The sequence below is a fragment of the Pongo abelii genome, chromosome 19 (genome assembly GCF_028885655.2).
Source record: "Pongo abelii isolate AG06213 chromosome 19, NHGRI_mPonAbe1-v2.0_pri, whole genome shotgun sequence".
Taxonomy (NCBI): domain Eukaryota; kingdom Metazoa; phylum Chordata; class Mammalia; order Primates; family Hominidae; genus Pongo; species Pongo abelii.
Window position 1 is genome coordinate 32,518,930 of NC_072004.2, and position 286,462 is coordinate 32,805,391.

Here is a 286,462-nt window from a genome sequence, read left to right on the forward strand (position 1 = left end):
CCAGGAAGAAACCTCAGGAGCAAGAAACCTCAGGCAGATCACAGGGGAGGCAGCGCAAGATCCCAGCCTCAGGCCAGGATTTGCCGAGGGTCGATGAGGCCCCTCTCCCAATCTTCACCTCACCAGCCACCGCCCCAGTCCCCGCAGCCGCCTCTCCACCATCATTTATTTTATTATTATTTTTTTAACAGTCCGAGTCTCGCTCTGTCACCCAGTCTGGAGTGCAGTGGCGGGATCTCAGCTCACTGCAAACTCTGCCACTTGGGTACAAATGATTCTCTTGCCTCCACCTCCCGAGTACCTGGGATTAGAGGATTAATCAGAATCGGGGCTAAGACCAGTCCTGGCCAGGGCATCAGCAGGATGGTCTCTGGAGGCCGGGATTCACGGAGGGTCGTCCAAGAGGAAGAAACCGCGGGCAGAGGGCCGAAGAAGCAGCGCGGGATCCCAGCCTCACGCCTGCACAGACGGTGTGCCAGTGAGTCTCTTCAAAAAAGGAGAGGCTTGCTTGTGTGCCCGTGGGCTGTTCTCTCACCGGTGGGTCATAATTGCGGAGAGCAGAACCCGGAAAATTCAGGGACTGCCTGGGGGTGGGTGTTACAGTGCCACTGCCCTACGTCTTTGTGCGTTTGTGTGTGTGCGTAAGTCTCTCTCTTATTTCTCTCTCTCTCCTTTCTCGCTCTTTCGCTCTGTGTCTGTCTGTGTGCGCGTGTGTGTGTGTTGGGACACATGTGCCCTGTGTGCCAGAGGGCAGTATCTTGTACGTCGGCCTTTCTTCTGGTCAGCCTGTCTCCGCCTCTCTGCCTGGGTCCTGTGGCCGGTTGTCAGTCATTTTTCTGGTGGTTCCAGTTTGGGTTTGTGAAGGTCTGGTGAGGTGGGGAGCTGCGTCTATCTCATAAGGATTTAAATCACCTCCCCACCCTGAGAGCCCTCTTTTCTAGGATTAAGGCCTCCACCCACCAGCCAAGGATAAAAGCCTCACCGGAGAGGTCATTGTCTACCTGCAGGAGCTGTGTAGAGCGACCTGAAAAAAGATGGTTCTCATTCCTCTCTCTCTTTCTTCTCGTTGAGAAATCTAGCCACAGGGTAACACAGGTTTTGAGAGGATGGGAACGGGACATGGCAAGGATCTATGAGTGTGCAGGCTGTGTTTCACATATCATTAAACGTAGTCTAGTGAGTGTTCTGCAGATAGCTGGCATTTAAGTTTGTTTTATTGAATCAAGGAAAAGAAAAAATGCTGAGAAAAAATGACACATCATGACTGCCAGCCCATCTGATTGTTACAAATTTAATAGTAATTTTAATTTATCTTCTCATGTAAAGGTCCTTGGCAGTGATACCTAATTTCCTAAGATAGCCTTGCTTTATTTCCTATGATTAAGATGTCATGCTTATCAGAGTATCTGGAAATTCTTCCCAATGCCCTTGACATATGTGATTAATCACATTCCCAAAATAACATACCAAAACAAACAACAGAAAATTATTTGTTACTTGGTTCCTTCAAATTTGTTTATCTAATTTGTGGTTCCTTCATACACAAAACATTTCTTGTGTGTCTGGCACTCTTCTGGTCACAAATTTCATCTTAAATAACCTAAGTATTGAAATGCTTGTGCCCTTTGATTAATTTTTACTAAATAAATACTTTGATAAAAAGCTACACTGAGGCTGGGTGCAGTGGCTCACACCTCTAATCCCAGCTCTTTGGGAGGCTGAGGCCAGCAGATCACGAGATCAGGTGATCAAGACCATTCTGGCCAAGATGGTGAAACCCCGTCTCTTCAGAAATACAAAGAATTAGCCAGGAGAGGCCAGGCACTGGCTCATGCCTGTAACCCCACACTTTGGGAGGCTGAGGTGGGTGGATCACCTAAGGTCAGGGGTTCAAGACCAGTCTGCCCAGCATGGTGAATCCCTGTTTCTACTAAAAATACAAAAAATTAGCCAGGTGTGGTGGCAGGTGCCTGTAATTCCCAGCTATCCAGCAAGCTGAGGCAGGAGAATCACTTGAACCCAGGATGCGAAGGTTGCACTGACCTGAGACCACGCCACTGCACTCCAGCCTGGGTGACAAGAGTGAAACTCTGTCTCAACAAAACAGAAAGAAAGAAAAGAAAAGAAAGAAAGAAAGAAAGAAGGAAAGAAGGAAAGAAAGAAAGAAAGAAAGAAATGAAACCTTGTCTAAAAATACAAAAATTAGACCCTGAAGGTCACATCTGAATGAGAAAGACATTGTTTGGCTCAAATTGTCTGACACTAAGGAATAGTGCAGACTGGACAAGTGAGGTGACTCACACCTATAATCCCAGCACTTTGGGAGGCCAAGGCAGGTGGATTACCTGAGGTCAGGAGGTCGAGACCAGCCTAGCCAAGATGGCAAAACTCTGTCTCTACTAAGAAGACAAAAATTAGCCAGGCGTGGTGGTGCACATCTGTAATCCCAGCTACTTGGGAGGCTGAGGTGGCAGAATCACTTGAACCTGGAAGGCAGAGGTTGTAGTGAGCTGAGATCATGCCACTGTACTCCAGCCTGGGCGACAGAGCGAGACTCCATCTCAGAAAAAAAAAAAAGAAAAGGTCACTAATGTATCAAATAAAACAGTCATTCATGTATTGCAAATAAATACTCAACCAAGACAAAAAGGGATGTCACATCTTATGGGAAAAGATTGAAATGATGGTGAGAAGAAAACTGTGACCCTTGAATGTAAGACAGAAAAAAATCAGGGCACGATGTTAAGGAATTGGAAATAATTCTCCATATTAAAGGGATACAAGAGACAGAGAGGAGAGAGGGACACGGTAGTCACAGACTGCAGGGGTGTGGGTTAGACGGGAATCAAGGAGGCAGAGAGAGCAGTGGGAATGTACATAAAATCACCCTCCAGAGCTGTGTTGTCCGATAAGGTTGCTGAACAGTTGAAAGATGTCTATTTCAATCTGAGAAATGCTGTAAGTGGAAAACACATTTTAAAAAAATTCTGAATACTCAGTATAAAAGAAAGAATGGGGTGGTGTGGGGGCTCACATTTGTAATCCCAGCATTTTGGAAGGCCCAGGTGGGAGGATTGCTTGAGCCTGGAGTTTGAGACCAGTCTGGGCAACACAGCAAGACCTCATCTCTTCAGAAAAAAAAAAAAAATTAGGCCAAGTGCAATGGCTCACACCTGTAATCCCAGCACTTTGGGAGGCCAAGGTAGGTGGATCACTTGAGCTCTGGAGTTCGAGACCAGCCTGGACAACATGCCAAAACCCTGTCTTAATAGGGTTTTTTGTATTTTAAAAATACAAAAGTTAGTCAGGCGTGGTGGCACATGTTTGTGGTCACAGCTACTTGGGCGGCTGAGGTGGGAGGATCATTTGAGCCCTGGAGGTTGAAGCTGCAGTGAGCTGACATTGTGCCACTGCACTCCAGCCTGAGTGACAGAGTGAGACCGTGTCTTTAAAAAAACATTAGCTGGGCATGGTGGTGGTCAGGACCAGCCTGACCAACATGGAAGAGCCCCGTTTCTACTAAAAATAGAAGTAGCCAGGTGTGGTGGGCCATGCCTATAATCCCAGCTACTCAGGAGGCTGAGGCAGGATAATCCTTTGAACCCGGGAGGTGGAGGTTGGAGAGAGCCGAGATTGCACCACTGCACTCCAGCCTGGCAACACAGTGAGACTCTGTCTCAAAAAAAAAAAAAAAAAAAAAATATATATATATATATATATATATATATACACACACACACACACACACACACAATTTTGAAGCAAAGTTTCAAAATCAATCAGTAAGCACCCCCCGAGGTTTATCCTTACGTAAAGTGCCCCCTCTGCACATGCAGGATTAAATGAACCTTGAAAATATGCTAAGTGGAAGAAGCTAGTCACGAAATATCACATGTAATTCCATTTAAATAAAATGTCCAAAAAACACGAATGCATAGGACAGAAAGTAGATTAGTGGTGGCCCAGAGTAAGGAGAGTTTGGGGAAATGGAGGGATATGGGGTTTACTTTGGGGTAATGAAAATGATCTAAAATTTATTGTGGTGATGTTTGCACAACTGTGCAAATATACTGAAATCATTGAATTTTACACTTTAAATGGGTGGCTTCTGTGATATGTTAATATTTCTCAATAAAACTTCAAGGAAAAGAGTACCTGTGTGCCTCCAGAGTCCACATTTTTACACTTGATGAAGAAATCAAGATATTGTTTCTTCTTCTTCTTTATTTTTATTTTATTTATTTTATTTTTTGAGGCAGAGTCTCCCTCTCTTTCCCAGGCTGGAGTGCAGTTGCACGATTTCAGCTCACTGCAACCTCCCAGCTAATTTTTGTATTTCTAGTAGAGACAGTGTTTCACTGCGTTGGCTAGGCTGGTCTTGAACTTCTGACCTCAAATGAGTCCACCACTTTGGCCTCCCAAAGTGCTGGGATTGCAGGCATGAGCCACTGCACCTGGCTCAAGATTTAGTTTCCATTGTTTTAGATGCCTTAGGACCATTTTATTCAACTTTAATTTCTGATGCATCACCTCAGTGGAAAGTTTACATTAGTTCCCAAAGTATTTTACTCTGTTTAAGATTTTATCAGCTGGGTACACTGGCTCACACCTCTAACTGCAACACTTTGGGAGGCCAAGGTGGGAGGATCAGTTGAGCCCAGGAATTCAAGACCAGTCTCTGCAACATAGTGAGACACCTATCGCTACAAAAAAAAAAAAAAAGTTGTTTAATTAGGTGGGTGTATTGTTGCATGCCTGTGGTCTCAGCCAGTAGGTAGGCTGAGGTGGGAGGATCACTTGAGCCCAAGAGGTCGAGGCTGCAGTGGCCGTGATTATACCACTGCATTCCAGAAAAAATATTTTTAATTACATTTTTTTAAGAAAACAAAATATACGCTTAGTGACTTGATACAAATGAATGACTTTTGTAATCTACAGAAACCAAAAAATAACAATAATATAAACCCACAGCCATTCTTCTTATGTGAGTCTCTGGTGTCTCTGAGTTGTAAGAATTGTGAATTATGATTAATAACAAATATGCATGATGAGGACTCAATAAGGGATAGGCATTGATAAATTGCAAACCACACTTACTGAACTAAGCTCTTTAACGTTGTACAAGAAAAAGAAAAGGCATTGAAAAACTGCATTGGCTACCAAAATGCTAAAGTTCACCTAAGTCCATTAATCAGCACACACACACACACACACACACACAATGGATGTGTAAAATGGTCAACACAGTCTCCCGTGAATGTATCCTCTTATTAATAGGTCTGTGAGGATAAGAGATGAGGTTCTATAGATCCTGGAATCAGGGATGGGGAAATTGTGGGGTCCCTGGGGTGAGAGATGAGGGTCTGTAGATTAGTGATGGGTGGTCTTTTGGATAGTGATGAGGTCCATGGAATCAATTCTTGTGGATATATAGGGTCAGTGATGAGGGAATCTGGTGTCAGTGATGGGATGTGTGTGGAATCAATCTGTGAAGGCCAGATTTGTAGTGTCATCTCTCAGGCTGTTGCATCCTGATCTGTGTGTCAGTGGTGGAAATTCTATGGGGTCAGAGTGTGACAGTCAGGTCCCTGCCACTGGGTGTTCTGGGTCCAGTCAAGTGCACAGATTCCCTTACCTGATCCTGGCTGGAGAGGTCCTTCTCACGCACTCCTCATGTGAAAGGTGGGTTGTCGGCAGTTTTTGCTTTTGTTTTGTTTTGTTTTGTGATAGGGCTGGGTGGGTTGGCTTTTTCTTTAGGGTTTGGTTTTGCCTCTTAGAGACCACAGACACATGCAGCTTTTAGGAAGACATTTTTGTCTGGGCGATCTCTAGGTCCTTTGGGCCAAGCCATCTAATGGGAACGAAGCTGACCATTTCCTCAGAGCAGTTCAGATCTAGACGGTCGCTTAAAGGTGTCCACAAGGGGGCCTGCAAGTGGATTGTGGCTTTGAGTGGCAAGTGAGCGGAAAGAAACAACTAAGAAAGACACACGAGCTGTCCTCAGGCTGCATCTGGCGTAGCTGGAAAAACAGCCTCCCTAACCCATCAGGCGCCAATAGGATGTGCCTCTGGGCTGTGTGAGGCTGCGGAGGCGGGACTTCCAGACCCAGAAAGTCTGGGCACAGAAGCCTATTACTGCCAGACACTGAGGCGTTGCCGTGGGAACCAAGGGCCTTTTGAGTCAGATCAGAGCCTTTCTCAGACAATTCTTTGGGTAACTGGAGAGCTACTGTCCAGCGCACGCCCCTGTGAATGCTTATGTGCCCTCTCGGGCAGAGTCTTCTTTGGTCTGAGAGCCACTTGTTTCTTAAATCCCTGCGCTGATCTTGCCGTCTGCTTCTACGTAGCCCAGGCATTTGCTGCATGCTGATCCTTTCTTTCCTGACAGGCGGGCTGCCTCTCCAGCTTCTGGGAGGACAGTTCAAATTATGGAGGAGGGAGAGGTGCAGGGCAGCAGTGCGGAGGGGAGTACGGAGGAGTTGGGGGAGCAGGGGCTCATTATTCTTTGTAGCTCAGATTCCCAAGCCTGTGACTTTGAGAATCTCTGTCTTCCTTGCAACGTTTCAATCTGAGGCTCTTGGGGAGAGGGCAGAGTTGGAGCCGGGTGGAAGAATGGTGGGGAGAGGAGTGGGTGGAGGGAACGTAGAGAATGTGTCAGGCGGTGTCTTTATTCCTGGCACCTTACTTTGCCTACTAGAGTTTCCCAGTCTGTTCCAGACGCACTCTCTGGACCCTGAGGGGGCCTGAGGAGGCCTGAGGAGGCTTGTTAGTTGCCAGTGTGTGCTCCCCTGGACTCGATTGGAATTGGTCCCACAAACTTTTTTTTGAGGGAGTCTCACACTGTCACCCAGGCTGGAGTGCAATGGGGTGATCTCGGCTCACTGCAACATCTGCCTCCTGGGTTCAAGCGATTCTCCTGCCTCAGCCTCCCTAGTAGCTGGGACTTCAGGTGTCCGCCACAACACCTGATTAACTTTTTTCTACTTTTAGCAGGGACAGGGTTTCACAATGTTGGTCAGGCTGGTCTCAAACTCCTGACTTCAGGTGATCCACTGGCCTTGGCCTCGCAAAGTGCTGGGATTACAGGTGGGAACCATCACGCCCCACCAATCCCACAAATTTAGACATTATGAGACATTGGAGCCACCACGCCCCACCAATTACACATATTTAGGCATTATGATATATTGCTACTTTTAGATCACTTGGTTTTTATATTGTGTTTTTTCCCCTCCATTTGTTTGTTTGTTTGTTTACTTATTTATTGAGACAGAGTCTCACTGTGCCAGCCAGCCTGGAGTGCAGTGCACGATCTAGGCTCACTGCAACCTCCACCTCACAGGTTCAAGCAATTCTCCTGCCTCAGACTTCCGAGTAGCTGGGATTACAGGTGCATGCCATCACCCCCGGCTAATTTTTGTATTTACAGTAGAGACAGGGATTCACCATGTTGGCCAAGGTGGTCTCAAACTTCTGACCGCAAGTGATCCACCTGCCTCGGCCTCCCAAAGTGCTGGGATTATAGGCATAAGCCACCGTGCACCGGCATCCCCTCTTTTTCATTCAGGGATTTTAAATGTTTTATTTGCTCCGTCGGTTATGTATGATTGCCTTGACGATTTCAGCTTGAATTAAAATTACATATTTTTGCCTGTGTTTATTAATATTTAAACATATTAAAATAATACATGTTCATAATGAAAATGAAACATTACAAATAAATGCACAGGAAAGGCAGTATTCCCCCTCCAGTTCCACTCTTGAAATAACCAGATAACAAGATGATGAACATCTTTCCATGATGTTCTCCAAGATTCATATAATTATTTGCAATCATCCAATGGCATATATGGGCCAGGTGCGGTGGCTCACACATGTAATCCCAGCACTTTGGGAGACTGAGCCGGGTGGATCATTTGAGGTCAGGAGTTCAAGACTAGGCTGTCCAACATGGTGAAAACCCATCGCTAAAAAAAACACAAAAATTATTTGGACGTGGTGGCGGGCGCCTGTATTCCCAGCTACTTGGGAGGCAGAGGCATGAGAATCACTTGAACCTGGGAGATGAAGGTTACAGGGAGCCAATATCGCATTACTTAACTGCCACCTGGGTGAGAGAGTGAGATTCCATCTCAATAAATAAATAAATAAAGATAAAGAAAGAAAGATGAAAGAAACAAAGAAAAAAGAAAGAGAGAGAGAAAGAGTCAGAGAAAGGAAGCAAGGAAGCAAGAAAGCAAGCAAGCAAGCAAGCAAGCAAGCAAGAAAGAAAGAAAGAAAGAAAGAAAGAAAGAAAGAAAAAGAAAAATAGAAAGAAAGAGAGAAGTCGTGTGCTCAGGTTGCTAAGATCGATGGTAAGAACAAATCCTTTAATGGTGAAAGTGTAAGAAGGAAAAATAAATTTCTGTTAGTCTTGTTTGTTGCACCCCAAGCTCTAAAAAGTACAGCCATGTGTGTGATAAGTGCTTAGTTAAGATGAAAAAGGCATTAAATTTGTGCGTGGAAATCGTAAACAGAAATGCGCTCTGATTGACGGCAATTGGGTCCATGTGATCCAAGGTTCAGGCATCCACTGCGGGTCTTAGAACGTGTCTCCTGCAGATAAGGGAGGGCTACTATGTAACATTTCTTTCTTTTTTTCTTTAATTATAAAGCATTCTCTTTTTTTATACAACAATTTGCCATTGATATCACTTTAGGTATAAAGGTATTAGGATGTCTTTATAGTAGATAAAAAGCTAACTCATTATTTGTAAGAGTTAAAGTATCTTCAGCTTGACTCAGTTTTAAGAATCCTTCTAATCAATCACTGAAGTTTTGGGATCCCAAAACACAACGTTGTTTCTTCTTTAATTGAATTTTCCATGTTATGTAAGAAACCTATGTGCATAACTGAAAATCCCACACTAAGAAAGAGCTTTCCATGCAGTCTACTCCCCCACCGTTTCTCCAATGCTCCCAAGTCTACTTTCTGAATAATCAAATGTTTAAATTTTCTCAACTATTTATAATCTATATATCTGAGTGCTTATCTCTGTTATATAATAGGTAGATCCTCTTCCTTCTGTTTTTTATTTTTATTTTTTCTGAGACAGAGTCTTGCTATGTCACCCAGGCTGGAGTACAGTGGCGTGATCTCAGCTCACTGCAAGATCCGCCTCCCAGGTTCACTCCCTTCTGCTGCCTCAGTCTCCCCAGCAGCTGGGACTACAGGTGCCCGCCGCCACACCTGGCTAATTTTTTTGTATTTTTAGTAGAGACGGGGTTTCACTGTTTTAGCCAGGATGGTCTCGATCTCCTGACCTCGTGATCTGCCTGCCTCAGCCTCCCAAAGTGCTGGGATTACAGGTGTGAGCCACCATGCCTGGCCCCTCCTTCTTAATATATCAACTTGATATATTACCTGATGGCTTCCTGTTCTGATAGCTGATGACTTGGCTGACACTCACCCCTTAATCCAGTGCCTGAACCACTTTTCTTATGTGGTGCTCTCACTATTTTCTTTTTTCTTTTGTTTTGTTTTTTTTTTTTTTTTTTGAGACAGAGTCTTGCTCTGTCACCCAGGCTAGAGTGCAGTGGTGCAATCTTGGCTCACTGCAACCTCTGCCTCCCAGGTTCAAGTGATTCTCCTGCCTCAGCCTCATGAGTAGCTGGGATTACAGGCATGAGCCACCAAGCCTGGCTAATTTTTGTATTTTTAGTAGAAGCGGAGTTTCACCATCTTGGCCAGTCTGGTCTCGAACTCCTGATCTCGTGATCCACCCACTTCAGCCTCCCAAAGTGTTGGGATTACAGGCGTGAGCCACCGACCCGGCCACTGTCACTATTTTCAATGGCTCTGTTGGTTACCATTCACAACATTCAACAATTAGACATACCTCATTTATTTATTTATTTTTAATTTTTCTATTTTTATGTTTAAGGGGTACATGTGCAGGCTTGTTACATGGGTAAATTGCATGTCACTGGTGTTTGGTGTACAAATGAGATCATCACCCAGGTAGTGACCACAATACCCAATAGTTTTTTGGCCCATAGCCTCATGCCACCCTCCCCACTCAAGCAGGCCCCAGTGTCTGTTGATCCCATCTATGTGTCCATGTGTACTCATTGTTTAGCTCCCACTTATAAGTGAGACCATGGGGTATTTGGTTACCTGATGCTGCATTAATTCGTTTAGGATAATGGTCTCCAGCTGCATCCATGTTGCTTCAAAGGACATGGTTTCTTTTTCTATGGCTATGTTGTGTTCCATGGTATATAATTACCACATTTTCGTTATCCAGTCCACTGCTAATGGGAATAATATATGCACCTTCAAACTATACTACTAGGCTACAGTAACCAAAATAGCATACTAGTGGTACAAAAACAGACACATAGACCAATGGAATAGGTTAGAGAACCCAGAAATAAAGTCACACACCTACAACCATCTGATCTTTGACAAAGTCAACAAAAGTGAGCAATGGGGAAATGACTCCCTGTTCAATAAATGATTCTGGGATAACTGGCTACCCACATGCAGAAGACTGAGTCTGGGCCCCCTAACCAGACACCATATACAAAAATTAACTCCAAATGGATTAAAGATTTAAATATAAGACCTCAAACTATAAAAATCCTGGAAGACAATAGTCTAGGAAATAGTCTTCTCAACATCGGCCTTGGCAAGGAATTTTTGGCTAAGATTCCAAAAAAGCAATCACAGCAAAAACAAAAATAGACAAGTGGTACTTAATTAAACCAAAAGCTGGAGGCCAGGTGGGGCGATCACAAAGTCAGGAGTCTGAGACCAGCCTGACCAACATGGTGAAATGCTGTCTCTAATAAAAATACAAAAATTAGGTGGTGGTGGTGCACACCTGTAATCCCAGCTATTCAGGAGGCTGAGGCAAGAGAATCCATTGAACCCATAAGGCAGAGGTTGCAGTGAGCTGAGATCACACCGCTGCACTCCAGCCTGGGTGACAGAGCGAGACTCTGCCTCAAAAAAAAAAAAAAAAATTAAAGTAAAATAAAAGCGTAAACACAACAAGACAAACTATCAACAGAGCAAAACTACAGAATGGGAGAAGATACTCTCAAACGATGTATCCAACAAAGGCCTAATAATATTCAGAATCTATAAACAACTTAAACAAATGGAACTTAAACAGAACCCTTACTCTGTAGCAAGTTCTGTATGCATAAGCCTCTCTTTGTTCTTATTTTGGTGGCCTCTGTTTATTTACACAAAGAGAAAGGATTGCTATTCCCATAAATCATGGCTTTGAAAATGGTCACAGTTCACTGGGCATCCTTGCTCATGCCTGTAATCCCAGCATTTTGGGAGGCTGAGGCGGGTGGATCATGAGGTCAGGAGATCGAGGCCATCCTGGCCAACACGGTGAAACCCCATCTCTACCAAAAATACAAAAAAATTAGCCGGGATTGGTGGCATGCACCTATAATCGCAGCTACTCGGGAGGCTGAGGCAGAAGAATCACCTGAATCTGGGAGGCAGAGGATGCAGTGAGCCGAGATCATGAGACTGCACTCCAGCCTGGAAGACAGAGTAAGACTCTGTCTCCAAAAACCCAAACTGGTCAGGCTCGGTGGCTCACACCTGTAATCTCAGCACTTTGGCAGGCTGAGGTAGGTGGATCATGAGGTCAAGAATTCAACACCAGCCTGGCCAAGATGGCGAATCCCCAACTCTACTAAAAAATACAAAAATTAGCCAGGCACGGTGGCAGGCACCTGTGATCCTAGCTACTTGGGAGGCTGAGGCAGGAGAATCGCTTGAACCCAGGAGGCAGAGTTTGCAGTGAGCTGAAATCTCACCACCGCACTCCAGCCTGGGCAATAGAGTGAGAATCTGTCCCCAAAAAAAAAAAATAATAAACATGGAGAAACTCCATCTCTACTAAAAATACAAAATTAGCCAGACATGGTGGCACATGCCTGTAATCCCAGCTACTTGGGAGGTTGAGGCAAGAGAATCACTTGAACCTGGGAGGCAGAGGTTTCAGGGAGGTGGAGGTTGAGGTGAGCCAAGATCGTGGCATTGCACTACAGCCTGGGCAACAAGAGTAAAACTCTCTCTAAAAAAACAAACAAACAAACAAAACAAAACAAAGAAAAATACACACAACTTATTTCCTGGTTTGTGATAATCTGTGAAATATATTTTGAAATGAATTGGAATTCAATACAGTACTATTCACACTCCAAATACTCCTAGTATTTCCTTTCCCAGATGATGACCTTGCACTCTTCCTAGGGCTTGGCTTCTCCCTACAGGTCCCCAGTACAAGTATTTGTGATTCTGAGTCAATTCATTGTCTACATGTGTGACAATGCAATGCTCTTGTTGTAGAGTACCAAGACGAGTCAGGTCCAAACTGCACATTTGTAGAGAACATAGTATATGTGCAATTGAACTTGTATGTGGTTGTGATACTGAAAACAATACGAACATAGGCCAGGAGCAATGGCTGATGCCTGTAATCTTAGCACTTTGGGAAGCTGAGGCATGGAGATCACCTGAGGTCAGGAGTTTGAGACCAGCCTGGCCAACCTGCTGAAACCCCATCTCTACTAAAAGTACAAAAAATTAGCTAGGCATGGTGGCAGGCACCTGTAATTCTACCTACTTGGGAGGCTGAGGCAGGAGAATCGCTTGAACCCGGGAGGTGGAGGTTGCAGTGAGCCAAGATCACACCACTGCATTCCAGCCTGGGTGACAAGAGTGAAACTGCGTCAAGAAAAAAAAAAAAAAAACCACTGGCTTTGGGTATTTCTTTAGGTTTGCTCCTGTGTTCTATTTATAGCATGCCTTTATCAGGGGGTTGGGGTGTGGGACTAAATCCCAACTTTCTGGCACCATAAAGTGTTTTGATTCATCTGGTATTTTCCCTGACCCAGATGTGGAATAAACCATTTATTAAAAATCCTTGGTTTCTTTTATTGAAAAGTATTATTTACAAAGCACCAAAATCTTGGGCTGGGTGAGGTGGCTCAGGTCTGTAATCTCATCACTTTTGGAGGCTGGGGCAGGAGGATCCCTTGAGGCCAAGGGTTTGAGACAAGATTGGGCAACACAGTGAGACCCCCGTCTCTATTTTTAAAAACAAAACAAAAACAAAATCACCAAGATCGGGGTGACACGTGTGCTCATTGCTATGGGTGTGTCATTGCTTCTAGGCCCTCTTAGTGAGCAGAACTAGGAAATATATTGTACGTATACTAACACACATGCCACATGCCTAATTTGTATATTTATTTAGCCTTACTGGAAGCATTCTTTTTTTTTTTTTTTTGTTTTTGAGACAGGGTCTCACTCTGTCACCTAGGCTGGAGAGCAGTGGCATAATCTCGGCTCAATGCAACCTCCACCTCCCAGGTTCAAGTGATTCTCCTGCCTCAACCTCCTGAGTAGTTGGGACTACAGGTGCATGCCACCATGCCTGGCTAATTTTTGAATTTTTAGTTGAGACAGGGTTTCACCATGTTGGCCAGGCTGGTCTGGAACTCCTGACTTCAGCGGATCTGCCCCCCTTGGACTCTCAAAGTGCTGGAATTACAGGCATGGGCCTCTGTGCCTGACCAAGCATTCTTAATGGGAGTGATATTGCCCCTAAGAGGGTGAACATTGGTTATTGAAGGTAAAATGAATTATAGTTGTTGCAATGGTTTGTGGCCTTCCACAGTTTTTTTTTTCAGAGATGGAGGCTCACTCTGTCACCCAGGCTGGAGTGCGGTGTTGCAATCTCTGCTCACTGCAACCTCTGCCTCCTGGGTTCAAGCGATTCTCCTGCCTCAGTCTCCCAAGTAGCTGGAATTACTGGCATACACCACCACGCTCAGCTAATTTTTGTGTTTTTTGTAGAGATGGAGTTTCACCATGTTGGCCAGGCTGGTCTAGAACTACTGATCTCAAGTGATCTGCATGCCTCAGCCTCCCAAAGTGCTGGGATTACAGGTATGAGCCACCGTGCCTGGCCTATTGCACAAAATTTTACTCCTTGGTATTTAATTTCTCTCAAATATTAATAATTAATATTTTATGGAAGCATTAATCATTTTATGGAAGATAAAAAATCCATGCAAGATCAGGCCATGCACAGTGGTTCACACCTGTAATCCCAGCACTTTGGGAGGCCAAGGAAGGTGGATCACTGAAACTCAGGAGTTCAAGACCAGCCTGGCCAACATAGTAAAACCCTGTGTCAACTAAAAATACAAAACAAATTACCCGGAAGTGGGGGCACCTGCCTGTAATCCCAGATACATGGGAGGCTGAAGCAGGAAAATCGCTGGAACCCAGGAGGCAGAGGTTGCAGTGAGTGGATCGTGCCACTGCCCTTCATCCTGGGTGACAGAGTGAGCCTCCACCTCAAAAAATAATCATTGCAAGATCAGTGCTACAAAATGATGGCAAATTGATGGCTATACCTGGAAGACTTTTTCTTAATTGAATGCTCTATCCCAAAGTTATATGAGAGGTGGTCTGTGTGTGTCTGTTGGCTGCCTTGTGGATAGTATTTATGATTGATCCTCAGTGCTTTGGGAATTATGTAAAATAGTTTATATTTTATATTGAAAGCATATATTATGAAATATATACTTTATTTCATATTATGAAATAATTTGAAATATTATTTTATTATGAAAGTAATTCAACCTAGCATTAATTGTTTTAAGTGTTGAAAATGAAAAGAGTTGACTACATCTGAATGAGTGAATATCTGGCCAGCTGGTTTTGTTTTTTGTTTGTTTGTTTGTTTTTGTTTTTAGAGATGGAGTCTCACTCTGTTGCCCAGGCTGGAATGCAGTGGCATGATCTTGGCTCACTGTAACCTCCACCTCCTGGGTTCTAGCAAGTCTCCTGTCTCAGCTTCCTGTGTAGCAGGGACTATAGGTACATGCCACCACAACCAGCTAATTTTTTGTATTTTAATAAAGACGGGGTTTCACCCTGTTGCCCAGGCTGGTCTTGAAATCCTGAGTTCAGGCAATCCACCCACCTCAGCCTCCCAAAGGGCTAGGATTACAGGCATGAGCCATGGTGCCTAGCCTAGCTTATGGTTGTATTGAAAACCCCATTTAACTCAAAACAGCTTGTTTCTTATGAATAATAGCTTTTATTTGTTTGTTTTTTGTTTGTTTTTACAAACAGGGCTATGAAATCATCAAGATTTGTGGATCATCAAAAAAAGAAACATCCTGATAAAGTCGAGAAACAGAATATTTAAAAAGTTTAAAATAGAATTTTGAACTGTAACACTGTTACTTCTTATTTAAGAAGGACAAGCCGCGGGGTGTGGTGGCTCCCACCTGTAATCCCAACACTTTCGGAGGCCAAAGTGGGTGTATCACATGAGTCCAGGTGTTGGAGACCAGCCTGGGTAATATGGTGAAATCCTGTCTCTACTAAAAACACAAAAACTAGCCGGGCATGGTGTGTGCACCTGTAATTCCAGGTAATCGGGAGGCTGAGGCAGGAGACTCGCTTCAACCTGAGAGGCGGAGGATGCAGTGAGCCGAGATGGCAGCACCATGCTCCAGCCTGGACTATACAGCAACACTCGATCTCAAAAAAAAAAAAAAAAAAAGGATAAGCAAACAAATTATGATGAAATAATTGCCTTATAAAATTGCAGAAATAGGCCAGGCGCGGTGACTCACACCTGTAATCCCAGCAATTTGGGAGGCCGAGGCAGGCGCATCACCTGAGTTTGGGAGTTTGAGACCAGTCTGGCCAACATGGTGAAACCCTGTCTCTACTAAAAATACAAAGTTAGCCGGGCGTGGTGGCACACGCCTGTAATCCCAGCTACTCGGGAGGCTGAGGCAGGAGAATCACTTGAGCCCCGGAGAAGGAGCTTGCAGTGAGCTGAGATCACGCCACTGCACTCCAGCCTGGCTAACAGAGCGAGACTCTGTCTCAAAAAAAAAAAAGAAAAGATTACAGAAATCATTGTAAAACTCCATAGTGCTTTATACTTGCTGAAACTGTCATAAGACTCACATTAGAGACGGTAACTTCAATAGTGATGTAACACATTGCCACTATTTCACAATCACTCCTATTGAGCAATAATTCAATTCAAAGATGCATTAATGAGATGTCAGGTAATACCAAAGAGTAGCTGATTAATCAAGTAAGTTTCCTATTCAGATCAATGAAATCAGTTACTGAGAGTAAGGCCTGACAATAGGATTATGTTTGTTATTTCAATAATGACTGCAAACTAGAAGAAGAGATATTGTTTGTAAAATCTTTAGACGCTGACCCTACCAGAACATCTATTCTTGCTGCTATAAAAAGTTGGTTTGGGGCTGAGTGCAGTGGCTCACGCCTGTAATCTCAGCACTATCATTTTCTCATATGAATTGGAAAATGCCGACCTCTGCATCCTAAATCTAAACTAATTTCCCACTCATTTGCTAAGCTTCAGTCACACCAGGCTGCTTTCTGTTTCCGGAACGCTCCAAGTGCTCTCTGATTTTTCAGGGTCTTCAGTGTAACTGTGCCTCTGCTTGGAATACCCTTCCACACTGCTGGCTCCTCACCACCAAAGCTCGAGGGTTCTCTCTCAGACACCCGTCCTATCAATGCTACAGGAAGTATCCCTCAAGTTACTGCTTATACCACCTATTGATTTATTTCATAGTATTTATCACAATATAAAATTACTTCATTTTCCCCTTTTAATTTAAAATCTTTTTTTTTTCTCCAGACTAGAATGTAAACTTCACGTGGGCAGCAGACACGTCTGCTTACTTTTTTTTTTGAGTCTCGCTCTGTCACCCAGGCTGGAGTGCAACGGCGCGATCTTGGCTCACTGCAACCTCCACCTCCCAGGTTCAAGCGATTCTCCTGCCCCAGCCTTCCAAGAAGCTGAGATTACAGGCGCCCAGCACCAGGCCCGGCTAATTTTTGTATTTTTTGTAAGGGAGCAGTCGGGCTCTGGACATTTCCCGGAGGATCCCGCAGGCCAACACCAAGTCTCGCGAGATTTCGGCTTCCTCTTAGCCAGGTGGCAGAATCTTTCGCTGGGCGCAATTAGCTGCTGCCGCGCCTTGGAGTCCGGAGTCACTTGGCCAGGCTGGCCCCGAGCGGAACTAGAGAAAGCTGAGGATGAGGAATCCCGCTCCGGTCCTTTTGTGTGTGGAGGGCTGAGGAGAGGAGTTTGCGTGTGTGATTGCGATGGTTGTCGTGGGTCTTCGTGGTCTGTGACTGTGGCTGTGTGGTGCTGACTCTGGGTGATCAGGTGGGCGCTTGTGACTGTGCGCGCTCGGAGTGGATGTGTGTGTCCTGGACGAGCCGCGTTGTGTATGCGGATTGGGACAACCGGTGACTGTATGGTTGGGGCTGCGTGTCCCAGGGTGGGTGTGTAACTTTGCGTGTGTGCAGTACTGTGTGTGCGTGAGTTGCAGGTCTGTGCAGGTGCAACTTGTGTGGCCCCGTGGTCTGTGTGAGAGAGGAGAGTGTGATTGGCTGTGAGGCAGAGGGTAAGTGGATGTGGGGAGGCATGTGTGCGATTGGAACTTTGTGTGTCCCCTTGAGAGAAAAAACCCTTTAGGGAGTTAGGGTGGGTCCTTGGTAAAACTCCTTTAAACAGAGAAACAGCCTGAAAAATCAGGCTGCAGGCACAGAGAAGGAAAACTAGCAAAGGGGGTTGTCCTAAAGACATTCTTCAGCTGCATTGATAAGGGACCGAGGCCCACCATAGAAATGCCTTTGTCCTTTGTGTGACCAGCGGGCTTCCAGGAAATAGTAGCTTTTTTGTGGGCATGTATACGGTGAGCTCTGTTAGATTTTGAAGGGAAGGTGAAGGTTAAAGAAAGAGAGAGTTGGCGGCTCTATGGAGGGAACCAACTAAATGCCAGAGCCCACTGCCGCTTACAGCCTGGAGTAATTATAGGCCTGGGCAGGAGGGGTCTGGGCAGTATGGCTTGTTGCCTGGGAGAATGTTGATAAGGATGTTTCTTGGGCCTTTTCCCAGCAGGATGTGATAAGGAAGTCAGGCGGTTGGGGAGGATGTTTCTCGCAACCCAAACCCCAGTGGAATGTTTCCCTCTGACCAGGGTCTGTGAAATGGTGGGGGCTTACAAAACGGTGCAGCTTGGATTAACAGGTTCCGGCGGCCACTTTCCTTTTCTGGACATGCTTTGGACTGTGAGCTGAACCTCAATGAATCATCACTTCAGCCCCTGATTGGTCCTGGGCCCAACTTTCACTTAAGCCACTGATTGGTCCTGGGCCAAGCTTTCACTTCAGCCGCTGATTGGTCCCAGGCTAAGGTCCCGGGCCCAACGAAGTAGTGCTTTCTCCAAGACAGCCCACAGACCAATGAACACATTCTTCCCCTTCCCAGTTCACAAAACCCCCAGATTCAGCCTCTTAGTTGGCAACCCTCTTTCGGGTCCCCTCTCCGCTGGGGAGAGCTTTCTTCTTTTGCTTCTCAAACTTCTGTTCCAACCTCATCCTTTGTGTCCTCCTTCCTTAATATTCTTGGCTGTGAGAGAAAGAAGGCAAAGACAAGAGTCTTTATCCTAACAACTCAATTGCTGGAGAGAAGATTCGTGCATATTCTATGTGGCATCACACGCCATAGCCCTGGGATTGAAATCCATGCAGTTTATGGGATGGTGCTAATCTCAGTCCAAATAGGTAATAAGATCTTTCACTTTGCTGTATTTTAGGCGTAGGAATGAGATTGGGGGTTTGATCAATAGTTTGTACCCACAGGACCAGGGATTTGCCCAGTCATCTGTGAGTAAATGCTTGGGCCAGTTTCCATGTCTGTATTGAATTAAATACTCATACGGTTCTGTGATTTTGTCAAATACAGATTTGGTCTTTGTCCCAATTTCCTGGCATACAACTCCTAAAATCCTTGGAATGTCCTAAGGTCTTGCTTTTTTTGTTGTTTTTTGTTTTTTGTTTTTTTTGAAAACGGAGTCTTGCTCTGTCACCCAGGCTGGAGTGCAGTGGTGCAATCTCCACTCACTGCAACCTCTGCCTCCTGGGTTCAAGCAATTCTTCTGCCTCAGCCTCCCGAGTAGACTACAGGCATGTGCCACCACACCCGGCGAATTTTTGTCTTTGTTTTATTTTTTAGTAGAGATGGGGTTTCAACATATTGGCCAGTCTGATGTCAAACTCCTGACCTCAAGTGATCTGCCTGCCTCAGGCTCCCAGTGTTGGGATTACAGGCATGAGCCACTGCACCCAGGCTTTGGCTTTTTATATGTTAGTGATTGAGCAATAGCTTCAGGATGTGGGCTGGTCATCAGAAAGACCAAGGCAGGATTAGAGGGTTAGGACTTTCAGCCCCTACCCTCCCACCCCTGGGGAGTGGAGGGGACTGAGGATTGAGTTGATGGCAAGTGGTCAATGGTTTAATCAATCATGCCTACGTAATGAAGCCTCCTTACAAACCCAAAAGGAGTGGATTCGGAGAGCTTCCAGAGAGCTGAACACGAGGTTCCTGGAGGGTCGTGCCCAGGGAGGGGATGGAAGCTCTGTGCCCCTTCTCCTATACCTCGTGCTAGGCATCTCTTCATCTATATCCTTTGGAATGTCCTTATAATCAAACAGTAAATGTGTTTCCTTGAGGTTTGTGAGGCATTTTATTCTAGCAAATTAATCAAACCCAAAGAGGGGGTCATAGGAACTCCAAATTAAACCCATCAGTCATAATTTCCAGAGGCTGGGACTTGTGACTGGTGTCTGAAAGGGGGGCAGTTTTGGGGGCTGAGCCCGCAATCTGTGGGGTGACACTATCTCATGGTAGATAGTGTCAGAATCGAATTGGTAGACACCCAGCTGGTGTCTGCTGCAGAACTGATTCCTTGCTTGCTGATAGGGAGAAATCTCATATTTTGAGGCCACAGAAGTCTTCTGGGTTGATTGTTGTGGTTTTGGTGTGAAGCAGAGGAAGAACACAGGTTGAGTTTTTTCCAAACGGGTACACGTTGGGGGTCTTCAAACTCAAGTCCATCAACTCCATCGCTGAATTTTTATTCATGTATTTATTTTTATTTTTGAGGTAGGGTCTCACTCTGTCTCCCAGGCTGGAGTGCAGTGGCACGATCTCAGCTCATTGCAGCCTTGATCTCCTATGCTCAAATGATCCTTCTACCTCAGCCTGCCAAATAAGCTGAAACCAGAGGCACACACTAGCACTGTGGCGTAATTAAAAATAATTTTCAGTAGGGAAGAAGACTTACTATGTTGTCTGGGCTGGTCTTGAACTCCTGAGTTCAAGTGATCCTCCCCCTCTGCCTCCAAAGTGCTATGATTACATGCATGAGGTGACTCACCTATCACTGATTTTCTTTTTCTTTCTTTCTTTTTCTTCTTTCTTTCTTTCTTTCTTTATTTATTTTTTATTTATTTTATTTTATTTTTTTGACAAAGTCTCACTCTGCCTTGCCCAGGCTGAACTGCAGTGGTGCAATCTCAGCTCACTGCAGCCTCCGCCTCCCAGGTTCAAGTAATTCTCCTGTCTCAGCCTCCTGAATAGTTGGGATTACAGGTACCTGCCACCACACCCAACCAATTTTTGTATTTTTAGTAGAGACAGGGTTTCACCATATTGGCCAGGCTGGTCACGAACTCCTGATCTCAGGTGATCCACTTGCCTCAGCCTCCAAAAGTGCAGTGGCAGGATCATGGAATACTGCAGCTTTGACTTCCAGGGCTGAAGGGATCCTCCCTCCTCAGCCTCCCAAGTAGCTGGATTGTAGGCGTATGGCACCATGCCGGGCTAATATTTGTAATGTTTGCACAGACGGGGTTTTGCCATGTTGCGCAGTCTGGTCTTGAACCCCTGAGCTCCAGCAATCTTCCCACCTGAGCCTCCCAAAGTGCTGGGATTACAGGGAAGAGCCACTGCACCCAGCCTATCACTGCATTTTTAAAGGGAAGGAGGACTATAGTGAGATTCACTAAGGCTTACAGAAAATGTAGAACCCTAGATAGATTTAAAGACAGAGATTTTAATATCCTTGAGATGATAATATCCAAATTTAGCTTTCATAGATAGGGAAATTTGAAGTACATCAGACTATAAGGTGGCATTTTGTGCAACTAATTAAAACTATGTTTGAAAGGGAGCAATTGCATTTTCATTACTAATATTAAGCAACAATGAAAAAAGTAGAAATAACCAAGAAATTGTTATCTTTAAATCCTCCCTCCTTTTTTGGAAAGACAAGTATTGATATTTTTAGATTCTAATCAAAACTTCTCTTTTAAAAAAAAATTGATGATTCTATGGAGATGGGGAAGGAATAACCTATGTTTATTGAACACCTAATATTCCACTTACCCGAATGTCATTTATTCTATATTCTAGTTTTTTTGTTGAGACAGGGTCTTTCTCTGTTACACAGCCTAGAGTGCAGTGGGGTGGTCACAGCTCCCCGATGTATACCACCATGCCTGGCTTATTATTTTATTTTATTTTTGCAGAGACAGTGTTTCCCTATATTTCCCAGGCTTGACATGAACTTTTGGGCTCAAGCGATCCTCCTGCCTTGGCATCCCAAAGTGCTGGGATTATAGGCATAAGCCACTGTGCACAGCCAATATTATAGTCTTGATAGTAGAAGTGTCTCAGTGTACTGGAAAACTTTGTCTAAATTTTGAAAAAATATTTAAAAACACGTTGGTTTTATTTAGCCAATAGTGATTTCTTTGTTCCATCATTATTTATTGGCTTTATGAGCCTGTTGACTTTCAATTTCCTTACATCTCTTTCACTCCATTTCTTTTACTTTGTCCCCCAAATAGAAATTCTTTTTTTTTTTTTAGATGGGTTCTCGCTCTTGGCTCTTGTGACCCAGGCTGGAGTGCAGTGGTGCAGTCTCAGCTCACTGTAATCTTCACCTTCCAGGTTCAGGTGATTCTCCTGCCTCAGCCTCCTAAGTAGCCTAGATTACAGGCATGTGCCACTACACCCCACTAATTTTTTGTATCCTTTTTTTTTTTGAGATGGAGTTTCACTCTTGTTGCCCAGGCTGCAGTGCAATGGCACAAACTCTGCTCACTACAACTTCCGCCTCCCAGGTTCAAGCGATTCTCCTGCCTCAGCCTCCCAAGTAGCTGGAGTTAGAGGGTGAGCCACCACATCTGACTAATTTTTGTATTTTTAGTAGAGACAGGGTTTTGCCATGTTGGCCAGGCTGGTCTGCAACTCCTGATCTCAAGTCATCCGCCTGCCTCGGCCTCCCAAAGTGCTGGGATTACAGGCATGAGCCACTGTGCCTGGCTTTTTTGTATTTTTATATTTATTTATATTTTGGTAGAGAGTCTCGCTCTGTTGCCCAGGCTGGAGTGCAGTGGCACAGTCTTGGCTCACTGCCACCTCCGCCTCCCAGGGTGAAACAATTCTCCTGCCTCTGACTCTCGAGTAGCTGGTATTACAGGCACCTGCCACAATGCCTGGCTACCTTTTGTATTTTAATTAGAGACAGGGTTTCACCATGTTGGCCAGGCTGGTCTTGAACTCCTGACCTCAGATGATCTGCCCACCTTAGCCTCCCAAAGTGGCCTTGCTTGAGGCCATGAGTTTGAGACCAGCCTGGCTAACATGGTGAAACCTGCTCTCTACCAAAAATACCAAAAAAAATTAGCGGGGTATGGTGGTGTGTGCCTGTATTCCAAGCTACTTTGATGGCTGAGTCACAAAAATCACTTGAACCCAGGAGGCAGAGGTTGCAGTGAGCTGTGATCACCTCACTGCACTGTAGCCTGGGTAACAGATTGAGACTTGTCTCAAAAAAAAAAAAATCTTGGCAGGATGTGATGGCTCACACCTGTAATCCCAGCAATTTGGGAGGCCAAGGTGGGTGGATCACCTGAGGTCAGGAGTTTGAGACCAGCCTGACTAATATGGAGAAACCCCGTCTCTCCTACAAATACAAAATTAGCTGAGCGTGGTGGTGCGTGCCTGTAATCCCAGCTACTCGGGAGGGTGAGGCAGGAGAATCGCTTGAACCCAGGAGGCAGAGGTTGCAGTGAGCAAAGATCACACCACTGCACTTCAGCCTGGGCAACAAGGGAGAAACTCCGTCTCAAAAAAAGAAAAAACTTCTTTACTTTGGATAAATACTTAGAAATGGAATTTCCAGGTCAGCCTTTAGATATTATTAATGGATTTAATATGAAAAACCTTTACTTGAGGATGTATAAAGCTTTAAAAGACAGGGTCCCTATTCTTAAGTTATAAATAAAGGAGCATTTGTAAGGTAATATTCAGAAAACATCAGATAATATCCTATAAAGTCCTCCTGTTCATGCTGATGACATTGGATGGCCAGTTAAGGATGACACTCCATTCTGTCCCCTGCAACCATGGTCCTGACATGTCTAAATGATACTGGCCCTATGAGAACACTGCGGATGTGAAAGCATTTCCTCAAGTTATCTTTTTGGCCTGTTGGTTTTAATCTAATGATGGGATATTGAAAGTGAATCTAATGGAGTAACATGATTGTCCATCTGTTAGGGGGAATGAGAGACAGCTAGAGCAAGGGCAGAGCTCTTGTCTTAAGAGCTGAAGCAAGCAGCAGTGTTACTAGCAGAGCTACTGCACATCTGTACACATGGCTCCAATGGCTCTGACCTGTTTTTTTCCCAGTATGAACCTGATACATGAGGCAAGTTAGAAAATCAGAGTTGGCCAGGCATGGTGGCTTATGCCTGCAATCCTAGTACTTTGGGAGCCAACGTGGGTGGATCACTTGAGGCCACGAGTTCGAGACCAGACTTGGCAACACAGTGAAACCCCATCTCTACTAAAAATACAAAAATTAGCTGGGTGTGGCAGCAGGCACCTGTAATCCCAGCTATGGGAGACTGAGGTTGCAGTGAGCCAAGATCAGGCCACTGCACTTCAGCCTGGTTGACACAGCAAGACTGTCTCAAGAAAAAAAAAAGGGAAAGGAAAGAAAATCACAGCTTGTTAGCCACTGGCAGCTAAACACATATGCACAAAAATTATTCAGTAAAAGCAAAACAGTTTTGGTGTATTTTGAGATTTTGTTTTATATCCAAAGGAAGACAATATCTTTTATCTATGAACTACTGTTTGGAAAATGCCTTCTATATAACAAATGTTATGGTTTTCTTCTAATTGGATCTTGAGGTCTCTCAGGAGAATGGCTATAAACTCTACCTCACTCTAATGGGGCTCTAGGGGAGGGGCCTGTGGGTCTTTAGAGTAGCCTTTCACCAGAAATTTCTTTTTCCTGGCCCACAGCCTAATGCTCAAGTGTCTGACCCATGACCAGGTGTCTCACAGGAAGCTTGTTTATACTGTCAGAGGCCCTTGTAACTTTTGTCTGACCTGTGTGCAGTTTATTCCTACCATGATACCCACACTTTTTTTTTTTTTTTTTTTTGAGATGCAGTCTCGATCTGTTACCAAGCTGGAGTGCAGTGGCACAACCTTGGCTCACTGCAACCTCCACCATCTGGGTTCAAGCAATTCTTCCTGCCTCAGCCTCCTGAGTAGCTGGGACTACAGGCACGCACCACCATGCCAAACTAATTTTTGTATTTTTAGTACAGTCAGAGTTTCACCATGTTGGCCAGGATGGTTTTGAACCCTTGACCTCATGATCTGCCCTACTCAGCCTCTCATAGTTCTGGGATTACAGGCGTGAGCCACCGCGCCTGACTTTTTTTTTTTTTTTTTTTTGAGACAGGATCTTGCTCTGGTGCCTAGGCTGGAGTGCAGTGGCAGGATCACAGCTCACTGCAGCCTTGACCTCCTAGGCTCAAGCAATCCTCCCATCTCAGCCTCCCAAGTAGCTGGGACTAGAGGCATGTCCCACTACATCTGGCTAATTTGTATATGATATATATTTTTGTAGAGATAGGGATTTGCCATGTTGCCCAGGTTGATCTTGAACTCCTGAGCTCAAGCAGTTCACCTGCCTTGGCCTCCCAAAGTGCTGTGATTACACGTGTGGGTTACCACACCCAGCCAATGTACATTTAATTATCAAAGTACTATCTATACTATTTTATGGAAGTACTAATTATCAAAGTGCAATAGAGGTTTTGTTGTTGTTGTAATTGTTGTTTTTCTTTTGAGACAGAGTTTCACTCTTATTCCCAGGCTGGAGTGCAGTGGTGCGATCTCGGCTCACTGCAACCTCTACCTTCCAGGTTCAAGCGATTCTCTTGCCTCAGCCTCCCAAGTAGCTGGGATTACAGGCATGTGCCACCACACCCAGCTAATTTTGTATTTTTAGTAGAGACTAAAATGGTCTCTCCATGTTGGTCAGGCTGGTCTCGAACTCCTGACCTCAGGTGATCCATCCACCTTGCCCTCCCAAAGTGCTGGGTTTACAGGTGCAAGCCACTATGCCTGGCCAATAGAGGTTTTTAAACTTTTTGTAGATATTTTTGAAAGATCCTGTCTTCCTTTAAGAAAAGAGACAAGGCTGGGTGTGGTGGCTCATGCCTGTAATCCTAGCACTTTGGGAGGCCAAAGATGGATTGCTTGAGCTCAGGAGTTTGAGAGCAGCCTGGCCAAATGGCAAAACCTCGTTTCTACTAAAAATACAAAAAAAAATTAGCTGGGCATGGTGGCGCATGCCTATAGTCAAAGCTAATACAGAGGTTGAGGTGGGAGGATCACCTGAGCCTGGGAGGTTGAGGCTGCAGTGAGCTGTGATTGTGCCACTGTACTCCAGCCTGGGCAACAGAACGAGACCCTGTCTTAAAGTGAAAACAAAAACAAAAAAATGAAACGAGAAAAAAAAACAAGAAAGAAAATGGTAAGGGGGAAGTGCCTATTTATTAAGCTTTTGTTGTAAATAGTAACTTGCATATCAGATGTTTACTGTAATATTCTTGAAGCTTTGCCAGGCCTACAGCTTGCTGTGTGCTTTTCAACTCTATTTCATTTATTTGGGAAATAATATTATATATCAATGTACTTTATTCATTCTAAGCTCTAACCATGGAATACTGGGAATGTCCCATTCTATGAAGGAGGTTTGCTGGCCACAACAGGAATATTCATGAACACGGAGGTACTTTGTTGAAGTTACACTAATTTTTTTACTCTTCCCCACTCTCAGCCTAGCTGGTCCACTCACTATATTCTCTCCATCCTTCAGCACCTTTCCATCTCTTCCTTCATCTTAAAAACCTTTCCTTTAATTTCAACAGTGCTGCCTAGGTTTGTCATTTCAGGGGTTGGGCATGTTCCAGGATCTGTCTATAGACTTCTCTCAGGAGGAATGGGAGTGCCTGGACGCTGCTCAGAAGGACTTATACAGAGATGTAATGATGGAGAAGTATAGCAGCCTGGTCTCACTAGGTAAGGATGTCTATCCCCAAAGAACTCATGAATTTTGGGTGTAGCTTTCACTTCTCTGGGTGACTTTTCACCTGCTGCCTAGGGAATTGTTTTATGTTTTGTAGATTAATAGATGGGGAGCTCTTTGGGGTCACTCCATCTTCTCCATGCTTCAGAACTTTACACCTTTCTCTAGTCCTTCATGAGTACTAAGGGACTAACTGAATTCAGGTACAGCACGAGTATGTCTTACTTCTTTTCTTTCTTTCTTTTTTTTTTTTTTTTTTTTTTTTGAGATGAAGTCTCACTCTGTCAGCCAGGCTGGAGTGCAATGGCGCGATCTCAGTTCACTCCAACATTCATCTCGGGTTCAAGAGATTCTCATGTCTCAGCCTCCTGAGTAGCTGGGATTACAGGCAACCGCCACTAGGCCTGGCTAATTTTTGTGTTTTTAGTAGAGACGGGGTTTCACCATGTTGGTCAGGCTGGTCTTGAACTCCTGACCTCAAGCAATCCACCTGTTTTGGCCTCCCAAAGTGCTGGGATTACAGGAGTGAGCCACTGTGCCTGGCCATCTTACTTCTTTTCTTATAAACAGGTCTCTCTGTCCAAAGCCTGAAGTGATTTCCTTACTGGAGCAAGGGAAAGAGCCCTGGAGGGTTTCAAGGGATGTACTGGGAGGATGGTGCCCAGGTGAGTAAGGACTGAGAAGATGGGGAAGGCACTGCTGTTTAGAACCCAGCCCATCAGGGAGGCAGCACCGTAAAGGTATTGGTTGAGGAATCTCTTCCGCAAGGTACCATGTAAGAGTTGTGGCCTAAGACACATGGAGAAAATCAAGATACCCCCACCACACACACTTTTTAAAAAATTTTTTTAATTTGAGAGAGAGTCTTCCTCAGTCACTCAGCCTGGAGAACAGTGATGCTATCTCGGCTCACTGCAACCTCCGCCCCTGGGTTGAAGCAATTCTCCTGCCTCAGCCTCTAAAGGAACTGGCATTATAGGCACCCACCATGCCCAACTAATTTTTGTATTTTTAGTAGAGACGGGGTTTCACCATGTTGGCTAGGCTGGCCTCCAACTCCTGACCTCAGGTGATCCACCTGCCTTGGCCTCCGAAAGTGCTGGTATTACAGGTGTGAGCCACTGTGTCTGGCCAAGAACCCCCTTTTACCTCCACCTCTTCAGTCTGTGCTACCCTCTTGTCATAATTTCTTTCCATTTCAAAGAATAATGTTCCCTTTTCAGAAGCCATCCTGTTTCCTCTATCTCGGAGCTACTTCTTTCCCTTTAAAATTTAAACCCGTGTTGTTGCTTTAAAAACAAATCTTTTAAAATATATTTATTTTTCATACTGATCCTTGACTTTTTTTTGCCTTGTCTTTTCTTGGCTAGTTTTCCTTTAATGCAGCCATTTCATGCGTCAATGGATATTCATTCACTATTTTTTTTTTTTTTTTTATACAGAGTCTCACTCTGTAGCCCGGGCTGGAGTGCAGTGGCGCGATCTTGTCTCACTGCAAGCCAATAAGAAGCTCTTGGGGATGACCTGCCTACAAGCGCAGCAAAACCTTTCCTGCGCATTTCTGCTCTGGAACGCCTACCCGCCCCACCAAACCAAAACTTTACTATCACCCTTAGTGCCGTTTCCTGCACTTTCTTGCAGATTTGTACCAGGCACTGGAGACCCTCCCACCTGGTTCACGCCCACCGCCCGGTGAGCACCCAGACCAACCTTGAGCACCGCCAGTCTTGTTATCAACAAACAGGCTAGTAAATTATAAAAAATAAAATGAAGGAAATGTAGCTGGGCATGGTGACATGCGCCTGTAATCCCAGCTACTCCGGAGGCTGATGCAGGAGAAGAGCTTGAACCCAGGAGGTGAAGGTTGCAGTGAGCCGAGATCGCGCCACTGCACTCCAGCCTGGATGGCAAGAGCGAAACTCCTTCTCGAAATAATAAATAAAATAAAGGAAATGGGGCTGGGTGTTGTGGCTCACGTCTGTAATTCCAGCAATTTTGGTGGCCGAGGTGGGCGGATCACTTGAGGTCAGAAGTTCGAGGCCAGTCTGGCCAACATGGTGAAACTCCGTCTGTACTAAAAATAAAGAATTAGCCAGGCATGGTGGCGGGCGCCTGTTATCCCAGCTATTTGTGAGGTGGAGGCACAAGAATCGCTTGAATCCCGGAGGCAGAGGTTGCAGTGAGCCGAGCTCGTGCCACTGCACTCCAGCCTGGGCTACAGAGCAAGACTTCATCTTAAAATAAAATAGGCCGGCCGAGGGTGCTCATGCCTGTAATCACAGCTCTTTGGACGCCGAGGCGGGTGGATTGCCTGAGCTCAGGAGTTCAAGACCATCCTGGCCTACATGGTGAAACCCCATCTCTACTAAAAATGCAAAAATTAGCCGGGCATGGTGGCGCATGCCTGTAATCCCAGCTACTTGAGAGGCTGAGGCAGGAGAACGGTTTCAACCCAGGAGGCAGAAGTTTCAGTGAGCCGAGACCACCACATTGCACTCCAGCTTGGACAAGAGGATTGAAACTCCGTCTCAAAAAGACACAAGTAAACAAATATAAAAGAAATAGACAAAGCAGACCTTAATGCATGAACTCAAACAAATGCTTTCACTGCCAGACTCCATCTTTGCAAAACTGAACCTAGGACAATGTGCACGTTTCTAACTAGCAATTCTGGAGGACAGATCAGGGAGGCAGCGTGAGCTTGCTTTTCTGCAATTTAATTGAATGGTCAGTAAAGTCAGTGTTCGCAGGCATTTTCGATGTTCTGTAGTGGGCTTCAGTTCCTATGGCAGTGTGGCAGGCCAGGTTTCCAATAGCAACCGGAACAGTTTCTACTAACCCTTTACTATAATTTTGATGAATGCATAAGTTAACGTTAAAGAAATGAAGAAACTGGTGCCTGAGTATCAGGGATGGAATGTGAAAACCAACCCATTGAGACCCCACCTGGGTTTTCTCCGACCCTAAATTCTGAATAGAATAATGATAGCATTCTTACACATTCACCTGGGCCTGTCTTAAGATTCAGAAACTTACCAAGACTCTAGAGAAATCTTTCCAGACGCTAGACCCGAGTTAAAAATTAGCTGCTGATTGAATGAAACACTCCTGCTTGTAGGTGCAATCCCACGTGGAGCTTAAGAAGTATATAAGCACTAGAAAAAAAAAAAACTTGTAACTTCGAGTTGATCTGGTGAGTTACTCGGTGCTTCTCCCTGTAAGTGGCTGCAGAAATAAACTTCCTTCTTTCCCAGTCTGTCTGTGTCTTGTTATTGAACCATTGCGATGGACCTGCCCAGCAAAGTCCTCTTTTGTGTGGTTATCTGGGACTCCTTTTGGAGGGAACATTTAAAATTTTCCATTTCAAAGCATTCTGTTGGCACTCTTCCACTGTTTTTCTCTGCCTACCCTGGGACCTGTGTTCTCCTGGACTTGAATCTCCAGCCACAGAGCCTAGAAGCCCATTCCTACACATTCTGTGACTGTTCCCCAAACACAGGGAGAATTTGTGGAAAATAAGCCTAAAAGTCTTGCCATTCTTTGCGATAAAACCCCACATTACAAACTGCTGAAAACAGGATTTTAGCCTGAATAGGTTTTTCCTCTATTTGAAACCAATCATTTCCCTTTAGAATTTTGGAGGGAAGTTTCCAAATCAATCAGTAAGCACCCCCCATCCCGGGTTTATCCTTATGTAATGTTCCCCCTCTGCACATGCAAGATTGAATAAACCTTGAAAATATTATGCTAAGTGAAGGAAGCCAGCCACAAAGGACCACATGTTATGTAATTCCATTTAAATAAAATGTCCAAAATAGACCAATACATAGAAACAGAAAGTAGATTAGTGGTGGCCCAGGGTTAGGGGAGTTGGGGGGAAATGGAGGGATATGGTGTTTACTTCAGGATAATGAAAATGATCTAAAATTTGTTGTGGTGATGTTTGCATAACAGTGCAAATATGCTGAAATCCATTGAATTTTACACTTTAAATCAGTGGCTTCTGTGGTATGTTATCAATATTTCTCAATAAAACTTCAAAGAAAATAGTGCCTATGTGTGTTTTTGTGTATTATTCCTCCAGAGTCCAGTCCATATTTTTTACATTTGATGAAGAAATTAAGATTTTGTTTCTTCTTCTTTTTTTTTTTTTTTTTTTTTGAGACAGAATCTCCCTCTATTGCCCAGACTGGAGTGCATTGGCACAATCTTGGCTCAGTGCAACCTCCAGGCTAATTTTTGTATTTTCAGTAGAGACAGTGTTTCACCATGGTGGCTAGATGGTCTCAAACTTCTGAGCTAAAGTGAGTCCCCCACCTTGGTCTCCAAAATTGCTGGAATTAGAGGCATGAGCCACCGCACCCAGCCCAAGATTTAGTTTTTGTTGTTTTGATGCCCTAGGGCCATCTTATTCTACCTTAATTTCTGACGCATCATCTCAGTGGAAATTTTACATTAGGCCCCAAAGTATTTTCCTCTTTTTAAGATTTTGTCAGCTGAGTATAGTGGCTCACACCTGTAATCTCAACACTTTGGGAGGCCAAGGTGGGAGGATCAGTTGAGCCCAGGAGTTCAAGACCAGTCTCTGCAACATAGTGTGACACATATACCTACAAAAAAAATTTTAGTTAGGTGGGCATATTGGTTCATGCCTGTAGTCTCAGCTACTGTGTAAGCTGAGGAGGGAGGATCACTTGAGCCCAGGAGGTTGAGGCTACAGTGGCCATGATTATACCACTGCACTCCAGCCTGGGTGACAGAGTGATACCCTGTCTTAAAAAACATTAATTGGAATTTTTTTTTAGAAAACAAAGTATACGCTTAGTGACTTGATACAAATGAATGAATTTGATAATCTACAGAAACCAAAACAAATAAATAAATAAAAACCCAAAGCCATTCTTCTTATGTGAATCTCTGGTGTCTCTGAATTACAAGAATTGTGAATTACGATTAATAACAAATATGCATGACAAGGACTCAATAAGGGATAGGCATTAATAAACTGCAATGCACACTTACTGGAGTAAGGCCTTTAAAGATGTACAAGAAAAAGAAAGAAAAGGCATTGAAAAATTGCATTGCCTACCAAAACGCTAAAGTTTACCTAAGTCCATTAATCAGCACACACACACACACACACACGTGCAATGGGTGTGCAAAATGGTCAACACAGTCCCCTATAAATGTATCCTTTTATTAATAGGCCTGTGGGGGCAAGAGATGAGGTTCTATAGATCCTGGAATCAGGGATGGGGAATCTATGGGGTCCCTGGGGTGAGAGATGATGATCTCTAGTGATGGGTGGTCTTTGGGATAGTGATGAGGTCCATGGAATCAATTCTTGTGGGTATGTAGGGTCAGTGATGAGGGAATCTGGTGTCAGTGATGGGATGTGTGTGGAATCAATCTGTGAAAGCCACATTTGTGGTGTCATCTCTCAGGCTGACACATCCTGATCTGTGTGTCAGTGGTGGAAATTCTATGGGGTCAGAGTGTGACGGTCAGGTCCCTGACACTGTGTGTTCTGGGTCTGGCCAAGTGCACAGATTCCCTTGCCTGGTCCTGGCTGGAGAGGCCCTTCTCAAGGACTCCTCACATGAAAGGTGGGTTGGTGGTGGGTTTTCTTTTTGTTTTGTTTTGTGTTGTAGGTCTGGGTGGGTTGGCTTTTTCTTTAGGATGTAGTTTTGCCTCTTAGAGACCACAGACGCATGCAGCTTTTAGGAAGAATTTTTGTCTGGGTGGTCACTAGGTCCTTTGGGCCAAGCCATCTAATGGGAGTAAAGCTGACCATTCCCTCAGTGCAGTTCAGATCTAGACGGCCGTTTTAAGGTGTCCTCAAGGTGGCGTGCAAGTGGGTTGTGGCTTTGAGTGGCAGGTGTGTGGGAAGAAACAACTAAGAAGACCCGGGAGCGCTCCTTGGCTGGATCTGTCACAGCTGGAAGAACAGCCTCCCTAACCCATCGGGCGCCAATGGGAGGTACCTCTGGACTGTGAGAGGCTGGTGGAGGCAGGACCTCCAGACATAGAGATTCTGGGCACAGAAGCCTGTTACTGCCAGACGCTGAGGCATTGCCACGGGATTCAAGGGCATTTCGGGTCAGATCAGAGCCTTTCTCAGATAATTATTTCGGTAACTGGGGAGCTCCTGTCCAGCGCACGCCCCCGTGAAGGCCTAATGTGCGCTCTCCCGCAAAGTCTTCTTTGGTCTGAGAACCACTTGTTTCTTACATTCCTGTGCTAATCTCACCATCTGCTCCTACATACCCCAGGAATTTGCCACATGCTGGTCCTCTCTTTCCTGACAGGCGGGCCATGTGTCCAGCTTCTGTGAGGACAGTTCAAATTATGGAGGAGGGGGCAGGTGCACGGCAGCAGTGCTGAGGGGAGTACCGGGCAGTTGGGGGAGCAGGGGCTCATTTTTCTTTGTAGCTCAGATTCCTAAGCCTGTGACTTTGAGTATCGGTGTCTTCCTTGCAATGTTTCAATCTGAGGCTCTTGGGGAGAGTGCAGAATTGGAGCCCGATGGAAGCCTGGTGGGGAGAGGGCTGGGTGGAGGGAACATGGAGAATGTGTCAGGTGGTGTCTATTCCTGGCACCTTACTTTGCCTGCTGGAGTTTCCCAGTCTGTTCCAGATGCATTCTCTCGACCCTGAAGGGATCTGAGGGGGGATGTTTGTCGCCAGTTTGTGCTCCCCTGGACTCAATTGGAATTGGTCCCACAAAGTGTTATTTATTTATTTATTTATTTATTTGGAGGGAGTTTTGCTGTCACCCAGGCTGGAGTGCAGTGGGGCAATCTTAGCTCACTGCCACCTCTGATTCCCAGGTTCAAGTGATTCTCCTGCTTCAGCCTCCCTAGTAGCTAGGACTACAGGTGTCGACCACCACATCTTGCTAAATTTTTTATTTTTAGTAGAGACAGGGTTTCACAATGTTGGTCAGGCTGGTCTTGAACTCCTGACCAGGTGATCGACCCACCTTGGCCTCTCAAAGTGCTGGGATTACAGGCGGGAGCCATCACACCCTGCCAATCCCACAAATTTAGGCATTATGGTACATTGCTACTTTTGAATCACTTATTTTTTACTTGTGTTTTTCCCCCTCCTTTTATTGATTGATTGACACAGAGTCTCACTGTGTCACCCAGGCTGAACTGCAGTGGCACAATCTCAGTTCATTGCAACCTCTGCCTCCCGGGTTCAAGCGATTCTCCCGCCTCAACCTTCCAAGTAGCTGGGATTACAGGTGCATGCCATCATGCCTGGCTAATTTTTGTATTTTCAGTAGAGACAGGGTTTCACCATGTTGGCTAAACTGGTCTCGAACTTCTGACCCCAAGTGATCCACCTGCCTTGGCTTCTCAAAGTGCTGACATAGGCATAAGCCTCCTTGCCCGGACTTCCCTCCTTTTACTTCAGGTATTTTAAACGTTTTCTTTCCTCCATCTATTTAATTATATGTGATTGCCTTGAGGATTTCAGCTTGAATTAAAATTACATATATTTACCTCTCTTTATTAATATTTAAACATATTAAAATAATGCATGTTCATAATGAAAATGAAACATTACAAATAAATACACAGGAAAGGCAGTATTCCCCCTCCAGTTCCACTCTTGAAATAACCAGTTAACAAGATGATGAGTGTCTTTCCATGATGTTCTCCAAGATTCATATAAGTATTGGCCAGCAAACAACAGAATATATAGGCCAGGTGTGGTGGCTCATGCCTGTAATCCCAACACTTTGGGAGACTGGAACGGGTGGATCTTTTGAGGTTAGGAGTTCGAGACTAACCTGGCCAATATGGTGAAACCCCATCACTATAAAAAGTACAAAAATTATTTGGGCACGGTGGCGAGCACCTTAATCCCAGCTACTTGGGAGGCAGAGGCACGAGAATCTCTTGAACCCAGGAGGAGAAGGTTGCAGTGAGCCAATATCACATTACTGCACTCCAACCTGGGTGACAGACTGAGATTCCATCTCAATAAATAAGTAAATACATAAAATAAAGAGAAAAAAAGAAAGATGAAAGAAAGAAAAAGAAAGAAAGAAGAAAGAAAGAAAGAAAGAGGAAGGGAGGAAGAAAGAAAGAAAAAGAGAGAAGTCATGTGCTCAGGTTGCTAAGATCAATGGTAAGAACAAATCCTCTGATGGTGAAAATGTAAGAAAGAAAAATAAATTTCTGTTAGTATTGTTTGTTGCAACCCAAGCTCTAAAAAGTACAGCCATGTGTGTGATAAGTGCTTAGTTAAGATGAAAAAGGCATTAAATTTGTGCTTGGAAATCATAAACAGAAATGTGTTCTGATTGACAGCAATTGGGTCAATGCTACCCAAGTTTCAGGCATCCACTGCGGGTCTTAGAACACATCTCCTGCAGATAAGGGAGGGCTACTATATAACGTTTCTTTCTTTTTTCTTTAATTATAAAGGGTTCTCCTTTTTTAATATAACAATTGCCCACATATATCACTTTAGGTATAAAGATATTAGGATACCTTTATAGTAGATAAAAAGCTAACTCATTCTTTGTAAGAGTTAAAGTATCTTTCATTATATGAGCATTTTAAGATATTAAAGTACTTTTGCCACCAACAATAGCGCTTCTGTAAATATTCTTCTACTTATATCTTTATTAATTTTTACTTCTGCTGAAACAAATTGCATGAGGAAACAAGTGTATGTGTATAAAGTGTAATATAAGTATATATATTTAATATGTGTATATACAACTTAATATATACACATACATACAATAACATACAATTTTTTTGTTTTGTTTTTTTGAGATGGAGTTTTGCTCTCTCATCCAGGCTGGAGTGCAGTGGTGTGATCGGCTCACTGCAACTTCCACTGTTTGGTTCAAGTGATTCTCCTGCCTCAGCCTCCTGAGTAGCTGGGAATACAGGCATCTTCCACCATGTCCAGCTAACTTCGTTTTTTTAGTGGAGATAGGTTTTCACCATGTTGGCCAGGCTGCTCTCAAACTCCTGACCTCAAGTGATCAGCCCACCTTGGCCTCCCAAAATGCTGGAATTACAGGCATGAGCCACCGTGCCCGGCCTAACATATACAATTTAATGTATATACAAATATAGGTTGGGTGCAGTGGCTCACTCCTGTAATCCTAGCTCTTTGGGGAGCTGAGGTAGGGGATTGTTTGAACCCAGGAGTTTGAAATCAGCCTGGGCATCATGGTGAAACCCTATCTGTACAAAAAACACAAAAATTAGCTGGGTGTACTTGCAGGTGCCTGTGGTCCCAGCTACTCAGGAGACTGAGGTGGGAGGATAGCTGGAGCCTGGGAGGTCGAGGCTGCAGTGAGTTGTGATCATGCCACAGCACCCCAGTGTGGGTGACAGAGTGAGACCCTGTCTCAGACAAAAACAAAAACAAACCAAATATAATGTTTATGTGCTACACACTTGATTTCTTTCCAAAGGGTTATATAACACTGTACTTTCACCAGCAATATATGCGAGTAATCATTTCCTACATACTATCACTTGTGTGCAGTCAAGGAAACTTAGTAGGCCTGAATTGCCCAAACCTGGCACACTCCAAAGAAAGGTTTGGCTCTAATCTAGCTCCCGGGAAATAACGTCTAAGTCCTTGGAATCTTCTGCCTATCTGGGAGTTAACAACGTGATTTATGATGGAGACCTTGGACCATGCAGTGTCAGCTTGACCTTGGGAAGGGTGGAGACAGAGAAACTAAGGTCATCCAAGTGGGTGCTCTTGTCCATGTGACCAACCTCCAGTAAAATGCTCAACACCAAGGCTCAGGTAAGCTTCTTGTTGGGGAGTATATTCTGTACTTTTTGCCACATATCGCTGGGTGAATTAAGCACTGTCCACACGATGTCACTGGGAGAGGACAACTGGAAGCTTGTGTTTTGTCTCTCCTGGACTCTGCCCTGTGCACCTTTTTTTGCTGCTGATTCTAATTTGTATCTTTTTGTTGTAATAAACTATGAATATAACAGCTTCACTCGGTTTTGTGAGTCTTTCTAATTAATCACTAAACATTTGGGACCTCAGAACACAATGTTGTTTCTTCTTTAATTGAATTTTCCATGTTATGTAAGAAACCTATGTGCATAATTGAAAAATCACAAACTAAGAAAGAGGTTTCCATGCAGTCTACTCCCCCACCCTGTTTCTCCAATGCTCCCGGGTCTACTTCCTGAATAATCAAATGTTTAAATTTTCTAAACTATTTCTAATCTATATATCTGAGTGCTTATCTCTGTATTATATAATAGGCAGATCCTCCTTCTCAATATATCAACTTGATATATTACTTGATGTCTTCCTGACAGCTGATGACTTGGCTGACACTCACCCCTTACCCCAGTGCCTGGACCACTTTTTAAACATGGTGCTGTCACCATTTTATTTTTCTTTTCTTTTCTTTTTTTTTTTTTTTTTTTTGAGGCAGAATATTGCTCTGTCACCCAGGCTAGAGTGCAGTGGCATGATCTGGGCTGACTGCAACCTCAACCTCCCATATTCAAGTGATTCTCCTGCCTCAGCCTCTGGAGTAGCTGGGATTACAGGGGCACACCACCACGCCTGGCTAATTTTTGCATTTTTTGTAGAGACGGGGTTTCACACTCTCAGCCAGGCTGGTCTTGAACGCCTGACCTCATGATCCACCCATCTCAGCCTCCCAAAGTGCTGGGACCGCACCCGGCCACTCTCACTATTTTCAATGGCTCTCTTGGTCACCTTTCACTCGGGAGAGTAGCTGAGGCAGGAGAATCACTTGAACCCGGGAGGTGGAGGTTGCAGTGAGCTGAGATGGTGCCATTGCACTGCAGCCTGGGCAACAAGAATGAAACTCTGTCTAAAAAATGAATAAATAAATAAATAAATAAAACAGAAAAGGAAAGAAAAGTAGCTCTTCCTCCATATACCTGTAAGGATCTTTGTCTTAATTTTCTTCATGTCTTAATATCATTCTTGTCTTGTCAGAGATCATCCTATCTGAAATTGAAACTATTTACTGCTTCCCTTTTTTTCCATAGCACTTAAATTTTTTTTTTTTTTTTTTTTTTTTGAGATGGAGTCTCGCTCTGTCACCCAGGCTGGAGTGCATTGGTGTGATCTTGGCTCACTGCAACCTCCGCCTCCCAGGTTCAAGTGATATCCTGCCTCAGCCTCCCAAGTAGGTGGGATTACAGGCATCAGCCACCATGCCTGGTTAACATTTTTTTTTTTTTTGTATTTTAGTAGAGACACAGTTTCATCATGTTGGCCAGGCTGGTCTTGAACCCCTTACCTCAGGTGATCCAAACCACCTCGGACTCCCAAAGTGTTGGGATTACAGGGGTGAGCCACCACACCCAGCCCTGGCTAATTTTTGTATTTTTAGTGGAGACAGGGTTTCACCATATTGGCCAGGCTGATCTCGAACTCCTGACCTCAAGTGATCTCCCTGCCTTGGCCTCCCAAAGTGTTGGGATTACATGCATGAGCCACTGTGCCTGGACTGATTTTTGACAAATCATCTCTGTTCTTCTATTATGTCCACTAGAATGTAAACTTGATGAGAGCAGGAGATATTGTCAGTTTTGTTCAATGCTATTTGTCCCTAGAGCATAGAACTGTACCATGCACATGGTAAGGAGACAAATATTTGTTGAATGAATATATTGAGCAGCTGTTCTCAGACTTTTTGGTCTCAGAAATTCTTTACTCTCTGTTTCTTTACTCCCGACGTCAGGTGATCTGCCCACCTTGGCCTCCCAAAGTGCTAGGATTATAGGAGTGAGCCACCACGCCAAGCCGCCCAACTAATTTTTGTATGGTAGTAGGCACCGGGTTTTGCCATGTTGGGCAGGCTGATCTTGAACTCCTGACCTCAAGTGATCCCCCACCTCAGCCTCCAAAAGTGCTGAGATTACAGGCATGAGCCACCGCACACGACTAAATACACCAAAAACTTTAGATAAGGGAATTTGGAGGAAATATTTATAACAGATAAAATGGACAAACAGATAATTCTAATTTACTGTCTCTCTGACTTAATAAAATATTAGTCAATACCCTAAGAAGAAAGGAACAAAATCTAAAAATTCACCCTTCACAAACACAAATAGTCGGAAAACAAAGTCAAAACCTAAGAACTTGTTGACCACTTATCTCTCCGTTGAAAACAGCTCTTGAATGTTTTGAACTAGGATGGAATTCAGATTAGGAAATTTTTAAAATATTTTTTAAAGTTTCACTTTTTGGAATTTAAAATTAATCCAAATTATGTAATATACAACATTTGGAATTTACCAATCAGTACTCTATCATTTTATTTTTCACTCTTCAAATAATTTCTTGTTCAAGAGTTTAAAATGCTTTTAAAATTAATAGCTTCTGCAGGCTATAGTCTGTAGAGACTGTCTCTACAAAAAATAAAAATATATATACTTTTAAATATATATAAATTATATATTTATTTAAATGTATATGTTTTAAGTATATAAAATATATTTTTAAAATTTCATTTTTTTGCCAGATCGTATGGTAAGCATATGTTTAGACTGGCAGGAACTTGCAAAACTGCCTTCCACAATGGCTGTCCCACTTTGCATTCTCAGCAGAAATAGAGATGAGTTCCTGTCACTCCATATCTTCACCAGCATTTGGTGTTGGTATTTGCATTCAAGCCAGTCTAAGAGATGTGTAATGGTATCACATCGTTGTTTTAATTTGAATCCCCTTGTGATATATGGTGTTGAGCATCTTTTCAGAGGTCTAAGAAATGTGCTGGGCATGGTGGCACATACCTGTGGTCCCAGCTACTCAAGAGGCTGAGGCAGGAGGGTTACTTGAGCCCTGGAGGTTGGGGCTGCATTGAGCCATGATTGCACCACTGCACTCCAGCCTGAGTGACAGAGATAAAACCTGTCTCAAAAAGATAAATAAGGCCAGGTGTGGTGACTTATGTCTGTAATCCAAGCACTTTGGAAGGCCAAGGTGGATGGATCACGAGGTCTGCAGATCAAGACCATCCTGGCTGACACAGTGAATCCCCATCTCAACTAAAAATACAAAAAATTAGCCAGGTATGGTGGCTGGTGCCCGTAATCCCAACTACTCAGGAGGCTGAGGCAGAAGAATCGCTTGAACCCGGGAAGCAGAGGTTGCCATGAGCCGAGATCAGGCCATTGCACTCCAGCCTGGGTGACAGAGTGAGACTCCATCTCAATAAATAAAAATAAATAAATAAATAAATGACTTAATTTTTAGAACAGTTGTAGGTGTACAGAAAAATAGAGCAGAAGGCATATTGAGCTCTAATATCTACCTCACACCATAGTACACACACTTCCTCTATTATCGTCTTGTTAGTGTGGTAATTTGTTATGCTTGATGAGCCAATATCGATATTATTAAGTTCATGGCCAATATTAAGATTCACTCTCTGTGTTCTACCATTTATGGGCTTTGACAAATGCTTAAGAACATATATCCACCATTATAGCATCACACAGAAAAGTTTCACTGCCCTAAAAATCTTCTGTGCTCCACCTATTCATCCTTCCCTCTGCTCAAGCCTCTGGCGACCACTGAACTTTTTATAATACCATCTGCCTGGTTTTGCCTTTTCTAGTATTCCATATAATTGGAACTCTATACTATGTGGCCTTTCCGTATTGGCTTATTTCACTTAGAAATATGTGTTTAAGATTCCTCCATGTCTTTTCATGCCTTGGTAGTTCATTTCTTTTTATTCATGAAGAATATTCCATTGTATGAACGTTTCAGAGTTAGTTTATCCATTTCTCTATTGTAGGATATGTTGGTTACTTCCAGTCTTTTTCAGTTGTGTATAAGCTGCTGTAAACATTCACGTGCAGGATTTGAGTGGATATAAGTTTTCAAATATTTGGGTATATACCAAAGAATGCAATTGCCAGATTGTATTTAAACATACAAGGATGCAGATGCCATACACACAAATATGTATGTGTATGTCATACTCATATACAATTTTAAATACATATATATGTTCTATGGATATGTAAGTATTTCTCTATTTTCACAGAAATGTCACTCTAAATCAGTACCTAGGGAGGGTCATCATTTTCTTAATCTACAAATCAAGACACAGTATGAGTGGCTGCACCCTAGTTTAATAAGTCCTCTATTATTGAGGACGTTTTCCTGTTTCCTTTGTCATTGTTGTTGTTGTTTTGTTTTGAGACAGAATTTCACTCTTTTGAGTCAACTGGTGTGATCTCAGCTCACTGTAGCCCCCTGAGTAGCTGGGATTATAGGTGCCCACCACCACGACCAGCTAATTTTTGTATTTTTAGTAGAGACAGGGTTTTACCATGTTGGCCAGGCTGGTCTTAGCTCCTGACCACAGGTGATCCATCCACCTCAGACTCCCAGAATGCTGAGATTACAGGCATGAGCCACCACGCTTGGCTGCTTTCACCATTTCAGACTGAGCTTGGAGAAGAACCTGAGGAAAAACATGACTTTAAAATTTTGATGAATGGAGAAATCTCTTTCCATTCACCTTCCTTTCCTCTATTTCACTCTTATTTTAAAATATACAAACAAAGATATGGATACATAGTTATTAAATAAACATCTGTGTGATACCTATCCTGGTGAAGAAATAGAGCACTATCACCACCGAGAAGTCCTCTGTATGCCCCTAACTGATCCTAAAGTCTTCCTTCCCCTTATTAGTAACAGATATAACAGATATCCACATTACCTGTGGATATCTGCCATCCTCTCCTTGGTTCTCTTTATAATTTTATTATGTATTTTATATTTTTTTTTTTTTTTTGGAAATGGAGCCTCACTTTGTCACCCAGGCTGGAGTGTAGTGGCATGATCTTGACTCACTGCAACCTCCACCTCCCAGATTCAAGCGATTCTCATGCCTCAACCTCCCAAGTAGCTGGGATTACAGGCATGGGCCATGTGCCACCATGCCTGGATAATTTTTGTATTTGTAGTAGAGATGGGGTTTTGCATGTTGGTCAGGCTGGTTTAGAACTCCTGACCTCAGTGCCTGGCCTTATTATGCCTTTTTTATATGCCTAAAGTAAAGTCTGATTTTGCCTGGTTTTTCTCTTACATAATTGGAGTAAAAGTCTGTATCCTGGTGCATCTGGCCCCTTTTACTCAATATTAAGTATTTAAGATTCACACTTAGCATTGTTTCTGCATTCTATTAAAACAGTACACCAGCCAGGCATATGGCTCATGCCTATAATCCCAGAACTTTGGGAGGCCGAGGCAGGCAGATCACTTGAGGTCAGGAGTTCCAGACCACCCTAGCCATCATGGTGAAACTCCATCTCTACTAAAACTACAAAAATTAGGCCATGTGGTGGCTAATGACTGTAATCTCAGCACTTTGGGAGGCCAAGGCACGTGGATCACAAGGTCAGGAGAAGGAGGCAATCCTGGCGAACACGGTGAAACCACATCTCTACTAAAAATACCAAAAATTAGCCAGGCGTGATGGCACATGCCTGTAGTCTCAGCTACTCAGGAGGCTGAGGCTGGAGAATCACTTGAATCTGGGATGCAGAGGTTGCAGTGAGCCAAGTTTGCACCACTACACTCCAGCCTGGGTGACAGAACAAGACTCTGTTAAAAAAAAAAAAAAAGATTAGACAGGTGTGGCGGTGTGTGCCTGTAATCCCAGTTATTTGAGAGGCTAAGGCAGGAGAATCAGTTGAACCTGGGAGGTGGTGGAGGTTGCAGTGAGCCAAGATGGCACCCTGTACTCCATCCTGGGCAATAGAGTGACAGTGTCAAAAAAAAAAAAAATACCCAGGCGCAGTGACTGCCACCTGTAATCCCAGCACTTTGGGAGTCTGAGATAGGTGGATCACCTCAGGACAGGAGTTTGAGATCGGCCTTACCAACAAGGTGAAACCCCATCTCTAGTAAAAATATAAAAATTTACCAGGAGTGGCTGCATGCACCTGTAATCCCAGCTACTGGGGAGGCTGAGACAGGAGAATTGCTTGAACCCGGGAGGCAGAGGTTGCTATGAGCCGAGATCGCACCACTGCACTCCAACCTGGGCGACTAAGTAAGACTCTGTCTCAAAAAATATATACAAATTTATATTTGTATACATAAAATAAATATAAAAAAATAAATAAAAATAGAGTACACCAGAGTGTATCCCTTCATTGTTGGTGGACGTGTGGGTTGTGTTCATTTTTGTCAGTTACAAATGATGTTGTTGTGAACATGTTTGTATTTCTATTTGGTTACCATTAGTGAGTATTTATGTACAGTATAAAGCAAGAGGTGAAACCATAGGTTACAGGGTAAACATATCTTCAGTTTTACTAGATATTATTGGTTTCATCCCAATGTTAACACACCAACGGACAGTCTTACAATGTCTGATAATTCCCAAATCTTTGCATTCTTCTTGACACTTAATTTTGTCAAAATTTTAATTTGAGTCTTTTGGTGGGTATGTGGCAATGATTGTGATATTAATTTACTTGGCCTTTTCTTCTCTGTAACAGGCCCTGTCAAGATACATGTGTGGCGTGGCAGGGGTAGGAGCCCCTAGAGGTAGCATGGGCTCTGGAATCCTTAATCATCCTATGTGAAAAAGTTGGTGGGGCTGTGATTTTTTTTTTTTTTCGAGACAGAGTTTAGCTCTTGTTGCCCAGGCTGGAGTGCAATGGCACTATCTCAGCTCACTGCAACCTCTGCCTCCCAAGTTCAAGTGATTCTCCTGCCTCAGCCTCCCAAGTAGCTGGGATTAGAAGCATGTGCCACCACACCCAGCTAATTTTTTGTATTTAGTAGAGATGGGGTTTCACCATGTTTGTCAGGCTGGTCTTGAACTCCTGACCTCAGGTGATCCACCCACCTCAGCCTTCTAAAGTGCTGGGATTACAGGCATGCATCACTGCACCCTAATATTTCCTGTGTGCAATGGTGTAGCCAGGGTACAAAGCCAGTTCTTAATGATTCTGTCATCCAAATATTATATCTTCTCGATTCCCCTTGAGATATGCTCATTCCTCCATACAATTAAACAATCTCAATTACTCTTGAAGGAGCATAAAATCCTCCCTGTCTAATCATGGGTCCTTCCAAATTATTTGTTGGCTTGTGTTTAAAATATAAAAAACAGAATGTAGATTTTGTTTTCTTCTTTCTGCTTAACCTGAACAAAATGTCATAGATACCTCTTAGCCTGTTGCTAAACCAAGAAGAGTCACTTGAATAATGAACAAGAGTGGAGGGAAACCACATGGATAATTTATCATTACACTATCATCACATATATGGAATGCATCAATGAAACTTATGAAAAAAATTGAGTCATTTGTGGAAAGGTGTAAAGAGAATATAGGAGATGTCTCAAGTGAAGAGAAAAAAGCTGCAGAAAATAATTACAAAAAAAGAGTGTTAAGATGTAAATACAAATTCAGAGATTCAGGAGCATGAAGGGCTAAGTTAAGGGAAAAAATAGTTATCAATATTTTCTTATTCATTATGGAGAGCAGGATGAATTCTTAAAAGGTCAAATAATTGTGAGTCTGATATATCTGATGATAATTTGTATTTTGTATTTCTAATGTTGTAAATGGTTATAAATTCACAGTCATTATTCCTATTTCCTTTAGACTAGTGACTATGGGTTTGATTGACAAAAACCCATTGGGTTAGTATCATTATCTATGTGTGTTCATCATGCTGTATGTTAAAATAAGTCCATCAATTTTTGTCTTGTGTTTGCTTTCATTTCATTTTAGTTTAGTTTCTTTGGACAGGGTCTCACTCTGTCACCCAGGCTGGAAGTGCAGTGGCATGACCAAAGCTCACTGCAGCCTGTATATCTCCAGGCTCAGGTGATCCTCCTACCTCAGCCTCCCAAGTAGCAGGGACTACAGGCATAAGCCACCACACTTGACTAATTTTTGTATTTTTTGTAGAGATGGGGTTTTGATATGTTGCTCACGCTGGTCTCAAACCCTTGGACTCAAGTGATCCCCAGCCTGTTTTTATTTTATTAATTGGCTGATTCATTCAGACACATAATTATCAAGTCAAATCTCACTCTCTCCTTAGCATTTCCCTTCAGTTTAGCTGAGAAAATCTATTCCTATTTTAAAACCTATAGGATTATTCGAGTGTGGTGGCACATGCCTGTAATCCCAGGTACTCAGGAGGCTGAGGCAGGAGTATCACTTGAACCCGGGAGTGATATAGTGATTATATATAGTATATAACTATATAGTGATTATAGTTTATAATTTTAACTATATCATGTCTTCTGCCTCATAAGTACCACTGGACAAGGTCCCTTTTATGTACTCAGCTTCTGTCAGAGGTAAGTGTATTTTGAAGTGGAGAGCAAAGATAAGTGCAAAATTGGCATGGGGAACTAAGGTAATTATGAAAGTTCCAGATACAAAGAGAGAGGGCTCAATATGCCAGCAGTTCTCTACCAATCCATCCTAGCATTCTTCTTTTAGGATTGCCTAAATAATGCAGGAGATGGGTGCAAGACACACAAGTGTTCCAGAAACATCTAAACAAGGTACAGAGAAGAGGATAAGATAAAATAAGATGAGATAAGAATATTAGGAATGTCTTGTTCAGAAGATTGCCTACAGAGGCAAAAGGGACAGTTTCATTTTGCTGAGGGAAACAAGGTGGTAAGAACCCTCCTGGGGAAGACCCCCGCTTACCCTGATACAGAAAGAAGGTGTAAAATATCATAATGGGAGAGCATCAGGCTGAGATAGCTCCCATGGCCTGGGTTTCTACATAGACAAAATGAAACAAGCTTAGCCCATCAACAAGTGGCCCACTGAGTATTAGCTGTGTAATGAGAGACCTACCACCAGGATAGTTCAAATAATGCAACTGCCCAAATTTTTGCCAATCAAATAATTTCTCTACTCTACTTCTATATTCACCCTATAAAAGCCTTCCTTACAAACACCTTCAGTAGATCCTCCAACCACTTTCAGTTTGGTGCTGCCTGATCCATGAATCTCTGTTTGCTCAAATAAACTCTTTAAAATTTTATAGGCTTAAGTTTATCTATTTTTTTTCTCATTTTTAAAAATTGAGATGGAATCTTCCTATGTTGTCCAGGCTGGTCTTAAACTCCTGATCTCAAGGGATCCTTCTGCCTCAGCCTCCTGAGTAGCTGGAATTATAGATGTGTGCCTCCACACCCAGCTTACATTTATCTTTAAACAAGGGTTTGACCCCTTTCTGAAATATATTTCTGTGAAGACCTGTACCCTCAGTGACACAGCAGGCTCATTTTAGACCATCGAGCACTTTTGTCTCTGGACCACAATTTGCCCTTTGTGACCTGCTCTACTAAGAAATTCAAGTGTAATTCAAGTTAATTTACCCTCTGCTGATCAGGGGAGATTGCTCTGGGTGCAAGTTCAAGACAGGCACTCACATCTTCTTTGGTACCCAAATCTCAGCATCACACAATACACCCATGTAATAAACCTGCACAGATTCCCTCCGGAATCTAAAATGAAAGTGGAAATTCATTAAAATTTTAATTTCACTTTATTATAAAACAAAGATAAATTTACTTCTTTCCAATTTTGATATATATATTATACTGATGTACACTCTGTATTCTATGATGAATTATACTGATTGAATTTCACATTTTAAACTAACACTGAATTACTTTGAAAAACTCTATTGGGTCATAATGTATTATGTTTTTAATATATTTTAATACAATTTGCAAAAATTCTGTTTTAAAATTACATCTATGTTCCATAAATAAATAAATATGTAAAAAATAATAAATGTATTATTCAAGTAAAGATTATAGCAATATTTTTGAATATCTACTTAAACTCAACTAATTTTAATTCAGAAGTGGCAACTCCATAGAAATTCAACTTATTACTACCTTATTACTCATACTTGTCTCCTTGAAGAAGCTTCATTGCTATCATCCAGTTTAGACTGGGATGCCATAAATCTCTAGACTGAGTAGTATAATATTCACTGTTCAAATAAAGTCAAATTATTATTATAATGTATGACACCTCCAAATACAAAAAGCAAGCCCATGGATGTCAGGTTAAGGTATAGAGACAAGTATTCCTACTTAATATCTTTTAGGGCAGACATATCCCAGCCAAGCTGATTGCAAAATGAAATGGACACCATATGGTGGAAGGGGACTTGGGACTCACACAGATTGGATTTTCATTCCAGCACTTACATACACAAGCTGCATGACTCTGGGTAGATTGCATATTCTCTCAGAGTTTTAATTTCCTCATTTGTGCAATGGCAGTTAATGCCTATGGGCTATGGCTGATGTGGGGATAAAAGAACCAACATGGATGCATGAGCAGGGCCTGGTCCATAGAGCAACTGGCATCAACAAATGGAAGACCCTTTCCCATCTTGTCTTTGCGTGCCCTACAAAATCCAGAATATGTGGGTATAAAAAGTACCCTTAAAAGAGACAGAATTGGAAACTCTTGCAAAAAGAGATTGGAAAGGTGTCACATCTTGTGGCATGAGGAGTTGTGGGCATACACTTGAACTTTGTGCTGTAAGGTATCCACAGAACTTCAGTAGCCTCAGAGAACAGTTTAGATGTCATTTTATTCATCTACCATAGAACTTCCTCTTCTTTTTTTTATTATTATTATACTTTAAGTTTTAGGGTACATGTGCACAATGTGCAGGTTAGTTACATATGTATACATGTGCCATGCTGGTGTGCTGCACCCATTAACTTGGCATTTAGCATTAGGTATATATCCTAATGCTATCCCTCCCCCCTCCCCCCACCCCACAACAGTCCCCAGAGTGTGATGTTTCCCTTTCTGTGTCCATGTGTTCTCATTGTTCAATTCCCATCTATGAGTGAGAACATGCGCTGTTTGGTTTTTTGTCCTTGTGATAGTTTACTGAGAATGATGATTGCCAATTCCACCCATGTCCCTACAAAGGACATGAACTCATCAATTTTTATGGCTGCATAGTATTCCGTGGTGTATATGTGCCACATTTTCTTAATCCAGTCTATCATTGTTGGACATTTGGGTTTGTTCCAAGTCTTTGCTCTTGTGAATAGTGCCACAATAAACATGCGTGTGCATGTGTCTTTATAGCAGCATGATTTATAGTGTCCTTTGGGTATATACCCAGTAATGGGATGGCTGGGTCAAATGGTATTTCGAGTTCTAGATCTCTGAGGAATCGCCATACTGACTTCCACAATGGTTGAACTAGTTTAGAGTCCCACCAACAGTGTAAAAGTGTTCCTATTTCTCCACATCCTCTCCAGCACCTGTTGTTTCCTGACTTTTTAATGATCGCCATTCTAACTGGTGTGAGATGGTATCTCATTGTGGTTTTGATTTGCATTTCTCTGATGGCCAGTGATGATGAGCATTTTTTCATGTGTCTTTTGGCTGCATAAATGTCTTCTTTTGAGAAGTGTCTCTTCATATCCTTTGTCCACATTTTGATGGGGTTGTTTGTTTTCTTCTTGTAAATTTGTTTGAGTTCATTGTAGATTCTGGATATTAGCCCTTTGTCGGATGAGTAGGTTGAGAAAATTTTCTCCCAATTTGTGTTTAATTAGATCTCATTTGTCAATTTTGGCTTTTCTTGCCATTGCTTTTGGTGTTTTAGACATGAAGTCCTTGCCCATGCCTATGTCCTGAATGGTAATGCCTAGGTTTTCTTCTAGGGTTTTTATGGTTTTAGGTCTAACATTTAAGTCTTTAATCCATCCTGAATTAATTTTTGTATAAGGTGTAAGGAAGGGATCCAGTTTCAGCTTTCTACATCTGGCTAGCCAGTTTTCCAGAACCATTTATTAAATAGGGATTCCTTTCCCTATTGCTTGTTTTTCTCAGGTTTGTCAAAGATCAGATAGTTGTAGATATGTGGCATTATTTCTGAGGGCTCTGTTCTGTTCCATTGATCTATATCTCTGTTTTGGTAACAGTACCATACTGTTTTGGTTACTGTAGCCTTGTAGTATAGTTTGAAGTCAGGTAGTGTGATGCCTCCAGCTTTGTTCTTTTGGCTTAGGATTGACTTGGTGATGCAGGCTGTTTTTTGCTTCCATATGAACTTTAAGGTAGTTTTTTCCAATTCTGTGAAGAAAGTCATTGGTAGCTTGATGGGGATGGCATTGAATCTATAAATTACCTTGGGCAGTATGGCCATTTTCACGATATTGATTCTTCCTACCCATGAGCATGGTATGTTCCTCCATTTGTTTGTATCCTCTTTTATTTCATTGAGCAGTGGTTTGTAGTTCTCTTTGAAGAGGTCCTCCACGTCCCTTGTAAGTTGTATTCCTAGGTATTTTATTCTCTTCCAAGCAATTGTGAATAGGAGTTCACTCATGATTTGGCTCTCTGTTTGTCTGTTATTGGTGTATAAGAATGCTTGTGATTTTTGTACATTGATTTTGTATCCTGAGACTTTGCTGAAGTTGCTTATCAGCTGAAGGAGATTTTGGGCTCAGACAGTGGGGTTTTCTAGATATACAATCATGTCATCTGCAAACAGGGACAATTTGACTCCCTGTTTTTCTAATTGAATACCCTTTATTTAGACTCCCACACAATAATAATGGGAGATTTTAACACCCCACTGTCAACATTAGGCAGATCAACGAGACAGAAAGTTAACAAGGATACTCAGGAATGGAACTCAGCTCTGCACCAAGCGGACCTAATAGACATCTACAGAACTCTCCACCCCAAATCAACAGAATATATATTTTTTCAGCACCACACCACACCTATTCCAAAATTGACCACATAGTTGGAAGTAAAGCTCTCCTCAGCAAATGTAAAAGAACAGAAATTATAACAAACTGTCTCTCAGACCACAGTGCAATCAAACTAGAACTCTGGATTAAGAAACTCACTCAAAACCACTCAACTACATGGAAACTGAACAACCTGCTCCTGAATGACTACTGGGTACATAATGAAATGAAGGCAGAAATAAAGATGTTCTTTGAAACCAATGAGAACAAAGACACAACGTACCAGAATCTCTGGGACACATCAAAGCAGTGTGTAGAGGGAAATTTATATCACTAAATGCCCACAAGAGAAAGCAGGAAAGATCCAAAATTGACACCCTAACATCACAATTAAAAGAACTAGAAAAGCAAGAGCAAACACATTCAAAAGCTAGCAGAAGGCAAGAAATAACTAAAATCAGAGCAGAACTGAAGTAAAGAGAGACACAAAAAACCCTTCAAATAATTAATCCAGGAGCTGGTTTTTTGAAAGGATCAACAAAATTGATAGACCGCTAGCAAGACTAATAAAGAAAAAAAAGAAGAATCAAATAGATGCAATAAAAAATGATAAATGGGATATCACCACTGATCCCACAGATATACAAACTACCATCAGAGAATACTACAAACACCTCTATGCAAATAAACTAGAAAATCTAGAGGAAATGGATAAATTCCTGGACACATACACTCTCCCAAGACTAAACCAGAAAGAAGTTGAATCTCTGAATAGACCAATAACAGGATCTGAAATTGAGGCAATAATCAATAGCTTACCAACCAAAAAGAGTCCAGGACCAGATGGATTCACAGCCGAATTCTACCAGAGGTACAAGGAGGAACTGCTACCATTCCTTCTGAAACTATTCCAATCAATAGAAAAAGAGGGAATCCTCCCTAACTCATTTTATGAGGCCAGCATCATCCTGATACCAAAGCCGGGCAGAGACACAACCAAAAAAGAGAATTTTAGACCAATATCCTTGATGAACATTGATGCAAAAATCCTCAATAAAATACTGGCAAACCGAATCCAGTAGCACATCAAAAAGCTTATCCACCATGATCAAGTGGGCTTCATCCCTGGGATGCAAGGCTGGTTCAATATATGCAAATCAATAAATGTAATCCAGCATATAAAGAGAACCAAAGACAAAAACCACATGATTATCTCAATAGATGCAGAAAAGGCCTTTGACAAAATTCAACAACCCTTCACCAAAGACAAAAACCACATGATTATCTCAATAGATGCAGAAAAGGCCTTTGACAAAATTCAACAACCCTTCATGCTAAAAACTCTCAATAAATTAGGTACTGATGGGACGTATCTCAAAATAATAAGAGCTATCTATGAGAAACCTGCAGCCAATATCATACTGAATGGGCAAAAACTGGAAGCCTTCCCTTTGAAAACTGGCACAAGACAGGGATGCCCTCTCTCACCACTCCTATTCAACATAGTGTTGGAAGTTCTGGCCAGGGCAATTAGGCAGGAGAAGGAAATAAATAACCTCCTCTTCTTTTCTGAGATTTCCAGACAGTAACTTTTACAGCTCTAATAATGCAGTTCTTTCCCAATTGTTTGGACTATTCTAGTAGATACAAAGCAGTATTTCACCAGCAGATGCTACTGCAGTTCATATGATGATTTCAAACTGAGAATCCCTTTAAAGTTATGCAATACATTTTTTGGAAATAGGGTGAAAGTAGTTTAAGTTTAAAATCCTATAAAATAGATTTACAGTAAATAATTACTTGTTGCAATATCTATCATACTATCTTATATTCACACATGTATTGGTGTCCTAATACATATGTATGAGAGTGAAAGTTACCTGAGGTCAGAGACTGTGCCATATGTTCCCTGCACCACTGGTGCCTACCTCAGCACATGATATACAGTAGATGCTCAAAAAATACTTTCACTTAAAAAACGCACTAAGAATAAATCTTATTAGACATCAAAATATGTATGAGTACAATCTGGGGACATAGTCAGAAGCTCAAAATTCAATCTTATTTATTTTTTATTTGGAGACAGAGTCTCACTCTGTCGCCCAGGCTGGAGTTCAGTGGCATGATCTCAGCTTACTGCAACCTTCCTCTCCCAGGTTCAAGTGATTCTCCTGCCTCAGCCTCCAGAGTAGCTGGGATTACAGGTGCACACCAACAGCCCAGCTAATTTTTTTTGGAATTTTAGTAGACACAGGGTTTCACCATGTTGGCCAGGCTGGTCTCAAACTCCTGAGCTCAGGCAATCTGCCCACCTTGGTCTCCCAAAATGCTGGAATTACAGGTGTCAGCCACCACGCACAGCCACAAAATGTTTTAAAGTAGCTTCAAAACCCATTTGCAAATAGGTGTATTCATAACAAAATGAAAATAAGAAAACATTGAGCTTCATATAATAGAAGGGTTCTGCCTGGATTTGCATGTGGCCCCATCATTTGCTGTTGGGCCGTGGTCAGGTTACTTAGCTGCTCTCTGCCTCCACACAGGCTTTATGCCTGTGCATCCCTCATCTATAAAATGGGAATAATAAGAATATCTGACAATTAGAAGTGGAGAAAATATATGTAAAGGCCTTTGAAAAGAGCTTGTCAAAGCTCAATAATTGTCCTCAATAATTGCTCTCAATAAATGTCAGCTATTATTCAATAATAATCATAATCATAAAAATGTATGACTCAAAGAAAGATTCCTACCTCATATCCAGCTTCCCAAAAGAATATCAGACATTGGACCTGTGAAAGGAATGACACTGAGATGCATTTTCACATTGCTAAGTTGGTTTTTTCTCTTTGCCTTTCAATTTCTGCAGTCCCTACTCTAAGCCCATGGTCCACCTTTTTATTTTTCCTCCTAAAATGTCTTCCCTTCTTGTAAGATTTACTTTTCCTTAAAAAGGGCCCTTTTCATCTACCCACTCTTTTGCCCTTCCCAGAAGCTGGTTAATGGGCACAAAAATACAGTTAGATGGAAGGAACAGAAGAATTTCTAGTGTTCAATAGCACGGTAGGGTGATGATCATTAACAATAACTTATATATTTCAAAATGACTAGAGGAAAGATGGGGGATGTTCTCAACACAAATAAATGATAAATGTTTGAGGTGATGGATATGCAAATTATCCTGATTTGATCACTACACATTGTATGCATGTATCAAAATATCACATGTACCCTAGAAATATGTATAATTGTCATGTATCAATAAAAATAAAAAGGCCTATTTCTCTTTCCTTCCTCCCCACATTCCCTCCTGTCCCAGATATGTGTTGTTCCTGGTGCTCTCCTGCCTCATGTTCAGCCAGCACTGAGCCAGCAGGAAGGAACTCACAGGTCATATCCTGAGATCAACCCTCCACTCCTTCAAGTAACAATCCTCCTGCTTTTAGTCATTTATATCCTTTGGTTCATAGATATTTTGAGTCAAGTGCCTTCTAACTACTGACCTACATAACATCCCTTGGTTTTTAAAGATAATACAAAGGGGATTTTAGTAACAATATTGAGTCATCACAGAATCTAATGAAGATGACAATGAAGTTTGCACATTGACTGACTCTTCTTTTCACAAAAGATTTCACTGCAGCATGCTATGAAGTTTGGTAGCACTTTACCCACAGTAGAATTTATATCAAAATTGGAATCAATCCTCTCAAACCCTGCCACTCCTCTATCAACTAAGTTTATGGAATATTCTAAGTCCTTTGTTGCTTTTTCCACAATGTTCACAACATTTTCACCAGTAGTGGATTCCATCCCAAGAAACTACTTTCTTTCCTCATTCATAATAAGCAACAATAATATATTATTTTATATATATTATATATGTATTATTATATAATATAAATTCTATTATACATTAATTATATTAAATTATATATTGTAATCTATATTATGTTATTATATATTATAATATATTATATTACATTATTATATATTATAATATATTATATTACATTATTATATATTATAATATATTATATTACATTATAATATATAATAATAGTCTATATTATAATATAATATATAATGATAGTCTATATTATAATATAATATATAAGATTCTATATTATAATAAAATATGTAATAATATTCTATATTATAATATAATATATAATAATATTCGATATTATAATATAATATAGAATAATATTCTATATTATAATATAATAATATATTATTATATAATATAGAATAATATTCTATATTATAACATAATATATATTATAAGAGTCTATATTATAATATTCTATATTATATTATAATATTATATTATAATATTCTATATAATATTCTATATTATAATATAATGTATAATAATATTCTATATTATATTACAACATTCTATATCATAATAGAATATATATTACAATATTCTGTATCATAATAGAATATATATTACAACATTCTGTATCATAATAGAATATATATTACAACATTCTGTATCATAATAGAATATATATTACAATATTCTGTATCATAATAGAATATATGTTACAATATTCTGTATCATAATAGAATATATGTTACAATATTCTGTATCATAGTAGAATATATGTTACAATATTCTGTATCATAATAGAATATATATTCTATATCATAATATAATAGATATTACAATATTCTATATCATAAGATAATAAGTATAATATTCTATATCATAAGATAATAAGTATTATAATATTCTATATTATAATATGTATTATAATATTCTATATTATAATATGTATTATAATATTCTATATTATAATATGTATTATAATATTCTATATTATAATATAATATGTATTTTAATAGTTTATATCATAATATAATATATATTATAATATTCTATATCATAATATAATATGTATTATAATATTCTATATCATAATAGAATATGTATTATAATATTCTATATCATAATAGAATATGTATTATAATATTCTGTATCATAATAGAATATGTATTATAATATTCTGTATCATAATAGAATATGTATTATAATATTCTGTATCATAATAGAATATGTATTATAATATTCTGTATCATAATAGAATACGTATTATAATATTCTATATTTTATAAGCAAAAATGATATCTCTTGGTTTTTAAAGATAGTACAAAGTGGATTTTAGTAACAATCTTGAGTTGTCACAGAAGCTAAAGAAGTTGCAGATTCCATGAAGCCATCCAAGCATATAAAGCCCATTTCCCTGAGTCCCTTTTCCTTAGCTCAAGGCCACAAAAAATCAGAACATGAATTCCAGACCTCATTTGCAGTATGTCTAAATAATTATGAGTTACAAATAAAGCTAACAAATAGTTAAATATGTTCCATTCTCCTACTTTGATAAATATACTGCCATAATAATCCACAAGGTCAAAGTCGAGTGTAGAAATCTCTGATTCCTTGGTGCCCTGCAAGCTAATGTGGTAGTAAAGGGAGAGCTGATCCTGAGCCCCAGGCTAAACTTTTTTCCATCTAATTCCATTTATTTCCATTAAGATTGCAGCAATTTGGCCGGGTGCGGTGGGTCATGTCTGTAATCCCAGCACTTTGGGAGGCTGAGTCAGACGGATCATCTGCGGTTGGGAGTTCGAGACCATCCTAACCAACGTGGTGAAACACCGTGTCTACTAAAGATACAAAATTAGCTGAATGAGGTGGCATATGCCTATAATGCCAGCTACTCAGGAGGCTGAGGCAGGAGAATCACTTGAACCCAGGAGGCGGAGGTTGTGGTGAGCCGAGATCGTGCCATTGCACTCCAGCCTGGGCAACAAAGAAAAACTCCATCTCCAAAAAACAAACAAACAAAAAGATTGCAGCAATTCACTCACATCTTCGGGCTCCACTTATAATTCTAGTTCTCTTGCTATCTTCACCACAACTGTGGTTCCTTCCTCTGCTAAGGTCTTGAACCCCTCAATGTCATTTATGAGGGTCGGAATCAACTTCTTCCAAACTCCTATTAATGCTGCTATTTTTACCTCCTCTGGTGAATCATGAATGTTCTTAGCGGCATCTATCATAGTGAATCCTTTCCAGAAGGTTTCCAATTGACTTTGCCCAGATCCATCAAAGGAATCATGACCTATGGCAGTAACAGCCTTATAAAATACATTTCTCAAATAATAAGACTTGAAAGTCAAAATGATGCCTCAATCCACGGACAACAGAATAGATGGTGTGTTGGCAGGCATGAAACCAGCATGTGTTTCCCTGTACATCTCCATTAGAGCTCTTTAGTCACCAGGCACATTGTCAAAGAGCTGAAGTATTTGAAATGAATCTTTTTTTCTGAGCTGTAGGTCTCAACGGTGGGGTTAAAATACTCAGTAACCCATGCACTAAGCAGCTCTGATATCATCCAAGTGTTGTTGTTAAATTTTTAGAGTACGGTTAGAGTAGATTAAGCATAGTTCTTAAGAGGTGCCCTAGGATTTATGGAATAGCAAATGAGCATTGGCTTGTAATAAGAAAGTCAGCTTGTCCTTTAAATCTTTTTTTTTTCTTGATATAAGGTCTCACTCCATTACCCAGGCTGGATTGCAGTGGCATGATCTTGGCCCACTCCATACTTGACCTCCTTGGCCCCACAATCCTCCCACCTCAGCCTCCTGAGTAGCTGGCACTAGTAGCATGCACCACCATACATGGCGTATTTTTATTTATTTATTTATTTATTTATTTATTTTTTGTTAGAGACAGGGTTTCACCATATTGCCCAGGCTGGTCTCAAGGTCCTAAGCGCAAGCCATTCTCCCACTTCAGCCTCACAGAGTGCTGAGATTACGGGCGTGATCCACCCAGTCTGTCCTCTAAATTCGTGTTATGGAGACTCATTTTCATGGTTAAAATGTCCTGAATTGACTGTGGCCTGTTGAGAGGTGGGATGGAGGAAACTACTTATGGAAAATGAAGAAGAAAGGGAAGCACACCAGAAGCAAGAAAGTGTCATCAATTTTTACATCAAGGACTCCATGATAAAGAGAAAGTACAGGTGGCCTGTTATCATGGGTGACCATTGGACTGTGGACTGCAACTGCATGTACCAGGTTCTTCTGGATAGTCCCATTTTTAAATTTTTGACCTGATATTCATGAACACAGTGCTACTGGTCAGACCTTTGTCCAGGTTTAAGCTTCAGAACATAATGCCTTCATGCAGTGGGAGGCCCGGTTAGGGTTATGATTCTGCCCTAGGGCATCTGCCCCTTCTGACCTGGAGGTAAACTTGGCATCTACCACTTACCTCCACACTTGAACAGGCAAGGATGGGCTGAGCACAGAGGCTCACATCTGTAACTCCAGCACTTTGGGGGGCCAAGGCAGGAGGATCACTTATGGCCAGGAGTTCAAGACCAGCCTGGGCAATATAGTGAGACCTCTTCTCTGTAAAAACAAACAAACAAAACTGAGGATGGGTGGGTGACAGGGAACAGTTCAACATGGGAAACCATTAATCTGAGAGCTGGAAGGACCCTTAGACCAGCCCCCCCATTAACAGAGGAGACTCTGCCCTGAGATTATAGCCTAAGGTAATGCATTGAGCTTTTCTAGAGATTTGAAAATAATCAATCCTAAAACCCCCAAGCATACTGCTACTGTTTGCTATTGAATAATGTTTTCTAGTCTGGGTGTGGTGGCTCCTGCCTGTAATCCCAACACTTTAGAAGGTTAAGGCAAGTGGATCACCTGAGGTCAGGAGTTCGAGACCAGCCTGGCCAACATGGTGAATCCCCGTCTCTACAAAAATACAAAAAATTAGCAGGCCAACCTGTTGCACGCTGGTAATCCAAGCTGCTTGGGAGGGTGACACAGGAGAATCCTTTGATCCTGGGAGGCAGAGGTTACGGTGAGCCGAGATCACACCATCACACTCCAGCCTGGGCTGCAAGAGTCAAATTTCATCTCAAAAATAATGATAATAATAATGTTTTCTACAAGCAAGGAGTTACTTTGTACTGTGAACTAGTGTGAAATGATCCGCCATGTGTAAGCTTTTGGATTGATGACAGTTATTTCTAGATCACAGAGGTGGGAATGCTTGTTGATCATCTTCTATGTTGTTTGTTATATTGATTGATTTTTTTAAATTAGCATTTTTATAACAATAAGGTCATAAAAATAAGTAATTAAAATAAAGTAAAGTAACCTAAAAAGGTCAAGCGTGGTGGCTCACACCTGTAATCCCAGCACTTTGGCAGGCCGAGGTGGGTGGATCCCTTGAGGTCAGGAGTTCAGGACCAGCCTGGCCAACGTGGTGAAACCCCATCTCTACTGAAAATACAAAAATTAGTCGGGTGTGGTGGCAGGCACCTGTAATCCCAGCTACTCGGGAGGTTGAGGCAGGAGAATCGCTTGAACCCAGGAGAAGGTGCTTGCAGTGAGCTGAGATTGTGCCATTGCACTCCAGCCTGGGTGACAAGGGCTAAACTCTGTCTCAAAACAAAACAAAATGAAAATCTAAATGTAATTGAGTTGAATATTTACACTTTTAATCGACATTTCAAATTAGATTCTAATTCCATTTAAAAAAGCATGTCATAGAAGCAAATGTACTCAATTATATTAACTCTGTGGTTTCATTTAAGCAATTTGTTTTATGAAGGGACACAAATCCAACCAGATTTTAACAGTGTATAAATATGTGTTTATTAATTTAATTACAACGACAATACTCTCAACTCCCCATTTGAATAAAGGAGAGCATCTGATCTGTGTTCTGGGACAGTGTGCACTATAGGTGTGTGGAAATACCGATGCCCTCAGCTGTGTGGCAGGCTCAGGGGGACCTGGAGTGCAGGAGCCCCTGGGCCATTCACCTCTGGCCACAAAAGTCATTGTTCATTTACCCCCACCTGCTATAGAAATACTATTTTCAGTGGTTGTTATGATGCAAAAGAAAAGAAGCAGGGAGATTTATTAAACGTTTACATAAAAGATATGTTGGTAAATAAAGTCTACTTTCTTCTAGCTTGACTAAAAATCTATACTAGTATTTATGCCTTTTGGAAATTAGAGATGCCAATTTAAATATTATGAAGCAAAGCAACTGAGTATTAGGTAAGACAGCCAAGTACAACTGCAGAATTGTAGAGGTTATGGGTTACATGTATAAGAATATTTCATAGCAATAATCTTTTAGAACTCTGTGAAGACACTCCACAGTGAAGCAGAAATTAGAACAGAATTAATAATACTGTGTATGCTCTCAGTTCACCAATTTATCAAAACTAGCTTCATGATTCAGGAGGGTGTCTGCTCTTTTGCAATTGGAAGAAAAGAAAGAATATTTTATTTTTTGACTCTTTAGATTTTCTTCACTAACACTATTTCCAAGGCTAAGTAAGGGGGTTGCAAGTAACACCAAGGGAAAAAACCAGTCTTGAGCAGCTTTTTAAAAATGGTCTTTAAATATGGAAAATGAAGCCAGGTGTGGTGGCTCACTCTTGTGATCCCAGCACTTTGGGAGCCTGAGGTGGGAGGATTGCTTGAGGCCAAATGTTTGAGACCAGCCTGGGCAGCATAGCAAGATCCCCACCATTGCAAAAAATAATAATTTTTTAAAAAATTAGCTGGATGTGGTGGTGCATGCCTTAGAGTCCCAGTTACTTGGGAGGCTGAGGTAGGAGGAGCTCTTGATCCCAGGAGTTCAAGTCTGAAGTAAGCTGTGATTGCACCACTGGCCTCAAGCCTGGGCAACAAAGTGAGACCTCTCTCTTTCTCTCTCTCTCTCTCTCTCTCTCTAAATATACATATATATATATATATATATATAAACACACATATGGAAAAGGGAAGGGCCAAGAATATCAAAGACATTGAAGAAGAGGAAAGATTTGTCCTGCCAAATATCAGAACTTTTATAAAGCTACAGCAATTAAGACAGGGTGGTCCTCACTGATAAACTGACTAATGAAACAGAATAGAGAGCTCCCAGGCAAATCTACACAAATTTAATCTTCGATATGTGTTGTAGGTGACATGGCAGATCAGCAAGGAAAGAAAGGACTTTTCAATAAATAGAATAGAAAAATAATGGTTATTGATATAAGAAACAAAGTGAAATTATATTCCTACTTCACTCTATATACAAACATTAAATTCCAAATGGACAAAGACTTACATGTCAGAAACAAAACTTTAAAACTTTTAGTAGAAAATGTAAGTGAATGAGACACAAAAAGCCCCTTAACCATTAAAAAAGATTAGACATTTTGACTATCACAAAATTAAGAATTTTTTACACCAAAAAGTGGAAAGATAGGCTGGGCACCATGTCTCAAGCCTGTAATCCCAACAGTACATCACCTGAGGTCAGGAGTTTGAGACCAGGCTGGCCAACATGGTGAAACCCCATCTCTACTAAAAATACAAGAAATTAGACTGGCATTAGTGGCAGACACCTGTAATCCCAGCTACTTGGGAAGCTGAGGCACGAGAATGGTCTGAACCCGGGAGATGGAGGTTGCAGTGAGCCACTGCACTCCAGCCTGAATGACAGAGTAAGACTCTGTCTCAAAAACAAAAAATAGAAATTAAAAAATAAAAGTAAAAAAGTCAAAAGATAAACTATAAATTATAGAAGATATTTGCAGTACCTATAAGCTACAAAAATTAATATCATATCAACTAAGTATAAGGAGCTCCTGTGAATTAATTTTAAAAATAGTAACCCAACACAAAATTGGGAAAAGACAGTAATACGGATTTCACGAAAGAGAAAGCCTGCAAAACATAAAAATTTTCTCAACCTCATTAGTAATCAGGGAAATGCACAAGATACTACCATCTATTCTCTCCAAAAATATTAAAAAGATTGACAATACCAAATGTATTAGTCCACATTCACACTGCTGATAAAGACATACCTGAGACAGGGAAGAAAAAGAGGCTTAATTGGATTAAGGGATCCACATGGCTGAGGAGGCCTCAGAGTTATGGCGGTGGATGAACAGCAATTCTTACATGGCAGTGGCAAGAGAATATGAGAAGGAGGAAAAAGAAGCAAAAGACAAAGCCACTAACCCATCAGATCTTGTGAGATTTATTCACTATCACAAGAATAGCATGGGGAAGACCAGCCCCAAAGATTCAACTACCTCTCCTGGTTCCCTCCCTGAACATATGGGAATCCTGATCAATACAACTCAAGTTGAGATGTGGGTAGGGGCATAGACAAACCATATTATTCTGCTCCTGGCCCCTCCAAATCTGATGTCCTCACATTTCAAAACCAATCATGCCTTCCCAACAGTCCCCCAAAGTCTTAACTCATTTCAGCATTAACCCAAATGCCCGCTGTCCAAAGTCTCATCTGAGACAAGGCAAGTCTCTTCTGCTTATGACCCTGTAAAATCCAAATCAAGCTAGTTACTTCCTAGATACAATGGGGGTACAGGTAATTGAGTAAATACAGCTGTTCCAAATGGGAGTAATTGGCCAAAACAAAGGGGTTACAGGCCCCATGCAAGTCCAAAATCCAGCAAGGTAGTCCAATTTTTAAGCTCCAAAATGATCTCCTTTGACTCCATGTTTCACATCAAGGTCATGCTGATGCAAGACGTCAGCTCCCACAGCCTTGGGTAGTTCTGCCCCTGTGGTTTTAGAGGGTATAGCCCACCTCGTGGCTGTTTACATGGGCTGATGTTGAGTGTCCACAGCTTTTCCAGGCTCATGGTGCAAGCTGTAAGTCAATCTACCATTCTGGGGTCTGGAGGAGAGTGGCCCTCTCCTCACAGCTCCACTAGGAAGTGCCCCAGTAGGGACTCTGTGTAGGGGCTCTGACCCCACATTTCCCTTCTGCACAGCCCTAGCAGAGGTTCTCCATCAGAGCACCACCCCTGCAGCAAACTTCTGCTTGGATATCCAGGTGTTTTCAAACATCCTCTGAAATCTAGATGGAGGTTTCCAAACCTCAATTCTTGACTTCTATGCATGTGCAGGCTGAACACAACTTGGAAGCTGCCAAGGCTTGGTGCTTGCACTCTCAAGGTCATGGCCTGAGTTCTATGTTGTCCCCTTTCAGCCATGGCTGGAGGGGCTGAAATGCAGAGAAACCAGGCCCTAGGCTACACACAGCACAGTGAACCTGGCCCAGCCCAGAAATCCATTTTATCCTCCTAGGCCCCGGGCTTGTGATGGGAGGGGCTGCTGTGATGACCTATGATATGTCCTGTAGACATATTCCCCATTGTTTTTGGGATTCACATTCAGCTTCTTGTTACTTATGCAAATTTCTGCAGACAGCTTGGATTTATCCTCAGAAAATGGGATTTTCTTCTCTACCACATTGTCAGGCTGCAAATTTTCCAAAACTGTATGCTCTGCTTCCTTTATAAAACTGAAGACCTTTAACATCACCCAAGTCACCTCTTGAATGCTTTACTGCTTAGAAATTTCTTCCAGCAGATACCCTAAATTATCACTCTCAAGTTCAAAGTTCCACAAATCTCTAGGACAGGGGCAAAATGCTGCCATTCTCTTTGCTAAAACGAGAGTTACATTTGCTCCAGTTCACTACAAGTTCCTCATCTCCATCTGAGACCACCTCAGCCTGGACCTTATTGTTCAAAACACTATCAGCATTTTTGTCAAAGTCATTCAGCAAGTCTCTAGGAGGTTCCAAATTTTCCCACCTTTTCTAGTGTCCTTCTGAGCCCTCCAAACTATTCCAACCTCTGCATGTTGCCAAGTTTCAAAGTCGCTTGCACATTTTTGGGTATCTTTTCAGGAGCACCCCACACCACTGGCATCAATTTACTGTGTTAGTCTGTTTTCACACTGCTGATAAAGACACTCAATTCTGAGAAGAAAAAGAGGTGTAAAGAAAAAGAACTGTAATTGGATTTACAGTCCCACATGGTGGGGGAGGCCTCTGAGTCATGGCAGGAGGTAAAAGGGACTTCTTACATGGCAGCAGCAAGAGAAAATGAGGAGGAAGCCAAAGCAGAATCCCCTGATAAACCCATCAGATCTCATAAGGCTTATTCACTATCATGAGAATAGCACAGGAAAGACTGGCCTCTGTGATTCAGTTACCTCACCCTGGTTCCCTCCCATAACATGTGGGAATTCTGGGAGATAGAATTCAAGCTGAGATTTGGGTGTGGACACAGCCAGACCATATCACCAAATATGGAGAGACTGAATCAACAAGATCATCTCAAACTAATACAGGAGGTGAGAGTTTAAATTAGAACAACCACTTTGGAAAGCAATTTGGATTATCTTATAAATTTGAGCATTCTCATATGTTATGACAAAGTAATTCCTCTACCATAGGCCCTGGAGAAACTCTTGACAATATGTACCAGAAGTAGTTAAAAAAAAATGCTCATGTAATGCCATTCATAACAGCAAATATCTGCAAATAAGCCAAATGTTCATTAATAGGAGAATGGGTAAATTAATAGGAGAATGGGTAAATAAATTATACCCTTAAAAACTAAATAATATGTCATTTAGGGTAATCATATGTATGCAATAAAACAATGTTTTCTTTAAAGGAAGAGAATCCTAAACATAAATTCAGGGTAGTAGTTACCCTCGGGCTGAAGGGTGAAAATCAGGAAAAAGGACAGAGGAGGAGCAGATGTTAGGGTCAGAACCCTAGTTCTTTGGTTGTGTTGTGGGTTCACAAATGATTACCATATTGTTCAAATACATTTACACAGAGGCCCAGGCACAGACAAGGATGAAATAGGAGCCAAGGTGTGCTATGAGCCAAGGATTATGATTAATCCAATTTTGTGCACTTTAAGCCATTTGAAAAACAGAAAAGCAAAACAACAAAATAATTTTTAAGAAATTGAATATAGGGTGCTATGCTCTGAATGTGTCCCCCTAAAATTAATCACCAATGTCATAGGATTAGGAAGTAGGGCTTTTAGGTAGTGATTCAGTCATGAAGGGAGAGTCTTCACGAATGAGTTTAGGATCCTTACACAAGGACTGGAGGGAGTGGGCTTCCCCTGTTTTGCCCTTCCACCTTCTGCCATGTGAGGACACAGTGCATCTCCTCCTGAAGACACAGTGCACAAGATACCATCTTGGATGCAGAGACCAGGCCCTCACCAGACACCAGTCCTGCTGGCACCCTGATCTTGGACTTCTAGCCTATGGAACTGTGAGAAATACATTTCTGTTCTTCAGAAATTACCCAGCCTAGTGTATTTTCTTATATAGTAGCACAAACTCATTAAGGCATAATGCCTGTTATCATTTTCTTCTACCATTTTCTTTGTTGCCTCTTTAGCACTGGGTCATTTTATATTTGATCCTTCATAATATCTCTTACTTTTGGTTTTTCACATTTCTGTTCCAAGTGTATTCTTAGATATATATTTTCCACGATTAGTATCCAGGTCAGAAAGTCCAGAATATGTTCTTTTAAGGGTTCCATTTCTGCAACAATAAAGTATTAATGCCTCCTGTAAACTGGGTATTTCCTTTCCAATTGTAACTGCCATCTGGAAGCAAAGTAGAATTACAGTCCATGAGTGTGGAGGTGATTTTTAAAGTATCTAGAGTATGGTTAAATGCTGGTTTTTAATGACACAGATACATTGATTGCTTGGCACACTAGGGTATCAGTTGCTAGTTATCTCTGTATTTATCCATATTGTTACAGAGGGAAAGTACAGACCATGAAGTTGGACCAGCTGTCATACCCACAACATTTGGGGAGCTTTGATTTTTTTTTAACCTTTAGCTGCTTAACTGTAACACGTAGCAGCTCAGGTGAAAAGCATCTTTATTGTGGGGACTTTCCCTTAGTGCTCTGTGGCACAAAAGTGCAGACCTATGTAGAAGCATTTAAGTATTTTGTGCATCAACAGGAAAATTAAAGGAACAAATTCTTATTGTATCCTTTAGTCCCTGAAGACAAAACCACAGTGACAGTAACTGGGTCATGGCATTGTATTCAGAGAGGGTCAGCCTTGGTCTTTGAGAGAGAAACCCCTTTACCCCACCATCAAGACTCACTGAGCAGATGGGAAAGTTCAGGTGGAACATGCAGTGAATAGCAAACATGGTGACAGGGGCTCACTGCCATGCACTGCCATACCTGCCATGGTCAGCAGACCTGTCTTCTACTTGACAACAGGCAAGTGAGAAACATTTTCTTGGAGATTTTCTTGATTCTTCCCAGTTGTGGCAGGATGGACTGACTTAGAGGAGCTCAGGAAGGTTGTTAAACAACACAGAAACACAAGACGAATTGTACTCCTCATCACGCCTATGTTAGAGCAGCAGGTCCTTGAAGCCTCAGCCACTCCTGGACACAGCATAATGCCCCTAATGATTTGAAATTTGGCTGCTAATCCCTGTATCCAGGGACAAAAAGAGACATAAACAACAAAAAGTTATAAAATAAGTGTGCCTAACATCTGCTTATTGTGGGAGGTAGGGATTTAAGATATAAGAATTTAGCTGCATGTGGAAGCTCACACCTGTAATCTCAGCACATTGGGAGGCCAACGCAGGAGGACGGCTTGAGCCCAGGTGTTTGACATGAGCCAGGCAACACAGTAAGTCCCCATTCGTACAAAAATATTTTTGAAGAAAAGTAGTTGAGTGTGCGGGCACATACCTGTAGTCCCAGGTACGTGGGACGCTGAGGCAAGAAAATTGCTTAAGCCTGGGAGATTGAGGCTGTAGTGAGCTATGATCACAACAATGCACGCCAGCCTGTGAGTCCGGAGACCCGAAACGGCACCCTCAAGCAGGGTCCACCTCCACCAGTAGAAATCGGCTCAAGGAGGTCCTGAGGACAGGACTCCCGGGGTCTTGCCCTGGGGGGCCGGAAGCCCCCACTCCCACAATGCCCCCTACTACATCCCCGCTCCAGCCACCACCGCGACTGCCACAGAAACCCCCGTCCACGCATCACAGAACCTGTTTAAAAGGGCCGCAGCCAGACCTTGAAGAGCAAACCAGGCGTTGCCCTGGGAAATGCGCATGCGCGAGGCGCGAGCCCATTATCCTGTCACAGTTACTCCAACGGTTGGCTGAGGACGACTCCCTGAACCTTATCAAAGCAGGAGCCCTTCGTGACAGTGAGTTGGTGTTGAGGCTCCAGCCTGACCAATCCTGTGGGTCGACAAAACAGTTTCAGGACACCAGAATACACGGAGAGTCGACCACGATGCAGAAAGAGCAGAGGGAGTCCAGGGAAAACAGCTCAGCCTCACAGCCTCAGGCCTGCACGGACAGTGTTCAGGTGAGTGCCCCCAAAACAGCTGCCCCCCGCGATGTCGAGGACAGGTCAGCCTATGTGCCCGTGGGCTGCACTCCATCCTAGGGTCGTACTCCTGAAGAGCAGAACCCCGCAGCCTCAGGGATTGCCTGGGGGTGTGCGTTTCTCGGCCACTGCTCTATGTCTGTGGACCTGTGTCTCCCACTCTCTCTTCTATGTCTCTCACTCTCTGTCTGTGTCTCTTGCTTTCTCTGTCTCTGTGTGTGTGCCCGTGTGTGTGTGTGTGTGTGTGTGTGTGTGTGTTGGGAACAATGTGCCCAGTGAGCTACGAAGAGGTTTCTTGCATGTCAGCGTGTCTTCATGCAGCCTCTTTCTGCATTTCTGCTTGGCTCATGTTGTCAGTTGTCCATCGTTTCCGGGGCGGTTCCACATTGGTTTCTGAAGGCCTCGACGATGTGAGGAGATGCGTCTTCCACAAAGACATTGAAATTTCATACCGATCCTGAGCTACCTCTTTTCTACGATCAACATGACCACACTATAGGAAAACAACAACAACAACAAAAGCCTCACTGGAGCTACTTGTCTTGCAGGAGGGGAGCAGACCGACTTGAAAGGAGACGGTGCTATCTCCTTGTGGCTCTTCTCTGAGAAAAGAAGCCCCACACCGAAATCTGACAGAAGTTGAGAACGGGACATGGCAGGATTCCGGTCAACGGAATCCTGGCCTCTAAGGACAAGTAACCCCTTTGGCACTCCTCCCCTTATGCGCGTGGCGGTGGTTTCCAGGTGTCCTTTGTCTTTCCCGTGGATTGATGGAAAGGTCACCTTTACCCCCCTTCCAAGGGGCACATGCGTGGACACCATTGTTGGTTTCGCCATCGCACCATATGCCCCGGTGACACACATTCACACCATCTGCTCTGGGATACACTAGTGCCACGCGTGATCGCATTGTCTCCACCTCGGTTTCGCCCCGTCCCTGTTTGAACCTGTCCTGAAAGCGGTGTCGGCTTGCAGGAGCACCAGGGCTTTTAGAAGTGGGGCACGCCACTGCTCTTTCAAAGGAGGAGGGAGGCAGAGGGATCACGGATCAGTGAACTTTCAGCTGACGCCATGCCTGGAGGGCCATGGGATCATTCTGTGATGCAGGGAGGCCCTGTCTGCCTCACCAGATATGCTGAGCCCATTCTTTCTCACACGGAGGGGTCCAAACTCGGATCTGAAGAGGAGTTCTCAGAACCCAGCAGCCGCCCTGAAGCTCCCCTTCCATCGGTGGAAGTCGGCTCAAGGAGTACCTGAAGAAGGGACTCCTTGGGGCTTGGCCCTGGGACATACGCGGCCCCCTCTCCAACGCCTCCCGAAACTGGACCCCGGATCCAGCCCCAGCCACAGCTGCAGCAGGAGCCCGCCTGCCGACGCGCAGCCGCCATTATTTAAAGGGGAGGCAGCCTGACTGCCAGGAGCTGAGCGCGAGTCGGCCCAGGCAGTGCGCATGCGCGAGGCGCGAGCGGCTTCTCCCGTCACAGTGCTTCCCACGGTTGTCTTAGAAACCAGTCCCTGAGGCTTGGCAAAGCAGGAGCCCTCCGTGGCAGTGCTTGGGTGTCGGGGCTCTAAGGCTCCGGCCTGACCTCTCTACGGGGTCGACGGGAACGTCTCCCGATGGCAGGAGTCGCAAAGGGCCGACCAGGATGAGGAAACCCCAGGCAGAGTCCGTGGGAAGCAGCACGGCATCTCAGCCTCAGGCCTGCCCTGACGGTGCTGTGGTGAGTCTCCCCAAAAGTCCTGCCGCCGTGATCTCGAGGACAGGTCGGCCTGCGTGCCCCTGGGCTGCTTTCTCACCCGAGGGTCGTTCTGGTCGAGAGCAGAATCACGCAGCCTCAGGGGTTGCCTGCGGGTGTGTGTTTCAATGGCTCTGCTCTATGACTCTGTGTGAGTGTCTGTGTGTGTGTGTGTCTGTGTGTGTGTGTCTGTGTGTGTGTGTGTCGTTTGTGTGTGTGTCTCCCATTCTTTCTTCTCTCTGTGTCTCTCAGTCTCTGTGTGTTTCTTTCCCTCTCTCTGTCGGTTTGTGTGTGTGTGCGCCCGTGTGCGTGCGTGTCTTTGGCCGAAAGTACCCTGTGCGCCACAAACCGATTTCCACCATGTCGGCCTGTCTTTGGTGAGCCTCTTTGTGCGTCTCTGCCTGGGTCATGGAGCCGATTGTCAATCGTCTTCGCCGCCGCGGATCCGCTTTGTGTGTGTGAAGACCTGGTCCACGTGAGGAGATACGTCGGTCCCGGAGCAATGGAAATCTCATCCCCGTCCTGAGCGGCCTCTTTTCTGGGATCCAGATGAACACACTGCAGCCAAGGACAAGATCCCCACAGGAGCTCTGAGAAATGAAGCCACCCCACCATACAGTCTGGAAGAGGAAGCCGGGAATGGGAGATGGCAACTATCCCTGTCACTGGAACGCTGGCTTCTCTGGATAAGCCACCCTTTTGGGACCCCTCCCCTTATGCCCGTGGCGGTGGCACGGTTCTGTATCCTGCCTGGGCTCTGGGCTCTGGCCTCTGTTCTGTCCTCCCTCTTGCTCTGCCTCCCCTGTTTCTCAGGGGCCCGGATGCCTCTCGCTCTGGCCACATGTCTTCAACAAAGATGACTTCCCAGTCCGTCAGGGAGACACTTCCTGGGGATCCCTGTCATGATTCTTTCTCTCTCCAGACGTGTTTCTGCTTCATTGGTCAGGTCTCATGACCCTGAAGCTCTTGGCTTCCATACGTGTCTCAGACGGGGAAGCTTCCTTCTTCTCCACGATTCCCCTCATGGGTGGGTGGATTGCCTAGAATGAGCGCTAGGCGACCGTGACTGGCCTTGACTTCTAGGACAGGTGGTGTCGCGTTTCCTCTGCACTTCCTGTCTCATTCTGGAGGGACATCCTCTCCTCTGCTCCTGGGTGGACTGACTTCCTTGATGTTCGGGCCGAAACGAATGTCAGGGAACCAAAGGGACTAGGCTGGGGCTGGGGCTGGGGCTGGGTGCAGGGGAGGTTTCGTCGGGGCTACCAGGACGGTGGAGGGTTGGGGATGGGGCGAATTTTGCAGAAACCTCTTTGCTCCTCTGGTAGGCATTTGAAAACGCGGCTTGGGTCAGGCACAGGCACCCCCACCTCCGCGGTTCCCAGGCGTTCTTTGATTTTCCTCGGCATTGATGGAAAGTCCCTTGTTCCCCCCTTCCACCGGACCATGCCTGGACTCTACAGTTTGTTTCGCCGTCGCCCCGCCCCATATGCCTCCGGTGACACACGTTCACACCGTCTGCTGTGGGATCCGCCAGTGCCACGCGTGGTCACATGGTCTCCACCTCGGAATCGCCCCTGTTCCTGTTTGCACGTGTCCCGTAAGGCGCGGTCGGCTCTCCGGAGCCCCAGGGCTTTTAGAAGCGGGGCAGGCCACTGCTCTTTCAGAGGAGGAGGGAGGCAGAGGGCTGATGGATCAGTGAATTTTCAGCTGACACTACACCTTGAGACCTATGGGATCATTCTGTGCTGCGGCGAGGCCCTGCCTGCCTCACCAGGTGTGGTGAGCCCATCCTATTTCACTCGGAGGGGGCCGAAATCGGATCTGAAGGGGAGTCCCGGGGACACAGCAGGCGTCCTCAAGCTCCCCCTCCCTCGGTGGAAGTCGGCTCAAGGAGATCCTGAGGACAGGACTCCTGGGGTTTGGCCCTGGGACAGGACACCCGCGGCCCCCTCTCCCACGCCGCCCCAAACTGGACCCCGGATCCAGCCGCCTCCGCGGCTGCAGCAGGAGCCTCGCTGCTGCCGCCGCCGCGCAGCGGTGGCCTAATTTAAAGGGGACGCAGCCTAACTGCCAGGAGCGGAGCGCGAGTCGGCCCAGCCAGTGCGCATGCGCGAGGCGCGAGCGGCTTCTCCCGTCACAGTGCTTCCCACGGTTGTCTTAGAAACCAGTCCCTGAGGCTTGGCAAAGCAGGAGCCCTCCGTGGCAGTGCTTTGGTGTCGGGGCTCTGAGGCTCCGGCCTGACCTCTCCACGGGGTCGACGGGAACGTCTCTGGATGGCAGGAGTCGCAAAGGGCCGACCAGGATGAGGAAACCCCGGGCGGAGTCCGCGGGAAGCATCACGGCATCCCAGCCTCAGGCCTGCCCTGATGGTGTCGGGGTGAGTCTCCCTAAAAGTCCTGCCGCCGTGATCTCGAGGACAGGTCGGCCTGCGTGCCCCTGGGCTGTTCTCTCACCCGAGGGTCGTTCTGGTCGAGAGCAGAACCCCGCAGCCTCAGGGGTTGCCTGCGGGTGTGTGTTTCAATGCCTCTGCTGTATGACTCTGTGTGTGTGTGTGTGTCTGTGTGTGTGTGTGTGTGTCTCCCATTCTCTCTTCTCTCTCTTTCTTTCAGTCTGTGTGTCTTTCCTTCCCTCTCTCTGTCGGTTAGTGTGTGTGTGCCCTTGTGCGTGTGTGTCTTTGGCCGAATATGCCCTGTGCACCACAAAGCGATTTCTGGCATGTCGGCCTGTCTTTGCTGAGCCTCTTTCTGCGTCTCTGCCTGGGTCATGAGGCCGGTTGTCAATCGTTTTCGCCGCCGCAGATCCTCTTTGGGTGTGTGAAGGCCTGGCCCACGTGAAGAGATGCATCGGCCCCGGAGCATTTGAAATCTCATCCCCATCATGGACTGCCTCTTTTCTAAGATCAAGATGACCACACAGCCACCAAGGAAAAGAGCCCCAAAGGAGATCTTTGTCCTGCAGTAGGGGAGCAGAAGCACATCAGAGAAGATGGTTGTATCTTTTCACGGCTCTTCGCTGAGAAATGAAGCCACACCACGATACCGTGTAGAAGAAGAAGCCGGGAATGGGAGATGGCAACAATCCCTGTCACTGGAACGCTGGCCTCTCTGGACAAGCCACCCTTTTGGAACCCCTCTCCTTATGCCCCTGTCGGTGGCACGGCGCTGTATCCTGCCGGGGCTCTGGCCTCTGCTCTATCCTCCCTCTTGCTCTGCCTCACCTGTTTCTCAGGGGCCTGGATGCCTCTCACTCTGGCCAAATGTCTTCAACAAAGATGACTTCCCAGTGCGTGAGGGACACACTTCATGCAGATCCGTGTCATGACTGTATCTCTCTCCAAACGTCTTTCTGCTTCATTGGGCAGGTCTCATGACCCTGGACTTCTTGGCTTCCATACGTGTCTCAGACAGGGAAGCTTCCTTGTTCTCCATGTTTCCCCTCATGGGTGGGTGGGTTGCCTAGAATGAGCGCTAGGCGAGCGTGACTGGCCTTGTCTTCTAGGACAGGTGGTGTCGCATTTCCTCTGCACTTCCTGTCTCATTCTTGAGGGACATCCTCTCCTCTGCTCCTGGGTGCACTGACTCCCTTGATCTTGTGGCCGAAACGAATGTCAGGGAACCAGAGGGACTGGTCTGGCGCTGCCACAAACCTTCAGTTTGTTAAAAAAAAGTCTCAGTATCTGCAAAGTTCAATAAAGCAAAGCACAATAAAACAAGGTATGTCTGCCTGTTTGTGTCTTGTTGATTTCTGCAACGGAGGCAGAGAGTGATTTTTTGTTGTTATTTTTCTTCTTCTTTCTCCAGGCAAATTGTTTCTCGCCTTCACTCATGTGCCATGCTCTAAACGGCTTCCTGGCTTGGCAAGATTACTTTTAACGCATCTCTAAGCATCCCTTTTATTTGTCAAATCCCTGTTATTCTCTTAGAATCTATCTTGCAGCCAAAATAGCCTCAGGAGAAAAATAATGAAAAAAAGAAATGAATTAGGTGTGCCAGAAGAATGTGATGGTCGTGGGGAGGTTTATGCAGATAAATATGGTGGGTAAGAATGTCGCTCCTTTTCAATGAATGTTTAAATGTTTCCATTTTCCTTGTAAAGGCACTCTAACAGAAGAAGTGCATTTGCAGAGAGGCCAAGGATCGGTCCCCGTGGACACATGATTTTGTAGCCTCCTTCCCCACCCCACCCCTGCCCCGCTCCAGTTGTGCCTTAGCAGACGTCATTCCCTGTTATTTCAGTCTCTGCAAGTGCAAGAATTTAGGGTGATAACAACCATACTTCCATTCCACGAATTTGCACACTTCTTACTCTCCACTCATCTAACACACATGTGCACAGTGTGAACCTTGGTCTGTTGACTTAACTTTGCCTGTGTGGGATGTTGTTTCTCTCCTGTCTGTGGACACTTATCGAGTTTAGATTCACAGGTGTGGAAAGAGCGAGGTCTGCAGTGCAAATGTTTTCGTAGTTCTCATTGTAGACTGTCCAATGACTTTTCAAAGTGCTCCTCAAGGCATGAATTATTCCACTGGGGGTCTCCTTGCCTGTAGTTTTGAACCCTGGCCTAGCCAAAGGCTCCCCTGCTCTTGGTGGCTATGCTGGAACTCTAGTTCCTTCCCTTTGGCCTGAGGTGGCCACACCCAGGGCTCCAGCCACATGACGTTTTGTGCCCTCACCCACCTCCTCCATGGTCTCCCCATTTGCTTAAGGAAACACCTGGATCGAGACAGAACCATCCAGTCCATGGCTTGGCCCCACTGGGCCTCCACCTTCAGGACGTGCCCAGGGTCTAGCCACCTGCTCGTGCTCTGTTCCCGAGTCCAGCGGCAGGAAGTGGACACCAGGCCAGCCTTCTGCCCGGGAGCTCAGGTGCTAAAGCTTGTCTGCCCTCTGTGTGGCAGTGAGCCCAGCTTGCCCATTTGAGAAAGAAGCAGGGGCACTCCGAGGAAACGCTTCCTGAAGGAACCGGGTGTTTTAGGAAGATCTTCCTGGCGCTTCCCGCAGGTCTGGTGAATGGTATTCACCCAGGCTCCCAAGAGGCTGAGCCCCTCCTCACCTCTTTTCTGAGTGAGCTCATCTTCCTTGGCTGGGTGCAGACTTGGGAGATGTGCTCAGTCACTCCACAGCAAAATTCTGTCTCTTTGGGGTGGCGTGAATCCTCAGGAGTGGGATAAGACTGTTTAGGAATGACCAAAACTTAGGTTTGTTTTGTTTTGTAACTTTGTTAATATCCCATGGGTGTTTTCCGTATAAGTGAATAAGGATGTGATTATTATTTTTAGTGACTTCATAGTATTTGAATCCCATTCTATGTTAGTACCATAAAATGACCAGAGCCCAGTTGCTGGCTATTAAAACTGCTTCCAGCTTTTTTTGTTGTGCATAATTCTGTAGCCTGCCCTTCCACGTAGATCTTTCCAGGCATGGTCATTGCCTTAGAACACATTCCTTGAAGGAGAATTGACCATTGTGATAAGTGTTTTAAATGAGATCATAGAGATTTTGTTTGCATGTGCCTTGCCCATTGAGACCCTGCTGCAAATGTGTCTTTGTGCTTCTGTCTCCTGGTCCTAGCTGTCTTGCTGTGGGACAACTAGGGACAGCATAGTTGGGAAGGTGAAGGTCAGAGGGGCAGCAAGTCAAGGTTACTGCCTTCCAGGACAGATCCTATGGTCTGGTTGCTCACCCATTTGTTCTACAAGTTTATCTTTTGCAAAGGGCTGTGCAGTTCACCAAGCCCTCTCCATACATCCAGGCTTACTGTGGACATTGCTGGCCATGGAACCATGGGGCTGTGTTTCTATTCCTATTTCCCTTCTTCCTTCCTTTATTAATTCAGCAAACAGGCATGGGCCCCTTCTCATGTCCGGGCCTTGGATAGATGAAGGGCAGGGTGAGGGTGCAGGGTTTCTCTGTGATGTAAGAACTTTTGTGGGGCCCTGAGGCCTGGGGCCAGAAGACCTTGCCTGATCCTCCCTGAGAAGGCCTTGCAAGGGAGACCTCAGTGTTGCATTTGGGGACCAATGCTCAGCTGAGTGGGGATGGGTGGGAGGGATGGAAGAGGGGAAAGGAGACCAAGGCATGGGTCTGGCACCCCTGTCAAGAGCCAGACAAAGTAACTAGGTTGTGGGGATGGGGGTGGGAGGGCAGGGACGTGGGTAGAGTTGATACGGCAGTGTTCTGGTCAGAGCATGAAAAACCTGGAATGGCCCAGTAGGCGGTCTGTGTGCCAGGGACCATCAGGAGTATCACTCATTCATTCAGCAAATCCTTAGCTGTGTTCTAGGCAGGGGGATCTCTGTGAACTGGGTGGACAGATGGACTAGAGTTTATGCCCTCTTAGAGGTGAGTTTTTCATACCCGATGACTATAAGACCAAGGTGGATGGACTTTTCCCTAGGGCCTCATGCAGGAGTGGCATAAACTGAGCAGGGATCTGGGGGAAGTGAGTCCTGTGTGCAAGGAACAGCAAGTGCTAATGTCCTGAGGCAGCACCTGGCTGAGGAAGTTGGAGAGCAGGCCAGAGATTGGCAGGGGCTAGATCGCGTTGGTCTGTGGGCTCATGAAAAGAACTTTTTTTTTTTGAGACGGAGTTTCCCTCTGTCGCCAGGCTGGAGTGCAATGGCGTGATCTCAGCTCACTGCAACCTCCGCCTCCTGGTTTTGAGTGATTCTCCTGCCTCAGCCTCCTGAGTAGCTGGGATTACAGGCACCCACCACCACACCTGGCTAAGTTTTTTTGGTATTTTTAGTAGAGACGGGGTTTCACCATGTTGGCCAGGATGGTCTCAATCTCCTGACCTCGTGACCTGCTCACCTTGGCCTCCTAAAGTGCTGGGATTACAGGTGTGAACCACCGCGCCTGGCCAAAAGAACTTTTATTTATTTATTTTTTAAGGGTATAGATTCTAAAAGCTGGGAGAGGGTTTTGTGCTACGTTGTCATGTCCTGATTCCTGTCTTAAGAAGCTCCATTTGGTTGGCCTGTGGATGCAGAGAGATGGTCAGTTCAGTGGTGGATGGACCAGGATGGTGAGAGTGGAGACCGGGGAACTGGGCCTTTTTGGGGCTTTATTTTGCGGGGCTTGCTGACAGATTGGCTGTGTGCTGTAAGAGAAAGAGAAGGAGCCCGAAGGTTGAGACTTGACTGTGTGGGGAAGTGGGTGCTATTTGTGCAGACAGAGCAGCAGGGAGGACATGTTGGGGAGAAAACTGGGAGTTCTTATTTGGAGGGTTGAAGTGAGCAGTGCTTCAGGGATGGCCCAGTGAAGGTGGGAGCAGGTGGTGCTCAGGACTCAGCAGGTCAGGGGAGAAGAAGCTTGGAGCGGTCAGGACCGTCAGCCGGCAGACAGGTGGTGGGAAGGGTGACAGCCTGCCTAGGGGTGCATGCCCACAGAGGACCTTTAGGTCAGAGCCCAGGCACCCTGAAACTTAGAAGTACCCAAGGGGATAAGACCCTCCAAAGGAGACAAAGGCAGGACCAGTGAGGTAGGGCATGGGGTCACAGCAACCAGGGAAGAAAATGCGTCAGGAGATGGTGTGTTCAAATGCGGCTGGGATTGGAATAAAGTGAGGGACAAGTGTCCCTTACTGGGTCTGACAGGCTATGGCTAGGTGGTGACTTATGGAAAGTTGCAGTGAGATGGGTTGAACATGGATTCTGGAGCCCATGAGCCTTTGGGTAAGGGGCAGTGACTATAGTCAGCCTTTGAGGAAGGCTTCCTGTAAGGGGAACAGCAGAGAAACAGGCCAGGTATGGGAAGGCTGGGTGGGCATCCAAGGAGGGTTGTGATTTCAAAGATGGGATGTGTTACAGCAGGCTGTATGCCACTGGGAAAGTTGGCACAGGCAAGAAAAACGTGAAGGTTAGGAGCTGGGGGGGCGGGGTGGGTGGTGACTCACCCCTATAATCCCAGCACTTTGGGAGGCCAAGGCGGGTGGATCACCTTAGGTCAGGAGTTCGAGGCCAGCCTGACCAACATGGTGAAACCTCAACTCTACTAAAAATACAAAATTAGCCGGGTGTGGTGGTGCATGCCAGTAGTCCCAGCTACTTGGGAGACTGACACAGGAGAAACGCCTGAACCTGGGAGGCAGAGGTTGCAGTGAACTGAGATCACGCCACTGCACTCCAGCTAGGGCGACAGAGTGAGACTCCATCAGGAGTTGGAGAATGAGAGCCAGGGTGGCTGGGGACAATGCTGGAGCCCACTGTGCATGTGCATCTGGGTTTGGCACCGGCAGCGATGCACATGAGCTGGTGAACTGCAGTGGTCTCCACTTTCTTCTGGGCTGAGGTTTGTTGGGAGGCTTTAGCTTGCGTGTCTTGCTGCACAGAGCAGCTATGCACTGATGAGTAAGGACTGTGGAGGGGTGGATGGCGGCGTAGACTCAGGGCCATGCTGAGGGCTCCTGGAATACGGTGACCTTGGCTTGCTGTCCCTCTGACCTTCATCTTCCCGACCTCATGCAGGGAAGATGCACAATGTGGACCTGGCCAGCTGATGGAACTATAGGATTGTCCCCAGTACCTTGTACTGGTGACTAACAGTGGACACCTAGAGGGCTGGGAGGAGCAGCTCCCGGAACCGCATTGATACAAGTGTCTTCGTGTCCAGTGTGTGCTGCTGTCCCCTGCAATTTCAGCAATTTCAGCAGAAGCATGCGTGCAAACCTAATGTCCCCAGGGCTCCACTGAGTGCTGGTTACTCCTTCAGGTCCCACCCACGCTTGCCCTCCACTCCCCGACACAGGCCCCTTATCTCTCTTAAATTCTTAGTCCAGTTGAAGTCAACACAATTCTTCGCTTTGCCCTCCACCCCACTCCACCCTTTGCTCCTGAGCCTCTGCTTACCTGTTTTGGGCAAGGCCCAGTCTACACTGGAGCCCGACACACACTGCCTCCCTCCCTCCTCACCCTGGAGGGTCCACCGCCTCCTTGGCTTTATCTTCTCTCTGCTCCTTTCTAGGCTAGAAACTCAGGAATGAATGAATGGACAGATGAACCCTGCCAGTATAATTGTAAACCATCTAATCAGAAACTCAAAGGGCAGCAGATAGGAGGCCACAGCTCAGGGTGTTCCAAAGGCCCAGCCCAGGGCATGACTGAGGGGTGTGGTAGTCAAGTGGGTGACCTTAAAACGTGGCGTCTGACTTTGTTGGTTTAGCCATTCCATCCGCAGCGCCTTTTGAGTACAGCCGTGTCTTACCAGGCGGGTGCTGAGCGCACACACTGAGAGACCATGGTCTTGGCACACGCGTAGTTTATAGTATGAGTGGGGTATGCCGCAAGGCCATGTCTGTTCCCTGCTAGCCTGGGTGGACAGTGATGGCTGTCACTGCAGACACAGGATGAGAAGCTTCAGTGGTGAGGTGGGACTTGAACTGCCTTTTTCTTTGCTTGAATAACATTTAAAAACATTTTTTTTTAATAAGGAGGATAAGAGGATTGTGAGTACTATGCTGTAAGTATACTTTAGTGATATTTAAAAAAAATTATGAGAGCAATACATCGAACCTTTTAGGAAGCTGAAAACAGATGTGTAGAAATTGCCACAGGCTCCCAGCCTCAACACCTCATTGTCCTGGGCCACCTGGTGGTGGGGGAGGGGGTTTCCTCAGGCTCTCATGCAGTAGATGTGCACAGGGCTGGGACACAGGAAGACTGTAAGGAAGGAGCTCTCCTGCAGTGATGGCAGGTCCTGGGAGCTCAGTCCAGCTCCGGAACAGCAGTGCTGCTGTGCGGTGACTGTATGCGAGGCCAGGGGGTGCCCGACGTGGACGCCATGTGAGACAAGTGGCTCAGGTAAGATGCTTAAGGTCTGAGCCTCAGCCCCTCATTAGAAGCTTTTGAGGTCGGTTGCAATTTGATCATCCGCTTTAGCAGATGAAGAAACTGTGGCCCATAATAATTAATAATAAACCCGCAGGCAGTGAGTAGAGGAGTGGGGTCAGGGTCCGCCGCAGCTCTCTGGCCCACCTCGGTCCAGGCCTCCTGGGGGAGGCTCCAGGCTACAGGAGAGCAGGGAACTGCCTCTATCCCCAAATCTCATGGCTCTGTGCTTCTTAACCCAACTACAAATCAGAGCCCCTGGGAAGACTGTGAAGAAATATCACTGCCTAGGGTTCCCCCAAGTCTGTGGTGTCCCCTCACAGTGGTGTAAGTGGTAGGGGTGGAGTTTGTGTGATGTTGGTATGTTTTTAACCAGCTCCTGCAGGGGATTTGAGGAGCAGTGTTGGCTGAGAACTGCTCAGCCTGCCCCCAGGTGGGATCCCCTAGGGCTTCATTACCCACAGTTCCAGATGTGGTCCAGTGGTCATTTTCTGATCTAAGTCAGGGAATGTTGGGGCATTTTCAGTCAGGAAGAAACCGGGGAGGTGTGAAAGGATGGGGGTCGATTAGAGAGGTTTCCGAAAGGACACTGGTAACTGAGATGGCTATCTGTGGGTGACCCGCCTCCCACTGCCCCAGCCTCCCCATGGGAGCCCCCCAAGGGAGGGGAGACCAGGCTGGGTCCTCTTGCCGCCAGCACCCTTTTTAAGGATCTGGCACAGGTTTTGAAGCTGAGCAGGTTGTTAAACTTGCTAGAGCCTTGGGCACCTTGTCCACATCAAACGGAGTAACAGAGATTTCTATGGGAGGGGAGTGTAGAAAGCCCTCCCCTTTTGTGACCAGTGGCATGCACTACCATCTAGCTCTTCCTCAGTGTTCTAGAAGAGACCAGTCTGGCCAATATGGTGAAACCCTGTCTCTACTAAAAATACAAAAATTAGCTGGGCATGGTGGTACATGCCTGTAGTCCCAGCTACTCGGGAGGCTGAGGCAGGAGAATCGCTTGAACCTGGGAGGTGGAGGTTGCAGTGAGCCGAGATTGCACCACACTGCACTCCAGGCGACAGAGCGAGACTCCATCTCAAAAAAAAAAAAAAAAGAAAAGAAAATGCCCTCTTACACATCTCAATGTATTATCACGGAAGAGTTTAAAAGGCCAGGCACAACACCAACAACTGCGTCCTTTTTCTCCACCCCCCTGGAGGAAGTGAACATACCTCTCTCTGATTTTAGTGTTCGAGGTGCTCAAAGTGGCAGAGTAAGTCCTAACACCGTGGATCTGGTCCAGGCTTTTCGTACAAACTAACTCAGCAGGGTTCTTCTGCTTGGAGTCAACTTGATGGTGAAGAAATGCTTGGCAAGGAGTGGAAAAGTAAAAAGTAAATCATGATGTCCTCAGCACAGGGCACCTCTTAACTAGACAGTTTCCTGTGTTCTCATTTTCGGTTAGAATAGGTGGGGCAGCTCATTTGACAGGAGGAAACTGGCCTGTCGGAAGTGCGGGGATGCTCTACTGATCCGTGCCTGGGTCCTGGGACACCCATTGGTAGCAGTAGGTCTGTAAGCTGGACCTGGGGACTTGGGCTTGTGGTTATTTAGCTCTGCGACCTCAGGCAGTTCTGGAAGCTATCACAGTTGGAGGCTGGAAGTCCAAGATCAAGGCTCTGGCAGATTGTCTGGTGAGGGCTGGCTCCTGGTTCATCCAAGGCACCTTCTGTCTGTGTCCTCCCATGGCAGAATGGGTGAAGGGTCTTGTGGGGTCCCTTTTTTAAAGGCATTAACCCCATTCATGCAGAGTCTCCCCTCATGACCTAAGCACCTCCCAAAGGCCTTACCTCCTAATATCATCACCTCGTGGGTGAGGATTTCAGTATATGGATTTTGGAGGCACACAGACAGCCCATTAGCTATGGGGGTCCGTTTTACCATGAGAAAGGCGTGCTCTGTGCTAGTGAGGGGTGGAGACAAATGGGCCCTTGTTTATCTCTCTGGCCGGGCACCCCCACCCCCGACCCATGGGTAGGTGAAGGAAGGAAGATGCTCCTCTTGGCACCAGCCCCTGACTCTTCCTGCTCCTCTGAAGGGAGGGAAGGGGGCAAGATCCTACCAGGGACTTAGCTGGAGGGGGCTGGGGAGCCACTTTAATTTAACACTTTTTTTTGCTCTCTTCTGCACAGTCTGTAATGAAACAGCTCTGTTTTGAGCAGAGAAGAGGGAAGAAGCACCCACTGGAGGTGAATTTTGTAAGGAAAGCATTTTTTATTTACTTCTCAAAGTCGGGGGAAGGAACTCTGTGATGAGTCAGAGCAGAGGGAAACGGAGAACAAATGCTAGTTTCCCCAGGGCAGGCAAAAACACCATGCAAAGGATGTCAGAAGTCACCATCTGTTTGTCAGAAGAAGCCCCGAAGTGTGGCAGTCGCAGAATGACATTTCATTGACAGCCTGAGCCTGCACACCCCAGGGGACTCCCATGGGTGGGGACAGGCTGCGTGCCCGGGAACTTTGTAGCCAATGGAGATGTTTTGGTTAAACTGGTGGAATACATACACTCTCCTCTGTGGCCAGTGGACTCTCATTCATCACATATCTACTGAGTGTCTGTGTGATTTTCATGAGAAACAGTGTTGTGTAAAGGACAAAGCAGTACTGCTTTCAAGTGCTGCTTCCACCCGAGTGGATAACTCCGGCTTTGGACCATCTTGAGGGTCAGGCACTTCACAAATGGCATCTTTGATCATTAATACCACTCTGGGAGTTGGACTCCTCATCCCCTAGGATGTTGCTGGGTCAGTAAGAGCCTGGGCGAAAGCCCCCTCACTGCAGGGACTGGAAGCCAGCTCCCCAGCTCTCCAGTATTTCAGGTGCCCCATGCACATATCCTGAGCCCCTGGGACCTCATGTACCCGAAAGTCCTCTGCTGGTCTTCCTCCTCCCGCATGGTCCTGGGGAACAGGTGGGAAGATGTTTGCTGGATAGGTGAGATGCAAGTGTGCCTGAACACTTCCTGAATGTCCCAGAGGGTGAGTGCCCTGGGAGGCACACTGTTACACTGTCCCTTCTGGATTTCGGATGGAGCACAAGCTGGCTGCACAAGGAAAGAGACAAGAGGGAGGATTTTCCCAAAGTCTGTGTTTGGACAGGGCCCAGGTACAAGACCTGCCCCTAGAGACAGAGTCTGGGACTCCTGCTGCCCAGGGACCAGTGTTCCCGCCTTTGGACAAGGAGAGAGGGCCAGGCTCAATTTCTGCAGATGAGAGCTGGCAACAACTTGCTGATGTCAGAAATTCCTTAAACTGAAGGCAGTCTTTTTCAATATCAGAGGCAAAGTGCTTTTTTTTTTTTTTTTTTTTGACAGTCTTACACAGTTCCCTGTGATTGGAGTGCAATGGCGTGATCTCGGCTCACTGCAATCTCTGCCTCCTGGGTTCACGTGATTCTCCTGCCTCAGCCTCCCAAGTAGCTGGGATTACAGATGCCCACCACCACACCTGGCTAATTTTTTGTATCTTTAGTAAAGACATGATTTCACTATGTTGACCACACTCGTCTGGAACTCCTGACCTCATGATCTGCCCTCCTCAGCCTCCCAAAGTGTTGGGATTACAGGTGTGAGCCACCGTGCTCGGCCGTAAAGTGCTTTTAAATGTGCTTTAGGTGGCACATAGGAACTCCCTCACACTCGAACACCTTCAAGCCATGGAGCAGAGGGACTGGCCGTGTTACATTTCGTGTCGACGCACATGTAGTGGGTAGAGGAGAGCTGGGAGTCATCTGCCCAGAGTATCTGGTGGCCCCAACTGCAGAGCACTGAGGCTAGGAATCAGGAATCAGGGCTGGATCCTGCCAGGGCAGTGGCTCTGTGAGCACACATCAGAGGGACTAAGGATTTGGACTCTCCACCCCTCACTTGGGTTGTCTGGCCAAGGTGTGGTGAGGATTTGGTTTAGATGATGCCTCTCTGCAGAAACACCCAGTGGTAATGCATGTTCTCCTCTCTGAATCACAGGTGGTACCAACCATGGCTTGTCCCATCCAAGGTCATGGTCACCTTGACCCCTTGATTAGGTAGAGACTGAAGGCTTCTCTGTTGTTGACTTACTCTTTTCCCTTTTATAGTAAATAAAGGAAAATATTTAGAGACTATGTATTCTCTCTAAAAATCAACCAGTGACAGCCCATTAGATTCTGTCTCTCCACTGCACATAACTCCCGAGTCTCCCATCCCACGACGCATGGAAGCTGAGACCTTTACTCTTCCTAATAACCTGCTCTCAGGCCTTCCATTGCCTCTCAGAGACTGTCTCTGTGGTCATTTGCTTTTTTTTTTTGAGATGTAGTCTCGCTCTGTCACCCAGACTGGAGTGCAGTGGTGCAATTTCGGCTCACTGCAAGCTCCGCCTCCTGGGTTCACGCCATTCTCCTGCCTCAGCCTCCCGAGTAGCTGGGACTACAGGCGCCCGCCACCACGCCCAGCTAATTTTTTTTTTCTATTTTTAGTAGAGACGGGGTTTCACCCTGTTAGCCAGGATGGTCTCCATCTTCTGACCTCGTGATCCACCGCCTCGGCCTCACAAAGTGCTGGGATTACAGGCGTGAGTCACTGCACCCGGCCTTGGTCATTTGCTTCTATCAGTAGGGACTCAAAGAGTCTTGGATTCATATTGTATTCAATGGGTCGTAATCCAATATTATCACTATTTTGACGTCCAAGTCGTTTACAGTTTGCCTGGTGGGAGCCTCTTCAGGCTGGCCCCTGTGTCTTTTTGTTAAAAAACCCGTTGCTCTGTGAGCGCTGTCTTACTTTCTGGCCAAAAAGAAGAGATTTCAGGCTCATTGGGGGTGACTGTTGCTATTGGAGCCTCCCCACCCTCCAAGGACAGATCTGGGAGTATCTCTGTGTGTGTATGCATGTGCACTGGTGCGTATACACACATTCACATCTACTTTGATTTCTAGATGTATCTACGTCTCTAGATTGGAAACTCTGAGTCACACCAATACCTGATTCCTGTCTCCCAACACAGGGCTTAGTATAATGTTCCCCTTTCTAGACTAGCAAGCTCCTCCCCAATGGAAAGGAAGGTGGCTCCCATTTTTGTTCTCACAGATCCTTATGCTCAATCTTCCTGTGCATGACCAATCTCCCGTCACCTCTCCACTGCTATGGCCGTCCTCTCCCCTGTACATTTATCTGTGTTTCTAGGGCTGTTGCCCAAGGCTGAGGTTCTCTTACCTAGAGTTTCCATGTCCACTCCTGCTTTCTCCTGAGTGTCCTTCCAGGACTGCCAGGGGTCCTCCAGGATGAACATACACCTGTGATGCTTTTTCCTTTTTTCCAGTTATAGCTCCCTGTGACGTTGGAGTCCAGCCCAGCTCGGTACTGGGGCCTCCTTCCTTGTCACTGCTTTGTGCAATCCTGCTCACCACCCTGTCCTTGCTTCTTGAGCCCTGTCTACCCTCAGTGTCCCAACACAGCTGTGCATTAGCCACCCAGCCTTTGGCCAGTTCACCAAAAATATGGCGCTTTACCACCCTTGCCTCTCTTCACCTCTTTTCCTGTCTGGAAAGTGTCTGCTTCTGCTTCAAGTCACAGCCCATTCATGGAGTTCTTCCCATGATCTGTGGACTCCGTGCCCCCTCCTAATGCTGTGTGTAGATCGTCCCTCTGGAAGGGGCGGAGTGAGCCAGCCGCTGTATTTCCTCTGACATCGAGCACACACGTTGTTCACATATCTGTGGTTGAATACATGATCGTGTGAGGGAATGGACACATAGAAGCAGCCTCCAGTTTCCAGTGACAAAACAAGGGCACGAGTGGCCCCTCAGCTCTCCCCCAGGGAACCTTGTACTTGGTGTTAAAGTCTGACTCATGGAGGGGCTCATGTCCCTAGTTCCAGCGGGGTTTCCAACCCAGGTTGAGATGTAGCCTCTCTTCCTGATGGCTGGTTTGCTGATGTCTGCCTTAGCCGTCTGGAATTCATCCTCCCTGGGAAGAACCTCATTTTGTTCCTGGGAAGAACCTTGTTTTGTTCCTGGGAACCAAGTGCAGTCAGAAGCTAGGGGGAGACAACCCGGCGAGTATAAAGCACAAAGGATTGTGGCAAAGCATGAAGAAAATTGGAAGCTGGGCAGCAGCGCAGAGCTCACTGTGGCCTTAAGATGGAGTGAGGCCAGTCTGCCACCCAAGTTTTGAGGTGAGGGTCTGTGCCTGGAGGAGTCTGTGCCCTGGCTTCTGAGTCTCTTCGCATCCCCAGACCCTCAGCTACAGCTTACTTCTGGGAGGACTCAGAAGGGTGTGGTCTGAGACAGGCAGTGAACACCAGTGTTGATGTGGTGGAAATACAGCAAAGCAGAATGTTTTCATTCCTGCACCAGTGTTTATTGCTCCTGCTTGGTGCTGTGTGTAGAAAATCCCAGACAAGGTTAGGACTTCCTATTGGAGGCACAAGACTTATGACCACACTAGAGTGTCAGGGCCCCAACCATCCTTGGGTGGCTCAGCCATGGAGGATGATAAACCAGTCTGGGAGGTCCGATGGGAGGCAGATCTTCAACTGAGCCTAGGACAGCGGTTTTCAGCCAGAAAGGAGAATGGGAAACTGCCTTGGGAGAAACCCCAAGTGAGCCCAAGGGCGCAGAGCAGAAGGACCCTGGAGTGTAAGAGCCTAGATTGCAAGCCTGGCAGGAGGCGGTCAGAGTGGGGGGGCAGGGAGAGGGGCTGGAGAGGTGGCCTGCTGATGAACGCAGATTCGCCTTAGGATTGAGCACTGTTTCTTGCCAGTGAAAAATCAGTTTGTTGTCCTCACCGGGGAGGTTTATCACATGCATGTTATTTGGTACTAGTAATGAAGTGTGGGAGTTTTCTGAATGGCTACTCTTTTAAATAAGTAAGAGCAGATTCAGGGTATCCCTGTAATAAAAAGCCACCTTCAACCATTTGCCTTCCACTCTGGCTTGCATAGGCAGTGGGCTGGCCTGTGCTCCTGGCCATTGTTCCTGGGTGGACCCCAGAGAGTGTGAATCCTGGTACTCAGGTTGGAGGATTTTTATCCTGCTGGGGGCTATCTGTTCATTGCTGAATTCAGATTTCTTTGGCCGGTTCCTGTGGGCACCGTGGTAAGGGCGGTGGTAGATCCAGCTGACCTCTGGGCGTGTTTGCCCTGGGTAAACCATGACAGCAGCACATCTTGTTCTTAGCTGTTTGTAGGCACTGCTATGTACCTCGTATTGTGTCAGATGTGAAGGAATCTGGAATGAATACGATACAGATGTGTTCTCAGGGAAGGATGTTTGAAAAGACTAGAGTTTGGATATGCTATAGGAAAACAATGATGAACGAATACAGAAAAATAAATGAAGGAATGAATATAGAAAAAGGTGAATAATAGTGTCATTTGAAGGACAGGGGGAAATAAGAATGCCTGCTTGTCTGCCAGGTGATGATTTAGTGAGGAATTGGAACCCAGAATGGTGTGTTCTAGGAGGAGGTTTTTTGCTTTGTAGTTGAAAGTTGAAGAGCAGCTTTACTCTTCTACTGCAGAAGCAGAAAGATGGATATTTAGTGCCGGAACTTGAGAGGTTAACGTCGGCCAGTTGAATTGATGGCTGGAATTTGCACATATGTCAGCCATAAAGGCCACGACTTAGCCCACCCAGACTGCTCCCCACATCCAAGGCATGTGGAGTTGCAAGTGGAGCTGTAGATCTGAAGTTAGGGTGTTGGAGCCACAAAGGCTGAGCTCTGGGACACTTCCCCTAGGCTGGGCCTGGAGTGAAGGCCAGTGGTAGGAGTACAGGGTTAGCTGGCCTGAGACTAGAAGGCCCCCTATCCTGCTCTGAGGCAGGGGTCTCTTCCGCTGCCCCCCGTAGACCACAGGTAGTGGCTTCATCTTAAACATGTTCTTTTAGTTTTAGACTTGCCACAAAGCTTCTTGTAGACAGCCAAGATCCACTGCCCCGGGAAGGCTGGTGAAGTCCGACAGGCATTGAAAGGCGGGATCTGCCTGTGGATCTTGCCCGCCTCTCCTCCTGGCGTTTCTAAGTGACCCTTCCTTCAGGATCCTGGCTTGTCCATCTTCTGCCATCACCCTGTCATCTTCACCTCCTGAACTTCGGGTTTCTAATTTCCTTCTAAAATCGCAGACCCATAAAGGAAGAAGGCACTTCAGATGTGTTGTGAATTGTCCTGATTTGCCAGGAGCAGGATGGCGGGGGGTGGGGGTCGGGGGGGGTGAGGGAGGGATAGGCTGGGAGATAGGGAGGGGGGCAGGGAGGTGCAGCCCAGCCCCCAGGTGTGCAAGGCCCCGGGCGGTCCTGTGCTTTGACCTTTGCTTGAAATCCTCACCTGGTTAGGCGTGTCCCTCTCTGCAAGGCCAGGCTCCTAGTTTTTCTTAGTTGAAGAGGCAAATTAGAAAAAAAGCCTTTCTGCCTCGGTGTTTCCCTGCTTTCCACTCCAAATGCCCTGTTTGCTAGTTAGATTATCAGGGTAGTGTAGATTACTGTTCATTACAGATGCAGAGTTGACCGGATAATAATCAAGATTTAGAAATTCCGAAAGCCAAAGAGCTTGCTCGGTTTTGATTCTTTTAAGCACCTAGCCAGCGTTCTCGGAGCGGTTTGAAATCCTAGTAAAGCTGAACCCTGCGCCAAGCGCGGCGCGTCGGTAATTCCAGTCAGATGGCGGCTGCAAGACCCCGCTCCCCCCGCCTGGAAGGCGTTTCTTCACCCACTTTCCCAGTGTTTGGCGGCTCAGCCTGTGCCTCCGCGCTTGTTCAGAGCTGCGGTTGGGGCGGGCGGGGGAGGGAGGGCTAATTCGTGTCAGATGGAGGGACGCCGTGCGGGACCGTGCGCTCGCGCCTGGCTTTTGTTCCCGGCGTCTGACTTCTGACGGGCAGGAGTGGCTGCGGAGGCGGCGGCGCGCGGCTGGGACCTGGGCCGGCGGCCACGGAGAGCCCTTGGCCCCTCCCGTGTTGGCCATTTCCTGGGACTTGTGTCCGCAGGGGACTCGGGAGGCATCCTCCCCCCACCGATACCCGCTGGGGAGGGGTCAGCGGCCGTCCTCGCCTGGCCGGACCCGGCTCCCCGCGGGCGGCAGGGGCGGCCATGCGGCTGCGCGCCCTGACCCCCAGGCCACCGCGAGGGTTCGCGCGCGGAACCCGGTCGCGCCAGCGCCGGCGCCAGGTGAGTGCAGCCCGGAGCTGGTGTGCAGGGCCAGGGGCGCGAGGCACGGGCGCCTTCAGGGCTGCATGCACGTGGGCTGCGCCGGGTGTGCACTGGTGCCCGTGGACGCTGTGCCGGTGTGTACCCGCTTGTGCTCATGTGTATGCGTGTGCCCTTGTCAGTGCGCGTATGTCGGTGTGTGTTTGTGCACCCCGTCTGCACGTCCACGCGTGTGTGCTTGTGAGCGCGCGTCTGTGTGTGCAGGCATGTGTGCGCTGGTCCGTGCCTGAGTCCTGGTGGGTGCGTGTGTACCCTTGTGTGTGCGCGCGCAGGACAAGGAGCGAGAGGGCCAGTGGAGCTTTGCCTAATGGGGGAGTCTTCTGGTAAGCGTGGAAGAGGGTTGGGGCTTAGCTCTTTCTAACCCAACTGCCTCTTGAAAAGGCTTCTTGGGTTCCTTTCCCTGCAATGGAATTGGGATACTGGCCATTGCGCAGACCTGCTATCCCTCGCGTGTTTCTTGCAAAGGTAAAGGGCATTTGAGCTCTGCAATGACGTGGGGGATGCGCTGGGATGTAGGAATCCTTACAGGTTCCCTGGGGACCGCATGGGTTCCAGCGGTGCTCTGTGGTCCACAAGACGGCCCTTCACGGTGTTTGAATTAAACAGAGCAGTGCTAGTTGGCTCCCCGCTAGGTTCAGCCTCCCTTTCCCCAAGTCATTGCATTTGTTTTTCTGAAACTTTTATAAGGTTCTGTGGAGTGAAAAACTGTCAAAATTTCAGCTGGTTACTTGAGGTGTACTGCATTCCCTTTTAAAGTTTAGTGGTCAAACGCTGCTGCCTGGAAGTGTGGGAACAATATGTGTGCTGGATGTGGAGGGTGTCCCTCTTGCCCCAGATACCGCCCCCCTGTGGGCTGGGAAATATCCCCGAGGCCTGGAAGTGTTCCTGGCTGTTTAACATCAGAGTGAAGTTGGGCTGGGAATGTGTTTTTGATCAGTGTCTGCCTCTCCAGAATGCCTCTGAAGGTTTCCCAGGTGCCTGAATGCCCACCTAAATCCTCTTACTATGGTGGAGCTGAATATTTCCTGAAGGAAAACGTAGCTGGGATTGTGCTGATGCAGCTTTGCACTTTTGCGTGTGTAACCATTTTGCCAGGGCGACCTTTAGCCGGGAGAACCTATCCGAGAGGTCCCTGCGGTTTTGCATTTCGGCAGAGTGGAGCATTCATGTGGAGCACCTCCCTGTTCAATTTTGCAGAGATTTTTCTTTCTCAAAAGAGACCTCACAATCAAGACCAGCACTAATTACTGTGTCCCCCTCAGGGAGTCCTTGTGGAACCAGCAGCCTGCTCTCTACCCTTCCAACATTTTGTTCCTAACAATTAAGTGCAATTTAGATTCCTGAACTGAGCCTGCTAAATGCTTCAGCATTGCTGCCTCCTCTCCCCCTTTGGGAGAAATGAAAGCACAGTATCAGGTGAAAACAAGGGCAGTCTAATCCCGTCTGGTCTCATTTCACAATAGAGATGTTATGTACAGATGAAGCGTGAGCAGATGTTATTACACTATCTTAAATGAACTCCTCAGGGATCCAGCAATTCAAATGGCTGAGCCCTCGCAACAGTGCTTATGCTGTTTCCCTCTTTAAGTTTTCTAGCTGTGGACCACTGGGCAAGAAAGCTGCAGGAAAACAGTGCCTCTTTCTCCCTGGTTGGAATAAAGGTATTTGTAAGGAATAAAAGGTCACAGTATCTTTCCTTGGCCCACAGACTGTGGCTAATTCATTTGGTCAACAGGTATTAATTGAGGGTCCATGGTCCACTGTCTGCCAGGCGCTGGGCAGGGCCCTAAGAGGACAAAGGGGAAAGAGCCTGGTGTCCTGCATCTAGGAAACTGCAATCTAGCACAGGAGAGAAGGCATATAAACAAATAACTGCAATACGAGTGAAAAGTAAGTACCAGCTGCTGCATTGCAATAGAGAGATGTGTTTGTTAGGTGTTTGAATGCTACTCTTGTCTGAGCGTGAGACTGGGGCTTGAGGCATATGGGGCCTGAGTCCCATATGCCTCATCCATTGGCTGTGTGGTGCTGCATCTCGGTTTTGCATCTCACCATCACGGTTTGTAGACTAGTGGTGATTACAGTAATGACACAGAAGCACTTGGCTAATGTTACCAACTGCATAATTAGCAGCATCATTATCCTTCTTTTGCAGAGCATTGAACACACAATCTCTGTTATCAGAAAGGATGCAATCTCTTTGAAAAAACCAGATACCGACATAGGAACAACTACATAATAACAGTGCCTTAAATGTATATAGATACTTATAATATAGTCTGTTATATACAGTGGTGATTCTGTCTTGGCCGCAAATTGGAATCACGGGATGGAGTTGGGGTGGGGGGTTTGACAACAGTCCAGTGTTCTGATTCAGCCTCCAGGTAATCTGATTTAATTGGTCTGGGGTGGAGCCTGGGTCAGCTGTTTTAAAAGCTGCCCCAGTGATTCTTATGAACTGATAGATGGTATAGCGTTTGGTCATTTACAATAGCTGTTAAGAGACAAGAGGGGGAGGATATCTTTTCTATTTAAGAGAGGTTGTGACTTGTCCTGGGCCACAGAGCTTGTAGTGTAGGTATCAGAACTTACATGAAGGCTTCTGCTTGGTTCAGGACCCTTTCCCTTAGTTTATTTCTTTTTTCTTTTTTTTTTGAGATGGAGTCTCACTCTGTCAACTCAGGCTGGAGTGCAGTGCCATGATCTCAGCCTACTGCAGCCTCCGACTCCTGGGTTCAAGCGATTCTCCTGCCTCAGCCTCCCGAGTAGCTAGGATTACAGGTGCCCACCACCACACCCAGCTAATTTTTGTATTTTTAGTACAGGCGGGGTTTCACCATGTTGGCCAGGCTGGTCTTGAACTCCTGAGCTCAAGTGATCCACCCGCCTTGGCCTCCTAAAGTGCTGGGATTACAGGCATGAGCCACTGTGCCTGGCCATGAAGTTTTTTATTAGGTGATTGTATTAGTATATTTTCATGCTGCTGATGAAGACATCCGCAAAACTGGGCAATTTATACAGGAAAAAGGGCTTAATGGACTCACAGTTGCAAGTGCTGGGGAGGCCTCACAATCATTTTGGAAGGTGAAAGGCACATTTCACATGGCAGCAGGCAAAGAGAGAGAGCTTGTGCAGAGGAACTCCCTCTTATAAAACCATCAGATCTCATGATAATTATTCATTATCACGAGAACAGCACAGGAAAGACCTGCCCCCATGATTCGGTTACCTCCCACTGGATCCCTCTCACAACAGGTGGGAATTCAAGATGAGATTTGGATGGGGACACAGTCAAACCATATCAGTGATTAAATGTTTAGGATTGTTTTGTGTTCTTGATGAATCAGTCCTTTTATTGTTGTGGGAGGACTTTCTATATCCTTGTTAATGTTCTTTGATCTGTAGCCTACTTTGTCTGATATAGCCACTCCAACTTCCCTTTGATTAACATCAGCAAGGTACTTCTTTTTTTTAGCCTTTGTCTTAAAAAAAAAAAAAAAAAAGACCAGGTGTAGTGGCTCACACCTGTAATCCCAGCGCTTTGGGAGGCCAAAGCGGATGGATCATGAGGTCAGGAGTTTGAGACCAGCCTGACCAATATGGTGAAACCCTGTCTCTACTAAAAATACAAAAATTAGCGAGGTGTGGTGGCGGTTGCCTGTAATCCCAGCTACTTGGGAGGCTGAGGCAGAGAATTGCTCGAACTCGGGAGGCAGAGGTTGCAGTGAGCCAAGATTGCGCCACTGCACTCCAGTGTGGGTGACAGGGTGAGACTCCATCTCAAAAGAAAATATACTTATATAATCTGATGACTTTTGTTGCCTTATAATTGAGATATTTAGACTATTTACATAAATATGATTATTAATATGGCAAGGTTTGACTCTGTCATCCTGCTACTTGTTTTCTATTTCTCCTACCTATTATTTGTTCTGCTTTTCTTTTATTTCCTTTTGCCATTTAGATTAATTGAATAATTTTTATTTCATTTTATCTCTCTTGTTTGTTTATTACCTACAATTCATGATTTTAGTGGTTGCTCTAGGGTTTATACTATACCTCTGTAACATCACAGGCTACCTTCAAGTGATATTATATCCACTTCATGAATACTATGAGAGCCTTATAATAGTCTTATGGAATCTTTGGGATGTCCAATTTCTGACTGGAAACCTCTGTGGCCAGTGGCACCTTTGCCTGAGTTCTTGTCCTGTGTCCAGGAAGAATGAGATACGCAGACAGGGGAAGGGTGAAGAAGATGAAGATAAGCTTTATTAAGTGTTAAACAGCTCAGAGGAGACCCACAGTGTCCTCTCTGTAGGCAGGTCATCCCGAACTCTGCTGCTCTCAGCAGAGAGGAGGCCCTGGAGAGGGTGGTTCCGCTCTGCAGCTGGAAGTCCCAACATCTCTGCAGGTCTCTGAAGCTCTCGGCAGAGAGGGTAGGTCCTCTGTGCAGCTGGTCTCTTGTGGGCTCTCCATTCTCTCTGTCCTCTCTCTTGCTCTGGCTGAACATGGAAAAGCCCTTGGAGGGGAGGAAGTGCCTGCTGATTGGTCCATGGGCGGCCATGGGTGGGCTGGAAGAGGCACCATGAGTCCCCACTCCAGTCTGTGGGACTGGCAGCCCGTCCCCAGCCTACAGGCCCTCCCTTGCCTGAAGGTGGGGCCTTACTGAGGACCCACCCCGTTCTGTCCAGGACTTTGCCTACTGCTGTCATTCAAGGCCCTGGAACTTGTCCCCAATCCCGCTCTGAGATCAGAGGTGGGGGGCCGGGAGAGGAGACAGGCCAGGCAGCCAGAACAGACACTCCTGAGCCAGCAGGGATGGTGGGGTGGGGGGGGCTTCCATGCCCCCGAGGGTGCAGGCCGCAGAGATGCCTGGGTCCTGTGCCTGGGAGGGTGGCTGCAGCTGCCTGCACTCAGGGAGCTCCTGCTTTTCCCCAGCTCCCGCCTGCTTGGAGTAGGAGGCCCAGGTCTGCAGCCGTGGATGGTGGCTGCAGCTGCACCCCGGGGGACAGATCCTGCCTGCTCCTGGCCCCACTCAAGAACACAGGGAGGATTGGATCTACAGCTGCAGTTTGGGCAGCTGCAGTGGCACCCAGGGAGTTCCCACCCCAACTCAGAAGAGGCGGAGCTCCCACCGGCTCCATGGAGAGTGCAGCCCCAGCCGCACCTCCCTGCTGCAGCCAGTGTGATGTAGCAACCACTGTCATCAATAGTATATTTCCTTTTCTTCTTTCCTGAACTTTGTGCTATTTTATCAGAAAATTTACTTTTAGATATGTCATATGTCACATTACACTATTGTTTAAACAGTTAATTATCTTTTGGTGAGCTTTAAATAATAAGAAAAACTCGTAAATTTACCTGTGTAATTAGCATTTCTGGTGCTCTTCATTTGTTGGTGTAAAGCCGTAATTCCATCTGCCATGTCCTTTTTGCCCAAGCACTGTCTTTAATATGTCATATGTGTCAGCTGGTGATGATTTTTTTTGGGCTTTAATTGTATATCTTTTTTTACATATTTTAAGAAGTTTTTGGTTCACTTTTATTTTTAAGAGCTATTTTTATTGGGTACAGGATTCTAGATTGACACATTTTCTTTCAGTTTTTTGTTTTATTTTATTTTGTTTATTTTTTTAACTTTTAGGTTCAGGGTACATGTGCGGGTTTATTATATAGGTAAATTTTGTGTCATGGGGATTTGGTGTACAGATTATTTCCTCCCCCAGGTAATAAGCATAGTACTCGATAGGTAGTTTTTCAATTTTCACCCTCCTTCCACCCTCCACCCTCAAGTAGGCCCTGGTGTCTGTTCCCTTCTTTGTGTCCATCTTTCAGTATTTTCTATTATACTGCTGTCTTCTCACTTATATTTTTTAAAACAATGAGAAACCTGTTATCCTAATGGTTGGTTCCCTGCATGTAATGTGTCTTTTGGCCCTGTGGTTGTTTTTAAGGTCTTTCTCTTTGTTACTGGGTTTAAGCAATTTGATTATTGTATGCCTTGGGGGTAGTTCCTGTCACATTTCTTGTGCTAGAAATACACACACACACACATATATATATATATATATATATATAGATGGAGTTTCACTCTTGTTGCCCAGGCTGGAGTGCAATGGCACGATCTCGGCTCACTGCAACCTCCACCTCCTGGGTTCAAGCGATTTCCTGCCTTAGCCTCCCAAGTAGCTGGGATTACAGGCACCACCGCCATGCCCAGCTAATTTTTTGTATTTTTAGTTGACACGGGGTTTCACCGTGTTGTCCAGGCTGGTCTGGAACTCCTGACCTCAGGTGATCCACCCGCCTCTGCCTCCCAAAGTGCTCGGATTACAGGTTTGAGCCACCGTGCCTGGCCAAGAAATTTCTTGAGTTTCTTGGATCTGTGGGTTTATAGTTTTCCTCCTGGTTTGAAAAAGTTTCAGCCATTATTTTTTCAAATATCCCCCCTTCCCTGCCCTTCTCCGTCAGTCTCCATTACACATATGTTATGTTGTTTAAAGTTCTCCCGCAGCTTACTGATGCTTGTTTATTTATTTATTTAGGTTGTCTCATCTCTGTGTGCTTTGTGTTGGGAGGTTTGTACTGTGAGGTCTTCAAGTTCATTCACCTGTGCTTCTGGCAGGCTCTAACCTGCCCGTAATCTCATCCAGTGTATCTTGCATCTCATATTCTTACATTTTCCTCAATGAATGTTTGATTTGGATCTTTTTATGTTTTTCAGGTCTCTACTTAACCTTCCAGCATATAGAATAGTTATTATGATGGACATTTGGGTTATATAAAGTTGTTATGACCATTCTTTCTCTTGTGGACATAGGTTTTTATTTCTCTTTAGTGTAAATAAGAATGGAATTGCTGAGTCATAGGACAGGTGTGTTTAAGTTTATAAGAACTAGAAATTCCATTCGACCCAGCCATCCCATTACTGGGTATATACCCAAAGGACTATAAATCATGCTGCTATAAAGACACATGCACACGTATGTTTATTGCGGCATTATTCACAATAGCAAAGACTTGGAACCAACCCAAATGTCCAACAATGATAGACTGGATTAAGAAAATGTGGCACATCTACACCATGGAATACTATGCAGCCATAAGAAATGATGAGTTCATGTCCTTTGTAGGGACATGGATGAAATTGGAAATCATCATTCTCAGTAAACTATCGCAAGAACAAAAAACCAAACACCGCATATTCTCACTCATAGGTGGGAATTGAACAATGAGAACACATGGACACAGGAAGGGGAACATCACACTTCAGGGACTGTTGTGGGTTGGGGGGAGGGGGGAGGGATAACATTGGGAGATATACCTAATGCTAGATGACGAGTTGGTGGGTGCAGTGCACCAGCATGGCACATGTATACATATGTAACTAACTGCACATTGGGCACATGTACCATAAAACCTAAAGTATAATAATAATAATAATAATAATTACAATAAAAGAAAAAAAAAAAAAAAAAAAAAAAAAAAAAGAAATTGTCAAACCATTTTCTAAAGAAGTTGTACCATTTATTCCACATTCTAAATACCATTTCATCTTTTCAAATAAATTTAATTATTCCAGTGGGTGAGTAATGGCCTCAATGAATCCATATAGATATTAAGTACTGATGGAATACACGGTCACATATCAGCAAATAGATATGATTAGTGCTTGACTCTAAAAGCAAATTGAATTCTTACAAGGTTATCATATAGCTGGGAGCCTTGGCTCTACAAACATGAATAGGTAGCCGAGTGGTTAGTTTTTCCAAGTGCTAATGCTTGTAATTGTGTTTGAAGAAGAACCACATGTGTGTCACAGGCTGGACTGTCTCTTCTTCTGCAGGAGAGCTCAGAGAGGCTCAAGAGCTTAGTGGTGATTCTGGAACACCTTTGAACCAGGAAAGCCAGTTGACTTCCTCATAACATAATTGTGCTGTTTAGCTAATTACTTTTTCCAGAAGAAAAAGGGTTGAGAGTCTAGAAGTGTATGTGGATTACTTTGTCACAGAAGTAGGTGGCTCTACGGCTCAAGTCTGGAAGGGAGTGCATTTTCACATAATGATGTTGGTTGATGTAATGTTTCTAGGCACCCCATGTGGTGATTGATGAGTTGGGTGAAAGTGAACGTCCGTCTAGGGCTCTGGAATTGGGAATGCTAACAGGGTATCCGTGGGTCGTCTTGGGAATTTTAGCATCACCAAGATGGTTTCTTGTTCTGTGTTTGCTTGGTAATATTCCTGTTTTTGCTCTTTACAAATTCCACTAGATTTATTATCTCCCGAAAAGGAAAAAGAAACAAACTATGAGATGAAACGTTGACAATTTCTTCCTTTACTTTTTCAGCCAGAAGAATTAACCTCGAGTCTGCACACTTTTAAGAACAAGGCCTTTAAAAAATCCAAAGTGTGTGGAGTTTGCAAACAAATTATTGACGGTCAAGGTATTTTATGCCAAGGTAATTCTGTGTTTATGATTCTCTTCGCCGATTAATCCAAGGCAAAACAAACAAAAAACAAAACGAAAACTTTTTTTCGGGAGTTTCCGAAAGTTAAATCATGGAATTCCCCTTCTTAGTTTATATGTCCCCCAACCCCCCACCCCCTTACTTAGCAGGGGCCAACCGTATTTACACAGATAAGTGCTCTTGAGGACATTTTTACAGAAAGAGCAGAGTTCCCCGATGGGAGAGGAGGCAGCAATTTGTAAATTAATCATTTATTCTCGGGTCTGCTCTGAAGTGTCAGTAACTCAGGTAATTTAGTTTGACTTTCAGATCTCTTACTCAAGTTTGCGAATGAAATGTTTCTATCTTTAGAATTCAGGTTCATTTTGGTATGGCCCCTTTCAGATCCTGTCACTAAACTAAGCCACCAGCTTGGGTACTAGATATTTAGACGTCAAGTAATGAATGGAACTTGCCAATTCTTTTGTGACTGCACATTAATAAATCTAGTAAGAGATGTGTGACTGTAATGAATGTGGGAATGGTCGGGGGGCAGGGACTGCTGGGCGGACCAGTGGGGTAACCACACAGAGGGAGTCACTAGGAGGACCAGGCCCTTGGAGAGTGCGGGGGCTGCTCTTTGGCATCATTTCATCTGCGGGGTTGGGGATTTCCTCTAGAAAATGTGCAGAGTCTCAGCCTGTGGGCTTCTGTGGTGTTAGGACCTCCCCCTCAGTGCCTCCTTCCCTGCAGACCCCCAGCAGGTGGTCCCTGATAGCCACTTTAGACTAGGGTGCCTATGATGGAAAGATGCATGCAGTCAAACCTTAATGGGTTGAGGATGTGACCAGGGGCCTCTAAGGGGCTCTTGGGATTCTTTTACAGTTCAAAGGCCTGAGTGTGGGTGAGAAGACTGGGGTGCCCCTCCTCTGATTCGGCCCCTTGGAGAAGTCAGTGCTAAAGAATGTGTTGGATGAGTGGTGGGTACCGGCCACCCTGGTCGCTAAGTAGAAGCCAGAGACCAGGGAGCCATTTGTGTAATTCATCTAGATCTGCATCCAAGGCAGAGAACATGGGCTATAGTGTACTCTGAGCCAACTGATAGGACATCCTGTGATTCAAAACTTTTTTTTTTTTTTGAGACAGGATGTCGCCCTGTCATCCAGGTAGGAGTGCGGTGGGATGATCAGGGCTCACTGCAGCCTTGACCTCCTGGGCCCAAGCCATCCTCCCACCTCAGCCTCTCCAGTAGCTGGACTATAGGCATGGGCCACAGGCCCAGCTAATTTTCTTACTTTTTTGGAGACAAAGTCTCATTCTGTTGTCCAGGCTGGTCTGGAACTCTTGGCCCCAAGTGATTTTCCTGCCTTAGCCTCCCAAAGTGCTGGGATTACAGGTGTGAGCCATTGTTATAAGCCCATATTTGCAAATGGCACTGCACTGGGTGATGTCTTGGTCATCTGTGAATGCTGTGGCCTGTCACTGGCCATTCCCCTGCATAGCTTGTCCAGTTCAGGAGGGCCATGTCAGCCAAATGTGGTGGCCCTTTGTGTTTGGGGCCTGCAGGTGTAAAGTGATGAGAAATTGCACTGATGCTCTTGGACAGGCATCCTCCATCAAGCTTGCTCTAAAATGTCTGTGGGCAAACATAGCAGCCCCTCTGTGTCCCACATACCCTACAGGGTCCAGTAGGGGCTTTGTGCCTTTCCAGGAACATGGCAAAAATAGAAGCCCAAGGAGTCTCCCCATCTTTGAATGTCATTCTCATAGAAATGCTCATATTTTATTTATTTATTTATTTATTTATTTATTTATTTATTTATTTATTTATTTTTGAGATGGAATCTTGCTCTGTCACCCAGGCTGCAGTGCAGTGGCACGATCTCGGCTCACTGCAAGCTCTGCCTCCCAGGTTCACGCCATTCTCCTGCCTCAGCCTCCCCAGCAGCTGGGACTACAGGTGCCTGCCACCATGCCAGGCTAATTTTTTTTTTTTTTTTGTATTTTTAGTAGAGATGGGGTTTCACCATGTTAACCAGGATGGTCTCCATCTCCTGAACTTGTGATCCGCCCGCCTCGGCTTCCCAAAGTGCTGGGATTACAGGCGTGAGCCACGGCGCCCGGCCAGAAATGCTCATATTTTAAAATTTTGGTCTCTAACTTTGACTCTCAAGTGTGAAAAGAAGGAAAAGGAAAGTCGTGGTTGAATTGGAACCATGAAACCAGCAGCCCAGAGAGCCTGGGAATCAGAGCTATAAGGGCCTGGTGTTGATCCTAGAGCCCTGGTCCTGTGCCAGCGGAGCCACTGGGCGATACTGGGAGAGCTGTCATGAGCAGCATGGCACCAGCAGGGACACCCTGGGCTTGTTCTCGGCTTCCTCATCCTGTGATGACATCTCAGGCAAAGCTGCAAACCAAAGGTTCCCCATGAACTGACTTCTGCCTGTCAGGTGCTATGTGGGGACAGGTCTGATTTGGGAGCAAAGGCGGAGGTCAGACAGAGCTGGGTCCTGGCCCTGCCCCTGACATGGGCAAAGTCTCCTCACTCTGGGTCTAGGACTTAGGGCTGTTCCAAGGGCAGAAGTCAGGCTTAAAGTGCACAGCCAGCGTTGTGGCACTTAGTTTTGTTATTGGTGTTAGGATTGCTCTGAAGGGAACCCACTGTGGGTAGCTCCATATGGCTGATGCCGCATGTGTGTTTGGTTAGCCTCTGCACCACACATCCTTGAGCTGTAATCCAGTGGGGGAGCTGCTTAGACACAGAGGCCTTTTGCACAACTTACCACAGTGGCTTGGGCTGCACTAGGTTGGTTATACTGCTTGAGGAGTAATTTTTCCTTCTTTGTATAAATGAAAACTGAGTTTACTGAAGAGTTATCTCAGACATCCTTTTTAGTACTTCAGTATTCTGTTCCTGCCATTCAAGTAGCATTGACTATTTTCAAAGTAAATGTAACCAATGAAAGAGAAGAGCTTGAAGAAAGCACGGCCTCCAGCTGTGAAACACGCAAGCGCGTCTTGGACGGTGGGGAGCTGTCTTCTTTCTTTATCTGGAGGATCATCGTCTTAGTGCCTTCCCTGGGTTGGGACTTGTGTCTCTTCCTCTGTCCTGCAGTTGCACACACTCAAAAGGGCCAGGGAAGGACCCCAGATTCGTCATCTGGTTCCAAATGAACTCTGTTTTGTGGCATTTTAAATATGTGGTGTGTGAAATATTAGGGAGGGGTGAGGAGGCCTGCCAGAGTGGTGTGTATGTGCCTGAGTGTGTGGGTGCACATATGCATGGCTATGTGTGCGGTGCATGCATGCATGATTGAGTTCATGCATATGAGGACAAGCAGTGCACACACCTGTGATTGCATGTGTGTGCATGCGTGCATGCGTCTGAGTGAATGCATTTGCTTGAGCACACAGATATTCCACATTGTGAGGGAACATGTGAGAGCATCCCTTCTGTTCAGACCACTTTGTAGAGTTCAGCTGCTCTACGACGTCCATTATCTTATCTTGAGGGAGATAGAAACAGAAAATGTGCATGCGCACAGGAGCAGCTTTTGTTCTTGAAAGAGAAGAGAGGGAATAAATAGTGCCCTATCTGGACAAGATGTTCAACAGGCTTATCTTGCTGTGTGTCATCTGGTTGTTAAGGAAGATGAAGTAAGGCATGCTATCTCCAGATAATGGTTTAAATTTCACATGCTTCTGGCAACATCCAGGCACTCATGAGAACAAGGCCCAGTGTGGTGGCCCCACAGCCCGTCTACTGGTTTCTGTTGGTATTGATGCTTTCCCACCTCCTCTTGGAACTCTCTGGAGTTCTGCTTCAGTGTGAGGCAGCGAGACACCTAGAGCATCACCTCTGAGGATTCAAGGCCCACTTTGGCCTGGAGGACCCCACACGTACCCAACATGGACAAGCAATGGGGCTGCCAGCTCTGTCCTAGTGCAGCATTATCTTCTGTCCTGTTTGGCTAATGCTCCTCTACTCCAGGGAACCCAGTATAGCACTGGTTTTTCTCACTGGTGATATAGATTCTTGGTCAGTGGAGGTAACAAGGGGGAAAAAAGCCATATACATTTTTTTATCTCTTGAAGAAAATCACTCATGGACAGGTATGATGTTAGGTGACTTCACCCCTCTTCTCATGCCTGGTTTATCCCTTTCTTCTTTACCTCCTCCTCCCCCACAGCTTACTTTCCACCGCAGAGACACATTGCTGCTCCCATTGCCTTTTTAGGCTGGTTCCTTTCCAGGGGCAGCCAGGATGCAGGTATTATGGGCACACAGGCACCTGCTCCCGCTGTGTCCCTGTCTGTGGCTCTGGGCCCCTCAGCTAGGATAGGATATCTTGTCTAGAGGCAGTAGAAAGAGATCAGGATGTGGGGTCAAGTTCTGGCTGTGCCACTCTCACTCTGGGCAGTTTTAGACAGTAGGCTTTTATGAAGCCCATTTTCTCAACCCTAAAATGGGCATGAAAATGCAGATCCAGTGGTGCAGAGCTGGGACTCAGGGAGGGGTGTACGTGAAAGGGCCTGGTCTGCCAGGCCAGTGAGGTGCAGGGCAGGACCACCGCCTTCCCAGGGGACGGCTGCTTCGTGCTGGCAGGCAGTGCTGCACTGCATCCTGGATGTGCTGCGTTTCAGAGGGCGCTGGTTCAGCCTCTCCCCAAAGAGTTGCCATGAGCTTGGTGGCTGTGAATCCTGGGGATGGTGTGTTGAGTTGTGCACACCTTTCCAGCCTGGGTGCCTGCAGTGCATGCATGTGTGTTCTTGTGTGTGTGTGTGTGTGTCTGAATTCCTCCCTCACTCCTTGCTCTCCTCTTAGCGGTCCCATATGGTGAAGCTCTTCTGCCTTGAGCCCTCTGGGCTGGTGGGCTTCAGTAGGGTCTGTCCCCATGGTCCCTGGGTCCTTTCTTTGTGGTGGGTGATGGCAAGCACACAGCTGCTTTTTGCAGAGAGAACTGGCAGAAGCTGAGGATGTGGTAGGCTCAGGAAGCTGCATGTCCTGTTGAGTTCATGGCAGGAGGCCCATTATCAGGAGAAGGAACCAGGAACTGGCCCAGATGAAGGAAAACCTTTGCCTTCTGGAGAAAGGAGGGTCACTGCCCTTCAGGGAGCACTTGCAGGCTCCATCCCCGAGGAGGGACCCCCACTCAAGGCGCTTGGTGGAGGCATTGGGAGGAAAGAGCAGCCATGGGCACCGTTGGAGGCAGAGGCATTCTGACTCAAGGGACGGGCCCACCTCTGGTTTCTGGTGCTGTTGACTTAAGCACGTGGTGAGTGTTGTGCCCTTGGGCATGTGTGCACTGAGATCTTGAGGACTTCCGTTAGAGAAGTGTCTGTCTTCTTTCTGTGGGATAGTTTTTTGGAACTGCCTCACGTGTGCCCTGTGTTACCGTCAGAACGTTTGTGTCTCCCCAAAATTCCTATGTTGACATTCTAACCCTCCATGGGATGGTGGCATTATGAGGTGGGGCCTTGGGGAGGTGATTACGTTTTGCGAGTGGAGCCTCATGGGTGGGATTAGGGCCCTTATGAAGGGGACCCTAGAAAGCTCTCTCACCCCTTTGGCTAGGTGAGGATGCAGTAAGGAGGCGCCATCTATGAACCAGGAAGTGGGTCCTCCCCAGACACCGCATCTGTGGTGCCTTGACCTTGGACTTGCAGCCTCCAGAGCTGTGAGAAATAAGCAACTGTTTATAAGCCACCTAGTTTAGGGTAATTTTTAAATAGCCCAAACTGGGGGAGACATTATGTTTTTGTGCACATAGCTCTAGGAATTATGTTAATAAACAATAGAAACTCTTTTTTTTTTTTTTTTTGAGATGGAGTCTCACTCTGTCACCCAGGCTGGAGTGCAGTGGTGGGATCTCAGCTCACTGCAAGCTCCACCTCCCGGGTTCATGCCATTCTCCTGCCTCAGCCTCCCGAGTAGCTGGGACTACAGGCTCCTGCCACCACACCCGGCTAATTTTTTTGTATTTTTAGTAGAGACGGGGTTTCACTGTGTTAGCCAGGGTGGTCTCAATCTCCTGACCTTGTGATGTACCCACTTCGGCCTCTCAAAGTGCTGGGATTACAGGCGTGAGCCACTGCGCCCGGCCTAGAAACTCTTTTTAAAAAACATACAGGATTCCATGTTTCAGAAGTCTTTTAGGCATGATTGTTTTCATTAGCTTTTTCAGTTATGTTAAGTTAATGTGTGTGCTAGAGACCAGGAGGTGTTCGGGGATGCTGCCAAGCCTGAGGTGACAGGGGTGCTCCCAAGCCTGAGGTGCCATGGTCTGTTGAGGCCAAGGCACCCTGTGGACAGGAGGTGTCATGGTGTAGGCTGAGGCGGCTGAGATAAGCCCCCATCATCAGAGCAGGAGTACTGGGGGATGGGAAGTTACGTGGAGGCCATGAGGCTGGCCTGGGGGTGTGGATGGGACTACCTTCCAGTGCAGAGGCTTGGGGCTTAGAGGTGGGCAGATCTGAAATGCCTTAGGGAGACACACCAGGGAATGTCACCCGTTGAGAGCCCTTGGCCTGCAAAAGCTGCTGCTGCAGAGGCTTTAGTTTTTTAACTTAACGCAAGCAATAAATCTATGATCCTGCTTGCCTCTGAGGAGGCAGGGGGATATGGTGTACCCACTTTTGGGGGGCAGGCATCCCATCCCTGCTGATACCTGGGACCCAGATCCACTGAATGGGAGAGCCCCGGCCAGGCTCTGGCCCCCAGCCCTGCCTGCTGCTCCACCCTTGCTGGCCTTCTTCCTGGAGGCTGGGCCCCGGTCTCCATCACCCTGCAGACCTCCCATTCCTCCTTCCTAACCCAGCTTCCCTGGATCTGGCCCTTTGTCTGCCCAGGCTGGGATGCCCTTGAGATTCACTCTCCTGTTTGCCTCTCTGCTCCTCTCCTGTTTGTACTCAGAGAACGGCTCTGGGAAACTGTAAACCATCCAGCGGGAAGAATGTGTGCCTGCATCCTCATGGTGGCCCTTTGAGGCTGTGCCTGCCTTGTTTGGTCTCTCCTGAATCCCCCAGGTGCTTTGAGAGGCCGGCTGCACAGGGCTCATTTTTGACCTTTTGCTGGACTGTGCTGCTCTGCCTGCTGACCCTCATCCTTTAGGTTTCAGCTCAGCACCAGGTCCTCAGGAAGGTGCCTCCCTGCCCTGCCACTGTGTCCCCTAGCATCTGCCCTTTTCCTTCCAGAACTATCCATGGCCAGTGACTAGCCAGCCTTCTGGATGTTCACTGGGGCAGTGATTCTCTGCCCTCAGCTGGAGCCCAGGAGGCATGAAGGGCTGGCTCTGTGTTGTTCACCAGGTGCCTGTGCACAGGGCAGACACCTCCGTCCCAAAGTGGAGTGCTGTCTTGTCTTGCAGGGTGAACCCTCACCAGCACACTTTTACTGAGCAGGTGCGGCGTCTGGTGCATTGCGATGCCCACGGTGACCAAGGCTTCGAAGGGCTCGGAGTCTAGTGGGCTGGAGCAGTGAGCACGAACAGGATCCCGTGTGAGGAGTGCTTTATCAGAGGTATTTGCAGCCGCCCTGGGAGCACAGAGGAGGGACAGGAAATTCTGGGGAGGTGGGTGGGCAGGGAGTGTGGGCATTGTCAGGACGATGGAGGAACTGCTGTATTCTGATCATTTGTTTATGAATGTATCTGCTCCCCTGGGCCGACTGCCCCCACTATGATGTGATGCACTGCTGTTACTTGGGTATCCTGAGTCTCAGCAAAGGGCCTAGAGCCCAGTAGGTGCACAGACAATGTAAGTTGCATGACAATCCAGATGAATTTGTGCAGATAAACACCTGGCTCATTGATCTGCTCTTGTCTGGCAAATCCATGTGAAATGGCTCCAGATGTTATTTCCAAAGTTCTTTCCAGAACAATTGGAGGTGGTGAGACTCCCACCCTGAGGCCAAGCCCAGCCCCACCGTGGGGTTGACTCCCACCGGGGAACTGAGCTCAGCCGTCCCATCAGACTTGCCCCATCCAGAGAAGTGGCAACACGACAGAATCTTCCAGAAGCTCCCAAAGGGGAAGGAGGCCCCCAGGTCAAATTTCATCTGAGTAATTTCTGGTCGGTGGTGGTTATCCGATGGGAAGCAGCACTTCCCTGCCTCTAAATTCTGCTCCTCTGTTGCAGTACAAAGCCTTTCTCAGCCGCCTCCACACTGACTTTACTCTTGGATTTTGCCTGAAATCCTTCCTGTTTTCTAACTCTGTGGCTGGGAAGAAGGCCTGGACCCCTCCCAGATGTTTCTCAACGGTCTGGGTTGTCAGGATTTGGGGTTTCTGCATGCCAGGGACGTCTGGGATGTGTTAGTTGATTGTGCTGGTGGATTTTGATTCTTAATACTCACTGAGTAATGTAGCCAAGCTCATAAATCCAAGTATTTGTTTTGCAGTAACTGGATTCCAGTAACTGGAATTTTATGTTAAGTTGTGGGGTTGTTTTCTGTCGGTTTATTCAGATGGATATAATGCTGCTCTCTGGGTGTGCAAGGTCTGCCTAGGTGTGGCAGGGGGACAAGGCCAAGTGGCAACTTCTGATTCCACATCCTCGAAGCCAGGGAAGAGGCAGTGCTGTGCTTCACGGAGCGCACGTGGGTATCGGCTACCCTGGGACACTAGCAGGCTTGAAGTGTTTAGAAATGTGAGGAGCGGCCGGGCGCGGTGGCTCACGCCTGTAATCCCAGCACTTTGGGAGGCTGAGGTGGGCGGATCACTAGGTCGAGAGATCGAGACCATCCTGGATAACATGGTGAAACCCCATCTCTACTAAAAAAAAATACAAAAAATTAGCGGACGTGGTGGCAGGCGCCTGTAGTCCCAGCTACTCGGGAGGCTGAGGCAGGAGAATGGCATGAACCCGGGAGGCAGAGCTTGCAGTGAGCCGAGATTGCGCCACTGCACTCCAGCCTGGGCAACAGAGTGAGACACTGTCTCAAAAAAAAAAAAAAAAAGAAATGTGAGGAGCTCTTTTCCAGAGGATGGGGTCAAAGCCTGGCCTCTGCATGAGTCAGCCAGATGGCCCCTAACCTAGGGTGAGCATGGACAGGCAGGCTCCCCTATCACCCTCGCCCCTCCAACCAGCTCACTGTGGCTAGCATGGGTCTAGGAGGTGCCTACTGTGTCAGGTGCTGGCCACCAACACACAGGTGGACATCTGCCACCAGGCTGCTGGGCTAGTGAGGGACAAAGAAGTCCTGGACAGTCACACCCATGTGTGTGGGGGACTGGGGTTCTTGGGAGGGTGCTCTTGGTTTACATGGTGATGAGTGGCCCCACCACTGGGGTCTGCTCACACACAGAGTGAGGTGGGGGACTTGTTTCCTTCCAAACGTGTATTTGAAGTAGACAATTACTAAGAGGGTTTCCTGAGTTAGACTTAAGATGTTTTTGAGGGATTGGTACCATCTTCTCTCTTGCCTTTCATTTTGCAGTATTCTATATTATGATCCCTTTGAATATCTGATGGAGATGCAGAGACATTCTCCTTTGCACCTGTGCCTTCTGTTGGGGGGGATATCTTAAATGGGGGGCAGGTTGACAACAAGGTAAAGAGACAACAAGGTACGTCCTATACATAGATTATGTAAGTAATGTTAGGGATGGGAGCTGGCGCCCCGAGACGAAGCAGCAGGTGGGGCCCCAGCGGGTTTCACTGACTCTGGGCTTGATTCTCTGGACTGTGAAGTGGGCAGTAAGGCCTGGCTGGCCCTACTCACAGGCTGTTCGGAGGAACATGTGAGTCAAGGGACGTAAAAGGACTCTGTCAGCTCCTGAGTGCTTCATCAACATTAGTCAGTGCCGCAGCTGATTCAGTGTCCTATTTGTGAAGATTAAGTCCACCTTGATTGATTTCTGAGAGGCTCAAAAGTTAAACCTGTGATCTCCAGAGCCAGGCTGATGTGAGTTCAGACCTCAGCTCCACTGCCTCTCTGTGCTTCAGTTTCCTGGTCTGCCACATGAGGACAATAACTGAAACTCATCAAGGGGTTGTGTGAGGATCAGATTCATATCTGAGCACGTGAATCATGCCCATACGATAAGAATCCCTTGAGGGAGATAATGATTTACTTATTTATTTATTTATTTATTTATTTACTTACTTACTTACTTATTTATATTCTTTCTTGTAGAGATGGGGGTCTTACTGTTGCCCAGGCTGTTTTCCAACTCACAACCTCAAATAAGCCTGCCAACTTCGCCTCCCAAAGTGCTGGGAATTCAGGCGTCGGCCGCTGTGCCTGGCCCCAACGATAATTTTTCGAGAAAAGAAAATCATTACATGGAAAGAATGAGAGAGAAAGAGTAAAACTGAATATCTGGGGATGAAAACTTCAAGAGTTTTTAGGGGCTGTTGTCTTGAAGTGTGGTTCAGTGTTCTTGGGCAGATCTGGCGTGGGGAGGTGAGGATCTGTGAAGAGAGTGAGAACAGCAAATAGATAAGAGCATGGAGATGGCCGCCCTCTGACATCAGCGGAGGGACCATGCAGCGACATCGAATCCTACCTGTGCCACACGGGCACACAGAGACGGCTGCTCTGGCTCAAATGGGAGCATCTTGAGCCTTATCCCCATTCCTGAGTTCATGTTCAACAGAGGATGGTCTGGAGGGTTTAACTTCCCTTTTAGGAGGCACCTGGCTGAGGAAATGGTGCTGTGGGAGGCAGTCTGGGTGCAGCCAAGAGTCTTGGGGTCTCCGCAACCCCAGTCGACCTGCCACAAAGGCCTGTGCAAATACTGGAGTTTGTGAGAGTGACTATCTTGGTTGACTGATTCTTGATTGATTGATTATTGATTGTTGACTGATTCTTGATTGATTGATTATTGATTGGTTGATGCCCTCAACAATTAATTTTATAGCGCCTTTTGGGTGCTGGCCTCCCTGAGGCTGTTTGACCCAGCTCCCTGTCACCTTCTCACCCATTTGCTGCTATTTTTCTTCTTGTCTCTTCAGACTTTTCTTGACCCCTGATACAGAAATGAGTGTGGAACCCTCCCTCTGCCTTTAGGCTCCCTCTGCACCTTCCTGGAGTTACTTTCCTGTACCTCATGTCATCCTGATTGAATCTACGGTTCCTGTTGATTTTCCTTTCCTCTTGCACTGCAGTGTACATTCATGAATGTTTTCTGTGTTCCCAATTGTATCCAGGCCCAGATCAGTTTCTGCCCTGTTGTAGGTTTCCAGGACATATTTATAGGGTTACAAAATGTTTCAGCTCTGGGTATTAATGAATACCGGTGGAACTAATGAGGGAATAAAAGGCAGAAGTATTTAGTTTGGTGAGTATTAACTTGTGGTTAACTTTGCATCTTTACAAACATCTGGTTTGTTGGAGGTGGTGAAGATCCCTGCAGGTGAGCTCTTCCCCTTCCCTTTCCCGATGAGACTTATCTGAGGCTTGCCCTGTGGGTGGCTTTTGTGGGTAAAGATTGGTAATGACACCTTTCCTCTAGGTTTCTTTTGTCAAGCATGGGGCTGCAGGATGCTGTGGCTGGTAGCCCTGGTAAGATGAGTGTGATTTGAAACGGGGCTTGTGGAGACCATCCAGGAAAACAGCACAGCAGGGTTTCTATTGCAAGGTTGGACATTCTTGTCGTCAGTCAACATTGGCCAGGCTCCAGTAGGACCATAGAATTGGCACACCCCATGACACTGTGAAGGAAAAAGAGCCTGTGTAAGTACACCAGGCTGAACTGGGATACAATACATGAGCTAGATTTTTGTTTGTTTGTTTGTTTTTGAGATGGAGTTTTGCTCTTGTTGCCCAGGCTAGAGTGCAATGCTGTGGTCTCGGCTCACTGCAACCTCCGCCTCCCAGGTTCAAGTGATTCTCCTGCCTCAGCTTCCCAAGTAGCTGGGATTACAGGTGCCCACCACCACACCCGGCTAATTTTTGCAGTTTTAGTAGAGGTGGGGTCTCACCATGTTGGCCAGGCTGGTCTTGAACTCCTGACCTCAGATGATCCACCCACCTCGGCCTCCTAAAGTGCTGGGATTATAGCCGTGAGCCACTGCACCTGACCCACATGAGCTAGATTTTTATTTGTGTGTGTTTGTGTATCTTCACAGGAAATCATTTTAGCCATTGCTCTTGTCAGTGTAGTAGGAGGAGGATGGACCTGGCCCATCTCCTTAGGTGCTGCCGCATGTGTAGATGGGGCATTCGCAGGGTAGGGGATGCTGTTTACTGAGTTGGAGCCAGGAGCCGGGCACAGTCACTGTGGGTGTAGATGGGGTAGAGGCAGGATGTGGGGATGCTGCAGCTCACTGAGTTGAGATGGGGTCCTGATAGTCACTGCAGGTGTAGATAAGGCGGAGGCAGGGTGGGAAGATGCTGCTCACTGAGTTGAGATGGGGTCCTGGCAGTCACTGCAAGTTTAGACGGGACAGAGGTAGGATGTGAGGACTCTGCTCACTGAGTTGAGATGGGGTCCTGGCAGTCACTGCAAGTGTAGATGGGAGCCTGGCAGAGTCAGGGATGGGCTGCTCCACAGGAAGCTGTGGCCCTGGACAGTTGCACCCTATTTCTGTTCCTCAGTGCCGTGATCTTTACAATTTGTACATTAGAGTAGTTAATCTCTAGGATTTTCTCTTTCTTAATAGACTATATAGAGACCACTCCACAAATAGACAATTTCATAGTGTTCTCTAGTAATAATTCACATATGTCATACACTTTTGCATTTTGATCCCTTTGTGTACATGCTACCTGGAGACAACAAGGTATTCCCTTTACATAGATTATGTAAGTAATCATGCATCACAGTGATGTGACGTTTTGGTAGAGGTGTTCTTTCTTTGGCTTATTTCTGGGGAAGCAGTAGAGCATGGTGGAGCTGAGGTGGATGGTGGAGACAGCCTGCCAGCATTCCTGCTCTGCCTCTTTCTGCTTAGAGTCATTGTGAGGAATAGCAGGGTAAATACACATGAAACACAAACACTGAGGAGCTCCAGAAAGTGTTCAATGGTGTCAGTAATGACGATGATGATGATGATGTTGTTAGTGATGGTGATGAGGGTGACAATGGTATGCCGATAATGATGTTGTAATTGATGGTGATGACGGTAACGATGATGGTGATGGTGGATGGTGGCGTAATTGATGATGATGGTATATTAGTGATGATGGTGTTGATGGGGATGGTGATGATGATGGTATGATGTTGGTGAAGGTGGTGATGGTGAAGATGATCATGATGGTGATGGTGAGTGGTGATGGTGTAATTGATGGAGATGATGATGGTGATGGTGTGGTTGATGGTGACAGTGGCACTAGTGATTATGTAGACATGATGATGGTGATGGTGACGATGTTGATGAATGGTGACAATGATGGTGATGATGATGGTGATGACAGTAATGATAGTGCTGTGACTGGTGATGGTGATAGTGGTAGTGTAGTTGATGGTGATAGTAACAATGGCAATGGTAACGATTGTGATGATGATGCTGATCATAATGATACTGATGGTGATGATAGATGGAGAAGGGTTAGGGGCATATTCTGTGATGCAGGCCAGTATTTCTACCATTCCTTTTCTGGCTCATCCTTGGACTTTCAGGTCCCTGACTTTCACATTTTAACCTCCTATTTACATGCAAATTTCATGTGTGGTTAAGATGAAAGAAAACATTTCATGTTTTAAAAACTGTTATGTTAACATGTAAGGGCCCTGTTATCTCTACTCTTGGAACTTTAAGTAAGGGAAAGAAAAGATAGAAATGACATTGAGCAATGGGGTTAAGTGTCCAGTTGTGGTTTTTCTTACACTGCTCAAAACCTTGCTGGTGTGCTCATACCATCAGTTAGGACTCTGAGGCAATCCGTTCTCACTACATGTCACTGAGTTCCCTTGGGTGGCCTAACATGGTCCAGTTGCCACTGATATCCCAAACTGGTTGTATTTCACAGAGGACAGAGGAAGGCTCTGTTATGGGTGAGTCTCGGCATTCTGGAGTTGAGTAGATTCGGCCCCAAAAGTTACAAGTTTTGTGGGACTTGGTCCCTGGAAGAAGGGAGATCCAGGGAGGATCCAGGATCAGGCCACGCATAAATGCTCCCCATTTGAGAGATGGTTTTCTGGGATCTAATAGTGGAATCAGCGAGACTATCATGGAATTAGACAGGATGGCACAGAATAAAGAAGCGCTGCAACAAGAGAGACAGCTGTAGGGAAGGCCTAAAGGAGATGAGAGTTGAGAAAGGAAGCAAGGAGAAAGGAGAAAAGAAGCAAGGAGAAAGCTGAGAAAGGAGAAAAGAAGCAAGGAGAAAGCTGAGAAAGGAGACCAGAGGGAAAATGGGATGAAGGGAGTTTTGTAAGAAAGATTTGGTAATGGGTTATTCCACACGGTTAACCCAACATTATTAAGCACCTGCTAGGAGAGAAAGATGAGAGTTTTGTGTCCTGTCTTTGAGTCTGACAGAGTCAGCAATACACTAAGTGATTACAGAAAAAAGTTTGGAGATAGATGGGCAGGTCGGTAGGTGTGTGTTTTTTGCTTTGGGCCAGATGCAGTATTAGGACTCCAGGAGAACATGGTAGTTATTTAAAACTAACAAGGCAACAATGGGATCATGGGGTCGAGCAGTGAATGTGACTGCCTTGTCTGGCGGTCCCCCGCTGTGGGTCAGTCACTCCCCTCCTGCCTTGTGGAGCCTGTTACTGGGACACAGAGAGGCTGGCAAACTTGACAATTGATGCTAGGAGAAGCAGAGGGTGACTCACAGGCTTGTTTATAACTTGGTCAATATGTGTCAAGTGTATAAAAGATTCTGACAACCCTGTAAGACAGTGGCCTGGATTCCCAAGGCTCGTGGAGACGTGAAGAATAGCAGTTCCAAGACAACATATAAAAATGTTGGGCGTTTGCAAGCCAGACAGCTCTGTGCTGTAACTGCTGTAGCGGGAGTCAGGATTCCTAAACATGAGTCTGGAAACCTCATCTGACAAGGGAACTGATGTGTGGTTTGCAGACTGTCAGCTGTGGAGCTGAGTGTTCAGGCAAAGCCATGAGAAGGGGCCTGCCACACACCAGCTCAGATGCCGGAGGGTAAGCTGGGCTGGAGGAGGGACAGGCTCCTTACAGGAAAATGCTTTTGGTGGTGCCTACTTGCATGGAATGTCATTGACTCTCACTTGAGATATTTCAGCTTTTCAGTTTTGCAAGTTGATGGATGAAAAGTGATGTCTCCTTTTTATTATGTTTTTCATTCATCTGGTGATTACATGAGGTTGAACATCTAAAAAGATACAGAAAAGCTGCCTGCAGCATTTCTGTTTACTTAGCAAAGCAGCCTTTCAAATCCTTTGCTCATTGCTTATTTAATAATTAGATTATTTTAGGGCGTGGTGAGGTGGCTTATGCTTGTAATCCCAGCATTTTGGGACGCCGAGGCAGGAGAATCGATTGAAACCGGGAGTTCGAGACCAGCCTAGGCATCAAAACAAGACCCCATTTCTACAAAAAATTTAAAAATCGGCCTGCACAGTGGCACGCACCAGTGGTCCCAGCTACTCTAGAGGCTGAGGCAGGAGGATTGCTTGCACCTAGAAATTTGAGGCTGCAGTGAGCTGTGATCATGCCACTGCACTCCAGCCTGGGTGACAGAGTGAGACCTCATCTCTAAAAAGAAAAAAAATAAATAAATAACATTTTGAAAATTAATAAATTTAAAAATCATTTTTTTAAATTTCTAAGACTTCACTATATTATGAATACTAAATCTTATCTGTGATATTAGGCAGAACTTTTGCCAATTTCTGATGACATTTGTCCTCAGAAAAGGTCAGTTTCTTATCTTTCCACTTTGTGCATTGCAAACATTCCAGTCAGTTGCTTGTCTAAGTTTGTTTGTGGCCTGTTTGTCACACAAAAGTTGTAATGTTTGGTTTGTTCAGATCTACTCATCTTTTCATTTAGTTCATACTCTTGTTCCTTGTTTTAGAATGCCTGCCCTTCTCCAAGGTCACAAAGATGTTCTCTGATATTTATTCTAATATTCATTTCAGCTTTTCCAATTCCGAATCAGTTCCATGATTGATGCATCTAAAATTCATGGTATTTCTGTTATTATTATGATGATGTTTTTCATGGAGTAACCAGTGTTCCCAGTTTTATTGTCTGGCTCCTCCTTTCTTTCTGAGTTGTGATGTGTCTCTCCAGTGTCATTTTCTCTCCTATGGATGAGGACACCGCATATGTCCGTCTGTCACAAAGTTTATTTCATACAATACAGAGCGCTGTATATCTGTTAGTCTTGCCTTTTATAAGAACTCTCACATGTGAAATAGTTTAAGATCATAATTTTTCAATAGCTACCTAATATTTTGTTTGTATATATATGTTATTTTATCTTTTTATTGCTTAGGTAAACTTTTCTTTTCATGGCAGAGAGGAATCTTGGCTATCACCCTGTTCTACTCCTAATTACAGAAGGGGAAATGGGTGCCAGAGGGGACATGACTGGCATGGATCCTTGGAGAGGGGCTGGAGTGAGCATGTGAGTTCAGACTCCTGAGGTCCCTGGACACCTGCTCCTGGTCCTGGTGTGTAGCTCATGGTGGATGTTTGCTTTAGTGGGCTCATGCATGTGGAGCCCCAGTTTTTGCACCAGGCACAGAAGAGCCTTTGCACACCAGCTCACTGGCTGTTCCAGTCCAGCTCTGGGAGGTGGGCTCTGCCCACGTAGAGCTGGGCTGGCAGCTGGTGTCACTGCTTAACCTGCTCTGTCACCCAGGGCAGGCAGCTTCTGCTCTGTGCTGCAGTTTGCTATTCGTACAACGGAGTGAGAATGTGCCTTTCTCCCTGGTCCCCATGGGAACAGGTGGAACAAGGCGTCTAAAGTACATGGAGCTTCGTGGAAGGCACCGTAGCAGCCAATAACGGGGCTGCATGGGTGGAGCCTCTCCCAGCCAGCAGGGCATGTGTCTTCTGCAGGGGGAGGTGCGGCGGCCGGCGGGCTCCGGGCAGTGTGCCTGGGCCCCGGTTCTGCAGCCCGAGTTCTACAGGTTCTTCCTGTGGGTCCAGCTCCATGCTCAGAGGGGGAGGTTCCAGAGGCTGAGGCATTTTCCTTCTCTTGCTTCATTCACAGGAGTGGGAAGGTCTGCGCCAGAAGCCCCTGGGAGAATTCACTTACCTTTCTGTTGGTCAAAATTGGGTCCTTACCCCATTCTGAGAGCCTCAGGCAAGGAGAATGAACAGGGTTGCCCTCGGGCTGCGGGTCTCGGGCACCCACTGCTAGGGTCCTAGAAGACCCTAAAGGGCTCCTGTCAGTGTGGTTTGTATTCATCATGATTTACCCTATTAGAAATGGGAAACTGATGAGTATTTAAAATATTTAAGCCAGTTAAAAACAATGGTAATGAACCAATTATATGTTAAAATGAACATATGCTTAATAAAAAATAACTGTATGTTTCAAAACAACAAAATGAGAGGAGGGGCATTTTTTTTTGTGATTCTGTTACGCAGCCTTAATCAAGAGGCTGGTTCCCCCTGCGTGCAGTCTTCTGCAATGTTTGGTTTGAAGCATTGAAAACAATCTAGCACCATAAACATATCTACTTGGAAAAGGAAGCATTTTAATAGGCTTTTCAGGCCATTGTAGATAATCCATTTTGATTCTACACCAGAACTCAAGTGACAGTTGCTTGAAGTTCAATTTCACTGTGGAATCTGAAATTGTATCAGTAGAGTTTTTCCTACTCTGTTTTATTAAAATCCACTGGCCTGTCTTGCACACCAAGTGTATCTTTTACCCGGTGTGGAACACCATGCACTGGACATTTGGAAATTATTGGTTCACTGACAATTTCGCAGAACTTCTAATTGTTGACATATTTGTTATACAATCTCAGGAAAATCCCCACATTTGTTAATATTATTGTTGATTTTAACAGAAATATCCTAGGAGTTGTTAGGCCCTGGTGACGGGTACAAGTCTTTTTTTTTTTTTTAAGACAGGGTCTTACTCTGTCACCCAGGGCATGATCTCGGGCTCACTGCTACCTCTGCCTCCTGGGTTCAGGAGATTCATGTGCCTCAGCCTCCCAAGTAGCTGGGATTACAGACATGCATCATCATGCCCAGCTAATTTTTTGTATTTTTAGTAGAGATGGGGTTTGACTATGTTGGCCAGGCTAGTCTCAAACTCCTGACCTCAAGTGATCTGCCCACCTCAGCCTCCCAAAGTGTTGAGATTACACGCGTGAGCCACCACATCTGGCCTGGGTACTAGTCTTCTAAAATTCTAATTTTCACTTGAAATCTCAAATTTTGACATTGGTTTATGATGACAGACTCACTTCATTTTTGAGAAAATGACAAGCACTTGAGTCTGAATAACCACATTTTGTCTGCTAGGAGTTCTTTCAAATAAAAATGACATTCCCTGAGAAGGTGGCTGGTTTAGCTGCCAGCTCACACAAGTGCTATTCCAAAAAGGAGGCAGGTCTGCGTGGCTGAGGGTCAAAGTGACCTGTGGCCTCTTCTGGGCCTGTGTGCTTCAGAGATGGATTTTGGTGTGAAGTTCTTCTGCTGTTTTGGAGCCTCGCTTGTGGCCAGCACCTTCACAGCCCCAAATCCCTAAGTGGTGATCAGGTAATGAGGTCTCCACAGCGTGTGGGCCTGCTGGCTATGGGCTTCTGAAAGCAGACCTGGAACAGGTCAGGATTGGGACACAGTTGTCCAGCACATGAATCCTCAGTCTCATCCACAAACCCCAGTCTCACATTAGTAAAACAGGTGAAGATAGGTAGCTTCTTTCCAGGGTGTGGTGGAAATTTGGTAATACCCATGCAGTGCAAGCTTTTAGGTGCTGAGTGTATCAGCTGCCTGTCACTCCTGTTAGCGCTGCTATTGTGAGACCCTGGTCATGCACCACAGAGACGCTGTCGCTTGATGAGCTTGCAGCCCATCGGGAGAGATGGACACAGGGAGATCATCATGATGTGACAAGCCATGATGACCTGCCATGATGGGTCAGTGGCACAGAAGGGTGTGAATTCAGGAATGGAGGCAGCTGAGCTGGGCCCAGGAGGTGGGTGCAGGATGGCGTGAATGAGGAGCTGAGGTTGGTATGGGCAGGGTTAGGGCAGGCAGGGAGCTGTCTCCTGTGGGTGGCAGGATAGGAAGCTGGGCCTGGGCACTGTTAGATTCATATTTTGTAATATGTCAGAAAGGCAGGGAGAGTATGGGTGGATGAAAACACTGAATTTGATGCGCAGACGGGCTGGAGTCCCACCTTCATGGACCACGGCTGCCCCCTTGACTGAGTCACCCTTACAGTTTCTCCCTGAGAGGTGCTTATGAGGAGCAAGTGCAGTAACATATGGGAAAGTATCTCGTATACTGCCTGGTGCGGTGCTGACCAGAGCTGGGCCACAGATAGATTGACGGTGGACTTGCTACTCTGAGGATTACCCATGCTGCTGGCAATCGAATGTGAAGTCCTAGTCCAAACATATGTAAAACTTTGAGGGTCACTTTCTACGTACCAGAAACAATGGCCCTGCCTCTCAGGATTGTAGTCTTGGCTCATGGGCAGTTTATATGATTTCACTATGATAATTGAATTTAATGATTTTGTCCTACGGTGCCGATGGCTGTCTGGTGGCCGAGTAGGCCACCCACCATGGATGTATCATACCAGTGCCACCCTTGCACTGACCAGGGCCATTTTTTTGTGTTGAGTTGGAATGTTGCATGACAAATGATTCCCAAAGTTAGTACCTTAGCATAACAGTAAGCATCTGTTATCTCCCACTGTGTCAATGATCAGAAATTTGGGACATAGGTGACTGAGCAGTTCTGGCTCAGGGTCTCTGGAGAGGCTGCACCATCTGAAGGCTTGGTTGGGGTTGGAGACCAGCTTCCGAGGTGGTGCACTTCTGTGGCTGGGAAGCTGGGGCCAGCTGTTGGTGGGAAGCCTCAGCTCCTCTCCATGGGGGCCTCTCCATAGGGCTGCTTGAGTGTCCTCACAACATGGCGTCTGGCTGTCCTCAGAATGAGTGATCCTGGAGACCAGGACAGAAGCCATGATGCCTTTTAGCCACAAAAGTCACACACCGTCCCCTCTGCCAGGTTGCACTGTCACACAGCCCAGCTGATTCACTGTGGGAGGGGGCTATACACCGATATGGGGGCCAAGAGATGAGGTCACCCAGGCCATCTGGAAGGCTAACCGCTGCATGATGTCGTGGTCTTGTGACATGCTGCTAAACGTGTGTGGGCAGAATTCTTTGCCTGACTCTCACTCAGCCAGAGGCCAGAGGCCTGCCCACTGCCCTTCTCCTTATCTCAGTCCTTTGTGCTGGCCTCTGCCAGGGACGGTTTCTGTCTGAACTTTTAATCTTGTGTGGAAGCCCCTTGTTTCCCAATGGCAAGTCTCTCTTGATTTGAAAATCACTGATCACCTTTGTGTGTTTTGCCCATTAGAAGGTGTAGGATAAATACATGACTTTGTGAATAATCTTACAAACCTCAAGGTATAGAACGACAATTCAGCAATTCAAAAACATAGATCATACAAAGATAACAACCTAGCTGTAACTACTGGAGTTCTAATAATTGCCATGCATGGGCAAGTGACCTTATCTGTTTCATCCTCATTCAACCCTACACAAACCTTTTTGACTTTGATACGTCATTGAAAACAGAGTGCAGGAGGGGGAGTCACAGGGTGTCGACACGCAGAGCTGGGATGTGGGGCCCCTCTCCCTGACTTCTGAGGCCTTGGTCTTCAGGTCCCACACACTTCTGCATGTGGACATTGCTTTCTAGTTTCAAAACAGGGTCCCTTGAAGGATTCCATTTGACCCATGATAGCTCCGTGGGAGGAAACAAAGACCCAGCTAGAGGGGCAGAGCCTGGATAGGAGGCTTTGGTCACTGTTCCCCAACCCAAGTCTCTTTCTTTTCTCCCACAGCTGTCCCTGTGAGCTGGCAAACTTGGGGGAAGGGAGGGCATGTACCCGACACTCCCTTGGAGCTGGCACAGGAGGCTGTGTTGGGATTATTAGGTGTTGCTGGTTCATTTCTCTTTCCCTGTCCTGCAAGGCCTGACTGCAGCATGCTCATGGTGCTCGTGGGGAGGTTTATGCCTCATCATCACAGCTGCAGCCTCTGGGCAGAAGGGCCTGTGAAATCCACATTAGTTCCAGCTCCGCATTGCATTGTTAGGGCCTCCAAAGGGACACAGGACTCGAAGGGACACAGGACTCGAAGGGACACAGGACTTGCTCCGTTCTCACAGTGGCCCCTCTGGAAGGATTCTCCTATAGGAATTTAGACATGAATTTATTCTGACAGTCAGTTCTCAGGTTGGCAGGAAGTGGAAGCATGAAATCCAGATGCATGACTTTCTCACAAATTTAAAGGCTCCAATCCGGTCTTTCATGGACACTTTAAATTCTGATTCTTAAGGGGCATTTTCCGGTTTCTCTTCTTTTTTCAGGGATCAGTCATAATTTCTGGGCATACATGAATGCTTTCTGCTGCTGAAATTCACTATTCTTCTTTAGGGATCCAGTTTGGCTGGACGTACATACCCCTTGGAAAACCAATCTGCTCGTGACCCTGCTCCCAAGACATTCCTACCTGAGCCACCTGAGCTGTTGCTAACAGACAACAGTTGTAACTCTGCTCTTGCACACCACGTCCTCACTGCCTTCTGTCCACACTGCCGTGTGTCATATGTAAAAATCTCCCTCGTGCCAGAGAGAGGCCACCTATGGGATCTTCAAGCCAGAGATTTTGAAGGATTGAGAGGGTTTGAAGATGTAAGAATTCTTGCTAGAGAGACTGCTCGACACACATTCTTTCTCTCTTTTTTTTTCCAGACTGCAAGTATTCCTGCCACAAGAAATGTGAAGCCAAGGTAAGCATTCCATTGCTTTCCCATGGGACTTTTTAAAGCTGACTTGGCCTTCATTGAATGATATGTGTGGGGGGGGCCTCTTTGGACTGCAGCCACGGAAAGAAAACTCTTTAGGAAAGCCAGGGCTGGGATACGGTGTATACCTTTCATCTCAAGGATAAACCAAAGAGCTTTGAAATCCACGATTTTAATTATGGAAAATAATTCTTAAGAATTTGATTTCAGATAAGAATTCAACAGTTGTCCCCTGGCCACATCAACGGCTCCTTCTCAGTGGCGCACGGTCCCTGGTTTCTCACTGCCTTGTCATACTGCCTCTCAGCAGAGAGAGGGCAGGAGCAGGGATATCCAGGGCATTCCCCTGGCCTGGGGACTTTTCTGCTTCATTTTGGAGATAGTTGTGCATAGATGGATTGGGGTTTTCAGCTGCCACGGAAACCTGGGAACCCTGGAGTAAGGTTTAGTGATGTTCACTGAGGTTTGTGAGTCTCTGGAGAGGTTAAATTGCCCGAAGGCCCCTATGACCAAAGGAGGCCTGGCTATGTCCTGTTGGGCTTAGGGTTTTGGTGAGTGGGGAAGTGAGGTGGCCTGGAAGTGCCGTGTGGGAAGTGACAGACACCCCAAGGAAGAAGCACATGGTTTTCTACCTTGTCTTGGTGCTCACACCTTCAGATCTCCTGGGGATGGTGGCTGTACTTACAGAATCCCCAGGTATGATTTGGGTTTGCAGTCAGGGTGTCAGCAGTGTTTTGCCCTATCTACTGTCTGGCCCTGCCTATGGGGGCTCCGTAAGTGTCCTGACAGGTTGTCTCCATGGCTGTAGGTCCAGGGAAGAGGAGTTTTAGAGTCTTGGGATTTTGCTACTGTTACAGACCTCATGGGTCAGCTGTTTTGATCATTTCTATCCCTGCCTTGGGCTCCGAGTGGAAGGCTGTGCTGGAAGCTGACTTCACGTTACCATGAACTCACTGCGTGTGGGTCTGCTTTCCATGTGAGGACTAGGGGGGTTGGTTTCCCCGACACTCCCGATCTCAGGCATACACAAACACACACATGCATAAATACGCACATGTGCGTGCACATAAATACACATGCACACAAACACATTTGTGCTCACACGCACACATGCATATGTGTGCACACAAATACACACACACACACAAAGTTGGAAGAACTAGACTAGTATAGCTCTATTTCTTTTCTCCCAAGAGACTTTTTAAGTTTTCATTATGGAGAATGCTGAGCACGTGCAGGAGCAGAGAGGATGGCACAGGGCCTTGCTGCCCGCTTCCTGAACCCCAGACCAGCAGCCCCTGTGACCTGGCCACACCTCCTTGCTGGCTGTCTCCTCCAGATGTCACGTGGGGTGCACTTCTCAGGACTCCTGGGGGCTGTGTGGAGTGCTTCTCCTCTTGCTTTCCACCCTGCTCTGGAGAGGGCTTCCCCTTTTCCAGAGGAGTAGGCGTTTCTTGTTCACACACTCTTAGGTGTAGCTGATTTCTGACCATGGTTTATTTGAGGTTTTTTGTCCACAGATAGGCTCCTTTCCTGGGGTGCTGTGCACCTTCAGTGGTGTGGGAGCAGTGCTTCTGAATGCAGTGGTGAGTGGAAAGATTGTACCTTTGGGGGAGCATTTCAGACTTGGAGAGCTTCCCCCTCCTCTAGGAGGACTGGGATGTGTTGTCCCTTAACCCTGTTGTGTGGTGCCTTTGTCCTCATTGCTTGCATCTCGGGTCAGCTGCAGAGTAGGAGGAGGGGGTGGGCTGCTTTTCCTGACTCTGTTGTGGGCCCAGCCACCTCTGAGCTGCAGCCGCAGAGATGAGCCTGCTGTTGTTCCTTCCATTTCTTAAATGAAGCCTGTCGCCGGCTGCTTAAGGGATTGAATTCTTTGGTTCAAAGTGTATTCCAAAATCCTTAACTATCACTGAATATGGAATTTCTAACGGCAACCATTGGCAGTTTGCTGAGGGATGGATAAGCTCCTATTCCTATCAGATCACAGTGCGGGGAAATATATCCATGTTCATTTTTTTTTATAATACAGCTTTGAACCGCAGGGGAGTAAGCCACTGGCAATAACAAAGCACCTTCTCATTCCAAAAATATAATGCCATCGTTGTTGGGGATATGAGGGCCATAACTCCCCAGCTGCTCCTGCAGGGTACTTGGCTAAGGGAGCGGCTCGGTCTTCCAGGAACTGAATATGGCTGTGGCTTCTCCCACATTATTGCACTCGGCTTTTGAGTCCTTGATTACTGTGTTTACATATATCGCCCAGTGGGCTCCTTAGATGCTGCACTCAGATTGCTCAGGCAAGTATGAAGCCTTGGTTCAGCTAATAGGCTTTGTCTGGCATCAGACCCGAGACTGGGTGGTAGTGTGTGCTGTGTTAAACCCCCTCGATGGTGTTCCCCTCTGTGTGGGAGCACTTGCGCCTGTGTCTACAGGCTCCGCACATGCCCTGGAGCATGTGGCTGGTGTGTGGTGGTGCTAAAGGCCACAGCTGTTGATCTGCTGCTGTCAGTGACATTGTCACAGGCTCCTCCTGTCCAGGCCCTCAGAGCCCCTTCTGTGGCACTGACGATGTGGAGGAACCATCCTGCAGAAATGGGGACCGAGACAGCAGCTGGGGGATCAGGCAGGGAGGCAGAGCCATTGTTGCGACATTTTGAGAAGCCCCAAAAGACTGCTGTCACTCTCTTCTTGAGCCATTGGACAGTATGTCCTCTCAGGCCAGGCCATGCAGCTCAGTGGGTAGATGGAGGCAGAGACCTGGACTTGGATCCCAGTGGGGCTTTTTGTCTCCCAAAGCCTTTCTAGTTCCCCTTGCTATGGTCTTGATGTTTGTGTCTCCCCCAGATTCCTGTGTTGAAACCTGATCCCCAAGGTGATGGTAGCTGGAAATGGAGGCCTTTGGGGAGATGATTAGGTCGTGAGGGTGGAGTGTCTATGAATGGGATTAGTGCCTTTATAAAAGGTACCCCAGAGAGATCCCTTACCTCTTCTGCTATGTGCATACATGGCAAGAAGGCATCCTCTATGAACCCTGAAAAGGGCCCACATCAGACACTGAATCTGCTGGTGCCTTGATCTTGTACTTCCCAACCCTAGAACCTTGGGAAGTATATTTCTGTTGTTTATAAGCCTTCCAATATTTTGTTTTAGCAGCCCACGTGGACTTAGATAGGCCCTGAGCCTCACTTTCTTCTTGCATAAAAAAAGTGAATAATAGTTTTCTATAATAAACAGAAAAATAACTTTCTCTTAGCTGTTGGTTATGATAATACTTACTTAAGTTTCAGGGAAGTCAAATAATGTATGTACAATCACTTGAAAGTTTGGGATTTCAACTATTTTGCTTCCTGGAATGCAGTGCTTATTCATGTGAGCCACATGAGCTGTGTGGGCATCATGACTTGCTTTTTTCCTGGCTGTCACTTGACTTACCGGCAAGAGTGAAAAAAGAAGTACGAGAAATGAAGCAGTTGTAGGAAAGCAGATGTTGGGGAGGGGAGAAGAGGGAGGAAAGGGTGGCAGGTGGTGCCCCACTAAAGGAAATGAAAGGGAGGTTCTGTGGAGCTTAGGCAAGCAGATGGAGGCACGGGAATCCTATCCTTGAAACCTGCAGCCTGGCATCATGGTGAGATGCCTCTTCCGCCTCTGCCCACTTGCAGACACATTTGCTCCTTAGAGTTGCACTTTGTGTAGGGTATTGAGTATCATCTTGAATCATCAGAGGAGAATGTGTAGGGTATTGAGTATCATCTTGAATCATCAGAGGAGAAATAGACCAGCAGGTAATTTTTTGGTAAACTTAAGACCCCATGTAGGGACCACATGCAGGAGTTAGTGAGGGGAACATGTGCAGGAGTAATGTTGGGGAGACGCCCTGCAGAGGGTCCCGATGCACAGCTCCCCCTTTAATCCAGGAAAAACACAGAACCTCCTGCCCCCTGGGCTCCAATGCTCTCAGACCCCCTGGCTCATCCTCAGCCTTTGCAGCCTGGCTGTGAAGGTCCAGCTTGCTGTTTCTCTCTCTGCACGTGCCTCGGTTTGCACCCTTCTTGGATATAAAATACAGGAGTGCTGGTGTTGCCTCCTTGCTGAGTCTGTAGAAGGAGAATGCAGCAAGAGGAGAGAGGTCCCAGGCTCTGTCCAGCCTCTTGGCTCCTGCAGGTGGCCTCAGCGTCTTCTTCCACTGTCCCGGTGCTCCATCTGGGCAGTTGCCAAGCCAGGAGCCTTTCCCCTCTCTCCAGCTGGCTGCTTGAGGGAGAGAACTTTGTGATAGGCTTGCTGCTCTTTTTAAGCTGAGGCTACAGGAGGTCCTGGGGAAGTCAGCGGAACCTCCTGCTGCCCTCATTGCCTGCTGCCCTGGGGGCCTTTGCTGGGCTCTCCTATCAGGGATCCCCATGTCCTGGCTGCGGCTGATGCAGGAGCTTTGTCACTTCCACCAGACAGGCCCAGGGCAAAGACTTGGTCCTCTGCCATGGAAAACACGGGACCTAGAGTTTATGGCTTCTTCAGAAACTGTCCCTAGACATTCATCCTGGGCGTCAACAGACGCTCAGTGGCCTAACTGATAAGTTTCAACCACTAACTTCTGTCTGGCAGTTAACTTTCATCTTCAGATCACTCCTTTTCTCTGCATGCTAAGAGCCGCAGCTGCCGTGCAGTAGGATACGGGCCTGCTGGGTCCCAGGGATTGACCTGTCCAGCCCCCTCTCCCCATTGTCTGATGAAAAACCTCAAGACCCCAGGGAGGTGAAACAACTTACCTATTGTCACCTAGCTTCTGAGGCCCAGAATTCATGGGTGTTGCATTTCAAAGCTCTGATTTTTGCTGTTCCATGTGTTCTTTTTGGTGCTTTGCCATCTTCATGTATCAGAAATGGAGCTGAGGTTTGTGTGGGTGACTTTAGCCCACCTTGCTCGTATGCCTACAAAACCTACTATGCCTCTTGTGAACTCCAGCTCCAGGGCCAACTTCTCTAAAACACAAGATGAGCGTCTCTCCCGCTTGGCTTGGGGCTCACTCCTCCTGGGCTGCATTTCTATTTCTCTTTCATGAAATGATGCCTGAGAATTCTCTGACTCCCGCATGGCTCAGGGCTCTTCTTCCCCGTGAAGGCTCTGCTCATACATCCGTGGCATCTTGTCCGAGACTCCCAGTCCTCCCACGAGACAGTGAGCAGGGGCAGTATCTCTCCCCAATTCCCATAGCTCTTTGCAACCCTGCAGGGGCCTCAGCTGTCGCAGCTGTGTGTTTCTGTTTTGGACCTTCTCACCCGTGCACAAGGAGCGAGGCTGTGGGAGCTGCTGTTTTGCTGACCCTGAGCTCTCGGTTACTGCATTCTCTGAGCCTGTCTCATCTTCCATGTCCAGACCTTACCCTGTCTATGGCCCCAGAGCCTCCACTCTCCAGCATCCCACCAGCCAGCTCTGCTCTGCTTAGGGCAGGGGCCTGTCTTTCCTGCCAGGACACAGGGCACGGAGGCTGCAGACTCTCGTCCCCACCTTCAGCAGGGTTGGTGCTCCCTGGGCTCTTGGTGGAGGACGGAATCTGGTTGAAGCTCATTGCCACAGCTTTTAAGGTTGGGGTGTCAGCTTTAACCTCCCCAAAAGGTTTAAGTAGTGGCCTTTTTTCATATGGTCTTCACTAGGAACGAATGATCTGAATTTGTTAGTAACAAGGCCTAATAAATTCTTTCTTTCTCTCTTTCTCTCTTCCTTTCTCCTTTCCTTCCTTCCTTCCTTCCTTCCTTTCCTCTCTTCCTCCCTTTCTTTCCTTCCTCCCTTTCTCCCTTCCTCTCTTCCTCCCTTTCTCCTCTTCTTTCTTCCTCCCTTTCTTTCCTTCCTCCCTTCCTCCCTTCCTCTCTTCCTCCCTTTCTCCTCTTCTTTCTTTCTCCCTTTCTCTCTTTCTCTCTTTCTGTCTTTGTTTCTTCCCTCCGTCACCCGGGCTGAAATGCAGTGGTGCGATTTTTCACAGCAACGTCCACCTCTTGGATTCAAGGGATTCTTCTGCCTCAGCCTCCCAAGTAGCTGGGGTTATAGGCGTGTGCCACCACGCCTGGCTATTTTTTTTAGATTTTATTTTTAGTAGAGACGAGGTTTCACCATATTGGCCAGGCTGGTCTCAAACTCCTAACCTCAAGTGATCCACCCACTTTGGCCTCCCAGAGTGCTGGGATTCTAGTGTGAGCCATTGAGCCCAGCCAGGACCAATACGTTTTTCATAACCAAAAGGAAAATCCCTGGTCCTGCGTGTAAAAGCTCTTTTGTTGTTTGTGAGTTCATCTCTTTCCTGCCCCTATTTGTACCCTTTACAATAGCTTCAGGAAGATGGTTACTCCCTCTGAACTCAGCTTCTTCATTTGAGCATAGGATTTTTAGGGATGTCATGAGATACATCTCTCCACGTCCAGCCTGTGCAGAAGGAATGCCATTCAGTCAGCGTTGTTGAGGGATCTGCAGGACCCTGCTGAGCGCTTTAGATATGCTCTGTCATTTACGCCTCACACTTCTCTCTGAGGAGGCTTGTTCTGCTCCCTCTTACAGGTGACAGGGCTGGGACCGAGCAGTTGCACCTCTTGCTAAAGCCTGCAATGGTCCTGCCCCAACTCACGCGGCCAGCACGGGCTCTTCCTCTCTCTGCCGTCTCAGTAAGTGTTTACACGGGCGTCCCTTCTCCTCCCTCCCCACTTCTTGCTCTAAGGGTGGAGGCAGTTAATTTTTAAGCCAGCCAGCTCAGCAGACATTTCCTGAGTGTAGCTCTTGGCTGTGCACAGAGCTGGACCCAGATGCAGCATGCTGTCCACAGGGAGCTTCTGTCTGCAGCCCCACAGGGTGAAGTGAGAGTCCGATTCTGCCAGATGATTGCAGGTCTCCACCTATGTTTGCCAAGTGTGTGTGTGTGTGTGTGTTTTAATGTTTGACAGCTTTTAAAATGGTTTTTAAAATTAGAAGATGTTATTTTTAGAGCAGTTTCAGATTTGCCGCAAAATTGAGGGGAAAGAACCAAGGGCTCACACACACGTGCTTACATGTTCACACGCATGCATATTCACGCACAGAGACACACTCTCCTGCCGTCAGCATCGCCGCACCAGAACAGCACGTTTGTTAGAATTGATGAACCAGTATTGATGAGTCCACAGTCTACGTTAGGGCTCACTCTGGGTGTTGTACATTCCATGGGTTTGGACAGGTGCATCATAAGTCACATCCACCATGACAGTACCGTATGGAGTAGTTTTGCTGCCCTAGAAATCCTCTGTGCTGCGCTTCTCTCTCCTGCACCCTGGCAGCCGCTGACCTTTTCACTGTCTTCATAGTGTTGCCTTTTCCAGAATGCCATAGGGTTGGAATCATACATGTGTAGCCTTTTCAGATGGGCTTCCTTCACTTGATAATATGCATTTAAATTTCTTCCCTGTCATTTCTTGGCTTGATAGCTCATTTCTTTTCAGCTGAATAACACTCTGTCGTCTGGATGTGCCACAGTTTACCCTCTATTCACCTACTGAAGGTGGGTACTGATCGGTGGCTTCCATATCTTTCTTTTTTGCTAGTTGTCACTACTGTCAGAAGAACCATGAAGCATCCTTAAATTCTGTTCTTTTTGAGGACACTTTTATTCCTTTTCCTGTAAGATCCCTTTTCTGGTAGGCTGTCCTCACCAATCTTTTTTGACTCATTTTAATTAGAAAGTCACTTTACACATTAACACCTTACTAGAGGCATGTTTATACCTGTGTCTCTTTTTCTACTGGGAACTATTATTCCTGACTCCCAGAGTCTGAGGAGTGGCCCCACTGTGTGAATCCCACCAGCCAAAGCCACAGTGTGGGCTCTAGGCTCACTCTCAAAGTCGGCAAGCCATGTTTGGCTTTTCATGTCAGCACGGTTATACTTTGTACAAAAGAATTAAGGTTTCTAAATCCCTAATAATCTAAGCCTCAATCAGAGGCATTGATTGTGGACTTCTAGGCCTTTCTTGGACTCGAAGGCGGCCAGCAGGACCAAGCCACTGTCAACTAAGGAAGTGCGTCAGCCGGGCGACACCAGCTGCCAGCAGCTCGGGGCCTTGCCCTGTGGGGTTCTGCTCCTTGCACCGTCTCGGCATCTGCGGGGCTTTATGGTGACCCTGCTGGCATCCACAGGCTGGGAAGTCACTGGGTTTACCATTTTACACCAGAGGAAGCAGGTATTTGAAACTGGTGGTGACCTTTGGCCGGGCTGACGGGACCATGTTGACTGTCTGGTTATGAGTGTAGTTCTCGCCCTGTGATGGCAGGTTTGTTTTTTAGTGTGGCATAAGTGTAAGCTATATTTGTGTAAGAAGTCCTAGCCCTGCCCCAAAAAGAGGCCAAAAGAGAATTATAATCTTTTGAAACAAGATATTTGTTTTAAATAAATAATATAATTTTAAAATGTATCCTGTGTTTTCTCTGAATCATCAGTTTTCATTCCATATTGTGTTGTAACAGATGAAACAACACATACCTGGAATGAATCTGCACCTATTTGCCACATCATTTTAACTACACGGCCAGTAACCTAATTAGCAGCCCTGCAGCCAGCATCTGTATCTGTCTCCTGGGCAGGAGGCTAGAAGGTGCAGCCGGAGGGAGAATGTGGGTCCCTGCGTCCTGCACGTGGCTCAGGCCAGGCCTGTCTGTCTTGACTCTCGGCATCTGTTAAATGAGGGTAACTTTCCATGGCACTGTGGTTACATGAGAGCGTAAGAGGCTGTTGGCAAGGGCACCCCGTGGCTGCGAGTGTGTTTTATTGATTAAACTAGGGCTTTCGAGGTGCCCTGGAAATCTTCTTCTGAACCCCACCTCTGTGTCTTTTGACCAGTTCTAACCTGAGAAAGAAGCACTCCCTGCAGACCCTCCATTACTTGAGAAATAATTTGGGCAAGTGTGCTGTTGGTTAAGGTTCACTCCCCACCTCCACCCTGCGGGATGTTGTTGGGTGTCTGTTTACCAGGGGTGTCATGGAGGAGAGAAGGGCCAGCTGACCTCATGCAGCCAGGCTCTGATGACAGAGTGGGACACCCAGAGAAGATGAGGCCCCTGAATTCAAAACAGATGCCACTTTCATGGTGACAATAATGAACGTTTGAGTGACTGCCCTGACTGGGTCAGACAGACCACGGTGGGGAACCCGGTCCTGGAGGGAGCCCCATATAGCTCGAGGGGCAGGGGACAGAGCAGCAAGGCCAGGCATCCATGGGCACACGTCGCTCCAATGTAAACAAAAACAAAAGAAAAGAGCACGCGGTGAACATTTCCTGCTCCGTGTGTGTGTGTGTGCGCTCTATACGTGAAACTCTGTACTAGGTGATCACTTATTTTCTCTCGCCTGGCCTCTTTGGGAGAGCAGAAGAACGAAATGGAAATTTGCATGTGTAGCTCTCAGAAGCAGCTTCTGAAACTGTGAGGACTCATAAAAGAGAAGAATGAATAACAGACCTGGGTCTGGATCCTGACTCTGCTTTGTCTTACCCATGTGACCTTGGGCTTCAGTTTCTTCCTCTATAAAACAGGAATTAACCCCTACTAGGAGGACTGCTGAGAACTGAATTCAACAGCTCCCCAAGCACAGGGCCTGGTGGCTTCTGCAGGAGTGCTCTTTCCCCTTTTTAATACCTTAATCTGCATCATTGTATTAGGAATCACTGTAGATGTCTACAGTGTCAGTTGCTGGAAACTACTCTGTCTGCGGTTGTGGTACTGACGCTAGTAGATTTATTTCATGAAATGTTGCCTACCGCTAGCATAAATCACTATGCATTTTATTTATTAACTGTTAAACGACAAGAAAGTATATATATTTCCTAAATTTTCTTCTGAGAATGGGATCTGCTCTTTTAAGCAAACAAATTCCATTTAGTAGGCTTAATTAGTGCCTCAGACTTAGCCTGGGCCCACCTGAAAGTGGTTCCATATGGCTAATGGCAGAGCCGTGGGCTTAATATTTTCTGACACTGGAATCCAAGTGCCTCTTGCTCAATGCTGCCTTGGTTCTGGCCAGCTCTGTGACCTTTCCCCTAACTGGCTGCCCTTCTTTCTACTCCCCCCAGCCTCCTGCATTTGCACAGGCTCACCCTGCCTTGGCTCACCCCATGGAGGACTTCTGTAGTCCTGGCCCAGATCGCTGCAGCCACGGTGTCTGGGCCTAGGGCAGAGCTGGGTGCTGCAGGTGTCCCTGCCTGCTTGGTCTTGGGCTTCTGATGTGATTTCCCACAAGCCCCTGATGAGCAGGTACAGATGCAACCCCAGCCCTCCGCCTCTCACCTGTGTCTGGCGTTCTGTACTGCGTGTGCGTGGACTCTACCACTCAGCCTCTGTTTGCGTTGGCCACCATCGCTTTTACTCTCGCTTCTCTTGAAACAGGTTCTGGCCAGTGGTGTGCAGATGAGGGTTTATACCCTGCTGGGGGTGCAGCGGGCTGATTGGCAGCCTCTGCTGATTCCTCTGGTGGAAATACACCCCCTCCCCCGGCCTGCTTCCAAGCTACCAGCCTGACATTAATCAGCTTGAAACACTCCTGCAAATGCCCTGTTCGGCTCCAGCACCTCCTGCCCATCAGCTCTGGTCACAGGCGAAACGTCCCTCCTTCCACACGTGTGGCCCCAGGCGCTCTTTCTGCTGACTCTGGCTGCCACCTGCAGGAGCCCTTGGCCCCTTTCTAGAAGACCCCAAACTCTGTATTCCCCTGTGTGAGCTCACATCCTGTTCAGTGATGTCCTTTTTCTGACGTGCTTTTCTTACTACCCCTTTTTTCAGACCACCATTCAGTTTGTGAACTGCTCAGAGTCTATAATGTATGCTTCCTCCCATTATCCTGTCACCCCGCCTCCAGGCTCACTGGGGTCCTCTGCGCTCCTCAATCCAGGGCCTCTTCACCTCTGGGCTTCTGGGCTGGGCGGCATCGGGGCCTCTCCCCAGCCCTGTGGCACCGTGTGCTCCTTTTGAATCACAGCTCTTCTTCTCTGACCCTGACTCTGGCTCTGTCCAGGTTAGAAATCCACTTGTCATAATGTGTGTGGTTTGGTCCACTGCTCTCCTGAGTGGTCTGTCCTTACCCTTCCCTCTGCTGAGATGGAGGAGGAAGGTGTGCTGCAGTTGGGGAGCTGCAGAACAGCCTGTTCTCTTTTAATGTTTAGACACCATATGCAGTGCATCTTTTTAAAATTTCTACTACGGTCATTATTCCACATGGATGCCACCCACCCTGGCATCTAGCAATGTCATCTCTGCAGAAGCTTATCTCCGGGACTTTCTGGCAGTCCTGGGCCCTGGCTCTGGCTGGGAGACTGCATTCTGGCTCTGAGTGTAGGTTCTGGCTCTGAGTGTAGGTTCCCAGTGGGATCTTGTTCCTGAGGCCTCTCTATGGCCCGTTCAGACTCAGGTCTTCCAGAGCCTGAGTTCAGGCTGGGAGAGGTGCTGGAAGCCCGCCCCTGTTGGGACATAACCATCCCTGTCAGGCAAGGGGAGACCTCTGCAGGCCTCGTCCTCAGGGTGGGGGCTGTGGCCCTGTGCGCACCATACTTCCAGACACCCCACTCTGTCTTGTGCAGCCCCTGCCCCAGACACTGCCCTCTCATGTTGTCAGCATGTGTGTCCGTGAGTCTCAGCCTCCTAGACCACAGGACAGGCACTTAGTTGATGTGCGGCACTGAAGCCTGTGCTCTCTGGCGACCGCACCAGTGTTGCTGTGCATGTGCCTTCACGCCTCTCGTTGAGACATGGCTTCATGTTCCATGGGGAGGAGAACGTTTCTCATCAAACCTCTGGCTTTATTTTTGTGGGGCTACTTCTGAAGGATAGGTTTCCTAGTAAAGCCCCCATTTCTTCTCTTTTTCAGCCACATTTTTATCAGCGGGGCCAAAACCCATAATGAAGTATTCAAGTCCCCACCTCCAGATTTTGAATTGTAAAATAAAACTTGTTTCACCATGGGTTTCCCCTTCCCCCCTTTTGTAAAGCAGTTAATTTTAGGCAGGGATTCAGGAAGTGCCTGCTCCCATTTTCTGCCAGGCACAGAAATAGCTCACGGGGCGCCCTCTCTCCGCCTCCCGGGAGCAGCTGGCGGAGTTCAGTTTTGTGTATTTCTAGGCATTTCAACTCCTGCCTTTCTGCGCACTGTGTGTGTGTCCGTGCACCCTCAACTCCAAATTACCCTGGAACTTTCCGAAGCCCGCAGGCTTCCCTTCTGTTCTTAATAAAGCGGTGTGCAAGGATCTAGCTGTTAACCCTCCTTTATCACTGGAAACCGCCCCCTGTTCAGAAGGTCTTTAGAATAATAAACTCACAACTGCGTCTTTCAGGGGAGGTGGAGTGGATAGAATGGCTGAATGGTTGCAATACTGTGATGTGAGAAATTCTGCTTTCAGAATCTTTATCTAAAACCTTTTGATTTTTCAGAGGTTTCTTTACTTCTAAAAAGCATTTGGAGGGGAGTTGATTGAACCTTGGGAGGTTGGTTAGAAAGCTTAGCACTGCCCAGCAAGAGCTGGGGTGGCCCAACCTTGAACAATAGGTGGGGTCAGTAGGAAGTAGACTTGTGGGCATTTTAAAGGTAGACCTGTTAGGATTGGCGTACCCACCCGGTGGGTCAGAGGCACGGCTCGTGAGTAATCCTTAGGTTTTGAATTTGAGACACCGGGCAGAGAGGAATGCCATTGGCAGGATTTTGTTAACATGGGTGGAAGTTTAGCTTTAGACCTGCAGGAACCAGTTTAGTTTTCATGGAATATGTTTATGTGGACATTAGAGTTAAATGGAATGCCATTATCAAGATTTTGTGAACAGGGGTGGCAGTTTAGCTTCAGACCAGCAGGAACTAATTTGGGTTTCATGGAATATGTTTATGTGGACATTAGAGTTGGCCAGTTGGCCATTTGCAGCCCAGTGCTTAATTTTAAAAGATTCGATAAGTTGTGAACTCTTAGGGTTTCTCACGTTTTCTTTTCTTGTCAGCTTTCTTTTTTTTTTGTTTTGAGATGGAGTCTCCCTCTGCTGCCCAGGCTGGAGTGCAGTGGCTCGATCTCGGCCCACTGCAAGCTCTGCCTCCTGAGTTCACTCCATTCTCCTGCCTCAGCCTCCCAATTAGCTGGGACTACAGGCGCCCACCACCACGCCCGGCTATTTTTTTTTTTTTTTTTTTTTGTATTTTTAGTAGAGACAGGGTTTCAGCGTGTTAGCCAGGATGGTCTCAATCTCCTGACCTCGTGATCCACACGCCTTGGCCTCCCAAAGTGCTGGGATTACAGGTGTGAGCCACCGCGCCCGGCCTCTTGTCAGCCTTCTTTAGATCAAAGGACAGTTGGTTAAACCCAAACTGTTCATCATGTGATTCTTAAACACTCTTGCCAAAATGTATTTCAGGGAAAATTTCTCTGGTGCCTACCTTTGTGGAATTTACCATTTTCTTCCCTGAATAACTGTTGTATGTTTGTACCTTTTCTTTCATTTTAAACTGAATTTCGAAGACAACTACTAATTCTTTCTCATCTCTGAGTGCCCTGAAGTGTGATATTTGATATGCCATTCTGCAATGAATGAATGAATAAGAGGTTGAGACAACTGACCCAAAGTTTGGAGAAGTGACCAGCTCATTTATTTGTGCTATTCCTTTTCTTTACGGATGACCACTGAACATTGACTGTCAGAGCTCTGCGCTTCACTCTGGAGGGTGGTTTTATTCGAGATCCTGCGATCCCCTCCCTAGGGGTGACCACTTGCTCTGCCTTGTCATTAGCAACAGGTCAGTGGAAGCCAGGGCTTGATGTGAAGAGCCTGCTATTGATTTCATATGGAAACCTCAGATGCTACAGACCCCCAAGAAGTAGGAGCTGGGGGTGGCATTAGCTGATGTCATCGCATGAGGCTCTGCTCCCTGTGAGCTCAGTGCCGTTCTGATGAACGGGCCTCGGCTCTCAGGGGCAGTGGGAGCTCCTCCTGCTCCAGAGCTCCGTGACCGGAACCCCGCCTTTCTCAGCATGAGGCTGGTGTGGTTGAAAATACAAACACCTGCTTGCCTGCTCCCTGGTGGATGTGGGGCCCACCCCTCATTTTAAAAGCCTCTGAAAACTGTGCTTTGTTTTAGTGTTACTGCCTCCTTGGACCTTTTCCTTTGAAATAAGAAGAGGGTATTACAAAATCACAGGAGGGAGGGTCATAACATTTCTGTGCTCGTCTCTTGAAGCAGAAATAAAAGCACATCTTACTTGTGTGTCTCCTGAAGAAGGGGCCTTGCCACTGGGCCTTGAAGCACAGGCACCTGCCCAGTAGGAGGTGGGCAGGTGGTTTTCCAGGCAGAGGGAGCAGCCTGGGCTGAGGCTCACAGGTGGGAGGTGGGGTTAGGCAAGGGAGTTGAGCCTGGACTATGTTGTCTGCAGGTGAGGACAGAGGAGAAGAAGAGATCAGGTGTGGGGAGCTGACAGTGCCAGGCCCTGGAATCTACCATGCGGCAAGCGGGGCGGCCTGCCGACGTGCGGCTGTGTCCTCCATGAAGGCCTGCGCACCAGGCACATGGGCCCCAAACCCAGCCTTCCTGCTGCTGGCCAAACAGAGAGCTGTGGTGAGGGGCTGCCCCCACTATGGGGTGGCCAGAGCCACGACAGAAAGCCAGCATAGGGTGGACATGAGATGATGACTCCCTGTCATTCGTGAGTGGGATTAGGAGTCACTGGCACACAGTTGGAAAGGGAGCCATTTCTGGTGCCAATAATTAAGGTCCCCATTCAGTAGGCTCATACAGCTTCTTCAGAGTCAGGTATTTTAACTTGTATGTTAAACATGAATAAATCAAAGCAAAATCAAAAAGCGTTCCTTCATTTGCTTAGACTACCAGTTGAGTGTTTTAGAATGTTCATGGTGTCAGGCATGGCATCCGGACCCGTCCTTCCAGGAGCCTGTAGGATCGCTCTCAGAACTGGCTGTGATTGATGGGGCCATGCACACATCAACATGAACCCGGGGCCATCTCTGTAGGACATGACTCTCGGGTTTCATCGTCCCAGTCAGGCCTATGGTCTTGGGCACTGGTTCCTTCCTGCCTTCCTTCAGGTGAACAGGGTGGGGCGAGGGACATGTCTGTTTTGCCCCTGGTTAAGTATTATCATGAATCAGTATCATTGCTGCAGCTTCATCATCAGAAAACTGTCCAGGAAATGCCTAGTCTGAACAATATGGAGTTTGTGTGTCAGGAGAGAGGCAAAGTCTGTATGGCCGAGATGGCCTTCGGTCACTATGTGTGGTCTGAGATGGCCTTCAGTCACTATGCTGCTGTCTTTGAAAGGCCGTGGGGTCCCTTTCACCCTCACTCCAATCTGACAGTGTATATTTGATATAGTCCCACCGTCAAGACTTTGCTAGGAGCTTGAGGTTCACATCCACCCCACGACGTCGTATTATCCCTATTTCACAGATGAGGAGGAAAATTGAGTTCACAGAGGACAGTCTCCGTAAATTCATCAGAGCCAGCTGGGAGAAGCGGAGGTCGTGCCCTAATTTCAGTCTCTGGATGCAAAGACAGAGCTTTTTCAGCTCTGTCCAGTCACTCTGGGGCTTGAAACAGTATATATATGGTTTAAAATACATGTTTGTTTAAACCCGAAGCTTACATTCAAGAACACCACATACCGTGCATGTTCAGCCTGATGCGTTTTTTGGTGAATCACAGTGTAGATGGACGAGAAGCTGCCCCTCTGCCTCTCCGCCCACTGGCTGGTGTCCTGGGTCATGTCTGCCCGCCTCGTGCTGAAGCCACAGCCGCGCTCTGTCAGCCTCTTGCTCCCACCATCGGTGGCTGAAATCTCCTCATCTGTGACAGCTCATGGCCTCATTGCTGCTGTTGGCTTTTTCAAGTGCTGATTTTGAGCCCCTTTCCTCCACTTCCTGACACACAGCACTGAAGGATGGCATTCTGGTGCCCAACACACTCATCTGGGCATGCTGGGGATGTGCGCATTGATGGGCACACTATTTCTGTTCCCTGTTGTTGCCTAACAAATCCCCTGTACACTCAGTGGCTGAAACCAACAAGCTGTGATGGATTTGTGAGCTGGCTGGACAGTGCTTGCTTCATGTGGTGCTGACAGGGGGACAGGGGTGGCCAGAAGGTCACAAATGCCCTCATGCCCATTTCCAACGATTGGCACTGGACCCCTCGGTGCCCCCTTGTAGGTGTCTCCGTGCGGCTCTTCAGGCTTCCCTTCATTATGGGGGCTGGGCCCAAGAATGGGATGCTCCGGGCGAAGGCGGCAACTGCAGCTGTCTAAGGCCAGGCTTCAGAGTTCTGCCATATTCCACCACTCACAGCAGGCCACAGGGCAAACCCAGGACGAGCCCAGACTCAAGAGGAACAGGGACAGACTCTACCTCTTGATGGGGGAATGGCAGAGTTCCTTTACAGAAGACCCTGTGTGATGCCACCATCTTTGAAAACACAACCTACTAAACTTACTCAGGCAATAGCATGCAGGGATGTTATTGTAGAGGTAATCATCAATCTCTTCTGATGAATTAAAATGTAAATTACTCACAAATGTCAGTGTCAGTACTTTATTACTTTATTATTAATTATAGGTGGCCAGTGAGAATTATAGGCTGATCAGATGTAGCTAGTGAGGAGTACATGAGTTGGGACCTGGATTTTCCTTGTGGAAGTGGATCCAGTAATGTTGATGCAGTTAAATCTTGGTCCTTGGCATTATAATGCTCTAATAAAAAGACCATTCAACAACTCAATACTGCCTTTTAATCTTTCTGCAATTAGGTTGGATTTATGATTTATGAGTTTTTCTTCTTGTTTTTTTTTGCAAGCCATTAGCATGTTATCAATCACCAGATGTCCTCTTTCTCTTTTTAAAAAGTTAAGGCATAGGACTGTGGTAAGTGTTGGCCTTCAGGGGTCTGTGGACCCCGATTCTGCTTCTGCAGACCTCAGCTGCACCATGAGACGCTTGGCCTCCCTGCTCAGCCCTGGTCTTGTAAGACAGACTCACTGCAGGCAGGTGTTTGGGCCCTCGAGCGATCCTGTCCTGTGCCCTTTGCTGGGACTCGTGTATACAGCACGCAAGGGATCCTGAAAGTGCTTTTCAGCCACTTCGAGAATCCTCTGGACATTGTTCCAACAAGAGGTTCACATTTGATTTCTGATCTGAGACAAATAATGGTGACATAATGGATACAGGATACTATGCTTTTGCTTTAAATCTATTATATTCCCTACCAGTGGTAACTTGTTTGCCTGAGGCCAGGGAAGGCCTGGCCCTGCGTTGTGGGCCATAGGCCTCAACTGGGTAAAGGTAGCCAATGTCAAACAGCTACACAGCCTAAGTAAAGAATGAAAAAGAAGGTTCCAATAGGTTCAGCTAAGCCCATCTGGGATAGGGGCACAACTCTTTTGTCTAAAAATTATTAGATTCCATAGAGTTGGATTGAAAGGGGAAACTGAGGCCCCCAGAGGTGAGGAGAGCCGAGACCAAGCCAAGATCAAGGACTGGGAAAGCCTGAGCCTTTCTTTTTTTGTTTTACTATGCCACAGACATGATCTTCACTAGCTGCTTGTTAACTGTAAGGAAAAATATAATGACCTGATTCTGGGAATTTTCCTTCTCTTTCTCTTCCGCTCCTGTCCCGTTCTCGGCCCACAGGCTGAGAAGGTTTAATTGCGTCTGCTGGGCGGGTGTTTTCTCATGGGGATTAGAGCAGACTAAATTGGGCTTTTACGCTTAGTGGGATAACAGAGCTTCCTGAGGAATGTGAACCTAATTAGGGATTCCAGGGTCAAGCCTGACAAAGGAGACACAGAAGCAAAGTTAGGGCGAGCTCTTGAAGGCAGCAAAGAAAGTTAATAAAGTCTCAAATGTCCTCATTTTGTACTGCCATTCTTTGTATAGATCTGCTGTTGTTTGCAGGCTTGTGTTGAAAGTCTGACCCTGGGCCTCTCTTCAACCCTCTACGTAGCCCCCTGTCCCCAGGCACCATTGGAAGAGCAGGCTTGAATGATGAGTAAGGCCACCTTTGGCATGTCAGGAGCCCCCGGCCTCACCTGGGGGACCCAGCTCCTATTGGTGTGCCCAGAACGTTCTGTGTCGACCTGACGTCTCCACCCGTCCTATCAGACCTTTGTTAGTGCTGGGGGGTTGCATTTTGTTCCCGCAAATTCAAATGTTGAAGTCCAAATCCCCAGGACCCCAGAATGTGGCAGGATTTGGAGATAAGGTCTTTAAAGAGGTAATTAGGTTAAAATAGGGTCATTAGGGTGGGCCTAATCCAGTATGACTGGTGTCCTTAGAAAGACTGGGACACAGACACACACAAGGAATGGCCACGTGAGGACACTGGGAGAAGGTGGCCATCTGCAGGCCTGGGAGAGAGGCCTCAGGAGGAACCACCCTGCCCACATCTTCATCTCAGCCTCCTAGCCTCCAGGACTATGGGAGGATAAACGGCTGTGGTGTCAGCTGCCCATTCTGTGGTATGTTGTTACGGCAGCCGCCCCTCACTCAAGCTAAGACTGTTGGTTATTTAAGCAGATAAATACTTTGGTCAGTGTCAGCACTGGGAATGAGGGGACTTTCCTTCTGTGATTATTCTCCTTACCTTGCCCTTATAATAAATGATAATAATGGTAATACAAACACATGAACAGTGTATCCTTTTTCAATCTTAACTAATGGGTGAATTACAGATCTTGCTATTTTATTGATCAGTAAAATACAATGTAAGAAGTCAAAGCTGTGGTATAATAGAAGTGGTCCTTCGTAAAAGCTCCACCCTCCTTGCAACCAGGCTGCTACTCCGTGTAGAGATTAGAGAAGAGTCCCAACCCCCAATTGTATCGTAAGGTCCTGGTGGTCAGCAAATATTTGGCGTCCGTATCTGTTTTTCCCTGGCTAGTTCAGGGCCTCAGAGGTAGGTTACCTCTGACTGTTTTCATGACTTAGGAAAGAAAGTACTGCCATCTTGGCGTCATCACGAAGTTTCTTTAAAAAGAATTGTTTTTGTAAAGATAAAATAAAAGTAAACTTCATTTCTGAGTCTTTGCAACTTATCTTAGCGTTAAAACTATTATGATTAAAGTAATTTTATGTATGATAGAACTTGTGCATAAGGTGATGTCTCTGTACTTGGCTTAACTCAGTGAATTGCTTTCTCCCTTGTCTGCAAGGTTTGGCAAGGTCAGTGGCTGGCCCGTTTGTCTCTACTCAGTTTCCACTTGTTTTGCACCTGAATGCTGGCCCAAGGATTGGCATTCGGTGGTGTGTGGTGTGTGTGCATTTGCGGAACGCATTTCATTGCTGTGAGTTGGTAGTGTTGGGCTGATTCTCCCCTCCAGAATCCTGACATCAACAAGGTTTGTCCAGGCCTGCTTGTTACCAGAGTAGAGCAGAGACTTCACATGTGGGCAGAATGATCTGGAGAACTAGCAGGAAGAAACGGTTAGAGAAGCCAAGCATCCGGGCTTTCCCTGTAGCTGCCGGATGTGTAAAAGCATGCTTGATACTTGAGGGTGCTCGCTTCGGTTCTTTTTTTTTTTTTTTCTTTTGAGACAGAATCTTGCTCTGTTGCCCAGGCTGGTGTGCAGTGGCACGATCCCAGCTCACTGCAACCTCCCAGGTTCAAGTAATTCTCCTGCCTCAGCCTCCCGAGTAGCTGGGATTACAGGCACGCGCCACCATGCCCTGCTAAGTTTTGTATTTTTAGTAGAGACGGGGTTTTGCCTTTTTGACTAGGCTGGTCTCGAGCTCCTGACCTCAGGTGATCTGCCCATCTGGGCTTCCCAAAGTGCTGGGATTACAGGCTTGAGCCACTGTGCCCGGCCTCTCTTCAGTCCTTACTTCATGTTTCTGTGAGGTTCTAGGAAGCTGATTCACGTGACCCACCATGACTGGAATTTTTGATGATTTGGAAAAGATAGAATTGAAATTTACGTTTATTCTCTTTATACAGAATATGCATGTTTATAGAATATGTAGTGCATCAGTTATACCCACAGGATTTTAGAGAAACTGATGGAAAAATGTCACTTTCCATATGGCTGTTTACAAAGCGAAATTTAATAAGAAACAATAATAAAAGCTGAGTTTGGAGTTTTATTGTGTTCATCAAAAGGAAAGCAATGTCTGTCAAGCACGAGGAGAACTGAGTTGTCCTTTATTTCTCCCAGGACTTGGATCTCCCAGAAGTAAGCAGAGAGGGATTGGTTCAGGTTTGAAGAGTTGATCTCACTCCTTACTGAGGAAGATCTGCACCCAAGCCCTGTGTCTGTCAGCACTGGGGGTAATGGTGGCCGGGCCGGTACACCTTGGGTGAAAGCACTTTCTAAGGCAGAATGTGCTTGTTAGCTGAAGTGCTTTCATTCACCTTGGGGGATGGAACTGCAGGGCTAAGCTTTGTTGTGTGTGCACACACACAAACACACAGGGACACATACAGGTATATACACTCACACACGGAGACACACACAGACACGCTCTCACATCGATACACTCACATGAGGCAGGGTATACATAGAAACACACGCAGACACACTTAACAAAACTCAGTTTCAAACATGCACATTCATACATTCTCACAAGCACACACACTCACACTCCCCCTTTTCTCACAAGCACACACGCTCACACCCCCACTTTTACACTCCCATGCACATAACCACTGACTCACCCACTCATATGCAAACTCACAACACTCTCAAACTTAAACACATTCACACAAAAGAATACATTTGCAGATATCCACAGCAAAATATACCTAGTCAAACACAGACACCACCACATATAGTCACTCTCACACACACAGTCACCCACACTCACCAACACACCCACACTCACACACCCACACTCACACACCCACACTCACACACCCACACTCACACTCACCCACATTCACACATATGCTCACTCACACACTCACATTCCCAAGGACACAGTCATGACTTGGTGGCAAGCCCTTGTCCCTCTGCCCCTCTCTCCTGTGGACCTGCTGGCTTGGAGACAAGGTTATTGATGCCAGCGTACCCAGGCACCCACGTAGCCAGGTGTGGGGCAGGCACAGCAGTGTGTGTTTGTGGTTTCCTTAGGAACAGTAGATTAGGATCCCAGGATAGCTGAAAGAAGGCAATAAAGAGGCTCCCAAACAGGCTTCTCAGAGGGGCCCTCGCCTCCACCAGGGGAGGGACGGATCCCGGGGATGCCACAGCCCATGGCTTTTGGCCCACAGCCCATGACCCACTGCCTTCTCTCCAGCCTTCAGTAGCTGCTAACGGGAGCTGCTCTGCCCCCTTCCTTGTCTCACTGTTGTCACCTCTTGTCACCCTAACCCCTGAGGGAGCTGCTCATTATGAGAGAGGGTGCAGCTCCTATCAGGAGAGGAGCCTGGAGCTGGGGCACCAGTTGGCGTCGTCTCTGTGAGAGTTCCCATGGCTGGCCTGGCCCTCTCTCAGATGCAGCTTCACATACACAGAGTGGGGGCTTGCTGGCCTTATTGTGAGGGCTACAGAGAAAGACCTGCAGACAGGGCACTGTTCCGTTTTTATCCAGCTGATTCAAGTCCACACATTGGATGAGCCGTGGGCCTCCCCAGGAGTGTGCCTTGATACAGGGAACGCTGCCTGGTTTTTGTCTCATCCTCTCACACCCCTGCAGCTCACTTAGCATCATGTTACAGAGCAGGCAAAGCGCAAGGCCAGTGGGTGCCCATCTAGACTCCTGGCCATGCCACCACACACATCCCAGCCATGCTGGCTGTGCACTGATGGGGCCAGGCGCAGCTCAGAGGCTTCTGGTTGGTGTCTGCAGGACAGTCTCAGGGGATGCAGTGCACCGGGACCCTCCCAGCCCTGCAGCGTTGGGTGGCTGTTCTCTCTGTAAGTCAGACTGGCATGTGAAGAACATAAGTGCTAAAGAAGTGTCAGCTTCTTCGTGCCGAGGAAGGCCAAGCCCACCTGGAGTTGGCCCCAACCCACAGTGCTTCCCTCTGTCCAGTGAAAACAGTGAAAGAACCCCACAGTGCCGGGGAATATGTGATCAGAGCTGGAGTTTGAGGTGAGGAGAGCAAGCAGGTGTGCCTCACTCCCTTACCTGGCTCCATCCACAGGAGATACCCTCCTGATGCATGGGAGGCAGAGCAGCCTGTAGATCAGTGGAGAGCTGTGTGCGCTCTGGCAGGGATGCAGCTCTGTGCACGGAAGCACTGTGCTTCTGCTTCTGCTAAGGCCGAAGAACTGCAAGTGACACCTGACTGTCCAGCAAATGCAGCTGATCGCACCGTCGCACAGTCCCCATAGGTTCCTTGGTGCTGAGCAGGCCGGTGTGAGCATCCCTAGCCTGGCCGCCTCGTCCTGTGGTTCTGTCTGTGGTCAGCTTACCTGCCTTAGTATAAGGGAGGAAAAGTGTGACAGAAATACAGTCTCTTTTCAGGGACTTCCTGTCCTGGAATCTGGTTTTAGCCACATTGAAGGAACAAGTGCCCTCTGTGTTCACTTGGTCATGGTTTTTACTAAATAAGATGTTTGTACTTATATAAATGATGAGTTTTCTCTTTATCAACAAGTGACTCTTTGCCTCTAGAATGTCCCTTTTTCTCTGGTTGGTGCTCCATGTGCATTTTTATTTGCAAATCCACTCCCACAAAAGGTCTTTCCTGAGACATTTTTGTCTGCATTTTCAGACAGTAGGGCCTGTGACCGATTCTCTTGGAAGAGAGAAGCAAGTTCAGTAGGATGTGAATGTGGAGGCTCAGGGCCAGGCTGCCTGCCATTTGCTCTGCAGAACCTGGGAGCTGCTCACTCCCCACTGTTCCCCAGCTCGCTTTCTTAAAAATGATTCATTTTATGCAGTTTCTATTACGTGAGCCATAAGCTCTGTGGGGTTGGGGACCAGTCTGCTTCATTTCCAAGTGAAGTCCTGGCAGGAGAAGGCTGTCAGTGAAAATGTGCGGGACAAGTGATGGATGGAGTTCGACAAGATTGGGCGTGCCAACTTATCGGGCGAGCCCGTTAGCCATATAAGCCGTGGATGGTCTGGGGCGAGATGGGATTCGGGCAGTCACGGCTTACAGAGCTCACCTCTCCTTTTCTGTAGGACACCCTGGGGCCAAGCCAGGTGGTGGGCAGTTATTGCACCCCATCTGGCCACAGAGGGATGTGGGAACACACAGACCTGGCTTCTGGACCAAATCCTTAAGTGGCTGCCATCTTTAAAACTCAGGTTTCTGACATTGCACAGGGCTTTTCTTTTCATTGTCTCAACAAATGTGTGCTTCCAGACAGTGAATTTAAAAAATGTATTATAGACTCTATTTTTAAGACAGTTTTAGATTTATACAAAAATTGGACACACTCAGGCCCGGCGTGGTGGCTCACACCTGTAATCCTAGTACTTTGGGAGGCCGAGGCAGGTGGATCATGAGGTCAGGAGATCGAGACCATCCTGGCTCACACAGTGAAACCCCATCTCTACTAAAAATACAAAAAATTAGCCAGGCGTGGTGGCGGGCGTCTGTAGTCCCAGCTACTCGAGAGGCTGAAGCGGGAGAATGGCATGAACCCGGGAGGCGGAGCTTGCAGTGAGCCAAGATGGCGCGACTACACTCTAGCCTGGGTGACAGAGTGAGACTTCGTCTCAAAAAAAAAAAAAAAAAAAAAATTGGACACACTCTTCTTCCTCTTCATATATAAACATTTTCCATTCCTGCGGTACATTTGTTGCACTTGATTAGCCAATATTGATACAGTCTTAGTAACCAGAGCCCTTGGTTTACATTAGGATTCTCTCCTGGTGTTGTACATTCTGTGGGTTTAGACAAATGCAGAATGACATGCGTCCATCCTTATAGTATCAAGCAGAATAGCTTCATGACCCTAAAGAGTCTCTGTGCTCTGCCTGTTCCTCTCTCCCTCCTAATCCCTGGCTTTCACTGACCTTTTCACTGTCCCATAGTTTTGCCTTTTCCAGAATGTCACAGAGTTGAAATCATACAGTATGTGACCTTTTCAGAGTGGCTTCTTTCACTTAGTAATATGCATTTAAGTTTCCTCTTTTTGTTTTCCTGCCTTCATAGCTCATTTTTTTTTTCGTCATGCTTGACATGCCATTGCAGGAATGCTGGTAGTGAGTTTGAAAGGCAGGGGCCCTGATTCTTCGCACATTTCTTGCCTGCATGTCACATGTGGAGTGAGGCAACAAGATGCATGTGTGCATTGAGTAGATACCGTGCTCGGGCGGAGATAAGTCACACCGCTCTGTTAACCATGGGGTCTCCTTGTCCGGCTGTTTCCACCATCCTGTAAGGTTTTGTCTGTGACTCCTTCTGTTTCCAAAGCCGTTTTTGTTTTGTTTTGCTTTACATTTATTTGTTTACTTATTCTCTCATCCATTCATCAAACTTTAAAGGGGCCCTGAGAGAGGATCCCTGCCCCAGACATCCGTCTGAGTCAGAGCCATGGTGGAGTAATGATGTGTCCCAGACACAGGAACGGCCATGTGTCACATACTCCCTGAGGACTGGACTGCGTAAGATAAGCAAGAGGCTATAAATAGTTGTCCTGGTAAGGGCCAAGGTAACGCCGCCGCCCACCCCAAACCACAAGTACAATTAGTCAGATCTCTGAGATTCTCTACGATTCTCCTTCCTTTGCACATTTTCAGACAACTCTATGAGAAGGCAGGTGCCAGGGATCTGGAGGGGGTAGTGCCAGAAGAAAGCTAAGGAGTGAGGTCACTCACCAGGAACTGAATCCTGTTTGCTGGCGCCTGGCTCCTGAGCGGCCCCCCAGAGCAGCGCAATGCCTGTCTGGCTCCCTTAGCCCTTGACCTGTGCCACTCTTCTGAGCTCCTCACGTGCCATCTCTTAATTCTCACCGTGAACCTGCCTGGAAGGCACTGTTGTTACCTGCAGTTTTCAGATGTGGAAACTGAGGCACAGAGAGATTAAAGGCCAAGGTCTTGTGGCTAGTAAGTGGTGGAGATCCTGCCCAAGGTGAGGTCTTTGCCCTGCAGGACTGGTGGCTCCCTGTGCCTGTTACTAACTGCCTCTCCTGACTGTGTTTGAACCGCCTCGTCTTCGTTACTTTCTTTGTCTTTCCCAGGGAGCTCTCGGTCTTCAGAGACTATGGTGGAGTCAAAGTCTCCTCTCCCCGTCTCTTGTGCGGAATGGAATAACCACGTTGACATTGCCACATTCAGACTCTTCAGTTCTACTTGTAGAAATAGTTCTAGAAAAGGTGGCCCCTTGTGTAGAGAATGCATGCCCCTGGGTGAGGATGGGAGGAGTGGGGGCTTGAAGACCACCAGGCAGAGCCTTCCACCTCCTTCTCTGGGCCCTGCTCCCAAGCTCCCCAAGCACAGACCGACTCAGAGGTTTCCATCCTTGAGGTCTACCAGTTCTTTGTGAAAGTGGGGGCTAAATTTTGTATCTATGCGTGATTTGCATTTTTCTGGAAGGGGAGGCCCCATGGTTTCCATGACATTAGCAAAAAGGACAGGGACTTTCCAAAAGTGAACAAAACTCTGGACTCTCTTAACCCTAAATCTTGTCAGTCTTGATCTGCTACAGCTTTGTGGCCAGAGTGAGGTTAGAGACAGTTTCATGCCTTTGGGAGCCTGGCTTGATTATTATGCTAATTTTTTCCTGGAGAATCCATTTGCTTATCTGTTTCTTCTCTCTTTGAAAGGTGGTGATTCCCTGCGGTGTGCAAGTCCAACTGGAACAGATAAGCCCTTTGCATTTCTTTGGCTCCATTGTTCCATCCTGTGGGACTAAGTCCTTTCTTGAAGCTGCGCCCTCTTTGGGGATCTTTTAGCTTCCTCTAAGATCCATGCCCTCCCTTTGACCCGTAGCTTGCATTCACAAGGCTCTCTCTGAGGACCTTTGACCATGCTGCACTGGCCATTTGCATGGTTTTTTAGAGAAGAGGATCCGCTGCGCCTTTGCGGGAGCTGCCTTTCTATCAGTAATAGTTACCTTCGGGGCGAATCTCCCTGAGCCGACTTTCCTTGGCTATAAAGTGAAGACAGCACAAGTCTGTTGTCTTAGTGATAAAAACCTGGACAGTGAGGGTGCCTGGGTCGTCAGGTGGCTGTGGACAATGTAGTGCAGTGGTTTGTAGACTGACATCCAGCTCTGACAAATACTGGGTGTGTGTGTGTGTTCAAATCAGATTGAAGGTAAACACAATAGCACTTTCTCTTTGGCTTGTGATTAGGCAAATTTAAATTGCTGTCTGCTTTTCAAATGCAGCTCCTTGGAAGGTCGTGGTACCTCCTGGTGTTTTCTTTGCTTCCACCCTTTGGAGCTGAGTGGGTGAAGCTTTGTTTCTGAGGGCTTATTAGCAGCTTGCAGGATAACTGAAAGGCTCACTGTGCCTAGACAGCAGGACACAGGACCCTCTTCTCTCACTGCAAGTCAGAAGCGACTCCCTGGGAGGCAAATGGGAAGCTGCCTCTTGCTGCTGGGGAAGTGTGTGCAGGTCTGGGCCTCCCCGGTGGGGTAAGGAAACAGGTGCACCCTGTGGTTCCTCCTGGGCATCTGTCAGGTGTGTTGTTCCCTGTACTTCTCAAGTAGGGCAGGGCTTTCTGCCCTTGACTCCCCCTAGCTTCACCATACACAGAATCTGGGGTGTTCTGCCGGAGATTTGGCAGTCTTTCTGGGTTGTGAGCCTGGTGGCCTCCAGACATGGAACTGGCTAACTGGCTCTATCTTGTGGTGCAGTAGGACATCCTTCCCTAGGCTCGGCCAGCGGCGCCCGTGTGGCAGCTTCCCTGCTTTGATGAAGTCAAGATCAGATCCTGGCTCCAGTGGCTGGGCCTTGCCCTTGCCCCCTGCCCACCTGAGCCTTGGTTTCCTCCTTTACCCAGTGGGTGTGGGGGTGGCTCTCTAACCTCATCACTTGAGTGGCCGGGCCATGCCCTCGCCCCTGCCCAGCTGAGCCTCGGTTTTCTCCTTTATGCGATGGCCATAGAGGTGCTCTCTAACCTAGCTGCAGATGAGAGAAGAGGGACTACGGGGTCAGGCCTGTCACAGAAGCCTGGCCACAGGTGGGGTGCCCTTATTATGCTCCTTTTAATGCTGTCGTGTGGTGTGGTCTCTTTGCTTATGGAAGAGCAAAGTATGCATTTGAGGTCATAGGAACTTTAAAAAAAAATCTCACCCAGAAACCTAAAATATTGACAAACTGTGAGAAACATGTTGCAGCATCAAGAGCTGAGGCCATCCGGGGCGGGCGCCTGCCCGGCCATCCTTGCTGGCCTCAGCCGTGTCCCCAGGCCTGTGGTCCACTCTCACTCCATTCCTTCTGTGGCACTCACCGCCGACAAGGGGGTGGAGGAGTAGGGGGCGTGGGGGGACTTGGGGGCATGTGTTTGTAGTTAGTTTTGACAGGCCGCGGTTTGTGACTGATTTCCTCAGGCTTGTCATAGGCCCCAGGAGCCAGGGGCTGAGTAACTGGGATTATATGCATGTGCCACCACGCCTGGATGATTTTTGTATTTTTAGTAGAGACGGGGTTTCATCATGTTGGCCAGGCTGGTCTCAAACTCCTGACCTCAGGTAATTCTGCCTGCCTCCTAAAGTGCTGGGATTACAAGTGTGAGCCACCATGCCCGGCCTAATTTTTGTATTTTTAGTAAAGATGAGGTTTCACTGTGTTAGCCAGGCTGGTCTTGAACTCCTGATCTCGAGTGATCTGCCTGCCTCAGCCTCTCAAAGTGCTGATTTTTTTTTTTTAAATGTCTGCAGTTGGAGAGAAGTTGGCATGTGACAAGGAGGCGTTACAGATTCCAGGTCAGAGGAGGCATTTGATTGGTGCATTATTTATATTACCTGAGTGTATTTTACCTGCAAAAGGGATACTCATGTAGAAAACCACACACAACAACATCTCCAACCTACATCCACTTGCGGGACAGCCAGCGTGCTGTGGGAGGGAGCTGACTTGGTCCAGGAGCCAAGGTCTAGGCTCAGGCCCCTCCCGTTATATATGGCCTTGTTTTCTAACCTGTTTTCTTATCTTCAAATATGGGGGTTGCTTGGCTATGAATCTGTGGTCTCCTGTGGCTCAATTGTCCTGTTTTAGAGAAGCAGGTGCCATGGCGGTTTCCTCAGGTCACTGAAGGCATCTTGAGCTTTTTGGGCAGAAACTTGACTCATACTGTGTGTTGCTGGGGACTCAAGTCTGGGTGTCAGTCTGCCAGCATCAGGGCAACTGTTGGCTTCAAAATCTGAAACTTCATGGGCTCCTGGTCCTCATAGCTGCTGTGATAATTGTCTCATTCTCATAACAAGAAACTCATAACAAGTTTCTTTTGTGCACTTTCCCGAGAGTATCAGGAAACAATTTTTGTTAAAAAATTAAAAAAAAGTCCTCCTGGAAACCTTGTCATATTTGGAGGCTCAATTGTAAAGAAAGAATAAGGAGAAACATGTTTAATTGGATGAGTATTTTCTGCTTTAGTGGGAAGTTTTTCTCTATTTAACTAACACTTCGTTTCCCAGCATGATGACCACTAGCACTCCCCATCCCGTCCTCTCTGGCCCTCTGGCCCTCAGGCCCCGGGGTAGCCCCATGGCCTGTCTTTCCAGAAATTATAGAATTTGAAGAGAACCTGGGGTCATGGAAGATGAGGGACTTCACAGGGGCAGGCTGTGCTTGCATCCAGGTTGTAATAGCTGTTAGCTTTGTACTTTGGACACATATGTAATTTTCTAACGTATGCAACAGACTTTCAAAAGTACTACTTACACCATCACCACCACCATCATCACCACCATTACCACCGTCATCACCACAGCACTCACTAGTTAGTTACCTTTGGGGGATGCTAGGGAACCAACTCATTCTGATTTGGTAAATAAAGAGAAGCAATAGAGCATTTAACCTTTGGGAACTGTTCTTTGGAGTTTCCAAATAAAGGAAGAGGGAAAGTTGTATTGAAAGAGGAATTCCAGCTAATAAACCTTGAAAATGTGATAGGGTTAACATAGTGCCCTTTCCAAACTCCTAATAAATGACTGTCTGGCTCTAGGCTCTGGTCCTCTGTAACCTGCACTATCACAAAAGGGGAGTTAGACCACGGGTCATAGGGTTGTAAGCCTCCTTGCAGGAAGTACACAGCTGAGTCCTCACCCTAGCCAAGTCCTCACCAGAATCAAACCAGAATCAGACCCAGCCTCAGATCCATCTGCAACTGACAGGAAGTCCAGGGGCCAGGACATCTGTGAAGCCGTACTGCAGGGCTCAGCGAAATCCAGGGCAGAGGGAATTCTACTGTGTAGAAACAACCCCAGTCTTTTTCAAATACATTGCAAAAAGAGGAGAAAGAAAAAGGAACTGGGTCGGGTGCTGTGGCTCACGCCTGTAATCCCAGCACTTTGGGAGGCCGAGGCAGGCGGATCATTTGAGGTCAGGAGACCAGCCTAGCCAACATGGTGAAACCCCGTCTCTACTAAAAATACAAAAATTAGCTGGTCTTGGTGGTGCGCGTCTGTGATCCCAGCTACTTGGGAGACTGAGGCAGGAGAATGGCTTGAACCCAGGAGGCAGAGATTGCAGTGAGCTGAGATTGTACCACTGCACTCCAGCCTGGGCGACAGAGACTCCGTATCAAAAAAAAAAAGAAAGGAATTGAAGTGACATATTAAATAAACATCGTAAGACTTTATTCAGACTATAACTTAGACTATAAAAATAAATCCAGACAACCCCAAAACACTTATGGCAGAGAAATTTGAACATGAATTAGATATTTTAAGGAATTATTCTTCACAATTCTGGCAGTTTGTTCTACGTTTTAAAATGTTCTTGACTTTCATTTTTTTAAAACTATTATTTATTTATTTATTTATTTTTAGGTGGAGTTTCGCTCTTGTTGCCCAGGCTGGAGGGCAATGGTGTGATCTCGGCTCACAGCAACCTCCGCCTCTTGGGTTCAAGCGATTCTCCTGCCTCAGCCTCCTGAGTAGCTGGGATTACAGGCATGCACCACCACACCCAGCTAATTTTGTCTTTTTAGTAGAGATGGTGTTTCTCCATGTTGGCCAGGCTTGTCTCGAACTTCTGACCTCAGGTGATCCTCCCACCTCAGCCTCCCAAAGTGCTGGGATTACAGACGTGAGCCATTGTGCCCGGCTTGACTTTTAAAGATATGTACTGAGATATTTATGGATGAAGTGATGTGATATCTAGGGTTGGCTTTAAGTGGCACAGTTGGGGGGGGGTGTCGGTGTATGGATGCAGTTCATCTGGGGACAAGTTGGTGACTGGAAACAAAGTGGTGGGACCTGGGGCTCCTGATCCATATGTCTCTACTTCACAGGAGCATTGTGCAGGGCGCAGATGATGTGTTCAGGCACAGAGCTCAGGCTGGCTGGTCACTGTTTTTATCACATGACACACCAATGTTTTCCAAGCCAGCGTCCTTTCCCCGTCTTGCAGTTAACTTCCATGACCTAATGGCTTATGACTTTCCCACAAGTCTCGTGTGTGGCATTGAGCCGTTGACATCTGGATGATATCCCCTCAGCAGTGCTACAATGTGTCTTATTTGATGAAATGTTTCACTGAAAACCCACTGGGTTTGTCGACACATGGTGCAGAGTTCACAGGCTGCTTTGTAAAATAGTAACACTTGCTTTGTAAAGCCTCTAAAGAAATCATTCTGAATAAAGGGTTGTTTCACACTAGCCAGGTACATTTTTACTTTTTTTCCCCTGGGAAAATCGTACAACTCACTCACCGGGGAGATCAGCCTTGATAGGTTTTGTGCATGGAAGGAAATAGGGCCAAGGCGCAGGCATCCAGTGAGCACAGATTGTGATTCAAGAGAGCGAAGCACTTTGGAAAATTAGGGGAGTTAAACATGGACTTGGACTTGTATGAGGTCCTGAGCTCCCCATCATTGGTGCCATTTAAGAAGTGGCTGGAAGTTATGTTGCCGTATTCCTTCTTAGGGTGATTGGGAGACTGAGTGCGAATGATGGCAGAGGATGCAGTAATGTAGCCCGCATTGTACGTGGTGACAAGGTCGTTAGTATAAACCACACTGATGTACAAATATTTTAGGTCAGTGGATCACAGAGTGTCATCTAAGACCAGCAGCATCAACATAAACCTGGGAATTTAGAAATACAAACTCTTTGTGCCCACTCAGACCTGTTGAATCAGAAATTCTGGGATAGGATCCCTAAATCTCTCTCCTAATATGCCCTCCTGCTGGTTCTGATGCAAGCTGAAGTTTGTTCAGCCTGTTCTAGGAGATGACTTGCTGGGGTGGGGCTGCCACCCGGGACCACCTTGAGCAATCCTGGAGGTGTTGAGGGTGCTTGGGGCATAGGGTTACTGAGAACTCGGAAGCCTCTGGGGTTTGGGTGACCTGACGTTTATGATTTCCTTCCATCTGAGAAACTTGCGTTCTCTGATGCCTTTCTCCTTTCCATCCCGGGCAGATGACTATTGGCTTCTGTCATACGTGCTCCAGAAAATATTCTGATGCCAGATTCCTCAATGTGTTTGCCTAGAAAATACTTTAAGCTTCTCAAGGCAAGGCATTGCCAAATCAATAGAGGTCCTCAGGTAGGGAACATAAATCTGGAAGAGAAGTGCACGTCTTTAGAAGGCATCCGCAGCATGAACTTGCCACCCTGGAGCTTCCTTGTCAGGAGGAAGGATTCCTCGAAGGCTTTGCTTTCTGTAGCAGCATGAGGCATCCTAGGAATAAAGAAGTAGAGTCAGGTAGATAAAAATTATGGGTGGACTAGGCTGTGATTATGGCCCTTTTAATAATGTTAGAGTAACAGGTGTATTAAGTAGGGGCATTAGAATTAGAAACTGGCAAGTTTCTAGCAATTTTAAATCTACAAATTTAAAGATTAAATTATAGTTGATTTTCATTGCTTGTGGATTCCATATTTGCAAATTAGCCTCCTGGATACAATTTATTTGTAACCTCAAAATCAATACCAAGGACAATTTTGTGATCATTTGAAGACATGAGCAAAAAGACTCAAAATTCGGGTTGTCCACCTGCATGTTCCCGTCTGACACTGAAAAAGCAAAACTCTTCCTTGTTTCAACTCATACTGCAGACAGGCGTCCTTTCCACAGTCTATTTAGTGCCACATTTCCCCCTTTTTTGTGCTTCTGTTGTTGATTATGCTGTTTAAAATGCAAGTGCATTGCTGATGTGATGTCCATTGTCCCTAAGCACAAGAGGACTGTCCTGTGCCTGCTGGAGAAAGCACATGTGTTAGACAGTCCTTCCTTCAGGTGTGAGTTACAGCACCAATGGCTGAGAGTTTCATGTTAATGAATCCACAGTATTTATTAAATTAGGGTCTCTCTTTGTCACTCAGGCCAGAGTGCTGTGGCATGATCTCTGTTCACTGCAACCTCTGCCTCCCAGGTTCAAGCAATTCTCATGCCCCAGCTTCCCGAGTAACTGGGATTACAGGCATGCACGACCACTCCCGACAATTTTTCCATTTTTAGTAGAGACGGGGTTTCACCACATTGGCCAGGCTGGTCTGGAACTCCTGACCTCAGGTGATCCACCCACCTAGGCCTCTCAAAGTGCTGAGATTACAGGTGTGAGCCACTGCACCCGGCCAAGGTTATGCGTTGAATCGGTTGGTGAAAATGCTGTGACTAGAGCTCGAAGGACCCTAACCCTGTATTTCTCCTAGAGACAGAAGCTCAGTGTTGGTCAAATCAGTGTTTGCAACGACTTTATAGAACACGACTACCTGCAATAATGAAAACCAACTGTAATTGATTAGGGTCCATAGTAGACAGCCCCACTGTCAGGTTTTCACTTAATGGTTCTTTCCCTGAGCTTACTATCTGAGAGAACAGATCCAAGCCCACTTTCTGGCCGCCTTCTGTGAACCTATGATAGGCAATTTGCTTACAAACTGGAGAGGCAGGGAGAAGAGAGGCACAGCGGGGAGGAATCAGGGCAGAGGGCTAACTAGTCTTGGCTGTGGAGTTCTAGGGAGGTAGGAAAGTCGGTGGTCTCTCGTGGTGGAGTGAAAGCTAAGACAGACCTGGCCCGAGTCCTAGCACTCCCCTCGCTGCAAATGGCCTCAGGTGGCCAAGCCTGGTCCTGGGTTTGAACTAGATGAAGTGACAACCTGACAATGGGGCTGTCTTACTATGGACCCCTAGTCAATACCTAATCAATTACAGTAGATTCTCATTATTGGTGGTAGTCGTGTTCGATAAAGTTGCTGCAAACACTGATTTAGCCAACACTGAGCTTCTGTCTCCAGGAGAAATAAAGGGTAGGGTCCTGCGAGCTCTAGTCACAGTGTTTTCACCAACTGATCAACACATAACCTCGGCCAGGCGCAGTGGCTTATGCCTGTTTGAAAGTGGGGATGATAAGGGTTCCTTGCTCAGCAGGCTGCTACAAGGATGGAGAGAGAATACAAGCAAATCATGTTGCATTATGTCAGGAATAGAGTGGATGTGGAATAACTTGCTGTGACAATGATCGTTACTGGTATTAATACAGGGGCAAAGAGGAGGGTAATTGCTGCTTGCATGTCACTTACTATGCATTTGGCTTCACATCCAGGCAGAACCTCTCATTTAAAGGGATCAGAATTTATAAGTGATTATTGAACTGAAATATCAGTTAACTTGCAGAATCCTGAACTTTTCACTTTAGCATTCCATTGTGTCTGAAAACCGGTAAAAGTAGCCACCTGTCTTTGACGTACCATCCCACCCTGTCTTTGAGTTCTCTCCAGGGTCTGGGGTTCCCTGTCCTGTTTTTACATAGTGTACATCTACAATGAGCCATTGAAATTTCCCATTTGGGTTTCCTCAGAGTGTAAGAAAGCTTAAAGATACTTAGGAATAATCGGAGCACAGAAATCCTCTGGACTCTGCCCCAGCTGCCTTACAGAAACTTGATGAGTTTTACTGACTGCCTCACGCCAGGCTCTCAAAAACCTCAGCGTTTGCAGCAGTAACAAATCCTTTTTTGCTCACATTTCATTGATTTCTGCAGTATTTTATTAAACTCTGCAATTACAATAACTGGTACAACCGGCATTTGTAGGGTTGGGAGCAGACGCAGTGGTCATTTGGTCAGCTTTTGAGTTGACAGAAGAAACACAGTGCGGGACTGCAGAGCCCAGCCTGCTGGCTCCAGGCATGCAGTGGGCATGCAGTGCCCGGCTCCTCAGTAGTAATAATGATGTTCCTGGACAGGGGTGATGAGGAAGGCCCTGGGCCCCTTCGGTCTTCATCTAGTTCCTACTTCTGCACTGCTAGAGTCTTGGCTGACTGAGCCCCTCAGTGGGAGCGGGGACAGCCAATTCTCTAGTGCTCCATTGTGGAGCCCAGCCAGCTGGCTCAGGCCATGCATTCCATATTGTCTCACAGAACAAACAGGGAGACAGCAGATCCATGGTTGGTGGGAAGCCTGTAGAGGTGGTTTTGGAGTGACCTCATTTATGTGGTTCTTGGAGGGCAACATGCAGTTTCATTCTAAGCAGTAAGCAGAAAAGACTCACACGTGAATGTGGCTTTGCTCAGCCTGGTTCAGCTTCCAATGTACTCATTTCTCAACATACAGCACTTAATGCAGGGCTCACTGTCTTATGTTTACACCTGCCTGTGTCCCCTCATCTCACCGTAAGCTTCCCAAAGGCGGGAATATTCTCTTTCCCGTTTTTTTTCAACTCCAGCATTTTCAGTGAGGCTGGACACATTCTAACAGCTGGAAAATAAATTTTGAAGTTAATTGCTCAATAAACTTATTTTCTCATGGCGGGATCTATAGATCTGTAATATTAAGTTATATGATGCACATAAAACCTCTCTGGTTTAGAGCACGTCCTCCTTCAGCTTTATTGGAAGTTACTAGGTAGAGGAAGCGCCGAAAGTAGTTGGATATCTTGTGTCTTGATGCTCCTGCTGTTCCTCCTCCTTCAATATTTTGGCACGTCCATCAAATTGTCCAATCTTCCTAGTTACGTTAACCAGTTTAACTTACTGGATTGTTTTCCCCACTGCCTCTCCCTTTTATTTAACACATTCAGAAGGAGGAGGCAATGTTTCCACGTGTGGCTAGGGGCCATTCCGGCCCCACACCTTACGCCACTCCTTGCTTTATTGCTGCTGTTCACAGTCAGCCTGGCTTCCTGCCGAGAGAGCGTGAAGTGAGGGGAGCGCAGGGTGGCAGGTGAGCATCTCCAGGCCACCTGCCCATCCTGGGAGCTGAAGGTTGCTCCTGTCAGCAGCATTTCCCAAACACCCACCAGGCATCTCAGAGCTTTCAGATGGCGTCTTAGTCAGCTTAGGCTGCCAAGACAAAGCACCACCGTGTGGGGTGGCTGCAGCAATGGGCGGTTATCACCCTCAGTCCTGGAGGCTGGAAGGCTGAAATGAAGGTGTCTGCAGGGTTGGATTCTCCTGAGAGCTTTCTCATTGGCTTGTAGGTGGCTATTTTCTCCCTGTGCCCTCACATGGCTGCCCCTCTATGTGTGTCTGTGTCCTAATCTCCTCTTCTTTTTTTTTTTTTTTGAGACGGAGTCTCGTTCTGTCACCCGGGCTGGAGTGCAGTGGTGCGATCTTGGCTCACTGCAAGCTCCACCTCCCAGGTTCACACCATTCTCCTGCCTCAGCCTCCCGAGTAGCTGGGACTACAGGCGCCCACCACCGTGCGCGGCTAATTTTTTGTATTTTTAGTAGAGACGGGGTTTCACCGTGTTAGCCAGGATAATCTCTTCTTTTTATAAAGACACCACTCATACTGGATTAGGGCCACCCTAATGGTGTCATTTTAACTTAATCGTTTCTTTAAAGATCCTGTTTCCAAACTGTCACCCTCTGAGGTCCTGGGCGCTAGGACTTCAACATATGGATGTTTGTGGGAATGCATTTCATTCATTAACAGATGACACTAGGCATTTTTGTCAGTCTCCAATGGGGAGGAGGATGGTGCTACCTTTGCCAGATATGGTGGGTAATAAATCATAAACTTGAAGTTATGGTCTTGATTATGGAACAGATGAGTCCTCTCTTCCACTGCCCTGCCCCTCCTTCATTAATCAATCAGTTTATAAATATTTATGTCCTGGGGAACCTCTGATGCACCAGGCACTGGGCCCTGTGTGGGGATATGGAGGCCTGCCGTGGTTCTCTTGTGGGGGAATTTACATTCTAGGACACTCCAGTGGCATAGTCCACTTGGGGCCTGAGACTGACCTGGGAGGGGATGAAGGTGCTTGCTGAGAGGGTTGGAGGTGCCGTTTTCTGCTCTGCTCTGTTCTGTGGGACACTGGTTTCATAACTATCCAGACACTTCAAGTCCCTTTACCTTTGACAAGATAGTTTCTTTTTTGGAAAGGGGATAAAATATGCTTAAATAGAAAAAGATGGAATGGGTTTCATGTTTTGTATGTTTCCTCTTCTCTAGGATGATGCATGTGGTCCTGGAAGTCACAGCACTTTCTAGAGGAAGTCCTAGCGATGTGGACCCCAAGGCACATGGCATCTCTGGGTGTTTATTCCGAGGCAGCCACTAAGGATGTTAACATTTTAAACTATAGAATGTTTCTCATAGCCTCATTCATAAGAGTGGGAAATTGGAGACCAAAAAACATGCTGTTAAAGGGGGATTCGGTTCCATCTGGACAATTGAGTACTATGCCGCTGTTAAAAATTGCAGTGCAGAAGAAAATATAGTGATATGGACATAAAGCACCATTTGGCTTTTAAATAAGTATGGGCGGAAGAAAGTCGCCCATACTTATTTAGGGGTCCATCCCATTTGGCTAAAGTTGGTTATCTTGGGGTATGGGAGGGAGGGAGAGGCTGATTCTGTCTGCTTCTTTTTGTATATGTCTACTTTCTGAATTTTCTGTAACAAAGTAACTTTTATCATAAGAATGAAAGTAGGTGGTACTTGTTATTTAAAAAGCTGGTTCTCAGAGCTAGCCTCTCAAGGGCAGTGAGGCCCTGCTCTTCAGCCACAGGGGTCTACACAGGCTCCTCAGATGGCCTGGGGCCTGCATGCCTGGGGTCTGACTCCCAAGCTGCAAGCTTGAATCTGCGGGAAGGGACTGCTTGTTCCTCACGCAGAAGGCTTCGTCTGCGGTTGGCTTCTGCTCACAGGAGGCGGCTGGAGCAGCCCCATTTTTCACAGGTCATCCCAGCGCAGCCTGATTTTATTTCATCTTGTTTTATATTACATTTTATTATATTATCATTTTCAGATCCAATTTGTACAGGACATCTAATCTCTCTGAGATAGAAATGAGGGGGAAAAAAGCCTGGGGCATCCAGGAGGCACAGCCGTTCTAAACGTGAGCCACTGACTCATGAGGCACTTCCAGATGGAAGCCTCAGAGGTTAGAGGACACATCTGTCCCCGTCTTTAAAAGGGAAATGGATGCCCTGTGCTCAGCTAGTGAAGCTGCCCTTTGGCAGAGCCCCAGGTGACTGTCCCATGGCCTGTGTGTGGGAGTTGGGAGGAGCCATGGGCCTTGGCCTAGAACACTGATCCTGGGCAGATGTGGCCTCAGCTGACTAACCAGATGACCTTGGACGGGCCAGTTAGATACCAAGGACATTATTTCCTCACCTGTAAGAAATTGAGTAAGATGACCCATGTTTCTGTGCAGTGTAAACCTCATGTATGTGGCATATTGACATTATTTTGGCATGAGACATATTGTCTCAATAGATTTTAGAATTGACCTGAGCAGATATACTTCCTTTTTGGTGCCTCAGACTATGTCCTCTTCCCAGAGTCTCCTGATAGACTCAAGCTTCTGCTTGTGAGCTGCTAGGAGCAAGTGCAAGGTGCACCTCAGGATAGTGCTGGGTCCCTGTCATTGTCCCCCTTTTTACAGATGAGGACACTGAGGCGACAGGGCTCACTGACTACCCGGAGTACCCTGTCTGTAGGGCAGAGCTAGGATTTGAGTCGGGCTCCCTGCCTCCAAGTCCTTTCCCATGGTCCTTCAACTGTAATACGCTCTGCGGATGGCGGAGGATGGATGGAGGGCACCATAGTGTGTAGTGGTTGGAGGGGACTGATTTGGAGCTCTATAGAAATAGGGAGCATTCTAGGTGCTTGAGTGGCAGGAAACCATGGTCGTGATGGGTTTTTGATAGCTTGGGTTTCAGAAGTGGTAACGAAGTTAATTTAGTGGAGAAAGTGGGAAGATGAAAGGGAGAGTGATTAGGAGGAGTGGCCTCTTGGAGGCTGTTGAAGCTATTTGGAGTGAGAAGGGCCTGTCTCTGAGATAGGTTGCCTATCCATGACATGTGTGTGGAAGTGGGGAGGAGCTGTAGGCCCTGGCCTAGAGCACTGATCCTGGCCATATGTGGCTTCTGCTGACTAACCAGATGACCTTGGACAGGTCAATTAGATATCAAGGACATCATTTCCACACCTGTAAAAAGAGAACATTTTAGTGAGGAATTGAGTAAGATCACTCACACATCCCCACTCCGTCTTCAGTGGAATTACCCAGCTAGCTTAGAATGAATCACGGTGGGAGTGTTTATACCACAGGAATGGACAGAGGATACATCGAGGTGGATGCCTCTCCCCTCCCCTCCCCTCCCCTCCCTTCCCCTCCCCTTTACCAGCACACCTCCAGGGAGAATGATATGGGAAGAATTGAGCCCACATTGAATATTTTAAAAGACATTTATAAAGAGAGGTTATCATTTTCTTAAAAGAAAGGGGTAAGGTAGGGAGGAAGTTACTATGATACTGAGTTGTCCTACACAATGAGAGTCCTTGGAAGACAGTCTTGTTAATGTCATTCACTAATACTCATAACCTTCAAAAGGGCTGAGAAACACTCGAGGAAGAAGAGCTGAAAGCATCCTTAAGGAATGGGGACCTGTTGTTGCCCAGTTGGTTCTCACTCTTGGAGCTCCAGATGTGGAGGGGGTTGGCTGAGGTGAGCAGCAGGTGTGGGGCAGTGAATGTCTCATGGGCTGTGTTTTGTGTGTGCTTGCCGGGCCTGCACCTGTACGTGCTGGTCCTTGCACGTTCCCTGTTGCTGTCTCAGCATCATTTACCTCCTCAGCTTCAGGGGACCTGGTTCTGTTGGCCTTGTCTTCCTTCTCCTCACATCCTGAATGGATGCCCTCCTGGCCTCCATTGACTGCCCCAATAGTAATGATGTAACATAGTAGTAAAAGCTGGCACGTGTCGAGCATGTGTGGTGTTCCAGGCACAGTATTAAGCACTTTGCATGCTCACCTTGCTTGATCTTCCTAGAACTCTGCATTATGTGCCATTTCCACCCCCATTCCCCAGGTAGGGAATCTGAGGCTTCTAGAGGATGAATATCAGGGGGTTGCTGGTGAATGTTTAATAGAGGCTTTCCAGGTAAAAGCTCGGTCGGCAGTGTTTGCTGATTTCTTTGGTATAAATACTCCCCCCATTGCGGATTTCAACCTCCGACCTGATGTCTGGGAAGTGCACCCTGGGCTCCTGGAGCCTGCTGGAGCCACTCCTGATGCCACTAACAGATGAGGTCCAGGTCAGCAGCTGTCTGCTCTTGGGCCTGACATTTCCACCTATCTCATCACTGCCCAGTGTTCCCCTTATATTAATCTTGCTGCTGCTACCACTAAACCTTGTTAAAAACATTGGGATTGTGTCACTCCCCTATGCAGAAACTTCTGACACCTTTCATTGTCATGGATTCATCACCTGGCATTTGGGCTCCTTGAGCCCGGACTTGAGCCTCTTTCTCATGCATCCTGTGAGCATGGCGTGTGTCACTCCTGGCTGCCCCCACCCACCACATGCAGTGTGTCTCCATTTCTCTGCCCAGACTCTGTCCTCTGAAGGAATTTGCTCCTCCTGCCCCACCTCTGCCACAGGCACCCACTTTGTATCAGTTGCTTTCTAGCCATCCTGGCCTATCCCAAGAGCTGCCCTGATGGATCTGCAAAGTGGCCGTGGTTTCTAGAGCTGGAGACGAGCTCTTCCTCTCCCAGGTGCCCATCACCGCCACCTCTGGCACTGCCTTCTCTCTCCTTTATGGGGTCTTAAATGTGTACTTATCCAGCACCTCCAGGACAGGATTCTCATCCATTCAGTTTTCAGTCCATCCTGGTCTTTCCCTTCTGTCACACCTGCATTCTCCCTGCAGTGCCTGAAATGGGCTGGCCCTCCTGCAAATACTTGTTTGCATTCGTGGATATGAAAGGGAAGCAGGGCTGCTCAGAACCCTCTCTGCTTGTTCTTTCCCGGGTTATCCATGTGAATCTGATTATTGCAGGATAAACTCCAGGTTAAGGCTGCTCTGTCAGTGTCAGTGCAATTCATTAGCTCTTCATTCTAAAGCAAAAGCCCTACTGTGCCCTTCTGGGTGTGGAGGCAGGTATGGTCGTGGCCTGAGTTGGGGTGATCCTCTCAGCATTCTCTGGGCAGCCCCTTTGCCCATCAGAGTTTGCCAGGCTGGGGTGGGTGAATTAGGCCGTTCCCTCAGCCTTGCAAACATTGAGCTATTGTATAGAACCAGCTGGCTGCAGGGCCAGGGACCTCTCTCTGTGGCCCATGGTGGCCAGCATCTGTGGGTCTTGCCCCCCTCAGCACCGCCGACGTCCCATGTGGACAGGACCAGGTGTCTGTATGCTGGGGGTTTGGTGGGGCTGTCCATGGGATGCCTGTGCTGTGCCCTGAGGGGCTGGTTTCCAGGCTCTCTGCAGGGGGATCTGTGTGAGTTTGGGTGGGACATCTAACAGGACAGAACACAGCTCTGCAGGGCACTCTCCAGAGTGGACTCAGCATACATAACCCCTCCCACCTGCTGCAGGGCACTTTCAGACTCCCAAGATGACTGACATTAACACGGGCTCATTAACAATGTTGTCACCTTCTAGAGAAGGCACTTCCCTCCCAGGCCGCCCTTGCTGACTTTCTCACCTATGGATGGGAGCCCCCTGCCTGGCTCTGCCTGGCTGGCCGCTGCCTGCGGTTGAGGACACTCCCATTGGGGGTACTTTGGGAGAGCTGGCTCTCTAGGGCTCTGCCTGTTTTCTGTCACCATGAAGTAAGGAATAAACTGGCCTGTCCTCAGGGCGCCACACCCTGCCCAGCTGTTGCCCCCCAGAGCAGCCCCTCCCCATGACCTTTCCTCCATTGTAAAATGCGGGAGTGGGACTGGAAACAACACATGCAACCCTCCTCTCTCCCCCAGGGCTGGTGATGAGTGCTGCTGGCTTGGGCTTGGTGCCTTGAGGCATCTTCTTAGTCCCCACAGAGATCCTGGGAGGCTGGTGGTGCTGTCAACTCGTTTGCTCGGAGGAGTTAAAGTCCTGTTTAGTGTCTCCGGGCCTGAGGGCTGTGGCCAGTAAAGGGACAGGTGGTCCTATTTTGACCCCCTGCTGTCACTGCTCTGTCTGCCCCTGCCAAATGGTGGGCAGGTGGCAGGAAGCACAGGCTGCCCTGTGGAGCTGAGCCTGGTCTGAGCAGTGCACCCCTGGCTAGTTATAAACTGGGGCCCCCCATTTGTGTTCAGCCTGGAAGGAGACACCACGTGGTTTCCAGTGGAACGGGCGCCCCAGAACACCCTGCCCACTGATAGGGTTACACTGGGGGCCCAATGAGGCCCTCCCCACCTCCCCTCCCTTGGTCCACTTTTCTATGTGAAGAAATGTTTTCATTATGAAATAACTGATAAAAATAAAAGAATGTAAGTGCATGTAAGATGTTACAAAAAAGCACACACAAATCTCCCTCAGTTAAAGGGACGTGACTGACCATGTAGTCATGAGATCAGTGAGATCAGTTTAAACAGCTGCCTGGGTGAGTCTAACAGCTGAGGACACGACGTGGCCTGGGCTGGCCACCCTTCCTCTTAGCTCTGAGTGCTAAGTGAGGTAATAAGCCCTCCTCAGGCAGGTCTGGGACTCTATGTCACCAAGATCTGCCGTGTATCCAGCCTCCATCTCCCGTTTTGTAACTCAGAACCTGTCTGGTGCCTCATTCCCATAATTGAGGTTTCGCTGCATACCTTTCCTTCTCTCTGGCCCGGCCACTCTGTCTTTAACCCTGTTTTTGTGCTTGTTTATTGGTTTGGTTTTTATTTTAAAAACTATTTAATTATGTTCAATTCATTCGATGAGTCATCTCAAATTCTATTTGGAATGAAGTGGAGCAAAAACAAACTAAGGAAGGAAGTGGTAAAGGAGAGAATGGGGTTGGGGGAGAGGAAGGAAAGAGGGAGGGAGGAAGGCCAGTGGGCATCAGGCATCTGTTACCTGGGATACAGAGGTGAGTAACCTGCCCTCTCAGCAACTCGAAGTAGGTTTTGTTTTTCCTGGGGGAACTTTTGAGAGGCGGTTCTCCCTAGTGGCTAGTCCCCAGGAAGGCACAGCCACTCAGCTTCCTGGTCAGAGGGTTCTCCCGGAGAGTGCTGTTCTTGTTCCTGTCCCTCAGGCCCTTGGCAGGCTGGCCCTCAGCCCCGGGCGGACATTGTCCTGTGAGCTCCGTGCCTGCATGCTCACCGTGGGGCCGGGCACACCTGCCAGCTGCTCCTGGCTGTGGTCCTGGGGATTCCCACACTCACCAGGCTCTCCCACCTGGTGGGCTATTCCAGCTGCCTCCTTTATGCCCAGAGCTGCCGAGACATTAACATGAAGAGGGGTGTGCTTGACTAAAGCAGGGGAAGGAGGGAAACGTAGGAGGAGCTGTTTCTGGAAGGGAAAAGCAGCCCTGGCCGGTGGTCCCTGCCCAGGCCCAGCACAGTAAGTTCCCAACTCCCCAGGTGCCGCCTCTTGGCTGGGCTGGCACTGGGCACTTTGTCTGTCCCTGGCCACCCTCCTCTGTGGCCTCCGGTACTGGCTGCTTTGCAGTGAAGGGGCATTTCCAAGTCATTTTTCCCCTTTCACTTCAATGCTGCAGATGTTCGGTGGGATCTTGTGTCCTAAGAACCGTCCGCCCCATCTGCCCCTTCTTGGGAAACTTATCTGTGAGAAGAGCAAAGGGGAGCTTCCGACTTCTTTGGAAATGCTGACATCTCTGTGTCCTCCCCGAGCGTTGCTTACCTCTCCCTGCTGCCAGTCTTCCTGAGATGCCTCTTTCCATATGGTTCCAAACCAGCCTGAGCTCCTGGCCAGGGAGGCAGGATCCTGTGACTATTTGGTTACAAATAAATAGAGATACAATCTTAGTCTGTTGTTTCTCATAGTTGAATGTGAAGGTAAAATGACAAGATTACTTTATTTTAGTTTCCCACCCTCCATGGGGTGTACTTTCTCTGGCAGTTCTTAATGATTGCTGCTTATGTTTAAAAGCATTAAGCAGAAAATCAAGTTGGGCAATCCTGATAATTAATTGGTTCCTGGTATTCTTGTTCTGGAAGGGAAAAAATGTCTTATTAACCCTGTGGCTTTGGGAAAATCACTTACCCTCTCTGAGCGTTGTTTCTCCTACTGTTAAATGGGCATTGTGGTCACAGTTAGTTTTGTGATCTAAGGGGGATCCCAATAACTTGTGGATAAAGTGCATTTCCAGGGCCTCACACAGGCCAGACACAGAAATAAGATAATGGAATAAGTAGCTAATATTTCTTTGGCACTTATTACTGGCCAGGCACTGTTCTAAGCCCTATGTTTATGTTTCCTTATTTAATCCTTCCAAGAATGCTGTTTCTGTCTCCCTTTTCCAGATGAGGAAACTGAGTCACACAGAGGGTAAGTAAATTCCCAAGATCAGACGGCTTACTCGAGCAGTAGAGCTGGCTGTCTACCCAGGCATTAGTATTCCAAAGAGTGTGCGCTAAACCCCCAAATCGTATGTGCTGGATGGTGGAGGAATCAATGAAGGATGAACAAATAAATGCCTTGAAATTTGCCAACTGAATGTTGTTCAGGTTGTTGCCTTTGAAAAAGATTTTACATGTATTTATTCTCCATTTGCTTGGTGAAACAAAAACAGAATGTGCAGAGGTGTCTCAGCCCAACCTGTTTAATTGTCCCCACCTCACACATAGCCCGGCAGCTGTGATCTGTGTCTCTCGTCACCATGCCCTTCATAGTCCTGCTTCCTTGCGGATTTGTCCGTTGCTTTTGTTTCTTTTGATTTATTTATTTGTTGGAGATGGAGTCTTGCTCTGTTGCCCAAGCTGGAGTTCAGTGGCACCATCTCGGCTCACTGCAATCTCCACCTCCTGGGTTTGAGCGATTTTCCTGCCTTAGCCTCCGGAGTAACTGGGACTACAGCCACATACCACCACGCCTGGCTAATTTTTTGTATTTTTAGTAGAGACAGGATTTCGCCATGTTGGCCAGGTTGGTCTTGAACTCCTGGCCTCAAGTGATCCACTTGCCTCCACCTCCCAAAGTGCTGGGATTACAGACGTGAGCCACTGTGCCTGGCCTTTTGTTTCTTTTTACAGAGCTGTTTACATTGCTAGTTTTCAGGGTGGGTGAGGCTGCTAGGAGCAGCGCACAGGCCCTGGGGACAACCAGGGGAGCTGATATTCTCACTGCAGGCTTAGGCCTTGCTGGGATTCCTAACATGACGTCCATAAAAGGGCTTCTTTTTCTTTTTTTTCAGACAGCGTCTCAGGCTGGAGTGCAATGGCACGATCTCAGCTCATTGCAACCTCCTCCTCCCGGGTTCAAACAATCCTCCTGCCTCAGTCTCCCAAGTAGCTGGGTTTACAGGCACCTACCACCACACCTGGCTAATTTTTGTATTTTTAGTAGAGACTGGGTTTCACCACGTTGGCCAGGCTGGTCTTGAACTCCTGACCTTGTGATCCCCTGCCTTGGCCTCTCAAAGTGCTGGGATTACAGGTGTGAGCCACCATGCCCTGCCAAGGGCTTCTTTTCTTTCCTCTTCACCAAAAGCCAGTGAGGACAAGGAGAGGCAGGGAACGGGGTGCCATGTTTAACCGACCCTGGCTCAAGGATCCTGGCACTGCCCTGCACCCATATTGGCCCGTGGGTAAGCAGGAGCGAGGGCCAGTGCTAGTCACTGCTTCTTTGGCCAGCCTGGGCTGTAGCTAGAGGCCTGGCAGATAGTGGAGACCTGCTTTCTGCCAGTGGTCAGAGCCCCCCTGGGAAGAGGGATGGTCACCTCCACTCCAGGGTCTTGGGTCTTAGGGAGGCAGAGATGCTAAGGGGACTGCTTCTTAAAGGGTAGTCTTGGGGAATTACATGAGAAAGCACTTAAAAAATATGTATTACCGTTTTCAGTACTTGAGTAGGCACAGGATACTGAGTTCAGCTCAGTGGGTGAGAAAAATCCGTAGTTTATAGTCATGTGTATCCAAGTCACAATATTAGCTTTTACCCAGCTGTCAAGCTGATACTTAACCACATTGCTATTCTGTGGGCACTGTCTTCCTAAATAGGCCCCAGTTATTCCATGTTATAACCTTGGGAAGGAGCAGATGTCACTGCTTTTCATCCTACTCTTCTTTTAGATAAGCCTGTTAAAGTCAGTGGGTACATTTATTTTTGTTAACCCAAAACTAAAGCTAACTAGCTGTCTGTTATTGAAATCTAACAACAGCATCCTCATGCCTCTTCAGATGGCCAGATGACTCCACAGCCACTTTGGGATTAGTGGTTCATTTCTTCCTTTCTTCATTCTACAGACTGCTGTGCTGGGTGGCTATTGCGTGCAGAGTGCCACCCGAGAGGCTAGAGATACCTCTGGGAGCTAGACTGCCAGTGCCTCTGCTGGATCTGCATGGGAGGGGGCTGTAGAGCTCAGACAACAATTCACAGTTAGTTGTTTTCTTGTAGTTGTGGTCGACACAATAAAGTAGACCAGGGCTGGACGTGGTGGCTCACGCCTGTAATCCCAACACTTTGGGAGGCCGAGGAGGGCAGATCACCGGAGGTCAGGAGTTCAAGACCAGCCTGGCCAACATGGTGAAACCCCATCTCTACTAAAAATACAAAAATTAGCCAGGTGTGGTGGCAGGCACCTGTAATCCCAACTACTGGAGGCTGAGGCAGGAGAATCACTTGAACCCGGCAGATGGAGGTTGCAGTGAGCCAAGATCACCCCACTGCACTCCAGCCTGGGCAACAGAGTGAGACCCTGTCTCAAACAAACAAACAAACAAACAAACAAAAAAAAAAAAACAAAACAAAAAGGAGACCAAAGTAGAAAGAATATATTAATGGCATCCCGACTCAGGTCGGGTAGGGAGATCAGATTATGCTTTGCTGGAAGTTGCCATCTGAGCCAAGTGCTTTGAGAAATCACAGGAGTTAACCAGGTAAAACTGGGATACATGATGAGGAGCATTCTAAACTGTGTGTGGTATGTGCAAAGAACCTGGGGCAGGAGGAAGCAGAGCGGGTAAGGTAGGGACAGGGAGTGAGGGAGGCACACGAGGAGGCAGGGGCTGGCTCACCCAGGGCTCTGAGGACCAGGCTGAGCACCTGCCTTTCACCCCATGGCAATGGGACGTCAGTGAAGGATACTCCATTTGAAATGCCGCACTAGCATTAATTGCATGACACAGGCTTGGTTTGCTGCAGCTGAGCTCTACTCTTCAGACTGCCTTCCACCTGCAGGATACGCACCCATGCCAGGTGCACAGTGCTGAACGTCGAGCAGTGACTTCCCTGGGCAATGGAGATTCTGTACAGTTTAACTGGATGCATCGGCAACATACAGTGCAAGGCTCAGGGACAATCTGCAGTGAGCAAGGCTAGCTTGTTAGTCTCAGGCAGGCATTGGACTTTTTTGTCTTTATTCTATGAACAGCCTGACAAGGCAGACATCATTATCCCGCTCCACAGATGGGGTCACTGAGGCTCATGAGTGCCCTGGCCCAAGATTCTGTAGCTGGCAGGTGGTGTGGGACTCACACCCAGGTCTGTCTGATGCCAGATTTCATTACTATACTGTGAGGTTTTGGAAACTTTTGATTTGTTCAAACAAGCAGTCGAAGGACATAGGTTAAAAAAGAACCAAATTCTGGCTGGGTACGGTGGCTCACGCCTGTAATCCCAGCATTGGAAGCCGAGGTGGGTGGATTGCCTGAGGTCAGGACTTCGAGAGCAGCCTGGCCAACATGGTGAAACCCTGTCTCTACTAAAAATACAAAATTTATCCAGGTGTGATGGTGGGTGCTTATAATCCTAGCTACTAGGGAGGCTGAAGCAGGACAATCGCTTGAACCCAGGAGGTGGAGGTTGCAGTGAGCCGAGATTGTGCCACTCCATTCCAGCCTGGGTGGCAGAGTGAGACTCTGTCTCAAAAAAAAAAAAAAAAAAAAAATCAAATCCCCACCAGAGTTGGGCTCTCATTGATTACAAGCTTGTCTCGAAATTAACCTTCCTGTCAGGTGGGGGCTCCCAGATCCTCACCTGTGGAGACAAACATCAAACCAACTGGAATCCCATCCCACCTGGGGAGGATCCCATGTCTCCCTGGGACGTCGTGGACTTCAAGGAAGCTTTGTTGCAGAGGGAATGGGGCCTGTGTCTTTCACTCTTCCCTCCTCCCTGTGCTCCCCCTCTGCATGCCCCACATGGGTGAGTGCAGAGGAGGCTGCTGGCTTTCTGGTGAGTGTGCTTACTCCTGCCCGGGTGGTGGCCATGGTGTTGATGTGACAGCCAAGGGAGCAGCTCCAGGGTTGGCTGCTCTGGAAATGTGCTTTGGCAGTGGCCTTGGGGAATCTCCAGTGGCTTTTTCAGTCCCAGCAGTCCACGGCCTCGCCTCCTTCCGCCAGGGCCCCCGGCCTCCTGCTGTCTTCTCTGCCTTCGTTAGGTGGATTTGCTTGGCTCTTCCCTCGGTCTGCTCCCAGATGTGCAGAAAGACTCTTTGAAGCTCAGGTCTTCCTTCTGATCAGGCCTGTCCTCCTGAGCAAGAAGCCACAGTTCACAGTGGAAAGCATGGTTCTCATAGAGATACTAGAGCGAGCATCACCACATGTTCTAGAGTTGTCCGCTGGTCTTGGCAAATGGCACGTGGTGGGGTGGGGCGCTGTGGGATGAGATGAGGCTTTAGGGTAGGGTCTTTAGGGTGAAGCCTAGGGTGTGCTAGGATAGCGTACTGCAGGATGGCGCCCTGCAGGAGGGCACATTGGGACCGAGAACTGTAGGGTCACTGCAGGACCATGTGCCATAGGGCCACTGTGAAAAGCAGGTTTGCCCTAGTGTGCCATGCATGGATTGCTAACTCCAAGGTGAGATCGGGACATGAGCACACAGTCCTGGCAAGAGGAGGGAGATGAGGCTGAGGCGAGTGGAGGACCTTTCCTAAGGCTGCAGGTGCCAAGCGGTGGACCCTTAACTTGGACCCAGACTGCCTGATGTGGAGCCTGTGTGCTTTGCCATGAGGCTAGGCTGCTTTCTCCCAAAAGAGGTGTTTTTGCCTTCCTGCCACTTAGTCTGCTCTCACCCACTGCGTGTGACACACTAGGAAGTGCTCTGTCCTGGGCAACAGAGCGAGACACCATCTCAAAACAAACAAACAAACATATGTGGAACCAGAATGACCCTCCAGGCAGTGCATCTAATTCTTTATCTGAGGAAGGCCTCTCCTCCCTTTTCACTCACTGACTCAGGGAGTCCAGGGCTGGGATGACCTCCAAGTGTTTGATCCACAGCTGTCATTTTACCAGAAGAGAAAGGGAGTTTAGTGACCTCATTGAGTCCATGGGGCCAGTTTGTCACATGGCCAGGATGAGCTCCAGGACCTGTAGAAGGAAAATGCTTCTAAAGAGCAGTCTGGCCGGGCACGGAAGCTCACGCCTGTGATCCCAGCACTCTGGGAGACTGAGGCCAGTGGATTGCTTGAGCGTCAGAGCAACCTGGACAACATGGCGAGACCCCCATCTCTACAAAAAAAATACAAAAATTAGCCGTATTTGGTGATACATGCATGTAGTTCCAGCTTCTTGGGAGGATGAGGTGGGATGATCACTTGAGCCCAAGAAGTCACTGAGAGGCTGCAGTCAGCCGTGATCACGCCACTGCACTCCAGCCTGGGCGACAGTGAGAGCTTGACTCAAAAAAAAAAGAAAAAAAAAAAAAGCAGCCTGGAACAGGGCGGTCTTTGCAGGCTTACCTTCTGCAGGTTTAACCTTAACCACAGATTCTACCTGGGCCCCCCTTTTCCCTTTCTCTTATTTGGGTGTTGAAGGCTGTGGTAAGAGCATGCCAACAGGGACACAGGTGAGGGAGGCATGGGCTGGGCAGAGGCTGGGTGGGAGGCTTTGCTGTCTGGGTTTTTTCACCCTGGAAAACAAGAGAAAAAAAGAAGCAACTTGTGTTTCTATCTCATGGGAACTCTAATCACGAAGGGCTTGGATTTGATCGCCATCGGTGCTAGGGTCCAGAAGGAAACCACAGCTTGGGAAGGCTTCTGAGGACGTGAGCGGGCAGCTCTCTTTTCAAAACACCTAGAGAGTGGAACCCCGTCTCTACTAAAAATACAAAAAAATTAGCTGGGCGTGGTAGCAGGCACCTGTAGTCCCAGCTACTTGGGAGGCTGAGGCAGGAGAATGGCAGGAACCTGGGAGGTGGAGCTTGCAGTGAGCTGAGATCATGCCGCTGCACTCCAGCCTGGGTGACAGTAAGACTCTGTCTCAAAACAAACAAACAAACAAACAAACAAAAAAAAAAACACCTAGAGATAGTGAGTTTGCAACACAGATTTGCAGGACTGGTGCCTACAAGTAGAGAGAGATTTTTAAACCTTGTATGAGGTTAGGATTTCGGGTTTCTCAGGAGCCAGGTTTAATAAACCTATAGCAAGTTAGTTTCTCAGTCATCCTACAGTCATGAAATGCATTATTGTGCACACACAGGGTTTAGATTTGTGCAACCCAAGTGTAGGTATATTGTTTACTTTCAAATAAAGACTCAAAGGGACATCATATCCCTGAGTCTCCTCTTGACAAGCACAGTATTTTGGAAACTCTTGGCAGTAGTTCCAGTTCAGTATGGGGCTTGGTTCTCATTTTAGTCCAAGTCAAAGCAGCTGAGGGGGTTCTACCCCAGTGTGTCAGGGGGACCTGTCATAGGCATGTCCTCTACTTGATTCCAGATTTAACCCCTGAATGATTCAGGGGGATTTTAGTGCACATCAGATCTCAGATGCTGACTTGGAAGTGACGGAAGGGCCATATTTTCTCTCCCCTTTTTGGCACAGGGCTAGAACAGCTCCCCCAAGCAAGAGTCTTTTATCCTCACTGATGTTCATGTGATTCAGGGGCAGCCTGTGCAGGAGAGGGTGTGGACCACCCAAAAGCCAGGAGATGGAAGGAGAACAGAGTTTCGGCATCAGAAGGTGCTACTGCAGCTTAACTGTGGGATTCCAACACGCCCGCCCACCAAATCCTCGTTTCCTCATCACCATCCCTATGTTACCATCCTGTAACATGTAACATAGGGATGGTGATGTCTGCTTACTGGGGTTTCTGCTGGGCTCCGTGCAATGCTCTTCAGGGTTGTGCTATGGAAGCTGCTGAGCACCACATGCCTTGGAGGTGGCCAGGCCTGGGTTTGCACATCTGGAGGCATGAGGTGGACAGATGCGGGTCTGGGGCTGGGGATTCGAGTGGGTGTTGAACTCTCTGTGTTCTTGGAGGGTGGCCCTGAGATGTGCTGGGTCTCGCCTCGATTTTAAGTGGATGTAGACTTACATAGAAAATTGGGCATGTTGGGGGACGGGCTGAGTTCCTCCTTCCTACCCCTCTTCCCAATACAGAGGTTAAGGAAGGAGTGTCTCTGGGCAATGCTGGGACACTTCACAGGAACCCTGCATTTCTGAACACTTCATGGAAGCAACTTTGTGCAATTCAACACTTTTTCTGACTTTTCACCAGCTCAGGTGCTGGGGCCTCCCTGTGGTGATAGCACAGATTACAGTTTCCTCCATTGGCCTTGACCTTAGAAATTATGTAACTATTGATTTAAAAGGTTTTTTTTGTTTCTTTTTTTGGCAGTGGTTGCAATTTGTATGGTTTCCGGGTTTGAACATTGGAGTTACTCTATCAAGGCGTATAATGCTGAATTGGATTCAGAGATTATTGGATTGAGAAGATCCCGTGGGTCTGTCTGACCTGCCCTTCTCACTCTGCAGCTGAGGAAATGGGCCCTGGGTCCCGTCAGGGACAGCAGAGTCCTCATGCCTTCTGGGACCCTTCCCTCCTTCCCTCCTGCCGTCAGGGCCCTGCCTGAGGGACAGTGACACTCCTACCCCATCACATTGGTGCCGGCAGTGAGCAGTCACGTATTTGTGTGGTTGTCATCTTGGAATGATGTGCCATGTGACAGTTAAATAGCTTTGCCCAATGAGTTATATAATGCTGTTTGTATGTTAAGTTGCATGCCAGGCTTTCACGGTCAAATGATAAGCGTGACATAGGGTCTGAAGCGACAGCCCACTTGTAGGAACTGGGCCAGTGTACTCCAGCATGGCATTGCAATGGGAGTCACTGTATTTTGGATGTGTGGTCTGGTCAAGATGTGGGACACATATAGTCAGATCCTGGTGGGTTCATATAAGACCCAGGACCATGGTCGGTCAAACTCCTTGCTGTTCTCCCCTGAGATGTTGGCTTATTGAACACTTTTTTGAAGTAAATGGGACCCTGGTTAAGCTGAATTTCCCTTTGATGGGATTGGTTCTATTAGGATTGCATCTGAGCTGCTTGAATTTGAGTCTTACATGTACCGGTTGTATGAATTAACCTAAACGGGTTTTTGATGTATCATTTCCTTACTTTTCGGAGACTTCATTTTAGTGCATTCAGTTTGCTTCTGGGATTGCATTCTAAATACTTTTTTTTTTTGTTTATTTGTTTGGGACAGAGTCTTGCTCTGTTGCCCAGGCTAGAGTGCGGTGGCACGATCTCGGCTCACTGCAACCTCCTCCTCCCAGGTTCAAGTGATTCTTGTGCCTCAGCCTCCTGAGTAGCTGGGATTACAGGTGTGCGCCACCACACAGGCTAATTTTTGTATTTTTAGTAGAGACGTCGTTTCACCATGTTGGCCAGGGTGGTCTTGAACTCCTGGCTTCAAGTGATCTGCCCACCTCGGCCTCTCAAAGTGCTGGGATTACAGGTGTGAGCCACTGTGCCCGGCCGTATTCTAAATACTTTTTATACACACTGACAAGTTGTCCTCTGAAATCTTGAATCTGTTTATATTTCACCAAAACTTTAAAAAATGTTTTCAAGATTTTTATTTTTGCTGCTCTACTAGGCAAAAGAGTAGTCTCCTGTTTTGTAGCTGTCTAGTCTGAGCTGTGAACGGCTTTGGGTTAGGGCTTTGAGAAGATCAGAGGAACATGTTTAGAGCCTCCTGCAGCTTTGTGGGCACAGGGGATGAGCAGGGGGTGCACCTCAGAAGTCGGGGTGGGCGGGGTCTGGAGACCACGGGACTTCACTTGACCAGGTCTGCCCAGCACGGGCAGTGGCCATGCGGTGCCAGGCTGGGTTCCAAGCCATTGACAGAATTACCTCAGTGAATCCCTGGACAGCTCCATGAGACTGGCCCTGTCTGTTACTATTCTCACTTCAAAAGGCAGGAGACAAAGAAGTGGAGTGACCAAGGGGCTTGCCCAGGGAAAGCAATGAGGAGGTGGACCCAGGGCTGAGCTCACCAGCACCTTGGTGTAGAACTCAAGAGCACACCCCTAGATCCTGCCCCTGTCTTGGGAGGCTGAGACGATGATCTCTGCTGTTTTGGAATTGGTACTAGGCTTTGCATTGCTATGATTTCAGGAAAACATCTGTATTGTTGGTCTCCGAAATATACATAGAATTTGTTTTCTGTTCATTTCTTGCCAAAGGAGTCCAGGTGAGCTGCACCTGCCTGAGTGGGATCCCAGGTGTGATCGGGGGTGTTGATACCTCTGATGGTGGTGTCTGTGGGCCTGCTTTGATCGGGGAGCAGGAGGAGTGCTGGAGGCTCTGTGTCCCCCCAACTCGGGGGTCTCTGGGCTCATGTGTGCAGCATTACCTGGCTTGGGCCAGAAAGAGACTTCGAGGGAGCCCTGTAGGGGGTGTCTGGGTTTCCCCATTCACCTCTGCCATCTGACAAGATCGCTTCCCTCTTTGAGCCCCAATTTCCTCACTTCTGAAATATTGGAGAGCCTTCTTACTCATACAGTTGCTGGGCATTTTTCCTGAAATAGTAGATCTCTGTCACCATAGTATATAACAACCCTTATGCACAAGGAAGGGTTATATAACTGTAAAGTAATTATAACCCGAGTCTTTTCTCTCTGTTGAATAGGCTCTTTAAAAAAGAGTAGGTATGATTGACAATTCCTGAAAGTCACTCATTAATTGGTTCTTTCAAGTAAATAATAGCAGCCATGATAGTCATAGTGCTGGTGTCATCTGGCACCTCCCGTGTTGGATGGCAGGGCATTGTTTGCACGCCAAGTGATGCCTACCTTGCCCTGACTGGAGGGTGGCCTCACTGGCTCCTGTGGAAGCCCGTCCTGATGCTGGTTAGTGGCATTGCGTCCTCTGGTGAGCTGAAGCACACAACATGGTGTAGACCCTTCTGAGGTGATAAGGTGAGCTAGCAGTTATGATTGACTTGCAGTTTATAATTAAACTATGGGACAGCTGTCATTGTTCCCTCTCAGTGGTGTCTGTGTCATGTAGACTGGCAGGAAAGGAAACTTCAAAATGACCCTTGTTTTGTTATTTGCAGGCTCCAGGGAGTTCCACACTGTCCAGTTCTCTCTGCCATGATAAACCTCTGTGGTGAGTGTCTGTGTGGGTCATGCATTCCTGTGTCTCTGGCTGTAGGTCAGCTCTCCACAGAGGAAACTTGGGCATGGCATCATTTTATTCTGTAGAAATCATAATTTCTGTTTTGGTTGTAAACATTGCCAATCAAAGGTGATACAGGCCACGTTTTCTATCCGTTTCTAAATGCTGTGTCAGGGTCAGAAGCCCAGCTGGTAGAAACACCTGTGATTGTCTTTGAATAAATAATTGCACTGCTGAGGCCTGATTGTGCAAGTGTCACTTTTGGGGGAGACTCCAGGGTGTGCTGGCAAGAGCCCCTTTAGAGCAGATGATGGGGGCCCTGAGCCAGCATTTTCTGGAGAGGCACTCACTGTGGATCCTCATGACCGTAGGAAGCGCTTCATTTCTGTTCTAACAGTGTTCAATTTGACTTGGAATTAAATCCATGTCTGATAAATAAGGTAGAGAAAACAAAATCCTTGGGAATTGTTTGGATGCTGATTTGAACAAATCAACCTTAAAAAATAAATGTATGGGCCGGGCGCAGTAGCTCACGCTTGTAATCCCAGCACTTTGGGAGGCTGAGGTGAGGAGACCATAAGGTCAAGAGATCGAGACCATCCTGGCCACCATAGTGAAAACCCATCTCTACTAAAAATACAAAATTAGCCGGGTGTGGTAGTGCATGCCTGTAATCCCAGCTATTCGGGAGGCTGAGGCAGGAGAATCCCTTTAACCCGGGAGGCAGAGATTGCAGCAAGCCGAGATTGTGCCACTGCATTCCAGCCTGGCGACAGAGTGAGACTCTGTCTCGAAAAAGTAAAAATAAATAAAAATAAAAATAAATGTATGGTATTGGATGTTTGATGTTATTATTTCTTTTCAAGGTGTGATAATGGCATTGTAGACATTTTAATCAAAAAGTGCCCTTATCTTTTAGAAATCAATACTGCAAGATTTATAAATGAAATTACATAGTATCTGGGATTGCTTTAAAGCAATCAAAGTGGTGGAGGAGATTGCTGGGGGTATTGATGGACAAAGGTTAGCTGTGTGTCGGTAATTTTGAAGTTAGGTGATGTGGGTACATGGAGGTTTGTAAAACCATTTTATATGGTTTTGAATTTTTCTAAAATTAAAAGAAAGAGAGGAACACATAGGAGTAGTAAAAATGAAAACTCCAAAGCTGGTGGCAGCACTTTGGAGGGACTTAAGGACACGTCCTGTGGACCCATGCCTCTGGCTTTACCTCATGGGGGCACCGATTGGGTTTGACCTCATCCCCTCTCCCTGGAACCTTTTCCACCTCCTCCTGGATACCACCCTCAGCCCTAATGTTAGGAGCCCTCCTGGGAGGGGCTCAGGCCTCCCTGGGAACCACAGGGCTGGTGGAGAATCTGTGGTCTGTGGGAGGCCCTTGTCTCCAGTCACATTGGGTGCCTGGCTCCCACACTGCCAGTCCTGCCCACGTCCTCAGGCTGCTGGCCATGACATGACCATTTCTACCCTCTTCCCTCTTCCCTCCTCCACAGTCTTCATCTCACACTTGGGGACCTGCCCTGGCCACCTGGGCCCCTGGCTGGGTGGCCAGCCCCACATTCTACTCTGCATCCACCTGGCCTGTGGTTAGCTGGGTGGCGTCCCAGCGGGGCCCCATGGAGCTCTTAGCCTTCTGACAGGAGTCTGCTGAGTTGCTGCTCAGTAGATGAAAGGCCGCTTTGATTATGCCCCAGCTGGTCCCCTCTCCACGTGAGGTCCTGCCTCCTTCTTGGGCCTGCAGGGTCCTCCACGACCATAGCTGGCCACCTCACCAGCCTCATCCTTGGCCGCACCTGCCCCAGGATGCCACATACGGACACGAGGAGCTGCTTGCTGATGTTTGGCTTCTGCTCACACCATCTCCTCTTCCTCCCGGCCCCCTCCCGGTGTCCCCTCGTGCCGACCTTGATACCTCGGAGCAGGGTTGAGGCTCCCTCTCCAGGAGTCCCACCTGGAACCCTGTTCCTGCTCCCAGTGAAACCACAAAAAGTCCTTCCCGCCTTCGTGCTTTTGCATCTGAGCCCATGTGTCACTGCTCTGGGTTGCTTTCTCTTTGTGCGTTCCCTGGCTGCAGCTTGCGGTACCCTGTCATGCCCTGCTAGGAAAATTCAATCTTGTGCCCCTCCCCACACTGCCCACCGTTATGGGAACACAGCGCAGAGGCTGTGCACACTGTAAATTCCCGTAGCTGGCCGCCCAGGTGCTGGTGTGAACACCCAGGGGATGAGTGTCCGTCGTCTTCACCTTTTTCCTAGGGGATGTCTGTTGTCTCCTTACCCTGCTTCTGATCTGCCCACTGCTCTCTCGCAGGCTCGTCATCCTGAGTCCCACCATGGAGGAGGGCCATGGGCTGGACCTCACTTACATCACGGAGCGCATCATCGCCGTGTCCTTCCCCGCCGGCTGCTCCGAGGAATCCTACCTGCACAACCTGCAGGAGGTCACGCGCATGCTCAAGTCCAAGCATGGGGACAACTACCTGGTGAGAGGTGGGCAGCTCCGGGAGCCTTTGGGCAGGCTCTGCAACAGGCACTGTGTAGGGATGGGCACTCACAGAACACTGGTTTACACATGAGGAAGAAGCTCAAGGGCCTGGGCTCACACAGCTGTCCATGTCGCCCTCGTCCTGTGTCTCTCTGCTGCCACGCCTGGGGAGGAGCCTTATGTGTCTCTGTAGGTAGCTTTCAGGGACACACGACTGCTGACCACAGGGATGGCTGTTGCCTCGTCCTGCACTCATCAGTGAGGCTGGCTCCCCAGTGCCTTGGGACATGTCCCCGGCCAGCCACCCCTGCACTCCCATGCTGCATCCCTGGTATCAAAAGACAAACTTGTGACTCTCCTCCTGAGCCAGAAATTAGGAAGACAAATTAGGTGGGCACCCAAGAAACCAGGGGCTGCCCTGGAGACAAGGAGACAGCTTGATTTTCAAAACACACGTGTCGAGTTGATGGTGGAGCCACATCTGAGGAATAAATAATACAGAACAGCTTCTCACCATCTCTCACCCTCTGATTGGCCCCTTGTTTTCTGTTCCCATGGTTGGTAGCCCAGGTGGAGGCTGACTTCCTTCTGCTGTCAACAGTCACTAATGGGATTGAATGACAGCTCCCTGGCACCCTCTCTCTACCTGCCTTCTTATCTCTAGTAAGGAGGCCTCCTTATCTGTGGTAAAGCTAATCTGCCCCGCAAGCCTACAAGGTGGTCATTGTCTTCCTTGTTGGTCTGCTCCAATGACTGGGGCACCAGTGGCTGGGAGAGGTGGACCCAAGTGGCAGAGTAGGATGTGGCCTCCGTCTGATGCCAGAGCAGCCCTGGCCCGGGTGCTTCCTGTGTCCTGACCCCTCCCCAATCCTTGATTCACTCAGGCTCCTGCCTCTTTCTCGTCTTGAAGCCCATCTTGTCTGTGACCTGGCAGTGGACAGGAAGTGGTGGCCAAGCCCCATCTGATGGTGGTGCCTCTCACCAGGGGCCCTCTCCTCCCCAGGGCTTCCTCCTTCATCACTGAAGCAGTGTGCTCTGCAGGACCATGGCTCCTTCCTTTGGAAGCCACTCCCAGGCTGGTCAGCACATCCCGAGTCTCCTCTCTGGCCATCCTTCCCCTCTTCCCCAGTCCACCTTCCCCAAAGAGACCATGCAGAGGGCCTGGAGCCCTGGCCAGCACCTGTCTGTGGGGCCTTGTCAGGGCCAGAGCTCTCCCTGCAAAATGGCTATGGCAGGGATCTTTTTCTTGTGCAGGGTTAAGAAATGAACTGTGGGTCTCAAAGCAGCGCCCCCCCTTGTCATAAACAGGGCTTGCTGGGTGACCAGGACAAGCCCCCACCCTTCACTTTCCTCACATCTCTGACTCTGAAGTGAGAGGGACGTTTAGTTAATTTTTAAGGCTCCTTGTTGCTGGAACATTATTGTTATTATTTTTTTCATTTTGAACTACTGGAGTATTTAGCAAGGTTCCACAAATGGCTGTGATTTTTTCAGTGAACTTAGGCCGTGGCTCTTGGCTGGGCATGAACTCAGCCCTTTCCAGGCCTGGGGCCACCAGGCCATAGAGGAGGGACTGCCTTCCCCACCATGTGCCACCTCTCTATTGGGTCAGTTTGTGTTGTCAGGAGCAAGACCATGGAATTTATTTTATATATATAAGTATATATATTTTATATTATATATTTTTTATGTGTGTGTGTGTGTATATATATGTGTACATATATATATCCTGTATGTTGGGATATTTTGTAGCCATGAGAATTAAAAAAAAAATAGTAACACGGTAAATTGCCTGGTTTAATACTAGTTAACGAAGTAGAATATAGACTTTATGTGTAAGGGTTCTGTATGCCATCCTTATCTTATTTATTTTATTTGTTTTGTATTCTGTGACCACACACGTCTATATTTTTCAATCTTTTCTGATCCTCAGTACCTGGAAGGGAAACATCATGTAAAAATGCAGTGTGTTTTCTCCTTTCATCTCTGATGTCAAGGATTTGTCTAAAAGCTTTTTATCCCCCAATTTGTGAGTGTGAAGATTTTAGATATTTTTTTAAAAAATTAGTATTAATTAAAATTAAATAAAAATTAAAGTATTAATTTTTTAAAATATTAAAATCTATTTTACGCAAGGCATTTTTTCTCTCTTTTATAGGTATTGAATCTTTCAGAAAAGAGATATGACCTTACAAAGCTTAACCCAAAGGTATGGAGTTCATCCCTTTATATTCTGCATTTTTGAAAAATGTAAACAATGCTTATTTTGTGCAAAAATAATTTGCTACTAGTCTTTGTGGAATGTGACTTGATAAGGAGTATTAGGAATTGTTCATATCAATTGTTTTAATTACTTTTTTTTTCAGTTTGAAATAGTTAGAGATTCATAGGAAGTTGTGAAAATAATACAGAGATCTCCTGTACTTCTCACCCAGTCTTTCCGGTGGGAGACTCTTACAACACTAATAGTAAAATATCTAGGTCAGGAAGTTGGCATTGGTATAGTCCACGGACCTCACTCACATTTCCCTGGTTTCGCGTACATGTGTGTTTCTCGGCATCGTGTGTATAGATGATAAATACTACATATATATGTATAGAACAAATCTATACACGTGATGCTTCCTCCTCCCGCCTCCTGGGATCTTTCATATATACTGCATATATATATGCATGGAACAAATCTATAACAAATATATGTATAGAACAAATCTAAACTGCATCATGTGTATAGATTTGTTAAGCCACCACAAACAAGAGACAAAACATTTCCATCAGCATGGGGCTCTCTTCTCCTAGTATCTCTTTATGGTCATAGTAATCCACTCCTTTCATGATAATTTTCATTTTTTAAAAAATTGTTAAAATTTTTTCAAATTTTACTTTAAGTTCTGGGACACAGGTGCAGAACGTGCAGGTTTGTTATATAGATATACATGTGTCATGGTGATTTGCTGCACCTATCAACCTGTCATCTAGGTTTTAAGCTCCTCACGCATTAGGTATTTGTCCTAATGCTCTCATTCCCCTTGCCCCTCACCCTTCATGATCATTTTCAATAGCAAAGCTTGGGATAATTTTAAGACTCAGTCAACATAAGTTGTGGTAATATGTGTATGTATATTCTATATGTTGAAATATTTTGCAGCCATTAGAGTAACAGAGCGGAAACATGATAAGTTGCCTATTTTAATACTAGTTATCAATAGTAGAGTATAGAATTTATGTATAATGGTATCTCAATTATGCTAAATGTATATGGAAAAGAGACTAAGGGATTCATGAAAACATTGCAGTGGTTATCTTTGAGTGGTGGCAGCGGTAGTGACTTTTCCTACTTCCTGGCAGTTTTCTGAAATTTCCAACAATCTTACACTATTTCTACGACTTTCATCGTAAGATAGAGCCCCTTGTCCTCACCCTACTGACAAAAGGAAATCAAAGGAAAAGCAACACCCCCATGTGGCCACAGGCCACTGTGGACTTCTGTGTGCCTCAGGATGCTCAGAGCTGCAGTTCTGTACCGAGTCACTGTGTCTTTAGCACATGGTGGTGATTTTCTTTGTCCAAGCACCAAACTTAATCAGGGTTTTGAAGGTGCTTCCTCCTTAAGTCCTGCCTTTCCAGGAGATTGTCTCTGAGGTGTTGTCTGCACAGTGTGGGAGATGGCTGGCTGCACTCTCCAAACTGGGATTTTAACCCGAGTGGGGAGATTTTGGCAGCAGCTTGGGCCTAGGACTGCTGTTTGAGATCTCACTGGACTGCAGCCCTCTTCACACAACCTGCACCATCGGCAACTCAAAGACCTTTCTAGAATTGTCACCCCAGCTGCAGAAGAGCAGATGAGCCCCTAGAGGAAGAGGCATCACGTGGGCAGTATAATGCTTTATTTTTTCTTCCCAGTGAAGGAAGTTGGTCCTCGTGCTCACTGAGTTTTAGGAAAGGGTCACCCAGCATGTTCTTTACTCCCAAATGAAATGTATCGATGATGAAAGAAGTCATTGTGAGATGGCCTCAGAAGGTTTCAGGAAATGGAAACTGAGGGAGCTCCCCTCTCTTGTTGCACATCATGGATGTGGGCTGGCCGGAGCTCCACGCACTGCCCCTGGATAAGATGTGTACCATATGCAAGGCACAGGAGTCCTGGCTGAACAGCAACCCCCAGCATGTGGTCGTCATTCACTGCAGGGTGAGCGCACCCCCTCTCACATTTGGGGGTCTGGCTAGGCTTTAGCCTTTGGAGTTGAGATGGAGACAACTGCTGCATATGAGCACATTTCCGCTTTGAGCTGGTGTGATGCGCTCCTTATGGGTTTGTCTTTAGGTTTTCCTACTTGCTCTTAAAGAAGGAAACAAAGAGTTATCACACCTCCCCAAGTTTGGCCTTAGAATTTATAGGATTGTGGTCCCTGAATGTGTAGCTGGACATTTGAAACTATTGACCCCAAATTGACCACAGTTATGAGAGCAAATCGTTTCATTTTTATTAAATTTTATTTTTCATGGAAAGCCCTCCTTTTCAAAACAGCTATGCCCTTTTCAGATGGACTGTGTCAGACTTTCCATGCCGTCTTGAGTTATGGTAATCAGTTGATAGACTAGATGATGGCATGATGCCATTGCAGTAAACATGTCGTCCTTTCCACGTGGAGCCATTGCAGTGCAGATGTGGCCTGTGCATCTTCACAGAGTGGCTGGGACTGTCTGTGTGTCAGCCCCAGCAGGCTTGGTGGATGCCGGCAGCCCAGGTGCATAGCTGGTGGGCACTCCTCCTCCTGGCTGCATCGGGTTCCTTCCATGCTTCCTCCTCCTACCTCCTGGGATCTTTCCTCTTAATTCCCAGTTTTCTCAGCTGCTTTGCACTGCTCCTCAAATGTGATTGGTGTTGAAAGGGGTTGGACTGAAAGCAAACTCACTGAGGGGTAAGCGTGTGAAGCTTAACCCTCCTGCCAGAAACTTACTATTAGAGAAAAGCTCTTATCCCAGTCACACCTTGAGTCAGGGAGGAATCCTTTGGGAAAGGATGTAGCCAGGGGGCTGGGGTCGCTGTTCGTTAATGGGCAGCTCCCTGTTTTGTGTGTTTGACAAAGCATTCTTAGGACCATCAAAGTATCTAGGAAGTGTTGACGGTTCAAGATAGAAGTGTTTTTTTTTTCTTCCGGACTCTTTCACACTAAAAAACTGCACAGAAATCCATTGTATTATGGAATTTAGTTTGAAAGAAGCTTCCATTTGAGTTATGTTAGACTCTCAGTATATCTTTCCCGCAAAGGCACTAGGTAGGCCGGCCTGTGGATGCTGTTTACAGCTGTAAGGCATTTGATGACCATTCGATGTGCAGAAAACTTCCATCAGGGACACACAGATGTTATTTGCTTCTCTCTGGTATTGTCTCTTTCCTCACATCTAACTTGATCATATTTTCCCCCCAAATGGACAGGCACACCCATTAGGACCACCAAATTGTCTATGATGACCTGATCTTTTCAAGTATTATGTTAAATTATGGATCCTCCACCCAAATTGTGTTTTGGTGCAAACTAAGAGAGAGAAAAAGAGAGAGAGAGAGAGAGAGTCAGACAGACTTTTAAATCAATGTAATTCTTGTTAATTAAAACAACCTATGCTTTTCAGGCTTGGTGTGGTGATCTTGACACAGTGAGCCTGATATTGATGGATCATCATTGCCCAGGATCACGTAGCAAGCTGTTCTAAGCAGCATTCCTGAGCTGTGAGCCTGGGCCCAGCAGCAGCACCTGTGGAAAGTGCAGGTTCTAGGGCGCACCCAGACCTGCTGCCAGCTGCATTGTCAGAAGACTCTTGGAGTTGCTGGACTTGAAAAGTGCCATCCTTGGCCATTTATTCCATTTTAGTTGTTGTTCACTTCAATTTTTTAGATGAAATTGAAAGAAATGATGAGATTATTTAAAACATATGGGTCCTAGTGGGGACCACCTAGAGCTTTCTAAAATTCATCATTTTGCTAAGCAACTTTAGGCTTTCTGGACAGCTCTTGTTAGTGGAATTCATGGGAACATGTTGAAACTTCTCAGAAGTGATTTGCTAATCGCTTGCCCTCTTCTGGTGCCATGTAAATCATTTTTGAAAAGCTTAGAAATTGTGCCCTGAGAGATAAGCCCTCTTTTAATTTGAAATTGCTGATGTCGATGTTAACAGAAGTTCATCATCATCACTGCAGGGGTGAAATCGCTGACATTTGGCGAAATCCGCCTGCTTTGCAGAATGCGCGTATCCTTCCACACATGCCAGGAATTTCTAGCATAGCTGGGCGTGTCTCAGCCTGGGCGGGAACAGAGTGAGGGTCAGTCCTGCTATGCTTCCCATTCTGCTGTGTGATGCAGAGGCTTGTGTTTGTGTGGGTGTGTGCAGTCTCCTCCTCACCCCTCCACATCCTGGTTATTGACTGACCAGAAATGGCCTGCAGTTCTTTTGGGAGATTTCATCCACACCATGCCTTTTGTTTCTGAGTCCATGGTGAAGAATACCCATGGAAAATTGTGCAATTAGTGATTCTGTGATTTTTGTTAAGAACAGTTCCAAGTCCAAAAGAATGCAGCTTGCACTAAAACGTAACAGTCCATGAGCCTATCATGCCCTCTTGTGTTTTCTACATCCTGTGAGCTAAGAGCTTTATTTACATGAACATTACATGAAGATGTCCTACTTCAGTTCCATACGTAGTTTGAGTGGAACATGGCCACCTCCATCTGTTCACGTACATCCATGGCTGCTTCCACCCACAATGCAGGGGTAGGTTTGAATGGTTGAAACAAGACTTTGCAGCCTGCAAAACCTTAAATACTTACTATTGCATTAAGAAAGACCTCATATCAGGGTACTGCTGGCCTTGTAAAATGAGTTTGAAAGTGTTTGCATTTCTTCAGCTTTCTGGCAGAGTTTGCAGTAGTCTGTTTTCTGTTACTTATAACAGAATATGTGAAACTGGGTAATTTGTAAAGAAAAGGAATTTATTTCTTATATTAAAATTTATAGGAGCTGAGATGTCCAAGCTCAAGGGGCTGCGTCTGGTGAGCGCCTTCTTGCTCTTGGGGACTCTGCAGAGGTCCTGAGGCTGCACGGGGCATCACATGGCGAGGGGGCTGAGGGAGCTAGCTCAGGTCTCTCTTCCTCTTCTTAGAAAGCCACCAGTTCCGCTCCTGTGATAACTCGTTAACCCATTAGTTAATTAATCCGCAGATGTATTAACCCATTCATGAAGGCAAGGTTCCCCATGACCCAGTCATCTCTTAAAGGCCTCACCACTCAATACTGCCACATTGGAGATTAAATTTCAACGTGAGTTTTGGAAGGGGCTAATATTTAAACCATAGCAAAGTTTTCTCTTTTTTTCGATGATGGAATTCATCAGTTAAGTGATCAGGTCCTGGGCTTTTCTTTGTCGGAGAGTTTATATTACTGATTCAATCTCCTTACTTGTTATTGTTTTGTTCAGATTCTCTGTTTCTTCATGATTCAGTCTTAGTAGGTGGTATGTGTCTAGGAATTTATGAGTTTGTTCCAGGTTATCCAATTTATTGCTATGTAATTGTTTGTAGTTTTTTGTGTTTCTTTGTGTCTAAATGGCATCAGTTATGATGACTGCTCTTTCATTTCTGATTTTGAGTTTTCTCTTTTTATGTTAGTCTAGGTAAAGATTTGTCAATTTTGTTAGTCTTCAGGAAACCCAACCCTTAGTTTTGTTGATCTTTTCTATTGTTTTTCTAGTCTCTCCTTTATTTGTTTCTGCTCCAACCTTTGTTTTTTCCTTCCTTTGCTAATTTGGGGTTTAGTTTGTTCTTTGTTCCTTCAGGTGCAACATTAGGTTTTTTGTTTTGTTTTGTTTTTTGAGACAGAGTCTCACTCTGTCACCAGGCTGGAGTGCAGTGGCGTGATCTCGGCTCACTGCAACCTCCAACTCCCTGGTTCAAGTGATTCTCCTACCTCAGCCTCCCTAGTAGCTGGGATTACAGGCACGTGCCACCACAATGAGCTAATTTTTGTATTTTTAATAGAGATGGGGTTTCACCATGTTGGCCAGGATGATCTTGATCTCCCGACCTCATGATCCACCCACCTCGGCCTCCCAAAGTGCTGGGATTACAGGCGTGAGCCACCGCTCCCGGCCTAACATTAGGTTTTTTTATTTGAGAGTTTTTTCTTTTAACATAGGCATTTATTGCCATAAACTTTCCTCTTACAACTGCTTTTGCTGCATCCCATAAGTTTTTGGTGTGTTGTGTTTCAATTTTTGTTTCTCCCAAGATATTTCTAAACCTCTCTTCTGACTTTTTTCTTTGACCCAGTAGTTATTTAGGAGTATGTTGTTTAATTTCCATAAACTTGTGAATTTTCCAAGATTCCTCCTGTTATTGATTTCTGGTTTCATACCACTGTGGTCAGAAATGATACTTGAGGCCAGGCGCGGTGCATCATGCCTGTAATCCCAGCACTTTGGGAGGCCAAGGCGGGCAGATCACCTGAGGTCAGGAGTTCGAGACCAGCCTGGCCAACATGGTAAAACCCCGTCTCTACTAAAAATGCAAAAAAATTAGCTGGGCATGGTGGCATGCACCTGTATTCCCAGCTACTCGGGAGGTTGAGGCACGAGAATCGCTTGAACCCAGGCAGTGGAGGTTGTAGTGAGCTGAGATCTTGCCACTGCACTCTAGCCTGGACGACAGAGGGAGACTCCATTAAAAAAAAAAAAAGAAAAAAAGAAAAGATACTGGATATGATTTCAGTCTCCTTAAATTCGTTAAGGTTTGTTTTGTGGCCTAACGTGCCATCTATCCTGGAGAACCTTCTGTGTGCACTTCAGAAGAATGCATATTCTGATGCAGTGTTCTGTATATGTCTGTAAGGTCTGTTTGGTCTAAAGTGCAGGTTGAGTACCCTGTTTTCTTATTGGTTTAGGTGATCTGTCCATTGTTGAAAATGCGGTACTGAAGTCCCCTACGGTTGTGGCATTTCTATCTGTCCCTTCAGATCTTTTAATATTTGCTTTATAGGCCGGGCGCAGTGGCTCATGCCTGTAATCCCAGCACTTTGGGAGGCCAAGGTGGGGGGATCATCTGACATCGGGAGTTCGAGATCAGCCTGATCAACATGGAACAACCCTGTCTCTATTAAAAATACAAAAAATTAGCCGGGCATGGTGATGCATGCCTGTAATTCCAGCTACTTGGGAGGCTGAGGCAGGATAATCACTTGAACTTGGGAGGCGGAGGTTGCCGTGAGTCGAGATCGTTCCATTGCACTCCAGCCTGGGCAACAAAAGCGAAACTCTGTCTCAAAAAAAAAAAAAAAAAAGAAAAAAAATACTTGCTTTATATATCCATAAATAGTGCCACAAAAGCGATTGGTAATGGGGTAAATGTTACCGCCATGTGTGCCTGTTTTGGCTGAAGTGTTGTTTCTTTGTAGGTGAATTGCTGTCAAATACAGTTTTATGCAAGAGGCATACTAGTAGCCATACTGTTAATAATTTGCACGTGCCAGGATTCAGCTGCAAAGAGTGTATCAAGTGCCCGAATTGAGTACCTATAAGGCATGCTCTTGACTTTCACTGACAGAGAGGATGCTCCTGGGTGACATTCATGTGTGACTGGGCTTATCAGAATTGTGACTTGAATTTGATCAGTAGTTTCTTCTCAAGAAGTTAGGGAGCTACATATTAGAGGCCCTGCCTTTTTGGCTTTATATGATTCCAGATAAGGGGTTGGCAAATATTTTTAAAAACAGCCAGATTAGGCCGGGTGCGGTGGCTCACGCCTGTAATCCCAGCACTTTGGGAGGCTGAGGCGGGTGGATCACGAGGTCAGGAGATCGAGACCATCCTGGCTAACATGGTGAAACCCCGTCTCTACTAAAAACACAAAAAATTAGCCGGGCGTGGTGGCGGGCGCCTGTAGTCTCAGCTACCTGGGAAGCTGAGGCAGGAGAATGGCGTGAACCTGGGAGGCGGAGCTTACAGTGAGCCGAGATTGTGCCACTGCACTCCAGCCTGGGCGACAAAGCGTGAGACTCCGTCTCCAAAAAAAAAAAAAAAAAGAGCCAGATTGTATTTTACGCTTTTCAGTCCCCGTGGTCTTGCTGCAAATACTCAAACCTACCCCTGCAGAGAGAGTGAAAGCAGCCCTGGATGTAGGTGAACAGATGGGAATGGCCATGTTCTAGTCAAACTTTGTATATGGACAACTGAAATCTGAACTTCAACACATTTTCACATGGCGTGGAATCTTCTCTTTTCAAAATTTTTTCTTAATAGTTAGAAAATGTAAAACTACTCTTAGCTCACAAGTTGTGGGAAAGTAGGTAATGGGCAGAAGTAGCTCCTGGGCTGTGGTTTGCAATCTGCTGTTGTAGGTTGTAAGAGTATGTTCTAGAAGGTGGCACTCTATGGCCCTGGGTGAGGGTGGCCTGTCCAATACTTTCTGCTTCTCCTGCTGGTGTTGCTGGTCTGTGGGCTGGGCTGTTGGTGTCTGTGGTTATGGTTTGAGTGGGTCCTTTTCCAGAACTTCTGCCTGGGACAATGGTTCCTCTATGTGTAGTGAGGGCGGGCTACGGGGGTGTACGTGGAGCTCAGGTGCTGGCAGTGCTGCCAGTGAGCTGGAATCTGTGTCCCATCATGCTGAGCTGTGTTTGCAGCCCTGATCGTTGTCAGCCCGTTAGCAGGCAGGCGTTCACTTCTGTCTGACCTGGATAATTAAGTCATGCTAATTGCTGCAGCTCCTGGCACAGTTTCTTCCAGCCTAATTGGGTAAAATGACAGGCAGCTGCTGTGTTGGTCTGCCCTCCTGGGCTTCTACGGCTGCTCCAGTTAGCACCCGCTCTTACTGTTTGCACCCAGCATGCAGGTTCGGTTCCCTGTTGCAGAGACTCCAGTTGCACTGGGTACTGACTTTCCCAGACAGGAAGGCTGTGGGTAATGCTGGCCTTACCTCCAAGGCAGGCTCTCTATTATTTTGTCCACTAGTGAGTCTTTTCCTGTTCTAATTACATCTCTGCTGTGGGATTTCAGAGAAAATCAGCTGATCTTTTGTCTCCTGCAGGGCGGGAAAGGATGCATAGGAGTGGTCATATCATCCTACATGCATTTCACCAACATCTCAGCCAGGTAGGATGATGTCAGCTCGCTGTCTTCAGGTGCTAAAAGCTGAGCCTGCATGGGGCTGAAGGCTGTCTGCGCAGGAGCTGTTCTGGATACCAAGGGCTTGGCTGACCTGTGTTTCCCATCCCCCAGTGCTGGGGTGGTCAGTGCCTGGAAACCCAGTTTCCAGTTAAGCGTTTACACTTGTGAAAGTGGCATTTTCCAGGTTGGGTGACTGTGTATGATTGATTCTAAGTACTTCCATGGAGGCATTAAAAAAATAAGTGGCCCCACTGTCCCTTGTTCTTTAATAGAGAATTCTCTAATAAAAAATAACAGAGATAAAAGTCACGATTATGAAAAGAACAGAGTGGTCTCACTAAATCAGCTCATACCTTGTATATAATGATGGTGACAGCCACCTCTTTTGCAGGCACTGGGCCTCTGGGAAGTATACTGAATATTTTCCTTTTCTCCCTGAATTCTCCTAACTAACCCATGAGGCAGTTAGTATCATTCCCATTGCATGGATGAGGGAGGTGAGGCTCAGAGGAGCCAGGCAGCTTGCTCATGATCCCACAGCCTAGGAGTGGAGAGCCAGGTCTGGGCTGGTTTCCATAAGATGGAACTGTAATCATGGAGACTTTGGAGGTGCCACTTGGGTCCCCTTAGCCAGACATGACACAAACACGGCAGGGCCACAAGGACCTCAGCCCTATGCCCATCCTCCTGGCCTTGGGCAGCTGTGGTGTACACCTGAACCCTTCCCAGAGTGCAGATCTTCACTCTCGCTGAAATGCAATGCAGAAAATATCATTATTTATGGGGTCTGCATTTGCATCTGCCCTGTCTTCTCAATGGCCTCTTTGTAAAGCCTGAGCTTTCCATTCTGAGGAAATAGAAGCCTATTCATATCAGCCGATAAACCTTTTCCTTTCTAGCACCAAGGAGTGAAATTTGACTTTCTGAATGTTTTCTCTGGAAACCAACTGGGGAGTTGGTGTCTGCCAGGGAGGAAACCAACCCCCAAGTGAAAATCAGATACCCTCTTGGTGAGAATAATCATCGGTGTGTGTGTGTGCCAGGAAAATCGAGATTCCTGGGCACATCCATCCCTCAATGATGCCAAAGACATTTGGTTGGTAACTAAACATAGCCTGGCTGGTTCTGGACAGAGACCACCTGAGCCTGAGCACTTCTGTTTTTGTTTTTGTTTTTTTTTGACAGACTCTTGCTCCGTTGCCCAGGTTGGAGTGCAGTGGTGCAATCTTGGCTCACTGCAACCTCCGCTTCCCGGGTTCAAGTGATTCTCCTGCCTCAGCCTCCTGAGTAGCTGGGATTATAGGTGTGTGCCACCATGCCCAGCTAATTTTTTGTATTTTTAGTAGAGACAGGGTTTCACCACGTTGGCCAGGCTGGTCTTGAACTCCTGACCTCAGGTGATTATTCGCCTCGGCCTGCCAAAGTGCTGGGATTACAGGTGTGAGCCATCACGCCCAGCTGCAACTGAGCATTTCTATCCCCAGCAAAGTAGTACTGCCTGAACCGAAGTTCCATGCACTGTGGGTAGTCCTGGATTTTTTGGGAAGGGTAGATGTCTTAGGGCTAAAAACACACCTTTGACCTCTTGCTACAAATTCTGTTTTCTCTCAGTAGTCAATATGTATTTCATCTGCATGTGTCAGGCAATTTACATGAATCTCTCTAAGCCTCAGCATCCTTACCTGGAAAATGATGGTAGTCCTACTTCCCGGAATGTTGTGACAGTTCAACATATGTTACACAAAAAGCACTTAGAACAGCATCAGTACTCAGGTATTGGCTACCATTAACGCTGCTGTGATTAGTAGGAGTAATAGTATTAAGTGCCTTTCAATTAAATGGGCTGATACCACATGCTCTTTGTGACTTGCTTTTCTACATTAATATCATTTTATACGCATCGTTTCCCGACATCATTTCAGTGGCAGCATAGCACTTTATTCAACGGATATGTTATGTATTTAAGCATTTGTTGATTTTGCCTATCCAAGTTGCTTCCAGTTTTGTCAGTTTTGTGTGTGTGTGTGTGTGTGTGTGTGTTTAAGACGAAGTCTCACTCTGTCACCGGGGCTGGAGTGCAATGGCGTGATCTTGGCTCGCTGTAACCTCCACCTCCCAGGTTCAAGTGATTCTCCTGCCTCAGCCTCTCAAGTAGCTGGGATTACTGGCACCCGCCACTATGCCCAGCTAATTTTTTGTATTTTTAGTAGAGACGTAGTTTCACCATGTTGGCCAGGCTGGTCTTGAACTCCTGACCTTGCGATTTGCCCACCTTGGCCTCCCAAGTGTTTTTTTTTTTTTTTTTTTTTTTTTTGGTAATTAAGGTTGCTTCCAGTTGTTTTCTACTGCAAAGCTTGCCATGATGAACACATTCTTATACATACATCTTTGATCATTTCTACAATGTTCCCTCTTAGATTATATTTCAGAAGTAGAGTAATCCCAGATAGCACAAGCACATGTTTGAGATCTTTATCACAAACTGCAAACAGAAGAAAACAGAAACTTCAAGTCACCAGAGAAGAAGAACATTCTTGTATCAACACCATAAAAATAAGAGTTATAAAGACAAAACCAGTACTAATATTATTACTACTACTAATATTACTATGGAAAATAAACATTGGTCAAAATGTATTCTCAGCATTTCATAAAACAAGTAAATTTCAGAAAAAGGAATGCTTAAAAGTCACTGGGAGGCTATGGAGCTGCATTCTCCTGCTCAGTATGTGATGGACTCGGTGCTAAAGTGGGCCCTTCTGTTTGTAACTGCGCCACCAGCACAGCCCCTTGCCTAGTAAATGCACGTAGCAAGTTGTCCATTTTATAGCATTCTGTGAAAGTCAAATCACACTCAACTTACTTTTGAGTATGTTTCTTTCTCCTCCTGCCTGTCTCTCTACCGGTATTTTTATGAAGTCCACAGTGCTTATGTACATCATTTTTCTAGAGGGGCACAGACACGTTTTTCTAAGTAAGGGGCCCACTTTATCAGGTGTTGTTGTTGTTGTTGTTGTTGTTTTGAGATGGAATCTCACTCTGTCACCCAGGCTGGAGTGCAATGGTGTGATCTCTGCTCACTACAACCTCCGCCTCCCGGGTTCAAGTGATTCTCCCACCTCAGCCTCCCAAGTAGCTGGGATTATAGGCACCCACCATCATGCCCCAGTAATTTTTATTTTCGGTAGAGCCAGGATTTCACCCTGTTGACCAGGCTGGTCTTGAACTCCTGACCTCAGGTGATCTGCCTGCCTTGGCCTCCCAAAGTGCTGGGATTACAGATGTGACCCACCACACCCGGCCTATCAGGGTTTTAAGGAAGCATTTGGCCCAAATGAGTTGGAATTGTTAAGACACTGCACTCATATTCCAGGATTTGTGCTGAAGTCATATCAAGAAATCCCACGAATGCCCTGCTGTGAGATTTCTGGAAGTTTCTGTCAGACACTAACTGTGAGCACTGTGGACCTGGCATTGAAGGTCAACTATATTGTTGAAAAGCAGGGTTACTTTCAATCACTTCAAAAACAATGCTGCAGCCCCGAGGCCTCAGATACATTTCCAACCCCGGTGCCCTGCAGTGTTCTCAAGCCCAGTCCTGGGAGTGACATACTGGTGGGGCACAGGCTGGCCCACTTGTGTCTTGAGGGTGCCTCTTGGGACTTCATGGGGGGGTCCGTTGACTCTCCTGCCCTGGGTTGCTCCCTGCATCCTTGTGGTCCTGAGACTTGAGTCTGCCTGCTTGTCTTGCACAGAACCCACTTAAAATGGTCTTTATTTAGGACGTAGGGTGGCCAAGGGACAGTTTTGGACACCAGCCCTACCACTTGCCTGCTGAGATGCCTCAGTTGGTTCTTCTGCAAGCTGGGTATTCAGCACTCTTAAGAATCATATCTTTAGATAAGGAGCTGTTATTTCAGATGAGAATTCTGACCCTGCACTATGGCTCCACTTTGAGCACAGTATATTCCTGCAGGGGAAATGAAGTCTAACAGGAGACAGGTGGATTGGGTATGCACAGGTGCAGCAAAGGGTGAAGCCCCCTGTGGGAGCTGGTCGCTTTCAACAGCCATGAGACACATCCCCCATCACGCACCCACGTGGTGTGAGCTCCATTGAGTTATCTCTCTCTCTCTCTCTTTCCCCTCCAGCGCCGACCAGGCCCTTGACAGGATTGCAATGAAGAAGTTTTATGATGACAAAGTTTCAGCTTTAATGCAGCCTTCCCAAAAACGGTATGTATACATCCCCAAAGCCAGAGTGAAGAGGTGAATGAAATTTTACATATAAAAATGTGAAAACAGAAGAGGCATCTCTTCTGTCCCAATGCCTAAATGGTATTCTTGGGTCATGCCAAAGACTGTGAAGGTGGTGGGGAGGCTTGTCCCTCCCAGAGGTTAAGGACCTAGCCATCCTGTGTGTCTGTGGTGAGAGAGAGCCCCCTATGCTGCTGGCTTGCACTGACAGGTAGAGGGAGGACTTGCTCCAGTTGGCATTTTCCTCTCTTGCAGTGAGTGTGTTTTGATTTCCATTATTATGTTGGAACTTGGTTCTATTGGCTAGACCAGGGGTCAGTGAACTCTCTCTGCAACAGACTAGAGAGTGGATATTTTAGGCTTTGCAGGCTACAGGATCTTTATCGCAACTGTTCTAACATGAAAGCAGCCCTGGGCAATATGGAAATCAGGGAATGTGGCTATATTCCAATAAAACTTTACTTACACAAACACATTAGCAGTTGTACTTGGCCAATTCTTGTAGCTCATCAGTTCCCTGAGGCCACGGAGTATTTTTCTGTCATGCTGCCCATCTCTCCCTTCTCTACTTCTGGGCATGGCCCCTGGAATGTGCTCAGTAAGTGGTGGGGAATAGCCATGGTGGGGTGCAGAACTTTCTCCTTTTGCTACCAGCCCCAGCAGGCTGAGGTCAAGAACCTGAGCAGGGCTGGCTGAGAGGCAGTGAGAAGGACCCACAGCTGGCTCCCCATCCAGGTGCACTTCCTCCACAGATGGTGACACCTAGAGCCAACCAGGTAGCTCCATGGCATATTTCAAAGCCCACAGCAGGGAATTTGTAGGAGAATTGCCAAGGTGATTGCCAAATGGTGTTCCGTTTTGGAGACAGGTAGTTGCACACCCGACCTTGTGTATGCAAGTTTTGATGCCTTGTATGTTTTCTCCAGTGCAACTGAGGGCTATAACAGCAGACATGTGGGTAGACGGGCAGAAAGGGATTTCAAGCATCACCAGAGGCACCTTTTCCTTTTGTCTTGCTATTTCCAATGGCATGGCTCTGTTTCTCTTGAAACCGGGTGTGTTGGAGGAACATGGGCTAGGGTGTGGGACCGTGGTCAGCAACAGGGCCCACATGCAATGCAAGTTGCGTGCAGAAAACCTAGCATATTTTTTTTCAGAAAACCTAGCATTTTATAAAATATTTTAGTTAAACAGTCACTTGTGGGTTTTTTTTGGAACCATTAAATGTTATTTCTTTGTTGAACAGTTTCCAAAATTGTGACATTCATATGACCTCCTGCATGGAAAATGAGGTGTAAATAGGGAGTAACTCATGCAGAATGCTTGGCACACAGGAAGTCCAGCTGTCGTCTTTCCTTTTTTTTTGTTCTTATTTCTTACGGCACCAGCAGCTTGTTTATAACATTAAAAGAATATGGGTAAAGGGAGAAAATATCTCCTCATTTTCTTTTTTTTCTTTTTTTGAAACAGAGCCTTGCTCTGTCACCCAGGCTGTAGTGCAGTGGTGCAATCTTGGCTCACAGCAGCCTCAACCTCCTGGGCTCAAGCAATCCTCCCACCTCAGCCTCTTGAGTAGCTGAGACTATAGGCACACATCACCATGCTCAGCTAATTTAAAAATTTTTGTGGAGACAGTGTCTCACTGTGTTGCCCAGGCTGGTCTTGAACCCCTGAGCTTGAATAATCCTTCTGCTGTGGCTTCCCAAAATGCTGGGATTGCAGGTGTGAGCCACCGTGCCCTGCTCTTCTCACGTTCCCATGCCCAGGGATTTCATGCATCCTTCCCGTCGTTACACATTTGAAGCCAGAGCATTTGCATTGTTTAATGTTTGTTGGATTCAATTTTACATACCATGGTTAATCCCTCTGCTCCTGAGATTAGGGAAATGCCCCTTATTCCTTGCTCTTTTCTTTTTATCTTGACCAGAGCCTCCATGAAAAGATGCTCACCAAATGGTAATCGAGCATGTAAACGAATGAATGCATAAGATAGATCTGGAGGAAAGTTTGAGACCAGAAGAACGTGTGAGGACAGCTTGTATGGGAATAGGCTCTGTGATGGGAGGTTTCTCTGTTGTCCTGAATGGCCTGGGAAGTGGGATGGGTGCGCTGCAGGCTGTTTTAGGACTGAGCTCAAGAAATCATTTTAAAGTCAAACTCGTAATAATCACTCTTGAGAATAATTAATTAGCAAGGAATTTGTGACTGGGAAGCTCAGAAGTCTCAACAGCAACTCTGATGGGAGGTCAATCTTTGTTACCTTGTTTGTTACACTAAAACACCATGGAGCAGTTGGCCCATGGGGCTGACCCATAAAACTTACACGTGCCCATGTAAGTTTTCTGTTTTTATACCTTCCTTGTCTTCAGCAAATCATGAGAAGCAGCTTGTTGACACCCCGGTGTGGCCTCCTGTTGGTGCTCATGACCACCATTGTGTTACTGAGGCACCCCTGAACTTCCTTCCCTAAACTTGGAAGCCTTCCTCTTTGAGAAGTAGTTAAAAAGAAATACTGGGTGTGGCACAGTGACTCTAGCCTGTAATCCCGATTCTTTGGGAGGCTGAGACAGGACAATCCCTTGAGCCTAGGAGTTTGAGACCTGCCTTAGCAACACAGGAAGACCCCATCTCTATCAGAAAAAAAAAAAATTAGCTGGATATGATGGCACACACCTGTAGTCCCAGCTACTCTGGAAGCTGAGGTGGGAGGATCCCTTGAGCCCAGGAGTTGGAGGTTACAGTGAGCTGTAATTGCCCCACTGCATGCCAGCCTGGATGACAGAGCTAGACCCTGTCTCCTCCTACCCCCCAAAAATCCGGGTATAGTTTTGGTTTATTATCAGCATCATGGAAAAATATTAAAATTATTAACGTTTCTGACATCTCTTTTCTTTTCCGCCTTTCCTTTCTTTCTGAGAGAGTTGAGACAGCAGCACACGTTTCTTGGCCCCATCACTGAGTTAATGGGGAAAATCACAGGTAGCCAGTTGTTTCTTTGGGGAGCTGATCTCTCCCGCGTGTTGTCTACCAAGGTGACCCTGGGAGGCCCCACATGGGAGTCAGACCTAAGGCCATCAGTCATGTTGTCTATGCACATTTGGGTGTCCCTTTGAGGTAAAGGGAAGACAGACCAAACAAATGTCTTGGCATGCAGAAATCAGGATGTCCTAGAAATTATCCTATATAGTGTTACTGGTGGAAGGTATCCGAGTTACCAGCAGTGAATCCATAATTGAGGTCTGCAGCAACCTCAATTCTTGCCTGCTCAGAAGAAAGAATTTGACTGAGGGGCATAAGGCAGAAAAAGGGACAGAGACAAGTTTCAGAGCTGGAGTGGAAGTTTATTTTATAAGGCTTTAGAACAAGAAAGAAAGGAAAGTACGCTTAGAAGAGACCCAAGTGGGCACATGAAGGTCAAGTGTGGTGTTTACCCTTGGTCTAGACTTCATAGGCTGGCCCACTTCCCATGTCTTGTGCCCCTTTCCCATGATTCTTCCCTTAGAGGGGGCTGCCCGCATGCATAGTGCCCTCCTTTTGCTTGGGAAGTGAGCACATGCAGTATGTTTAGGAAGTTGTATGCATGCCTATCTGAGGGTTTCTTCCCTTTTCTGGTGGTGTACCCTGAGAAGGTCATACTCTGCCATTTTTTTCTGTTAATGCATGTGCCTGAGAAGTTGTGTCTCCCTGGGGCCTGCATTCAATTAACAGTGCAATAGGCGTGGACCATCAGGAAATGGCCTCCTCCTGACACCGGCTGCCAGTGTATCACTTTCAGAGAGGCAATGTGATAATTGCCGAACCATTACCCGACATTCTCCTAGTGGGTGCGGAAAGAGCCCACTGCTGCCCTGCTCATGCCTGTCTAACTACATGTAAAAATGGCATTATTTGATTTTTGATATTTCTGTCATTTTTGACACACTACCTCAGGTGCCTGAAAGAATACTTTAAAGATACAAAGGGAGTAGTTTTCCACATTCTCTAAAGGATGAGGCTCCTCAGGTAGTCTCTGTAACCGACAAATGGGTTCGTTATTCAGTGCCCAGATAGAACCGATTTACCAAGACGGGAATTGCAGTAGAGAAAGAGTTTAATTCATGCAGAGCTGGCTGAACAGGAGACCAGAGTTTTATTACTACCCAAATCAGCCCCCTGGAAAATTTGGAGGCTAGAGTTTTTCAAAGGTATTTTGGGGAGAAGAGGGTGGCTAGGGAATGGGTGCTGCTAAGTGGTTGGGGGTGCAATCATAGGGGAAAATGGCCCTCTTGCCTCTGAGTCCGCTTCTGGGTGGGTTGCCAGAGAACAGTTGGCAGGTCAGGTAGAGCTGTCAGTTGTCAGAAATGCAAAAGCCTGAATAGACATCTCAAAAGGCCAATCTTAGGTTCTACAATGGTGATGTTCTCTCTAGCAGTAATTGAGGAAGCTGCAAATCTTGTGATCCCCAGAGTAATCTTTTAAGTCTATACCTGGGCAGAATTCAAGCTGCGTTCATCCTCCCAATGTGGTAGTCTTGCATTAGTTTTACAAAGGTGGTTTAGTTCTGGGCTATTATCACTTAAACTATAAACTTCACTTTCTCCTAAAGTTAGTTTGGTCCAAGCCCAGGAATAGCCAAGGGCAGCTAGGAGGTTAAAGGCAAGATGGGAGTTGGTTACATTAGATCTCTTTCACTGTCATATTCTCTCACTGTTAAAATTTTTGCAAAGACTATTTTACTTCATGCCCCTGTGGCCCTTCCCTGCACGTCCTCCTTGCTGCCCACAGCCTGCGGAAAAAGGGTGACCATTCCTCAGGGAGCCACACACTTTGCCTGGGCCCGGACATCCCCTCTGAGTCACCAACTCTGTGGGCCAAGCCACCTACACTCTGGCAGCATACCTCAGGAGAGCAGAGGCTGTGGCAGATGTGTTGTGGTCTACTCTGACCCTTATGTCCATGCAACTGACTCATCTTTGCAGCAATTCCAATGTGTAGGTCTCATTATTCTCCCCATTATATGAGAGGGAAGGGAATGCTCAGCAGAATGTTAAGAAACAGCCCAGTCTTGGCTGACACCAACAGGTGGCCCAGCTCACCTTCCCTGGCCGGTTGGTGCTGCCCCTGCAGCCATGGCTGACTCTGTGAGTGCTAGGAATGTAGAATGAGTAAGCTGTTGGGAAAGATGTCCTGTGATGATGGTTCCTGTTGCTTGGAAAAGTAACATTTGAATGCTGATTTTTATGCACCCACTTTTCAGACAGATTTAAGCTTACGTCTACTGCAACTCAAATGTTTAGGGAGATTTATGGAGATTCCAAATGGAAGTTTTTGCTGTTAGAAGTGACTGTGAATAATGCAAGGGACAACTGAAAATTTCAAGCTGCTTTTATGTTTGTTTGCTTACAAGTTAAAAACAATCCTTTAGTTTTTAAAATGTGCTCACTGGTTTGAGAAGAAGCATGGAAAACATCATCTCCAGGGAGTTATTGCCTAAAAAGAAAGAAAAGATAGCAATGGGAAAATAATGGAGCTGTTTTTATAAAGTAACTGGTTTCTACTCTTTCCAGCTCTGAAAACTGTGTTGACTAAGTAGGAACATTTTATTTTGGATAAGGCTGTTGGGATGGTCTTCAGAGAGCATCTGATACCCTACAATTGATTCATTTATATCTACCTTTAATGCCACAGATAAATACCATGTATACGAAGTTAAAGTTGATCCTTTCCATAGTCAGCTGGATGAACTAATTGTGCAATTCTGTCCTGTCATGTTCGTTTCCCCTTCTTTTCTTTTTTTACTTTGAGACAGGGTCTTGCTCTGTCACTCAGGCTGGAGTGCAGTGGTGCATTCTAGGCTCACTGCAACCTCTACCTCCTGGGTTCAAGCGATTCTCATGCCTCAGCTTCCTGTGTAGCTGGGATTACAGGCGCATGCCACCATGCCCAGCTAATTTTTAAAATTAATTAATTAATTAATTAATTAATTTTTTTGGTAGAGACAGGATTTCAGCACGTTGGCTAGGCTGGTCTCAAACTCCTGACCTCAGGTGATCCGCCCACCTCAGCCTCCCAGAGTGCTGGGATTATAGGCGTGAGCCACCGTGCCTGGCCTCCCTTATTTTCATCCATACCTGAATGTTCTTTTCTTTGATACTGATGGTGGTTCTCTAGGAAGTCACTCACAAACTCAGTGCTATCACCTATGCTTGGCTATCTTTCTGCAATCTCATAGCATTCACTACAGCTTATATTTGCAGTGAACTTCGTTGTTTTTATAAGGCATTGCTATTTTTTAAATGTTTTTTAAAGGCATGCTTTTATTTGGGATTTTGAACAATATGTTGGGTTTTTTGTTGTTGTTGTTGTTAATCTTATCTTATTAAGAAAGCATGTGAAGGAAGAAAAAAAATTACATTTACCTTAGCATTTTATGTCTTTAATTTACCTGAAAATATGATGCATAAAAAGTTGTTTTCTATAAAGGACAGATGAGAATTATATTCCAAGGGGTTACCTTTTGATTGGTTAAGCTATCACCTGAGCAGCCCTTTGTAGACTGACCTGGGAGGTGATGACTGTTGAGAACTGGTTTTGGGGAGAGGACTCTGGAGTCCTGGGTCCCAGGCAGTGACAGCCTCCTTCCCTTCCCCTCTGACCACCCCTGGGCTTGTGGCCCTGGACTTTGGCCTTCTTTGGGAGCCCGTGGCAAAACAAAGTTCTTCTGCTGTCAGCTTGGCCCTCCTCATCTGAAGGAAATACTTCTTGTGCTTTGTCTGGTGTCAGGGGCAACAATTCCAGCGAGGCCACATCAGCAGAAATGAAGCTCTGTGACCACAGTATGGTACAAGACCTGGGTCAGGGAGAGGCTGTGGTTTCCCGGAGGATGGCTGTTTGCCCCTCATAGGACCTTGGCGCTAACTCTGGGCTTAGCTACTTGGACCCCTTATGCAGCCATGAACAGGAGCCCCTCAGGCCCAGTGCTCCAGAGCCTTCCATGTTTGCATGAAGTCATAAAACAAACATCGACTTCATCTAGATGCCTGGTCCGGGTGCACATGGGGCACTGAGAACACCCCCAGGGAACAGGGCCATCTCAGCCACATGGTCACTACAGAACCGCCCAAGCACATGGCCAGACGGTGTAGGACTCAGTGTACCACTGACAAACTGGACAAGCTGAGCTGATTTCCCAGTGACCAGAGCTGCCCCGTGCTGGAGGAAGGGCGGAACTGCCCCAGAGGAGGTGACTCAGGCCTCTCAATCCGGGCATTTGTGGTTCCTCACTTTTACTCAAAACCAGGGAGCCAAAGGACCCATGAAATCCACAATGCATAAAATTTGCATGATTAAAATTACACAATTCATGCATTCCTCTGCGTACATACAACGGAGGGTGAGAAGTCTTGTTGCCAGGGTAGAAAGTACCCTGCAGGGGAGGCGTGTGGGAGCTGCCTGGAGGTCCACTGAAGTCTGATCATTGGCCTCACAGGGTCCCCATGTCTCCAGGCTGAGCGTCTCTGTCCTCTGAGACTCTTGTGAGGTTTTGCCCTGTTCTGAGAGAGCAGAAGAGAAGTTTGCTGCCAGGAAGATGAAAATACTGACATGCCCTGTTTCTCACTATGAATTGTAACTGAACTAAAAGCAAACTCGCTTTTCAAACATTTTCCTAGTGGGTGGACTATAAGTAGGGTTTTCCTTTTTTTGATAATGTTTAACAGAAATCTCTTGTTTAGTTTGTTTGTATACAAATTTAACTGCTTGAATAAGGGACTGGGTGTGAATTGCCAGTGTAAGTGAGAGATTTTTTTCTTAACACAAGATCCGTGATGGCCGTTTCTGGCTTGGGGTAGTATGGTTGTAGGTGCTGGCAACACAGTCACCTGCCACTTCCTGCCTCAGTCTGCTGTGGCAATAGAGAGATGCACAGATTGTTAAATATTGCAGGGTTTTTGATTGTTTGGGTTTTTCTTGCAAAGAGTACAGTACTTTGGTGGAGACAGATATGGAAACACAGATTCCATGAGAGGTGTTGAGGCTAAAGTGGAGGTTGTGTGGGTGCAGTGGCCACGGTGAGGGACCTCAGGGCAGGAGCCACGCCAGGCAGGGCACCAACAGGCAGGACGGGCCAGGGAAGCATCAGAGAGCTTGGCAAGCCTCCGGCTTGTCTTGTGGTCACTGCTGCCATGTCATGCCTCATGAGGACCCCAGCAGTCAGATGCTCCTAGTGTAGGAGCTTCCCTCTTGACCACCAAATGCTCATGGAAGTTGTGTGTGGTCGGTGTTGGAAGCATGAGGCTGATGCCTAGAATTCAGAAAGGCTGACGGCCCACATGGCCTTCACCTTTGGAGCTGGGCCCTGAAGAGAGAGGGACAGCAGGAAGGAGAGCCTCTTATCAGATGTGGCGTGGCAGGCTGCAAGACACGAGGGGAGTATGGACTCCAGCCTTTTCTTAGGGCTCTCGAGTATGAGCAGAAAGCAGCAGGTGCAGTGAGTGGTTCTGGGCCTGGGTCACGTGACCCTGCCATAGGTACAATGCTAGTGACAGAGCACACACCCACCGGTGTGCCAGGCCTCTGCTTCCTGCTGCTCACCAATGGGGATTGTGATGGCCTGTGGCCTGTGGCCTGGCTTTGCCTGGCGATAGGTTCAGTGGACAGGCACAGAGGCCTTTCAGGTGTGGGATGCTCAAGCCGAGAGGCCGGTTATGCCTTGGTGTCTCTGGTGCCTGGTGCCTGGTGCCTGGTGCGCTGGTGGGAAGCCCTCAGACCTGTGAGCGCAGCACCATGCTGAGAACCAACCCCAGGCTGTGAGCAGTGGACCGGTTCTCTCCCAGAGCCCCAGACCTAGCCAGGATGTTTCTCCTTGAGTTCCCTTCTCAGCAGGGGCTGAAGATACTTCTGGGAAGTCTAACCCAGCTGTCCGTTTTGCAGGTACATTCAGTTCCTCAGTGGGCTCCCATCCGGATCAGTGAAAATGAATGCCTCTCCCCTGTTCCTGCATTTCGTCATCCTCCACGGCACCCCCAACTTCGACACAGGTGGAGGTGAGTGTCCTTCATGATATGGCACCTGCAATTGGCTGGCCCAGACTTGGAGCTGGTCCTGGGCCCCTCAGTTTAGATAAGCCTCTGCTTTCCTTCCGAGAGGGCCCAGGGTCTGCTCCTCTGCCTCCCTGGCGATTGACTGTGTCCCCCTTCAGTGGTCAGAGCCCCATGTTTATGTGGTTGGGCCAAGTTATTTAATCAGGGGAGGGACTGGCAGCCAGCAAGGGGGATCAGAAATACCCCTGTGTATATGCACAGTGACTCGGGCAGACAAGCATTTTCTGGGCTGCAGCCCTGGTGGGTCAGCTGTGCAGTTGGCCTTGAGGTCACAAGCTATGGAAGAAGCCCAGTAAGAGAGGCATGAATGTGACCCAGTCTCCCCTGATGCATCTCACGAGCCCGTCTCCTCCTTCTCCTTTAAAATGACCCCACAGGAAAGCACACAGCATGTAGCTGAGGGTGAGGGCCCTGAGCCCTCCTCCCTGTCCCACTTAGATGAGCACAGCACATGACTGGGGATCAGGGCCCTGTCCCCACATCCCCAGTTCCCCAACGGTGCACAGAGCATATGGCCGAGGGTCAGCAGGGCCCTATCCCTCCTCCCTTGTCCCATGCAGGAGCACATGGCACATGGCTGAGGGTCAGGGCCCTGTCCTCTCCTTCCCAATCCTGTGCAGGCACACACAGCACATGGCTGGGATTCAGGACCCTTGCCCCTCCTCGCCAGTCCCATGCAGGTACTTGCTCAGAGGTTTCTATTGTCTCTGAAGTACATCTATACCTTCAGGTCCCCCGGGTCATCATGGCCAGAGTGACCTTGCCAAGCTGCTAGTTGGTTTTGAAGCAGCCTGGCTTCAATTCAGGAGCCTTTGGCACCCTTTGGATAAAGGTCAAACTGTGTTGCTCTGCAGGCTTCTAGGACCAGGTCCGGCCTTTTCCTGCAGCAACCCTGTGGCTCCATGCACTGCCTTCCCAAACCTCAAAGGCCGCAGGTGCAGTCTTCTGGTCTCCTCGTCCCTTTCTGTCTTTCTGATTGCCAAATTCCTGTTCGTTCTGTACCGGTCATGCCTCTACAGACAGTTGTGCCTTTCTTTCAGTGTGCCGGCCCTTTCTGAAGCTCTACCAAGCCATGCAGCCTGTGTACACCTCCGGGATCTAGTGAGTGCTGCTGCTGCTGCTGCTGCTGCTGTGGGATCTGGATGGCTCAGGGAATTGCAGCTGAGCCTCAGGTGCCTGTCTAGTAGGAAGAGGGTGGGAGGGTTCAGGTCAAAGAATGCCAAGAAGCCAAAGAAGAGTCCAGTGGGGAAAACCCTCTTATGGCATGTGCTCCAGCATCATGCCTCAGCCCTCCCTCCTGCCCTGCACAAGTGTCTTTGGGCTGTCATACCAGTTGGCTCCATTAAAGGACACGGGGGCTGGAATTTTGAGGGGAGAGAGGGCCATTTGCTTTTTGGAGTATGGTGGCACCTCGGTTTTCAAGGGGGATTGATTCCAGGAACCCCTTTGATTACCCAAATCCAAGGATGTTCAAGTGTGTTTTATAAAACAGCATTGTCTTGAACTCCTGACCTCAAGTGATCCACCTGTCTTGGCCTCCCAAAGTGCCAGGATTACAGGTGTGAGCCACCGAACCCCTGGCCATCATGGTGAAACCCCGTCTCTACTAAAAATACAGAAATTAGCCAATTGTGGGGTCGTGCACCTGTAAACCCAGCTACTCGAGGTGGAGCCAGGAGAATCACTTGTACCTGGGAGGCAGAGGTTGCAGTGAGCCGAGATCGCACCATTGCACTCCAGGCTAGGGGACAGAGCAAGAATAAAAAAAAAAAAAAAAAGGCCAGGCTTGGTGGCTCACGCCTATAATCCCATCACTTTGGGAGGCCAAGGTGGGTGGATCACGAGGTCAAGAGATTGAGACCATCCTGGCCAACATGGTGAAATCCCATCTCTACTAAAAATACAAAAATTAGCTGGGCGTGGTGGCATGTGCCTGTAGTCCCAGCTACTTGGGAGGCTGAGACAGGAGAATTGCTTGAACCTGAGACACAGAGGTTGCAGTGAGCTGAGATCGTGCCACGGCACTCTAGCCTGGCGACAGAGCGAGATTTTGTCTCAAAAAAAATAAAACAACAACAACAAAAAAAAACTGGCATTGTATTTACATATAACCCATGAGCATTCTCCTGTATACTTTAAATCATCTCTAGATTACATAACAATACCTAATTCAATGTAAAGGCTGTGAAAATAGTTGTTACAATGTATTGTTTTTTAACTTCTATTATTTTTTATGGTTGCATTTTTGTTTTTTATTTATTTCCCACAATATTTTCTATCCCCAGTCAGTTGAGTCCATGAATGTGGAACCCAAGAATAGGGAAGGTTAACTGTGAGCATATTGGAGAGAGTCCTACGATAGGCTCTCACTACTGTGGTTTTTCTTTCTCGCTCCTTTCCATTTTGTTTTTTATTTTTATTTATTTATTTTTTTTGAGACAGCATCTCGCTCTGGCACGATCTCCGCTCACTGCAACCTCCACTTCCCAGATTCAAGCGATTCTCCTGCCTCAGCCTCCTGAGTAGCTGGGATTACAGGCAGCTGCCATCATGCCCAGCTAAATTTTGTATTTTTGTAGAGATGGGGTTTCACTATGTTAGCCAGGCTGGTCTCAAATTCCTGACCTCAAGTGATCCGCCTGCCTTGGCTTCCCAAATTGCTGGGATTACAGGCATGAGCCATGTCCGGCCTCCTTTGCATTTTAAACAAAAGGTAGCCACACATCCCCCAAATTTGTATATATTTCTGAGCTTTCTTTGTCTTTTTGGATGTGGACAGGCATTTTATGAAAAGTCAGTAAAGGTAACAAATCTCACTACTCACAAAGAGCTGTTGTCACATTTCTGGGTTTGCTGTGGGCCCTGTGTGCACTGATGTCACTCTGGAATTGCACCCGCAGTTTGTAACTGAAACTGTGGCTGTGCCTACCCTGGGCCCCTTCGTCTAAGGCTGTATGGTCGTCTCCAAGCTTGGGCCTCTGGAGTTGGACCTTAGTCACTTCTAGTCAGTCACTGACCGTGATGATGCTATGAGGACCCTCCATGGCCTGGGAGCTTTCTTTACCTTTTTAGATTCATTTAGATTCTCAGGAATTAGATTCTGGGCTGATTGGGCATTCTGTGTAATTTCTGAGTTTTTGGTTGTAGGGTTGCTTTTCTCTACATGTATTCTTCCCACGAAATTATGAAGTTGCATAATGATCTGCCTTCTTCTTCATCCCAAAGCAACGTTGGCCCAGAAAACCCCAGCAGGATCTGCATCATCATCGAGCCGGCCCAGCTTCTGAAGGGAGATGTCATGGTGAGTGCCCGCCGTGGCCGCAGATGTGTCTGTGTCCCCACTCTCCCAGTGGTGATGACTTGAAATCATGATTCTGTGTTAAAAAAGTAACCCCCACCCCCCAAAAAAAGTACCCTGTAGGAAGAATGAAAAGTAGCTTTTATCTTAACACTGGGGTCCCCCACCCCCGGGCCGTGGACCTTATCGGTCCGTGGCCTGTTAGGAACTGGGCCTAGTGAGCGAGCAGGACCACCTGAGCCTCCCGTCAGATCAGCGGTGCCATGAGATTCTCATAGGAGTGCGAACCCTATTGTGAACTGTGTGTGCGAGCGATCTAGGTTGCACACTCCTTAGGAGAATGATGATCTGAGGTGGGTAAAAATATTGAGGCGCCGTTAGCATGGAGATGCGGATAATTCAGCCATAGTTTACATCTCAAGTGATGTGGGCGATTGATGAGAAGGCGGTTGAAGTGTCTGGTGAGTAGAGCATGGTTAGGAATAGCCCTGTAATAATTTGAGCAGGCGCCAAGAAGTGAGCAGAACAGTTTGATCCTGAAACCATCCTCCACCAGTCCATGGAAAAATTGTCTTCTGTGAAACCAGTCCCTGGTGCCAAAAAGATTGGTGACCACTGCCTTAAGGCATTTAGTTAACTTTCTGAATAAAACTATTTTAATTAAAGGGACAGAACAAATCTTCATTCTTGATTCTCTTTCATTCCAGAGCCCCTTGAGATATATAACCTGGAAATTAATGTCCTAACTTGGCCACTCACTTCGGAGAACCCCTGTATTCTGACTATAATTTGCATTCTTCACATGATCACAGGCCTCCCAGAGTGTGGGTGCAGAAATAGAATATTTATGTATCATTAATAGCCGAAGTGTGAAATACAGCTGGTGCAATTACAGCTTGATTAATGGTCAAAACAATGATTTCTCCAGATAATTTTGACTCTTGGGTGTGTTGGTTCTTGGAGGAGATTAGCCATTACATCATTACATTTTTGCCTTTTATCTTTCTTGAATACAGACAATTCATACATTTAAAATAATTTTACGAAAGTTTTTTATCTGAAATAAGGTAAGCTTTTAAGGCATATATATGACTTTCAGCATGCACAGAATCATAGAATGTAAAGATTTCATGGCCTTGGAAGACCCACTTCTATAAGGCAGTAGGGTGAATTGAGAATTAGCTTTTCATTGTATTATAAATGCCCTGTACAATGTTTTTGAGGATATTCATTAATTTCCCCGTAACCCCTAGATTTTAAAATCTTAGCTTAGTGGGTGGTGAACTCCCTACCTTGCTGGTCCTGAATTCTTACAAAAATCAAATCAGCGAGGATCAAAAGTGGAGAGGATTGAAGGTGGAGACCGTCTAAACCCATCCATGCCAGCGGGGTCCCTCTGGGGCCTCCAGTTCTGTCCTGTTTCACATGCTCACCACCTAATTGAGGGGTTCTTCAGGCCTGGAAGGCAGATCTGGAACAACAGCCGGGCCCAGCCCTTTTCAAGGCATTGAGTAAGCACTTTATAAACATCTTGCCTCCCATTTCATAGGCAAGAAAGCTGAGGTTTGGGGTGCATCATACGTTTTTATAGACACGTTTCCTTAGCTCTCTGTTCTACTGTCCTAAGGAGGAGGACCTGGGCTGGAAGTCTGTCCTCAGCGGTGCTGTGCTGCAGCGATGGTGCAGCATCCCTGTGGTTGGAAGTGAGAGGGAGGACCAGGAGGGGAGAGAGACATCCGCTCTGGTGTTCTCTCACATCCTGTGGTCCAGAAGGCAGCCCTGGGCTTGTTTCCTAGGAGACTTCACCCTGGAGGCTACTTCTCCCAGGACACTTCCTGGAATTGCTGGACAAAGGGCCTGAGTCTTTATTGAGCACCGGCTATGTTCAGCACTTTACTCCTCCACCCACTCTGGAACTGGGTCCAGTGTTCCAGCTTTAAAGAGGAGGCCGGGCTGGGTGCAGTGGCTCATGCCTGTAATTCCAGCACTTTGGGAGGCTGAGGTGGGTGGATCACGAGGTCAGGAGATCGAGACCATCCTGGCTGACACGGTGAAACCCCATGTCTACTAAAAATACAAAAAATTAGCCGGGCATGGTGGCGCGCGCCTGTAGTCCCAGCTACTCAGGAGGCTGAGGCAGGAGAATGGCATGAACCCAGGAGGCGGAGCTTGCAGTGAGCCAAAATTGCACCACTGCACTCCAGCCTGGGCGACAGAGCGAGACTCCGTCTCAGAAAAAAAAAAAAAAAATAGTAGGCCAAGAGAGGCTGGGGGAGATGCTGGTAGGATTTGCACCCGCCCTCATCTTGTTTGCATAGTGTTCTACCTGCCCTGGGAGGCAGCATCTCAAGGGCGGGTGCTCCCCGAACCAGATCTTCAGTGATGAGTAGTTATGGCCCCATGACCCAGTCCCTTTAAGATGACTCATGGGAGGCAGCTGAACAACTCAGTCATGGAGGGTGACCCTGAGGCTAAGATGTGGCTTCCCCCCTACCCTCCACCAAGAGCATGGGACAGCCCTCTCCCCTGGGCTGTTTATGGGCTGGTAACTGCAGGGTCTTCCTGAGACCAGGCGGATGGGGCAGTCTCCTGGGAAGTGCCTGGCTCCTCTCCTCTCTTCCAGCTACCTCCTCCTCCACCTGCCTCCTCCTCCTCCTTTCTCCCCTTTCTTTTCTCCCACCCCACCTTTACAAATTTCTCTCTCCTCCTCTTGCCCTTCTTCCTTTTCCTCCTCCCTGCTCCCTCCCTCCTTCCTCCTCATTATTTTCTGTGGCCCCTTCTTCCTACTGTCATTCATCCAGTAGTCTTTTTTTTGAATGTTTTGTGCTTTTTGAGTCCCTGTGCTTGGCTCTAGGCCCATGAGTGAAGTTTTTGCCCTAGGGATCCTGTTGGGGACATGGGCTTTCTGGCAGGAGGGAACCTGCTGCTACTGTGTAGCCCACAGAGGCCTTGATGAGACGGGGTGGGAGATGTCACAGGAGGACTCAGATGGAAGTGTCCTGTGAGTTGGCTCCAGGTTGGAAGGGGTGTTATTATACAAACAGAGATGCAGCATCCCAGTCTTGAGGCACCCACAGAGGCTGATGCTGTTGTTAGGATGTCTGTCTTGCAAGGAAAGTCGTTGTCTTGGAAGGTTGAAACGAGATTTTGTAGGGCTTACATATTTGCATATTTTGTTTTGGGAAATGTTAGACCTCTGCCCAGTGAAGACCATACTTAGGGTTTGTGAGGATTAAATGTACTCAGTCGCATAAGTCTCCCAGGACAGCACCTGGCGGAGGATGAAACGGCATCGATGTGACCCTGCGGCATCACCAGGTCACTTTCCTCTATCAGACCAGACTGTGGCTTAGTCTTTGGGGCAGCCACTGCCTCTTCCCTCTGGAAGAACCCCCAGCACCCCACCCACCCCACAGGCCCTCTCCCTATGGTGCTGCGTCCTATCCTGTCCCACCCTGTAGTGGGCACCGCAGTCCAAGCGTGTGGTCTGAGTAGACATTACATGCATCTCTGTTGTAGCAGTTGGAATGAGGCTTTGCGTGGGTGGCATGGGTGGGACTTGGAAGGTGTGTGGTGGAGGTGTGGGTTTGGCACTTGATAACTGAGGCAGGCCCAGGAACAGGGTGGGGCGGGGTGGAGAGGGGCCGTGAGTGGGTGAAGGAGGCAGTGGCCTCCTTTCCTCAGCGTCCCACCTGCAGCCCTTGGGAGTCTTCCCACTGGCCTCCAGGCCACCATGGGCTGGCGTTCTCCAGCCTGACATCTCCTCCTGGTCCTCTACCTGTTGCTGGCTCTAACCTGCTTGGCATTCAGACTGTGTGTCCCTCAGGCCACTAGAACCCGCCAGCCGCCTCATGCTGCCCCAGCTGATCCCGCCATTCTGTCCCCAAGCCCTGCTGATCCAGCACTGTCCACCCACCCTGGCCCTGATCGCTCAACTCAGGCTTCACCGTTTGGTCTCAGCTTAAACAGCAGAGGTGATTCTCCCACAGTCCTGGAGGCTGGGAGCCTGAGATCCAGGTGTGGGCAGGGTGGTTTCTCCTGAGGCCTCTCTCCTTGACCTGGAGGTGGCTGTCTTCTCCCTGTGTCCTCACCTGGGCTTCCCTCTGTGTGTCTATGTCCTCATCTCTTCTTCTTACAAGGACACCAGTTATCATTCATTCGGGCCCAGCCTAACGACCTCATGTTAATTTACCTTTGTGAAGACCCCATCTCCAAACACAGCCCTATGCTGAAGTGCTGAGACCTTCAACCTATGGATTTTAGAGGGACACCATTCAGCCTGTGACAACTCTGTTTATTAAATAAACCTCTCTTAGAAAGTTTAGTAAGATTACTAGTGCAGTCAGGTGCCATTGACAGCCCGGTCCATGTGGCTGTGGTTTGTCAACAGCCTTTATCCTGAGCACGTTCAGCGTGCGGCCTGCATGAGAGGATGTGGTGGACATGAGAGTGGGCAGTGCAGGGCTCCTGCTCCCAGGAGTCTGGGTCCCCCAGGGAGATGAGCATGCAGATAGCTAGGGCAGGTGGAACTGAGCATGACAGAAGGTGTGAAGTGGCAAGAACTGAAGGTTAGGTGGGAGAGACGATTTCCAGCGTGTCAGAGAAGGCGTGGCTTCACAGCAGAGCTCACATCTGTGGTCGACCTGGAGAGTAGAAGCCCAGGGTGTCACTGCCAGCGCTCCCATCAGAGTCGGGAGTGCATCTTTTGCCAAAGCCCAGAAATCTCAGTGCTGTTGACTCCCTCTGAAAACGATCTAAGGGAACAACACAGGAAGAAAAAAATGTGGTTGCACGTTTCTCATTATTGGCAAAGCATCCCTAGAGAGGAGCGGGAGCCATCCTCTCCTCCTGTTCACGCTTCTTCTGGGTGTTCTGAGGGTGTGCAGTGCAGGAGTAGCGCCGGATTCATCCTCTCTAGCCTCTTCCCACCTTCCAGTGACCCACTCTGCCATGCTCAGCACAGGATGCCCACGCCGCCTTCACTTTGCCCTTCAGTTTTTCCCTGTGACTGCTTGACGTGCCCTGCTGCAGATTCACTGAGCACACCTTAAGTTGAGAAGGCTGCAGTGGGGGAAGAAGTTACAGGGCCTTTTCTGTGTAAAGTTCAGATATGCAGGTGGTTTTATTTCTTTTGGCAACAGTCATGGCTTGGAGAGGATCCTAAGGAGCAGAAAGCATGTGCATAGATTTACACCCTGAAGACTGCAGATGTCTTGGTGCTCTCAGTCTGGGTGTTTTCTGAGGCTGTCTGTGTACTTTTGAAGGCGGAAAGTGGCTTCCCAGGCGGGCTAGCCATCCTTCATCCTCCTCCTTCGAAAGGCCTCTTGTCCTCTTTGAGTTTTCCCCTCCGTGGTTCTGGTGTCTGCCTTGCCTGCAGGGACATCTGGCTGGCTTTCCTCATGAGGGCCTCTGCACTGGGACTTACTGGCAAAGATCACAGTCATCAAGTTCACAGAGAAGGAAGGGCCAGAGTCAAGTCTAACTGCAGAAAGTGACTTGGGAAAACAGAGCCCCACTTGCCACTCCCTGGACTCAGTTACTAGCAGGTGGAGCTGCTGCAGGCAACAGCAAAGCTGACCGTGACTCGCCGTCTGCCTTCGCCTCCACACAGCCAGCCCATCCCTGCTCAGCCCCTCCCAGTTGCACACCTGACCCGTCCCATCTTTGCAACGTGCTTTTCGCCAAAAGTCAGATTCTTAAGCCTGCTCCTTTCAAAAGGGCAGAACCTCAAGAGGTTTAGTAAATATGGCATTGTCGGGCAGTGCCATGGAGAGGGCAGCCGAGGCCTTGTGTAACCCTGTTCAGGAATTCATGCGGGCCCATCAGGAGTCTGGCAGGGCTCCAGGGGCCTGATCCGGCTTGCTCCCTCCCTGATCTCGGCTCTCAGGTCCAGAGTTTGTAAACACATGCTTCGTCTTGCTCCCCCTGCTTGGGCAAATCCACGGCCACTTGAATTTTGTGTTCATGGTTGCTGGCTCTAGAACCTTGCTCCGGTGACCTGACTTGTAAACAAAGGTGTTGCCTGCTCAAGAAGTTTTCACAAACAAACAGTGCTGTTGCTGGTTGTTTCTTACCAAGGGCACTTACATAAGGCCAGGGAAAATGAAAGTGTTCTCCTGAGACTCTGCCCCAGGAGAGGTTTCTACAGATCTCTGTTGGACACATCACAGCATTATTTTGTGATTGTCTTTTCCTCTCGCTTTTAGACTGGGCTGCGTCTTAATCCATGCTGTCGTCTCAGCATAGTGGACTTGGTTGTGTTTTCACTTGCAGCCAGTATTTACCCACCTTTCAATTGCTTTAGGTCATGAATTACAATATTGCGAACATCTGAAATCATTTTCGGCTCCAAGCGAAGAAATCATGGTTTAGTTTTGGCCCTGCCTGACTTAAGTCTTTGACCTATGGGGCTTAGCTATCTAACTTTCTACCCTCCAAATATGTGGTTGTAACTCATTCTCTGAGTTCACAGATTCCTTGAGGCCTACGTAGACAGTTGCCTGGGCCACCAGTGGAGTGTTGAGTGAGATTGCTACTCTTTTCTGTTAGGGATGCTTTGAGGGTTCTGCTCTTTTGCTTAGTAAATTTAGGGGAAGCAGATCTGAATAGGAGCTGCCCAGCAACGACTGGCATTGGGGGAGTATAGGAACCTGAGGGCTGACTTCTGAATTGGGGACTGGCATTCCTGGGGCTGATACCTTAAGCCTTGACCCTCTTGGTACAAGGTGCTTTTTCTCTTGTTGATGGAGAGTTTGAAATAAAAATACACTTATGTGGCCTAAAGTTAAGCAAGTCATCAGCGTCTTTAAACACTGGATTGATGGATAACTTCTTTGAGAATTCCACGTGTCTGCCTTCGACTTGGTGTACTCCAGGAGCAAATGAGGTCAAGGCAGGGCTCTGTTCCTGGTCACCAGCAACTTGTCCAGTCCAGTCAAGGGCACAGGCATATTTTTATTTTTATTTTTATTTTTTGAGACGGAGTCTCGCTCTGTCGCCCAGGCTGGAGTGCAGTGGTGCAATCTTGGCTCACTGCAAGCTCCACCTCCCGGGTTCATGCCATTCTTCTGCCTCAGCCTCCCGAGTAGCTGGGACTACAGGTGAATTTTTGCGATGGTTTCTGAATTGCCTCATCAGACTAAAAGAAAGCAAGAGTGCTTACAGGCCTTCCCACTGAGATCATCATTCACCCTATATGTTTTTGAGTACCAAGTGCCCTCTCTCTAGAAGCTTATGCCCTTTAAATAATATATTCATATAAATATAGCATATCATTATTGGATTTATGAATTATATTAATATGTAGTGCTAATTTAATCTTTATAACAACATAGCCAGGTCAATATCATAATACTCATTTTGCAGTCAGAGAATTTAAAGTCTAAAGAGGCTACAACTTTCTGAAGATCTGAGTGCTCCCAGTGATTTGTGATGTTGGCATCACACCCACGTACTTTTGTGGTTGGCTCTATGATAGCATGGTGACAGGCCATGCGCAGCCTTTGTTGCAGTGCTTGCTATTTCTTATTTCGTTTTTCTATGCTACAAAATTGTGACTGCACATCTTTGAGTTATTATTTTAAATGCAGATATTCTAAAATCTGAAGGCAAAGGATCAACATATTCTAGAAACACTCTGGGGAGACCCACGTAAATAAAGTTAAAGCCGGAGGGATGAAGAGAAAATTATAGACTTGAATCATTCTAATCTTTACGAAATGTTTGCATTACTATTATATCTTAAAGGGAGGCATTTGGGGGCCCTCGTACCAAGTACCATGTTGATTGTTCTTTCTGTTAAGTATTACAAGCATAATTCTGAGCTCTTGCCATCGGTCCTAAAAAGATTTGTTGGTGTAGATAACGCATAATTATTGCACACTATGGAGGGCTCCTGGTTGGTGAGTGGATTTTGTCTCAAGATCTGACCTGCTGTGTTGATGGTGGTTGCTGGGAGCCCCGAGTTAGGGAAAATCCTGTGATTTTCCGTGTCTTTCAGAAGAAGCTGGAGTCAGTTCATGATTTGGTCAGGGGGACTGGAGGGGGTGGTATTTACCTCCCTTAATCAAGAGGAAAGAGATTTAATATGAAACAGGGAGTGTGTATGATGAGGCCGTTAGGATCTCAAGCCAGCAAACAAAGTTAGCATTAAAATACACAGAGAAACCCCTGAAGGGAGGGCCACATGATTTCAGGCAGCAGTTGTTCTCTGCCAGTGGGATAGACCGCTGTTTCTTTCACTGTGGAGCCTTAGGAGTATTTGAAAGCTTGTGCTGTGAAAAATAGGAATCTTACAGGAGAATCATATGGGGCCTGGAGAGGAACCTGTTTGGGACAGGCCGATTCCCATCTCCTGCCGCTCTGTACCTCCTGGGCACCATGGCCTGCCTTCTCCTCCCTTCTGGTATGTGGAGGGAGCTGGGATTGCTGCGGGAGGTGCAGTGTGTTTGTGTGTAGCTGCTATGAGGAGCAGTGGGGGGACCTGGGGGAGCATCCTGGATTCCTGAAGAGGGAGGGCAGGACCTGGCCTGGAAGGAGGCCCTGCGCTGGGCGGGGCAGTACTGATGGGAGGGGCACAGTGAGCTGCGGTTGGGGAGATTCTACTGTGCCCCTTATGCGGCCTGTACTGGAGCCCACAGCTCCCTCTGTTTTCACCCAGGACACTCCCTGCCTGCCAGGACCGAGCCCACAGCTGCCTCCTGAGGAATTTCCTGACTCCTGTGGGCAGATGTTGGTGCCCATGTCAGCACAGGCTGCGTGAGCTATCAGCTGACATCGTGTTGTTGTTTTTATTTTTTTAAATCTCTGGTTCCCTTAAATATTTATAAAATTTGAGAGCAAGACTGGCTTGAATTGGGGCCTCTCTTTTCCTTTTCCCTTCCCTAACCACTTTTCACTCCCCGTTTGCAAGGCACCAGTGGGAAGAAGGCAGACAGGGAGAGGTGGGTGCTATCATCTCTAGCAGTGGGGACGCATGTGTGGATTTACCCTTGGCCAGAAGGACCTCCCTCTGGGGATCTCTACAATATGCCCCAGGTTGAAGCATTTGAGGGGTGGTCAGTGTACTGAGTGTGGGGCATGTGGAGCTCAAAGGAGGGACCCAGATACTCTCAGAACATCCTGGAAGGATCCCTGCAAGGGCAGCCTTTGATTGAGTCTTGCTGAGAAGTCAGACAGTCTCAGACAGAGGTGGTAGATTTGTGGCCAACGTGCCATTGGCTGTTGGAAAGCAAATTGAGGCAACATTTCTTCACAATGCCAGTTCTCTCTACTTGCAAACACCCTGGATCCTGGGCCCCTGGAGGCCAGGCCTGAGTCTGAGCCCCATGTTTACGGCACCCCTGGCCAGCGCCAGGCCGTACAAGGGAGACCCAGTCATGTTTGTCAACAGGGAACATCCTTCTACGGTCTTAATTATATTTTTTGGTTTCTTTACCCGTCCCTTTCCTTGTAGATAGCACAAGGGTAAACATCTTCTGGGTCTGCCTGGAGTCACAGCTCCCTGCCTCCTTGGCTGGGCTTCTGGGTCTTTTGTTCCTCTGGTGGACGTTCATCTGGTTAGGGAAGACAGAGCCCTCCCTGCCACGTTCTCCTGCGTGCTGGTCTGGATCATATCTGCTGCGGTGGCTTCTCATTTACTGTTGTGAGGCATGTGATATTTTAAAGCCATCTCTCTCCAAGAAAAGTCTCTTTTACGGGAACGTGGCTGTCTCTGCTAGTCACTACCCCTCAGCCTCGGGGTGGGGAAGGTGCCCGCCTGTGCACGGTTTGGTCTGAGAGCAGAATCTAGCCTGTCCAGGGCCTTCGACCTTCTGGGGATTTGGGAAAGTGCCACTACCTGGTGGTCCTGCCCCTGATCTCTGAGTGAGGGGTGTCCCTGTCCCTGCAGCTCTCCCAGCTGTGGCCTGAGAACCCTCCCAATGATGCCAGTGCTGCGCATGGTCACAAGAAGCAGGGGGGCCCCAGTTATAAAGGCAGGTCGGGACACTCAGGCGCCTGCTCTGCCCACCGTTCCCCACATGCCAGGCATCTGCAAGGAGGGGCTCTACCCTTTGGCTCATTGGCACAATCATTTAGGGTACTTGAGCTGCACCCTGGGGACCTCATGAACCCTAGCTTGAGTTCAAATCACATCAGGGTGATTCTGAACACTTGTCTCACACGACCCCTGACAGGACCTCTGGACAGTCAGGCATGGGAAGCTAAATGCCAACACCCTCTCTGTCTCCCTCTCTCCCTTCCTCCTTCTTTGTGTCTCTGTCTCTAAATTACAGCATGCACATAATCATTTAGGATAGTACACACAGTAATGACCAGCTGCTTCTTTTTGGAAAACAAAAAGCTTTAAGTTGCAACATGGAGCGTTGAGATCAAAGAAAAGCTATCACAATCAGTTGTTAAAGTCTAGAAAAAAGAGACCATGGAATTCCATTTTTCAGATGTGTTCCAAAACAGGGCACATTCACGTGGTCTGAAAGGGTTTAGGTGTGGCCTCTCTGAGGACTAGCGATAGTGGTGTTCAGAGCTGTGGTTCCACAGGAGCAGCACAGGGAACACATTGAAGCCTCCAGTGGAGCCCCGCACCCAGCAGCAGCAGTGTGGTGCCTCTGCCTGCACCCCAGCTGTCTGCAGGCGCCTGTCCCCCAGGGCTGAAGTTCCACTCCAAAGCGTGAACTCCCAGCCAGAGTCCAGAGAGGAAGCCCTGATGTGCTGGCCTCCGCAGAGTGTGTTCCTTGCCGGGAGCATGTGTCCCCGCTGCAGCTGCTTTGTTTTGTTTTGTCTCTCTAACCCAGGTGAAATGCTACCACAAGAAATACCGCTCGGCCACCCGTGATGTCATTTTCCACCTGCAGTTTCACACTGGGGCTGTGCAGGGCTACGGGCTGGTGTTTGGGAAGGAGGATCTGGACAATGCCAGCAAAGGTGAGGCGCGGAGCTGGCAGCCCTGTGCTGGTGGGCAGCTGTGGTTGAATCTCCTTGGTTGATTCTTTCACTATCCTCTCTACCCGCTTTCCGAAATTCAGCCTACTGACAAAATTGTTCCCAAATCAGGAGAAAGTGATCACTGATCTTTGGGGGGAAAAAATTATGGATAACCAATGAAACTGCCTATACTTTCTGTATCATGGGGCGTCTTTATTGCAGATTTGCGAGTGGTGCTGCACTGGTTGGAATAAAGGACAAAGTCAGTCCATCCTTTTCCAGTTAATCATCTCCACAAATGTGTTAAAACACATTGTTTTTTTTCAGATGACCGTTTTCCTGACTATGGGAAGGTTGAATTAGTCTTCTCTGCCACGCCTGAGAAGATTCAAGGTGTGTAGCTTGGTGGAATACGGGGAGGTCCTTGTTGACACTGGTGAAAGGTGCATGATGGCTACACTGGGGCTGTAGTACTAGTCTCCTGCCTTTGTGCATATTTGGAGATTTCTGTGATTAATTTTATTTAAATTCAGGATATTGGATAGTGGAACAAGAAGGCCCACTTGTGTCAGTAAGCCCCAGAAGTGGCGTGACTTGCTCACAGCCACTCAGCCAGGAGAGCCTTGGGCATGACTGGCCGTTCTTGTAGGAGTAAGGTGGTATTGCATTGTGGTTTTAATTTGCATTTCCCTGGTGGTTAGTGATGTTTAGCATTTTTTCGTGTGTTTTGTTGGTCATTTGTATATCTTTTGAAAAATGTCTGTTCATATCATTTGCCCACTTTTTGATGAGATTATTTATTTTTGTTGAGGATTTGTTCGAGTTCCTTGCAGATTTTGGATATTAGCTCTTTGTCAGATGCATAGTTTGCAAATATTCTCTCTCACTCCGTGGGTTCTGTTTACTCTGATGATTATTTCTTTTGTGGTACAGAAGATTTTTAGTTTAATTAGGTCCCATTTACTTATTTTTGTTCTGTTGCATTTGCTTTTGGGGTCTTAGTCATGGATTATTTGCCTAAGCAAATGCCCAGAAGAGTTTTTCCTAGGTTGTCTTCTAGACTTTTTATGGTTTCAGGTCTTAGATTTAAATCTTGGATCCATCTTGAGTTGATTTTTATAATATAAGGTGAGAAATGGGGATCCAGTCTTATTCTTCTACATGTGGCTAGCCAGTTTTCCCAGCACCGTTTGTTAAATAGGGTATTCTTTCCCCAGTTTATGTTTTTGTATGCTTTGTTGAAGATCAATCGGTTGTAGTCAGTTGTATTTCTGGATTCTCTATTCTGTTCCATTGATCTGTGTGTCTACTTTTATACCATGATGTTTTGGTAACTATAGCCTTTTAGTATAGTTTGAAATCCAATAATATGATGCCTCCAGATTTTTGTTTTGTTTTGTTTTTAGGATTGCTTTGGCCATTTGGGCCCCTTTTTGGTTCCATATGAATTTTAGGATTTTTTTTTTCTAGTTTTGTGAAAAGTGATGTTAGTATTTTGATAGGAATTGCATTGAATCTGTAGATTGCTTTGGACAGTATGGTCATTTTCAGTATATTGATCCTTCCAATCCATGAGCATGGGATGTGTTTCCACTTGTTTGTGCCATTTCTGATTTCTTTCAGCAGTGTTTTGTAGTTCTCCTTGTATGGATCTTTCACCTTTTGATTAAGTATATTTCTAGTTTTTTTTTTTTTAGCTGTCTTAAATAGAATTGAGTTCTTAATTTGATTGTCAGTTTGGTCATTGTTGGTGTATAGCAGTGCTACTGATATGTGTACATTGATTTTGAAACCTGATACTTTACTGAATTCGTTTATAAAATCTAGAAGTCTTTTGGAGGAGTCTTTAGTGTTTTCTAGGTATATGATCATATCATTGGCAAATAGCAACAGTTTTAATTCCTCTTTTCCAATTTAGGTGCGCTTTATTTCTTTCTCTTAGCTGATTGCTCTGGCAGTACTATTCCAGTACTATGTTGAATAGAAGTGGTGAAAGTAGGCATCCTTGTCTTGTTCCACTTCTCAGGGGGAATGCTTTCCACCTTTCCCCATTCAGCATGACATTGGCTGTGGGTTTGTCATACATGGCTTTTATTATTTTGAGGTAAGTCCCTTCTCTGCCTAGTTTGTTGAGTGTTTTTATCATAAAGGGATGCTAGATTTTATCGAATGCCTTTTTCGCATCTACTGAAATGACATATGGTTTTTGTTTTTAATTCTGTTTGTATGGTGTATCACATTTATTGACTTCTATATGTTAAATCATCCCTGCTTTCCTGGGATGAAATCCACTTGATCATGGTGTATTATCTTTTTAATGTGCTGTTAGATTCAGTTAGCTAGTATTTTGTTGAAGATTTTTGCATCTATGTTCATCAGGGATATTTGTCTGTGATTTCTTTTTGTGTTTGTGTGTGTGTTTTATATTCTTTCCCAGTTTTGGTATCAGGCTGATACTGGCTTCATAGAATGAGTTAGTTAGGGACAATTCCTCTTTCTCAGTCTTTGGAATTGTTCAGTAGGGTTGGCACCAATTCTTCTTTGAATGGATGGTAGAATTCAGCTGTGAACCCATCTGGCCCTGGGCTCTTTTTTATTGGCATTAAAAAAAATTATTGATTCATTTTCACTGCTTGTTACTAGTCTGTTCAGGGTTTCCGTTTCTTCCTGATTTAATCGAGGAGGGTTGTCTGTGTCCAGGAATTGACCAATTTTCTCTCAGTTTTCTAGTTCATATACATAAAGGTGTTCATAGTAGTCTTGAATGATCTTTTGTGCTGGTTGTAATGTTTCAAGTTTTATTTCTAATTGAATTTATTTGAATCTTCTCTCTTCTTGGTTAATCTAGCTAATGGTCTATCAATTTTGTTTATCTTTTAAAAATACCAGCTTTTTGTTTCATTGATCTTTTGTATTTTGTTTGAATTTCATTTAGTTCTGCACTGATTTTTGTTTTTTATTTTCTTCTACTAGCTTTGTGTTTAGTTTATTCTTACTTCTCTAGTTCCTTGAGGTTTGACGTTAGGTTGTCAATATGTAATCTTTCAGACTTTTTGATGTAGGCATTTAGTGCTATAAACTTTTCTCTTAGCACTGGCTTTGCTGTATCCCAGAGGTTTTGATAACTTGTGTCACTATTATCATTCATTTCAAGGAATTTTTAAATTTCCATCATGATTTCTTCATTAAGTAACCAGCATTTTAAAAAGAGAATTAGAAGTATAGTAGGCTGCAAGTATTATGTGCAAAACAAATTTTTTCCCTAAAAAATATATTTCAAAAGAAACCAGTCCCTTTATCATCAAGGTGAATTGTCCAGATCCATCACCAAGATCCACATCCATGGGAGTTTTGTTTCCCTTTTTAATAGCTATGTAAATAATCATGCTTTTTCTATGTTCATTGTCATAGATTTAGGCAAAAACCTTTAAATATATGGCTTGTGTGTTAAAAATCCCCTTGGTGTTCCTAAAAAGACTTGAAGGGAGGAGTGTGGATCTGAGAGCCTGGAGCCTGGATTCAAATCTGTGGGCTCTGAGGCTCAGAGACAGCTTATCGGGCCTCTGTGTCCTCATCAGTGAGGTGGTCTGAAGACTCCTGTTTTGCAGAAGTGTCCAAGCCTGGGACACAGTGGGCAAAAAATCAGTGCTTACTTATCCCTTTCCCCTCGTGGTTTTAACTATGGTTCTATCTGTGGAAAATCCTCCACAGTCTCTGATTAGTGTCATGGCTCCTGGCAGGAGGGTGGAGGATGGAGTGGCTTCTCTCTCCTGCTCAAGTCAGGCTGCTCACCTGTCCTTATGGTGGAGTCCGGTGGATGGAGGTGATGGGTTTCACTGGGACTAATGTTGCTGCCTGTGCCCTGTGCAGGGTCCGAACACTTGTACAACGACCACAGTGTGATTGTGGACTACAACACAACAGACCCACTGATATGCTGGGACTCGTACGAGAACCTCAGTGCAGATGGAGAAGGTGCGTGTGGTCATCTTGTGTGCAGTTATGGAGGTTAAGGGTGCAGGGAAGACAGCCCACTCAAAGATCTGAAGTGTTTTGCAGTCTGCTAAGAAGAAAAAAATCCCTGTTTTCTCAGAGGTCCAGAATCACACCTTTGTGTGACACTGTTGTGAGTTTTGAGGGTCTTCATGAGAATAAGTCATGGTGAGTTTGGGTCAGGGCTTTTCGTGAAGCTGTAACGGGTGGATGAGCTGTCCGTGAAGTTATATCGAGGAGCTCCTTGGCCTGAACTTGTGTGTATGTATAATGCCAGGGACCATTCCCCCTTCTTCCCTCCCTTCCTCTTTGCATATGGGGATGCCAAGCACTGGCCACAGCCAGCCTAGCTACTGTTATATGGCCCCAAATGCAACAGACATCTTGTTTTAATTTCTGTTTGCTTGTTAGTCTAGTGTTCCTGATTTATGGCTATATCATTTAAATCTCTGTTTTCATGAAACCATCTCACCCAAACATGTCCTCTGTTCACCTGTGGAATACGCACATTGGGTCATAGCTAGGAGCGTGATGGAGGAAAGGAAGGAAGGGGCAGCTGTGTGCTGGAATCTCCACAAGACACAACTGGAGGCTGATTTCAAAGGAGGGGAATTGAGGCTTTTCCTGGCATGTCATGCTGATCTCTTGTCTTTTTCAACCACCGACTGAGAATCAGACTTGCTTTGGGAAAGAAATTAAAACACTTTTTGTCAGATTAGTTACATCCAGATGTAAAATAGCTAAAAGCAAGTGTTGTGGAAAGAACTGCAGTAGCGCCCCATCTTTGTGGCTCGCTGAGCTTCCCATGACTCCAGGAAGGTGGTGTCTGTGGTTAGTGAGAAAGGACACCAATTGTGTGTCCCAGGGCAGCACACGGCTCCTCTCTGTTGCCCTGGGGAAAAGCTTGCTCCTTCGTAGGCCTTGTGGGATGGAATTTCAACTCAAGGAATTGTTGCAATGCAAATACACCTGGACCAGAGGTGGAGACCCACAGACGGAATGCTGATGGTAAGGACATTAAAACACAGATGAAATCTGGGGCTAGTGGGCAAGTTGTTGTGGATGGGGAGAGCCTTTCTCTGGCCTGTAAAGTAAACAGAGTATTCTTTGCTGGTGTGAATTATTCAGCACACCAGTCCTTCCAGATAACCAGCACGTTAAAAGAAATGTAGCTGAAAACTCTTGGAAAATGATACATTGTCTCTCAAAAGATCACAGTGCACACTGGAATCTTAAAGCTGTGAGAATAATTTCATAAGATTTATCAAACAACAATTATCAAACTTTTTGATCACAGAGCCCTTTTTCCAGTAACGTCTGTTTGCGTCTGCATAGCTATACTCTGTCTATCACATGGTGATGTTTTCCACTGCAGGAGAGAAGGGTGAAGCGGTGGCTGGTGAAGTGTGTAAATAATCAGCGCAAGGCAAGATGGGGAAAGGGGCTAATTTGGAGAGCTGGATGGGGACTCTGAGGACAGCTGACTTAGCATCCTAAATTCCAGACTGAGGCGAGTAGATTTTACCAGAGAGGTCCCTTGCTGCATGGGAGCCAGTGAACAGCGCTCTGTCCTGAGGTGAAGATTTGGTGGCTGTGCCGAGTCTCCTGGAGAACAGGGAAGCGAGTTGTGGAAAGGTCATTCTCGTGATGCTGGGAGGTTCCTTGCTTGCCAAGGGAGGGGCGAGCCTGGAGGGTTATTGACCATGTGGGAGGCAGGGGTTCTAAAACACAGGTGGGTGTTCTCTGTGCCAATGCCATAAGAGGGGAGCAGTGAAGTCCAGTGGACAGTGTGGAGGAGCCCCAGCTCCTGTGAGGAGCATGCTGTGGAGGGCGGCTCTGTGCTTAGTCCCGCTGTGGGTGCCCCGCTGTTGTCCCCAAGCTGGCTCCCAGCTGAGCCTGTGACCTGCCTGTGGGGCAGACTTTATCCTTCCCATGTCACAACCAGGGAACTGAAAGCTGGGCTCCTGCAGCACGTCACTCACAGGTGGTGAAGGACCTACGTTGATTTTATGTAGAAAACATATAGACAGAAAATCAGTTGAGTGTTCACCATCCTTTAGGGGTTACATGAAACTTTACAGAGAATCTGTGGAATTACGTGTGTGAACATGTGTGTATAGATCCATATGTTGTAGAGGACTTGCCGTTATCACTGGGTGAAATAGACAGAATTCAGTCTTAAAGACTCAGCCACCTCAGCGTCTCCTGAAGATGCAGAGGGAGATACTTCTTTACTTAGAGGCCCTCTCAGCCCATTCATGCTGCCTTAACAGATGACCATAACCTGGGTGTCTTAAACAACAAACGTGTATTTCTCCTACTTTGAGAGGCTGGGAAGTCCAAGATCAGGCAGCCAGCCTGGCGGATTCTGGTGAGAGCTGTCATCTGGTTGCCAACTCCTGCCTTCTTGTGTCTCCACGTGGTGGTGAGGAGAGGAAGCTCCTTGGGGCCTCCTTTCTGAGGGCATCAATCCCACTTATAGGGGCTCCACCCTTATGCTCTGAGCACTGCCAAAGGTCCTGCCTCCTAATACCATCACACTGGGGATTAGGTTTTGATGTATGAATCTTAGGGGACACAGATATTCAGTCCACAGCAGATACTCAATGCGTGTTTCTTGAATGAATGATTAGAGAAGCAATTTGAACTTTAAATATCTAAGGCCCTGAAATTACAAATCACAATTCTCATTGGTGTATTTTTCAGGCAGCATCTTCTGAGCCAGTGGTGTGAGCAGGCGGGAGACTGCTGTGGACTGTGTGGTTGGAGGTGGTGGAGCCATGCAGGTGATGGTCTGGGCATCCACTTGGGACTCTGTGTCACCAAGAGTTGGGTCTAGGGGCGAGTAGAGAAGGTCTGGCATTGCCATGCAAAGGGTGGAGCCAGTCGGGAGTGGGTGCATAGGAGTTCTGGAAAGAAACTGAGAAAGACAGGGCAGAGTGGGAAGGACACCCTGGAGAGAGTGGTTCCCAGACAGGAGGGTGAGGAGTCGGATAGGGCGCCAAGGCAGCCAGGTACACTTTGCAGCCAGATTCACAGCTTTGTCATCACTGCTTCCAGGCTTCATAAAGCAGCAGAGACCCCCTTTATGGGCAGAGTCACGCCCAGACTCCTCAGGGATATAGTGGGTGAGAGTGCAGCCTCCTCCCAGCGCCTGGTTCATCCCTTGCAGCCTCGATGATATCTGAAGCCCATGAGCACCCCCAGGGAGATGGAGGGACAGGGGAGGACTCAGAGCGAGCTCAGGACTGGTATCCGGATGCTTAGCCCAGAACCCACCACACGGAATCTGAGTCGTCTCCCAAAACTGGATCTCAGCAACCTTCCCTTGAACCACTGCCTGAGCATTCTTGAGAATTCCAGCTCCTGAGTTACAGACAAGCACGGAGCCTTTCCTCAAATCTGCATCCCCTCCTCCTGAATCCCCTCCATCCCCATGTGCTGTCTGGCGTGTCTGGGGTACCTGATTCAATGGAGTGAGTTTTATGCTTTTCTTTCTTTCTTTTACATACATTTAAGATTGTATCAATACTTTCTGAAGATGTAAATTATCAAAAAGAAGGAATAATTACCCCCATCTTACCGTCTAAAGATGAAGCACTCGTCACTGGTGTATTTTCGGCATGATTTCTAAATATCATGTGATTTGTCATAATAGGATCAGCCTGTGCATTGTTTTATAGCCTGAATTTTTCACTTAACCCACCTCCTTGAGCATCTTTGCACATCTTTAAACTTTTCTTCCCATGTCCTTCTCACTGAGCACACTGGATTCCCTTAGAGGGGCTTCCAAAGCGCGTTTGATGTTATTGCTGCACTCCTGCAGGGTTTCCAAGTTCTGCCTGGGAGACACGAGGCTGCCATCACCACCTCTGCCATCAAAGCTCTGCAGAATCCCCAGGCTTGGGTCCTTTTGAGAAGGTGTTCCTCAGAAAGAGTAGTCACCTGTGGATAGAAAACTCATCCTTGCTGAATTTCCCTCCTCTCTTCCACTCTGCAGCCCTCCTCAGCCTCTCTTTGGCATGGAGGCCGGTATGCTGCATTGGTGAGCTGTTACTCCAGGCAGCCTTCGCTCTTGCCTGTGGTCAGCAGTGCCTGGCTCGGGTCCCTGGACTGGACGCCACCTGGCGGGTGAAAGGCGGAGTCCCAGCCGCATTCCCACCAGGGCTTTAGTCTTCAGAGCTGTCCAATGCTTTGAGGAGTTAAGGAAGGTTTGGCAGCCTCTGAAACATTCTCTTTTAGCTGGGAAAATGATGTATTGCGGCACTCTCTTTTCCACCCCTGCCCCTGCATTTTCTATCCCCGCCCCTGCCTGGTTAAAAACCCCAAAAGTGTTGACTTAAGCCGCATTTATCTCTAGCAGTGGTTGCCGTCCTGGAATGGAGCCCTCTGCAGCTGCCTTCAATTTGGGCCTGTGTTAGGGGAGTGCCTGCTTTGATGTGTGAGCGTAACATTCTGCTTCTATACTCAGAAAAGAGCCAGCCTTGAATCCGTTCCAGTGTGGGCAAGTGATTACAAACGCCCCGTCTTCAGCACAGAGAGGAGCACATGGCCCTGGTCTCCCCGTGGGTCTGTGGTCCTGGCAGATGATGGCTGTGGGGGATGGCAGTCGTGTCAGTGTTCCCTGGGGTGGTTGCTGTCCCTGAGGAGAAGGAAAAATGTCTCACCGCACACAGTGTGGCAGCCTGCCGGAAGCCTCACTATGGTATTTTAATCCTCGAGAGAACTTGTGAGCCCATTTTAGAGATAAAGAGAGCAGATCCAAAGAGAAATCAGAAGCTAGGCCAGGGACCCTGGTAGCCTTCTGGAGTTGTACACTGTCGGCGATGGCAGCTGTGACTCAGAGTGTGTCTTGTGCTGGAGACCGTGCAGGACAGGGCTCATACCCTTGACTTTCCTCTTTGAGACTTTGAGACTCAGTGAGACTGGGCTGAGTCTCACTGGGTGCCCCACCTCCTTGTCACACAAGAGGGCTGTGGGTGGGGGAATTTCTTACCCTAGTAGGATGTACCAGCTTTTTCAGTATCAGACTTGCTGTGATGGTCTAAGGGAATGCCCACAGCAACATATGTGTCCCTGGATTTGTAATGTCACCACCAAGAACGCAGCGTGTAGACAGATCCCACTGCTCCCTCCTCTCCATGGCTGAGAGTGATGAAAGATGGCCTCACTTCCTTTTTCTCCCCACCATTGGGCCTCAGCCCCTCCAGACAGGATTCTCCCCACAGTACCCTTCAGGGAGGCTCTGCAAAGCCCTGGACCCCCCTGTTGCTGAGCCCCATGGAGAACATCTCATTTTCCTCGCTGGACGTCTCTGGAGCATCCGTGTCAGTGGCCACACTCCCCATCGGGATGCTTTCTACTTGCTCTCATAAGCCACATTCTCTTTGACTTTCCCAGTCTGTAAAGTGGACTGTTGTAATTGGATGACTCTAAAGATACCTCCCTCCAACTCTGAGATTTTTGTTATCATACACACCATTTGTCATATTCACACATCTCGTATTTTCTCGGGAATTGCCATGGCTCTGATGTTGGGGTGGGCGCAGGAAGAAACACAGCAGACCCTCTAATTGGGAAGACACAGATATACATTAGTTGTTGCCACAGGGTGCACCGTGTACCATAATTGGGGTATACCAGGAATTAGGAAAGAATTGAAGAGAAACAACCACTTTGCCTGTACAATCCAAGGAGATTCACGAAGAGGACGGCCCTTGCAGGTAGGGAATGCAGACAGGGTATGCCTAGCCCTGGGCATGGGGCATAAGTGAGCAGCACATATTCATGGGGTGGAAGTGTGTTCCGCCTGGCTGGTGTGTGCAGGAGGAAGTAAGAGGTGCTGTGTGTGATGGATCATGAGATCGGGGAACGTCAGCTTCCTTTCCTGAGCCTGGCTCCTTTGCCGGGTGACAGTGAGGATCCCAGGAGCCACATGACTGGAGGATACAGAAAGATAACAAAGGGGCTGGAGGACTCCCTGGGGGAGGCAGAGTCTGGAGAGGAAGGAGAGTAGAGAATGGGCTTCTGGACTCCCCAGCTAAGAACTGACGGAGGCCTGGACTTGGGTGTGGCTCTGGCGATGGAGAGTAGGGGCCTTTAGATATTTAGGAGGTAGATGAGTAAGACTCTATGACAGATTTAGAGGAAGGGTTGAGCAGCAGGGAAGCTTCAAGAATGGCTGAGGGTTGGAGATGAAGGCCTGCTCTGTCACTCTTGTCCTTGGTTTCTTGCCTTGACCTAGGACTTTTTGAGTGCAGCTCAAACTCTTACCAATCCAAGAGTATGCAGGACGAGGGCTGTGGCATTGCCAGGCCTGGGCTCTGCCACTTTAAGTGGATACCTTGATGAACATTCCCAGAGTCCAGGCTTTGGGGCTCCCATGGGGCTGCTAAAGCAGGCAGACAGAGGAGATTCACATTTGTCTGCAGCCTTCGCAATAAGACACAGTCCTGAAGTGGCCATACCGTGTTCTCAGAATACTGTTCCGAGCTCCAGGAATGGGCTACGATGAGGACATGTTGTGTCAGGAAGCGCTGGCTGCAGTGTGCAGAGCTGGCTGGGAAGTGCCGGATCAAGCTGAGACCATTCAAGTGTTGCCACTTTGAAAATGGATTTGAAAACTTTCCTCCCCAGACGTTGTTGGGTTTTAAGATTTGGAAATTGAAGTAAACTTTGACAATTTTAGTGGAGGAGGGGGCCGATGGCACCTGACAGATCCTTCAGTCCTGGCTCTGCTCTTTGCTGAGTGCTTGGGTATACACAGTGCCTTGTGTCTGCAGCCTGGTCCTTGTTGGCAAGATGCGGTGCTGCCCCCCAGCATCCAGAGCTGCTCCAGGGCACTTTGCATGGTGTTCAGCCACCCTGTGACATTTGACTCTGCACCAGGCAGAAGAATATTTCTTTGGGTCTTGCCCCCAAACCAGGCTTTTCTAGGCATTGCTTGCTTGGATAGCTCTAGTGAAAAGCAGCTGTCATCAGGCAACTGAAGTTGTATGAGACAGAAACGGGCCAGATGGGCGTGTAGTCCTGTTCTGAGCCTGAGATTTCCTCCCTCTGCATCTCTTGATTGTGAATTGAGGCTGCAAGCCTCCAACCCACAAACACCAAAGGACCCCCTTGCAGGTGTGATCGCAGACCAAACAGCAAATCTTCCTGAATCTCACCTGAGAGAGTGGCCTGGGGGTGCCGGCTTCCTCCTGTCTCAAGTGTGAGAGGCCTACCCTCTGTTAAAACCAGGATCAAGTCGTGTGGGTGTTACTTTCAAAAAATTGATACACTCCATCAGAAGAGTGAGGGTGGCATTGGGGGCAGTCAAAAGAGTTGTTCGAGTCCCTGAGCCGCCATCTCATTAAGTGTTCTTACTTTTCGGATCCGACAGTAATCAGAGGAATTGGCTCAAGTTCTATGTTGTCCTGTACAAGTTTGCAGAAATCAGTCCACGAGAGTGGCCTTAATAGTTAAGTAGCATCACCCCCTGGGACAGTGAAAGAGGTGCTGAGAGTTGGCTGGATTTGTCCTGGGTCCTCAGGGGCCCCCCAACCCCCAGTCAGCACACAAACCTTGGGCCTCCTCTGCTTCCTGGGAGGAAGGGTACCCCCGATATCCCACTGGATGGGGTGCCCTGTGCATGCATACAGGGGTCTACAAGGTGGATGGCTTGTTTGTATTTCTGCAGTTACTGTGTCTTCTCCTTCTTCTTCTTCTCCTTCTTCTTCCTCTCCTTCTCCTTCTCCTTCTCCTTCTCCTCCTCCTCCTCCTCCTTCTCCTCCTCCTTCTCCTTCTTTCTTTCTTCTTTCTTCTTTCTTCTTTCCTCTTCCTCCTCTTCCTCCTCTTCTTCTTCCTCTTCTTCCTCTGCTGCTGCTGCTGCTTCTGCTGCTGCTGCTGCTGCTGCTGCTGTTGCTGCTTCTGCTGCTGCTTCTGCTGCTGTTTCTTCTGCTTCTTCTGCTTCTGCTTCTGCTTCTGCTTCTTCTGCTTCTTCTTCTTATCTTCTCCTCCCTCTCTCTCCCCTTCTTCTTCTTCTTTTTCTTTTTTTTCTTTCTTTGAGAGAGAATCTCACTCTGTCATCCAGGCTGGAGTGCAGTGGCCCAATCTTGGCTCACTGCAACCTCCACCTCCTGGGTTCAAGCAGTTGTCCCTGCCTCAGCCTCCCAAGTAGCTGGGACCACAGGTGCCTGCCACCATGCCCAGCTAATTTTTGTATTCTCAGTAGAGATGGGGTTTTCACTATGTTGGCCAGGCTAGTCTTGATCTCCTCACCTCAGGTGACCTGCCCACCTGGCCCTCCCAAAGTGCTGGGATTACAGGTGTGAGCTACCGCGCCTCGCCTACTATGTCTTCTTAGAGTCCAGAGGAGCTGTGCTTCTTAATCTCTTTTCACTTTCCTCTGCTATTTGTGGTCAGTATCTCCATTGCTCTTTGGTGACCCTGCCCACTTAACCAACATGCATGCAATGATTCATGCCCCTGTCCTGCATTCCTTCCCCAAAGCTGCAGATCTTTGGACTCTAATTCCCACCTATGGGGACTACAACCTTGACTGTTCTTCTGTTGGTGGATTCCCTGAGACGTGAACCTGGAAGAGGGCTCCATCCCCACAGTCTTCCTGGGACCCTGAGCCACAAAGCTTCCCACACCCAGCGTGAGCAGCAGTGTGTGTGTGTGTTTGTGTGTGTGTGTGTAGACCCTGGTGTAATGAGGGTTTGGTCCTTATTCTTCTTACAAGGCCCTTGCTGCCACCTCTTTCCAAGTCACATCTCAGTCAAGCCCCTCTTCCCAGATGTGCTCTTCTGCCCATCTCCTGGTAGGAGTAGGGGGCCAGAATGGCACTCGATCAAACCTGCTGAGTTTCCATCTGTGTCTTCCTTGGGTAAAACCTTTCTCTCCATTGCCTGGAAGAGTCAGGGCTGCAACTTCATTTTGCCTCTCTGTAAGAGCCTGCAATTGCACTTGTGCCAAGTCGGGGAAAGAGAGCACCTGCTGACTTTAAGTATTTGATAAACAGAACCAAAATGTGAGAGAGAACGAGGCTGGGACTGAAGAAAAGCAGAGTCTCTTCCTCACATGCACACGCTTCTGTGTGCCCGGCCCACAGGGTCATCCTCACCATCTTCCTCAGCCCTTGGCTGGAAGAGTAGAACTTGTGCGTGTTCTGGCTCTTCTCTTTCAGGCTTAAAGGAATGTCTGGGGAGGCCTTTTAGATTATGCATGCAAGACTGTCTCATCTACTCCTTTCTTTGGAAAGTTCTGCAAGACAGAGCTGCCAGTGCTTCCTAGGGGAGGGAAAGGTTGTGGATGACTTAGGGGAAAAGGGAGGTGTTCATACAAAAGAGGCAGCTGGGACAATCTCTTTGACTTGGGTTTTTTGTCCTTGTGGGGCCAGGGACCCTTACATGGAGGTGCACCCTCACGGCCTGCATCTCTGACCCCATTCGGCCATCTGGGCTAAGAGACCACCATCCACATGCACGCTCCCTTTAAGCAAATGATTCTCCTGCCTTTTACGGTGATGTTCTTGGTGCTGGCATTGACCTTAGGAGTAACAATATTCTTGGGGTCAACAGCTTTCAAACTCTATGCCTGTGGCTCCAGGATTCCAAGTTGGTTATTAAGGAGCAGCCCCAGCCTCTCTCCATCCACTCCTGTCAGAACCCTCCGCAGCCCCAGCCCCACCTTGATCTTTTTCTGTTTTTATATTGGGTTTCTGCATAAAGATTTGTTTGAAGATCAAGTTCTGCTATTGAAAGTTGGGAACTCTGGCCTTGTACTGTTGATTCTGGGACTTTAGATAGTTAAAGTTGTGTTTAAGTGTTGACAAACAAGCTACTTGATGTTAAACACGCATTCAGTTGCATGTAAATTGTCACTTAATCTCTCTGGAAGTCCAAGGACAGAGGGGATGCAGTTGTTGTATTCCATTACTATTATCTAAGATGCCATGGAGGGCAGGGCATGTGAGGTAGAAGGCATAGGTGTCAGAGACTAGTGGGTGTGTTCCTTACTTAAATTTTTTAACATAGCACAGACTGCAGAGGATATTTTATGTAAAACATCCAGCTATTTCTTGAAAAACAGGGTTGACATAATGGCAGCTTGTGCTGTTATGTAAGAAAAGCGAGCTTTAATGGATCTTCAGACTTGCTCAGTTTATCTTGCTGATAGGAGCAATTCTGACCTACTTTGGGGATGAAAGCTGGTTTCCACAGCACTCCTTTCCCCCTGCAGACGCTGTGCTGGGTGGGGACGCATGCCAGGCCGAGCAAAGCTGAGACTGCCTCAGCTTGTTGCCTCAGCACAGCCATATACCTAGAGCTTGGCTGTCTGTCGGGGAGACCTGGCATGGAGGTCCATGGATCAGGGTAAGAGACAGGGTAACCTCTTTGCTATGTGAGCCAGGAGTGTGATTAGAGCATGTCACAGAGAGGGAGCCAAGGTCAAGGCCTGTCAAGGGTGGACACCCAGTGACAGTTTCTCTGGCTGGAACTGGGAGCCCAGATTTAAATCCCTAGGGCCTGAGAGACTGACGCAAAGTGCAGGGAAAGCCATTGACCCCAGGAGCTGGGAAAACAGGTTTCTGTGGACAGGAGGAGGGCATCCCCAGCAAATGTCCTGTGTGTGCTCTGCCTGCACCTACCTGTTGTGGATGTGGGGGGACACCCTCCAGTTGATAGGGCCTAGGCGGAGAGTACAACTGTCCCCAGGAAGTTTTCTTCCACATAGCAAGAGCCAGAGATGTGTTTAGTGTTTCTTTATAAGTGCATAGTGGTGATTTCTTAACGAGGAAAATATACCCTTTGACATTGTGTTCTTTCAGACTTCACCATGTAAAGTTGAATTAATTTACGATTCATGATGGTGACAGTCTATGGAAAATTATACTATGAAAATTCAATAGTATTTGTTTTTGTCAGTGTGAATGTGAGCTAATTTGTGACCTGGGATATATTCTCACTGAAATTAGGCCAAATGGTTAGAGCAATAGCAAGATTTGGTGTTGATTGATTGAGGGAATTCTGCCAAGATCTCAACAGCTGTCCTTTGGTGGCAGCAGTAGCCGTACATTGCCCCTGAACTCATAGCAGTGAGTCTGGGATGCTGCTGGGACCCTGACTAGGATGAGGCAGAAGGAAAAGCAGCGGGGGAGCCACTGAGTGATGGGCACTATCGGTGCTTTCCCAAGGGTGGGCAGAGGCTGCGAGGAAACCATCTTTCTCGTAGTATTGGGAGTTCATTCTTTATTCCTGTACACGTAAGATATTGCTCTCTTGTTAATCATAAGTCGGAGGATTCCAATAGGTCACCTGGGAAGTGAAGACAGAGTGTCACCTTCTGGGAAGCTCATGAAAGAAAACCAGAGGCCACGTGTGCTTGTCAGGCAGGCTCTGTAGGATCCAGGATGCAGTCTCCATCTCCTCCCTGCCTCTCTGAACATCGGCAGTGCTGGATACTGCAGATACAGAGCTGAATTGGATGGCACAGCTCCGTGCAGAAGCCAGGATAGGGCTGGAATGGCTAATGGTTGTTGTTGTCAGAGCTCACCCTTGCTGAGTGCTGCTTATGAGCTGCACAACCTTCTGAGCATGCAGCCTGCATTAACATATCAAATCTTTACCACACTGAGGGGTCAGAGGGCTAGTTGGTGAAGCCAGGAGTGGGGGCTTGGTCGCCGGCTGTGAATCTCCTTCTGCTGATGTGCCGAGCTCATTTCAGTCAGGGACTGGATTGACAGAGGCAGGAGGCTGAGAGCACCATGAGTGTGTCCAAGGCAGGGTGCCTGGTGCAGAAGCCAGGATGCAGAGAAGGGTAGAGAGCAGACTGGGAATGAGTTCACTGGCTGTGGCATCACTTGACCTGTGCAAGGCAGGCGAGGTTGTCTGCTGGGAATGGACAACAGTCTGGGGAGTGGAGGTGTTGAGAGCTGGGACAGCTTGGAGGAGCTTTCCCTGGCAACAGGTGATTGTTGGGTGAGCAGTGTGGTGTGCTCAGTGATGTGTGGACACCACACTGGTATGGCCTCTGTGATTTCAGAGGCATGCACATCAGCAGGGGCATGGACATGGGCCACAGGTGAGGGAGACAGCAGGCCTTGTGGGTCTAGATGGGCTAGGAGAGGAAGCACCATGGATCTGTGTTGCCCTCAATGTCTTAAATTTGGTGCTGGAGTTAAACATACATTGGCTCTGACTCCACTGTGCTGAGGGAAGGGCTGGATACATGCAGAGAAGAGCAGGAGCCAGGGAGCTGTAGCAGCTGCTAGAGAAAGGAGAGGCCTGGCCACCACTCCTGAAGAGCTCAAGGCTTTCAACGTTTGGTGGAAGTTGAGGGTATGTCATGAGAAATTCTAAAGTCAAACCAAAGAAAGTTATCTAAAGTCCAAAGAGTCAAGGCCGGGGCCCCAATAAAATGTTGATGGTTTCCCAGGAGAAGCCACAGAAATGCCTGTGATGAGAGTGTTTGAACCTGGACCAAGGGAGGCATGGACGTTTGGGGGATGAGCTGGGAAGTGAGGGGCAATGGTAGCCCACAGGGCTGGAGAACGCTGTAGCCAGGGGTACCAGTTTCCAGAGAGAAATGAGTTTTGGGTGAAAGTGTTCTGAAGTGGAGTGCAGGAGGCACAGGCTGCCCCTTCCCGGCCTCTGGGCACACAGCTGCCCCTCCAGAGATCCCCTGGGACAGGCCTGTCTGCCTAGGTGGGTGGGGAGGGGCCTGACATTGGAGCAGGATCACACAGGCTCAGTGTGGTGGACAGGTAGGGATGTCAGCTCGGGAGGACGAGTCCTTGGAAAGAAAGTTGGGAGAGGAGCAAACGGTAGAGACAGTGAGGAGAGAATGGGTGGTCAAGGGCTGGAGGGACCTGCATTTGTTGAAAGTTGGTGGTGTCATGTTTTCAAATCAGAAATTTCTACCAGAAGCTATGTGAATTTAGATGTCACTTTCATGTGTCTCTCCTCATGAGGAGGAACTTCACGGGAGGCCCTGCGTGTCACTTTCTGACCTGCAGTCCAGGTAATGGCCTCCTCAGAAGCCACACACTGATCTGTCTAGGTGGGCAGCTTTCTTTCGGCCTGGAACCCTGCACTAGAGGGTGCAGTGTGTGATCACAGCATCGGTTTCATTCCAGTGACCAGCGCACAGAAGAGTGTCTTCTGTCTCCTTGAATGTTGTGTGCTCCAGGCTCTGTTGCAGAAATCCCCTGTCTACCTGGGGTCAGAGCCTGCCTCTGTCCCCAGACGCTTTGTATAAAACCTGAGTGCATGTGCGAGCCTCGGGCTGGTTGCCGTTGCTTTCTAAATATGCTCTTTTTACCATGTGGTTTCTAGCCTGAGAATGTTCTTACTTTTATTTATTGAGATCAGATTCATAGCACGTAAATTTACCATTCTAATCATTTTAAAGTATACGATGCATTGATTTTTAGTGTGTTCACAAGGTTGTGGAACTGTCGCCATTATCTAATTCCGGAACATCTTCATCACCCCAAAAGAAGCCCTGTACTCATTAGCAGTCACTCCCAGTTCCTCCTTTCCTCAGCCCCTGGCAACCGCGAAGCTACTTTCCTTCTCTCTGTTTCCCATTCCAGACGTCTCACTCAGTGGAGTCGTGCAATGAGTGGCCTTCTGTGATTCGCTTCTTTCACTTAGCCTGTGTTCCAGCTTCATCCTTGTTATGCTCCATCCTTTCATGGCTGTGGTGTGCCGCTGTGTGGACACACCATGCTCTGCCTATTCATTTGTCAGCTGGTGTGCATTTGGGCTCTTAACACTTTTTGTCTAGTATGAATAACGCTGCCTGTGAACATTCTTGTCTGTGTTTTGGCCCTAGGATATTCTTATACCTCTAATCTTTCCCACTACTTTTTGAAATTTCCATGTGTTTTCTCATCCTTCTAATTGGTTTCCCATTCTGGAATTTTCTTCTGCCTTTAGGGAGTCCCAAACAGGAGTGGCACTAAACATACTGCCAACCTTCTGTCCCACTTGCTATTTTCAGAGATATTCGGGAAACTCAACAAGTCTTTTCTTCATTAGCTACACAGTGGTCCCTTGAATAATAATTGAACTGTGTGAGTCCACTTATATGCAGATTTTTTTCAGCCAACACACAGATGGAAAATACGGTGTATTTAGGATGAGAATTCTGTGTATATGGAGAGCCTACTTTTCCTATACTCAGGTTCCTCGAGGTCGACTGCAGGATTTGAGTATGTACAGATTTGGTATACTCACGGGGGGTGGTGGGGGACTGGGGGGTGCTGGTGTCTTGGAACCAATCCCCCGCATATACTAAGGGTTGACTGGCCAGCCTTCTGCACAAAATTACAACCCTTCAGGGTGAAAAGGCTTGGGGCCTTTCAAAACACTCTGAGCCACAGAACTGCCTTCTGGCCAAACATCAGCAAAGCTTCAAAAGACCGCGTTGTTTCAAGAAAAGTTAATACTAACAGCCTGAACAGGCTCCATGTAATCAAGACCCATTAGCAGGGAACGTGTAGAAAATGAGAGCGTTCTGAGCCTGCCTGCTCAGTGGCCGCCAGCTACATAAACAAGATCTGAAGACCAGTGGGTGCCTGTTGCCATATATTCACAAAGGCTTATGGCAGCCCGTTTACAAAGCTGTCATCCACATGAAGAAAATTTGCCCTCAGCCACCGAAAAACAAAACAACAAAAACCCCAGCCCCACCAAAATCAAGCCCAACCCAGAACAACATGAAAGGAGACACTCCTTTTGAACATACAACTAATCCTGCCACCTCTTTCCATTAGAAATGGATAAAGGTACCTTGGCCGTTGCTTTTCTTGCACAATTTTGTGATGCAATGGTCTGATTTTAAGATTTGTATCCTGTAGGAGGCTGGGACCCCCTAGCCATATCTAGACATACAGTTAGCTACAGTTTGGCAAGACCCCGGTGCTCAGGAGAGACTCGGACATACATTGCGTTGTATTCACTACTTCTAATCTCTTTTCTTTTGATGTGTATTCATTAAAGCAAACTATTTTGTGATAAATTAGTCACTGCCTTTATTGCAGCGATCACGTCATTTGCAGAATGGTAACAATAATTTCTGTTCTCTTGATAGGAAGGTGGGTTAGCCAATACCCTTTAAAGAATACAAAATTTAATAGAACTTTTTGCACAATAAGTGCATTATGTCTCATCATAAAAGAGATTGTTTCTCCCAAGGGTGCGCTGAGTTTTACCTTAACCTCCTGTAAGCGACATATGCCAATGTGGCCATCTCAGGTGATTTAAAAGACTTGTTACCCTCTGCGTGCACTTACAGCCCGGGTATGTCCTGTCTCCCCCGGATGGCTGATTGGTGATTTTTAAAAGGGTTTCCATTGTGCTGTGGGAACCTGAAGGCATCAGAATGGGCTTTTGCTTGTTTGCTGTGTCATATTCTGTTTATTTAAAGAGTAAAAGTGTGTGGTTGGTGTTGTGGCCCATGTTGAGCCAAAGCAAAGAGTAAGCCACTGGCTGAAGCCCACCTACACTGAATGTAAAGAGGCTGAGATGAAAAGGATCTGCTACACTGAACACAGAACGTGGAGGTCTGGGCTAACCACACAAAATATGCTGTGTGCAGTGAACATTCACACTGTACTCTTAGCCACATCCCACACAAAAGACAGAGAGACAGCTCCCGGGAGATGGAGCGTGTGTGGCAAAGATTTTCCACCTGGTTGCCTTGAAGAAAGAAAAAGGAGGCGGAAACTGTGCTTTGTAAGCTGCGTGGGTTGGTGCTGGCTCCTGGACATCAGTTCAGAATGCTCAGGAGTGAACACAGAAACCTGGTGAGGGACTCCCAGAAGGAGCTCCTTTCTCCACCTCCTCAGCCTCCGGAGTTCAAATTTCACTCAACCTGAGTGCACCAAACCCCACCCTCGTGTTTACATTGCCCTGGCCTTTTTGGTGGAATCAAAGTCCCCACATAGCCAAGGAGATCTTTTACCTTCTATGCTAGTGGGAGGCCAGGTGCCTGGGAGGGAGGTGGCATGCCCCCGCCCTCCCCTGGCATGCCACTGTCCTGCTGTGAAAGGCTGTGTCAAGGAAAACTGGGCTCAGAGGTGTAGACTGAGAGAGCCGCTGGGCTGTTTTGAAGGAAGGTAAGCAGAGAGCTTTTGTGTGTGCGTGTGTGTGTGCGTGCGTATGTGTGCATGTGTCTGTGCCTGTGTGGTGAGTGTGTGTGTGCATGTGTGCATGTGTATGGCTTCTGTAATGCTACAAAAACCTGAAACTGAGCTGTGTGCCTGCTGAGATTTACCAACTCGCCAAGATTTCCAGAGGGAAAGAGCTGGTGCTAGCCAGGAGGAGAGGGCGTAATGGAGTGGAATAATCAGCAGAATGGATGCTTTAACCCGGCAAGGAATGTCGCTCAGGATTTGTCCAGGAATGCCTTTATTGGTTTGCAAGCTGGAGGAGTCTTAACTTACCGACCTCTTTTTGGGGAAGAGCTCAGTGATGGTCTGACATGTTGTTAGCAAGCTCTCTGGCCGCCTCTGTGGCCAGCTGGCTTGGGTGGCCTCAGATAACGTCAACAGGACCTCCTCTTTTCCTCTGAGTTTGGGCCCCCGTGTTTTCAGTTAGAAGTGCCCAAAAGGGAACTGAGCTGCCCAGTCAGAGGCCTGAGATTGCCGACTGCTGAATGCTGAGCCTGCACCGGCGTGCTAGTGTGAGAGGTCTGCCCAGGGAGATGCCCTGGCCTGCCCTGCTGTCAGTGTGGATGTGGGGGCACGTTGGAGGCGTCTGGGACACGCCTGCCACAGCCCCACTCAGAGCAGAGGGCTCCTTTCTCGCCACATTCCAGAGCCACACCCAGGAGACCACGGGAGCGCTTGGAATCTGGCCCAGCTCCTGAGTCGTTCCTGTTCTGCAGTGGGATGACTTCCCTTCCCAGAGAGGAAGTTTGTGGCTAGGCAGGCGTTTCCGGATGCCAGGAGTCGCAAAGGGCTGACCAGGATGAGGAAACCCCAGGTGGAGTCCGGGGAAAGCAGCACGGCATCCCACCTTCAGGCCTGCAAGGACGCTGTTGGGGTGAGTCTCCCCAAAAGTCGTGCCGCCGTCATCTCGAGGACAGGTCGGCCTGCGTGCCCCTGGGCTGTTCTCTCACCAGAGGGTCGTTCTCGTCGAGAGCAGAACCCCGCAGCCTCAGGGGTTGCCTGGAGGGGTGTGTTTCAATGCCTTTGCTGGATGACTCTGTGTGTGTGTGTGTGTGTGTGTGTGTGTGTGTGTGTGTGTGTCTCCCATTCTCTCTTCTCTCTCTGTTTCTGTGTCCCTGTGTCTTTCTTTCCCTCTCTCTGTCAGTTACTGTGTGTGTGCCCTTGTGCGTGTGTGACTTTGGTCGAATGTGCCCTATGCACCACAAAGCGATTTCTGGCATGTCGGCCTGTCTTTGCTGAGCCTCTTTCTGCGTCTCTGCCTGGGTCATGAGGCCGGTTGTCAATCGTTTTCGCGGCCGCGGATCCGCTTTCGGTTTGTGAAGGCCTGGACCACGTGAGGAGATGCATCGGTCCCGGAGCAATTGAAATCTCATCCCCATCATGAGCTGCCTCTTTTCTAAGATCAAGATGACCACACAGCAACCAAGGAAAAGAGCCCCACAGGAGCTCTTTGTCCTGCAGTAGGGGAGCAGAATCACATCAGAGAAGATGGTTGTATCTTTTCACGGCTCTTCTCTGAGGAATGAAGCCACACCACGATACCATGTAGAAGAAGAAGCCGGGAATGGGAGATGGCGACAATCCCTGTCACTGGAACGCTGGCCTCTCTGGACAAGCCACCCTTTTGGAACCCCTCCCCTTATGCCCGTGGCGGTGGCACTGCGCTGTATCCTGCTGGGGCTCTGGCCTCTGCTCTATCCTCCCTCTTGCTCTGCCTCACGTGTTTCTCAGGGGCCTGGATGCCTTTCGCTCTGGCCAAATGTCTTCAACAAAGATGACTTCCCAGTGCGTCAGGGACACACTTCCTGCAGATCCGTGTCATGATTGTATCTCTCTCCAAGCGTCTTTCTGCTTCATTGGGCAGGTTTCATGACCCTGGATTTCTTGGCTTCCATACGTGTCTCAGACAGGGAAGCTTCCTTGTTCTCCAGGTTTCTCCTCATGGGTGGGTGGATTGAATAGAATGAGCGCTAGGCGACCGTGACTGGCCTTGTCTTCTAGAATAGGTGGTGTCGCATTTCCTCTGCACCTCCTGTCTCATTGTTGAGGGACATCCTCTCCTCTGCTCCTGTGCGGACTGACTCCCTTGATCTTGTGGCGGAAACGAATGTCAGGGAACCAGAGGGACTGGGCTGGGGCTGGGGCTGGGGCTGGGGCTGGGGCTGGGGCTGGGGCTGGGTGCAGGGGAAGTTGTGTCAGGGCTACCAGGGAGGAGGAGGGTTGCGGGTGGGGCGAATTCTGCAGAAACTTCTTTGCTCCTCTGATAGGCATTTGAAAACCTGTCTTGGGTCAGGCACAGGGCCCCCACCCACCGAATCCCAGGTGTTTTTTGATTTCCCTTGGCACTGACCGAATGGTCACTTGTTCCCCCCTTCCACTGGCACATACCTGGACACCACCGTTTGTTTCGCCGTCTCCCGATATGCCCCCGGTGACACACATTCACACCATGTGCTGTGGGATACGCCAGTGCCACGCGTGGTCACATGGTCTCCACCTCGGATTCGCCCCTGTTCCTGCCCGCACGTGTCCTGTAAAGCGCGGTCGGCTTTCCGGAGCCCCAGGGCTTATAGAAGCGGGGCAGGCCATTGCTCTTTCGAAGGAGGGAGGCAGGCAGAGGGCTGATGGATCAGTGAAGTTTCAGCTGACGCTGCGCCTTGAGACCTATGGGATCATTCTGTGCTGCAGCGGGGCCCTGCCTGCCTCACCAGATGTGATGAGCCCATCCTATCTCACTGGGAGGGGGACAAAATCGGATCTGAACGGGAGTCCCCAGAACACAGCAGGCGTCCTGAAGCTCCCCTTCCCTCGGTGGAAGTCGGCTCAAGGGGATCCTGAGGGCGGGACTGCTGGGGGTTTGGCCCTGGGACAGGGAACCGGCGGCCCCCTCTCCCACGGCGTCCCAAGCTGGACCCCGTATCCACACGCCGCCGCGGCTGCAGCGGGAGCCTCGCTGCAGCCCTGCAGAGGGTTCATTATTTAAAGGGGACGCAGCCTGACTGGCAGGAGCGGAGCGCGATTCGATCCAGCCAATGCGCATGCGCGAGGCGCGAGCGGCTCCTGCCGTCACAGTGCTTCCCACGGTTGTCTTAGAAACCGGTCCCTGAGGCTCGGCAAAGCAGGAGCCCTCCGCGGCAGTGCTTGGGTGGCGGGGCTCTGAGGCTCCGGCCTGACATCTCTACGGGGTCCACGGGAACGTCTCCGGATACCAGGAGTCGCAAAGGGCCGACCAGGATGTGGAAACCCCAGGCGGAGTCCGGGGGAAGCAGCACGGCATCACAGCCTCAGGCCTGCCCGGACGCTGTTGGGGTGAGTCTCCCCAAAAGTCGTGCCGCCGTCATCTCGAGGACAGGTCGGCCTGCGTGCCCCTGGGCTGTTCTCTCACCCGAGGGTCGTTCTCGTCGAGAGCAGAACCCCGCAGCCTCAGGGGTTGCCTGGAGGGGTGTGTTTCAATGCCTTTGCTGGATGACTCTGTGTGTGTGTGTGTGTGTGTGTGTGTGTGTGTGTGTGTGTATGTCCCATTCTCTCTTCTCTCTCTGTCTCTCAGTCTCTGTGTCTTTCTTTCCCTCTCTCTGTCGGTTAGTGTGTGTGTGCCCTTGTGCGTGTGTGTCTTTGGACGAATGTGCCCTGTGCACCACAAAGCGATTTCTGGCATGTCGGCCTGTCTTTGCTGAGCCTCTTTCTGCGTCTCTGCCTGGGTCATGAGGCCGGTTGTCAATCGTTTTCGCCGCCGCGGATCCGCTTTGGGTGTGTGAAGGCCTGGCCCACGTGAGGAGATGCATCGGTCCCGGAGCAATTGAAATCTCATGCCCATCATGAGCTGCCTCTTTTCTAAGATCAAGATGACCACACAGCAACCAAGGAAAAGAGCCCCACAGGAGCTCTTTGTCCTGCAGTAGGGGAGCAGAACCACATCAGAGAAGATGGTTGTATCTTTTCACGGCTCTTCTCTGAGGAATGAAGCCACACCACGATACCGTGTAGAAGAAGAAGCCGGGAATGGGAGATGGCAACAATCCCTGTCCCTGGAATGCTGGCCTCTCTGGACAAGCCACCCTTTTGGAACCCCTCCCCTTATGCCCCTGGCGGTGGCACGGCGCTGTATCCTGCCGGGGCTCTGGCCTCTGCTCTATCCTTCCTCTTGCTCTGCCTCACGTGTTTCTCAGGGGCCTGGATGCCTCTCGCTCTGGCCAAATGTCTTCAACAAAGATGACTTCCCAGTGCGTCAGGGACACACTTCCTGCAGATCCGTGTCATGATTGTATCTCTCTCCAAACGTCTTTCTGCTTCATTGGGCAGGTCTCATGACCCTGGATTTCTTGGCTTCCATACGTGTCTCAGACCGGGAAGCTTCCTTGTTCTCCAGGTTTCTCCTCATGGGTGGGTGGATTGCCTAGAATGAGCGCTAGGCGAGCGTGACTGGCCTTGTCTTCTAGGACAGGTGGTGTCGCATTTCCTCTGCACTTCCTGTCTCATTCTTGAGGGACCTCCTGTCCTCTGCTCCTGGGTGGACTGACTCCCTTGATCTTGTGGCCGAAACGAATGTCAGGGAACCAGAGGGACTGGGCTGGGGCTGGGGCTGGGGCTGGGGCTGGGGCTGGGGCTGGGGCTGGGGCTGGGTGCAGGGGAAGTTGCGTCAGGGCTACCAGGGAGGAGGAGGGTTGGGTGTGGGGCGAATTCTGCAGAAACTTCTTTGCTCCTCTGATAGGCATTTGAAAACCTGGCTTGGGTCAGGCACAGGACCCCCACCCACCGAATCCCAGGTGTTCTTTGATTTCCCTTGGCATTGACCGAAGGGTCACTTGTTCCCGCCTTCCACTGGCCCATACCTGGACACCACCGTTTGTTTCGCCGTCTCCCGATATGCCTCCGGTGACACACATTCACACCATGTGCTGTGGGATACGCCAGTGCCACGCGTGGTCTCATGGTCTCCACCTCGGATTCGCCCCTGTTCCTGCCCGCACGTGTCCTGTAAAGCGCGGTCGGCTTTCCGGAGCCCCAGGGCTTTTAGAAGCGGGGCAGGCCCCTGCTCTTTCGAAGGAGGAGGGAGGCAGAGGGCTGTTGGATCAGTGAAGGTTCAGTTGACGCTGCGGCTTGAGACCTATGGGATCATTCTGTGCTGCAGCGAGGCCCTGCCTGCCTCACCAGATGTGGTGAGCCCATCCTATCTCACTGGGAGGGGGCCAAAATCGGATCTGAACGGGAGTCCCCAGAACACAGCAGGCGTCCTGAAGCTCCCCTTCCCTCGGTGGAAGTCGGCTCAAGGGGATATTGAGGGCGGACTGCTGGGGGGTTTGTCCCTGGGACAGGGAACCGGCGGCCCCCTCTGCCACGGCGTCCCAAGCTGGACCCCGTATCCACACGCCGCCACGGCTGCAGCGGGAGCCTCGCTGCAGCCGCGCAGAGGGGTCATTATTTAAAGGGGATGCAGCCTGACTGCCAGGAGCGGAGCGCTAGTCGGTCCAGCCAATGCGCATGCGCGAGGCGCGAGCGGCTTCTGCCGTCACAGTGCTTCCCACGGTTGTCTTAGAAACCGGTCCCTGAGGCTCGGCAAAGCAGGAGCCCTCCGCGGCAGTGCTTGGGTGGCGGGGCTCTGAGGCTCCGGCCTGACATCTCTACCGGGTCGATGGGAACGTCTCCGGTTGGCAGGATTCGCAAAGGGCCGACCAGGATGAGGAAACCCCAGGCGGAGTCCGGGGGAAGCAGCACGGCATTCCAGCCTCAGGCCTGCCCGGACGCTGTTGGGGTGAGTCTCCCAAAAAGTCGTGCCGCCGTCATCTCGAGGACAGGTCGGCCTGCGTGCCCCTGGGCTGTTCTCTCACCCGAGGGTCGTTCTCGTCGACAGCAGAACCCCGCAGCCTCAGAGGTTGCCTGGAGGGGTGTGTTTCAATGCCTCTGCTGTATGACTCTGTGTGTGTGTGTGTGTGTGTGTGTGTGTGTGTGTGTGTGTGTGTGTGTGTGTGTCTCCCATTCTCTCTTATCTCTCTGTCTCTCAGTCTCTGTGTCTTTCTTTCCCTCTCTCTGTCGGTTAGTGTGTGTGTGCCCTTGTGCAAAGATGACTTCCCAGTGCGTCAGGGACACACTTCCTGCAGATCCGTGTCATGATTGTATCTCTCTACAAGCGTCTTTCTGCTTCATTGGGCAGGTCTCATGACCCTCGATTCCTTGGCTTCCATACGTGTCTCAGACAGGGAAGCTTCTTTGTTCTCCAGGTTTCTCCCCATGGGTGGGTGGATTTCCTAGAATGAGCGCTAGGCGACCGTGACTGGCGTTGTCTTCTAGGATAGGTGGTGTCGCATTTCCTCTGCACTTTCTGTCTCATTGGTGAGGGACATCCTCTCCTCTGCTCCTGTTCGGACTGACTCCCTTGATCTTGTGGCCGAAACGAATGTCAGGGAACCAGAGGGACTGGGCTGGGGCTGGGGCTGGGGCTGGGGCTGGGGCTGGGGCTGGGGCTGGGGCTGGGCCTGGGTGCAGGGGAAGTTGTGTCAGGGCTACCAGGGAGGAGGAGGGTTGCGGGTGGGGCGAATTCTGCAGAAACTTCTTTGCTCCTCTGATAGGCATTTGAAAACCTGTCTTGGGTCAGGCACAGGGCCCCCACCCACCGAATCCCAGGTGTTTTTTGATTTCCCTTGGCACTGACCGAATGGTCACTTGTTCCCCCCTTCCACTGGCACATACCTGGACACCACCGTTTGTTTCGCCGTCTCCCGATATGCCCCCGGTGACACACATTCACACCATGTGCTGTGGGAAACGCCAGTGCCACGCGTGGTCACATGGTCTCCACCTCGGATTCGCCCCTGTTCCTGCCCGCACGTGTCCTGTAAAGCGCGGTCGGCTTTCCGGAGCCCCATGGCTTATAGAAGCGGGGCAGGCCATTGCTCTTTCGAAGGAGGGAGGCAGGCAGAGGGCTGATGGATCAGTGAAGTTTCAGCTGACGCTGCGCCTTGAGACCTATGGGATCATTCTGTGCTGCAGCGGGGCCCTGCCTGCCTCACCAGATGTGATGAGCCCATCCTATCTCACTGGGAGGGGGCCAAAATCGGATCTGAACGAGAGTCCCCAGAACACAGCAGGCGTCCTGAAGCTCCCCTTCCCTCGGTGGAAGTCGGCTCAAGGGGATCCTGAGGGCGGGACTGCTGGGGGTTTGGCCCTGGGACAGGGAACCGGCGGCCCCCTCTCCCACGGCGTCCCAAGCTGGACCCCGTATCCACACGCCGCCGCGGCTGCAGCGGGAGCCTCGCTGCAGCCCTGCAGAGGGTTCATTATTTAAAGGGGACGCAGCCTGACTGGCAGGAGCGGAGCGCGATTCGATCCAGCCAATGCGCATGCGCGAGGCGCGAGCGGCTCCTGCCGTCACAGTGCTTCCCACGGTTGTCTTAGAAACCGGTCCCTGAGGCTCGGCAAAGCAGGAGCCCTCCGCGGCAGTGCTTGGGTGGCGGGGCTCTGAGGCTCCGGCCTGACATCTCTACGGGGTCCACGGGAACGTCTCCGGATACCAGGAGTCGCAAAGGGCCGACCAGGATGTGGAAACCCCAGGCGGAGTCCGGGGGAAGCAGCACGGCATCACAGCCTCAGGCCTGCCCGGACGCTGTTGGGGTGAGTCTCCCCAAAAGTCGTGCCGCCGTCATCTCGAGGACAGGTCGGCCTGCGTGCCCCTGGGCTGTTCTCTCACCCGAGGGTCGTTCTCGTCGAGAGCAGAACCCCGCAGCCTCAGGGGTTGCCTGGAGGGGTGTGTTTCAATGCCTTTGCTGGATGACTCTGTGTGTGTGTGTGTGTGTGTGTGTGTGTATGTCCCATTCTCTCTTCTCTCTCTGTCTCTCAGTCTCTGTGTCTTTCTTTCCCTCTCTCTGTCGGTTAGTGTGTGTGTGCCCTTGTGCGTGTGTGTCTTTGGACGAATGTGCCCTGTGCACCACAAAGCGATTTCTGGCATGTCGGCCTGTCTTTGCTGAGCCTCTTTCTGCGTCTCTGCCTGGGTCATGAGGCCGGTTGTCAATCGTTTTCGCCGCCGCGGATCCGCTTTGGGTGTGTGAAGGCCTGGCCCACGTGAGGAGATGCATCGGTCCCGGAGCAATTGAAATCTCATGCCCATCATGAGCTGCCTCTTTTCTAAGATCAAGATGACCACACAGCAACCAAGGAAAAGAGCCCCACAGGAGCTCTTTGTCCTGCAGTAGGGGAGCAGAACCACATCAGAGAAGATGGTTGTATCTTTTCACGGCTCTTCTCTGAGGAATGAAGCCACACCACGATACCGTGTAGAAGAAGAAGCCGGGAATGGGAGATGGCAACAATCCCTGTCCCTGGAATGCTGGCCTCTCTGGACAAGCCACCCTTTTGGAACCCCTCCCCTTATGCCCCTGGCGGTGGCACGGCGCTGTATCCTGCCGGGGCTCTGGCCTCTGCTCTATCCTTCCTCTTGCTCTGCCTCACGTGTTTCTCAGGGGCCTGGATGCCTCTCGCTCTGGCCAAATGTCTTCAACAAAGATGACTTCCCAGTGCGTCAGGGACACACTTCCTGCAGATCCGTGTCATGATTGTATCTCTCTCCAAACGTCTTTCTGCTTCATTGGGCAGGTCTCATGACCCTGGATTTCTTGGCTTCCATACGTGTCTCAGACCGGGAAGCTTCCTTGTTCTCCAGGTTTCTCCTCATGGGTGGGTGGATTGCCTAGAATGAGCGCTAGGCGAGCGTGACTGGCCTTGTCTTCTAGGACAGGTGGTGTCGCATTTCCTCTGCACTTCCTGTCTCATTCTTGAGGGACCTCCTGTCCTCTGCTCCTGGGTGGACTGACTCCCTTGATCTTGTGGCCGAAACGAATGTCAGGGAACCAGAGGGACTGGGCTGGGGCTGGGGCTGGGGCTGGGGCTGGGGCTGGGGCTGGGGCTGGGGCTGGGTGCAGGGGAAGTTGCGTCAGGGCTACCAGGGAGGAGGAGGGTTGGGTGTGGGGCGAATTCTGCAGAAACTTCTTTGCTCCTCTGATAGGCATTTGAAAACCTGGCTTGGGTCAGGCACAGGACCCCCACCCACCGAATCCCAGGTGTTCTTTGATTTCCCTTGGCATTGACCGAAGGGTCACTTGTTCCCGCCTTCCACTGGCCCATACCTGGACACCACCGTTTGTTTCGCCGTCTCCCGATATGCCTCCGGTGACACACATTCACACCATGTGCTGTGGGATACGCCAGTGCCACGCGTGGTCTCATGGTCTCCACCTCGGATTCGCCCCTGTTCCTGCCCGCACGTGTCCTGTAAAGCGCGGTCGGCTTTCCGGAGCCCCAGGGCTTTTAGAAGCGGGGCAGGCCCCTGCTCTTTCGAAGGAGGAGGGAGGCAGAGGGCTGTTGGATCAGTGAAGGTTCAGTTGACGCTGCGGCTTGAGACCTATGGGATCATTCTGTGCTGCAGCGAGGCCCTGCCTGCCTCACCAGATGTGGTGAGCCCATCCTATCTCACTGGGAGGGGGCCAAAATCGGATCTGAACGGGAGTCCCCAGAACACAGCAGGCGTCCTGAAGCTCCCCTTCCCTCGGTGGAAGTCGGCTCAAGGGGATATTGAGGGCGGACTGCTGGGGGGTTTGTCCCTGGGACAGGGAACCGGCGGCCCCCTCTGCCACGGCGTCCCAAGCTGGACCCCGTATCCACACGCCGCCACGGCTGCAGCGGGAGCCTCGCTGCAGCCGCGCAGAGGGGTCATTATTTAAAGGGGATGCAGCCTGACTGCCAGGAGCGGAGCGCTAGTCGGTCCAGCCAATGCGCATGCGCGAGGCGCGAGCGGCTTCTGCCGTCACAGTGCTTCCCACGGTTGTCTTAGAAACCGGTCCCTGAGGCTCGGCAAAGCAGGAGCCCTCCGCGGCAGTGCTTGGGTGGCGGGGCTCTGAGGCTCCGGCCTGACATCTCTACGGGGTCGATGGGAACGTCTCCGGTTGGCAGGATTCGCAAAGGGCCGACCAGGATGAGGAAACCCCAGGCGGAGTCCGGGGGAAGCAGCACGGCATTCCAGCCTCAGGCCTGCCCGGACGCTGTTGGGGTGAGTCTCCCCAAAAGTCGTGCCGCCGTCATCTCGAGGACAGGTCGGCCTGCGTGCCCCTGGGCTGTTCTCTCACCCGAGGGTCGTTCTCGTCGACAGCAGAACCCCGCAGCCTCAGAGGTTGCCTGGAGGGGTGTGTTTCAATGCCTCTGCTGTATGACTCTGTGTGTGTGTGTGTGTGTGTGTGTGTGTGTGTGTCTCCCATTCTCTCTTCTCTCTCTGTCTCTCAGTCTCTGTGTCTTTCTTTCCCTCTCTCTGTCGGTTAGTGTGTGTGTGCCCTTGTGCAAAGATGACTTCCCAGTGCGTCAGGGACACACTTCCTGCAGATCCGTGTCATGATTGTATCTCTCTACAAGCGTCTTTCTGCTTCATTGGGCAGGTCTCATGACCCTCGATTCCTTGGCTTCCATACGTGTCTCAGACAGGGAAGCTTCTTTGTTCTCCAGGTTTCTCCTCATGGGTGGGTGGATTGCCTAGAATGAGCGCTAGGCGACCGTGACTGGCGTTGTCTTCTAGGATAGGTGGTGTCGCATTTCCTCTGCACTTTCTGTCTCATTGGTGAGGGACATCCTCTCCTCTGCTCCTGTTCGGACTGACTCCCTTGATCTTGTGGCCGAAACGAATGTCAGGGAACCAGAGGGACTGGGCTGGGGCTGGGGCTGGGGCTGGGGCTGGGGCTGGGGCTGGGGCTGGGGCTGGGGCTGGGTGCAGGGGAAGTTGTGTCAGGGCTACCAGGGAGGAGGAGGGTTGCGGGTGGGGCGAATTCTGCAGAAACTTCTTTGCTCCTCTGATAGGCATTTGAAAACCTGTCTTGGGTCAGGCACAGGGCCCCCACCCACCGAATCCCAGGTGTTTTTTGATTTCCCTTGGCACTGACCGAATGGTCACTTGTTCCCCCCTTCCACTGGCACATACCTGGACACCACCGTTTGTTTCGCCGTCTCCCGATATGCCCCCGGTGACACACATTCACACCATGTGCTGTGGGATACGCCAGTGCCACGCGTGGTCACATGGTCTCCACCTCGGATTCGCCCCTGTTCCTGCCCGCACGTGTCCTGTAAAGCGCGGTCGGCTTTCCGGAGCCCCAGGGCTTATAGAAGCGGGGCAGGCCATTGCTCTTTCGAAGGAGGGAGGCAGGCAGAGGGCTGATGGATCAGTGAAGTTTCAGCTGACGCTGCGCCTTGAGACCTATGGGATCATTCTGTGCTGCAGCGGGGCCCTGCCTGCCTCACCAGATGTGATGAGCCCATCCTATCTCACTGGGAGGGGGACAAAATCGGATCTGAACGGGAGTCCCCAGAACACAGCAGGCGTCCTGAAGCTCCCCTTCCCTCGGTGGAAGTCGGCTCAAGGGGATCCTGAGGGCGGGACTGCTGGGGGTTTGGCCCTGGGACAGGGAACCGGCGGCCCCCTCTCCCACGGCGTCCCAAGCTGGACCCCGTATCCACACGCCGCCGCGGCTGCAGCGGGAGCCTCGCTGCAGCCCTGCAGAGGGTTCATTATTTAAAGGGGACGCAGCCTGACTGGCAGGAGCGGAGCGCGATTCGATCCAGCCAATGCGCATGCGCGAGGCGCGAGCGGCTCCTGCCGTCACAGTGCTTCCCACGGTTGTCTTAGAAACCGGTCCCTGAGGCTCGGCAAAGCAGGAGCCCTCCGCGGCAGTGCTTGGGTGGCGGGGCTCTGAGGCTCCGGCCTGACATCTCTACGGGGTCCACGGGAACGTCTCCGGATACCAGGAGTCGCAAAGGGCCGACCAGGATGTGGAAACCCCAGGCGGAGTCCGGGGGAAGCAGCACGGCATCACAGCCTCAGGCCTGCCCGGACGCTGTTGGGGTGAGTCTCCCCAAAAGTCGTGCCGCCGTCATCTCGAGGACAGGTCGGCCTGCGTGCCCCTGGGCTGTTCTCTCACCCGAGGGTCGTTCTCTTCGAGAGCAGAACCCCGCAGCCTCAGGGGTTGCCTGGAGGGGTGTGTTTCAATGCCTTTGCTGGATGACTCTGTGTGTGTGTGTGTGTGTGTGTGTGTGTGTGTGTGTGTGTGTGTGTATGTCCCATTCTCTCTTCTCTCTCTGTCTCTCAGTCTCTGTGTCTTTCTTTCCCTCTCTCTGTCGGTTAGTGTGTGTGTGCCCTTGTGCGTGTGTGTCTTTGGACGAATGTGCCCTGTGCACCACAAAGCGATTTCTGGCATGTCGGCCTGTCTTTGCTGAGCCTCTTTCTGCGTCTCTGCCTGGGTCATGAGGCCGGTTGTCAATCGTTTTCGCCGCCGCGGATCCGCTTTGGGTGTGTGAAGGCCTGGCCCACGTGAGGAGATGCATCGGTCCCGGAGCAATTGAAATCTCATGCCCATCATGAGCTGCCTCTTTTCTAAGATCAAGATGACCACACAGCAACCAAGGAAAAGAGCCCCACAGGAGCTCTTTGTCCTGCAGTAGGGGAGCAGAACCACATCAGAGAAGATGGTTGTATCTTTTCACGGCTCTTCTCTGAGGAATGAAGCCACACCACGATACCGTGTAGAAGAAGAAGCCGGGAATGGGAGATGGCAACAATCCCTGTCCCTGGAATGCTGGCCTCTCTGGACAAGCCACCCTTTTGGAACCCCTCCCCTTATGCCCCTGGCGGTGGCACGGCGCTGTATCCTGCCGGGGCTCTGGCCTCTGCTCTATCCTTCCTCTTGCTCTGCCTCACGTGTTTCTCAGGGGCCTGGATGCCTCTCGCTCTGGCCAAATGTCTTCAACAAAGATGACTTCCCAGTGCGTCAGGGACACACTTCCTGCAGATCCGTGTCATGATTGTATCTCTCTCCAAACGTCTTTCTGCTTCATTGGGCAGGTCTCATGACCCTGGATTTCTTGGCTTCCATACGTGTCTCAGACCGGGAAGCTTCCTTGTTCTCCAGGTTTCTCCCCATGGGTGGGTGGATTGCCTAGAATGAGCGCTAGGCGAGCGTGACTGGCCTTGTCTTCTAGGACAGGTGGTGTCGCATTTCCTCTGCACTTCCTGTCTCATTCTTGAAGGACCTCCTGTCCTCTGCTCCTGGGTGGACTGACTCCCTTGATCTTGTGGCCGAAACGAATGTCAGGGAACCAGAGGGACTGGGCTGGGGCTGGGGCTGGGGCTGGGGCTGGGGCTGGGGCTGGGGCTGGGGCTGGGTGCAGGGGAAGTTGCGTCAGGGCTACCAGGGAGGAGGAGGGTTGGGTGTGGGGCGAATTCTGCAGAAACTTCTTTGCTCCTCTGATAGGCATTTGAAAACCTGGCTTGGGTCAGGCACAGGACCCCCACCCACCGAATCCCAGGTGTTCTTTGATTTCCCTTGGCATTGACCGAAGGGTCACTTGTTCCCGCCTTCCACTGGCCCATACCTGGACACCACCGTTTGTTTCGCCGTCTCCCGATATGCCTCCGGTGACACACATTCACACCATGTGCTGTGGGATACGCCAGTGCCACGCGTGGTCTCATGGTCTCCACCTCGGATTCGCCCCTGTTCCTGCCCGCACGTGTCCTGTAAAGCGCGGTCGGCTTTCCGGAGCCCCAGGGCTTTTAGAAGCGGGGCAGGCCCCTGCTCTTTCGAAGGAGGAGGGAGGCAGAGGGCTGTTGGATCAGTGAAGGTTCAGTTGACGCTGCGGCTTGAGACCTATGGGATCATTCTGTGCTGCAGCGAGGCCCTGCCTGCCTCACCAGATGTGGTGAGCCCATCCTATCTCACTGGGAGGGGGCCAAAATCGGATCTGAACGGGAGTCCCCAGAACACAGCAGGCGTCCTGAAGCTCCCCTTCCCTCGGTGGAAGTCGGCTCAAGGGGATATTGAGGGCGGACTGCTGGGGGGTTTGTCCCTGGGACAGTGAACCGGCGGCCCCCTCTGCCACGGCGTCCCAAGCTGGACCCCGTATCCACACGCCGCCACGGCTGCAGCGGGAGCCTCGCTGCAGCCGCGCAGAGGGGTCATTATTTAAAGGGGATGCAGCCTGACTGCCAGGAGCGGAGCGCTAGTCGGTCCAGCCAATGCGCATGCGCGAGGCGCGAGCGGCTTCTGCCGTCACAGTGCTTCCCACGGTTGTCTTAGAAACCGGTCCCTGAGGCTCGGCAAAGCAGGAGCCCTCCGCGGCAGTGCTTGGGTGGCGGGGCTCTGAGGCTCCGGCCTGACATCTCTACGGGGTCGATGGGAACGTCTCCGGTTGGCAGGATTCGCAAAGGGCCGACCAGGATGAGGAAACCCCAGGCGGAGTCCGGGGGAAGCAGCACGGCATTCCAGCCTCAGGCCTGCCCGGACGCTGTTGGGGTGAGTCTCCCCAAAAGTCGTGCCGCCGTCATCTCGAGGACAGGTCGGCCTGCGTGCCCCTGGGCTGTTCTCTCACCCGAGGGTCGTTCTCGTCGACAGCAGAACCCCGCAGCCTCAGAGGTTGCCTGGAGGGGTGTGTTTCAATGCCTCTGCTGTATGACTCTGTGTGTGTGTGTGTGTGTGTGTGTGTGTGTGTGTGTGTGTGTGTGTGTGTGTGTCTCCCATTCTCTCTTCTCTCTCTGTCTCTCAGTCTCTGTGTCTTTCTTTCCCTCTCTCTGTCGGTTAGTGTGTGTGTGCCCTTGTGCAAAGATGACTTCCCAGTGCGTCAGGGACACACTTCCTGCAGATCCGTGTCATGATTGTATCTCTCTACAAGCGTCTTTCTGCTTCATTGGGCAGGTCTCATGACCCTCGATTCCTTGGCTTCCATACGTGTCTCAGACAGGGAAGCTTCTTTGTTCTCCAGGTTTCTCCTCATGGGTGGGTGGATTGCCTAGAATGAGCGCTAGGCGACCGTGACTGGCGTTGTCTTCTAGGATAGGTGGTGTCGCATTTCCTCTGCACTTTCTGTCTCATTGGTGAGGGACATCCTCTCCTCTGCTCCTGTTCGGACTGACTCCCTTGATCTTGTGGCCGAAACGAATGTCAGGGAACCAGAGGGACTGGGCTGGGGCTGGGGCTGGGGCTGGGGCTGGGGCTGGGGCTGGGGCTGGGGCTGGGGCTGGGTGCAGGGGAAGTTGTGTCAGGGCTACCAGGGAGGAGGAGGGTTGCGGGTGGGGCGAATTCTGCAGAAACTTCTTTGCTCCTCTGATAGGCATTTGAAAACCTGTCTTGGGTCAGGCACAGGGCCCCCACCCACCGAATCCCAGGTGTTTTTTGATTTCCCTTGGCACTGACCGAATGGTCACTTGTTCCCCCCTTCCACTGGCACATACCTGGACACCACCGTTTGTTTCGCCGTCTCCCGATATGCCCCCGGTGACACACATTCACACCATGTGCTGTGGGATACGCCAGTGCCACGCGTGGTCACATGGTCTCCACCTCGGATTCGCCCCTGTTCCTGCCCGCACGTGTCCTGTAAAGCGCGGTCGGCTTTCCGGAGCCCCAGGGCTTATAGAAGCGGGGCAGGCCATTGCTCTTTCGAAGGAGGGAGGCAGGCAGAGGGCTGATGGATCAGTGAAGTTTCAGCTGACGCTGCGCCTTGAGACCTATGGGATCATTCTGTGCTGCAGCGGGGCCCTGCCTGCCTCACCAGATGTGATGAGCCCATCCTATCTCACTGGGAGGGGGACAAAATCGGATCTGAACGGGAGTCCCCAGAACACAGCAGGCGTCCTGAAGCTCCCCTTCCCTCGGTGGAAGTCGGCTCAAGGGGATCCTGAGGGCGGGACTGCTGGGGGTTTGGCCCTGGGACAGGGAACCGGCGGCCCCCTCTCCCACGGCGTCCCAAGCTGGACCCCGTATCCACACGCCGCCGCGGCTGCAGCGGGAGCCTCGCTGCAGCCCTGCAGAGGGTTCATTATTTAAAGGGGACGCAGCCTGACTGGCAGGAGCGGAGCGCGATTCGATCCAGCCAATGCGCATGCGCGAGGCGCGAGCGGCTCCTGCCGTCACAGTGCTTCCCACGGTTGTCTTAGAAACCGGTCCCTGAGGCTCGGCAAAGCAGGAGCCCTCCGCGGCAGTGCTTGGGTGGCGGGGCTCTGAGGCTCCGGCCTGACATCTCTACGGGGTCCACGGGAACGTCTCCGGATACCAGGAGTCGCAAAGGGCCGACCAGGATGTGGAAACCCCAGGCGGAGTCCGGGGGAAGCAGCACGGCATCACAGCCTCAGGCCTGCCCGGACGCTGTTGGGGTGAGTCTCCCCAAAAGTCGTGCCGCCGTCATCTCGAGGACAGGTCGGCCTGCGTGCCCCTGGGCTGTTCTCTCACCCGAGGGTCGTTCTCGTCGACAGCAGAACCCCGCAGCCTCAGGGGTTGCCTGGAGGGGTGTGTTTCAATGCCTTTGCTGGATGACTCTGTGTGTGTGTGTGTGTGTGTGTGTGTGTGTGTGTGTGTGTGTGTGTATGTCCCATTCTCTCTTCTCTCTCTGTCTCTCAGTCTCTGTGTCTTTCTTTCCCTCTCTCTGTCGGTTAGTGTGTGTGTGCCCTTGTGCGTGTGTGTCTTTGGACGAATGTGCCCTGTGCACCACAAAGCGATTTCTGGCATGTCGGCCTGTCTTTGCTGAGCCTCTTTCTGCGTCTCTGCCTGGGTCATGAGGCCGGTTGTCAATCGTTTTCGCCGCCGCGGATCCGCTTTGGGTGTGTGAAGGCCTGGCCCACGTGAGGAGATGCATCGGTCCCGGAGCAATTGAAATCTCATGCCCATCATGAGCTGCCTCTTTTCTAAGATCAAGATGACCACACAGCAACCAAGGAAAAGAGCCCCACAGGAGCTCTTTGTCCTGCAGTAGGGGAGCAGAACCACATCAGAGAAGATGGTTGTATCTTTTCACGGCTCTTCTCTGAGGAATGAAGCCACACCACGATACCATGTAGAAGAAGAAGCCGGGAATGGGAGATGGCAACAATCCCTGTCCCTGGAATGCTGGCCTCTCTGGACAAGCCACCCTTTTGGAACCCCTCCCCTTATGCCCCTGGCGGTGGCACGGCGCTGTATCCTGCCGGGGCTCTGGCCTCTGCTCTATCCTTCCTCTTGCTCTGCCTCACGTGTTTCTCAGGGGCCTGGATGCCTCTCGCTCTGGCCAAATGTCTTCAACAAAGATGACTTCCCAGTGCGTCAGGGACACACTTCCTGCAGATCCGTGTCATGATTGTATCTCTCTCCAAACGTCTTTCTGCTTCATTGGGCAGGTCTCATGACCCTGGATTTCTTGGCTTCCATACGTGTCTCAGACCGGGAAGCTTCCTTGTTCTCCAGGTTTCTCCTCATGGGTGGGTGGATTGCCTAGAATGAGCGCTAGGCGAGCGTGACTGGCCTTGTCTTCTAGGACAGGTGGTGTCGCATTTCCTCTGCACTTCCTGTCTCATTCTTGAGGGACCTCCTGTCCTCTGCTCCTGGGTGGACTGACTCCCTTGATCTTGTGGCCGAAACGAATGTCAGGGAACCAGAGGGACTGGGCTGGGGCTGGGGCTGGGGCTGGGGCTGGGGCTGGGGCTGGGGCTGGGTGCAGGGGAAGTTGCGTCAGGGCTACCAGGGAGGAGGAGGGTTGGGTGTGGGGCGAATTCTGCAGAAACTTCTTTGCTCCTCTGATAGGCATTTGAAAACCTGGCTTGGGTCAGGCACAGGACCCCCACCCACCGAATCCCAGGTGTTCTTTGATTTCCCTTGGCATTGACCGAAGGGTCACTTGTTCCCGCCTTCCACTGGCCCATACCTGGACACCACCGTTTGTTTCGCCGTCTCCCGATATGCCTCCGGTGACACACATTCACACCATGTGCTGTGGGATACGCCAGTGCCACGCGTGGTCTCATGGTCTCCACCTCGGATTCGCCCCTGTTCCTGCCCGCACGTGTCCTGTAAAGCGCGGTCGGCTTTCCGGAGCCCCAGGGCTTTTAGAAGCGGGGCAGGCCCCTGCTCTTTCGAAGGAGGAGGGAGGCAGAGGGCTGTTGGATCAGTGAAGGTTCAGTTGACGCTGCGGCTTGAGACCTATGGGATCATTCTGTGCTGCAGCGAGGCCCTGCCTGCCTCACCAGATGTGGTGAGCCCATCCTATCTCACTGGGAGGGGGCCAAAATCGGATCTGAACGGGAGTCCCCAGAACACAGCAGGCGTCCTGAAGCTCCCCTTCCCTCGGTGGAAGTCGGCTCAAGGGGATATTGAGGGCGGACTGCTGGGGGGTTTGTCCCTGGGACAGTGAACCGGCGGCCCCCTCTGCCACGGCGTCCCAAGCTGGACCCCGTGTCCACACGCCGCCACGGCTGCAGCGGGAGCCTCGCTGCAGCCGCGCAGAGGGGGCATTATTTAAAGGGGACGCAGCCTGACTGCCAGGAGCGGAGCGCTAGTCGGTCCAGCCAATGCGCATGCGCGAGGCGCGAGCGGCTTCTGCCGTCACAGTGCTTCCCACGGTTGTCTTAGAAACCGGTCCCTGAGGCTCGGCAAAGCAGGAGCCCTCCGCGGCAGTGCTTGGGTGGCGGGGCTCTGAGGCTCCGGCCTGACATCTCTACGGGGTCGACGGGAACGTCTCCGGTTGGCAGGATTCGCAAAGGGCCGACCAGGATGAGGAAACCCCAGGCGGAGTCCGGGGGAAGCAGCACGGCATTCCAGCCTCAGGCCTGCCCGGACGCTGTTGGGGTGAGTCTCCCCAAAAGTCGTGCCGCCGTCATCTCGAGGACAGGTCGGCCTGCGTGCCCCTGGGCTGTTCTCTCACCCGAGGGTCGTTCTCGTCGACAGCAGAACCCCGCAGCCTCAGAGGTTGCCTGGAGGGATGTGTTTCAATGCCTCTGCTGTATGACTCTGTGTGTGTCTGTGTGTGTGTGTGTGTGTGTGTGTGTGTGTGTGTGTGTCTCCCATTCTCTCTTCTCTCTCTGTCTCTCAGTCTCTGTGTCTTTCTTTCCCTCTCTCTGTCGGTTAGTGTGTGTGTGCCCTTGTGCAAAGATGACTTCCCAGTGCGTCAGGGACACACTTCCTGCAGATCCGTGTCATGATTGTATCTCTCTACAAGCGTCTTTCTGCTTCATTGGGCAGGTCTCATGACCCTCGATTCCTTGGCTTCCATACGTGTCTCAGACAGGGAAGCTTCCTTGTTCTCCAGGTTTCTCCTCATGGGTGGGTGGATTGCCTAGAATGAGCGCTAGGCGACCGTGACTGGCGTTGTCTTCTAGGATAGGTGGTGTCGCATTTCCTCTGCACTTTCTGTCTCATTGGTGAGGGACATCCTCTCCTCTGCTCCTGTTCGGACTGACTCCCTTGATCTTGTGGCCGAAACGAATGTCAGGGAACCAGAGGGACTGGGCTGGGGCTGGGGCTGGGGCTGGGGCTGGGGCTGGGGCTGGGGCTGGGGCTGGGCCTGGGTGCAGGGGAAGTTGTGTCAGGGCTACCAGGGAGGAGGAGGGTTGCGGGTGGGGCGAATTCTGCAGAAACTTCTTTGCTCCTCTGATAGGCATTTGAAAACCTGTCTTGGGTCAGGCACAGGGCCCCCACCCACCGAATCCCAGGTGTTTTTTGATTTCCCTTGGCACTGACCGAATGGTCACTTGTTCCCCCCTTCCACTGGCACATACCTGGACACCACCGTTTGTTTCGCCGTCTCCCGATATGCCCCCGGTGACACACATTCACACCATGTGCTGTGGGATACGCCAGTGCCACGCGTGGTCACATGGTCTCCACCTCGGATTCGCCCCTGTTCCTGCCCGCACGTGTCCTGTAAAGCGCGGTCGGCTTTCCGGAGCCCCACGGCTTATAGAAGCGGGGCAGGCCATTGCTCTTTCGAAGGAGGGAGGCAGGCAGAGGGCTGATGGATCAGTGAAGTTTCAGCTGACGCTGCGCCTTGAGACCTATGGGATCATTCTGTGCTGCAGCGGGGCCCTGCCTGCCTCACCAGATGTGATGAGCCCATCCTATCTCACTGGGAGGGGGCCAAAATCGGATCTGAACGAGAGTCCCCAGAACACAGCAGGCGTCCTGAAGCTCCCCTTCCCTCGGTGGAAGTCGGCTCAAGGGGATCCTGAGGGCGGGACTGCTGGGGGTTTGGCCCTGGGACAGGGAACCGGCGGCCCCCTCTCCCACGGCGTCCCAAGCTGGACCCCGTATCCACACGCCGCCGCGGCTGCAGCGGGAGCCTCGCTGCAGCCCTGCAGAGGGTTCATTATTTAAAGGGGACGCAGCCTGACTGGCAGGAGGGGAGCGCGATTCGATCCAGCCAATGCGCATGCGCGAGGCGCGAGCGGCTCCTGCCGTCACAGTGCTTCCCACGGTTGTCTTAGAAACCGGTCCCTGAGGCTCGGCAAAGCAGGAGCCCTCCGCGGCAGTGCTTGGGTGGCGGGGCTCTGAGGCTCCGGCCTGACATCTCTACGGGGTCCACGGGAACGTCTCCGGATACCAGGAGTCGCAAAGGGCCGACCAGGATGTGGAAACCCCAGGCGGAGTCCGGGGGAAGCAGCACGGCATCACAGCCTCAGGCCTGCCCGGACGCTGTTGGGGTGAGTCTCCCCAAAAGTCGTGCCGCCGTCATCTCGAGGACAGGTCGGCCTGCGTGCCCCTGGGCTGTTCTCTCACCCGAGGGTCGTTCTCGTCGAGAGCAGAACCCCGCAGCCTCAGGGGTTGCCTGGAGGGGTGTGTTTCAATGCCTTTGCTGGATGACTCTGTGTGTGTGTGTATGTGTGTGTGTGTGTGTGTGTTTGTGTGTGTGTATGTCCCATTCTCTCTTCTCTCTCTGTCTCTCAGTCTCTGTGTCTTTCTTTCCCTCTCTCTGTCGGTTAGTGTGTGTGTGCCCTTGTGCGTGTGTGTCTTTGGACGAATGTGCCCTGTGCACCACAAAGCGATTTCTGGCATGTCGGCCTGTCTTTGCTGAGCCTCTTTCTGCGTCTCTGCCTGGGTCATGAGGCCGGTTGTCAATCGTTTTCGCCGCCGCGGATCCGCTTTGGGTGTGTGAAGGCCTGGCCCACGTGAGGAGATGCATCGGTCCCGGAGCAATTGAAATCTCATGCCCATCATGAGCTGCCTCTTTTCTAAGATCAAGATGACCACACAGCAACCAAGGAAAAGAGCCCCACAGGAGCTCTTTGTCCTGCAGTAGGGGAGCAGAACCACATCAGAGAAGATGGTTGTATCTTTTCACGGCTCTTCTCTGAGGAATGAAGCCACACCACGATACCGTGTAGAAGAAGAAGCCGGGAATGGGAGATGGCAACAATCCCTGTCCCTGGAATGCTGGCCTCTCTGGACAAGCCACCCTTTTGGAACCCCTCCCCTTATGCCCCTGGCGGTGGCACGGCGCTGTATCCTGCCGGGGCTCTGGCCTCTGCTCTATCCTTCCTCTTGCTCTGCCTCACGTGTTTCTCAGGGGCCTGGATGCCTCTCGCTCTGGCCAAATGTCTTCAACAAAGATGACTTCCCAGTGCGTCAGGGACACACTTCCTGCAGATCCGTGTCATGATTGTATCTCTCTCCAAACGTCTTTCTGCTTCATTGGGCAGGTCTCATGACCCTGGATTTCTTGGCTTCCATACGTGTCTCAGACCGGGAAGCTTCCTTGTTCTCCAGGTTTCTCCCCATGGGTGGGTGGATTGCCTAGAATGAGCGCTAGGCGAGCGTGACTGGCCTTGTCTTCTAGGACAGGTGGTGTCGCATTTCCTCTGCACTTCCTGTCTCATTCTTGAGGGACCTCCTGTCCTCTGCTCCTGGGTGGACTGACTCCCTTGATCTTGTGGCCGAAACGAATGTCAGGGAACCAGAGGGACTGGGCTGGGGCTGGGGCTGGGGCTGGGGCTGGGGCTGGGGCTGGGGCTGGGGCTGGGTGCAGGGGAAGTTGCGTCAGGGCTACCAGGGAGGAGGAGGGTTGGGTGTGGGGCGAATTCTGCAGAAACTTCTTTGCTCCTCTGATAGGCATTTGAAAACCTGGCTTGGGTCAGGCACAGGACCCCCACCCACCGAATCCCAGGTGTTCTTTGATTTCCCTTGGCATTGACCGAAGGGTCACTTGTTCCCGCCTTCCACTGGCCCATACCTGGACACCACCGTTTGTTTCGCCGTCTCCCGATATGCCTCCGGTGACACACATTCACACCATGTGCTGTGGGATACGCCAGTGCCACGCGTGGTCTCATGGTCTCCACCTCGGATTCGCCCCTGTTCCTGCCCGCACGTGTCCTGTAAAGCGCGGTCGGCTTTCCGGAGCCCCAGGGCTTTTAGAAGCGGGGCAGGCCCCTGCTCTTTCGAAGGAGGAGGGAGGCAGAGGGCTGTTGGATCAGTGAAGGTTCAGTTGACGCTGCGGCTTGAGACCTATGGGATCATTCTGTGCTGCAGCGAGGCCCTGCCTGCCTCACCAGATGTGGTGAGCCCATCCTATCTCACTGGGAGGGGGCCAAAATCGGATCTGAACGGGAGTCCCCAGAACACAGCAGGCGTCCTGAAGCTCCCCTTCCCTCGGTGGAAGTCGGCTCAAGGGGATATTGAGGGCGGACTGCTGGGGGGTTTTTCCCTGGGACAGTGAACCGGCGGCCCCCTCTGCCACGGCGTCCCAAGCTGGACCCCGTATCCACACGCCGCCACGGCTGCAGCGGGAGCCTCGCTGCAGCCGCGCAGAGGGGTCATTATTTAAAGGGGATGCAGCCTGACTGCCAGGAGCGGAGCGCTAGTCGGTCCAGCCAATGCGCATGCGCGAGGCGCGAGCGGCTTCTGCCGTCACAGTGCTTCCCACGGTTGTCTTAGAAACCGGTCCCTGAGGCTCGGCAAAGCAGGAGCCCTCCGCGGCAGTGCTTGGGTGGCGGGGCTCTGAGGCTCCGGCCTGACATCTCTACGGGGTCGATGGGAACGTCTCCGGTTGGCAGGATTCGCAAAGGGCCGACCAGGATGAGGAAACCCCAGGCGGAGTCCGGGGGAAGCAGCACGGCATTCCAGCCTCAGGCCTGCCCGGACGCTGTTGGGGTGAGTCTCCCCAAAAGTCGTGCCGCCGTCATCTCGAGGACAGGTCGGCCTGCGTGCCCCTGGGCTGTTCTCTCACCCGAGGGTCGTTCTCGTCGACAGCAGAACCCCGCAGCCTCAGAGGTTGCCTGGAGGGGTGTGTTTCAATGCCTCTGCTGTATGACTCTGTGTGTGTGTGTGTGTGTGTGTGTGTGTGTGTGTCTCCCATTCTCTCTTCTCTCTCTGTCTCTCAGTCTCTGTGTCTTTCTTTCCCTCTCTCTGTCGGTTAGTGTGTGTGTGCCCTTGTGCAAAGATGACTTCCCAGTGCGTCAGGGACACACTTCCTGCAGATCCGTGTCATGATTGTATCTCTCTACAAGCGTCTTTCTGCTTCATTGGGCAGGTCTCATGACCCTCGATTCCTTGGCTTCCATACGTGTCTCAGACAGGGAAGCTTCTTTGTTCTCCAGGTTTCTCCTCATGGGTGGGTGGATTGCCTAGAATGAGCGCTAGGCGACCGTGACTGGCGTTGTCTTCTAGGATAGGTGGTGTCGCATTTCCTCTGCACTTTCTGTCTCATTGGTGAGGGACATCCTCTCCTCTGCTCCTGTTCGGACTGACTCCCTTGATCTTGTGGCCGAAACGAATGTCAGGGAACCAGAGGGACTGGGCTGGGGCTGGGGCTGGGGCTGGGGCTGGGGCTGGGGCTGGGGCTGGGGCTGGGGCTGGGTGCAGGGGAAGTTGTGTCAGGGCTACCAGGGAGGAGGAGGGTTGCGGGTGGGGCGAATTCTGCAGAAACTTCTTTGCTCCTCTGATAGGCATTTGAAAACCTGTCTTGGGTCAGGCACAGGGCCCCCACCCACCGAATCCCAGGTGTTTTTTGATTTCCCTTGGCACTGACCGAATGGTCACTTGTTCCCCCCTTCCACTGGCACATACCTGGACACCACCGTTTGTTTCGCCGTCTCCCGATATGCCCCCGGTGACACACATTCACACCATGTGCTGTGGGATACGCCAGTGCCACGCGTGGTCACATGGTCTCCACCTCGGATTCGCCCCTGTTCCTGCCCGCACGTGTCCTGTAAAGCGCGGTCGGCTTTCCGGAGCCCCAGGGCTTATAGAAGCGGGGCAGGCCATTGCTCTTTCGAAGGAGGGAGGCAGGCAGAGGGCTGATGGATCAGTGAAGTTTCAGCTGACGCTGCGCCTTGAGACCTATGGGATCATTCTGTGCTGCAGCGGGGCCCTGCCTGCCTCACCAGATGTGATGAGCCCATCCTATCTCACTGGGAGGGGGCCAAAATCGGATCTGAACGGGAGTCCCCAGAACACAGCAGGCGTCCTGAAGCTCCCCTTCCCTCGGTGGAAGTCGGCTCAAGGGGATCCTGAGGGCGGGACTGCTGGGGGTTTGGCCCTGGGACAGGGAACCGGCGGCCCCCTCTCCCACGGCGTCCCAAGCTGGACCCCGTATCCACACGCCGCCGCGGCTGCAGCGGGAGCCTCGCTGCAGCCCTGCAGAGGGTTCATTATTTAAAGGGGACGCAGCCTGACTGGCAGGAGCGGAGCGCGATTCGATCCAGCCAATGCGCATGCGCGAGGCGCGAGCGGCTCCTGCCGTCACAGTGCTTCCCACGGTTGTCTTAGAAACCGGTCCCTGAGGCTCGGCAAAGCAGGAGCCCTCCGCGGCAGTGCTTGGGTGGCGGGGCTCTGAGGCTCCGGCCTGACATCTCTACGGGGTCCACGGGAACGTCTCCGGATACCAGGAGTGGCAAAGGGCCGACCAGGATGTGGAAACCCCAGGCGGAGTCCGGGGGAAGCAGCACGGCATCACAGCCTCAGGCCTGCCCGGACGCTGTTGGGGTGAGTCTCCCCAAAAGTCGTGCCGCCGTCATCTCGAGGACAGGTCGGCCTGCGTGCCCCTGGGCTGTTCTCTCACCCGAGGGTCGTTCTCTTCGAGAGCAGAACCCCGCAGCCTCAGGGGTGGCCTGGAGGGGTGTGTTTCAATGCCTTTGCTGGATGACTCTGTGTGTGTGTGTGTGTGTGTGTGTGTGTGTGTGTGTGTGTGTGTATGTCCCATTCTCTCTTCTCTCTCTGTCTCTCAGTCTCTGTGTCTTTCTTTCCCTCTCTCTGTCGGTTAGTGTGTGTGTGCCCTTGTGCGTGTGTGTCTTTGGACGAATGTGCCCTGTGCACCACAAAGCGATTTCTGGCATGTCGGCCTGTCTTTGCTGAGCCTCTTTCTGCGTCTCTGCCTGGGTCATGAGGCCGGTTGTCAATCGTTTTCGCCGCCGCGGATCCGCTTTGGGTGTGTGAAGGCCTGGCCCACGTGAGGAGATGCATCGGTCCCGGAGCAATTGAAATCTCATGCCCATCATGAGCTGCCTCTTTTCTAAGATCAAGATGACCACACAGCAACCAAGGAAAAGAGCCCCACAGGAGCTCTTTGTCCTGCAGTAGGGGAGCAGAACCACATCAGAGAAGATGGTTGTATCTTTTCACGGCTCTTCTCTGAGGAATGAAGCCACACCACGATACCGTGTAGAAGAAGAAGCCGGGAATGGGAGATGGCAACAATCCCTGTCCCTGGAATGCTGGCCTCTCTGGACAAGCCACCCTTTTGGAACCCCTCCCCTTATGCCCCTGGCGGTGGCACGGCGCTGTATCCTGCCGGGGCTCTGGCCTCTGCTCTATCCTTCCTCTTGCTCTGCCTCACGTGTTTCTCAGGGGCCTGGATGCCTCTCGCTCTGGCCAAATGTCTTCAACAAAGATGACTTCCCAGTGCGTCAGGGACACACTTCCTGCAGATCCGTGTCATGATTGTATCTCTCTCCAAACGTCTTTCTTCTTCATTGGGCAGGTCTCATGACCCTGGATTTCTTGGCTTCCATACGTGTCTCAGACCGGGAAGCTTCCTTGTTCTCCAGGTTTCTCCCCATGGGTGGGTGGATTGCCTAGAATGAGCGCTAGGCGAGCGTGACTGGCCTTGTCTTCTAGGACAGGTGGTGTCGCATTTCCTCTGCACTTCCTGTCTCATTCTTGAAGGACCTCCTGTCCTCTGCTCCTGGGTGGACTGACTCCCTTGATCTTGTGGCCGAAACGAATGTCAGGGAACCAGAGGGACTGGGCTGGGGCTGGGGCTGGGGCTGGGGCTGGGGCTGGGGCTGGGGCTGGGTGCAGGGGAAGTTGCGTCAGGGCTACCAGGGAGGAGGAGGGTTGGGTGTGGGGCGAATTCTGCAGAAACTTCTTTGCTCCTCTGATAGGCATTTGAAAACCTGGCTTGGGTCAGGCACAGGACCCCCACCCACCGAATCCCAGGTGTTCTTTGATTTCCCTTGGCATTGACCGAAGGGTCACTTGTTCCCGCCTTCCACTGGCCCATACCTGGACACCACCGTTTGTTTCGCCGTCTCCCGATATGCCTCCGGTGACACACATTCACACCATGTGCTGTGGGATACGCCAGTGCCACGCGTGGTCTCATGGTCTCCACCTCGGATTCGCCCCTGTTCCTGCCCGCACGTGTCCTGTAAAGCGCGGTCGGCTTTCCGGAGCCCCAGGGCTTTTAGAAGCGGGGCAGGCCCCTGCTCTTTCGAAGGAGGAGGGAGGCAGAGGGCTGTTGGATCAGTGAAGGTTCAGTTGACGCTGCGGCTTGAGACCTATGGGATCATTCTGTGCTGCAGCGAGGCCCTGCCTGCCTCACCAGATGTGGTGAGCCCATCCTATCTCACTGGGAGGGGGCCAAAATCGGATCTGAACGGGAGTCCCCAGAACACAGCAGGCGTCCTGAAGCTCCCCTTCCCTCGGTGGAAGTCGGCTCAAGGGGATATTGAGGGCGGACTGCTGGGGGGTTTTTCCCTGGGACAGTGAACCGGCGGCCCCCTCTGCCACGGCGTCCCAAGCTGGACCCCGTATCCACACGCCGCCACGGCTGCAGCGGGAGCCTCGCTGCAGCCGCGCAGAGGGGTCATTATTTAAAGGGGATGCAGCCTGACTGCCAGGAGCGGAGCGCTAGTCGGTCCAGCCAATGCGCATGCGCGAGGCGCGAGCGGCTTCTGCCGTCACAGTGCTTCCCACGGTTGTCTTAGAAACCGGTCCCTGAGGCTCGGCAAAGCAGGAGCCCTCCGCGGCAGTGCTTGGGTGGCGGGGCTCTGAGGCTCCGGCCTGACATCTCTACGGGGTCGATGGGAACGTCTCCGGTTGGCAGGATTCGCAAAGGGCCGACCAGGATGAGGAAACCCCAGGCGGAGTCCGGGGGAAGCAGCACGGCATTCCAGCCTCAGGCCTGCCCGGACGCTGTTGGGGTGAGTCTCCCCAAAAGTCGTGCCGCCGTCATCTCGAGGACAGGTCGGCCTGCGTGCCCCTGGGCTGTTCTCTCACCCGAGGGTCGTTCTCGTCGACAGCAGAACCCCGCAGCCTCAGAGGTTGCCTGGAGGGGTGTGTTTCAATGCCTCTGCTGTATGACTCTGTGTGTGTGTGTGTGTGTGTGTGTGTGTGTGTGTGTGTGTCTCCCATTCTCTCTTCTCTCTCTGTCTCTCAGTCTCTGTGTCTTTCTTTCCCTCTCTCTGTCGGTTAGTGTGTGTGTGCCCTTGTGCAAAGATGACTTCCCAGTGCGTCAGGGACACACTTCCTGCAGATCCGTGTCATGATTGTATCTCTCTACAAGCGTCTTTCTGCTTCATTGGGCAGGTCTCATGACCCTCGATTCCTTGGCTTCCATACGTGTCTCAGACAGGGAAGCTTCTTTGTTCTCCAGGTTTCTCCTCATGGGTGGGTGGATTGCCTAGAATGAGCGCTAGGCGACCGTGACTGGCGTTGTCTTCTAGGATAGGTGGTGTCGCATTTCCTCTGCACTTTCTGTCTCATTGGTGAGGGACATCCTCTCCTCTGCTCCTGTTCGGACTGACTCCCTTGATCTTGTGGCCGAAACGAATGTCAGGGAACCAGAGGGACTGGGCTGGGGCTGGGGCTGGGGCTGGGGCTGGGGCTGGGGCTGGGGCTGGGGCTGGGGCTGGGTGCAGGGGAAGTTGTGTCAGGGCTACCAGGGAGGAGGAGGGTTGCGGGTGGGGCGAATTCTGCAGAAACTTCTTTGCTCCTCTGATAGGCCTTTGAAAACCTGTCTTGGGTCAGGCACAGGGCCCCCACCCACCGAATCCCAGGTGTTTTTTGATTTCCCTTGGCACTGACCGAATGGTCACTTGTTCCCCCCTTCCACTGGCACATACCTGGACACCACCGTTTGTTTCGCCGTCTCCCGATATGCCCCCGGTGACACACATTCACACCATGTGCTGTGGGATACGCCAGTGCCACGCGTGGTCACATGGTCTCCACCTCGGATTCGCCCCTGTTCCTGCCCGCACGTGTCCTGTAAAGCGCAGTCGGCTTTCCGGAGCCCCACGGCTTATAGAAGCGGGGCAGGCCATTGCTCTTTCGAAGGAGGGAGGCAGGCAGAGGGCTGATGGATCAGTGAAGTTTCAGCTGACGCTGCGCCTTGAGACCTATGGGATCATTCTGTGCTGCAGCGGGGCCCTGCCTGCCTCACCAGATGTGATGAGCCCATCCTATCTCACTGGGAGGGGGCCAAAATCGGATCTGAACGAGAGTCCCCAGAACACAGCAGGCGTCCTGAAGCTCCCCTTCCCTCGGTGGAAGTCGGCTCAAGGGGATCCTGAGGGCGGGACTGCTGGGGGTTTGGCCCTGGGACAGGGAACCGGCGGCCCCCTCTCCCACGGCGTCCCAAGCTGGACCCCGTATCCACACGCCGCCGCGGCTGCAGCGGGAGCCTCGCTGCAGCCCTGCAGAGGGTTCATTATTTAAAGGGGACGCAGCCTGACTGGCAGGAGGGGAGCGCGATTCGATCCAGCCAATGCGCATGCGCGAGGCGCGAGCGGCTCCTGCCGTCACACTGCTTCCCACGGTTGTCTTAGAAACCGGTCCCTGAGGCTCGGCAAAGCAGGAGCCCTCCGCGGCAGTGCTTGGGTGGCGGGGCTCTGAGGCTCCGGCCTGACATCTCTACGGGGTCCACGGGAACGTCTCCGGATACCAGGAGTCGCAAAGGGCCGACCAGGATGTGGAAACCCCAGGCGGAGTCCGGGGGAAGCAGCACGGCATCACAGCCTCAGGCCTGCCCGGACGCTGTTGGGGTGAGTCTCCCCAAAAGTCGTGCCGCCGTCATCTCGAGGACAGGTCGGCCTGCGTGCCCCTGGGCTGTTCTCTCACCCGAGGGTCGTTCTCGTCGAGAGCAGAACCCCGCAGCCTCAGGGGTTGCCTGGAGGGGTGTGTTTCAATGCCTTTGCTGGATGACTCTGTGTGTGTGTGTGTGTGTGTGTGTGTGTGTGTGTGTGTGTGTGTGTGTGTATGTCCCATTCTCTCTTCTCTCTCTGTCTCTCAGTCTCTGTGTCTTTCTTTCCCTCTCTCTGTCGGTTAGTGTGTGTGTGCCCTTGTGCGTGTGTGTCTTTGGACGAATGTGCCCTGTGCACCACAAAGCGATTTCTGGCATGTCGGCCTGTCTTTGCTGAGCCTCTTTCTGCGTCTCTGCCTGGGTCATGAGGCCGGTTGTCAATCGTTTTCGCCGCCGCGGATCCGCTTTGGGTGTGTGAAGGCCTGGCCCACGTGAGGAGATGCATCGGTCCCGGAGCAATTGAAATCTCATGCCCATCATGAGCTGCCTCTTTTCTAAGATCAAGATGACCACACAGCAACCAAGGAAAAGAGCCCCACAGGAGCTCTTTGTCCTGCAGTAGGGGAGCAGAACCACATCAGAGAAGATGGTTGTATCTTTTCACGGCTCTTCTCTGAGGAATGAAGCCACACCACGATACCGTGTAGAAGAAGAAGCCGGGAATGGGAGATGGCAACAATCCCTGTCCCTGGAATGCTGGCCTCTCTGGACAAGCCACCCTTTTGGAACCCCTCCCCTTATGCCCCTGGCGGTGGCACGGCGCTGTATCCTGCCGGGGCTCTGGCCTCTGCTCTATCCTTCCTCTTGCTCTGCCTCACGTGTTTCTCAGGGGCCTGGATGCCTCTCGCTCTGGCCAAATGTCTTCAACAAAGATGACTTCCCAGTGCGTCAGGGACACACTTCCTGCAGATCCGTGTCATGATTGTATCTCTCTCCAAACGTCTTTCTGCTTCATTGGGCAGGTCTCATGACCCTGGATTTCTTGGCTTCCATACGTGTCTCAGACCGGGAAGCTTCCTTGTTCTCCAGGTTTCTCCTCATGGGTGGGTGGATTGCCTAGAATGAGCGCTAGGCGAGCGTGACTGGCCTTGTCTTCTAGGACAGGTGGTGTCGCATTTCCTCTGCACTTCCTGTCTCATTCTTGAGGGACCTCCTGTCCTCTGCTCCTGGGTGGACTGACTCCCTTGATCTTGTGGCCGAAACGAATGTCAGGGAACCAGAGGGACTGGGCTGGGGCTGGGGCTGGGGCTGGGGCTGGGGCTGGGGCTGGGGCTGGGGCTGTGTGCAGGGGAAGTTGCGTCAGGGCTACCAGGGAGGAGGAGGGTTGGGTGTGGGGCGAATTCTGCAGAAACTTCTTTGCTCCTCTGATAGGCATTTGAAAACCTGGCTTGGGTCAGGCACAGGACCCCCACCCACCGAATCCCAGGTGTTCTTTGATTTCCCTTCGCATTGACCGAAGGGTCACTTGTTCCCGCCTTCCACTGGCCCATACCTGGACACCACCGTTTGTTTCGCCGTCTCCCGATATGCCTCCGGTGACACACATTCACACCATGTGCTGTGGGATACGCCAGTGCCACGCGTGGTCTCATGGTCTCCACCTCGGATTCGCCCCTGTTCCTGCCCGCACGTGTCCTGTAAAGCGCGGTTGGCTTTCCGGAGCCCCAGGGCTTTTAGAAACGGGGCAGGCCCCTGCTCTTTCGAAGGAGGAGGGAGGCAGAGGGCTGTTGGATCAGTGAAGGTTCAGTTGACGCTGCGCCTTGAGACCTATGGGATCATTCTGTGCTGCAGCGAGGCCCTGCCTGCCTCACCAGATGTGGTGAGCCCATCCTATCTCACTGGGAGGGGGCCAAAATCGGATCTGAACGGGAGTCCCCAGAACACAGCAGGCGTCCTGAAGCTCCCCTTCCCTCGGTGGAAGTCGGCTCAAGGGGATATTGAGGGCGGACTGCTGGGGGGTTTGTCCCTGGGACAGTGAACCGGCGGCCCCCTCTGCCACGGCGTCCCAAGCTGGACCCCGTATCCACACGCCGCCACGGCTGCAGCGGGAGCCTCGCTGCAGCCGCGCAGAGGGGTCATTATTTAAAGGGGATGCAGCCTGACTGCCAGGAGCGGAGCGCTAGTCGGTCCAGCCAATGCGCATGCGCGAGGCGCGAGCGGCTTCTGCCGTCACAGTGCTTCCCACGGTTGTCTTAGAAACCGATCCCTGAGGCTCGGCAAAGCAGGAGCCCTCCGCGGCAGTGCTTGGGTGACGGGGCTCTGAGGCTCCGGCCTGACATCTCTACGGGGTCGATGGGAACGTCTCCGGTTGGCAGGATTCGCAAAGGGCCGACCAGGATGAGGAAACCCCAGGCGGAGTCCGGGGGAAGCAGCACGGCATTCCAGCCTCAGGCCTGCCCGGACGCTGTTGGGGTGAGTCTCCCCAAAAGTCGTGCCGCCGTCATCTCGAGGACAGGTCGGCCTGCGTGCCCCTGGGCTGTTCTCTCACCCGAGGGTCGTTCTCGTCGACAGCAGAACCCCGCAGCCTCAGAGGTTGCCTGGAGGGGTGTGTTTCAATGCCTCTGCTGTATGACTCTGTGTGTGTGTGTGTGTGTGTGTGTGTGTGTGTCTCCCATTCTCTCTTCTCTCTCTGTCTCTCAGTCTCTGTGTCTTTCTTTCCCTCTCTCTGTCGGTTAGTGTGTGTGTGCCCTTGTGCAAAGATGACTTCCCAGTGCGTCAGGGACACACTTCCTGCAGATCCGTGTCATGATTGTATCTCTCTACAAGCGTCTTTCTGCTTCATTGGGCAGGTCTCATGACCCTCGATTCCTTGGCTTCCATACGTGTCTCAGACAGGGAAGCTTCTTTGTTCTCCAGGTTTCTCCTCATGGGTGGGTGGATTGCCTAGAATGAGCGCTAGGCGACCGTGACTGGCGTTGTCTTCTAGGATAGGTGGTGTCGCATTTCCTCTGCACTTTCTGTCTCATTGGTGAGGGACATCCTCTCCTCTGCTCCTGTTCGGACTGACTCCCTTGATCTTGTGGCCGAAACGAATGTCAGGGAACCAGAGGGACTGGGCTGGGGCTGGGGCTGGGGCTGGGGCTGGGGCTGGGTGCAGGGGAAGTTGTGTCAGGGCTACCAGGGAGGAGGAGGGTTGCGGGTGGGGCGAATTCTGCAGAAACTTCTTTGCTCCTCTGATAGGCATTTGAAAACCTGTCTTGGGTCAGGCACAGGGCCCCCACCCACCGAATCCCAGGTGTTTTTTGATTTCCCTTGGCACTGACCGAATGGTCACTTGTTCCCCCCTTCCACTGGCACATACCTGGACACCACCGTTTGTTTCGCCGTCTCCCGATATGCCCCCGGTGACACACATTCACACCATGTGCTGTGGGATACGCCAGTGCCACGCGTGGTCACATGGTCTCCACCTCGGATTCGCCCCTGTTCCTGCCCGCACGTGTCCTGTAAAGCGCGGTCGGCTTTCCGGAGCCCCACGGCTTATAGAAGCGGGGCAGGCCATTGCTCTTTCGAAGGAGGGAGGCAGGCAGAGGGCTGATGGATCAGTGAAGTTTCAGCTGACGCTGCGCCTTGAGACCTATGGGATCATTCTGTGCTGCAGCGGGGCCCTGCCTGCCTCACCAGATGTGATGAGCCCATCCTATCTCACTGGGAGGGGGCCAAAATCGGATCTGAACGAGAGTCCCCAGAACACAGCAGGCGTCCTGAAGCTCCCCTTCCCTCGGTGGAAGTCGGCTCAAGGGGATCCTGAGGGCGGGACTGCTGGGGGTTTGGCCCTGGGACAGGGAACCGGCGGCCCCCTCTCCCACGGCGTCCCAAGCTGGACCCCGTATCCACACGCCGCCGCGGCTGCAGCGGGAGCCTCGCTGCAGCCCTGCAGAGGGTTCATTATTTAAAGGGGACGCAGCCTGACTGGCAGGAGCGGAGCGCGATTCGATCCAGCCAATGCGCATGCGCGAGGCGCGAGCGGCTCCTGCCGTCACAGTGCTTCCCAAGGTTGTCTTAGAAACCGGTCCCTGAGGCTCGGCAAAGCAGGAGCCCTCCGCGGCAGTGCTTGGGTGGCGGGGCTCTGAGGCTCCGGCCTGACATCTCTACGGGGTCCACGGGAACGTCTCCGGATACCAGGAGTCGCAAAGGGCCGACCAGGATGTGGAAACCCCAGGCGGAGTCCGGGGGAAGCAGCACGGCATCACAGCCTCAGGCCTGCCCGGACGCTGTTGGGGTGAGTCTCCCCAAAAGTCGTGCCGCCGTCATCTCGAGGACAGGTCGGCCTGCGTGCCCCTGGGCTGTTCTCTCACCCGAGGGTCGTTCTCGTCGAGAGCAGAACCCCGCAGCCTCAGGGGTTGCCTGGAGGGGTGTGTTTCAATGCCTTTGCTGGATGACTCTGTGTGTGTGTGTGTGTGTGTGTGTGTGTGTGTGTGTGTGTATGTCCCATTCTCTCTTCTCTCTCTGTCTCTAAGTCTCTGTGTCTTTCTTTCCCTCTCTCTGTCGGTTAGTGTGTGTGTGCCCTTGTGCGTGTGTGTCTTTGGACGAATGTGCCCTGTGCACCACAAAGCGATTTCTGGCATGTCGGCCTGTCTTTGCTGAGCCTCTTTCTGCGTCTCTGCCTGGGTCATGAGGCCGGTTGTCAATCGTTTTCGCCGCCGCGGATCCGCTTTGGGTGTGTGAAGGCCTGGCCCACGTGAGGAGATGCATCGGTCCCGGAGCAATTGAAATCTCATGCCCATCATGAGCTGCCTCTTTTCTAAGATCAAGATGACCACACAGCAACCAAGGAAAAGAGCCCCACAGGAGCTCTTTGTCCTGCAGTAGGGGAGCAGAACCACATCAGAGAAGATGGTTGTATCTTTTCACAGCTCTTCTCTGAGGAATGAAGCCACACCACGATACCGTGTAGAAGAAGAAGCCGGGAATGGGAGATGGCAACAATCCCTGTCCCTGGAATGCTGGCCTCTCTGGACAAGCCACCCTTTTGGAACCCCTCCCCTTATGCCCCTGGCGGTGGCACGGCGCTGTATCCTGCCGGGGCTCTGGCCTCTGCTCTATCCTTCCTCTTGCTCTGCCTCACGTGTTTCTCAGGGGCCTGGATGCCTCTCGCTCTGGCCAAATGTCTTCAACAAAGATGACTTCCCAGTGCGTCAGGGACACACTTCCTGCAGATCCGTGTCATGATTGTATCTCTCTCCAAACGTCTTTCTGCTTCATTGGGCAGGTCTCATGACCCTGGATTTCTTGGCTTCCATACGTGTCTCAGACCGGGAAGCTTCCTTGTTCTCCAGGTTTCTCCTCATGGGTGGGTGGATTGCCTAGAATGAGCGCTAGGCGAGCGTGACTGGCCTTGTCTTCTAGGACAGGTGGTGTCGCATTTCCTCTGCACTTCCTGTCTCATTCTTGAGGGACCTCCTGTCCTCTGCTCCTGGGTGGACTGACTCCCTTGATCTTGTGGCCGAAACGAATGTCAGGGAACCAGAGGGACTGGGCTGGGGCTGGGGCTGGGGCTGGGGCTGGGGCTGGGGCTGGGGCTGGGTGCAGGGGAAGTTGCGTCAGGGCTACCAGGGAGGAGGAGGGTTGGGTGTGGGGCGAATTCTGCAGAAACTTCTTTGCTCCTCTGATAGGCATTTGAAAACCTGGCTTGGGTCAGGCACAGGACCCCCACCCACCGAATCCCAGGTGTTCTTTGATTTCCCTTGGCATTGACCGAAGGGTCACTTGTTCCCGCCTTCCACTGGCCCATACCTGGACACCACCGTTTGTTTCGCCGTCTCCCGATATGCCTCCGGTGACACACATTCACACCATGTGCTGTGGGATACGCCAGTGCCACGCGTGGTCTCATGGTCTCCACCTCGGATTCGCCCCTGTTCCTGCCCGCACGTGTCCTGTAAAGCGCGGTCGGCTTTCCGGAGCCCCAGGGCTTATAGAAGCGGGGCAGGCCATTGCTCTTTCGAAGGAGGGAGGCAGGCAGAGGGCTGATGGATCAGTGAAGTTTCAGCTGACGCTGCGCCTTGAGACCTATGGGATCATTCTGTGCTGCAGCGGGGCCCTGCCTGCCTCACCAGATGTGATGAGCCCATCCTATCTCACTGGGAGGGGGACAAAATCGGATATGAACGGGAGTCCCCAGAACACAGCAGGCGTCCTGAAGCTCCCCTTCCCTCGGTGGAAGTCGGCTCAAGGGGATCCTGAGGGCGGGACTGCTGGGGGTTTGGCCCTGGGACAGGGAACCGGCGGCCCCCTCTCCCACGGCGTCCCAAGCTGGACCCCGTATCCACACGCCGCCGCGGCTGCAGCGGGAGCCTCGCTGCAGCCCTGCAGAGGGTTCATTATTTAAAGGGGACGCAGCCTGACTGGCAGGAGCGGAGCGCGATTCGATCCAGCCAATGCGCATGCGCGAGGCGCGAGCGGCTCCTGCCGTCACAGTGCTTCCCACGGTTGTCTTAGAAACCGGTCCCTGAGGCTCGGCAAAGCAGGAGCCCTCCGCGGCAGTGCTTGGGTGGCGGGGCTCTGAGGCTCCGGCCTGACATCTCTACGGGGTCCACGGGAACGTCTCCGGATACCAGGAGTCGCAAAGGGCCGACCAGGATGTGGAAACCCCAGGCGGAGTCCGGGGGAAGCAGCACGGCATCACAGCCTCAGGCCTGCCCGGACGCTGTTGGGGTGAGTCTCCCCAAAAGTCGTGCCGCCGTCATCTCGAGGACAGGTCGGCCTGCGTGCCCCTGGGCTGTTCTCTCACCCGAGGGTCGTTCTCGTCGAGAGCAGAACCCCGCAGCCTCAGGGGTTGCCTGGAGGGGTGTGTTTCAATGCCTTTGCTGGATGACTCTGTGTGTGTGTGTGTGTGTGTGTGTGTGTGTGTGTGTGTGTGTATGTCCCATTCTCTCTTCTCTCTCTGTCTCTCAGTCTCTGTGTCTTTCTTTCCCTCTCTCTGTCGGTTAGTGTGTGTGTGCCCTTGTGCGTGTGTGTCTTTGGACGAATGTGCCCTGTGCACCACAAAGCGATTTCTGGCATGTCGGCCTGTCTTTGCTGAGCCTCTTTCTGCGTCTCTGCCTGGGTCATGAGGCCGGTTGTCAATCGTTTTCGCCGCCGCGGATCCGCTTTGGGTGTGTGAAGGCCTGGCCCACGTGAGGAGATGCATCGGTCCCGGAGCAATTGAAATCTCATGCCCATCATGAGCTGCCTCTTTTCTAAGATCAAGATGACCACACAGCAACCAAGGAAAAGAGCCCCACAGGAGCTCTTTGTCCTGCAGTAGGGGAGCAGAACCACATCAGAGAAGATGGTTGTATCTTTTCACGGCTCTTCTCTGAGGAATGAAGCCACACCACGATACCGTGTAGAAGAAGAAGCCGGGAATGGGAGATGGCAACAATCCCTGTCCCTGGAATGCTGGCCTCTCTGGACAAGCCACCCTTTTGGAACCCCTCCCCTTATGCCCCTGGCGGTGGCACGGCGCTGTATCCTGCCGGGGCTCTGGCCTCTGCTCTATCCTTCCTCTTGCTCTGCCTCACGTGTTTCTCAGGGGCCTGGATGCCTCTCGCTCTGGCCAAATGTCTTCAACAAAGATGACTTCCCAGTGCGTCAGGGACACACTTCCTGCAGATCCGTGTCATGATTGTATCTCTCTCCAAACGTCTTTCTGCTTCATTGGGCAGGTCTCATGACCCTGGATTTCTTGGCTTCCATACGTGTCTCAGACCGGGAAGCTTCCTTGTTCTCCAGGTTTCTCCTCATGGGTGGGTGGATTGCCTAGAATGAGCGCTAGGCGAGCGTGACTGGCCTTGTCTTCTAGGACAGGTGGTGTCGCATTTCCTCTGCACTTCCTGTCTCATTCTTGAGGGACCTCCTGTCCTCTGCTCCTGGGTGGACTGACTCCCTTGATCTTGTGGCCGAAACGAATGTCAGGGAACCAGAGGGACTGGGCTGGGGCTGGGGCTGGGGCTGGGGCTGGGGCTGGGGCTGGGGCTGGGGCTGGGTGCAGGGGAAGTTGCGTCAGGGCTACCAGGGAGGAGGAGGGTTGGGTCTGGGGCGAATTCTGCAGAAACTTCTTTGCTCCTCTGATAGGCATTTGAAAACCTGGCTTGGGTCAGGCACAGGACCCCCACCCACCGAATCCCAGGTGTTCTTTGATTTCCCTTGGCATTGACCGAAGGGTCACTTGTTCCCGCCTTCCACTGGCCCATACCTGGACACCACCGTTTGTTTCGCCGTCTCCCGATATGCCTCCGGTGACACACATTCACACCATGTGCTGTGGGATACGCCAGTGCCACGCGTGGTCTCATGGTCTCCACCTCGGATTCGCCCCTGTTCCTGCCCGCACGTGTCCTGTAAAGCGCGGTCGGCTTTCCGGAGCCCCAGGGCTTTTAGAAGCAGGGCAGGCCCCTGCTCTTTCGAAGGAGGAGGGAGGCAGAGGGCTGTTGGATCAGTGAAGGTTCAGTTGACGCTGCGCCTTGAGACCTATGGGATCATTCTGTGCTGCAGCGAGGCCCTGCCTGCCTCACCAGATGTGGTGAGCCCATCCTATCTCACTGGGAGGGGGCCAAAATCGGATCTGAACGGGAGTCCCCAGAACACAGCAGGCGTCCTGAAGCTCCCCTTCCCTCGGTGGAAGTCGGCTCAAGGGGATATTGAGGGCGGACTGCTGGGGGGTTTGTCCCTGGGACAGTGAACCGGCGGCCCCCTCTGCCACGGCGTCCCAAGCTGGACCCCGTATCCACACGCCGCCACGGCTGCAGCGGGAGCCTCGCTGCAGCCGCGCAGAGGGGTCATTATTTAAAGGGGATGCAGCCTGACTGCCAGGAGCGGAGCGCTAGTCGGTCCAGCCAATGCGCATGCGCGAGGCGCGAGCGGCTTCTGCCGTCACAGTGCTTCCCACGGTTGTCTTAGAAACCGGTCCCTGAGGCTCGGCAAAGCAGGAGCCCTCCGCGGCAGTGCTTGGGTGGCGGGGCTCTGAGGCTCCGGCCTGACATCTCTACGGGGTCGATGGGAACGTCTCCGGTTGGCAGGATTCGCAAAGGGCCGACCAGGATGAGGAAACCCCAGGCGGAGTCCGGGGGAAGCAGCACGGCATTCCAGCCTCAGGCCTGCCCGGACGCTGTTGGGGTGAGTCTCCCCAAAAGTCGTGCCGCCGTCATCTCGAGGACAGGTCGGCCTGCGTGCCCCTGGGCTGTTCTCTCACCCGAGGGTCGTTCTCGTCGACAGCAGAACCCCGCAGCCTCAGAGGTTGCCTGGAGGGGTGTGTTTCAATGCCTCTGCTGTATGACTCTGTGTGTGTGTGTGTGTGTGTGTGTGTGTGTGTGTGTGTGTGTGTGTGTGTCTCCCATTCTCTCTTCTCTCTCTGTCTCTCAGTCTCTGTGTCTTTCTTTCCCTCTCTCTGTCGGTTAGTGTGTGTGTGCCCTTGTGCAAAGATGACTTCCCAGTGCGTCAGGGACACACTTCCTGCAGATCCGTGTCATGATTGTATCTCTCTACAAGCGTCTTTCTGCTTCATTGGGCAGGTCTCATGACCCTCGATTCCTTGGCTTCCATACGTGTCTCAGACAGGGAAGCTTCTTTGTTCTCCAGGTTTCTCCTCATGGGTGGGTGGATTGCCTAGAATGAGCGCTAGGCGACCGTGACTGGCGTTGTCTTCTAGGATAGGTGGTGTCGCATTTCCTCTGCACTTTCTGTCTCATTGGTGAGGGACATCCTCTCCTCTGCTCCTGTTCGGACTGACTCCCTTGATCTTGTGGCCGAAACGAATGTCAGGGAACCAGAGGGACTGGGCTGGGGCTGGGGCTGGGGCTGGGGCTGGGGCTGGGTGCAGGGGAAGTTGTGTCAGGGCTACCAGGGAGGAGGAGGGTTGCGGGTGGGGCGAATTCTGCAGAAACTTCTTTGCTCCTCTGATAGGCATTTGAAAACCTGTCTTGGGTCAGGCACAGGGCCCCCACCCACCGAATCCCAGGTGTTTTTTGATTTCCCTTGGCACTGACCGAATGGTCACTTGTTCCCCCCTTCCACTGGCACATACCTGGACACCACCGTTTGTTTCGCCGTCTCCCGATATGCCCCCGGTGACACACATTCACACCATGTGCTGTGGGATACGCCAGTGCCACGCGTGGTCACATGGTCTCCACCTCGGATTCGCCCCTGTTCCTGCCCGCACGTGTCCTGTAAAGCGCGGTCGGCTTTCCGGAGCCCCACGGCTTATAGAAGCGGGGCAGGCCATTGCTCTTTCGAAGGAGGGAGGCAGGCAGAGGGCTGATGGATCAGTGAAGTTTCAGCTGACGCTGCGCCTTGAGACCTATGGGATCATTCTGTGCTGCAGCGGGGCCCTGCCTGCCTCACCAGATGTGATGAGCCCATCCTATCTCACTGGGAGGGGGCCAAAATCGGATCTGAACGAGAGTCCCCAGAACACAGCAGGCGTCCTGAAGCTCCCCTTCCCTCGGTGGAAGTCGGCTCAAGGGGATCCTGAGGGCGGGACTGCTGGGGGTTTGGCCCTGGGACAGGGAACCGGCGGCCCCCTCTCCCACGGCGTCCCAAGCTGGACCCCGTATCCACACGCCGCCGCGGCTGCAGCGGGAGCCTCGCTGCAGCCCTGCAGAGGGTTCATTATTTAAAGGGGACGCAGCCTGACTGGCAGGAGCGGAGCGCGATTCGATCCAGCCAATGCGCATGCGCGAGGCGCGAGCGGCTCCTGCCGTCACAGTGCTTCCCAAGGTTGTCTTAGAAACCGGTCCCTGAGGCTCGGCAAAGCAGGAGCCCTCCGCGGCAGTGCTTGGGTGGCGGGGCTCTGAGGCTCCGGCCTGACATCTCTACGGGGTCCACGGGAACGTCTCCGGATACCAGGAGTCGCAAAGGGCCGACCAGGATGTGGAAACCCCAGGCGGAGTCCGGGGGAAGCAGCACGGCATCACAGCCTCAGGCCTGCCCGGACGCTGTTGGGGTGAGTCTCCCCAAAAGTCGTGCCGCCGTCATCTCGAGGACAGGTCGGCCTGCGTGCCCCTGGGCTGTTCTCTCACCCGAGGGTCGTTCTCGTCGAGAGCAGAACCCCGCAGCCTCAGGGGTTGCCTGGAGGGGTGTGTTTCAATGCCTTTGCTGGATGACTCTGTGTGTGTGTGTGTGTGTGTGTGTGTGTGTGTGTGTGTGTATGTCCCATTCTCTCTTCTCTCTCTGTCTCTAAGTCTCTGTGTCTTTCTTTCCCTCTCTCTGTCGGTTAGTGTGTGTGTGCCCTTGTGCGTGTGTGTCTTTGGACGAATGTGCCCTGTGCACCACAAAGCGATTTCTGGCATGTCGGCCTGTCTTTGCTGAGCCTCTTTCTGCGTCTCTGCCTGGGTCATGAGGCCGGTTGTCAATCGTTTTCGCCGCCGCGGATCCGCTTTGGGTGTGTGAAGGCCTGGCCCACGTGAGGAGATGCATCGGTCCCGGAGCAATTGAAATCTCATGCCCATCATGAGCTGCCTCTTTTCTAAGATCAAGATGACCACACAGCAACCAAGGAAAAGAGCCCCACAGGAGCTCTTTGTCCTGCAGTAGGGGAGCAGAACCACATCAGAGAAGATGGTTGTATCTTTTCACAGCTCTTCTCTGAGGAATGAAGCCACACCACGATACCGTGTAGAAGAAGAAGCCGGGAATGGGAGATGGCAACAATCCCTGTCCCTGGAATGCTGGCCTCTCTGGACAAGCCACCCTTTTGGAACCCCTCCCCTTATGCCCCTGGCGGTGGCACGGCGCTGTATCCTGCCGGGGCTCTGGCCTCTGCTCTATCCTTCCTCTTGCTCTGCCTCACGTGTTTCTCAGGGGCCTGGATGCCTCTCGCTCTGGCCAAATGTCTTCAACAAAGATGACTTCCCAGTGCGTCAGGGACACACTTCCTGCAGATCCGTGTCATGATTGTATCTTTCTCCAAACGTCTTTCTGCTTCATTGGGCAGGTCTCATGACCCTGGATTTCTTGGCTTCCATACGTGTCTCAGACCGGGAAGCTTCCTTGTTCTCCAGGTTTCTCCTCATGGGTGGGTGGATTGCCTAGAATGAGCGCTAGGCGAGCGTGACTGGCCTTGTCTTCTAGGACAGGTGGTGTCGCATTTCCTCTGCACTTCCTGTCTCATTCTTGAGGGACCTCCTGTCCTCTGCTCCTGGGTGGACTGACTCCCTTGATCTTGTGGCCGAAACGAATGTCAGGGAACCAGAGGGACTGGGCTGGGGCTGGGGCTGGGGCTGGGGCTGGGGCTGGGGCTGGGGCTGGGTGCAGGGGAAGTTGCGTCAGGGCTACCAGGGAGGAGGAGGGTTGGGTGTGGGGCGAATTCTGCAGAAACTTCTTTGCTCCTCTGATAGGCATTTGAAAACCTGGCTTGGGTCAGGCACAGGACCCCCACCCACCGAATCCCAGGTGTTCTTTGATTTCCCTTGGCATTGACCGAAGGGTCACTTGTTCCCGCCTTCCACTGGCCCATACCTGGACACCACCGTTTGTTTCGCCGTCTCCCGATATGCCTCCGGTGACACACATTCACACCATGTGCTGTGGGATACGCCAGTGCCACGCGTGGTCTCATGGTCTCCACCTCGGATTCGCCCCTGTTCCTGCCCGCACGTGTCCTGTAAAGCGCGGTCGGCTTTCCGGAGCCCCAGGGCTTATAGAAGCGGGGCAGGCCATTGCTCTTTCGAAGGAGGGAGGCAGGCAGAGGGCTGATGGATCAGTGAAGTTTCAGCTGACGCTGCGCCTTGAGACCTATGGGATCATTCTGTGCTGCAGCGGGGCCCTGCCTGCCTCACCAGATGTGATGAGCCCATCCTATCTCACTGGGAGGGGGACAAAATCGGATATGAACGGGAGTCCCCAGAACACAGCAGGCGTCCTGAAGCTCCCCTTCCCTCGGTGGAAGTCGGCTCAAGGGGATCCTGAGGGCGGGACTGCTGGGGGTTTGGCCCTGGGACAGGGAACCGGCGGCCCCCTCTCCCACGGCGTCCCAAGCTGGACCCCGTATCCACACGCCGCCGCGGCTGCAGCGGGAGCCTCGCTGCAGCCCTGCAGAGGGTTCATTATTTAAAGGGGACGCAGCCTGACTGGCAGGAGCGGAGCGCGATTCGATCCAGCCAATGCGCATGCGCGAGGCGCGAGCGGCTCCTGCCGTCACAGTGCTTCCCACGGTTGTCTTAGAAACCGGTCCCTGAGGCTCGGCAAAGCAGGAGCCCTCCGCGGCAGTGCTTGGGTGGCGGGGCTCTGAGGCTCCGGCCTGACATCTCTACGGGGTCCACGGGAACGTCTCCGGATACCAGGAGTCGCAAAGGGCCGACCAGGATGTGGAAACCCCAGGCGGAGTCCGGGGGAAGCAGCACGGCATCACAGCCTCAGGCCTGCCCGGACGCTGTTGGGGTGAGTCTCCCCAAAAGTCGTGCCGCCGTCATCTCGAGGACAGGTCGGCCTGCGTGCCCCTGGGCTGTTCTCTCACCCGAGGGTCGTTCTCGTCGAGAGCAGAACCCCGCAGCCTCAGGGGTTGCCTGGAGGGGTGTGTTTCAATGCCTTTGCTGGATGACTCTGTGTGTGTGTGTGTGTGTGTGTGTGTGTGTGTGTGTGTATGTCCCATTCTCTCTTCTCTCTCTGTCTCTCAGTCTCTGTGTCTTTCTTTCCCTCTCTCTGTCGGTTAGTGTGTGTGTGCCCTTGTGCGTGTGTGTCTTTGGACGAATGTGCCCTGTGCACCACAAAGCGATTTCTGGCATGTCGGCCTGTCTTTGCTGAGCCTCTTTCTGCGTCTCTGCCTGGGTCATGAGGCCGGTTGTCAATCGTTTTCGCCGCCGCGGATCCGCTTTGGGTGTGTGAAGGCCTGGCCCACGTGAGGAGATGCATCGGTCCCGGAGCAATTGAAATCTCATGCCCATCATGAGCTGCCTCTTTTCTAAGATCAAGATGACCACACAGCAACCAAGGAAAAGAGCCCCACAGGAGCTCTTTGTCCTGCAGTAGGGGAGCAGAACCACATCAGAGAAGATGGTTGTATCTTTTCACGGCTCTTCTCTGAGGAATGAAGCCACACCACGATACCGTGTAGAAGAAGAAGCCGGGAATGGGAGATGGCAACAATCCCTGTCCCTGGAATGCTGGCCTCTCTGGACAAGCCACCCTTTTGGAACCCCTCCCCTTATGCCCCTGGCGGTGGCACGGCGCTGTATCCTGCCGGGGCTCTGGCCTCTGCTCTATCCTTCCTCTTGCTCTGCCTCACGTGTTTCTCAGGGGCCTGGATGCCTCTCGCTCTGGCCAAATGTCTTCAACAAAGATGACTTCCCAGTGCGTCAGGGACACACTTCCTGCAGATCCGTGTCATGATTGTATCTCTCTCCAAACGTCTTTCTGCTTCATTGGGCAGGTCTCATGACCCTGGATTTCTTGGCTTCCATACGTGTCTCAGACCGGGAAGCTTCCTTGTTCTCCAGGTTTCTCCTCATGGGTGGGTGGATTGCCTAGAATGAGCGCTAGGAGAGCGTGACTGGCCTTGTCTTCTAGGACAGGTGGTGTCGCATTTCCTCTGCACTTCCTGTCTCATTCTTGAGGGACCTCCTGTCCTCTGCTCCTGGGTGGACTGACTCCCTTGATCTTGTGGCCGAAACGAATGTCAGGGAACCAGAGGGACTGGGCTGGGGCTGGGGCTGGGGCTGGGGCTGGGGCTGGGGCTGGGGCTGGGGCTGGGTGCAGGGGAAGTTGCGTCAGGGCTACCAGGGAGGAGGAGGGTTGGGTCTGGGGCGAATTCTGCAGAAACTTCTTTGCTCCTCTGATAGGCATTTGAAAACCTGGCTTGGGTCAGGCACAGGACCCCCACCCACCGAATCCCAGGTGTTCTTTGATTTCCCTTGGCATTGACCGAAGGGTCACTTGTTCCCGCCTTCCACTGGCCCATACCTGGACACCACCGTTTGTTTCGCCGTCTCCCGATATGCCTCCGGTGACACACATTCACACCATGTGCTGTGGGATACGCCAGTGCCACGCGTGGTCTCATGGTCTCCACCTCGGATTCGCCCCTGTTCCTGCCCGCACGTGTCCTGTAAAGCGCGGTCGGCTTTCCGGAGCCCCAGGGCTTTTAGAAGCAGGGCAGGCCCCTGCTCTTTCGAAGGAGGAGGGAGGCAGAGGGCTGTTGGATCAGTGAAGGTTCAGTTGACGCTGCGCCTTGAGACCTATGGGATCATTCTGTGCTGCAGCGAGGCCCTGCCTGCCTCACCAGATGTGGTGAGCCCATCCTATCTCACTGGGAGGGGGCCAAAATCGGATCTGAACGGGAGTCCCCAGAACACAGCAGGCGTCCTGAAGCTCCCCTTCCCTCGGTGGAAGTCGGCTCAAGGGGATATTGAGGGCGGACTGCTGGGGGGTTTGTCCCTGGGACAGTGAACCGGCGGCCCCCTCTGCCACGGCGTCCCAAGCTGGACCCCGTATCCACACGCCGCCACGGCTGCAGCGGGAGCCTCGCTGCAGCCGCGCAGAGGGGTCATTATTTAAAGGGGATGCAGCCTGACTGCCAGGAGCGGAGCGCTAGTCGGTCCAGCCAATGCGCATGCGCGAGGCGCGAGCGGCTTCTGCCGTCACAGTGCTTCCCACGGTTGTCTTAGAAACCGGTCCCTGAGGCTCGGCAAAGCAGGAGCCCTCCGCGGCAGTGCTTGGGTGGCGGGGCTCTGAGGCTCCGGCCTGACATCTCTACGGGGTCGATGGGAACGTCTCCGGTTGGCAGGATTCGCAAAGGGCCGACCAGGATGAGGAAACCCCAGGCGGAGTCCGGGGGAAGCAGCACGGCATTCCAGCCTCAGGCCTGCCCGGACGCTGTTGGGGTGAGTCTCCCCAAAAGTCGTGCCGCCGTCATCTCGAGGACAGGTCGGCCTGCGTGCCCCTGGGCTGTTCTCTCACCCGAGGGTCGTTCTCGTCGACAGCAGAACCCCGCAGCCTCAGAGGTTGCCTGGAGGGGTGTGTTTCAATGCCTCTGCTGTATGACTCTGTGTGTGTGTGTGTGTGTGTGTGTGTGTGTGTGTGTGTGTGTGTGTGTGTGTGTCTCCCATTCTCTCTTCTCTCTCTGTCTCTCAGTCTCTGTGTCTTTCTTTCCCTCTCTCTGTCGGTTAGTGTGTGTGTGCCCTTGTGCAAAGATGACTTCCCAGTGCGTCAGGGACACACTTCCTGCAGATCCGTGTCATGATTGTATCTCTCTACAAGCGTCTTTCTGCTTCATTGGGCAGGTCTCATGACCCTCGATTCCTTGGCTTCCATACGTGTCTCAGACAGGGAAGCTTCTTTGTTCTCCAGGTTTCTCCTCATGGGTGGGTGGATTGCCTAGAATGAGCGCTAGGCGACCGTGACTGGCGTTGTCTTCTAGGATAGGTGGTGTCGCATTTCCTCTGCACTTTCTGTCTCATTGGTGAGGGACATCCTCTCCTCTGCTCCTGTTCGGACTGACTCCCTTGATCTTGTGGCCGAAACGAATGTCAGGGAACCAGAGGGACTGGGCTGGGGCTGGGGCTGGGGCTGGGGCTGGGGCTGGGTGCAGGGGAAGTTGTGTCAGGGCTACCAGGGAGGAGGAGGGTTGCGGGTGGGGCGAATTCTGCAGAAACTTCTTTGCTCCTCTGATAGGCATTTGAAAACCTGTCTTGGGTCAGGCACAGGGCCCCCACCCACCGAATCCCAGGTGTTTTTTGATTTCCCTTGGCACTGACCGAATGGTCACTTGTTCCCCCCTTCCACTGGCACATACCTGGACACCACCGTTTGTTTCGCCGTCTCCCGATATGCCCCCGGTGACACACATTCACACCATGTGCTGTGGGATACGCCAGTGCCACGCGTGGTCACATGGTCTCCACCTCGGATTCGCCCCTGTTCCTGCCCGCACGTGTCCTGTAAAGAGCGGTCGGCTTTCCGGAGCCCCACGGCTTATAGAAGCGGGGCAGGCCATTGCTCTTTCGAAGGAGGGAGGCAGGCAGAGGGCTGATGGATCAGTGAAGTTTCAGCTGACGCTGCGCCTTGAGACCTATGGGATCATTCTGTGCTGCAGCGGGGCCCTGCCTGCCTCACCAGATGTGATGAGCCCATCCTATCTCACTGGGAGGGGGCCAAAATCGGATCTGAACGAGAGTCCCCAGAACACAGCAGGCGTCCTGAAGCTCCCCTTCCCTCGGTGGAAGTCGGCTCAAGGGGATCCTGAGGGCGGGACTGCTGGGGGTTTGGCCCTGGGACAGGGAACCGGCGGCCCCCTCTCCCACGGCGTCCCAAGCTGGACCCCGTATCCACACGCCGCCGCGGCTGCAGCGGGAGCCTCGCTGCAGCCCTGCAGAGGGTTCATTATTTAAAGGGGACGCAGCCTGACTGGCAGGAGCGGAGCGCGATTCGATCCAGCCAATGCGCATGCGCGAGGCGCGAGCGGCTCCTGCCGTCACAGTGCTTCCCAAGGTTGTCTTAGAAACCGGTCCCTGAGGCTCGGCAAAGCAGGAGCCCTCCGCGGCAGTGCTTGGGTGGCGGGGCTCTGAGGCTCCGGCCTGACATCTCTACGGGGTCCACGGGAACGTCTCCGGATACCAGGAGTCGCAAAGGGCCGACCAGGATGTGGAAACCCCAGGCGGAGTCCGGGGGAAGCAGCACGGCATCACAGCCTCAGGCCTGCCCGGACGCTGTTGGGGTGAGTCTCCCCAAAAGTCGTGCCGCCGTCATCTCGAGGACAGGTCGGCCTGCGTGCCCCTGGGCTGTTCTCTCACCCGAGGGTCGTTCTCGTCGAGAGCAGAACCCCGCAGCCTCAGGGGTTGCCTGGAGGGGTGTGTTTCAATGCCTTTGCTGGATGACTCTGTGTGTGTGTGTGTGTGTGTGTGTGTGTGTGTGTGTGTGTATGTCCCATTCTCTCTTCTCTCTCTGTCTCTCAGTCTCTGTGTCTTTCTTTCCCTCTCTCTGTCGGTTAGTGTGTGTGTGCCCTTGTGCGTGTGTGTCTTTGGACGAATGTGCCCTGTGCACCACAAAGCGATTTCTGGCATGTCGGCCTGTCTTTGCTGAGCCTCTTTCTGCGTCTCTGCCTGGGTCATGAGGCCGGTTGTCAATCGTTTTCGCCGCCGCGGATCCGCTTTGGGTGTGTGAAGGCCTGGCCCACGTGAGGAGATGCATCGGTCCCGGAGCAATTGAAATCTCATGCCCATCATGAGCTGCCTCTTTTCTAAGATCAAGATGACCACACAGCAACCAAGGAAAAGAGCCCCACAGGAGCTCTTTGTCCTGCAGTAGGGGAGCAGAACCACATCAGAGAAGATGGTTGTATCTTTTCACGGCTCTTCTCTGAGGAATGAAGCCACACCACGATACCGTGTAGAAGAAGAAGCCGGGAATGGGAGATGGCAACAATCCCTGTCCCTGGAATGCTGGCCTCTCTGGACAAGCCACCCTTTTGGAACCCCTCCCCTTATGCCCCTGGCGGTGGCACGGCGCTGTATCCTGCCGGGGCTCTGGCCTCTGCTCTATCCTTCCTCTTGCTCTGCCTCACGTGTTTCTCAGGGGCCTGGATGCCTCTCGCTCTGGCCAAATGTCTTCAACAAAGATGACTTCCCAGTGCGTCAGGGACACACTTCCTGCAGATCCGTGTCATGATTGTATCTCTCTCCAAACGTCTTTCTGCTTCATTGGGCAGGTCTCATGACCCTGGATTTCTTGGCTTCCATACGTGTCTCAGACCGGGAAGCTTCCTTGTTCTCCAGGTTTCTCCTCATGGGTGGGTGGATTGCCTAGAATGAGCGCTAGGCGAGCGTGACTGGCCTTGTCTTCTAGGACAGGTGGTGTCGCATTTCCTCTGCACTTCCTGTCTCATTCTTGAGGGACCTCCTGTCCTCTGCTCCTGGGTGGACTGACTCCCTTGATCTTGTGGCCGAAACGAATGTCAGGGAACCAGAGGGACTGGGCTGGGGCTGGGGCTGGGGCTGGGGCTGGGGCTGGGGCTGGGGCTGTGTGCAGGGGAAGTTGCGTCAGGGCTACCAGGGAGGAGGAGGGTTGGGTGTGGGGCGAATTCTGCAGAAACTTCTTTGCTCCTCTGATAGGCATTTGAAAACCTGGCTTGGGTCAGGCACAGGACCCCCACCCACCGAATCCCAGGTGTTCTTTGATTTCCCTTGGCATTGACCGAAGGGTCACTTGTTCCCGCCTTCCACTGGCCCATACCTGGACACCACCGTTTGTTTCGCCGTCTCCCGATATGCCTCCGGTGACACACATTCACACCATGTGCTGTGGGATACGCCAGTGCCACGCGTGGTCTCATGGTCTCCACCTCGGATTCGCCCCTGTTCCTGCCCGCACGTGTCCTGTAAAGCGCGGTCGGCTTTCCGGAGCCCCAGGGCTTTTAGAAGCAGGGCAGGCCCCTGCTCTTTCGAAGGAGGAGGGAGGCAGAGGGCTGTTGGATCAGTGAAGGTTCAGTTGACGCTGCGCCTTGAGACCTATGGGATCATTCTGTGCTGCAGCGAGGCCCTGCCTGCCTCACCAGATGTGGTGAGCCCATCCTATCTCACTGGGAGGGGGCCAAAATCGGATCTGAACGGGAGTCCCCAGAACACAGCAGGCGTCCTGAAGCTCCCCTTCCCTCGGTGGAAGTCGGCTCAAGGGGATATTGAGGGCGGACTGCTGGGGGGTTTGTCCCTGGGACAGTGAACCGGCGGCCCCCTCTGCCACGGCGTCCCAAGCTGGACCCCGTATCCACACGCCGCCACGGCTGCAGCGGGAGCCTCGCTGCAGCCGCGCAGAGGGGTCATTATTTAAAGGGGATGCAGCCTGACTGCCAGGAGCGGAGCGCTAGTCGGTCCAGCCAATGCGCATGCGCGAGGCGCGAGCGGCTTCTGCCGTCACAGTGCTTCCCACGGTTGTCTTAGAAACCGGTCCCTGAGGCTCGGCAAAGCAGGAGCCCTCCGCGGCAGTGCTTGGGTGGCGGGGCTCTGAGGCTCCGGCCTGACATCTCTACGGGGTCGATGGGAACGTCTCCGGTTGGCAGGATTCGCAAAGGGCCGACCAGGATGAGGAAACCCCAGGCGGAGTCCGGGGGAAGCAGCACGGCATTCCAGCCTCAGGCCTGCCCGGACGCTGTTGGGGTGAGTCTCCCCAAAAGTCGTGCCGCCGTCATCTCGAGGACAGGTCGGCCTGCGTGCCCCTGGGCTGTTCTCTCACCCGAGGGTCGTTCTCGTCGACAGCAGAACCCCGCAGCCTCAGAGGTTGCCTGGAGGGGTGTGTTTCAATGCCTCTGCTGTATGACTCTGTGTGTGTGTGTGTGTGTGTGTGTGTGTGTGTGTGTGTGTCTCCCATTCTCTCTTCTCTCTCTGTCTCTCAGTCTCTGTGTCTTTCTTTCCCTCTCTCTGTCGGTTAGTGTGTGTGTGCCCTTGTGCAAAGATGACTTCCCAGTGCGTCAGGGACACACTTCCTGCAGATCCGTGTCATGATTGTATCTCTCTACAAGCGTCTTTCTGCTTCATTGGGCAGGTCTCATGACCCTCGATTCCTTGGCTTCCATACGTGTCTCAGACAGGGAAGCTTCCTTGTTCTCCAGGTTTCTCCTCATGGGTGGGTGGATTGCCTAGAATGAGCGCTAGGCGACCGTGACTGGCGTTGTCTTCTAGGATAGGTGGTGTCGCATTTCCTCTGCACTTTCTGTCTCATTGGTGAGGGACATCCTCTCCTCTGCTCCTGTTCGGACTGACTCCCTTGATCTTGTGGCCGAAACGAATGTCAGGGAACCAGAGGGACTGGGCTGGGGCTGGGGCTGGGGCTGGGGCTGGGGCTGGGGCTGGGGCTGGGGCTGGGGCTGGGTGCAGGGGAAGTTGTGTCAGGGCTACCCGGGAGGAGGAGGGTTGCGGGTGGGGCGAATTCTGCAGAAACTTCTTTGCTCCTCTGATAGGCATTTGAAAACCTGTCTTGGGTCAGGCACAGGGCCCCCACCCACCGAATCCCAGGTGTTTTTTGATTTCCCTTGGCACTGACCGAATCGTCACTTGTTCCCCCCTTCCACTGGCACATACCTGGACACCACCGTTTGTTTCGCCGTCTCCCGATATGCCCCCGGTGACACACATTCACACCATGTGCTGTGGGATACGCCAGTGCCACGCGTGGTCACATGGTCTCCACCTCGGATTCGCCCCTGTTCCTGCCCGCACGTGTCCTGTAAAGCGCGGTCGGCTTTCCGGAGCCCCAGGGCTTATAGAAGCGGGGCAGGCCATTGCTCTTTCGAAGGAGGGAGGCAGGCAGAGGGCTGATGGATCAGTGAAGTTTCAGCTGACGCTGCGCCTTGAGACCTATGGGATCATTCTGTGCTGCAGCGGGGCCCTGCCTGCCTCACCAGATGTGATGAGCCCATCCTATCTCACTGGGAGGGGGACAAAATCGGATCTGAACGGGAGTCCCCAGAACACAGCAGGCGTCCTGAAGCTCCCCTTCCCTCGGTGGAAGTCGGCTCAAGGGGATCCTGAGGGCGGGACTGCTGGGGGTTTGGCCCTGGGACAGGGAACCGGCGGCCCCCTCTCCCACGGCGTCCCAAGCTGGACCCCGTATCCACACGCCGCCGCGGCTGCAGCGGGAGCCTCGCTGCAGCCCTGCAGAGGGTTCATTATTTAAAGGGGACGCAGCCTGACTGGCAGGAGCGGAGCGCGATTCGATCCAGCCAATGCGCATGCGCGAGGCGCGAGCGGCTCCTGCCGTCACAGTGCTTCCCACGGTTGTCTTAGAAACCGGTCCCTGAGGCTCGGCAAAGCAGGAGCCCTCCGCGGCAGTGCTTGGGTGGCGGGGCTCTGAGGCTCCGGCCTGACATCTCTACGGGGTCCACGGGAACGTCTCCGGATACCAGGAGTCGCAAAGGGCCGACCAGGATGTGGAAACCCCAGGCGGAGTCCGGGGGAAGCAGCACGGCATCACAGCCTCAGGCCTGCCCGGACGCTGTTGGGGTGAGTCTCCCCAAAAGTCATGCCGCCGTCATCTCGAGGACAGGTCGGCCTGCGTGCCCCTGGGCTGTTCTCTCACCCGAGGGTCGTTCTCGTCGAGAGCAGAACCCCGCAGCCTCAGGGGTTGCCTGGAGGGGTGTGTTTCAATGCCTTTGCTGGATGACTCTGTGTGTGTGTGTGTGTGTGTGTGTGTGTGTGTGTATGTCCCATTCTCTCTTCTCTCTCTGTCTCTCAGTCTCTGTGTCTTTCTTTCCCTCTCTCTGTCGGTTAGTGTGTGTGTGCCCTTGTGCGTGTGTGTCTTTGGACGAATGTGCCCTGTGCACCACAAAGCGATTTCTGGCATGTCGGCCTGTCTTTGCTGAGCCTCTTTCTGCGTCTCTGCCTGGGTCATGAGGCCGGTTGTCAATCGTTTTCGCCGCCGCGGATCCGCTTTGGGTGTGTGAAGGCCTGGCCCACGTGAGGAGATGCATCGGTCCCGGAGCAATTGAAATCTCATGCCCATCATGAGCTGCCTCTTTTCTAAGATCAAGATGACCACACAGCAACCAAGGAAAAGAGCCCCACAGGAGCTCTTTGTCCTGCAGTAGGGGAGCAGAACCACATCAGAGAAGATGGTTGTATCTTTTCACGGCTCTTCTCTGAGGAATGAAGCCACACCACGATACCGTGTAGAAGAAGAAGCCGGGAATGGGAGATGGCAACAATCCCTGTCCCTGGAATGCTGGCCTCTCTGGACAAGCCACCCTTTTGGAACCCCTCCCCTTATGCCCCTGGCGGTGGCACGGCGCTGTATCCTGCCGGGGCTCTGGCCTCTGCTCTATCCTTCCTCTTGCTCTGCCTCACGTGTTTCTCAGGGGCCTGGATGCCTCTCGCTCTGGCCAAATGTCTTCAACAAAGATGACTTCCCAGTGCGTCAGGGACACACTTCCTGCAGATCCGTGTCATGATTGTATCTCTCTCCAAACGTCTTTCTGCTTCATTGGGCAGGTCTCATGACCCTGGATTTCTTGGCTTCCATACGTGTCTCAGACCGGGAAGCTTCCTTGTTCTCCAGGTTTCTCCTCATGGGTGGGTGGATTGCCTAGAATGAGCGCTAGGCGAGCGTGACTGGCCTTGTCTTCTAGGACAGGTGGTGTCGCATTTCCTCTGCACTTCCTGTCTCATTCTTGAGGGACCTCCTGTCCTCTGCTCCTGGGTGGACTGACTCCCTTGATCTTGTGGCCGAAACGAATGTCAGGGAACCAGAGGGACTGGGCTGGGGCTGGGGCTGGGGCTGGGGCTGGGGCTGGGGCTGGGGCTGGGTGCAGGGGAAGTTGCGTCAGGGCTACCAGGGAGGAGGAGGGTTGGGTGTGGGGCGAATTCTGCAGAAACTTCTTTGCTCCTCTGATAGGCATTTGAAAACCTGGCTTGGGTCAGGCACAGGACCCCCACCCACCGAATCCCAGGTGTTCTTTGATTTCCCTTGGCATTGACCGAAGGGTCACTTGTTCCCGCCTTCCACTGGCCCATACCTGGACACCACCGTTTGTTTCGCCGTCTCCCGATATGCCTCCGGTGACACACATTCACACCATGTGCTGTGGGATACGCCAGTGCCACGCGTGGTCTCATGGTCTCCACCTCGGATTCGCCCCTGTTCCTGCCCGCACGTGTCCTGTAAAGCGCGGTCGGCTTTCCGGAGCCCCAGGGCTTTTAGAAGCGGGGCAGGCCCCTGCTCTTTCGAAGGAGGAGGGAGGCAGAGGGCTGTTGGATCAGTGAAGGTTCAGTTGACGCTGCGCCTTGAGACCTATGGGATCATTCTGTGCTGCAGCGAGGCCCTGCCTGCCTCACCAGATGTGGTGAGCCCATCCTATCTCACTGGGAGGGGGCCAAAATCGGATCTGAACGGGAGTCCCCAGAACACAGCAGGCGTCCTGAAGCTCCCCTTCCCTCGGTGGAAGTCGGCTCAAGGGGATCCTGAGGGCGGACTGCTGGGGGGTTTGTCCCTGGGACAGTGAACCGGCGGCCCCCTCTGCCACGGCGTCCCAAGCTGGACCCCGTATCCACACGCCGCCACGGCTGCAGCGGGAGCCTCGCTGCAGCCGCGCAGAGGGGGCATTATTTAAAGGGGACGCAGCCTGACTGCCAGGAGCGGAGCGCTAGTCGGTCCAGCCAATGCGCATGCGCGAGGCGCGAGCGGCTTCTGCCGTCACAGTGCTTCCCACGGTTGTCTTAGAAACCGGTCCCTGAGGCTCGGCAAAGCAGGAGCCCTCCGCGGCAGTGCTTGGGTGGCGGGGCTCTGAGGCTCCGGCCTGACATCTCTACGGGGTCGACGGGAACGTCTCCGGTTGGCAGGATTCGCAAAGGGCCGACCAGGATGAGGAAACCCCAGGCGGAGTCCGGGGGAAGCAGCACGGCATTCCAGCCTCAGGCCTGCCCGGACGCTGTTGGGGTGAGTCTCCCCAAAAGTCGTGCCGCCGTCATCTCGAGGACAGGTCGGCCTGCGTGCCCCTGGGCTGTTCTCTCACCCGAGGGTCGTTCTCGTCGACAGCAGAACCCCGCAGCCTCAGAGGTTGCCTGGAGGGGTGTGTTTCAATGCCTCTGCTGTATGACTCTGTGTGTGTGTGTGTGTGTGTGTGTGTGTGTGTGTGTGTGTCTCCCATTCTCTCTTCTCTCTCTGTCTCTCAGTCTCTGTGTCTTTCTTTCCCTCTCTCTGTCGGTTAGTGTGTGTGTGCCCTTGTGCAAAGATGACTTCCCAGTGCGTCAGGGACACACTTCCTGCAGATCCGTGTCATGATTGTATCTCTCTACAAGCGTCTTTCTGCTTCATTGGGCAGGTCTCATGACCCTCGATTCCTTGGCTTCCATACGTGTCTCAGACAGGGAAGCTTCCTTGTTCTCCAGGTTTCTCCTCATGGGTGGGTGGATTGCCTAGAATGAGCGCTAGGCGACCGTGACTGGCGTTGTCTTCTAGGATAGGTGGTGTCGCATTTCCTCTGCACTTTCTGTCTCATTGGTGAGGGACATCCTCTCCTCTGCTCCTGTTCGGACTGACTCCCTTGATCTTGTGGCCGAAACGAATGTCAGGGAACCAGAGGGACTGGGCTGGGGCTGGGGCTGGGGCTGGGGCTGGGGCTGGGGCTGGGGCTGGGGCTGGGGCTGGGTGCAGGGGAAGTTGTGTCAGGGCTACCAGGGAGGAGGAGGGTTGCGGGTGGGGCGAATTCTGCAGAAACTTCTTTGCTCCTCTGATAGGCATTTGAAAACCTGTCTTGGGTCAGGCACAGGGCCCCCACCCACCGAATCCCAGGTGTTTTTTGATTTCCCTTGGCACTGACCGAATGGTCACTGTTTCCCCCCTTCCACTGGCACATACCTGGACACCACCGTTTGTTTCGCCGTCTCCCGATATGCCCCCGGTGACACACATTCACACCATGTGCTGTGGGATACGCCAGTGCCACGCGTGGTCACATGGTCTCCACCTCGGATTCGCCCCTGTTCCTGCCCGCACGTGTCCTGTAAAGCGCGGTCGGCTTTCCGGAGCCCCAGGGCTTATAGAAGCGGGGCAGGCCATTGCTCTTTCGAAGGAGGGAGGCAGGCAGAGGGCTGATGGATCAGTGAAGTTTCAGCTGACGCTGCGCCTTGAGACCTATGGGATCATTCTGTGCTGCAGCGGGGCCCTGCCTGCCTCACCAGATGTGATGAGCCCATCCTATGTCACTGGCAGGGGGACAAAATCGGATCTGAACGGGAGTCCCCAGAACACAGCAGGCGTCCTGAAGCTCCCCTTCCCTCGGTGGAAGTCGGCTCAAGGGGATCCTGAGGGCGGGACTGCTGGGGGTTTGGCCCTGGGACAGGGAACCGGCGGCCCCCTCTCCCACGGCGTCCCAAGCTGGACCCCGTATCCACACGCCGCCG

At 49.3% G+C, this 286,462-nt stretch overlaps 1 protein-coding gene and 1 long non-coding RNA gene across 4 annotated transcripts; one reads left to right on the plus strand and one right to left on the minus strand.

Annotated features, from left to right (window-relative positions):
• Positions 1 to 27,762: 27,762 nt before the first annotated feature.
• On the minus strand, positions 27,763 to 65,072 carry LOC129051301 (uncharacterized). Of its 3 annotated transcripts, XR_008515446.2 has the most exons (7): positions 64,223 to 64,622; positions 63,452 to 63,623; positions 56,927 to 57,040; positions 56,402 to 56,541; positions 51,861 to 51,899; positions 45,739 to 45,867; positions 27,763 to 29,501 (listed from the first exon to the last, which is right to left on the minus strand). It is a non-coding gene; the product is annotated as an uncharacterized LOC129051301 (long non-coding RNA). The 3 variants fall into 3 exon arrangements; XR_010138213.1 differs by lacking the exons at positions 27,763 to 29,501; positions 56,927 to 57,040 and adding an exon at positions 32,010 to 32,879; XR_010138212.1 differs by lacking the exons at positions 27,763 to 29,501; positions 63,452 to 63,623; positions 64,223 to 64,622 and adding an exon at positions 64,748 to 65,072 and having other exon boundaries at positions 45,122 to 45,867.
• Positions 64,979 to 223,920, plus strand: LOC129051055 (tensin-3-like). The gene is made up of 17 exons (XM_063718540.1): positions 64,979 to 65,377; positions 94,532 to 94,643; positions 116,473 to 116,510; positions 170,172 to 170,224; positions 172,562 to 172,733; positions 174,894 to 174,944; positions 176,802 to 176,924; positions 183,808 to 183,872; positions 188,039 to 188,122; positions 197,054 to 197,166; positions 198,264 to 198,324; positions 200,449 to 200,524; positions 211,315 to 211,444; positions 211,772 to 211,837; positions 215,315 to 215,419; positions 216,356 to 218,223; positions 218,498 to 223,920. Exons 1-16 carry the CDS (start codon positions 64,979 to 64,981, stop codon positions 216,607 to 216,609), a joined length of 1,902 nt encoding a protein of 633 aa, XP_063574610.1. The 3' UTR covers positions 216,610 to 218,223; positions 218,498 to 223,920.
• The last annotated feature ends 62,542 nt before the right edge of the window (positions 223,921 to 286,462 follow it).

Bases quoted from the DNA above. Each gene is read 5' to 3' on its own strand.
- LOC129051055 (XM_063718540.1), top strand. From the start codon at position 64,979: ATGCCCCCTACTACATCCCCGCTCCAGCCACCACCGCGACTGCCACAG. The intron at 170,225-172,561 runs GTGAGTGTCTGT...GCTCTCTCGCAG, and splicing joins TGCCATGATAAACCTCTGTG to GCTCGTCATCCTGAGTCCCA. The intron at 200,525-211,314 runs GTGAGTGCCCGC...TCTCTAACCCAG, and splicing joins TTCTGAAGGGAGATGTCATG to GTGAAATGCTACCACAAGAA.